At 40.3% G+C, this 288,358-nt stretch overlaps 1 protein-coding gene across 1 annotated transcript; it reads left to right on the plus strand.

Annotated features, from left to right (window-relative positions):
- Positions 1-4,625: 4,625 nt before the first annotated feature.
- LOC126281685 (GRIP and coiled-coil domain-containing protein 1) lies at positions 4,626-152,955 on the plus strand. Its single transcript, XM_049980851.1, has 12 exons — positions 4,626-5,290; positions 5,421-5,575; positions 40,795-40,956; positions 66,003-66,148; positions 80,200-80,476; positions 84,832-84,996; positions 92,373-92,577; positions 92,672-92,810; positions 100,386-100,521; positions 118,028-118,264; positions 143,244-143,467; positions 150,073-152,955. The coding sequence occupies exons 1-12, from the start codon at positions 5,206-5,208 to the stop codon at positions 150,251-150,253; spliced, it is 2,112 nt and encodes a 703-aa protein (XP_049836808.1). The 5' UTR covers positions 4,626-5,205; the 3' UTR covers positions 150,254-152,955.
- The last annotated feature ends 135,403 nt before the right edge of the window (positions 152,956-288,358 follow it).

Consider the following 288,358-nt stretch of genomic DNA (forward strand, 5'->3'; position numbering starts at 1 on the left):
ATATCATTTCCTCATCAAAGGCCTGAAATGTCATCTGCATACATTGTAATGAAGGTATCATTTTTTACTATCTTTGGGAAGTCATTAACGTAACATATAAAAAAGGAAGGGATCAATTATCCATCCCTGAGGCACACCAAATTTAATATTCCTGGTCCTCGATGTGTAACTTTTTAATGTTTCTTCATTATTGTGTGAGATTGAGTTACACTGTCCTCCGTTTTTAAATATGACGTGATGAGGTGTAATAGTTGTCCACTTATGCCATCTCTGACAGAAGTACATTATGATCAACCCTATCAAAAGCCTTTGATAAGTCTAGGAAAACTCCAGCTACTTGCATGCCTTCATCAATTTTGTGAAGAGCTTTCTGAATAAATTGAAGTGTTGCAGTCATCGTGCTACGACCGCTTCTGAAGCCTTGCTGAAAATCTCCTAGGATGTTGTGCTTATTATAATGCTCTAACATATATTCCAGAATTACTTTTTCAATTAACTTGCTAAAAACGGAAGTTAAAGCAAGTTGTTTATCAACTTTTTTGTAGAGAGATTTAACAATGGCTAATTTTAGTATGTCAGGGAACACTCCTTAATTTAACACACTATTTATTAGATGCACCAAAGGATATGGTAGATTATTTCTGCACTGTTTAAGTAAAAATGGAGAAATTTCATCCCAGCCAGCATATATTTGTTTTTACATTCTCTGATAAGCTGCAAAATATCCTCGATTTCAAGTTCATGCCGTTGATTAGGTTCAGAATTGTCCTCAGCAAGACCAGGGTGTATACATGGACAAGGAAAAAAATTCCCGGACTTTTCGATTGAAAATACACTTTCTCCCGGGTGAAAATATATTTTTCCCCTTGTTATGTGAGAGTATACTTTTCCTCGTCACTGTAAAACTTATCAGTATTTTGAATGCTTGTGGTTTTATACGCTGACGTAGAATTTCCCGGCACTATAGCAAACGAAACTCGGGGGGGGGGGGGGGGGGGGGGGGGGAGACACGTTTTGGAAACATCTGTGATGTGCAGCAGCAACATATACACTATATATTTTCGTGTTACGAAGATATAAATTCGAATTCCACCAAACACCGCATGTTACTTTCCAAGGCATTGAAATCGAGGTTGCGACGCGCTTTTGTAAGCCATAGTTCATGTCATGTGATCTTGCCAGCTCATGACACATGTAGTCAACCAATAGCAAGATCACTCTTAAGTAGCGCGAACACACAAATAAGAAAAGTTGATGGTTTAAATTAATATACATAGTGTTTCTACAAGAAAAACAGAGGTTTCACATACAATCGCAGTCTGGAAGATAAATAAGCTGCAAGAGAAGAAAAGTTTCCACATATAATGTTGATCTTTTTTGCGCGTGTTACACTTTAAGATACATCACACAAAAGTGCCAGTAAAATTTTTAATAACGACGTAAATGTCTGATGTTCTGGACTCGAAATTCTTCTAGATGGTCGTCCTCAAATAGTTGATTTTTAATTGAGAGTCAAACGCCCTGTGATTTAAGAAATTCATCCTACATTCTCGCATATAGTTCATCTTGTATAAAGGAAATTTAACTTGAAAGTAACGCGTTCCAAACCACCATGGGCAATGTTTTCCCGTGACCTGTTAGAAACTGGTTCGTTTCAGCAATTACCAGAGAGCGCCAGCTACGATGACACAGGAAGCCCGTATGTTTGTACGTGTAAAACATTAAAAGATCTTGCACTATGTCACAAAAGAAACAAGACAAAAATGGTTCAAATGACTCTGAGCACTATGGGACTTAACTTATGAGGTCATCAGTCCCCAATAACTTAGAACTACTTAAACCTAACTAACCTAAGGACATCACACACATCCATGCCCGGGGCAGGATTCGAACCTGCGACAGTAGCGGACACACGGTTCCAGACTAGCGCCTAGAACCGCACGCCCACCCCGGCCAGCAAGAAGACATCAGAGGACACTTCAAGTTCATCGCAGTTTCTTGAACCATACTAAAATGCATAATTGGGCTTAAAGCGCACATTCCTATGTCCAGATTCGGATGTAAATTTTCCTGGGGACCAGTACTGTATTTTCTCACGTTTGGTTCTTTATTATGGCATAATACCATGCGAGCTAGAAGATGGAAAACGTGCACTTGAAATGCAGCGAACAGTTGAAACTAGCCAACAGTGTGAAATTAAACACTTAGTTTCAAATAAGTTGACCGCCTCGGCGCAAAAGATTAATAAAAGCCAAATTTCTTCAGCAAAGCGACAAAAATAACTTGATTTTTCTGCAAGGTGATTAATGCTTGACTGTCGGAAAGGTGAAAATAAAACATGAAAATAATGACATATTTTGTTAGTCTTCCGTTATTATGCGAACGTATTTTAATTCGTCTGATAGCTTCCGGCCACAGAAATCCGTTTTGTTTTCACTTGATGTGAGAGTAATAAACGAAGAGGAAACAGCAATATCACTGAATGTAAACACAGTTCACGTGGAGGCGACCCACCTCTCCACTACAATTCAGACTGCTCTGTGCATCAACCCCAGGTGTACGATATTTCCGAACCGGGGCAATACTAGATAGTGGCGCCCAGCCACACATCCGTAGCGAAGCGGGAGAAGGTTCTCACTCATACGCGACTCAACTGCGCACGCACAAGAGCCCGCCCGCAACTGCTCAAACGAATCTAATGTCAACAGCTGTCACGTCACGCTCATCGGAGGCAATTTATTATTATGAATCATTGCATAGTCTTTCTAAAGCCTTTGGCACACTTTACTGTTGGCAGACGCTTGTATGAGCACTATGTTATGATGTTGTATATGGCGGATTGCGACTTAAGTTTTATTTTCGTTTTTTCTTCCTCTTGTTGACGTTTTGTTGCTGCAGTATTATCCTGCAGACGCGTATACAGTAATATCCTTTGCTAGAGTAATGGTTCTTACCAGTCAGTCACAAAAATTTAACTGAAAACTAAAACAATGAAACATTCGCGGAATTCTAAAAAAATCCCGGGTTTTTCCCGGTTTTCTCCCGTGTGAAAAAATTCCCGGGTTTTTCTCGGATCTCCCGGTTGTCCCGGGTCGTATACACCCTGAAGACTTCCAACAGATACTTTCTCTGTGGTACAAAAGTCAGATTCTAAGATATATATGAAATAGTCATTAGAAATGTTACTGATCACCTGTGGATTGGTGACATCAATATTGTTATTAGATATCTGTATGTTGATGTTACCTTATAGTTTTGTTTCATGGTCTCTTATTTCGTTCACTATTGACCAGCAGATCTTGGAGATCCGATCTGAGTTTTGTATTTTTGAGTTAATCTTTTCAGCCTTCAATCTTTTGACTTGCTTTCGAAACTGGTATTTATATTGTTCATATTTATACCTAAGCTTATTGTTTTTGGTCTCTCTTTGTATCAAATACATTTCTTCCATTTTTTCTTTCAGTTCTTTGGAATAATTATTAATTCCATGGGTCTTTACTGTCTTGCCTTATTCTTATTAATTATTATTCTGATGGGAATAGTATTATTATATTATTTTGATTAAAAAATAATTTATCTAGGAAGGCACCCCATTTATTGTTCACACACCTTCGGCTTGAAATTCATGACCAAGGCTCTCTCTCAGTTTGGCAATGTTGATAATAGATTTCTTTTGTATTCATAAATTTTCTTTTGTTTTCTACAAGGATCACCCTTTAGCACTAATAGTTGGCCTAGATGGTCTGAGATGTGACCATTTACAACAGCAGCTGTGGCAATATTTTCACAGTTAGTAATAACATGGTCTATAGAGCTTTACTAGTTGGAGTTTTCTAGAGGATATGTCTCCCAACAGAATGGATACAGTCTTTGAAACGTTTGCTTTCTTGGGAATCTTGTAACGTGTTGACATTAATATCCCCTAATAACATAACATTTATATGTTCTTGCTTCTTATTAATTTACATAATACTGTATCAAGGGAATAAAGAAATAATGCAAAATTTCCATTTGGAGATCTATACAATGCTAATATAAACTATAAAACAGACAAGAATTATAACTTAATTGCTACAATACAGTGCAAAAGAAACAAAGTATCGTGATATGTCAAAAATTAAGGTTTCACATATTCAATTTTTTTTCAATATCGTTCATTGGTTGTTTCTGATACGTTGAGCAAAGTCACCCGTAGAATGTAAATGTGTTTCCTTTCATGAATTTTAGTGACATTATGTCTGATGGATATATCCCCTGCCATTATTGAAATGATTGGAAAACATCAATAATTACGTGACCAACCTGTGCCGTTATTAGCCTGTAATGAAGGAAATCCTATAAATTCGAGTAGCGTTGTGTAATTTTATTTGTTCACTGATGATTTTTCACCCGTGATGTAGATTATTTATTTTCGAGATATTTATATTCTTTCAGTGAGAAAAATTTTTAGTAGTCGGCTATTAATGAATTTGTTCGACGTTATACAGCCCGCCAATATCTGCCTCTGTTAGTTTTTCATGTACGCACTTTCATGAGAATGTTGTTTAGTAGTAGGCTAGAACCACATTTGTTCAGTGTTTATTTTACCCGCCAATTACTGCCTCTGATGTCTGCCGAGTGCCGTGAATGTTAAATACTTTGTACTCGCAATAGGAACACTCGGAGCTGTGGGTAGTTTTTTCGTGCTGTCCCTGTTAAACGGTAGACCATATATGCTTTAAACGTGTCCCAGAATGCAGTGTCTTGGACAAGAAAATAATTTAGTTAACTACTGTGCGTCTAGACCATAGACCTACTAAAATAACGGTCTACAATTAGCAGCAATATTAATTTAGAATTGTGTGAAATAACTTTCACACACTGCTTAACTTCTTTGCAATTTTAAAACTCTCTGAGGTGGGCGTTCTTTCAGAATGTTGTTTGTTGTGTTTACAAGGTGGAATACAGTTGTGTGAGGACTGTGATATGTCATCCAATGTTACCTTCTTTGAATTGTACCATTTGTATCAATATATTCCAGGAGCGGAAAAGTCTTAGAACTTTGTCATAGCAGTTATAGTAGTTATTTGTAATGCTAGCAATTCGTTGTCATTGCCACATGTCAAAATGACATTGCCACATGTCAAAATGGCTCATTTGTCACTTTCGCTGCCGTGTGTCAACTATAGTACTGCATAATACAACGGCGGGGAGCACAATAACACCATGGATCGCATGGGAAAAAAAGATTTAGTGAGCATTGTAGAGAAACAAAAGCAACAGATAGCAAGATATGAGACTAAATTAAGAGGTATGTGACACGAAGGCCTACAGGAGAGATGAAATTGTGCTTGAGACAATATTCTGATATTTTATAACGGGAAAACCTCAGACTAAGCAGTGCATAAATAAAACACTTTGTAACACTATTTCTTTTGCAGACCTTGTTATTGCATATAAGGGTCTGTCAAAAGAAAAGGAGGCCCTGGAAGCCAGTCTCAAAGCAATTAGTGGGTCAAAGTCAACTCCTCTACCAACTGACGGAAATTCCATACCTGAGAAAGATGATGCCAGTACATCTGGTGGATCAGAGAAGGTAAGATACCTTAACTTTCTTACCAGTGAGATGTGTCCAGAAAACTGCCCAGGATATTTTTTATAACTTAATCCAATTTTTCCATGTCGAATACCTGCACTTGTTTAGAATTCGATATGTATGAGTTAAAATTCCAAGCATCTATGAAAGTAGAGTGACATGCCATTCTCTGCACTTTATCACCAACTTTCTCTAACGTGTTGATGCACTAGCTCATTACAAGACATTATGTAAAATATTAAGATTCAGCCTTCTAAGCAACTGAATTGTGAGAAAAAGGTGGTTACATAAGGTAACAAATATAGTATGTAATGTAGTGAAGCAGGAGACTGGTAGAGCCACAGATAGTGAGCAGATGGCATTAGGAGTGAGACATTGCTAGTAGATGTGTGCAGCGATCCAAAACTTTTCAACAAGCTGTTAATCACTGTTACAGTTAGTAGATACTGACAGGAATATCAGATGAACAATTACAAATAACTTCATTACTTTGAATATGAACCTCTCCATACCAGGAGAAGTACTGTGTACTATAAAAACTTTAAAATAAAAATACTAGTGGTTGTGATAAAATATCAGAAAAGTTAATTAAAATGTGTTCATTTGAATTTAGTGCTTATCTGTATAACCGGACATTTGTTGCTGGAGCATTTCCCCACTGGCTGAAACATGCTGAAGTTAAACACCCATATAAGAAAGAGGATTTCACAAAAAAATTAGATGAAGTCCTTGGTAAAAGTCACATAGCAGATCATCCTTGCATTTTACATTATGTATCTTCAGTATATGTGCATAATATGCACCAAAATACTCATTGGAGACTTGTTCATTCTCTAATATATGTTTAATTTTATTTTTGAGATGTGCATTGATTCACCCACTCCACAAAAAGTGTGACAAGACAGACCCTAATAACTACAGAGGTATCTCATTATTTCTGGTCACCTACAAAATTCTCTCCAAGGTGTTACTCAACAGACTAGAACCACATGCTGATACAACGATAAGGGAATACCAAGTAGACTTCAGGAAAGGGAGGTTCTGTATTGAACAATTGCTCCTGAAGGTCAAATGGACAAACAATGCTGTAGTCACATTTATGGACTTTAAGAAGTCCTAGGACTCCATAGACAGGCAGATTTGCTTTGACACATTAGAAGAATATAGAATGGAGAGAAAAACTGGGACACTCATTCAACAGACACGTAGGGACACTAAACCGAAAATATAAATTTATGGGAGCAATCTCAGACCCATTCGAGAGAGCCCTGGGGACAGACAAGGTGATAGTCTCTCATCATTTTTATTCAACATTGTCTTGGACAAAATTATCAAACAATAGGATGCAAAAGTGAAAGGAATACAGTGAGGAAGAATGTGTGCAAACAAGATGATCTTAAAATGCCAGGAATTTGCAAGTGACCTGGCAGTACCCAGCAACAGAAGACAAGCAGCACTGGAATATTTGCATGAAATCTCTGTGAAAACAGGTCTACAAATATCATATGATAAGCCATAATACATGGAGAGAAAGAACAACCACCACCAAGCCATGTACACAAAACACTGAAAGATTAACAGAGTGGAAAAATTCAAATATTATGGGGAATATATACAAAAAGGAGGATCAGACAAGGCATCCAACAGAACAGAGAAACTTCAGAGTGTACAAAGTTACATGGATGCACCACAATAAAAGAAATATTTCATGGCATGCTAAACTCAGGCACTTCAGTGCAGTTGTACTATCAGAAGCACTCTGTGCTTCAGAAATGACCACAACTGGAACAGCAGGCTTCACAAGACAGAAAAAAATTGAAGATAAAAAAATTAGAAAATTTTTAGAGCAGTTCACAGAGATGGTATTTGTATTAAGAGACCAACCAAGGAATTGTATGAAAACACAGATATGAACAGAAAATGCCAGCTAATATTCCATGGACACATTTATGGAATTAACAACATCAGACTCATAAAGGGGATTTTTTATGTAATAAACAGTTCAATTAAAAAAATGGTGTCAAGAAATAAAGACCTAAAGAAATGAGGAATCAGTATTGAAATAATAAATGAAAGAGAGAAATTATGAAAACAAAATTTAAAGTAAAAGAAAGGAATAAAAGATGCAAAATGTGGACAGAACAAAGGAAAAAAATAACACAACGAAAGAATGAAGAGGTTTTGGGAAGAAAAGGAGGAGGAAACAATGAACAAATGAATAATCATGTAACATTCAAGTTAGTCACTGTCCTGGAGGCAAGAATGTGTAATATGAATAATAGTATATAAAGTAGCATAGGATGAGGTGGCAATGGGAGGGCAGGAAGTTGGCCATGGCCGTATATCAGAAGAAACATTCTAACATTCACCTTCGCAACTTGGGAAAACCCAGGATGCTGGGTGGGCTACAAACACTGCTCTTCCTAAATTCCAGTCCAGTGCATTAACACTGCCTTAACTATCTTTTTTTGTTTTAGAAAGTAAATCACAGGTACCTAGTCTGCAGAATATCATGTATGAGATGAAAAATATACTTAGGCATATGAACAGTTGCCAACGCTATATCCATCATAACTTTTCTTCCATCTGATTCGCCAAAGAAAACCAAAAACCAATAGCAGAAACAGTTTTGTGCAGAGAATAGGTGGTACATTTGATAACAGATGAAAAAGTACTCAATAGTAAATGAGGATCTAGTATTTATGCAAGCATAACATATTCACTTGTGCTGTAAGTAATCTTCTCAACAAGAAATGTTTTAACTTTGCACTAAAATCTGTTTCTTTATTAGACATATATTTATGTTGGAATTGCCTTATAAAGAGTAACACCATAGTGGTTCACATGTGTGTGACTATGAGTTGAATTATCACTGTTGCAGTCACTATAGTTTGCATGTCTTAAAGTTCAGCCCTTGTAATCGATACACATTTTTATATGTATGGAGGGGGGGGGGGGGGTACTGCAAGCACACACAACTTTTTAAATAGGGGCTTTCAGTTAACCTGTATAGAGCTACGTGACATGATTCAGACAGCCCTTGTCTGTCACGTAAAAATTCCATTTGTCTGTTAATTTTACACCGAAAACTGTTCCATAAACTCCAAGGGACTGAAAGTAATAAAAGTAAGCCATTCTATTGCATTGTGGATTTATCTAATAATTTTAGTTTTTGTGATGAAAAATGTATTAAATATGGTAAAATGCATTTAATTATAGTGTGAATGTAAACATTGGGCTATGTTACTGGTCAGTCTTTTACTGCTGCCTGTATATAACATTCACATTCAACAAAGTTGTCACCTTTCCATCTGATGTAGACCTTAGGCTATGCTGTAGCTCAGCCTGTCACCACAACCAAGATTTGGAAGGTGGGGGATGGGAGAGGGGAGAGTCCAATATCACACTATATATGTGTTATAAAATCAAATTTTTAAGCATGTGGCTACAAATGATATATTGTCAAAGTTACAGTTTGAATTTCTTAAAGGTTCCAATAGTGAGAAGGGTATTTACAAGCTCTGTTTTATTCTTTACATTTTCTTTGTATACAACAAAAATGTACTTTATTATTAGACAAATTATGGGCTACTGGTATATTCTGTGATTTGTCAGAGGCATTTCAATGTGTAAATCATATACCTTGAAGTGAACTAGCATACTATGGAGTAGCAGGAAATACTGCAAAATGTTTCAAATTGTATCGGTATCTCTGACAGGAAACAGTCTCAATGGGAAAAAGCCTGTATTGAGCCACTAGCCATTATCCAACTGGGACCTGTTTACATGTGGAGCCCTTGAAGATTCTATCACAGAGCTTTTAATTTTCTTGTGTGGTAACTATCTTTCATCAATAATATTACCAAATCCCAAGTTTATTTTGTTTGCAGATGGTACAAACATTGCAGTAAATAGTGCATCAAGCAGAGTTTGGAGAATATTTGTTAATGAAATTTTTGTAGTCATTATTAAATGGTTCACAGATATTTCTTGGTCACTAAGCTTCAAAAAGACAAACCATATGCAATTCAGAAAATGCAACAGAGATTCCCCTCTCCACACTTGGCCCCTGCATACTTGTAAAATTTGATGACAAGCAGTTAGCGGTGGGTGGCTGTGGTAAGTTATTGGGTTAACATTCAATTAGGTGAGGCATGCCATAGAACTGCTAAGATACCTAAATGAATGATATTGTGAAACATAGGTGATACAAAGGTAAGAAAACTATCATACTTGGCATACATTTAAGTTGCGGGAGAAGAAAGAAAAACTTCAAAGTTTTCTGATGACATTGTAATTCTGTCAGAGACAGCAAAGGACTTCGAAGAGCTGTGGAATTGAATGGACAGTGTCTTGAAAGGAGGGTGTAAGAGGACCAACAACAAAAGCAAAACATGGATAGTGGAATTAGGTGATGCTGACAGAATTAGATTTGAAAACAAGATGCTTAAAAGTAGATAAGTTTTGTTATTTGGGCAGCAAAATGGCCAGAGCAGAGAGTCGCATTGTCAGAGTAGAGTGTTGCACTGCTTCTGCATAATTTTTCATAGATGTATCAATACCCATTTGTATTGTGATATATTGTGAAATTCCGAACATTTGCGAGTGCCATGGTAAATTACCCCCCCCATGAACCATGGACCTTGCCGTTGGTGGGGAGGCTTGCGTGCCTCAGCGATACAGATGGCCGTACCGTAGGTGCAACCACAACGGAGGGGTATCTGTTGAGAGGCCAGACAAACGTGTGGTTCCTGAAGAGGGGCAGCAGCCTTTTCAGTAGTTGCAGGGGCAACAGTCTGGATGATTGACTGATCTGGCCTTGCAACATTAACCAAAACGGCCTTGCTGTGCTGGTACTGCGAACGGCTGAAAGCAAGGGGAAACTACAGCCGTAATTTTTCCCGAGGACATGCAGCTTTACTGTATGATTAAATGATGATGGCATCCTCTTGGGTAAAATATTCCGGAGGTAAAATAGTCCCCCATTCGGATCTCCGGGCGGGGACTACTCAGGAGGATGTCGTTATCAGGAGAAAGAAAACTGGCGTTCTACGGATCGGAGCGTGGAATGTCAGATCCCTTAATCGGGCAGGTAGGTTAGAAAATTTAAAAAGGGAAATGGATAGGTTAAAGTTAGATATAGTGGGAATTAGTGAAGTTCGGTGGCAGGAGGAACAAGACTTCTGGTCAGGTGACTACAGGGTTATAAACACAAAATCAAATAGGGGTAATGCAGGAGTAGGTTTAATTATGAATAGGAAAATAGGAATGCGGGTAAGCTACTACAAACAGCAAAGTGAACGCATTATTGTGGCCAAGATAGATACGAAGCCCACACCTACTACAGTAGTACAAGTTTATATGCCAACTAGCTCTGCAGATGATGAAGAAATTGAAGAAATGTATGATGAAATAAAAGAAATTATTCAGATAGTGAAGGGAGACGAAAATTTAATAGTAATGGGTGACTGGAATTCGAGTGTAGGAAAAGGGAGAGAAGGAAACATAGTAGGTGAATATGGATTGGGGCTAAGAAATGAAAGAGGAAGCCGCCTAGTAGAATTTTGCACAGAGCACAACTTAATCATAGCTAACACTTGGTTTAAGAATCATGAAAGAAGGTTGTATACGTGGAAGAACCCTGGAGATACTAAAAGGTATCAGATAGATTATATAATGGTAAGACAGAGATTTAGGAACCAGGTTTTAAGTTGTAAGACATTTCCAGGGGCAGATGTGGACTCTGACCACAATCTATTGGTTATGACCTGTAGATTAAAACTGAAGAAACTGCAAAAATGTGAGAAATTAAAGAGATGGGACCTGGATAAACTGAAAGAACCAGAGGTTGTACAGAGTTTCAGAGAGAGCATAAGGGAACAATTGACAGGAATAGGGGAAAGAAATACAGTAGAAGAAGAATGGGTAGCTCTGAGGGATGTAGTAGTGAAGGCAGCAGAGGATGAAGTAGGTACAAAGACGAGGGCTGCTAGAAATCCTTGGGTAACAGAAGAAATATTGAATTTAATTGATGAAAGGAGAAAATATAAAAATGCAGTAAATGAAGCAGGCAAAAAGGAATACAAACGTCTCAAAAATGAGATCGACAGGAAGTGCAAAATGGCTAAACAGGGATGGCTAGAGGACAAATGTAAGGATGTAGAAGCTTATCTCACTAGGGGTAAGATAGATACTGCCTACAGGAAAATTAAAGAGACCTTTGGAGAGAAGAGAACCACGTGTATGAATATCAAGAGCTCAGATGGCAGCCCAGTTCTAAGCAAAGAAGGGAAGGCAGAAAGGTGGAAGGAGTATATAGAAGGTTTATACAAGGGCGATGTACTTGAGGACAATATTATGGAAATAGAAGAGGATGTAGATGAAGACGAAATGGGAGATACAATATTGCGTGAAGAGTTTGACAGAGCACTGAAAGACCTGAGTCGAAACAAGGCCCCCGGAGTAGACAACATCCCATTAGAACTACTGACGGCCTTGGGAGAGCCAGTCATGACAAAACTCTACCAGCTGGTGAGCAAGATGTATGAGACAGGCGAAATACCCTCAGACTTCAAGAAGAATATAATAATTCCAATCCCAAAGAAAGCAGGTGCTGACAGATGTGAAAATTACCGAACTATCAGTTTAATAAGCCACGGCTGCAAAATACTAATGCGAATTCTTTACAGACGAATGGAAAAACTGGTAGATGCAGACCTCGGGGAGGATCAGTTTGGATTCCGTCGAAATGTTGGAACACGTGAGGCAATACTGACCTTACGACTTATCTTAGAAGAAAGATTAAGAAAAGGCAAACCTACGTTTCTAGCATTTGTAGACTTAGAGAAAGCTTTTGACAATGTTGACTGGAATACTCTTTTTCAAATTCTAAAGGTGGCAGGGGTAAAATACAGGGAGCGAAAGGCTATTTATAATTTGTACAGAAACCAGATGGCAGTTATAAGAGTCGAGGGGCATGAAAGGGAAGCAGTGGTTGGGAAAGGAGTGAGACAGGGTTGTAGCCTCTCCCCAATGTTATTCAATCTGTATATTGAGCAAGCAGTAAAGGAAACAAAAGAAAAATTTGGAGTAGGTATTAAAATTCATGGAGACGAAGTAAAAACTTTGAGGTTCGCCGATGACATTGTAATTCTGTCAGAGACGGCAAAGGACTTGGAAGAGCAGTTGAACGGAATGGACAGTGTCTTGAAAGGAGGATATAAGATGAACATTAACAAAAGCAAAACGAGGATAATGGAATGTAGTCAAATTAAATCGGGTGATGCTGAGGGAATTAGATTAGGAAATGAGACACTTAAAGTAGTAAAGGAGTTTTGCTATTTAGGAAGTAAAATAACTGATGATGGTCGAAGTAGAGAGGATATAAAATGTAGACTGGCAATGGCAAGGAAAGCGTTTCTGAAGAAGAGAAATTTGTTAACATCAAATATAGATTTATGTATCAGGAAGTCGTTTCTGAAAGTATTTGTTTGGAGTGTAGCCATGTATGGAAGTGAAACATGGACGATAACTAGTTTGGACAAGAAGAGAATAGAAGCTTTTGAAATGTGGTGCTACAGAAGAATACTGAAGATAAGGTGGATAGATCACGTAACTAATGAGGAGGTATTGAATAGGATTGGGGAGAAGAGAAGTTTGTGGCACAACTTGACTAGAAGAAGGGATCAGTTGTTAGGACATGTTTTGAGGCATCAAGGGATCACAAATTTAGCATTGGAGGGCAGCGTGGAGGGTAAAAATCGTAGAGGGAGACCGAGAGATCAGTACACTAAGCAGATTCAGAAGGATGTAGGTTGCAGTAGGTACTGGGAGATGAAGCAGCTTGCACAGGATAGAGTAGCATGGAGAGCTGCATCAAACCAGTCTCAGGACTGAAGACAACAACAACAACAACAATGGTAAATTAGTACTGTCTTTTGAAATTTTAGAGAATGACAGGGCTATCCTCATTCAGAACAATCGTTCTCTAATTTCATCGTACAATCACACTATTTTCGTAAGTTACCGCTATGAATGTTTTGGATATGTAATTTATTTCATAGAAAATCAGCATTTGAGGGTCACAGTTCAGCCAAAGAATGCATCACCTCTGAATTTCATTGTATACCAGAGCAAATAAATGTGTGTTTTTGAGAATTTTCAGAAGCTGCCATTGTCCTTTGCATAATACTAGCACTTTGTAGAAAATCAGCATTCGTGATTTAGATACTGTACAGATTTTCTAGCTAACATGTTGTGTTACATCTAGTATTTCCCTTGAAGAGGGAATCATAAATTAACTCTACTTTTGAGTTTGCTAACAACTAATTAACATCAAAACATTTTAAGATACTAGGAATTTGTACCACTGGTTTTTGTGTTGCCTTAATAGGAACCTCATTTTGTTTATCTGCTTCAGTTCTTATAGGGAATTAGCAACTTTTTATCTCAACGGGTTAAAAGATAATCAGCCAGCTTAAGTTAAAGGTATTTGTTCACTGCCATATAATATGTTGCACCGGCAAAGTTGCAGACCCACTGCGAATGCTGTTCTCAAACACAGGATGAGTTGGTTGACTTTCATAAGCAGCTGGAAATCACCCTGGCTACTGTCAGTTGGCAACTCCTGTGAATCAGTGTGTTGGGAGAGCTCTGGAAAGTTGTGTACCTGTGATACATGTACCAGAGGTGACTCAGGTACTACTCTCTCCTGTGGAACCTGTCTCCTCTGCAGAAAGTACAATCCCTGTCATTACCCGTCCACTTGACTGTGAGTGGCATATCAATGGTAGATCAAGGCATCCTGTACAGGGTGGATGGAGACCAGGGAAGAGTCAGGGTGTTGCACTGATCCTCCTAACCAACAAGTTTGAGGCGCTGTCATTCACTGAAGCTAAAACTGAGCTAGTGGGACTCACTTCACCTGTTTTGGGGAAACATGTTTTGTCCGATGTCAGGAGGAGGCAAATGCAAAAGGGTATGGGGTCTATTAATTGAAGGCATTCAAACATGTGGCGAATGATTGTAGCCTTTAGAGAAATAACAGCAAGGGACAGGAAAGGACACCAAGAGCTTTTAGTGTGTATGCTTGGGGGCCTCATTCATCATGTTGTAGATGCTATTCTGGCAGCCATTGAGGAAATAGCGTGCAACCAACTACAGATTTTGGCACGTGTTGGAAGAAATTATGCATTTCTGGGCTCTGAGGTCATTGTTGGGTCATTCCAATGACTGGCAGAGGTTAAGATAATCAGCCTTGCTCACGAGGTTTCAAGAATGCTCACAATTTGCAGCATTGTTCACAGAATTAATTGTGGTTCTGAGTTGTGTGGAAGGACTGAACCAGAGACTTTGAAGGTTCTGTGACAAGCTAATCTGCGACTTCCTGGACTAGCGCCATGGGGTTGAGAAATGTAGGGTCCCCCTAAATACGTCAGGTGTGCACCATACATCAGAGGCTGCCCCCACAGGGGGCAGTACTGGGCTACTACAGTACTACAGGACCCCAGTCCTTGCAATATCTTTTCCCTTCTGTGCTGAATGTCTATTCTCTTGTTATTCTTTTTTCCCCTCACTTGTGGAATGTAACTCGGGTGTTTTTGGAAACATTCCGCATTGTCCGTAGTTAACGTAAGAACAGTCTCTCCACTGTTTTTCGTTTTTCATTTCTTCATTTACATACTCCTATCCTTCCTTCGCTTCACCATTCAAGACTCCTCTTTTTCTTCTTCCTCCCTGTGTGCTCCTGAAGGCTGGTCCATACATCTTGACACATGCAAGTGACTGGGTAACGGGTAATTCCCAGCCCTGGGTCGACAGGTAGGGTTTGCATGTACCCCCTAGTACAGCCCAGGCCCGGGGAGGGGTGATTGCCTGAGCTGCTACCTTCCCAAATTTCTGATTGGTCCTTCTGTCAGGGTTTCAGGAGGTGTGAACAATCACCTAAGGCATGTGCGCCCCTTTGTGAAGGGGGCCCCCAGTTGGAAGGAGCACACCATCGGAGATGGTTGCAATCATGGGCAATTTTCTTGCAATGAGGCAATCATCATCTTAGCAGCCCATGTTTACCAAACACAAATGGAACGAAGTTCCCGATTCAAAGACCCTCCCAACTGCACCACAGTTCCTTGTGGTTTCATGTACTGAAGACGGTCAGTCCTTTGCAATGGTAAATCAGTTTGTAATTCAGAAAGGTGTTGATGCAATTTCTGGCTCTGTGAAATCGTGCTCTCATTTCCGCACTGGCAGTCTACTTTTTGAGACTACTTCTGATTTCCGAGCAGAACAACGGCTTAGTGCTTCCCTTCACCATGACTATCACTTTCATGTCAAAGCCCATAGAACTCTGAAGTCTTCCCGTGGTGTTATTTACCCCAGGCTCCTTGACGGTCTGACTGAAGCCAAAATCCAAACGTACCTCTCTGATCGGAGTGTCATCCATCGGGTGATGAAAAAGGTAGGTGCCTCCTTAGTGTTCGTGTGCTCTCTTTTTCTCACCTTTGATTGAGTGGTGCTTTCATCCAAGATCAAAGCAGGGTATGATGTTATTACAGTCTGACCATAGATTCTGAACCTAATACGCTTCTTCCAGTGTCATTTCAATGACACTCGAATATCTTCTCGATATTCAGCAAAATGTGTATCCTGTGGTAGGGATGTGCACAAGGACGATTGTCTTCCTGCTTCTCCCCACTGTATCAACTGCAATGGCAACCATGCCGCCTCCTCTTGAGATTGTTCCATGTATCTCAATGAGCGGGCTGTCCAGGAGATCAGGATAATGGAAAAAGTGCCTTAACTGGTCACTTGCAAGTTATCGGCTAGTCGCAAACCCTGCGTTCTATTGTCTGGCACTCACAGTATTGTTCTTGCTACATCTCACTCCATGTAGAACATGGCCACACAGACACGTAACATCAGATTCAGCACTGAGGTTGTGAAATCGCCCAGTGTTACGGTAGCATCGCCATCTGCTCATCCAACTATGCAACAAACCATCAACTTCTTGCCTTAGAGGTGAAGTCACCAGCTACACAACTGGCATCCTGGAAACCGCAGAAGTAATACTCCTGTGAAGACCTCCTACATTTCCTCCACCCGACTAACACCTGAGTCTTCCTCTGCTAACCGGAAAGGCCACAAGAAGTTAAACTAAGGAAAACAGTTTTTCCCTTCACTGACTCGAAGATCCTCTTTGACTGTGTCGCCACGTGATACCATCACCTGGCCGAGCTCCATATCACCGGTGCATACCACTAACCATTTTTCTGTGCTAGACTCCACAGACTGCCAGCAGAAGATAGCTGACACTTCCATAGATCTCATGGAGCAGAATCATCCTGCCTCCATGCCCTGTAGCAGTGAGTCTTCGCAGGCTGGCACTCAGCAACCACCAAGGCGACGCCCCTTCATTTTTTCGTGGTCATGAGTTTCCTCCAATGGAACATTCACAGCCTTAGATCCAGCAGAGAGGATTTATGGCTGGTCTTAGACTCGGGCAGCATCCACCATCCGCTTGTTCTCTGCCTTCAGGAAACAAAATTGCTTCCTCACGACGGCATTGATCTTTTGCATTTCTTCTTGGTCCATTTTGGCCTCCTCCCTGAGGTTGGTATTCCATCTCATTGGGGAGTCATGCTGCTCATATAGGATGATATTCATAGCCAACCCATCTCCCTGCCTTCAAGTTGTTGTAGTTTGCCTTTTCCTTCTTCATTTGACCTTTTCACATCCTTCCTTGACTGTTCACATCCCTTCGTCATTTGATGTCACCATGGCAGACTTCCTCCAGCTTATTGGGTAGCTGCCTCACCCTTTTCTGTTGCTTGGTGACTTTAATGCGCATTATACCCTTTGGGGTTCTCCCAGAACCTGTCGGAGAGGTGTCCTCTTGGCTGGCCTTCTTAATCAACTTAAGGTCTTCTGCCTTAACACAGGAGCACCCTTGTTGTTTTCAGACTTCTCGCACACCTGTTTCATCAGCTGCAGAACATTCCATTCCTTACACTTCCTCTTTACAACGCCGTGTCCCTTTGGTGGACTGAGACATGCCGTGACACAATTCGCGAGTGGAGATGTGCTCTCTGTCTTTTTAACCATGATCGTATTATGGCAAACCGCATTCATTATAAAGAGACGCGTGCACAGCATTCTTCGGGATAGCAAAAAACGCTAGCTGAATTTCATTCACGAGTTCTTTTAACAGTTCCACTTCCTCTTCTGTCGCGTGGGCCAACCCTCGATGGCTCTCTGGGACCGAGATCCATTCCCCAGTTTCTGGCCTGACATTAGCAGACGGTGTCATTGTGCACTCTACTGCTATCTTTAACACCTTGGCTCACCATTTTGCAGAGATTTGAAGCTCCTCCCACTGTCATCCTTCGTTCCTCCACCAGAAACGAGCAGAGGCAGATCGGGTGATACCCTTCTCTTCTCAGAATTGTGAATGCTACAATGTTGCCTTTACTTTGAGGAAGCGAGCTGATTCTCTCACTTCATACCGATCCTCCGCCCCAGGGCCAGAAGCTGTTCACATTCAGGTGTTGCAGCTCCTTTCTCTTGTGGGCAAGCAGTTTCTGCTTGATACATACAACCTCATCTGGGCAGAGGACACGTTTCCCATATGCTGGCTTGAAGACACTTTCATACCCATACGTAAACCCGGTGAGCACAAACATCTTCCTTCCAGCTACTGTCTCATTTCTCTCACCAGCTGTGTTTGCATGGTGATGGGACGTATGATTCATGCTCGACTGGTATGGTGGCTCGAGTATCACAATTTACTAATCGCTGCACAATGTGGATTTGAATCCCTTTACCAGTTCTATGTTGGACACAGTTTCTTCAGGTCTAGTTGTCCCGAAAATTCTGTCTCTCTTGCTCTCCAATGTGAAGACTTGGTGTGATATAGTTTCTTCACTCTCATAACAGATCCTACAGTTAAGGTCTTCTTCCATTATACCCATTGTGTGTAGGTCTGTTTTGAAATTGCTGTGGTCAGTCATCAGTTCAACCATGAATTCAGTATCTTTCCTCTTCAAGCCCAGCATTATAGAGCTTCTTTTAAAACACGATTTCGGCATCATTACCTTACCATGTTTTTGTTTATAGGCCGTGTTCCAGTATTCCATGTGCTGTCTTCTAAGCCAGTTCCGTAGTTGTAGTCTGATTATAGCCTTGGTGATTGTCTGGCAGCTTCCGGTTGAATGAATTGAGTTTTTGCTCCCATCCTGGCCTATGTGTCAGCTAGTTCCTTGCCACTGATCCCTGAGTGGCCAGGGACCCACACTGGGTATCTTATTGCTTCCCCCTAGCTGCACCAGAGCCCTGTGACGGTCTGTAACAATCTTAGATCTTGTTGCAGGAACTGCCAATGATTTCAGGGCTGCCTGGCTGTCTGAATAGATGTAGATGCTATGGTCCTTATAGCACCTGCACATATTCTCCTCCATACACGCCCTGATTGCAGTAATTTCAGCTTGGAATACCTAGGCCAGTTTTCCTAGTGAGATGATGCACTCCAATTTCATCGAAAAGCTTTAGATTCCAACTTGAGTGTTCGATATACTTCTTCATGAATGTTTCCACAACATTCTTCTTAGGATTAACCCTGAGATCCTATTTGATGGACCAGTCTCGCACAATGTCCAAGAATTCCCAACTGTGTCAGTAAATTTGCCAAGTGTTACTATGACAAGGTCATCTGCGTATCCTTGACAGAAGCATTGTCTGGAATTCAGTTTCTCAATGAGTTTGTTCACCACTAGATCCCACAATAAAGGGGACAAAACTTCTCCTTGTGGACAACTTCTAGTGGTATTAATTACCATCTTTTTGTTCATCATGGTAGCCTCTACCTTCCTTCCACTAAGTGTGGCCCTTGTCCACTACATGTAGTGGTTGTAGATCATGCACGTTGGTATGTGTGTTGGTTTGAATGTAGAGGAGCCCTAGTTAGCCTCTCTTCCCAACATGTACATTAACCAGTTTTTCCAACGTTGTAAGAATGGAGGAGGACAGACTGATTGGTCTCAAATCCATGGCAACCTTCACTGCCCCTCCAGGCATTGGGAATGATTCCTGCTGCTAGTATAACCCTGAATAATCTGCACAGGACTCTTATAAGATTCTCTCCTGCCTGTTACAGGAAAGCTGGAAAGGTTCCATCTGGGCCATGTGACTTGAACAGTTGGAATGATCCCACCACCCATTGGATTTTACTGAAGTCGACACTCTCCTTGGCCATTCCCAGTCCTCTCTTTGAATGCCTGAGAACCAGTGTCTCCCAGGAATCACATTCTGGCGTATGTTATCTGCCAGAGCGTATTGAAGAAAGTGAGATTTGAGGAGCAGTTCCAGTGTCTAATGTGCTGTCTTTGTATATTCCCCAACCTCCTTCCTCAACGTACCTCCTGGATTAGTTGGTACTCTGTTGGGGATTTTGTGAAGTCTTGCTTGAGCAGCCATGCCCTCCACTTCCTCACAGAATTCCTTCCAGGATGCCTTCTTTGATTATCTAATTGCAAGGTCATAGTTGACAAGAGCCTCACAATATTTTGCCCATTGTCCTTTACATCTCAAGAGGTCAAACAGTCTTCGTACCTGTTTTCTTTGCATTTCCAAGTTAGTGTTCTACCAAGGCATACTCCTATTTGTGCACTTCGAGGTGATTGAGCAGTTGTCCTGGTATGAGGTCACTTTTGCCTTTGCTACTTCCTCAAACTCTACTGGATTCCTTATCGAGGTTTTAATTTCCGATACGCCTAAATCAAGGTCCCTCCTATATGTCTCCCAGTCCGTTTTCCTGGGATTATTATAGGCCGTGGTCTGTCTGATTCCCATTTCAACCATGAATTTAATATGCATATGGTCCAATGAGGATGGCTCTAATGCCACATGCCATTGTTTGACATAGCTGCCCATCATCATGGAACCAAAGGTTATGTCAATTACTTCTTCCCCTCTGCTATTCCTGTATGTAGGTTCGTCACTCCTATTCAGGACCATCAAGTTGCTAGACAAGAGAAATTGAAGAAGGTACTCACCTCTACTGTTGGTGTCCTTGCTGCCCCACACTAGGTTGTGGGCACTGGCATCACATCCAACCGCTAGGTGGTTGCCTTGCTGATGCCAAGCATCTGTCAGTCTCCTCACCTCCAAGGGAGGAGGAGAGCTGTCTTTGTAAGGAAGGTATGCTGAGACCAAAACAATTTTCCTCGTGATACCTTCTTCACATTGCTGCATCCTGATGGTCACCGGATCCCTTGAGCAGAAATCCATCATTGGCATGAAAGAAATTTCATGTCTCACATAGATGCATGTTCTGGAGCTTCTTGGATTTCTAGCATAAGTCAGCTTACCTCCAGTGCCACCGAGGCCGATACCCCCCATTTATATAAGTAAGGTTCTTGTATCAGGGCCACATTGACTTCCTGTCTCCCCAGGAGACGACTCAGGGCAGCAATGGCCCCTTTACTGTGTTGCAGATTAATCTTTAGCACCTTGACTCTCCGTCTTGCTGCCATCATTGCCTTTGAGGTCTTTGATTATCCTGATGGCAACCTGCGAGAACCCTAAAAACAATTTCAGGTCTTGCTCTCGCATCGCCTTCAGGGACTTCTTTATGACACCCCACCACCAAGATTTGTACTTCCGGTACAGCCTTCTGGTTGATTACCCTCCGATCCTCTGTCGAGATTTTTGGGTTCTGAACCACTATCTTCTCAATCAGAGTTTTTGGAGAGACATCTTTAAGGATCTATGGTACCCATGTTGATACCATTGTGATCTTAAGAAGCTCAACTGCGGTCCTGACTAGCAGCTTCGTATCCTCCCACAGTGATATCATGGGCACTTTGTCCTTGAGCCATTCCACTATATTCACCCCCTCGCAACAAAAATGAGGGCGCTGCGATCTAGATAGACCCACCTGAAATTGGGTCCTGGACCATTATCCCCCCACCCAATCTTATCAAAGAGGGCCATCTGTATGAGCTGCTCCTGCTGCGAGGTCAAGGTGATGCCTACCAGTGGATAGTGTTCCTGGATAACTGCCATCTTAAAAACTGAGACTGCAATACTGTAGGTCTGTCTCCCTATTTCCTGCCGCAACTTTTTCTGGGCTTGCTTATACGGAGAGGAGGGAGTCTGATTCCTCCCTTATCCTCTTGGTACCTGTCTTTGACTTTGTGGTGGTCTGTGTATCCCCTTCAACCTGAGACAGTTTTTTCTTAGGCTCAAGCCCTTTTAATTCCCTCCACATTTGTTTTGGAAGCCATTCTTTTCCTTGCTTTTGTTTCTGTTCCCTTGAGAAGTTTCCTCCTCTGGGCCCCAGACAAGGCTTTAATTGTGTGATCTGGTCAAACTTGTCTGTTACAGTTCCCACTTCTTGCTCAGGTCTGATTCAGTAGTGGGAATGCATTCCATCGGTCCTGACCCCTGTGTTTGGGTGTCTGAGGTCTCAGTTTGCCCCTCTGTTTGTTTTAATTTATTTTTGTCAGTTCTGTCCATCTTGGTCCCATGAGATTTGGGGATCTACTCAGCCCACACCATGGAAACCCCATGTGGGGTAAGGCTATTTACTCAGCGAGGTCACCCTGTATCCCTAAGGCTCCATTTGCAACACATCTTCCCATGTGCCATACACCCTTCGTCATGGATCACATCACACCTTGGCTTGGTTAAGGACCAGGTGTGGATAAGGAAGACGTTGTGGTACACTCTTAGTCTGATCCATCGGCTAAGGTCTTACCGGCAGTAGATCCTGTATCTTCGGCATAGCCCTCAGCTTCAAGCGGATAGGCATGCCTCTCCACCCGCACGGACAGTGCTTTGTCAAGGTGGTGCCCCCGGAGAGGCGGAAATCCCAGACTGTGGCCTTGCTTTTCAATCTGGAAAAGGCCTACAACACCTGGTGGAGGACTGGTATCTTCCATACTCTCTACAAGTGGGGCTTCTTTGGCCACCTGCCCTGTTTAATACTCTTCAGGAATTTTCAAAAGAGCAAGTTTTCAAAGTACATGTGGGTTCTGCCTTGTCAGACACCTGTATCCAGGAAAATAGTGTGCTTCAGGGTTCTGTCTTGAGTGTCATCCCCCTTTGCTATCACCATTAACCCTATAATGGCCTGTCTCTCACCAGGCATCTCCAGCTCCCTATTCATTGATGATTTTGCCATCTATTGCAGTTCGCCACAGAATTGTCCCATTGATCGGCATATTCAGTGATGTCTTGATCGTCTTTACTCATGTAGCACTGACAACAGTGGCTTTTGTTTTTCCACTGACAAAATCGTTTGTATGAATTTCTGGTGGCACAGTTGGTTTCTTCCACTGTCTTTACATCTTAGGCCTGTTGCTCTTCTGTTTGTTGAAACTATGAAATTCCTGGGGCTCATTTTCGATAGGAAACTTCCTTGGTCCTCCCATGTTTATTACTTACCTGGCAGCCTACTGCATGCAGTCCCTCAATGTCCTACGTGTCCTCAATGGTGCTTCCTGGGGTGCAGACCAAACTACCCTCTGTTTGTACCAGTCCCTTTTCTGGTCCAAACTAAACTAAAGGGTGTTTCATTTATGCATCTGCATGTACGTCCCTCTTATGCCATCTCAGTACTCTCCGCCATTGTGGCATCCTTTTGGCCACTGGCATCTTTTACATAGCCTGGTTGAGAGTCTGTATGCAGATGCTGCCTTCAAAGTCTCTGTGTGCTGCACACCACCCATCTGTTAGTGCAAGGGGTCCAGGAAAGCTGTCACTTGCTCACCCTTAATGGAGCCACTGTGATATTTATGTGGGTTCCTGGTCACATTGGTCTGACAGGAAACGAGACTGCTGCTGCTGCTGCTGCTGCTGCTGCTGCTGCTGCTGCCAAGGCTGCAGTCCTCGTACCTCAGCCTGCTAGTTCTTACATTCCCTCTGATGATCTCTGTGTTGCCATCTGTTTGCAGGTGGTATCACCTTGGCAGCACCAGTGGTCTTCCCTTCATGGGAACAAGCTTCATGCTATTAAGCATATCCCAGTGGCTTGGATGACCTTATCTCGGCCCTCTCGCTGTGAGGATATCATTTTAACTAGGCGTCGTATTGGGCACTGTGTTTAAGTGGTGCTCCCCCACCAATTTGTGCATGTTGCATCCAACTTTTAACTGTCTGCCATTTTCTGATGGAATGCCCTTGTTTTATCTGTTTACATTTCCGTTTTTGTTTGCTGTCTGAGTTATCAGCCATTTTAGACAACAATGTGCTGACTGTTAACCCCGTTTTACTTTTTTATCTTAGCAGTATGATGAAGGCCGTTTAAATTTTTGCTCTGGACCGCCATTTCTTTACGGCGTATTTCACAGATCTTTCTCCACATCCCTTTTCATAGCTGTGTTCTCTTTTGTTGATTAGTATTGACATGTAGTTGTTTTTAACTCTGCTCTTTGTCTTCATGTTTTACAGTTTTGAATGGGGGGCTCCATATGGTTCCCAAGCTGTGCAGCGACCGTAAACCATAAAATTACCAAATGAGCAGCAACCAGTCTCAAGATCATGTTCTGCAAATCGATTTAAACTGACTAACAGCCATCATCAGTGCTTTCAACATGTCCCTGAGTAATAGCACTGTCTTAAACAGACGTCAACTTTGTTTGATGTCTGTTTAAGACAGTGTTATTACTCAGGTGCACATTGAAAGCACAGATGATGGCTGTTAATCAGTTAAAATAGATTTGCAAAATTAATTAAAGAAAACATGATCTTGCAACTGGTTGCTGCTCATTTGATAATTGTATAGTTTTGACATGGGCACATATGACCCTAGTTGTTTCGGTGCCCTAAAAACAAAAACAAAATTAATTGAAAAAAATCTGAGGCTACTACTCAAGTAGCTGACTGTGTGTGAGGTGCAAACTTTTTTTTCTTTTTTATCTTTTTTATTTATTTATTTTTTTTTTTTAGATTGGGCAACTCTCCATCCAATCCAGATAACAGTAGCTGTAGGAAATCCACAAGTAACAATGTAAGATTGAAAGAAATTCGACCCTCAGGTGCAAGAGCCAGAAGTGCTCATGAAAAGCAGTGTAGCTCACATACTGAACACTGGTTGAAACCTGAAATTGATAGCAGTGAGATTTTTGGGGAAAATTTGAGTGTGTATGAAAAGGACAGGCAAATGGGAAATGGAGGTGGTGTATTTGTTGCAGTAGACAAGAAATTCAAATCCACAGAGGCAGAAACGGTTCAGGCAAGACTAAGTATCAGGGATGTGCATAAAATAATTGGACCCTTCTATTGCCCACCAGACTCATCTCCTGGTGTAACAGAGAACCTCAGCTCACTTGTAGGTAAGAAACCCCATTTCATATCATGTAATCACCAATGAAGGCTTTAATCATCCAACAATTAATTGGGAAAATTACCATTTTGTTAGTGGTGGGCGCAATGAGACATGGTGTGAAACTTTACTGAATGCCTTCTTTGAAAACTGCCTATGATAGGTAGTTAGGAACTCCTCATGATGGAAATACATTGGATCCAATGGCAGCAAATAGACACCTGACCTCTTTGGGGATGTTTACATTGAAACTGGTAACAGAGACCATCACATGGTTGTGGCAACAATTGTTACCAAAGTACAAAGGACAACCAAAAGAAGTAGAAAGATACATATCTTCAATAAACTAGATAAAAAATCAGTAGTGTCATATCTCAATGAGCAACTTGAAACTTTCACCATGGGGCAGAAGCATGTAGAGGAACTCTGACTCAAGTTTAAGAGAACAGTTGACCATGTACTAGATAGATATGAACCCAGTAGAACAATTCATAAGGGGAGGGAAACTCGTTGGTATACAGTCACTGTAAAGAAACTTCTAAAGAAACAGATTACTGCATAGTATGAGTAAAACAAAGCGTAGGGCTATAGATAGAGAAATGCTGAGTGAAACCGCATTTAGCTGTCAAGAGAGCAATGTGTGATGCCTTTAATGACTACCATAGCAGAATATTGTCAAGTTCTCTTTCTCAGGGCCCAATGATATTCTCATCTTATGTAAAGGCTGTTAGTGACACCGAAGTTAGTATCCAGACCCTAGTGAATGAGATGAACTTAAATTGACGGTAACAAAGAAGAAGCTGGAATCTTAACTCCATTTTCAAATGTTCTTTTACAAAGGAAAACTGAGGAGAATTGCTCCAATTTAATCCTCATATCAGTAACCCCCCCCCTCCCCCCCATGAACCATGGACCTTGCCGTTGGTGGGGAGGCTTGCGTGCCTCAGTGATACAGATAGCCGTACCGTAGGTGCAACCACAACGGAGGGGTATCTGTTGAGAGGCCAGATAAACGTGTGGTTCCTGAAGAGGGGCAGCAGCCTTTTCAGTAGTTGCAAGGGCAACAGTCTGGATGATTGACTGATCTGGCCTTGTAGCAATAACCAAAACGGCCTTGCTGTGCTGGTACTGCGAACGGCTGAAAGCAAGGGGAAACTACGCCCGTAATTTTTCCAGAGGGCATGCAGCTTTACTGTATGATCAAATGATGATGGCGTCCTCTTGGGTAAAATATTCCGGAGGTAAAATAGTCCCCCATTCGGATCTCCGGCGGGGACTACTCAAGAGGATGTCGTTATCAGCAGAAAGAAAACTGGCGTTCTATGGATCAGAGCGTGGAATGTCAGATCCCTTAATCGGGCAGGTAGGTTAGAAAATTTAAAAAGGGAAATGGATAGGTTGAAGTTAGATATAGTGGGAATTAGTGAATTTTGGTGGCAGGAGGAACAGGACTTTTGGTCAGGTGAATACAGGGTTATAAATACAAAATCAAATAGGGGTATTGCAGGAGTAGGTTTAATAATGAATAGGAAAATAGGAATGCGGGTAAGCTACTACAAACAGCAAAGTGAATGCATTATTTTGGCCAAGATAGATATGAAGCCCACACCTACTACAGTAGTACAAGTTTATATGCCAACTAGCTCTGCAGATGACGAAGAAATTGAAGAAATGTATGATGAGATAAAAGAAATTATCCAAGTAGTGAAGGGAGACGAAAATTTAATAGTCATGGGTGACTGGAATTCGAGTGTAGGAAACGGGAGAGAAGGAAACGTAGTAGGTGAATATGGATTAGGGCTAAGAAATGAAAGAGGAAGCCGCCTGGTAGAATTTTGCACAGAGCACAACTTAGTCATAGTTAACACTTGGTTTAAGAATCATGAAAGAAGGTTGTATACATGGAAGAACCCTGGAGATACTAAAAGGTATCAGATAGATAATATAATGGTAAGACAGAGATTTAGGAACCAGGTTTTAAATTGTAAGACATTTCCAGGGGCAGATGTGGACTCTGACCACAATCTATTGGTTATGACCTGTAGATTAAAACTGAAGAAACTGCAAAAAGGAGGGAACTTAAGGAGATATGACCTGGATAAACTGAAAGAACCAGAGGTTGTACAGAGTTTCAGGGAGAGCGTAAGGGAACAATTGACAGGAATGGGGGAAACAAATACAGTAGAAGAAGAATGCTTTGAGGGATGAAGTAGTGAAGGCAGCAGATAATCAAGTAGGTAAAAAGACGAGGGCCAGTAGAAATCCTTGGGTAACACAAGAAATATTGAATTTAATTGATGAAAGGAGAAAATATAAAAATGCAGTAAATGAAGCAGGCAAAAAGGAATACAAACGTCTCAAAAATGAGATTGACAGGAAGTGCAAAATGGCTAAGCAGGGATGGCTAGAGGACAAATGTAAGGATGTAGAGGCTTATCTCACTAGGGGAAATATAGATACTGCCTACAGGAAAATTAAAGAGACCTTTGGAGAAAAGAGAACCACTTGTATGAACATCAAGAGCTCAGATGGAAACCCAGTTCTAAGCAAAGAAGGGAAAGCAGAAAGGTGGAAGGAGTATATAGAGGGTCTATACAAGGGCGATGTACTTGAGGACAATATTATGGAAATGGAAGAGGATGTGGATGAAGATGAAATGGGAGATACGATACTGCGTGAAGAGTTTGACAGAGCACTGAAAGACCTGAGCCGAAACAAGGCCCCCAGAGTAGACAACTACTGACGGCCTTGGGAGAGCCAGTCCTGACAAAACTCTACCATCTGGTGAACAAGATGTATGAAACAGGCGAAATACCCGCAGACTTCAAGAAGAATATAATAATTCCAATCCCAAAGAAAGCAGGTGTTGACACATGTGAAAATTACCGAACAATCAGTTTAATAAGCCACAGCTGCAAAATACTAACACGAATTCTTTACAGATGAATGGAAAAACTAGTAGAAGCCGCCCTCAGGGAAGATCAGTTTGGATTCCGTAGAAATGTTGGAACACGTGAGGCAATACTGACTTTACGACTTATCTTAGAAGAAAGATTAAGGAAAGGCAAACCTACGTTTCTAGCATTCGTAGACTTAGAGAAAGCTTTTGACAATGTTGACTGGAATACTCTCTTCCAAATTTTAAAGGTGGCAGGGGTAAAATACAGGGAGCGAAAGGCTATTTACAATTAGTACAGAAACCAGATGGCAGTTATAAGAGTCGAGGGACATGAAAGGGAAGCAGTTGTTGGGAAGTGAGTAAGACAGGGTTGTAGCCTCTCCCCGATATTATTCAATCTCTATATAGAGCAAGCAGTAAAGGAAACAAAAGAAAAATTCGGGGTAGGCATTAAAATCCATGGAGAAGAAATAAAAACTTTGAGGTTCGCCGATGACATCATAATTCTGTCAGAGACAGCAAAGGACTTGGAAGAGCAGTTAAATGGAATGGATAGTGTCTTGAAAGGAGGATATAAGATGAACATCAACAAAAGCAAAACGAGGATAATGGAATGTAGTCTAATTAAGTCAGGTGCTGCTGAGGGAATTAGATTAGGAAATGAGACACTTAAAGTAGTAAAGGAGTTTTGCTATTTAGGAAGTAAAATAACTGATGATGGTCGAAGTAGAGAGGATATAAAATGTAGACTGGCAATGGCAAGGAAAGCGTTTCTCAAGAAGAGAAATTTGTTAACATCGAATATAGATTTATGTATCAGGAAGTCGTTTTTGAAAGTATTTGTTTGGAGTGTAGCCATGTATGGAAGTGAAACATGGACGATAACTATTTTGGTCAAGAAGAGAATAGAAGCTTTCGAAATGTGGTGCTACAGAAGAATGCTGAAGATTAGATGGGTAGATCACATAACTAATGAGGAAGTATTGAATAGGATTGGGGAGAAGAGAAGTTTGTTTCACAACTTGACCAGAAGAAGGGATCGGTTGGTAGGACATGTTCCGAGGCATCAATGGATCACCAATTTAGTATTGGAGGGCAGTGTGGAGGGTAAAAATCATAGAGGGAGACCAAGAGATGAATACACTATGCAGATTCAGAAGGATGTAGGTTGCACTAGGTACTGGGAGATGAAGAAGCTTGCACAGGATAGAGTAGCATGGAGAGCTGCATCAAACCAGTCTCAGGACTGAAGACCTCAACAACAACAACAACATCAGTAAAAAGATGAATGAAGTAAGTATTAATGTCAGTGGTATTGAGAAACAGCTGAAATCATTAAAACTGAACAAAGCTCCAGGCCCCGATGGAATTCCTGTCAGATTTTACACTATTTGCAGCTGAGTTAGCCCCTCTTCCACGTATAATCTACTGTAGGTCTCTTGAACAGAAAACTGTGAAAAGTTATTGGAAAAAGCCACAGGTCACATCTGTCTGCGAGAGGGGTAGTAGAAGTTATCCAAAAAAGTAACGTCCAATATCCCTGATATCGTTTGTTGTAGAATCTTAGAACATATTCTGAGTTCAAACATAATGAGGTCTCTTGAACAAATTGACCCCCTCAGTGTCAACTAGCATTGATTTCGAAGACATCGATCATGTGAAACCCAACTCACACTTTTCTCACATGACATACTGAAAGCTTGAATCAAGACAACTAGGCAGATGCAATATTTCTTGATTTCCAAAAAGCATTTGACTCAGTACCGCACATATGCTCATTGTCAAAAGTAATATCATACAGAGTATCGAGCTAAATTTGTGATTGGATTGAGGACTTTTGGGTAGGGAGGGCACAGCATATTACCTTGAATAAAGAGTCATTGTCAGGTGTAGAAGTAACTTTGGATGTACCCCAGAGAAGTGTGTTGGGACCCTTGCTGCTCATGTTGTATATTGATGACATTGCAGACAATATTAACTGCAAAAACAGGCTTTTTGCAGTTGATGAAGTTATCTATAATGAAGTACCATCTGAAATAAGCTGCATAAATATGCATTCAGATCTAGATAACATTTCAACATGGTGCAGAGATTGGCAACTTGCTCTAAATGTTCAGAAGTATAACATTTTGCACTTCACAATACGAAAAAAAACGTGGTATCCTATGGCAACAGTGTCATTAAGTCACTGTTGGAATCTGCCAACTCATGGAAATACCTGGCTGTAACACTTTGTAGGGATATGAAATGGAGTGATCACATAGGTTTAGTCGTGAGAAAAGCAGGTGGTAGACATCAGTTTATTGGTAGAATACTGGGGAAATTGAAAATCAGTCTACAAAGGAGATTACTTACAAATCTCTTCTGCGACTGGTTCTAGAATATTGCTCAAGTGTGTGGGAACCGTACCAGACAGGACTAACAGTGAATATTGAACATTACGCAGAGAAGGACAACACAAAATAATAACAGGTTTGTTTAATCTGTTGGAGAGTGTCTCAGAGATACTGGAACAACTGAACTGAAAGATTCCTGAAGGTAGGCATAAACTATTCCGAGAAGATCTGTTAACAAAGTTTAAGGAACTATCTTTAAAATATTCCTCTAGGAATATATTACAACCCCCTGTGTATTGCTCGTATAGGGATCATGAGGATAAGATTAGAATAATTACTGCACCCACAGAGGAATTCAAACAATCATTCTTTCATGCTCCATGCTTGAATGGTTTAGGAAGAAATGTTAAAAACTGGTACAATCGTATGTACCCTCTGCCATTCACCTCATGGTGGTTTGCAGAGTGTAGATGCAGACTGGCAATAGCAAGAAAAGAATATCTGAAGATGAGAAATTTGTTAACATCGAATAAAGATTTAAGTATTAGAAAGTCTTCAGAAATTATTTGTGTGGAATGTAGCCATGTATGGAAATAAGTTGTGGATGAGGAACAGCTTAGGCAAAAAGAGAATAGAAGCTTTTGAAATGTGGTGCTACAGAAGAATGCTGAAGATTAGATAAATAGACCATATAACTCATTAGGAGGAACTAAATAGAATTGTAGAGAAAAGAAATTTTGTGGCTCAAGCTGACTGGAAGAAGGAATCTGTTAGTAGGGGGCATTCTATGGCATCAACTTAGTGTTCCAGGGAAATATTGGGGGGGGGGGGGGGGGAGTAGAGTCAGATTGATGTAGGATGTAGGTTGCTGTTGTTATTCAGACATGAAGGTGTGCACAGGATAGTGCGGCACAAAGGGTTGCATCAAACCGGTCTTCAGACTAGAAGCAATGACAACAACAACAACTACTACTACTACTACTACTACTACTACTACTACATAGCTCCTACGTTCATTCAATAATGTCATAGGGATCATTTTGTGTGGTAACTCATGAAGCCAAGGTAAAGTTTTCGGAGTCCAAAAGCATGTAATTTATGATGTTAACTCAAGAACATCCTGCATAGGTGCTAAAGATGACACTGCGAACTACTGACATCAAGATGATGGACACCTCTATTTCAAGCTTATACAATATACTGATCATTACCTCTGTCATTACACATGCTTACAAACACAAATCATATAAAAAATATTTAATCGCAGAAATACCATGAAACTAATGGGACAGCTGTATGGTTTTGGATAGGGACAAACTAATTATACAACAGTGCTAATGTTGAAGGCATACCAAAACAAATACTGATGCAGAAATCCAGCATACAAAATTCACAGCAATCAACAAAACTATAATAAAAAACCAGAAAAAAATTGTAGGGAGTTTCAGTTGACCTGTATAGCCCAGACGAAGTCCACGATCCCACAGAAACCACACACAAGTTTACAAATCTGAAATCTACACTTTACGTGATCTATGTAGATAAAACGAAGTTTGCTGTACCACAAAAGCAAAAATTGTGCACATAACTAATATCAAAAACCTAACCTCACCAATATAGGTACAATAAGCTCCACAATGTCTAGTGAATTTTTTCCGTAGTGGATGCTGGCAAACTCCATGACTGTTCATTTATAGGGTGTAGACAAAATTACCACTACCAGTCACGAATAAATAATCCTTTATTGTGACTGGTAGTGGAAATGTTTCTGCAGTTTCTACCAGTCACAATCCAACACCATTATCAATAACTTACAACACAAACTAAAAACTCTACACTCTTGCATCATCAGTAATTTCAGTATACAGGAAACACACTATTGCAAACACACACATAAACATCATACAATCACAATGAAAATAAGTATTTATCAACCAAAGTCCAATGACAGACAAAACTACACTGGGCATAGCCCCCTCCCAAACACACAAAAACCTAGAAACAATCATAAATGTCACCCTTGCCTCTCAAACCCAACCCCCCCCCCCCCCCCCACCACCACCACCACCACCACCACCAACCACTGCCCACCAACTAATACCTATCCTACATGCAATACTCAGGCCTAAAACATAAATATAACTAATTATATATTATTTCTTAAACAACAAAAATCCATCAAACTTTCACATCCTCCCTCTCCCCAAACCTCACCAAGAAAAGCCTCCTGCCCCAAAATCATATTCAGTTAACAACCTTCATCCTGTACATTTAACTACCTTCATCTTGTACATTTTCTCAGTAACCTTCGGCAAACTTTGAAACAAACAAAAATTATTAGTGACACTGTTCCTCCAGCAGCATTCTTCTAAATGTGACTGCAAGGTGGAAGAGCAGCTACCAATTGTGTCCATCTCCTACTACCCTAAAAACAGTCAGAAAACCCAGGCCCTGAAACAACAGCCCCCCACACTCACATACCCCTGGGATGATTACCCCTCCAAAACTTTTGTTTCCCAAATGCAGACACATCAGCTTGAGCCAAACTCCTGGCTATCCACCCAACCAACCACCTATGTATATAAATAAAAATGTTAATGGTCAGACAATGGAAATTCCAGGTAAGAATATCAATAATGCAGGAAAAGAAAGATTTCTACTTATCGTAAAGAAGACATGTTAAGTTGCAGACAGGCACAATTAAAAGACACTCTCATATTGCTTTTGGCCGCAGCTTTTGTCAGTAAAACACACACACACACACACACACACACACACACACACACACACACACACACACACACACACACACACACGACCACCAACTCAAGGGGAAGGGGAAGGGATAGTGGTCTACGGGTGTGGAGAGAGACATATGCTGTCTGGCAGAGTGTGCTGGGACTAGACTGCCAACAGGCACAGCATCAGGAGGTTGTGGGGCAGTGAGGTGGGAAAAATAGGAACAAAAACTTAAAGGAGCGGAGAAAGGCAGGTCGATGCATTGGCGGAGGGCTGCAGGTAAACAGGGTGGTAGACAAGAATGGGGAGGAGAAGAAAGGTCAGAGGGGGTGGAAACTGTAGGGTGGAGGGTGTGGGAATGGTATGTAACAGTAGGTTGAGGTCAGGATAAATATGGGAGTGGATAATGTGTTGTAGGGATGACTCCCATATGCACTGTTCAGAAAAGCTAGTAGTGGAGGGAAGGTTCCAGATGTTTCGGGTAGTAAAGCAGCCATTGAAATAAAGTGTGTTATGATCGGCTGCATGCTGTCCCACAGGGCGGTCTACTTTGCTCTTTGCCACAGTTTGGTGGTGGCCGTTCATCCTGGTAGACAGCTCGTTGGTAGTTATGTTGTTGTTCTTGTGTTCACAGTCCAGAGACCATATCTATATAAAAAGCTGTACAATGATTGCATCAGATATGGTAAATGACATGGATGCTTTCACAGGTGGCCTGGCCCGTAATATAGGAATTGCTGGGTAGATGGATTGGGCAGGTTTGGCACTTGGATCTTCCACAGGGATATGATCCTTGTGGCAAGAGGCTGGGGGTGGGAGTGGCATAGCAATGGACTAGGATGTTGTGGAGGTTGGGTGGGCCGCGGAGCACTGCTTCAGGAGGTGTGGAAAGTATTACGGACAGGATGGACCTGCAACCTACTCTCCTATACAAAATATACCAACCACTTCTTCCACCTACTCTCCACAGTTCCTATGCCTTTACCACATGGTGCCCTGCTCATCACTGTTAATGCCACCTCCCTTTATGCTAACATCCTTAATGCCCATGGCCTTACCACTACTGAGCAGTATCTTTCCCAATGCATGATGGATTTCAAACCAATAACCCCCTTCCTAGTCACCACAACCAACTATATCCTTACCTACAATTAGTTCTCCATTGAAGTCATTACCTACAAACAAATCTGCGGTACAGCTATGGGCACCCACATGGCACCATACTTTGCCAACCTATTCATGGATCTTCCAGAGAATTGTTTCTAAATGCAAAGAAACCCAAACCCCTCACCTGATTAAGATTCATTAATGACTCGTTAGTGATGTGGACTGAGGGTGAAGACACCCTATCCACATTCCTCCAGAACCTCAACACCTTCTCCCTCATTCACTTCAACTGGTCCTACTCAACCCAGCAAGCCACTTTCCTCTATGTTGACCTCCACATCAGTACCTCTGTCCAAATCACACTCACCAGCCACCAGCAATACCTCCATACCAAGAAATCCCTTCCATACTACACAGCCCTCAATTCCATCAATGCACTCTCATTTTTTTACTGATCTTCTTCTTTCCCTCCTTTCCCCCTCCTCCTCCATTCTCCATCTAACCTCCCGACTGCATATAGCTGCCCTACTACCATCTCTCTCTGTATGCTTCCACAAGCAATGCTTTACCACTTTACCATCCCCTACCCCTCCCCCTATCCTGCTATACCTCCTCCTCCCAACCTCCTCCTTGCCACCACCACCCAGTTGCCTCTCCCATCATGTGCTCTTGCTCGCACAGTGGATTCAGCTGCCAGAGACTGTGGTCATTATTTATACATATATGTGTGTTGTCGATTTTCCACAAGGCCTTGTTGGTGAAAAGCTCATGTTCCTACAGTCTTTTTATTGTGCCTATTGTGACTCAGCATCTGTGCTATATGGTGAGTAGCAACTAGCCTTTTCATAATATTGTTTCTTTTGTTTTTGGGTTGTGTTCAGAAAAAGTTACCTAAGGTGGGACATATTTGGTTAGGTATGCAGAATGTACATGTTAGAAATATTATGTTTGTAAATTGAATCAATCCAGAACACACACAGAACCATACTGCAGAACATATTCTACAGGACAGCAAACAGGCAATTATATTTTTCTACATTACAGTCACTTGTACATCAGAGAACAGTGTGATGCAGTTATTTACACAATTTATTTGCACTCAGGAAGATGTGCTTTCAAATGCACACCACTCATTTTGATTTAAGATTCCTTTGTTTCTGTAAATCACTTAATACTGGGTTCCTTACTTGAACAGGACAATTGTTGGTTTTTTTTCTCTATCCTCATTGGGTGAAATGACACAGCGGTTAGCACAATGGACTCATATTCGGGAGAATGACTGTTCAAACTGTATCTGCCGTAGTGATTTATGTTTTGTGTGATTTCCCTAAATCACTCTTGGCAGTTGCTGGGAAGGTTCCATTGAAAGGGCACAGCCGATTTCCTTCCCCATCATTTCAACAATCTAAGCTTGTGTTCCATCTCTAATGACCTTCCTGTTTGTGGGGTATTATCGCTAATCTTTTTTCCCCCTTCTTTTTCCAACACAGGAATGTGCCCTTAACTCCAAATTTTTGCCAATCCTTCATTTTGTTGTTTCTTCCTTTGTTTAATTCATTACTTGTCACCAAGGTGCTGCAGTGGCCCAGTGTAATGTTAAGCTCTCTCTATACAGCTTAAGGGTTTTCGTGGACTTTCTTGTTGAAGAATGCTGGTTCTGCTTTCTTGCAGCACCGATGTCTTCTGCTAGCACCGGACACTTCTCTGAAGATTTCACTGCTAGGAAGGGGAAATTTTCACTCACTCACTCTCTCTCTCTCTCTCTCTCTCTCTCTCTCTCTCTCTCTCTCTCTCTCTCTCTCTCTCTCTCCCCCTCCCTCTCCCCCTCCCTCCTTACTTAAAAAATACAAATACGCTGCTCTTGGAATATCATTCAATGCACCAGAACATATTTATTTCCACTTTTTACAAAAGAACAACTATACTTTATGACGTAAGCCCACACATTACTGGGCACCCAGAATCAGTTAATTACACATTTCTGAACACAATTAATACATAAGCTTTTATTGTGGCTGACTATCCACGCCCAGTCCACGTTCTCTCAACAGCAGTTCAACGTCTAATAAACAGTCACTATTTCGAGTCTCTCCATTTGTTTTTTAACTGTACAATGTTACATTACTCTTGGCAGCCCCCAACGGAGCTTCCGGGCCGTATTTGCTTATTCTTGGCAGGTCGCGCTGAACACTTGCCATCACCGATGAATTATCTCCCTTCCAGTTTCGACTGCACAAACAGTAAATGGGTGCAGTATCCCATGCTCATCTTGCTTTAAAATAACACGTGTCAAAATGGCTGGAACACAAGTGTTTCCAGACTTTCGTAAAATTCTGGGGGCGCTACAGAGCTAAATTTGCTATGCCTTGTTTTATTCTTTTATTGTCATTTACATTATTTTCAGTCTATAGTACTGTGATTGTGTCCTCCATGCTATACATCATTGTGTCCGCAAATATAATTTTCATATCTATACTATTCCCTTTACATACTTTCCTGAAGATTCTCATTTATTATTCCTTTGTCCTAGGCTTGATTGGGAATGGAATTTTATTCATATCGTGTCAAATTATTTCATTCTTACTGGTTGGGTTTTGGAAATACCTAGTTGTTGTTATTTTCTTAACACAACTTTAGTACTGTGCTACCACTGAAGGAGGCACAACTGCAGGTACACTCTATTTCAAACCATTATTGATACTGGAGAAATAACAATGTAAGCTGCATATTGCTTGCCTGGAAGTCACTAAAATCAGACTTGTCAGCACCCCAAGCCTTCACTTAGGTGCGTCAACCAAGTAAGTTTAAATGTGAAGGTCAGAAATCTTACTGATTTCTTGCAACAAAAAATGGAATTCTCCAATCACAAACCTGTTAAATGAGAGCCTTGTCCATGACCCACTATTGCATTTTTATCTCGTGTAGCCAATTATCTTCTGTACAGTGCTGTTTTCATTTAACCTTACAAGCAAACATCTAAATGTATTAAGTGTGGAGATAATGGTTGGCAATTTTAAGTTACTAGCAGACCAATCACCCAATTACAGGTAGTGTGGTTGAGATATTGCTCACACTGCTGGAAATAAATTGCATTCCATGGTGTTTCTGAAGCTGAGTGAACACCACTATGGAGAAAAAATGAAGAAAAAATAGATTAAATTTGTTACAACTCAGATAATTTGGAATAGAGCATTTATCAGCAAGAAGTCTGTTACTTTCAATAAACATTTTTGTCATTTTTGGTGAATATTTTCTTACCCAAATGTGGCACCTTGTGTATAACACTGAGGATTTTTTCCTTTAGGGTCATTCCATGCCAAGTGGTCTAGAGCTTCTCGTGTGGCCAGCATGTATTTTGGTGAAATTTTGTGTAAACATTCACACGTGTTCCCAATGAACATTGGTGAAGTCTCACAATCATTAGTTCAGTACTTGCAGAGGTGTAAGCAACTTTGAGACATGATATGTCCAACAATATTTTCTTGTAAGTAACAAAACTCGGCCGTCTTGAGCAACTTTTGTGTTCTCTTAAGAGGAATAATAAAAAAGATTTTATTAGCATCTTTCATATCGATAATTTGAGACAGTGGCAGACAAAAAAAGCTGGAAAAAATATTAAGTTTAGATTTTCAAGTCTCCGGGAGTAACCTGAAATGTCACATGTGATGGCTTACCAACACAAGGTCTTCAAATATAAAATTACATTCCCCTCATGCTTTCCAGTAGTTAACAAATTTAGGGAAAAAATGGATGATTTTAAAAAAATACAAGATATTCATATTTTCATCTCACTTCTAGAAAAGATTATACTCTGCAAACTCTTAAACCATTTTCATTAGAAAGCCGTGTTATAAACCACCTAAAAATGAGATTTGGTTTTGCAATTCGAGCATATAAGCCTCTAAAAAGTAATGACAAGGTATAAGTGCAGTGAAAATATGCCCATATGCTGCTGGTGCTTAAATTTAATCAAACATTTTTCATTGCTATTTAGGGATGGTTTGTAATCTTTTGGATATGCAGGTCTAACAGAATAGACAGCATTGATTCGATTGGCAGTTGTATTCAATACATGATGAAAGAAATATCTGACATTTAGCTGTAATGGGGCACTGAGTGAACTCAATGGTGACAGATGAAAATCTGTGCCGGAACCCAGATTTTCTGCTTTACATGAGTGGTCATGTTAACCACCTTGGCTATCTGAGCACATCCTCTGTCCAACCCAAATCTCTGTATCCCATAAGCTACAGAGTAGTGCCACGTTCCCACTTATCCACTTGGTCATAGCCTAACTGTATTCCCACAAGAGTTCAGATATTTCAGAGCAAAAGCACAACAATATTTTTTAGAGGTTTCATTAACTCTGTGTAGTATACGAAAGGAAAGCTGTAGTGCCAGCCAGATGCAGTAACTGATAGAGATGTTATAATTACAATAATGTGCTGTTCAGTGCCCTGCACTTTTCACTTCTTGACAGCCAGTAAAATGAATCTGCTGGGCCAAACTTAAGTGCCTTTATGCCCAGTGGAAGTCTTATAGAATTTTCCAGTCCACCCCTCTTTTTCATAAATGCATGCAGCATATTGTCCTGGCTGGAGCCCCAATGTTAATATATTTCCTTCTCTGTCACTAATTTTGTTTGGAAAATAGGATGCTTCACTTCAAACACAGCTGACCTGAACTGTTACTCCATCAGTTGGCAAAACATGACAAATTTCTCTAGTTCCTGCTCAAGTATGCCCAAGTTTAAAATGTCTCTTCATGTGACACTTTATTTTCTTCAATTTCTTCTTTGCTGAGGAAATCTAATTTAATGCAATTAATGCTTTCAGTGAAGAAGCTAAACAGATCTATGGGACTAAGGATCTGCTTATTAACTGGCTGTTGCAAGCTTTGTTGAACCTCCAGTCGCATTGCAAAGGGACCTTCATGACTTGGAGCTAAAAAAAATCCATTCTGTCATTCCAGGTCATTTTGAAAGTTATGTATTGGGCATTGTAGCCATCACTGAAGTAATGGATGTGGAAAATGTGAGCAAACTGTGTTTTTACATATTTGATCAGCACCTCGATAAAGTCATGAACAGTAATTGTGCCGTGTCACAGGCACTGACCATGCAGAAACTCAAAGACTCCACCTTCCGATTTTGTGGCTGCTTGACTATTTTCCCCATGGAAACATTGCAATGCATCCTGAACCCTAAATGAATAATCTTCACCAAAATCGATTGGTGATGTAATGATAGCATGACAGACTAAATTTTTATTCCTCTTCTTCAATAAAATCATCCACTTCCATTTGCTTCATGTCCAGACTGTCCTGATTGGTATGGATACATTACTTATAGACAGTAATTTCCTGTGGATCATGCTATATGAAATAGCTAGCAAATGTAGATGCTATGGCTGTTGGTCCAGGACATTTTTCACAGCAAAGTAGCATGCACTCTTTACGTAGCAGATTTCAAACTGCCACACTGAGGAGCTCAAGTGATAACCAGAGATTATTAGAGATATACACAAAGAGAACACTATCCTAATTATTGGATTCTTTATGCCCTTTATTTTTTTATAAAAAGACTTTTATAGAGCTGAACACTTTACAGATGTTTAAAAAAAAACAAAAAACACCTTTTTGTGTAATTTCAAGTTTTGTGATTCAAATTCACTTCCTATTCATTAGGGCTTCCAGTTTTACTTTCTCCAGATACTACTAAACAACTGCAAAATGTAATGAAAAATGTCATATTTGAGTACCAGCAGAATGTGGGTGACCTTTTGCAGCACCTTTGCATTGTCAATATTTTTTAGAGCCTTATATGGTCACATTACAAAACCAGATCTAGTTTTTTAGGGAGGCTTAGAACACAGCCTTTCTGATAAAAATTGTACAAAATTGTTTGCAGGAAATACTTTTTTCATCATAGTGGGCTAAACAAACCCAGGTTTATCACACACTTACTTCCAGAGATAAAATAGCCAAAACTTCACATTTCCTTCAACCAGCTATTGTTTGGGTGACTGCTTCAAATTATCTATATGAAAATTGCTCATGACGTTTTTTTTTTATTATTCCATGTAAAAGAGAGCAAAAAGTTGGTAAGATGGCTTAGTTTTGTTTATTTCAAGCTAATAATCCTGGGGATAATGATATGTTTCAAAGTTGCCAAAAACTCAGGTGCACTGTTGAAAGCTGTGCTACGGGGTCAAACAAATGCCTGTATCTCTGCAAGTATTGAATTGGTGAAAGTAGAACTGTAGCAGTTGTTCATTGGGAACATGGATGAGTGTTCACATAATATTTTGTCCCACTCTGTGATGGTCACACAGAAACTTTTTCCAAAATTAGACCACTTGGTGTGGAATGGCCCTTCAGTGAAATAATTCAAATTGGAAGGTGTTTATATCTCTCACTAGCAAGTACTCACTTTACTGGGAGGCACTCTTTGTTTTAGTTACAAATTTGAAGAGTGTGATAAGTGTTTCAACAGACTTCATAGTAATTGGCTGTTCAATGTTTTTAAATAATCAAACTACCACAAATTAGAATGTTTTGCATTGCAGTTCGTTTTCAGAACAAAATATTTAGTGTAATATGGCGGGTGCTACATAGCCTTTCCAGTTACTTCTATCACATATTTGGACAAACTCTGGAACACCAAATCTTGTGATGATTTTTATGTATGCACATGAGAGAGAGAGAGAGAGAGAGAGAGAGAGAGAGAGAGAGAGAGAGAGAGAGAGAGAGAGCTCTTATTGATTGTATTATTGATATTTCCATTTTTTGCAACTGATATTTTCTTTTATATGTTTTCTAGGCTGAGAACAGTAAAAGTGCGGAGGATGTGGAATCTGTAGAGCAACTTAAAGTACAACTCCAGACTCTGACAGACTCATTGGCTACTTTGTCAGCTGAAAAATCTCGTATGGAAGCAAGATTTCAAGCGGACAAGAAGCAACTCCGTCATGAGAGAGATGAGGTCACTTTGTGATATTAAATTATCACTTTTGTGATATTAAAATACTTTTTCACCATAGTACAATTTTCTGTATTTGTTTTTTTTTTTTTTTTTTTTTTTTTTTTTTTTTTTTTTTTTGTAAAAAATGAATTAGGTTTATTGTATAAAAGAATTCACTTACTAATTACTAATGTAGTTAGTAATCCAATCACGTAGAAATATGTTGTATAGTATGTTACATACTGGAACTAAATATCTCATTTTTCAGTATTCAGTTACTCAGTGTGGAATGGGGTGATCCATACATCACTAATAGAAGTTAAGCTCCAGGACATTTCAGCCCTGACTCATGCATATCTACATCTACATCGATATAGATACCCCACAAGCCACCATAGGTGCATGGCAGAGGGTACCCTGTACCACTTCTTGTCATTTCCCCTCCTGTTCCACTTACAGATTGAGCAAGTTTAGGCCTCTGTATGAGCCCTAATTTTTCATATCTTATCTCTGTTGTCCTCAACAAGCGATGTATGTTGGTAGCAGTAGAATCGTTCAGCAGTCAGCTTCAAATGCCAGTTCTCTAAATTTTCTCAATATTGTTTTTTGATAAGAACATTGCCTTCCTTCCAGGGATTCCCATTTGAGTTCCCAAAGCATCTCTGTGTTATTCGAACCTACCAATAACAAATCTAGCAGCTTGCCTCTGAGTTGCTTCGATGTCTTCCTTCAATCTGACTTGGTACGGATCCCAAACAATCGAGCAGCACTCAAGAATAGATCACACCGTTGTCCTATATGTGGTCTCCTATACAGGTAAACCACTCTTTCCTAAAATTCTCTCAAAAAACCGAAGTCAACCGTTTGCCTTCCCTACCACAGCTCTCTCATGCACGTTTCACCTCATACCACATTGCAATATTATGCCCAGGTATTTAGACAACTTGACTTGTCAAACAGGACACGAGTAATAATCTGAACTTTGCAGGTTTGATCTCCTATTCATCTGCATTAACTTAAATTTTTCCACATATAGGGCTAGCCGCCATGCATAACACCAATTAGAAATGTCGTCTTGTATCTTCCTGTAGTCACTCAATTTCGACACCTTACCATACATCGCATCATCATCAGCAAACAACTGCAGATTGTTGCCCATCCTGCCAGCCAAATCATGGGTTCTAATATTTGAGAAGTCTTTGAGCCACTCACATATCTGTGAACATATTCTACATTCTTATGTCTTTGTTAATAGCCTGTGATGGGGCACTGTGTCAAATGCTTTCTGGAAATCTAAAAATATGGAGTCTGCCTGTTGCCCTTCATTCATGGTTCTTAGTATATCACGTGAGAAAAGGGCAAGCTGATTTTTGCACTAATGATGCTTTCTAAAACCATGCTGATTTATGGACATAACTCTCTTAGCCTCAAGAAAGTTTATTATTATCGTACTGAGAATGTGTTTAAGGATTCTGCAGCAACCAAAAGTTAGGAATATTGGTCTATAATTTTGAAGGTCTATTCTTTTACCTTTCTTACATACTGGAGTCACCTGCACTTTTTTCCAGTCACCTGGGACTCTGTGCTGGGCGAGAGATTCATGATAAATGCAAGCTAGGTAAGTGGCGGATGCCATAGAGTACTCTTTGTAAAACCGTATTGCGATTACATCCAAACCTGCTGATTTATTTGTTTTCAAATCTATCAGTTTCTCTATGCCAGGTATGCTTATTTCTGTATCATCCATACAGAAGTCTGTCTGATGGTCAAATAACGGCATGTTTTTACAGTTCTTTGTGAACGATTTCTTGAAAGTGGAATTATAACGTTACCTTTCATTTTGATCTCTTCAAGTGCCACACCAGACTGGTCAACAAGGGGATAAATGGAAGCCTTAGATCCGCTTAGCCATCTGACATACAACCAGAATTTTCTTGGGTTCTCTGCCAAATCTTTTCCTAAGGTGTGATGGTGGTAGTTGTTGCTTTGCGCATAGATCTTTCCACAGCCACACACTACTACCCTTCACTTGCTATCATTTGTGCGTCCCCTTTTGAACCTAGAGTGCAACAGCCTCTGCTTCCTGAACATCTGCTGAATTTTGTTATTAAACCATGATGTGTCTTTTCCATCATTTATCCACTTACTAGGAACATAACTCTCCAGACCACGATTTACAACCTGTGTCAAATTTGCTCACAATTCCTCTACATCTATCTTAATGGAACTAAGTGATGCCAGTTCACTGTCTAAGTGAGATGTTAATAACTGCTTATCTGATCTAGCAATCAGAAACATTCCTAGCCTTCTTGACTGATCTATTAACTTTTATAATCATAGTTACTATGATGACATCATGTATGTTAATCCCTGTTTCTATACTGATGATGTTGATAATGTACGGCCTATTTGTAACTACAAGGTCTAAGATATTTCCATTGCGTGTGGGCTGCTGATTTAGGTGCACAAGACAATTTTTAGAAAACATATTCAAAAGTATTTGGAATGACTGTCTGTCTGTCTGTCTGTACCTGCTGCAGTGAATCCATTGACATCCCAGTCTATACGTGGCACGTTTATGTTGCCTCCAACTAGTTTTGCGTCATCCATGTATTTACACACTGTTGACCATATACTTTCTTTGAATGACTTCAGAACTGTCACAGTTGGATGGGGTGCCCAGAAAAACATCCAACGATTAACTTAGTTTCACCTACACCTGTTACACTCGATCAGATGACTTCACTGTCACACTCAACTTTGAAGTCACTAGAGGCAATATTTTTGCCAACTGCAATGAACACTCCCCATCCTTTGACCCCTAGTATGTCTTTCCAAGCCGGCCGAGCGCTTCTAGGCGCTACAGTCTGGAACCATGCGGCCGCTACGGTCGCAGGTTCGAATCCTGCCTCGGGCATGGATGTGTATGATGTCCTTAGGTTTAAGCAGTTCTAAGTTCTAGGGGACTGATGACCTCAGAAGTTAAGTCCCATAGTGCTCAGAGCCATTTGAACCATTGTCTTTCCGATGTACGTTCCATGACTTGCTAAATACCTCGGAGCTTTCCACTTTGGATTTCAGCCAACTCTTGGTCCCTAGAATAATTTGAGCTTGAAAACTTTCCCGGAGGACAGTAAATTCGGGAACTTTATTACGAATATTTCTACAATTTATTGATAAAATTGACAGTTTAATTGGCTTTATTCTGGATGTTATTTTATTTGACTTCCCTTACTGTGAATTGACTGGCAAGTGTTCATCACAGCACTTCAAAATACTGCTTGGACTATAAAACTCCATCATTTACTGACAGAAAATTGAATTATTATTAGCTGAAATAGGTAAACCAAAGTAGGTAGCTAGTTATAATTGTATAAAGAAACCATGCAATACAAATGAAATATAGGTAGCTTTAATACAATTAGAAAGGCATTAACACTTGCTAACATTTACTATTACCACTTCTGGATGCATAATACTTCTGACAGTTACTTCAACATTTGGTGCACTTAAAGGTGGATATGTGAGCCTCTTCTGATGTTTTGATACACAAAGTTCTCGGTGTCACCAGAATTGCCGCAAGTAGTAGAATTGGGGTAAGTAGATTGATTGGGTCCCTGATCAGCCTCTTCTTCCAACAGTGAGTCAGCCTCTTCCTGTTCATTGTTTGCAACATCTGTATCCTCAATAACTGCCATAAAATCTATTTCTTCACTTTCTTTATATAAAAGTTCTGCCATGTTTTTGCAGCTAACTTCTTTGCAGTTATTGCAAATAGAAGAATATTTCAAATTAGCTTTTATGCAGGAGGATGCTTTGCCACAGCCCAACTTGCATGGACACAAAACAGCTTGAAGAAAAACCCAGTTTCTAGGTCTTGGCTCATTACAACAGGCCTTGGATCGTGGTTACTGAGAGTCCAGCCCCCTTTGTCAGGAGATTTCTAGTTTCCCATCAAACTCTGAACTTGCTGATAAGTCCGTAATTAATTATGCATACCCTCCTTTGTGGGTTGCACCATCCTTTGTGGGTTGCAACTTTGCAATATTCAATTGTTTTTCATGGCAGACCTGGTCAATAGGTGGTAATGCAGATAATCTAGTTTCTGATAACTGCTGATGCCAACACTATACAATGTGATGATAAACTGCTCTACAGCTGTTATTATTTGTTCATGGATAGCATCTTGTTTCTTGTCGGTGCTAAGTGCTGAGCTTAGGTGTTCATGTTTCTTAATAATGCTGCAAAACTTCATTTTTCCTTGACTGGAAAAAGCAGATGTATCATTTCCACTAACAATGTGTGTGTACAGATCATGTTCAGAAATAAATTTTTGCTGCCTTCTTCCAAACCAGTCTTCATCACAATGACATCAACATCTTCTTTCACCCTGACCACACTTACAAAATCATCGGTTCTTGAAATAGCAGATGTTACAATCATAATCCCAGCATCTTAGCATCTTCTTGTGCCTGGTCTACCTCAGTGATACTCTCAGGAAATTCTTTTTAAGAAGTGTGATTGGTTCGTGTTTTGTTCATCATACAAAAACATTTGCACAGGGACTCGGTTTACCATCTCTGATTCAACAACTACTTCAACTGAAGAACGTTTTCTAGGTCTCTGAATTCTCTTAACACTCTTTGTGCTACATTACCTCTCTTGCATGAGTACCCATAAAATACAATAGAAAATCGAGATCCAGAATGACACCACAGTTAAGAAATGTGACATTGGGCTACTGATTCAAAGGAAACATTTTGAGACCAAGTTACTTTGTGTATAAGGTACCCTCCATCAATGGCAAAAAATTTGTTCGGTCCAATTGAGTTCAAGTGCTTCGTTGGAACAAAATCAATGTAGAATGAGAACATTGTTCCTTTTCATGTACCTTTTTATGAGAATAGACACACTGGATAAGGAAAAAGTTCATATTACAGAAAGGCTTGTAATTCTTCTTCACTTTGTTTTATTGAACAAAACCTTTAGAAAAGAGTTCAGGATTATCAAAAGATATTGTGGCACTCCAAGTGTTCATAATATTGACTGCAGAAAGAAGAGTTACAGCCTTATTTTTTCTATGGAACTTAACATTCTGGAAATTTTCACCAACTATTCTTTTCATATCTTTTCTTCCTCTTCACCACATGTATCACAGTTAGCACTATCCAATCTGACACCACAATGTATGGCACCTATTGCAATTAGTTAGTTTATATGCCATAACAAAACTTAATGGAATCTGACGTGACTCTTCTAGTAAGTGCTGGATGTAATGTCAGTTATGCTACATATGCTGGTTGTGCTGCAAAGTGTGATGTTCATTTTCAGTGTAGAACAGTGCACAAAGTCTGAAAAATCATTGTTTTTTGACAAACTATAGTGGCCTTGGTATTGGGTGCAGCGAAAAAGTAGGAATCTACATTGTAGAGAAATTTGTGCTCTTTTATAAAGGAGGTAGAAGTCAAATTGCTATGCGCATGAGAAAGAGATTTTTTGATAAAACTGAATATAGTCCGACATTTTCAAAGGTTTTTTTGACTACAGTAGTTTAGTGAGCATAAATTTTGTTGGAGGAACTTGGTTTTCCAGTCTTTCCAACAATATGAACAAGTTGAAAAAATCTTCTGTACCACCCTCTGCAAGGTACACGAAAAAGCTCTTCTGTGCCACCTTTTGCAAGGTACATTATTTTCTGGCAATTTGACTGGACTATAAAGGAAATGTGAAGAAACATGGTGTTGTAGGAAAATGTATGTTGTAGTTGTGAACAAAAAGTTAGATTTAGGTGACAGGTGCCCTGACAATAGAATGCACAGTGTAAAGTTAGCATAACGACTGGTGGGAGAATTTTTAGGTTGCATATCCTTAGCTCTTGAGCAGTGTGTACCAATGAAAATACATGCCGCAGAAACTCTTACGAGCAACTGTCCACCAACAAGATTTATGTTTGAATATTTTGACTTAGGCCATTGATATGATTTTCAAACAATATTGTCACTTTAACATCGGTTTGAAAGTTTTATTAATTGCAGCACTTCTTGCTGTAACATGGCTAAACATTATACTGGTTGACAAATACTTCTGTATAATGTATCAGTTGTTTCTATGTTTCTTTATTTCCTTAAAACAGTTAATAATGTTAGTCGAATGTGTACACACACACACACACACACACACACACACACACACACACACACACAAAAGTTAACCCCGCCCCAGCCTCCTACTTACCCGCACCACCCAGACTGTTTCTCGTATCATGCGGTGTTACTCGCAGTGTGGCCTCGGGAGCCAGAATCGGGGATGTTTTGTGTGTGTGTGTGTGTGTGTGTGTGTGTGTGTGTGTGTGTGTGTACTTCAGGAGAAGCTCTTTTGGCCACAAGCTGAATTGCTTAGCAGTCTCCTTGTTATGCCTATCTGTGAATCAGCATCCCCATTATATGGCCGTAGCAGTTTATCCTTTTTGTGATTATTTGATCCTGGTTTTTCCCTTTTTTGTTGTTATACAAATAATAATAACAATAACAATGATCTGTCATAGAAAAATTAGAGACAAAGCAGTCAAACAATTGGCAATAACTCAAAAGCAAACTGGCCAAAACAACATGAGCACCCAAATTAATTATTTAAGGCAAAAGGAAATATGAAGAGGGCCAAGTAGTTGAAATTGAGGAAACAGCACACAAAATTTCTATAAATACTTCAAAGCTAAGGTCATAGGATATCGACCACAAAGTCTCTGCTCCAAGAAATAAAGTTGACAGTTGGCTGTAAGCAATCAAGAAAACTGAAATTGTCTTGACAGATATTTCAAAGAATTACTTAATTGCCCAGAACTAACACAAAGATTTCCACTACAAGAACCTGGGAACACTAATCTAAATTCATTACAGCCAGATTAAGAAGTAGTTACCAGACAGACCAGAAGACTGAAAAACAATAAAACATCGGGAAAAGATGGAATCATAGAAGAAATCTTGAAATCGGCAGGTGCAAACACTATAAAAGAAATCACCAAAATCATGCAACACATTTGGCAATCAGAAGAAATTCCAGAATAGTGGAAAAATGTGTTAGCTCACACTGTTCATGAGAAGGGAGACAGGACAGATGCAAATAACTGTGAGAGAATTTCACTAATATTAGTTGCATACAAAATTCTATCCCAGTGTATTTTCAGTAAAGAACAGAAGCAAATTGAACCAAAATTTGGAGAGTATCAGGCAGGACTCAGACCAGGTCATTCATATCCAGAGCAGATCTTGAACATAAAGCTATCCTTAAGACATCAGAAAATTTGTAGCAAAAATTTAATTTGCACATTTTTTGTTGTTGTTGTTCTATTTATTGGCCCTGTTGCCCACAAAGCAGCTTATGCATAAGACATCGGACAAGCAAGTTATAAATACATAGCTGAAAGTCATTTCTGGGCATACGTATTTAAGGTTACCATAATACACTTTATACGTAAGTATTTATATAACACACTTCATAAATTTAAATGTTCTTCAATGGAGTAAAAGCAGTTGCGCTGTGAATATGACTTTAGGGATTTTCCAAAGGTACTGACCTCGGTAATAGCTTTCATGTTGTCAGGAAGTTTGTTATAAAGCTTAACTCCCGTGTAAAAAGTACTGTTTTGGCACAGAGCTGTGCTGATTTGAGTTATATGTAACTTTCTGTTTTGTCTGGTAAAATGATCATGTATATCACAGTTTTTTTTGCAGTCTGCAGTCCTTACCTATTACATTTATTTTAAAGAATAAAAGGGTTTCCTTCACGTATATACATTGTAATGGAGGAGTACGAGATTTCTTAGACTGAGATCTACAAGAGTCTCTAGGCTTGCACCTATAAAAGATTCTAATGGCCCTTTTTTGTAGTTTAAATGTGCTATTAGCTGTTTTATAGTTTCCCCAGAAGGTGACCCCATATCTGAGATGAGAATGAAAGTAGGCATGATATACATTCATTACTGTTTTCTCACTACAGCATGATTTTAATGAGCAAATAAGGTAACATGATTTGCTCATTTCTGCATTGAGATATTCAATAGGCTTATTCCATCTGACATTGCTCTGCAGCCAAAGTCCTAAGAATTTGATTTCAGTACTGTTACCAACTAGTGCGTCATGGATTTCAAAAAGCCTGTGACTTAGATGACCTTGAACCACTCTTTTGAATATTAAGAGAACAAGGTCTGGATTTGAAAACACTTGCTACCATAAAACACACACTGACAGACATGGAGTCCAAGGTTAAATTTGTGAGGGAAATCACTGATCCTGTTGAAATCAAAATGGAGGTAAAACAGAGAGATTGACTGTCTCCACTGCTTTTCATCTTCTCCATTACTTTTCATCTAAATCCTTGAGAAAGTCATATCAAATGGTGGAAACAGAAATCCATCCTCAAATTTGACCACACAATCACCATAGGCAGAGGCAAGTTACCTACAGATTGCATTGCATAGCATTTGCAGACCCTTTAGAAATCTTAACTTTATAACAGCCCAAAAACAGAATAAAAGAAACTGCAGAAAAAGTTTGCCCCCAGATGTCTCTTAAAAAGACAAAATACATGACCTGAAAAAAAGTATCAGAATTCATGGAGATGAAAAATGGCAAAATTTAACAGGTTCCACAATTTTAATATATCTGTGAAACTATTCAGGAAATTGATGAAAGCAAATGAAATTCAATGCAAGTAAATGGAACTGTGTATCGATTTACCCAAAATATCTGCAACAAGAAATGTATCTCCAAGCGCAACAGTGACGAGTAGGGCACCATGTGGTAAAGGAAGATGGATGCCACCTCTACATCGACATACCTGATGTTCATCGCCTTGCTGTTATTGAACACCAACTTTCACAGTGTTCAACTGATTGCAAGTCTGCAGCCCAGCCTTCTTCCTGGTCACCATGCCCTGAAATGAGAAATATTCTGCCCACTAACCATCTCTTCCTTCACTAACAAACCTACACAATACTCCTGTCCATCCTTACTCCATGCCTGCTCCCAACCCTCCTGACTCGGCACCTTATGGCTCATTTGGTTTGGCCACCACTCTTTTGTGAGCATGTCCTTGGGTACCACAGAGCCCCAGCCTTTGGAGCACTACTTCCCTCTCTGTGCTGCAAACTTATGCTTCTGCTTCCACTATCCCTTTCCCCCCTCTGCCTCTCCATTGGATGGTCCTTTGATGTAGACCCTGCTTGTACATAGTACGTGATTTAGGACTATAGTTTTCCATTTTGCTTCTGATGCACTCTACACCTTTTTATTAATAAGTATATGGTCCCTATTGTTGGGTTTGACCTTCCACCACTTTTCCAAATTTTTCAGAAGGGTGAACTGTGTAGGGATGGTCATCCAGTGTGGTATCTTTTCCACCTTTGTACCTTTCCACTTTAGCACATTTTATTTTCATTAAGGCAGTATGCCGAAAACCTAGCTCACTAGCCATCCCATGGGCAGGGGGCGGGGGGGGGGGGGCGGCAAGTACCTGCATGGTGGTAGCCCCCAGACCATGCAGAGATCATATGGTTGGTGCCTGAGCTGAAACCTCTCCATGTATACCTGGAAGTATGTGCCCATTGTGATTGGGGTACAAGGACTCTGAGCAATGGATTACTGGCCGGGTAGTTGCTGAGGCTGGGGAGAGCCCCCGTTTGGAGTAGGTGGCGCCATGGCGGATGACCTGCACATGAAGCAAATGGAGATTTCTCCCATTGCTGGCCATATGCCACTAGTCTCTTCAGAAGGAAAGAACTCACTCAATGCAGAGAGATGCAGTCCCAAAACTGCTTTCTGCCCTGACTACGCCATGGGAGGAATATAGGGCTAAGCGATAAGCAGAGAAATACTCCCCCAATACCTGGTTTGTACAATGACAAATGGGGACTTTTTTTTTTAAGCCAAAAAGTGTTTATTCTTTGTAGATACTATAGAGGACCAGTTTGGGGAAGTTGCAGCCACCTTCAAAATGAAAAGTATGCCAGTTTTGAATAAAACAGCATCCTGTGCCCAGTCACAGGCTTGCTTGCTTGTGACAAACTCGCTAAAATTCTGGTGACTGTCATTCCCCATAATAGTCTGAACTTGTTTCAGGGCATCATTTTCCATTGTGACCTCCTCTTGCAGTCTGATGATGTGCTGTGCTCCTGCTTGAGAGGATGGTGTGTACACTTCTGTCTGCTTTGTCTATAGGGGGCCAGAGGACAATAGGATTGTTACTGGGGTGTTCATCTTGGCTTTTGAAGGTGATTTGTTTGTCTGAAAAGGTCAAGATGATGGTATACTGATATGACGTGAAGCCATATGTCCCCCCCACCCCCACCCCTCCATGTAGTGCTTCAAATGTACGAAATTTGAGCGCGTCTTTGCATTGCGATGCCAACCCGGTCTGTAAGGCATATGGATGACCATTACACACAAGTGCCCCTTGTTCTCCTCCCACCCCCCTCCCCCCCCCCCCCCACCCCCATCTGCGTCAACTGTGGAGTGCACCATTCTCTTTGCTCACGAGACTGCACTGTTTTTCAGAGAGGGGGGAAAAAGAAAAGGACAGGAATATAAGACTCTGGACCAACTGATATACCAAGAGGCCAAGGAAAAGTATCAGCATCTACTGCCTGCAAGCATGACGATATCATTTGCTACAGCTGTGACAGTGTCACTGTATCCTCCATTAAACATACTGCTGTGAGCTGTCAGGGCCACTCGACTGCACCTGCTCCTCTCACTGTTAGAGGCTCTCCTCCTGCTGCTTACCCCACACCCAATTTTTGAGCAATGGCTTCCCTCCCACAGGGGATGCTGATCCCCACCCCCAGCTGGAGTTGCATGACCCTTGTCCGGCTTCTCATGCCAGGAAGGGTCCTTTGGAACACTGCCCTTTCAGGTTTCTGCTGGTCTGCAACTGGATACTAGTCAGTGGCTCAACTAGCCACATGCTGCTGGTTTGTAGGGCTTCACGGTCTTCAATCACTGAAACTAACTCAGGGAAGCAGGGAAGCCTCCCCAGTCATCCAGACCCCCGAAGGAAAAGAAAACCAAGAAGAAGTCTTCCAGAATGAAGGAAATTCTGGGGATCACCACGCCACCAGATCCCACACATTCTGCTTCTGTGTCAGCGGTGGCTGCTAAGGCTCCAGATCACACACCACGCAACATGTCTCAGAATCTGTGTCTCTTGATACCATGGCCTCTCAACCAGTGGCAGCGGGTGGACCTGGGACATAACCTGTCTCCTTGGTCCCTTCACACCCTCACAGTATACCCTATACCTTCCCCCTCCCCCCTTGTGGGGTCACAATTGCAGTTTGCTTTTAACTTCAACTTCCCCCGTCACCTCTTGTCTTGGGGCAATCACGTCTCTCCCCATGGTGTGTATCCTGACCTAGGATCTGTCTCTATTTATCATCTGGACTGAAAGATTCGGTTGACCCCACGGTATTTCGCCACCTGTTCCTGGCTGTCCTTGATGCATTTCTGGGTTCAGAAATGGTGTACACTGTCGGTTCAGCAGTCGATGGATGAACTGGTTTTGCGTACATACATGCAAAGTGTAGCGAACTATGCTCTCAGCCAAGTGGGTGCTGTTTCTTCACTGCTGATTTGGTGGCCATCAAATGAGCCCTTAGCCACGCTCATTCTTGCACCAATAAGATGCTTCTAATCTGCAGCCCTCTCAGGGGCTAAGCATTCTTTTGCTGAACACTGGCTTGGCGACCCTGTAGTCCCTGAACTGGGGCTGATAAGTGCTGCCTGCCCTCTGTCACCATAAAATCTGGACGTGCCACTGCAACCACTATGCGGTGCGGTGGCAGAACACTGTGTGTGTCACATGGAATGGGAATCTTGGCTTGATGGCTCGCATTGCAAGGATGGAATAAACCTCTATAAAAATACCCTCGGTCTCAAGGTTTTCAGCACGTTTATGAGATGCGTGGCTGTGGAGGAAGAACAGTTGTTAGTGGGCAACCTCTGCGGAAACTACTGACCTCAGTTGTATAAGGCTTACCTAGGCATACGGGGCTTTGTCTAGGTGTACTTTAAAGAGTAACAGAATGTAGGCTGGCAAACAGAATGTGTTTTTAGTAATAAAAAGGAAAGAAGTAAGTTTCGAGGAAGTCTTGCCTTTCTATATCCAGAAGGGCTTAAAAGGAAGTGCTGGGCCTCTCAGATCTATAAAGTGATTGTGAAATAGGATGCTGTTTTTTGAAACATCCAGTTCCCAACAGGCTGTTAACCTGTTGTTGTTGTGGTCTTCAGTCCAGAGACTGGTTTGATGCAGCTCTCCATGCTACTCTATCCTCTGCAACCTTTTTCATCTCCCAGTACCTATTGCAACCTACATTCTTCTGAATTTGCATAGTGTATTCATCTCTTGGTCTCCCTCTATGATTTTTACCCTCCAAGCTGCCCTACAATACTAAATTGGCGATCCCTTGATGCCTCAGAACATGTCACACCAACCAATCTCTTCTTCTAGTCAAGTTGTGCCTCAAATTTCTCTTCTCCCCAATTCTATTCAATACCTCCTCATTAGTTATGTGCTCTACCCATCTAATCTTCAGCATTCTTCTGTAGCCCACATTTCGAAAGCTTCTATTCTCTTCTTGTCCAAACAATTTATCGTCCACATTTCACTTCCATACATGGCTGCACTTCATACAAATACTTTCAGAAACAGCTTCCTGACACTTAAATCTATGCTTGATGTTAACAAATTTCTCTTCCTCAGAAACACTTTCCTTGCCATTGACAGTTTACATTTTATTTCCTCTCTAGTTCGACCATCATCAGTTATTTTGTTCCCCAAATAGCAAAATTCATTTACTACCTTAAGTGTCTCATTTCCTAATCTGTTTCTCTCAGCATCACCTGATTGAATTCGACTACGTTCCATTATCCTCGTTTTGCTTTTGTTGATGTTCATCTTATATCTTCTTTTCAAGACACTGTCTATTCTGTTCAACTGCTCTTACAGGTCCTTTGCTGTCATTGACAGAATTACAATATCATCAGTGAACCTCAAAGTTTTTATTTCTTCTCCATGGATTTTAATTCCTACTCCAAATTTTTCTTTTGTTTCCTTTACTGCTTGCTCAATATACAGATTGATTAACATCAGGGATAGGCTACAACCCTGTCTCACTCCCTTACCAACCACTGCTTCCCTTTCATGCCTTTTGACTCTATATAACTGCCATCTAGGTTCTGTACAAATTGTAAATAGCCTTTTGCTCCCTGTATTTTACCCCTGCCAACTTCAGAATTTGAAAGAGAGTACTCCAGTCAACATTGCCAAAAGCTCCTTCTTAAGTCTACAAATGCTAGAAACTTAGGTTTGCCTTTCCTTAATCTATCTTCTAAGATAAGCCGTAGGGTCAGTATTGCCTCATATGTTCCAACACTTCGACGGAATCCAAACTGATCTTCCCCAAGTTCATCTTCTACTAGTTTTTCCATTCATCTGTAAAGAATTCATGTTAGTATTTTATAGCCGTTACTTATTAAAGTGATAGTCCAGTAATTTTCACATCTGTCAACACCTGCTTTCTTTGAGATTGGAATTATTATATTCTTTCTGAAGTCTGTGGGTATTTTGCCTGTCTCATACATCTTGCTCACCAGATGGTAGAGTTTTGTCAGGCCTGGCTATCCCAAGGCTATCAGTAGTTCTAATGGAATGTTGTCTACTCCAGGGGCCTTGTTTCGGCTCAGGTCTTTCAGTGCTGTGTCAAACTCTTTACACAGTATTGTAACTCCCATTTCATCTACATCCTCTGCCATTTCCATATTATTGTCCTGAAGTACATCGCCCTTGTATATTCCCTCTATATACGTCTTCCACCTTTCTGCCTTCGCTTCTTTGCTTAGAACCTACAGAGAGCTAAATGCCTGGGGGAATATGCCATGGACATGGAGCTCCACAGCACCCTGAACTTCAGCAAAGGTGTTGTCATGTAAGGACCTAGTTAATATTCCTATAGAAGAATTTAAGAGTGAGTAGGCTCCGGAGAGGAATGTTGTTGTTCAGAACATTATGAAAAGGGTGGATGGAGACATGATGAAATAAGACTCCTTCATTCTTGTCTTCAATACCAGCAAACTCTCGGAGCACATTAAGATCGGCTTTCTTTGCCTAAATGTTCGGCCATGTGTCCCAAATCCGATGCGGTGTTTTAAATGCCATTGTTTTGGGCATACCACCCTAGGATATAAGGGAGAAGGAAAATGTGACAACTGCAGTAAGGCTACTCATGAAGGAGTTAGTTGTTTGTCTCCTGCCAAATGTGTAAAGTGCTCTGGAAACTGCCCTGTGTGGAGCAGGGACTGCAGAATCTTTGTACAGGAATTTTGAGTACATGGAATAACAACAACAACGTATATCCTGTTTGGTGAGGCCAAGAAGATAGGTCCTTGCAGCCTCCTACATTTGCTACATTGTTTGCATCAATCCCTCTAAAACCTACTCCAAAAGCTGATGCCTCTACCCATCCAGAGGTTGTGAGTGTCGACACTAACACTGTAAGTTTCAGTGCTCTTGCAAGGCAGCAAGTATTTCAGTGCCTGTAGCCCCCCCCCCCCCCCCCTTTCCATGAATGACAGAAAAAGGTACAACAATGGTCAACGTGGGAGAAACCAAGGCACCTTCAATGGCAGAGGCTATTCAGAAGCTCAGCATGGCCGTTACTACTCCTAATTCATCTCCAAGAAAGCCATCAAAACAGAAATAAGCTAATGACAAGCAGCAACAATAGGTCAAATCCAGTAATAAACCATTGGACCATGTTGATGTGATTCTCCGTGATCCTTCATCTGACTCTGGTGGAGTATGAGGTATGTGTGGAGCAGTCATCTCACCCCACGACAGAAGCTCCACCCACTGCAGTCTCCCCACCCCAGTGGAGAGACAGGATGAATGTCCTACCCCATGATAGATGGCTCCCATACTTCGTAGGAACTTGGAGGGGTTCAGAACACATGTGAGGGAACTTCGGCTACTATCTCAGAGTAGACCATTGTATCTGTGTTTCCAGGTGATTAATTTCCATCAGTCATACACCCGTGAGCTACAAGGTTACGTACCCCACAAAAAGGATGACTTGAGTGGAGAGAGAACTAGAGGAGGTGTAGGTATTTTCGTCAGTACCAACTACCACTCCTCGCTTCTCTCCCTTACAATGAATTTACAAGCAGTTGCTATCTCAGTGCACGTGCTTTATCTGTTGACAATATGTTCTATTGTGTGTCCCCACATGATGTGCCCGATGAAGAGGCTCTCAACAACCTTACACAGCTCCCCTGCCCCTTCATCCTTTGTGGTGATTTTAATGACAACTTTAGGATTCTGCAACTACCTGCCGCAGGGATAGATCTGTTGAGAGACTTCTCATATCATCATGTACCTGTCTGCTAAATACAGGACAGAGCATGCACTTCTGCACTGCAACTGGGTCGTTCTCTGCCGTTGCTTTCTCGCTTCGCTCTCCGGCCTTTGCTCATACTGCTCAGTGGGAAGTGGCCAATGTATTGCACGGAAGTGATCAGTTTCTGATCTGGATTCACCTTCCAGATGGAGGGGGACAAAAGAAATTGCATTAATTGGTGCTCAGTAGAGCAGGCTGGACACTTCATAGTTGGCTAGCCCAGTTTGAGCATCGGGTCATTGTCAAAGTACGGGTGGATCTTATTACCAGAATGATCCATTGCACTTCTGAAGCATCTATTCCACAGTCCACGGGACAACTGAAGAGGCAGCCTGTCCCTTGGTGGAGTGACGAATACCACTTTGCAATAATTACTAGGCACATGGCTCTGCATAGATTCAAGTGCCAGCCAACTGCGAGACTCTTGCAGCATTTCGAGTGGCACAGGCAAAATGTTGCAGGGCTATTCACAAGAGCCAGAAAAGGTCATGGCAACAATTCTTGAACACCATTAATCATCCCATGAAGAGTTGTGTTACATGGGAGACCATCAGGAGAATTACTGGGCGAGGAGGGAGGTGCTCCATGGCTCCTGTAATGGGGAATGACACTGTCCAAACCAGTCCATGAGACATTGTGCCCAGACTATGGCAGCCTACTTGGCCACAGTTTCTGCAACCACCAGCCAGGATCCACCGTTGATGAAGATTACAGCTGTCCATTTTGCATGTGGGAGCTGGATTCTGCATTGCTGCCGCTTGTGACACATACCCTGGTCACGACAGAATCCATGAAAGTATGTTATGCTACCTCACTAGGCGAAACAAAGAGATCTTCCTCACACTTTTTAGTACCATTTAGGTTTCAGGTCACTTTCTCGACTCATGGCGTGAGTCAGTTTTAATTCCTCTTTTAAAACCTGGGAAAAGACTGTACATGCCCAAGTAGTTATTTTAGTGTTGCCGTCACTAGCTGCGTGGCAAAGAACTTGGAGCAGATGGTCAACTGCTGTCTTATCTGGGTGTGGGTCTGCAGGCAACTCCTTAGTCGCTTTCAGTGTGGGTTCAGGAGGTATCGCTTCACCTTTGATAACCCGGCCCTCCTGGAGGTGGCTACACGACAGGCTTCTCTGCACCAGCACCACCACCTAGGTATATTTTTCAACATAGAGAAGGCTTAAAATGCTACTTGGAGGCATCTTATCCTCAAGCAACTTCACAAATGGGGTCTTCATGGATGTCTTCCAATTTTTATTCGGTCCTTACTCTCACCACAATATTTTCAATACTGAATCAGTGACGTAGTGTCTGATTGGTTTGAAGAGGAGAATGGTGTTTCTCAAGGTAGTGTTTTAAGTGTGACTGTCTGTGCAATAGCTGTTAGTAGCATTACATCAGTAGTAAAAAGTCCTGTCCAGTGTTGTGGTTGAGTTTTCTGTGTTTTACTCTTCTGCAAGCCTTGCGATGAAAACACGTCAGTTGAAATTAACTCTTCAACTTCTGAATGATTGGGTGCAGAAAAGTGGATTTCAGTTTTCAACTGAGAAGTCTGTTGTGTTCTTTTTAACCATTCACGTTCCATTTTAAACTTTCCTGAGCTGAGGATGAGGGACACTGCTCTTAATTTTAAGGCACAGTGAGATTTCTGGGCTTCATATTTGACTGTAAACTTACATGGTTGCCACATATGAAGGATCTGAGAACACTGTCCCTTATGGCTTTAAGTATTTTAAAATGTCTTAGCCACAGTACATGGGGAGCAGACAGGACTTGTCTGTTCCAATTTTACAAAGCCTTTGTGCGCGCTCAGCTAGATCATGGTGCACGGTGTATGGGTCTGCAAGACCCTCTTATTTAAAGATGTTTGATGTGGTGCATCATGAACGGATTCGGATGGCCACTGGGGAACAGCGGAGGCTGCTAAATGACCACTTCACATCAGGCAGTGGCTACTTATGGTGCGCCAGGCATATAAAACACTATCCATACCATACAAACTTGCATACCATACCATTGCTTGGCCTCCAATGAAAGGATTTTTTGTAACTAGCAATGAGCAACAAGGCCCTATGGGATTTGTGCAAAGAATTACCTTTCATATATGGGTGTGATTGGGTGGTAGGATTGGTTGGTAGGACATGTTCTGAGGCATCAAGGGAGTGCCAATTTAGTATTGGAAGGCAGCTTGGAGGGTAAAAATCATAGAGGGAGACCAAGAGATGAATACACTATGCACATTCAGAAGAAGTAGGTTGCAGTAGGTACTGGGAGATGAAGCAGCTTGTACAGGATAGAGTAGCATGGAGAGCTGCATCAAACCAGTCTCAGGACTGAAGACCACAACAACATGAGACATTTTAGCAAATAAATCTTGGAACTAAACTTTTTATAAATGTAGCTGATAATGCTCATTCCGTGTAAGATGTCTATCAGTCACTGTGCCTAAAAATGTAAATTTATCATATGTTTCAACTGTAGACAATGATTTAGTATTTATGTCCACTTGAGATGGTTTATAATTTAACAAGAACTTCATTACAACGGTCTTGTCCTTATTCTGTGAAAGTTTATTCATGATTAGATATTCCGTGCTCAGATAAAAGTTCTCTTTATTGTTTTGCAATGCTTGCTTTAAGTATGGCCCTAGCAAATAAGTGATGTATTGTCTGGATAGTTCACTAGCTTGGAGTTTTGTGGCAGTGTATTGTGACTTGGAGATCTTTCAAAGTGCCGCCGAGCAGTTACGCGGGTCCTCTACATGTGGCGCTGTCTGCCAGCCATACAGCAGCAGCGCTACCTAAGCGGCCAGCCAGCCAGCGGCCGCTAGACTTAGACTCAGTTATGATTTGACTGTTAAAGTGTACAAACGTCTTGCTCAGTTTACTTGATCTGTGACTTTCATGTATTGCGTCTTCCTTGAAATGTATTTGTTCAACTTGAAGTTATAACAATTGGCGACGAGATGATGATTTTTCTTTTCCATCATTGACCCACATTTCCATGGCTACTTTAGAGCAACTATTGCAAGGTCTCATAGAACAGCAAACGCTTTTCACTAATGCAATTCGTGATTAAGTCGCAGCATCAAATGCGGGGCGTCTCTCGTTGTTGTCTCTACTTACATTTCCTCCTTACGGCGAAAAGGCGGAAGACTGGTCTGATTACGAAAAATGTCTTCGACAGCACTTCTTGGCATTTCATGTCGTGGATGAACAAACCTGTAAGTCTCTGTACCTTTCATGAATTTCGCCTCAAATGTATCGGTTATTCTCGCAATTGGCTCCTTTGAAAGATCCTGCGTCTTTGTCCTTTGCTGAAATGTGCTCACTTCTCTCTGTCTATTTTCAAAAGCAAACGCACATTGCCTCGGAATCAATCCTATCGTGCTTGGGCTGCTGTACTTCATGGCCTCAGTAGAAAGTGCCAATTTGTTACTGAAGTTCACAAAGAATCCTACGCCGATTCCATGGTACGGGATGCTATTATCCGATCGTTGCCCGGCAAAGAAGTTAAGCAAATTGCCCTTCAGTTGGCAAATCCGACTCTAGATGAAGTCCTATCCATCGCTCAGTCTTTTGAAATTTCTCGTGTCGCTGGAGCGCAAATAGAGGCGTGGGGCGACGTCGGGGAAATACAATCTCTGCGCGATTTTGACGAAGCGTGTGGCGTGTCCTTGCCGGCCGACGTGGCCGCAGTACGCTTCCAAGCGCAGCCTCAGTCTAACCGTAAACAAACCTCTAAGAAACTGTAGCAAAACCCATGGCAACTTCATTCATGTCCGCGGTGTTTTACGAAACATTCACGAGAAGATTGTCCACAATGTTGGGTCGTGTGTCACAAATGCAAAGAAAAAGGGTCATGTGTCATCCGTTTGCAAATCCGACCGCATACATGATGTTCATGAACATGACGCTGATTCTGATTCTGTGTTGTCTGTCAATTGTACTTCTTCCCTTTCAGGGAAGTTATTCCTCATTGTCCAAATACTCAGTGGATACTGGTTCTGCTGCCACTATTCAATTCTCAGACGTATCTTCAGTTGGGTTCTTCAATCCTGTCACCTGGATTGTCTCACTGCTTCAGGGGTATTGCTTCCTGTCACTTCCAGTGAGTGGTCCTCTCCTGTTGTCATTGCTAAGCCAAATGGTGATATTTGTCTCTGTGGCGATTTCAAAGCCACTGTAAATGCTCAATGCCTTATCGACACTTACCCTATGCCTCAACCTGAAGAATTGTTCACTAAACTTGCTGGAGGCCAGTATTTTTGTAAACTTGACCAGTCAGAAGCTTATCATCAACTTCCTCTCGACACTGCTTCCCGGCAGTTTCTGGTCCTTAACACGCCTTTCGGCCTCTATCAATACCAACGATTGCCATTCGGGGTTGCCAGTGCCCCTGCTCTTTTCCAGCGATTCTTGGAACAATTATTGCTCACTGTCCCTGGGTGTATAAATTACCAGGACGACATTGTTGTCACTGGCTCCACCACTGACGAACATCTTCAAAATCTCCGCACACTTTTTCATGTCTTACAGATTGCTGGTCTTAAGTGTAATCCTCAGAAATCACAATTTTTTCAGGCATCTATCATGTACTTGGAGTTTCAACTCTCTCGGGATGGTATTTGTCCACTTCAGCAAACTGTCGCTGCTATCGATGCCCTTCCTCGCCCTACATCCGTTAAGTAACTGCAGGCCTTCTTGGGGAAAATAGCATACTATCACAAGTTTTTACTGTCTGCTGCTTTGGTGGCTCAGCTGTTGCATTATCTGTTGCATAAAAAAGTGCCTTTCCACTGGTCCATGTCATGCGATGCGGCTTTCCAGAAATTGAAGACTATGCTGAAACAGGCCCCGTGCCTGGCTACTTATTGACTTGGCCAACATCTTGTTTTTACCACGGACACCTCTCAATATTGGGTCGGTGCAGTCCTTGCGCACCATTTTTATGTCAGTTCTGAACAACTCATTGCTTATGCCTCCAAAACGCTCATGGATGCCCAACAAAAGTATTCTCAAATTGAAAAAGAACCTTTGGCCATTATTTATGCTCTTCATAAGTTTGGTGTTTTTCTCTATGGCACCAAATTTCATCTTTTTACGGATCACAAACCACTTGTTTCCTTGTCTCATCCATCAACGTCACTTCCCGACAAGGCTGCACACCGCCTCCAGCATTGGGCTCTTTACTTGTCTCGTTTCAATTATGAGATTTATTTCCGGGCAACGGCTCAACATGCGAATGCTGATGCACTGTCTCGCCTTCCCATGGGTCCTGATCTGGCATTCGATAGGGACGAACATTTGTGTTTCCACATGGATGTTGCCGAGTAGTGGGTTGTGGATTGGTTCCCCATCACCGGGGACCGGCTGGCGGCTGCTACGGGTTCTGACCCTACCCTCTCCCGGGTTTTACGCTGTATTTAGAATGGTTGGCCAGACCACCCACCCGCTAAGACTTTTGATCTGTTGCGGAACTACTACGCTTTGCATTACCGCCTCACGGCTAGGGATAGTGTTATCTTCCTTTCCACCGAAAATGCTTCTCTGCGTGTTGTGGTACCTGTGTATTTGCGTGCTTCAGTCTTGCGCCTCCTTCACCAAGGGCACTGGGGTGTTTCTCGCACAAAATCTCTGTTGTGCTGTCATGTGTACTGGCCCGGCATTGACTCTGAAATTGCACACATGGCAGCTGCGTGCCTTTTTACCGTTTCACCGCCATGGGCGACTACAACCCGGCTGAGCTCTTACATGGGCGACAGCCCCGCACGTTACTTCACCTTCTGCGGCGTTCCACCTCACAGCCGCAGGTGCCTTCGCTTGGCCAGTTCACCACCGACGACCTTGTATGGGTACGGGGATATGGCAGGCAGCCAAAATGGAGTCCTGGCCGTATCTTAAGACACTGTGGCCGATGGCTGTATGAGATCCAGACGGACACGGGTGTTGCAGTGCGTCATTCGGACCAGCGTCGGCCTCGTGTGCCGGCAACGCCTGTTCTGGATGCTGCTACACCACCTTCGGCTCTACCTGACACTCAGATAATGGAATCTCTCATTACTCGCACCACAGTCCTCTCACCATCATATTGGTGCCAGCTTAAGAACTGATGCCACCAGGTGATGTGCTGATGCATGAACCAGATGACCATCATGTGTCGGAGCAACTCTACTCGCCTCCTTCACCTACGGACGCGGACACGTCACCCATGTCTCCTGTTATAACAACTGGACTTGACGCAATGGGCAGATTGGTGCACGGGGCCCCAGCAGATTCGACCCGCACGTCTCCTATCATCTCGACCCATTATCATCGGGGACACTTCCGTCCGTATGGGAAGCCGCCTCCTCTAGACCTTACGGCCAGTCAAACAACACCTATGGACATTAGCAATATACAGGTCACCTCCATCAAGACCTGTGCGAAAAATTCAAAGGGGGGAAAGTGTTGTGACTCGCCAATCTTTCAGAGTGCTGCCGCGCAGCTACGCGCATCCTCTACATGCAGCACTGTCTGCCATGCAGCAGCAGTGCTACCTAAGCGGCCAGCCAGCCAGCGGCCGCTAGACTTGGACTCAGTTATGATTTGACTGTTAAAGTGTACACACATCTTACTCTGTTTACTGGATCTGTGACTTTCATGTATTGCGTCTTCCTTGAAATCTATTTGTTCAACTTGAAGTTATAACACAGTGTTTTGTCATTAATACATGCAAGAATAATTCCTTGGGGCACCCCACAATTCAGTCTTATCTGTCGAATTTCATTATAACTTCATTAATATAATATAAAAGACAGTGTGCTAAGCTATCTCAAGGTTAAAAAATTCAGAAATTTAGTGCCACTCCTCTTATACCATAAGTTTCTAGTTGGAATAAAACTGCATGAGTCACGGAATCAGATGCATTAGATATATCTAGAAAAGTCCCAGTAATTTTGTTTCCTTTATCAAGTTTGTTTAGCCATTCATAGAAAACAACTTTCTTTCTGGAACCTGTGCTGTGACTTGCTTAGTTGATTGTATTAACGGAAGAAAGATTCTATTTGGTCTATAATTACCCTTTTAAGTAACTTAACAAACTTTGAAGATAATGAAATAGGCCTACAATTATTTGTCACTGGTTGCTCCATTTTTGTACCTGGTAATGTCACAGCAATTTCTAAAATACCAAGAAAGGTGTCCTGGTCAGTTGAACTGTTTATTAAATGTGTTAGTGACTTTATTTGTTAATTTCTGTATGTTCTTATCCTTTTGTTCCATGAAAATCATAAATGACCCTGTGTCTGTGACTCCCTATATGCGCTTAGAAACTATCATAATTGCATGGTAAGATATTGCTGAAAATAATTAACAAATCCTCTCTTATTTCAAAGTTTCTTGACTTAGCTCTCTGCCAATTGATGATATCTTTGTCCTGTCACTTTTTTCCTTGGTCTTCTTGGGTTGGATTTCTCAAGGCGACATCTGTGGTATTCCATTGTGTGAAACTCATTTATCCGATACTCTCCATTTGGTTGGTTGACGACCTGATGAGTTTCATCCGATTCTTCTTCTAGTGCATTTTTAAGCATTCTTGCTGATAACTGTTACAGTGGAGTAGGCATCTTTGTATAGGGCTGTAACTCAGTTCAGTTTCCACCCTTCCCATTGAGTTCGCTATATGGCGTGTGTTGTCAACAGGACAGGAATGATGGGTTAATGACATAATGTAATTGATACTTCGTTACAAGTAAAACACTGCTGCTTACTGACGCAAGACTACACACTTTCTGTGATTCAAAGTGAGCTGTTAGCAGATCCTGCTTGGAACTGATGCATGCTTGAACACATCTCGACTTAATTGAAATAATTCAAGCCCAAGAGAGCCACTAAGAGACTTCTGCAGACACTCCTGTATAATGGCTGAATGTTATAATCTGGAAATATGTCAAATTGTCTGTCGTATGATGAAAGTAAAATAAGAGGAGAGATAAAAAACAGTGTATTGAACATTATTAGAGAATGGTTAGAACAATAGTTTGGTATACGGGGAGTAAATAGAATTAAAATCATACGATAAATGAATATTGTCAAACGGCTAATGGCTAACAGTTCTACATTGGAACACCGGAACAATCTTGCGTTTCAAAATTTGATAATTTTTGTAAACAACTAAAAAAGAAAGGAAGGGGTTAGTGCATTGCTCCGTTCATTGAACCCGCTGGTACTAAATTGATAAAAATTCGGGGGGGAGCGGGGGGGGGGGGGGGGGGGCTGCAGTGGAAATATAGCAGTATCAAGAGACAATAGCATCAGTGTGCACTTTTGGGTGTGTGTTCCACATTAGGATTAATTGTAGTTTAATATAGTTATGGGACTGACTGTTCTGTCATTGTAGTGTGCATTATGACCGATGTAATGTGATATGGCCGGAACAGTTGCGGGGTGGCCGAGAAAGAGCGGGGGCCCACGAACAAACAAACAAATGGAAAGGACGGACACGAAACAATGACGAACGATCGAGAGAGACCTTACGACAACAACACGCAAGAAGCAACGGGGTGATGGAGACAACCAAATGAACCCAAGAATCCACTAATAATGAAAACATAGAATGGTAAATACACTGTCTGTTGTCGAGGCAATATGTCAAGATGCATGCAATGATTAGACTCACTTGCTGAGCGAGAGGCAGGCACTTAAATACATGATCGAGGGCGCCGCTATTGGCCCTGGGACCACTTGTTCCACTGTGGCGCCCCCACATTAAACGTGGGCCATGAGGCACGTGCCGCCACGGCTTACGGCGAGATGGTGCAGAGACCTCTAGGGGTCTTCGATGTCGATGCCATTTGGTGCGTATTCCAAATCCGGCGGTGCGTGGTACCAGATAATGGAAACACAACAAATATTACATAAACAACAAAAATCGTAATCCATGTATATCAGTTTTTTGGTAACAGAAACAGGATCTGGTAGTGGAGAATGTAACTGCATTGTCAGTCATCAGGAGATTTATCAGCTGCAACATAGATGGGGTGTGGGAGAGAGCTCACGAGCATGCACATGCTCCCCCCCCCCTGCCCTCTGCCCTCCTGCGCACACGGGCCAGACAGGTGTACTATGGTCGCTCTCTCTCTCTCTCTCTCTCTCTCTCTCTCTCTCTCTCTCTCTCTCTCTCTCTCTCTCTCTCCCCCCCCCCCCCCCCCCCCCACACACACACACACACACACACCACTCTGAGTGAGCAGTATACAATTGTTAGAAAGTGAACAATTACATATATTGAGCAACAAGTGACCAGTTTTTTGACTTCACACGTAGTTTTATCAGAGCTAGTCCTTACTACAGTTGACAGGAGGACAATTTTTCAGCATAAAATGCTACATTGATAGAATCAGTAGATCTAAAGAACAATTGCAGGTAGGAGTGCATCTTTATTTGATCAAGGATTTGTTATCACTGGTGACACTTAAATATTAGAATGTTATCTGTAATTTTATCTTGTCAAAATTAATGGTTTTGTGTACTTCTTTGGAGATAGCTGATCTGCTTGTTGAAATCTTAAGCACTTTTAAGTTTTATAACTTTCTCCATAGTGCATAAACATCAAATAACTGACTCTGTATAAACATTTATTTTCAGCGAGACAAGATTATCAAAGGCCTGGAAGAAAAGGTGCAGAACCTAACAAAACAACACCTATTTGAGATGGAGTGTGTGAAATCCAGACTAATTGTTGAAAGACATGAGAGAGACAAAGAAAGAAATGACCACGCTGTTATGATGAGGTATGAACTTACTGCCTTGGTCTGCTTATCCAAAAAGTTCAGTGCTTTAAACATTTTGAAGGAAACAGATATTTTCTAGTTTTAATAGCCTCATTGAATGTATTAGCAATGAATATGTTTAGGCCATTTCCTTCATATTAACCAACGGAGGTGTATTTACAAGATAGACCAAAATGATGTTCCATCTGCTGTTTTTACTAAGCAAGGTGGTGCAGTGTTAAATCACCATTCTCTCATTTGAGTGAACAGTAGTACAAATAACTGTCCAACAACCGAGGTTTAGGCTTTCTGTGCCCCCTCCCCCCTTGTGGTTGGTACACCAGACTTGCTTTTGGGAGGGTGACTTTACAAACCTGCATCCTGCCCTCCAGATTTAGATTTTCCATAATTTCCCTAAATCGACCCAGACCTTGAGACGGTCAGAGCTCGTGCTCCGTCTCTAATGACCTCGATGTCAATGTCAATGGGATGTTAAACCCAATCTTCCTTTCTTCCTTCTGTGGTTTCCTTGAACTTTTTATGGAAGTTCCACAATGGTTTCCTTCCACAGCCTTCTGCAATCTGAGCATATGCACAAGTGATATGACTTAGAACTGTAATCTTCCTTCTACTGTTTTCATTTGTTGCATGTTTTCTTGTGTAGACAGTGGTGTACCAACTATTTCTTGAGGAGAGCTAGTAAACCCATTTACTGATTTTGTCTTTCAGCAAAACCATTAAGAATACAGGCATACCAATAATGTTGGAAGGTACGTTACGTAATCAGCGCTATGTTGCTCTACAGAGAGAAACAACTCATTAATACTAATATAGACCCAATTTTATAGGTCATGCTCTTGTAAACAATTTTGTTGCTTTAATTTTATCTGGGAATACACTGGTCCTACTTTATTTTGAGACCGTTTACCAAAAGTAGTTCATATTTACTTAGACTGCAATATCTTATTATTACTGTTTTACAGATATTTAATGAAAAAAAACATAATTTGTTTGAAAAAGAAGACATTTATTTAGTTTTATTTAGACTGAAAAATGTGATTTTCCTTTTGAACAGTTTGGGGAGCAAATTCTTTCATGACATCCATAAGATTAATTTTTCTAGCCTTGTTTTGAGGAGGAGTAGATGGATGAGTCTCAACCGAGTCATTGTTGATCTGGGAAAAGTTTTAAGTCATATCAAGGCACTGAAGGACCTCTCGGAGGATGCTGAGCGTATGGGAACAGTCAGAATCAGATTGATGAGGCGAATAACTTCGTAAAAGACGTCTTTAACCCTACCAGGTCCAGAAATAAGTTTTCTTCCACTAGAGAATACATTACATGGTTATATACCAGTCGTGATGGTTCGCAGCATTTCGAGCTGTGCGTGAGGCCTGTCCTGGTTAAAGTCTGTTGTATGTATTCCAAGCAATTCCTCCAAACATCTTGTGGATGGGGGATGTGTTTGAGAGAATGTAATAAGTATCTCTTCAAGATGGGATAGTCACTTTAGATCCTTTTGGTTGAACCTTTGTTCAGTACCATTCAAAAGAAGATCAAGAATTTCAAAAAATCTTTCCTAAGTTTACGTTCTTGAGACAGTTCTCTGGGAACAGACGTGTTTTTGTGTGGTGCAGTTTTGCTGGTATTTTTCTTGACCATCAGATATTCAGGTCTTTCATATTTAGGAATTTAGAAAATTTTGGGTTTCTCTAACAGCATATCAAATGTGTCCGTAGTTCTAAGACTTGCAAGAGCTGCTTTCAGAACCTCTACAGAATGCTTCACACCAGCTGCATTGAAATTTCGATTCTGTAGGGATATAGCCAGTTCCTGACACAGTCCAAGCACTTCAGTTGTTACTGTTATATAAAAAATAGTTTCAAACTTTTTGAGCCACTTCGTATAGGACCGAAGGACTGACCTTCTTTTGTCTCTAACTGAGCTGCATACATTCACTATCTCTCACCATTTTCTGGACCTGCTCATAGTTTTCCCTGAAACGTGTCAAAGATTTTACTCTTAAAGACACATTGGAATCAGTCATTGAGCTTTTTGGCTTGGATTTGTTTGATTGACGCCACATTGACCACAGCATCTGCATGCATGTCTTTTCTTTTTGCAGATTCTAGAATTATTTATGAGATGTCTTTCACAGTTACCAGTACATCACACAATGGCTCACAGCTTCTTGTAATTTCCTGTAGTGCCAGATCCTAACAATGATTGCTGTAGTGGATGTAACAACTCCTTGGCTGGTCTTGAATAAGGATTTCCTTCACACTTCTGTTCTGCCCAGACATGTTAGCTGCATCATCGAAACAGTGGACGTGTAGGAACGCAATATCTGGTGACAGTGTAGGAACCCAATATCTGGTGACAGTCTTAGAAGGATGTCTTCAATGATAGTTGCCAGTATTTACACCTTGGAGTCCGGCAGACTATAAAAAACCAGTAAAAGTTGGTTTATTTTGAGTGTCTCAGGGTCAACACAACGTACACAAAGAGTGAACTGCACCTGGTCAGCCACATCCTTCATCAAATCTGCCATAATTTTATAAAATGGGTAATTTTTTATTTGCTGCGCAATTTCTCGCTGGATCATGGAAGCCATACTTTCCAGTACTTAATTTTGTATTGCTGGCACCACCCAAATGTCATGGTCACGGTGTATCAGCCATATCTTCAGTTCTGGAACAGCATTCTTCTTCTCATCAAGAAGTATCAAGGGGTTCCCAGAGACTGTTTCGTGACCTCTCAGTGTGTTTCCTATTCAACATAGGAACCTGAGTGAACTGGTAATTACTGGTAAAGCAGTTCTAGCTTTCTCCTGATCGCAACCTGGACAATCACAGATTTGCTGTTTTCACGTTGCTAAATAATTAAGAGAGCCCTTGATGAAAAATACTCTTCTTGTGTATCTTGAGCTTTTCCGTAGCTTCTTCTTCTTCTTCTTCTTCTTTTTTCTCCTTTTTTTCTTCATAAATCTTTTTTAAGAAAAGTCATCTCTTTCTGTGGTCTTCTATTGTTCACTAAGTGGATGGGCTAAATGCTCTTTCCTTCATAACGTAGCGCTGGATAAGCCACAAACCATTCTGATTTCCAAGGTCTTCTATTTCTTATGCTTCTGTGGTGGTTGGAATTTTGTTTCAAAAGCAGGTATACTTGAAGTAGAGCCCATTGTGTTTTAATGTGAGACTGGGGTGTCTGCATGCTTTGACAGTCCTATAGCCACAACTTTTTTGTCCATTGCCTCAACCTGAAATCGTTAGGGATAAAATCGTGCAACATGATGTATCTTGCACACATCACACTAACATAGAAACAGCTTTCATCAAGCAATGTATGTTAATGTTGAGCACATAATACACTGAAGTGCCAAAGAAACTGGTATAGGCATTCATATTCAAATACAGAGATATGTCAACAGGCAGAATACGGCGCTGTGGTTGGCAAGATGACAAGTGTATGGTACAGTTGTTACATCGGTTACTTCTTCTACATTGGCAGATAATAAAGATTTAAGGGAGTTTGAATGTGGTGCTATAGTTGGCACATGAGTGATGGGACACAGCATCTCTGAGGTGGCTATGAAGTGGGGATTTTCCTGTATGACTATTTCATGAGTGTACTGTCAATATCAGGAATCCAGTAAAATGTCAGATCTGACATTGCTGTGGCCAGAAAAAGATCCTGCAAGAACCGAACCAATGATGATTGAAGAGAATTATTCAACATAACAGAAGTGCAACTCTTCCACAAATTACTGCAGATTTCAGTGTTGGGCCACCAACAAGTGTCAGCAACAAAACATCATTGATACAGGCTTTTGGAGCTGAATGCCCACTCGTGTATGCTTGATGACTGCATGACACTAAGCTTTATGCCTCGCCTGGGCCCATCAACACTAACATTGGAGCTAGCTGTAAATGTGTTGTCGTGTCGGATGTGTCTCATTTCAAATTGTATTGAGTGGATGAACGTGTATGGGTATGGAGACAACCTCATGAATCGATGGACCCTGCATGTCAGCAGGTAACTGTTCATGCTGGTGGAGGCTCTGTAATGGTGTTGGACGTGTAAACATCCTGTCTGATCATATGCCTCCATTAATGTCCATTTTGTAATCTGACGGACTTGGGCAATTCCAGCAGGACAATGCGACACCCCATACCTCCAGAATTTTATAGAGTGGCTCCAGGAACACTCTTCTGAGTTTAAGCACTTCCACTGGCCACCAAACTCCCCAGACACGAACATTATCAAGCATATCTGGGATGCATTGCAACATACTGTTCAGAAGAGATCTCCATCCCCTCATACTATTACAGATTTATGAACAGCCTCACAGGATTCATGGTGTCAGTTCCCTACGGCACTACTTCAGACATTAGTCGAGTTCACGCTTCATTGTGTTGTGGCACTTCTGCGTGCTTGTGGGGGCCCTACATCATATTAGGCACGTGCACCAGTTTCTTTGGCTCTTCTGTGTATAACAACACAAGCATAGGAAGAAACATTCGTTTGAAATATTTAGCCTAACAGTATCAGTGCTTGTGCTTTCTCGAAGTATCTTTGACTAGTATTACTACTATCAGATTGAGACTGGCCACTGTCATTAGTAATGCTAATACAAATGATCTGAGATATTTTAGCACTAGTACCAACTCCAAAAATTCCTTTATAAATTTTTGTGACATTGTGCAGTTCCACACCTAAAATAACAAAATAGTAATAGTCATATATAAATATCAGCCACGACCCATGAAAAGGGAATAAAAAGTTAGATACTGAGATTTAAAAATGATTCTCTAACTCACTAATTGCATGTGTCGCAAGTAAGAGGAATCACTGTAAACAGACCTTAAAGCAATACTGCAGTGTAAATGGAAGAACATTGTCAGACATAACAAACAAACTTGCAAAATTCATACCAATTTGATTGTGATTTATGATTTATTGGAAGGAAACACACATGGTAAACAAAATATTTTCAGCTGTAAAGATGATGTGTACTACTATATTTGTTCAGTGGTGAGCTGTTGTGTAAAGCACTGTGTTTTTGTGTTTATTTGACATTCAATTTTCAGTTGTTAAATCAAATTAAGTAAATTGAACTGTATTTGTATCATTACATGTAACATTTGTGATGAAACTGGTATAGAATGCTTTTCTCAATATATTAAAACTTCTTGCCTGATACAACTTCGTATTTTTACTTGCTGCTGTTTTTGACCAGTCTAAATAAAACATTGATTTGCATTATAGCACTATATTCCTTTCATAAGCTAACAAATATACTTCCACATTATGAGAGCTAAAAACATCACAGTATTTATTGTACAGAGAACTACTTACCTCTTTGTGTACATTATGTGCTTAAAACATTGTTTCAATATCTTGAACTGTTTATGTGTAGAGACTTGTCATGCTGCACTCTGCATGGCGTGCAGAAACTTACCATGTGTGGCATACCACCAAGACATACAAACCATTTACTCATCACTGGAAAGATACAGCTTTCCTACCATGATAAGAAATTACTTCGATACGTTAGCTTCGGTTGGTATGGTGCAGTACATGACCAAAAGCGCACAAAATGTTAAATAGGCACTGAGGTTATGTTTCACTGCAAATTCTTCAAACTACGTTCAATGAGTTTTGGTACTTCATTTATAAACATTGTAAAAACTGTGACTAATAACAAAAAGGTAGCCACTTCAATGCTAAGCATGAATGTTCAGCTATAATATATCAATTTTTTTTATGAAATCACATGAGAAACACTGCATAGGAAAAAGAAAAACCACACGCAAATCGAAAACAGTATTTTCTTAATTTTTGTGTGCAAATAGTAAAATGTTTCCTGAACAAGCTACAAGGACGTAGCTCTGCCTCGTTTATATAAAGGAATGACCCAAGTGACTGAAAATCAGTTTCTGATGTGGTTTTTATGTGTTGTAGGGTGAGAGTGAAGTTTTCCACAAACAGTCCACAATAATAATACTGTGTATATGAGCCGGGGATAAAGAATTGTGATAATACTATACTACCACCACCACCACCACCACCACCACCACCACCACCACCACCACCACCACTACCACTCCAGCCCTTGTAGGGCCTTTGTTTCCCGGAAAACCTCCACCCACTCTTCTGTGCTCATTGCCTTGCCTGTCCATCTTCTCACTCCCATCCTTCTCAAGTCCTCCTCCATGTTGTCTAGCCATCTGGTCCTTGGTCTGCCCCTTATACGACGTCCACCGGGTTTTCCTTTGAAAACTTTTTTGACTGTGCTGTTCTCCACCATTCTTTCTACATGTCCCAACCAATGTAGTGTATTACTCTTTATTCCAGGCATGATATCTGGTTTGTTGTACAACTCTCTGATCTCCTTATTATTTCAGATTCTCCAAAAAGTCCCTTTCTTTCACTGGCCTGTAGATTTTCCTAAGTATTTTCCTTTCTCATCTCAGCAACAACTCCTCAACATTTTGTGTCATAGTGCAGGTTTCTGAACCATAAATCACCACAGGTCTAACTACTGTACGATACACAGTCAGCTTCAGGTTCCTACTAAGGCTCCTTGCTTTAAATACTTTACCGGCTGCAATCCTTGCATGTTTTTTTTTCTCTCATATCATTATTCAGTTACCAGTGACCCAAGATATTTAAAGCTTTCACAGTGCTCATATTTTTTTCTGTTCAAAGTCATGCTTCTTTCTCCTTCACTATATCTTTTCCTAGATGTTAACATATGCTTAGTCTTTGAGTGATTAATGGTTAGCCCCATCTCCGCACCATTTCTTTCTACTTTTTCAAGCTTTTCTTCCAGGTCCTGTTTCCTCCTGGATAACAGATCAGTATCATTCTCATATGTAAGCTCCTGAGTCATTCTATTAAACAGTGTTTCCCCAGGGTTGTTGCTTTTTTGTCTTTCGCATTACACTCTCCAATCTCCAAGGTGACATTAAACAGAATAGTGGAGAGCACACCACCCTGCCGCAGTCCTTGGTTAACCTCAAATGGCTTTGATAAAGTGCCCTCGGTCTTTACTTTACATACTGTTCTTCTCAAAGCCATTTGAACCAATCATATCAGTTTGTTAGGGACTCCTGCCTCTTGCATTGCCTTCCAAAGTTGATCCCTTTTTATACTATCACAAAATTGTTTGAAGTCACTGAACAGCTGGTGGACATCAATGTTGTACTCATACCATTTTTCAAGGATCTGTCTGATAGTGAAAATCTGGTCTGTAGTGGATCTATTAGTTCTGAAACCACACTGGTAGTCTCCTAGATACTCTTCTACGTATGTTCTTAACTTCCCAGCCACGATTTATCCTAATACTTTATATACTAGACAGAGTAGTGCAATTCCTCTATAATTCCCACAGTAGCTTAGTCATGTTTCTTATGTATAGGGCAGAGTATTGCTGTACCTACCGTTTCGACATATTTTCTCTCTGCTATATTTCAACGAAAATCTCATGCAAAAGCCTTACTAGTTTTTCTCCACCATATTTTATCATTTCTGCTGTAATATTGCCCAGAGCCTTATTGTTTTTAAAAGCCTTGATGCTAACTTTAACGTCAAGTGTGGGTTCTGCTACTGATCCCTGGTGCTCTTCATCTCTGTTTACTTCCTGCTCCACCTCTTCTGCCATACCAGCTTCAACCCCACCTTCGTTATCTGATTCTGCATTCAATAGTTCACTGAACTACTCCACCCATATGTCTAAAATCTGCTCTTTTCCTCCAATCAGATTTCTCTCCTTATCTGTACAGAAAACTGCTCTGGGTTGGAATCCTTTCCTTTTATCTTTAACCCTCATGTAGAATTTCCTTGTTTCTTGAGCAGTATTTCTCTCTTATAACTCATCAATCCACCATATTTCAGATTCTCTCTTTTTCCTCCTATATTCCTTATCTACTTCCCTTCTCATCTCCTGGTATTCTTCTAGCATTCTTTTTATTGCCTCAATTCTTTCTTCTATCTTCCTCGTACAGTCTTCATTAAACCAGTGCTGGGTTCTCGATTGCTTCTTTCCACTCAGTACAGTTTCAGCTGTCTCGTGTTATTCCTTTAACCGTTTCCCATCTTTCTTTAATATCCTCTCCTGCCTGCCCTTCGGCTTCATTAAGTCTATTTGTCGAGATAGTTGTATACTGTCGTACTGTATTTTATTATTTTTTTTAACTTGGTATCATCAAACCTTGGTGTGAAAGCTTTCTTGATCTGTCTATAATTGTCTATCCTCTGTCTGTATTGGATTCTTACCAAATAACGATCACTATCTCCATCTGCACCATGACAGCTACCCACCTCTAATATATCTGAAGCATGTTGTCTGTCAATGAGTAAGAGATCAATCTGATTTTTTGTTATCCCATCTGGGGAGCTTCATGTAACTTTCCTTATATCCTTCCTTTGCATCCATGTGTTTTTAATAATCATGTTATTGCTCATGGCAAAATCAATTAGTCTGATACCATTATCATTAGAAACTTCAGGCAGACTCTCCTTACCTACTTTTCCTACTTGAGCATTGAAGTCCCCCATAATCACTTTAACATCATGATTTGCCACCCTTGCTATTTCCTGGTCCAGTTGCTCATAGAACACACATTTTTTCCACCAACTCTGCATCTTCTGTTCGGGCATATGTACATATAAAGAATATATTGAAAAAACAGGCTTTCGTTCGTAATACAGAGATTCTTTCACTAACAGCGTTAAAGTTCAATGTGGCACCCTTTTGAGCATTATCAACCAGAAAACCTGTGCCTCCATATTGTCTGCTTCCACAGCTGTAAAACAGTGTGTGTGTCCCAGATGTTAATATTCCACTTCCTTTCCATTTCACTTCTTGTACTGCCACCATCGTCACATTGTATTTCTTCATTTCCTTTTTCAGGTTCTGTAGGCCTCCAGGCCTGTTCAGTGTTCTCACATTCCATGTCGCTAAATACCAATGCGTGTGCTGTTTCCGTTACCAAGGCCGTTTAACCATTACATCCATTCAGCTTTATTTGTCCTTTGGTTCTGTAACAAGCGTTTTTTTTCCGGACTGAGGTTGTTAGCCTCACACCCAACCCCCATCTTGGAGGACGTGGATTTTTTTAGTGTTCACTCCCCCAGGAGGATTGGCTTCCCTACGCCTATAGTGCCCCCCTCCCCTTATGTCCCCTATGTTGCACACTTCGTCTGTCTCCTCCATCGAGACCAATCCAGCTTGGGTGACACTGTAGCTATGCTATTGCTGGCAGAGCTCTCGGCTTCATCGGAGCATGCAAACCCTCCCACCCGGCAATGAAGGTGCCTACGATAAGGCGGTGTCCCCTTGGAGGGATTGTGATAATGAGTCTGGATAATAAATTGGTGCATATTAGACTTCTTAATAAAATTGTCAATAAAGCCTTAGTAAACTGAGGGCTGTTTTTAGTACAAAAGACATTATCCAAGCAATAATTATCACAGCAGATTGAGTGAATTACTTAACTAGTATCACAGGGCTGACTATGAGAAATGTGGCCGCTAAACAAAGCAGTGTGTGTCAAATCATGAATGTATTTCGTATTCTGATGAGACATAAATGGAGGATATTTGTAACTAGTCGTGCGTGTCATGGACTATGAACTTTATAACAACTTGCTATATGGTAGTATTTTGGAACATACATCTCACTTTTCTGATCCTGCAACAGGAGTGGACTGTTTCTTGCTGTTGAATAAAAGGATGATCCAAGTACACTGTCATGGATGCCTAATTTCAGGACAAGCTGCAGTGGGTTATGGAGGGATTTTCTTGCAATTCTACACCTAGCTCAAATGCTTGCGTCCAAATACTGGTTTCCATGCAACTAAGAAGAATTATTCCTTCTTAGTTCTCGATGCTACATGTACATAGTTTGAGCCTTTCTGAACAAGTTTAACTAATATTGTTACATAGTGATTATTGATACCTTTACTGATTGAACCTTTGATTGCCTTGTCGTAGTGGTAGGGAATGTTTATTCACTGACCGTTGTTAATTATTTCTGGAACATTTCTTCGCTCTTTCCTGCTTAAGTAATTGGAGCTGATCTGTTTGCCACTGATACGGATGGTCAGGTGAGTTCTGAGTATTCCTGTATAGATCCAGGCACTCTTTGTTGCTTTTGTATTGAGATGTGGTGCCCCCTGTAACTCAAAAGCATTTCCACTGTGTGGGTATGCCATAGCATTGTTGGCTGGTGTTTGTCATTTTTATAGGACTGCACTTGGCTCGTGTGTATGTGACCTCGTGACTAAACTGATCAAAAAAAGTTTTAATCAACTACAGATCTGCAAACATATGTGGACTTAGATTCAAGGGGATCTGAACAGTAAGTCATGAGAGTGGTGGCAATGTGTGTTTTGAATGGTATTTTATTATGAAGGTGCAGAGGACAACAGTTACCAATGTAAAGGAACAGCAAAACAAATTTTTACAGTTAAGATTTCTGCCTTAAGTCTACCGCTCCTCCCCCAAATTCAGTGCACTGGCCTCTCTGTTGTTTATCTATATGACGTAGCCGGCCCTAAGGGACTGATCAGTCTCGACTACTGTTCGAAACTACTTTGTAGAATTTGTTACATATGCATACAGAGGCTCTGCTTCATTAGGAGTCACAGAAGAAAAACGAGATGAAGGGAGAGCAAAAGCAAAAATCACTGCCAACAAAAATTCTGATTGCATATTTCTTGCTGGTAGCATGGTTTATTCACTGTTTGTGCCTGTAGATGAAATAAAACTCAGAGTGAATTGGGGGCAAGGGGGCAGGTGGGACAGAAACCATATCTCCCCCCCCCCCCCCCCCTCCAACAAGATAACTAAATAGGATTTATTTTACTATGACTGATTTTGACAGAAGCTTGCTCTCATCATCTGATTTGTGGAAATTAAAAAATAAATAAATAAATAAATAAATAAATGGGTGTAACATGTATAAGTTTGTATAGTTTTGAACAGTTACACAATTTAAAAAATTATATTCAGGTAGAGCAACTTTTGTAGGCAGGCAAGTTGTCATTAGTCATTACATATAACTTGGCATGTGCTGCAGGGTAAAAAAACCAATACATATCAGTTATACGGTTTCACAAGTGAGATCTTCAGAAAGTTTTGTAATATCTGGCAATACAGTACCATAGCAAGTTAAATAATGTTGTTGGCAGTGTCAGTTGAATACACAGTTACCATTATAAATGTAATTTAGGATTATAGTGAGAGTGAGTAGTCTCCTCTACTCCTAAATTATTTACATTCTGCCAGAAATTCCTTACTATTTTGTCAGCATTGTAGTTATAGCTGTGTTCAGCGGTCAAGACAAAGAGGATGGCCGATACATTTGTAGCTCTTATAAACTCTTGATGATGGCCTTCTACAGCACTTTTTATGGGGAGTGAGAGAGACATAGTTCACAGTAACTGTATATTCAGCTGTTTCATATCAGTATCCATGTAGGCAAAAATTTGTCAGTTTGTATGTGCTGAGCTAACTGCTAAAGAAATTGTGTAATGTTTGGGTGTTACTAGTTAAATATCAGAATTTGTGTCTGTCTGCACTTTTAAGCATTTAGTTTCAATTTTAATTTGTCTTTGCAATAAGTTTACTCATTTGTAGTTGATGCAACACGAAGGAGAGCTTACAGTTTCACTGTTTGGCGGTTCTTGAATAGAGAAGCTTATGTTTAACATTGTTGATGCTCTGTATGTACTAAACAAATAATTTATCTTGTCAGGTTTTTGTGTGATATTAGTGAGTTGACTAGATAACAAAAAATTAATTATATATGGAAAAATTAGTACATTAGTGACATTTTGAATGAGATTTAGTGTTACCCAGGATTGGGACTCTTAAGCATAGCATTCACTAAGTTCTGACATGGGGAAGTCCAGTGCAGCATATGAACTTTGACATTAGTCTTGCGTTTTTATAGTGTATGTGAGTGCCATGTTTGTTGCAGATATTTCTTTCCAGATACCACCTAAAACGAAATGACTAGTAGAACAGATACATGTATCCAAAACACCTTCTATTGATAATGTTCTATACTTCTTAAGACATTTTAAAACCACCAAAAGCTGCTTTATGAATAATCTGTGTTGTTTTTGACTAGTTTTGATCCAAAGCATCATTAGGTCGATAAATATTATTGATGCAAGCAAGGAAAGACAGTGCATGGATGTCAGAAGTTAAGACAGAACACAAGTCCATTGCATCAAACAACAAGGTTTTTCTTGCTTTAAACATTTACAAATGTAAAACTGCGCATTTTACAAAAGTACAGAAATGTAGCAACCCATGATTACAGTGTCTCAAAGCATGACACAGTTGGAATCAGCCAACTCCTACAAATACCTGGGCGTAATTATTTGTGGGGTTATGAAATGGGATAATTACATAGACTCAATCATGCATAAAGTAAGTGGTAGACTAGACTTATTTGTAACATACTAGAAAAATGCAATCTTCAAGGAATATTGCTTTCAAAACACTCTTGCAATCCATCCTAGAATGTGGCTCAAATGTGTGGAGTACAGCAGGGAATGTTGAAGATGTACAAAAAAAGAGCAGAATGTGTTGTCACAGGCTTGTTTGACTCATTGGAGAATATCACAGAAAAGTTGAAAAATCCAAATTTACAGATGCTTGAAGAAATGATGCATTGTACCTTGGAAAAGTTTTAAGAATCAGTATTAAGTGAGGAATCTGTGAATATACTACAGTGCCTACACAGCACACTCACCGAGTCTACAAAGACAAGGTTCGCAGATGTGTTTAAGCAGTCATTTGTCACAGGTGGCATAAACGAATAGAAACCCTAACATTTTGTACAGTGTGAAGTGACCTCTGCTATGCTCTTCAAACTTGTTTAGCTGAGTGTAGGTGTAGATATAGAGTGTGTATAAATAGCTAAAAAGATCCATTATGGTTCAGTTGCACCACTGGATATCAGTCACTGGAAACGGTAAAATACGTTGACACATGTGTTAGGAGAAGTTTATTGTGCAACAGCCACATAAAATTATTAATGGAATACGCCAGACTGAAATTCGTTATAGGAATTACAATAAAATATAATTCATCCAAAGGACATTATTGTTTAACAGTTTAGGATTTTTGCTAATTAAGATTAATACAATTGATTCAGAGAACAACTGTGTGTGTTTTTTTTCTGTGTCTGCTTAGTGAATGGGAAAGAATCTGGGGGAAATTCATTCCACTCTAGTGGCAAGCTCAACAAGAGCAGAATTATGCTTCATGAAGATGATCAAATTCTGAGTGTGTGTGTTTCAAAAAATTTATTGTTTTCTCTCTTGCACATCTCTCACTAAATAACTGTAACAATAATGTACAAGCAATTTGTGCTTACATAGAGGGCTACCCTCAGTCATTGTACCTATGCAACATTCACAAATGGGAGGGAACCAGTGATACACAAAGGCTGGCGCATAGAGATGGTACGCAGTGCACCATCTCCAGCACACCATAAAATGGTCTGCATAGTACAAATTTAGATGTAAATGTTTTTATTCCCTCAAATCTTTTGCTCTATTTTGTTGGGTAGGTGACCTCTCATTTCAATAGCTGTGGTATTTTTTTTACCTTGTGTTTGTTTGCTACATTTTCTGGCATTTTGCCAATAGAAATAATGAATTAATGGGAAGAAAGGAAAAACAGAAAAGATATTAGTATGTACTAAGGCTTTCACAGCCAGCGCCACTTCTATGACAGATCATACCAGGCCAATAGGCCAGGGTGCAGTAGGTGTTTCACATTTCTGATGTTTCATTTATATCAGTGCCATGCATATTGAGGGGTCGAAATACCAAACATTGAAGGTGAAATGCAGAATTGCTGGACCATGCTCCATCATCCTTGTAAGCCCTTTATATATCACAAAAGATAGAAATGGGATAACGTAGGATTTTGCTACTGGACTGCCATGATGATAATGTTTATATTTCAACATCTGCTCTTGGTTCATAATGTATGACAGGGTAGTAGTGAAGAAATTTATAATAATTTCCTTGGTACTCTTTTAGGGAGTTGCAGATGTTGTTATCTGAAGAAAGAAGAACAAAAGAACAGCTAGAAAATCAAGTTGAAGAACTAAAAAGTAAATCAACTGTTCCAGAACTAAATGTAAATCAAAAGGAACTATTCGAAAAAAGAATTAGAGAACTACAGAATGAACTTGAGTCAGTAAGGAAAAAACTGAAAAAGGCAGAAGGTAAAGCCAAAGAAACTCCACCTGCATTGCTTGAATTACAGGAAGAAATGGCAAACATGAAAACTCAACACCAGATTGCAATTTTACAGGTACGTGGACAATTAATCGGTGCTAAGCTAGATAGTAATACTTTTTCCTACTTTCGGCTATGCAGTGTTATTGACAGACCTTATTGCACAAACTGTAATTGTATCAGATATTTTTAATGTGAAATTAAATTTTCAATCACAGTCTTCGTACTGTATTGACAGAAGTGTATGTGCATGTTCACGTGCTGTTAGTATTGTGAATATTGAAGTAGTTACTTAAAATATGAGGGCTGTTCAGAAGTAAGGAACAATAGATCGCAAAATGGAAACCACAGTGAAAATCAAAACTGTTTTATTTGCAACAGTTAGCTACAACTTCCAGCTACTTCTGTACATAGTCACCTGTCGGACTTAGTAATTTGTCGTAGTATTCTACCAACTTCCCGATATCTTCGTCATTGAAGGCAGCCGCATATGCTTTCCGCCTATTCTCTACGCTGGCGTACAGCTCATTGTCTGTGCCAAAATGTTGTCTCCTTAGCCAGCAGTCCATGTGAGTATGGATGAAACTCAGAGGGAGACAATCACGGGCTGTATTTCGTTAATCAAATATATCTGATTGGAAATGATGCAGGAGCATCTTCATTGCCCATGCAGAATGCAGCTGAGAATTGTTTTGAAGAAGAAAACACACAACAGTAATGTAATGTTGGCTGCATAGCTTCAGGTGAAATTTCTCACCAGGCCCTTGTACTCTTCGGGAGACACTATTGTTCTAGGTATTTTTAGGTGCTCCCTGTGTGCTCAGAACTAAAAAGAATGATGTAACGCGATCGACGGACATACTAGACACAGCCCAACACACCTGTGCAAAACTTCATTGGATTTTGACTGTAGTTTCAATTTCGTGACCGATTGTTCCTTATTTTATGAATAACCCTCGTACATGGAAATACATTAAAAGATGAAATTTATCTCTGACAAGGAATGCAAAAATGCTACGTTGGAAAATCTTTACATAGTCTTCAGGGAGGTAACAGAGCTTGAAGTTAAGGTTTTAACTTTCCATGAAATGTGATTTGTAAGTGAGGTTGTGTTGAGTTTATGATTTTTTTATTGCCTATATGTAACACTGATGGTGTTGTACTTGAAGAAAAAAAGAAAAGAAATACAATCAAAAAATGATTTTAACTGGTAAAAGTTATCTTGTTTCAATGGTGGAAAACTTTATACATTATAAATAGACTCCCTAGACCATAATAAACTGGCTTTGACAGATAAGACTTACAGTATATCATCTTACACAATGTTACTGTTTGATAGTAATAATTTTGTTGAGAAGGAAGTTGATTAGTTAGTAGTATCATTCATAGAATTTAATATACTGTTTCTAGTTAATTTCAAAGCATCCATATTAGTGAATTTGTAAATAAACATGTTGCATTGTGAAACTGGAGTTATTTAATAACATCATTTGGACTGTAAACACTGTGCTGTACAGAAGACAGTCCAGGATGGAATTAAAATAGCAAATTACTGTTCAGCATATAAAGAAGCATTGAGTCAGAGAAAGGCACAATGAAAGAGACTGCCAAAATATTAAAGCTTTTGGACAAGTTCTTGAGGCCTTCTGCAGTAGAAAACACACACACACACACACACACACACACACACACACACAGAGAGAGAGAGAGAGAGAGAGAGAGAGAGAGAGAGAGAGAGAGAGAGAGAGACGTGTGGCCACTGTCTCAGGGTGCTAGAGCCCGACTGCGTCTGCTGGAGCAACAATCTGCTGGGATGGGTGGTGAGGGTATAAAGGAGGCACAAGGTGGGGAGAGGGATAAAATAGTAGATCTGGGGGAGGATGCTAGTACCTTCCTGGTGGGGCTGTTAGTTGTAGGGAGAAGTAGAGATGCTACAAGTTCCCTCCCCTCCAGTCGGAATGCACGCACGCTCTCTCTCTCCTCTCTCTCTCTCTCTCTCTCTCTCTCTCTCTCTCTCTCTCTCTCTCTGCGCTTGCGTGTGCGGGTGCGCGTGCGCGTGCCCCCATAAACACCCACAAGTATAGGCTTGTGTGTCTTTATTTATTTTTACCTGGAGTTTCTTTTGTAAAAATATTTAATATGGAAGACGGGTATATGGATATCACATTATATGTTATCTGTTACAATAAATCAAAATGAGACCAAGATGTTAATTCTTCAGTACAATTAGATATGAAGGCCATTCATTTCCTCCACCTAAGTGACTTGACTTGATGAGAAGGTATAGCTCTACAGCAAACAGCAGCTAAGAGGGAGACAGGTAGTTAGATTAGAAGGATTAGGAAATGAGAGATAAGAGGTTAAAACAGTGTCAGGGATGCATTTTGGTATTTGATGCAAAGCATTGAATGATAAACAGTTAATGTAAGGAATAGCGCTATAGCGCTTAACTGTGTTATTGTGTGTATGTAATTCAATTTTGGCTTTTCCTCGTTTACTAAAATTTGCTTCCATTTCTGCCTGACACTTCTGAATGCAGTCATTATTCTGTATTTCTTCTTAGGCCCATAGCATTACCAATTCTGATAGGTGGTCGATACCAAATCTTTAGCATTATTGTCATCATTGCAAAAGAACTATAGTTTCAGCAGCAGCACTCATGTTTGTAAAATTGCAACATAGTAAAAGTGCTGCCAAAAAGTAACTCATATTTACTATAGATTAATTAATAATAAATGTAAACAGATTATTAAGATCATTGTTTAGTTCCTGGAAACAAAATCAGGACCATTGAAATCTGCTATGGACTGTGCTAAAACGCTATTGATGGTTGTGCCACAGGTATATTTGTGGCTAACTGAGAATCATCTCCTTGGGTCATTGGGTCTAACAGCCAGGCTATATTGTTGGGTCATTTTATGCTGTCTTTTTCAGGGGGGAAAACCTAAAATTTATTTAATTACAATTACATTGGAAGAACAAATCACCTTACAGTGTCTATATTTTCCTCTATGCCCTATGTATAACTATTAATTGAAAGGGGTATAATAGAGGGAAACATTCCATGTGGGAAAAATATATCTAAAAACAAAGATGATGTGACTTACCAAACGAAAGCGCTGGCAGGTTGATAGACACACAAACAAACACAAACATACACACAGGCGCATGCGTGCACATGAGCACACGCACACGCACACGTGTGCCAGTGTGTGCATGTGTACCTGTGCCCCTACTCTAATTTTCTGTAGTATGTAACAACTAATTGGGGAAGCAGACATTACCATATGTGTGGCAGGGCTCCTGTATTGTGCTAACAGAAGCTATTGATACATCATTGCTTTGTCACATCACTTATGGTTGTTTTCCATTTTTTCCCAATTTCACTGCTTTTATGTTTCTTCAAATTGTGATACATTGTACTGTGAAAATACTACTTGCAGGCTACTTGCTCAATATGGTTTAAACTGAGATTTACTTACATGACACTGTTTAAAATATTGAAGGTGTAATGACTTCTCTAATACTGATACACCACTTTTACACAACTCCTGAAAACATTCCAATAAAGGGTATTTAAAAAGTGCGCCAGCTTTGAATTACATAGTATATATTTGTTTATTCATTGGCCACGTTGTTGTGAATCTTATCAATTTCCATAAATATTGTAATTGTTGTTCCAGTCTGAATTTCTCACACTTCTTTATTGTGTGTCTAGCCATGGAGCAATTTGCCAAAGCACATCATGTGCTAATAATGAAAATATTTTATCAGAATGGAATAAGTTGTGCAGCAACTGAGTTGTGCGTACTCTTGTTCCTTGCAAAACATTGTGATGGTTAATGACACTGTGGCTGTTTGTCCAGTGAAGTCAGTTGTTTTTCATTCTGAAAAATTGGCTAGTGGATATTCTTTAGTATAGCAAATTCTCCAGTATGATCCACTTTCTTATTTTTACAGAATTCAGTTATTGTAGTAGCTGAATGAATGGAGATGATCACAAAAATAGGTTAGATTTTGTAGAATGATTTTGAAGTAGATGAGAGGAAGGTAGTTTTCTGAGCAACATCATGTATAGTGACAAGGCACACTTACAATTCAATGAGTTTGCAGTTGCGGGATGTTGGAAAATCCTTGCATGATGCAAAAGAGGGAATTGCATCCAATGGATCTTATACAATTATTCACAAGGTTTTACGGAGCCTATGAATGTGCAGTCACACTGTGTACAAATCATATGCACACCTTAGTTCATCATAAGATTTTCTGTAAGTGTCACTCCTCTAATGCTTCTTAAAATATTGTATTGTCTAAAAATAGACTCAATTCATTTGTTGGCAACGGGTCTGAGAAACATATTTCTCTGTGCTACCAAAATAATATCAGATTTTTATAGTGAGTTATTGCTGTGAAATTATTTTAATTTTTCAGGAACAGAAAAAGGCTGCTGATGCCGAGGAACAAGTAAAGCATATGGCTGCTATGCACGAAGAACGTGTGGCTAGCTTAGAAGCTCGGCTTGCTGAGTTGTCATCAGCAGTTGGCATGTATGATCGCCAGCTTCAGCAGGACCAAGTTGCTATACAAAAACTCAAGGTATCTATAATTGTAATTTGCATTCCTCTGTGTTAACACGTAATTTTGCTTTTGTTTTCAGTTTTGTGGCTCTTGGATCCTGAGAATTCTGAAGTAGAAGAAACTAAAAGAGAGAGAGAGAGAAAGACTGAAGTTAACAATCCATTGTGTAGGTTATACGTTGAGTTGCCAGAAGGCACATAAACATGACTGAATATGTTTCTAAGCTATATGATAGTTTACTTCTTCAGAACTAACTACAGAACTGGGATAGAGAGGCAGAAAATGCTCAGGACAAGGATGTGGCATCAGTAAGCTTGCTCTTGTGCAGCTAGGGAGTGTTATGTTTGGTACACAATGATGTATAGGAATAGACTGGAAGGAGAAGATAGAAAAGAGGAAGAGAGAGGCTGCTGAGAGTAAGATGTGAGTGTAGAATGAGTGAAGCTGGTATGGGGTGACACGGGGAGACAGGGTACTAGGCAGGTATGGGGCAAGGACTAAGGAGGATTTTGGTGGGATGAAAGGATGTGTTGTGAGGATGCTTCCCTTCTATGTGGTTTGAGAGAAGCTGGTGTTTTTGATGGTGAGGGAATTTTTGTACAATGTAGAATGTGAAGCAGCTACTGAAGTTGAGAATGTTGTGCTCAGTGTAGTGTTACATTCTAGTTTGCAATTAGGCCCTGCTGCAGTGCAGTGCAGTAGCAGTAAGCATACAGATATAGTAGGAGTGGACAGAAACCCTCATCATGTTCAGTATGTTGGTTCAGTGTGTTCGCTATTTTGCAATTTTTTTCAACCTTTCTTCATAGTAATATTTATGGTCTATTGTTTTCATCCATCATTATAGATTGGTACCGAGCGAGGTGGCGCAGTGGTTAGCACACTGGACTTGCATTCGGGAGGACGATGGTTCAATCCCGTCTCCGGCCATCCTGATTTAGGTTTTCCGTGATTTCCCTAAATCGTTTCAGGCAAATGCCGGGATGGTTCCTTTGAAAGGGCACGGCCGATTTCCTTCCCAATCCTTCCCTAACCCGATCTTGCGCTCCGTCTCTAATGACCTCGTTGTCGACGGGACGTTAAACACTAACCACCACTACCATATAGATTGGTTCTTAGATTCTCACAGAGTAAAGCTAATGGGAGCAGAAAATTTATTATTAAAATACTTTGTCTTGTCATGTTGATTTTTCTATAGATATGATAAATGTACAGTGACACACTGTTGCTTCAGAGATAATTACATAAATAATACATTGCAGCCAACATGTTATTTCTGAATTTTGGCTGCTAGAAAGTTCATTATTCATTGTTGATTTTGCCTGTATCATGATAAAAATAAATAGGTAAGAATGAACCTTGGCAAAAATAAATAGGTAATACCGGATCACTAAGACTATTCACTTCCTAGTTTTGGTTAAAATTGTTTTAATTACTGTCAAATTATAACACTGCCCATGTCAATTTATTTAAAATCAATTCAATACAGAAGAATATATTAAAAACAAAGATTCCAAGACTTACCAAGCGGGAAAGCGCCGGCAGACAGGCACAATGAACAAAACACACACACAGAATTACTAGCTTTTGCAACCGATGGTTGCGTCTTCAGGAAGGAGAGGGAAAGACGAAAGGATGTGGGTTTTAAGGGAGAGGGTAAGGAGTCATTCCAATCCTGGGAGCGGAAAGACTTCCCTTAGGGGGAAAAAAAGGACAGGTGTACACTCGCGCGCGCACACAAGTGTGTGTGTGTGTGTGTGTGTGTGTGTGTGTGTGTGTGTGTGTGTGTGTGTGTGTGTGTGTGGGCGCGCGCGCGTGTGTGTGTGCGCGAGTGTACACCTGTCCTTTTTTTCCCCCTAAGGGAAGTCTTTCCGCTCCCAGGATTGGAATGACTCCTTACCCTCTCCCTTAAAACCCACATCCTTTCGTTTTTCCCTCTCCTTCCTGAAGAAGCAACCATCGGTTGCGAAAGCTAGTAATTCTGTGTGTGTGTTTGTGTGTTTTGTTCATTGTGCCTGTCTGCCGGCGCTTTCCCCCTTGGTAAGTCTTGGAATCTTCGTTTTTAATATATTTTACCCATGTGGAAGTTTCTTTCTATTTTATTTACAATTCAACACAGATGTATATTTATAGTCTTCAACCTTTTTTCTTATAGATTTTAAAATTTTTCAACAAATTTTCCACTCATCATGTATATAGTCCAACACTCATGAATAAACTTTATTATATTCTTTATAGATAATCACACACAATATTCTGTCATAATCAAATGTATTACTTTCAATACTGTTAACAGCTTGGTACATAAAACAAGCTTCACAATGTGGCAATTGGACACTGAGGAAACTATTTGTGTTATCAAAACATTTCATCTGTCTTCAACAATGTACAATAATTAAATATCAGTGATGTAGTACATCAGTGGCCTATTCTCTTATGGCCACTGGCTGGTAGGTTTTTCACGGTGGTGCTAATCAGACCCAACACAAAAGAGGCCTGTGGTGCTAGTCTCCACTGGTCTCACTCAGTAACATTAATATTCATCTTAACCTACTTTAATCCTAATACATTGAAGTCATTACTTAAAAATAATGCACATTCACCTTACATAACTCATCTCTTGAGAAACATAGTGTGTGGAATAGTTTGACATTTTGTATCACTGCGTGGTCATGGACAGTTGGTTAATGGTCATTCCCACATAAAGGCTCTGCAGAATTTACAGCAGAAATGGTATATGATGTGACTTCTTTGACAGTTGGTTGTGCCTCATATAGGACAGGATATGCCTGTGACAGGTCTCGAATAGGATATACTGGGAGGGTGCATAGTACAAGTGTTGCACCTGGCTCTGCCACACGGGTGTAACCCATGTGGCAAGGGGTTGGGAATAAGTGTAACGTAAGAATGGATCAGGTTATTCTGTGAAATGCATGAGCAGTGGAATACCACTTTGTAAGTTGTCAGAAGGATCGCTAACTGTTCCTCATTTATGGGCAAGTAGGTTTTTTTGGGACGGTGGGGGGGGGGGGGGGGGGGGGAGGAGAAGTAGTGTATCCTATTTTAGTTCAGGGTGTATATGACCTGGGACAACCAGGAAATCTGAGAAAAACCCGGGAATTTTTTCATCTGGGAGAAAACCGGGAGAAACCAGGGAATTTTTTGGAATTCCGGGAAGTTTTCATTGTTTTAGCTTTGTTAAATTTTTGTAATTTAGACTGCAGAATTGATTCTCTAGCAAAGAATGTTGTTGTATCCTGCTACTGGAGAGTGATACTGGAGCAATAAAATGCAAACGAGAAGGAAAAAAAAACTTTATTGGCAAAGGAAATGTGCAATTTACAACAACAAAACACCGTGCACGCACAAGTGCAAATAGCAAAAATATGTCAAAGGCCGCAGGGCGCAGACTGTAATTCTTCGTAACAATAAACTGCTTGCTATGAGCATGACGTCACAACTGTTCACATTAGGTTCGTTTGACCAATTGCCAGCGGTCTGTTGCGCATGCGCGTTTGACTCGCGTATAAGCAGTACCTTCTCCCGCTTCCCGCTACTTGAAGTTTGTCTGTTAACTGTATCGGTAGTAGCAGCAAGCAGCCAGATGCAAACGAGGAAAATTTTTCTCGCGCACCGTATCTGCCAGATTCACGCTTGCACAGAGTTGTAGTGGGGAGGGGATTAACCTCCACATGACCCGCTTTTACGTTAAATGATTTCGCTGCTTCTCTTCGTGTACAGCTCAAATGAAAGCAAAACGAATTTCTGTGGCCGGAAGCTATCAAGTGAATTAAAATACATTCACATAATTATGGAGGGTAAAAATATATTATTAATTTTAGTTTTCTGATTTTATTTTATTTCCAAGTTAGTAGCAGTCAAGCATTAATCGCCTTGCAGAACAGTGAAGTTATTTTTGCAAGTTTGCTAAAGAAATTTAGCTTTATTAATCTTTCCACTGAGCGATCATTTTATTTGAAACAAAGTGTTTCATTCTACAGTATTGGCTAGTTCAAACTGTTCGCTGAATTTCAAGTGCACGTTATCATCTTCTGCCATATATGGCATTATGCCATAATAAATAAACAAAAATGAGATCATAGAGTACTGGTACTCCAAGAAAATTTACATCCCAGAAACCACACTGAAAAGCTTAATATCAGATGGGACCTACTTCATTGTGAATCTGGAAAAAGCCAATTTGCACTTCAAGTCGCATTATGCATTTTAGTATGGTTTACGAAATTCCGATGCTCTTTGGAGTATCCTCTGATGCCCTGTTTCTTTTATGGTGTAATGAAACTTCTCTTAGTGCTTTATACACACAAACGTGTGGGCTTCCTACACCACTGCAGTTCCACATGGACAATAATGCCTGTTTTCTGATGCTCTGTGGCAACTGGTAAATCGAACCTATTTCTAACAGTCTCCGGATAGCATTGCAAACGGTGGTTAGAAAAGCGTTATTTTCAAAGTAAATTTCTTTTTACACAAGATGAATTACGTTATGTGTGAGAAAGTGGGATGGATATCTAAATCGCAGAGCGTTCGAAACTGAACAGTTTGAGGACCAGCCACTTAAAAGAATTTCGAGCCGAGACATTTATGTCATAATTTTAAATTTACTGGCACATTTGTGTGATGTATCTTAATGTATAACACGCGCAAAAAAAATTGATATTGCATATGAAAGCTTAGCTCCTGTTGTAGCGTGTTAAGCTTAGAGATCAATATTATAAACTTAGCTTTTCTTGTAGATATATGGTACTGTGTAAATTAATGTAAACCATTAACTTTTCCTCTTGCGTGTTCATACGCTATGTAACCATTGATCTTGCTATTGGCTAACTATAACACGTGTCCTATGCTCTGAATAGCTGCTGTCATCGGCTGGCGAGATCTCGTGGCTTGAGATATGATTCGCTTACAAAAGGACATCGCAACCTCGGTTTCAACGTTCCGGAAACTAACGCTCTGTGTTTGGTGCAATTCGAATTTATACTTTCGTAATACGAAAATATGCAGCGTATATGTTGTTGCAAATCTAAGGTCTTTCCAAAACTTCTCTCCCTTTTTTTTTTTTTATTAAAAGTCTCTCCAAAACTTCTCTGCCCCGTCTTTTCCTTTTTTTCCGGTAAGTTCTACGCGATTGTATAAAACGTTAACCATTCAAAGGTTTGATAAGTTTTACAGTTCCGAGGGAAAATCTACGGAAAACCTACTGTCACTTAGCACAGAAAACGTGTATTTTCGCCTGGGAAAAAGCATATTTTTTAAACGGGATATCCGGGAGAAATCCAGGAACAATCCAGGAATTTTTTTCCTTGTCCCTGTATACACCCTGTAGTTAGTTGATGGAGGGGGTCGAAGGATTAGAAATATGTGTGGGTGTGATATTGGAGATGTGTTTATGAACTGTATCTGGACAGTGATGGCTTGCTATGAAGCCCTCAGTGACACCTTCAGTATACAGCCACATTGTTGCTTGGTGGCTAGTGGGTTTGATATGGGAAGTGCTTTTAATAGAGCAGTTGGAGAGTTGAAGGTCAACATTAGGAAGGTGACACTCAGGGCTGACAAGGACCAGGGAAGCAAGTGGGAGAGAAACCGTTCAGGCTGTGGAGGAGTAAGGATAGAATGTATTGACCCTCGGTCTAGATCATCAAGATGTCAATGGACATGAACCAGACAAAGAGTTCTGGATGCTGGGTGGCTAGGAAAATTTCCTCTAGATCACACATAAAGAGTTTGACAATAGGACGGTGTTCAAGGATGTAACCCAGATTTGTTTGTTCATCTTTCCTTGAAACCATATGTAAGTTTTCTGCATTGTAGTTAGTTTAAGTATTAGACTTGTATTAGGGAAGATGAGTGTTCAGATCTGCGACGAGCATTCCAGACACCTGGCTGAAAATGATTTACAAGTTCATGGCACCCTCCATCGGTAATACTGGAATTCAATGTGGTGTTGGCCCACCTTGCCTTGACTCTCACAGGCATATGTTCAATCAGGTGCTGGAAGGATTCTTGGGGAAAGGCAGCCCATTCTTCATGGAGTACTGCACTGAGAAGAGGTATCGATGTTGGCGGGTGAGGCCTGGCATGAAGTCGGTGTTCCAAAACATCCCAAAAGTGTTCTATAGTATTCAGCTCAGGACTCTGTGCAGGCCGGTCAATTACAGGGATGTTATTGGCACGTAACCACTTCGCCACAGACTGTGCCTTAGGAACTGGTGCTCGATCGTGTTGAAAGATGCAATCGCCGTCCCCGAATTGCTCTCCATCAGTGGGAAGCAAGCTGTTTAAAACATCAATTTAGGCCTGTGCTGTGACAGTGCCACACAAAACAACGAGTGCATACCCCTTCCTCATAACATGACCACACCATACCACCGCCGCCTCTTAATTTTACTGTTAGCACTACACATGCTGGCAGATGATGTTCACCGGGCATTCGCCGTACACACACCCTGCCATTGGCTCACCACATTGTGTACCATGATTCGTCGCTCCACACAATGTTTTTCCACTGTTCAATTGTCCAATGTTTATGCTCCTTACACCAAGTGAGGCGTTGTTTGGCATTTACCAGTGTGGTGTGTGGCTTATGAGCAACCACTCAATCATGAAATCCAAGTTTTCCCACCTCCCGCCTGTCATAGTACTTTCAGTGGATCCTAATGCGGTATGGAGTTTGTGTGTGATTATCTGGATAGATGTCTGCCTATTACACATTACGACCTGCTTCAACTGTTGGTGGTTTCTGTCAGTCAACAGGTGAGGTCGGCCTGTACGTTTTTGTGCTGTACGTGTCCCTTCACGTTTCCACTTCACTATCACATTGGAAACAGTGGGCCTAGGTATGTTTAGGAGAGTGGAAATCTCACGTATAGACGAATGACACAAGTGACACCCAATCACCTGACCACATTCGAAGTCCGTGAGTTCCGCGGAGCACCCCATTCTGGTCTCTCACGACATCTAATAGCTATCAAGGTCACTGCTATGAAGTACCTGGCAGTAGGTGGCAGCACAACGCACCTAATATGAAAAACATATGTTTAAGGTGTCCGGATACTTTTGATCACAGATTGTAGGTTCTTAAGGTTTTGATAAATTGCAGAAGAGAGGCAAATGCTGAAATTTTTCATTTGAAAAGGACAATGCTGATTTCATTCCCTACTCTGAGGACCTACTCCATTTCTAATGAACGCATCGTCGTTGGGACACACTAAATTCCTTTTTTTCTTCCATTGCAAGAATAATGACACAGGGCAGGTTAATTCATTTTTAATTATTTCTCAGGAAGCTGCTTAAAAGTAAACACAGCATTGTGTTGTTTTCTGTATCGTCTAACTTTACTTGTAGGACCACTGACTAGTAATGTATTTCAGGATCAGTTATTGCAACTTAACTTAGATCCAGCAATAAATACAGTGCCCGAAGATAACAAAAATGTTGCAAACCCAACAGAGATGAAAATGAAGATGGAAATGGGAGGAACAAATGATATCCAGTCAATTATAGATAAAATATTTTATCTGAAAGGCTTGTTGGAAGAAGCCAGCAAACATGCAGAGAAAACTGTTGATTTTCCAGGTCAGTGTAGGAATTATTTTTAATTATTTCAAACTGTGAACTGTTAAAATAGGAAAAAATCAAGATCTACTGAAAAATTGTGCTTTTCTTTCAGTGCTGTGGAACCATGTCTCTGGCTTTCCTATTGATACTGTAGCTCAGCACAGAGCCTGCAAAGATGAATACAACTTACTGAAGCAAGAATTTGAGTTATATAAACAACAGAATCAACGACAGGTGCCAGCTAATCTGCGGTAGTAGTTATTATGTGAAACATTTATGCTTATGTACAGTTTAACAAACAATATTTAAATTGTTGTCAGCACTATGTTGTTAATATTTTTGTTTTGTAAGAAATTTAAAATTCGAGTAGTAAAGAAAATGAAAACTTCAAACAGTAAAACTGTGATGACAGCTGTACTTATTATAAGCTTAAATCACAGTAAGAGTCATGACAAAGACAGTACTCTTCAGGCAAAAATTCCTGCGTAGGATCATAACTTGTAAAGTTTAAATGAGGGTCTTGTTTTTATCCTCCATGACCTGAAATATGTCTCTAAACCTAAAATAATTTGGGTGTAAAGGGGACCACTCACTGAAGAGCAGACGTTTTGAGTCATTGACAGGCATACAAAAAAGAATGAAAACTTCGGTAACTTTTGGAAGACATCCTTTGATGATTGAGTGTGTGCCCCCCCCCCCCCCCCCTGACACACACACACACACACACACACACACACACACACACACACACACACACACCTGTGACAAAGTAGTAAGAATGCTGAAGGGAAGGGTGGCAGGTACACAGGCTAGGCATGTGACACATGGACACCATCATGCGGTGCACAGTGATGATGATTCAGATTTATAGATCAATAGTGGGTGACAGGATTTTTGGGTAGAGAATGGGGGGATAGCAAAGCTTGGGGCCTCGAGGATTATGTAGGCGAAGAGTGTGTTGTAAGGATAATGCCCATCTAGGTAGTTCAGATAAACTTGTGGTGGAGGGAAGGAACCAAATGGCACAGGTTGTGAAGTAGCTGTTGAATGTAGTGTGTCATGCTCAGCAACATGCTGCTGAGCAAGTTGTCCAATTCAATTCAGTTGCATCTCATTACCATGATTTTGCTTTTGTTGATGTTCATCTTATAATCTCTTTTCAAGACTTTATCCATTCATTTCAACTGATTTTCTAGCTCTTCATTGTTTGTGTCAGAATTACAATGTCATTGGCAAACCTAAAATATTTTTCTGTAAACTTTAATTTCCTTCTCAGATTTCTCCTTGGTTTCCTTTACTGATAACTCGTTGTACACATGATTAAATAACATTGGACATAGACTACAATCCTGTCTCACTTCCTTCTCAACTACTGCTTTTCTTTTGCATTCTCCAACTCTTACAATTACATTCTTGTTTCTGTACATCAAAAGCTCTCTCTAAATCTACTAATATTATAAATGCGGTTTCCCATTAATCTTCTCAGATAAGTTCTGCATCAGTATGGTCTTGTGTATTGCTACATTTCTGCAGAACCCAAACTGTTTTTCTCTGATGTCACCTGCCTATCAATTTTTACATTCTTCAGTACATAATTCATCAGTATTTTGCAGCTATGACTTGTTAAAATAGTGTTTCAGTAACAATTGCACCTGTGAGCAACAGCCTTCTTTGGAATATGAATTATTACATTCTGATGTAAGTCTTCAGGCTTTCCCGGCGAGATCTTGACATGTGGAATAATAGAGTCTACTGCCAGAAGTTTGTGTTGCTCTGGCACAATATTTTGGCCACGTAATTCGTTGCCTTCTTCAGATGCTACCTGAGACTGCCTTATTGGAGGATCTTGTCCAGTATTTATGCCCAGAGGGCGCTGGGCGCTCTCTTTGCCGTCCCCATCCGCCTGGTGCTACTTGTAAGGTGTTGTCTCTTCCCCTGTGCTCCCATGGACATCCGTGCCCGACTTCGTTGCTATCTGTGGCAGCTCCCTGAGGCGCGTCCTATGTCGGGCGTTCCGTTCGCAGTCCGTGCCCACCTGGTGCTGCTCCTGAGGTTTTGGCCCTTCCCTGGTGCTTCCATGGACGTCCACACTTGGCTCGTTCACCATCTGTGGTTGTGGAAGCAGTCTGGGGATGGACCCACATTTGGCATTCTGTTCGTGGTCCGCGCATGCTTGGTGCGGCTCCTGAGGTGTTGGCACTTCCCTGGTGCTCCGACGCATGTCTGCGCCTGTCTCGTCCATCACCCTCTGGGCATAAATACTGGACAAGATCCTCCAATACGGCAGTCTCAGGTAGCACCTGAAGAAGGCAACGAGTTACGTGGCTGAAATATTGTGCCAGAGCAACACAAACATCCAGAAGTAGACCCAATTATTCTACATATTATTTTATAATTGAAATCTGAGGGTATTTTAGCTGCCTCTTATATATTACATGCCAGGTGACACAGTTTATCACAGCTGTTCCTTCTAAGGATCTCAATAATTCTGAGGAAATGTCATCTACCCCTGGGCCCTTGTTTCTGTCTGATATGTTCCATTTCATCTTCATTTACTTCATATTCTCTCTCTCCTGGTCTCATCATCCTAATGAATAGTCCTCACATGGAGATCCAAGTGGGGAACTATTTTACCTTTGTCCATAGCTCGTGGTCTAGTGGCTAGCGTTGCTGCCTATCGGTCATGGGGTCCTGGGTTCGAGTCTTGGCTGGGTTGGGGATTTTTCTCTGCCCGGGGGCTGAGTGTTTGTTTTATCATCATCATCATCATCATCATCATCCATGACAGTGGCTTCCTTGAACTTTTTAAAAAATTGGACTGTGTAGAAACTGGGACATTGTACGGGCGCTGATGACCATGCAGTTGAGCGCCCCACAAACCAAATCTCATCATTATCATTTTATCTCTGGAATAATTTAGCGGGGTAGACGCCCTAATCATCAAGTCATATAGTAGATATGCATGGCCTTGGGAAATATAACAGTTATACTTTTCCCCTTGCTTCAGCCATTCACAATAACAAAATAGCACTGTTTCAGTGCAGTTCCAGCTATGATTCAGCAATCTTTATAGCTGAGGCAGGCAAGCTATCACACCTGAGCAAGTTCCAGGGTTCATGGCTGTACTGGAGCTAGTGATGACCACTTTTCTTCCACTTTTTTTTTTTTTTTTTTTTTTTTTTTTTTTTTTTTTTTTTTTTTTTTTTTTTTTTTTTTTTGCTATTGGCAATGCTGTAATCAAATTTTTGTTTACAGGTACACCTCTGCAGTCCTGGTACACTTTGAAATTCTGACACTATAGTATTGTAATACACTTCTAGAGGAGCCAGAAGAGAATGGCATAGCCAGTTTATAAAATGGATATGGGCTGCACAATTTGCTTTTGGCTTCTGTGATGGTGTGTTTATGTTATGGTGGCATGTACCTAAACGAAAAGGAAAAATAAAAAAATAAAAAAACAAGAAATTAATTATATAATTTAATTTGTAAGCTACTACAAACAACATAGTGAACGTATTATAGTGGCCAAGCTAGACACGAAGCCCATGCCTACCACAGTAGTACAAGTTGATATGCCAACTAGCTCTGCAGATGGCGAAGAAATTGAAGAAATGTATGATGAGATAAAAGAAATCATTCAGATAGTGAAGGGAGACGAAAACTTAATAGTCATGGGTGACTGGAATTCGACAGCAGGAAAAGCGAGAGAAGGAAACATAGTAGGTGAATATGGATTGGGGCTAAGAAATGAAAGAGGAAGCTGTCTGTTAGAATTTTGCACAGAACATAACTTAATCATAGCTAACACTTGGTTCAAGAATCATAAAAGAAGGTTGTATACATGGAAGAATCCTGGAGATACTAAAAGGTATCAGATATATTATATAATGGTAAGACAGAGATTTAGGAACCAGATTTTAAATTGTAAGGCATTTCTGGGGCAGATGTGAACTCTGACCACAATCTATTGGTTATGAACTGTAGATTAAAACTGAAGAAATTGCAAAAAGGTGGGAATTTAAGGAGTTGGGACCTGGATAAACTGACTAAACCAGAGGTTGTACAGAGTTTCAGGGAGAGCATAAGGCAATAATTGACAGGAATGGGGGAAAGAAATACAGTAGAAGACGAATGGGTAGCTCTGAGGGATCAAGTAGTGAAGGCAGCAGAGGATCAAGTAGGTAAACAGACGAGGGCTAGTAGAAATCCTTGGGTAACAGAAGAAATATTTAATTTAATTGATTAAAGGAGAAAATATAAAAATGCAGTAACTGAAGCAGGCAAAAAGGAATACAAACGTCTCAAAAATGAGATCGTCAGGAAGTGCAAAATGGCTAAGCAGGCATGGCTAGAGGACAAATGTAAGGATGTGGAGGCTTATCTCACTAGGGGTAAGATAGATACAGCCTACAGGAAAATTAAAGAGACCTTCTGGAGAAAAGAGAGCCACCTGTATGAATATCAAGAGCTCAGATGGAAACCCAGTCCTAAGCAAAGAGGGGAAAGCAGAAAGGTGGAAGTAGTATATAGAGGGTCTATTCAAGGGTGATGTACTTGAGGACAATATTATGGAAATGGAAGAGGATGTAGATGAAGATGAAATGGGAGATACGATACTACGTGAAGAGTTTGACAGAGCACTGAAAGACCTGAGTCGAAACAAGGCCCCGGGAGTAGACAACATTCCATTAGAACTTCTAATGGCCTTGGGAGAGCCAGCCCTGACAAAACTCTAGCAACTGGTGAGCAAGATGTATGAGATAGGCGAAATACCCTCAGACTTCAAGAAGAATATAATCATTCCAAGTCTCAGCTGCAAAATACTAAGACGAATTATTTACAGAGGAATGGAAAAACTGGTAGAAGCCGACCTCGAGGAAGATCAGTGTGGATTCCATAGAAACGTTGGAACACGTGAGGCAATACTGACCTTACGACTTATCTTAGAAGAAAGATTAAGGAAAGGCAAACCTACGTTTCTAGCATTCGTAGACTTAGAGAAAGCTTTTGACAATGTTGACTGGAATACTCTCTTCCAAATTCTAAAGGTGGCAGGGGTAAAATACAGGGAGCGAAAGGCTATTTACAATTAGTACAGAAACCAGATGGCAGTTATAAGAGTCAAGGGACATGAAAGGGAAGCAGTTTTTGGGAAGGGAGTAAGACAGGGTTGTAGCCGCTCCCCGATTTTATTCAATCTGTATATTGAGCAAGCAGTAAAGGAAACAAAAGAAAAATTTGGAGTAGGTATTAAAATCCAGGGAGAAGAAATAAAAACTTTTAGGTTCGCCGATGACATTGTAATTGTCAGAGACAGCAAAGGACTTGGAAGAGGAGTTGAATGGAATGGACAGTGTCTTGAAAGGAGGATATAAGATGAACATCAACAACAGCAAAACAAGGATAATGGAATGTGGTCGAATTAAATCGGGTGATGCTGAGGGAATTAGATTAGGAAATGAGACACTTAACGTAGTAAAGGAGTTTTGCTATTTGGGGAGCAAAATAACTGATGATGGTTGAAGTAGAGAGGATATAAAATGTAGACTGGCAATGGCAAGGAAAGCGTTTCTGAAGAAGAGAAATTTGTTAACATCGAGTATAGATTTAAGTGTCAGGAAGTCATTTCTGAAAGTATTTGTATGGAGTGTAGCCATGAATGGAAGTGAAACATGGACAATAACTAGTTTGGACAAGAAGAGAATAGAAGCTTTCGAAATGTGGTGCTACAGAAGAATACTGAAGATAAGGTGGATAGATCACGTAACTAATGAGGAGGTATTGAATAGGATTGGGGAGAAGAGAAGTTTGTGGCACAACTTGACTGGTTGGTAGGACAAGTCCTGAAGCATCAGGGGATCACAAATTTAGTATTGGAGGGCAGCGTGGAGGGTAAAAAGATTAATACATTAAGCAGATTCAGAAGGATGTAGGTTGCAGTAGGTACTGGCAGATGAAGGAGATTGCACAGCATAGATTAGCATGGAGAGCTGCATCAAGCCAGTCTCAGGACCGAAGACCACAGCAACAACAACAATTTTTTTGAAGTGGTATTTAAAACTTCATAAACACTCCTCATACAAATTTTGAAATTGTCTGCAGTTGTATGATGGTGTGTATCAGTGTATCAGAGGCTAGCCCAAAAATGGGCAAAAACAGACTCAAAAATTCTTTGAACAATTCTTTTACATATTCCAGAAAGATGCAGTGTGCAGACAGGAGGTTAAGTGGTTCATCATTTAATAAAAAGTATCAATTTACTTATGGATATGTCCACAGCCATTGTTCAGTTTTTGAATGCAAAAATCATTTTGCCAATTTCTGCTGTTTAATATTTTTTAAAAAAATTTTTCTTTTCTTCATCAATCATTGGACACATCGCCATTTTCAAGTTCTAAAAAGTTGAAGTTCTGTCTATGCATCACTGCTATTGGTATAATAAGGGCATGCAAACGAAATTCAGCATTTCATGTGCTGCATACTCGCTATGTAAGTAATGAGTACAAGTGCACGCTGTGTTAATAGCGAAGAAATTGACAGAACAATCCACTTGTTTATATAAATATACATCATATCATGCATAACATATGCATGAAATAAGCACTGCAAATTCTTGCCCCCACGTTGCAAATCTCATGCTGATTGCACCCCTCCTCACCTGTAATTCAAACAATCTGCATCATTATTACACAAAAAGTGACTATTTCTACTGAAACCTTTTAAATCAGTAACCCATCCTGCTTAGAATGGAGTAATATGGACTAAATTCTAAACATATGGACACTGCATACATTTTGCAGCTGTAATGCCTCGAAGATATAAAGAAAGGCTATTTCACGTGCATTAGCTGTGGGTATAAGTATTCGATATAAGTTTTTCAAAAACTGACAGAAACAAGAGAAAAAGTGAATAGTAGGATTATGTGTCTGGAATCCAGCAGAGTTTTAGATTAAGACGGCAAATACATGTTACACTTATCTATTCCTTCAGTGAATATGGTGGAATCTGAGAGAATAAGTGCTGCCTCTTGCTGGGTAGGCAACACTTGTCTTTTGCTATTTCAGAGTGTCCAGGTGCTTCTCCTGCTGCTGTTGCTGCTGCAACATTTTCAGCAGAGCATGCTTTCATAAAATGTTAGTCTAGTTTCTGGAACTCTAATAATGTTGAAACAAGAAATAGTTCCTATTTGCTTTCTTAATGAGTACAGAAACCAGTTTTGTGACAGCTACAATGAAATGTGCAGGCAGTCCCAGTGTGGCTTGGTTGGGATCCAAATACTGCACCAGTCTGGTCACTGAGTCTGTTGCTTACGAACTGACCTGATTACTTCACTGAGGATTATCGCTAAACTGCAGGTGGTGTCCAGTGCATCCAGTGCATCCAATGTACATTAAGTATTGATTGACATCACAGTCTGCAGGTGCATAGTCAGTCACCTGCCATCTATTGTGGAAGATGGCAGGTACTCTTGGTGGTCTTACCAACTAATTCAGAGGTTGATATAGCCATTGAAAGCTGGGCATTGAGATAATGTGAACTATACTAACTCAGATTTACCCATACGACTCCCTCCTCCACTTTTTAACATTCATAATAAAAATCTTGTTTATTGTTGATTAAAGAGATAACACTATTTGCTCCAATACAATATGCTTCTGAAGCTCTGACTGGATAAAAATATTGATTGCATGATGAGAAAATGCGCGACATGCAGATTTTACTGTACGAAGACATATGAAAAATTTAATTTTCACTGTACTTACTTCTCTTTTATATTTTTGTTGCCATTTATTTTCATGTTGCCATTTATTTTCTAATTTTTGCAGTAATGAAGATACTGAACTGGAGATAAGCAGTCTTAAAGGTCAGATAAAAAGTTTAAAGGAGAGGATTCGTATATTGACTACACAGCTTGAAGATGTGGAAAAAGAATACAAAGAAGAAATTGACCATCTTGAAAAGGTAAATCATTACTAAGCTTGTTGTTTTTGTTTATTATTATTATTATTATTATTATTATTATTATTATTGAATTTTTTATATTATTGACAACCCCCCCCCCCTCACCTTTTCTTTACTCCACCCCCCGCCCCCCCCAACCTGCAGCAAGTTGCAATCGCCAGTGAAATATTGCTGTACTCTTCTCTGGCCGACAGTAGCTTCTCTTCCCTCAACTTGCCCATTCTCTCCACACAATCTCTTTCTACATCCACACGTATAATCTGCAAACCACTGTGAAGTGCATGGCAGAGGGGTGCCATACATCCCATTGCACCATCACCCTCCCACCCACTTCACCTAACACAGCTAGTTGTTGTCCGAAAGGTCAGCTGCATTTGTTTGTGTTGATCTCTTATTGCCACAATACCTTCCATTTTTTACATTACAAAGGTTATTATAGAAGGGAAACCAAACATTTTGGGGAAAAAATGGCATGCTTTCCATCAGGGTTAAGTTATTGACAGCTGATGTTGTTTTATTTTTGGTAATTTATGTGAAACGGTCACATGTTCATTACACAATGCAGTAGCTTTTTCTGATCTTTGTTGGTCAACCTCAAAGTGTCAATAGAAAGAGACACAGGACCGTTACAGAGTCTATAAATTTACCAAGTAACACTATAGATAATGATACAAAACAAAAACTATAATTTTATTCTTTTTCATCATTATATACACATTTATTACCAATAAATGAACCATAGGTACAGCAGCAATGAAAGTTGCTCTCATGACTAGGTAGTATCACACACTGTTACAGAATTTAGTGTGTTATCAGATGGTGGCAGCATGTTGTTAATAAAATAAAATTTATTGGTGACAAGAAGAAAAAAAAACAGCACCATTGCAGATATAAAAGGTAGTTGAATGTGCAAGCAAAATGTTAAAACTGAGGAAGTTGAAGGTGTTCAAATTACAGCAGGTTGGACAAGGTTTTGCAGCAAAGTGCTCACAATAAATACAAGGTTTCTCACTAAGAGACATACACCGTTTATACTTTAATAACTCGAACATGTATAACAAAACTAGGGATTTTTAAGTGATATAGATAGTCGCGACATTACTGATGATGATTTACTGTTAGATCTGTTCAGAATGTCCTCCATCAGCAGCAATACAGTATCTGAAACATTTCAGAACCAATCAACACACATGTAATGGTTGCCATTGCAATGGATTGTAATCCAGTGTATGTGGCTTTCTGATGCAGACAATATCCTTCAGAGTTCCTCACAGAAAGAAGTCTAATGGAATCAGATTGGGAGATCCTGATGGAAACTCAACAATTCCTCATTGACCTACCCACTTCTCAACAAATGTTTCATCCAGGAATTGCCACGTCATGATGGTTATTAGACAGGGTATCATCATCCTTTTTTAAAAGGAAGGGGAGGGGGGTCATTACCTTCTAATGATTGCTTTCTTTATGTATGCGTTCAGCGTCTTACTAGATTCTCCTAAACACTGGAAGTGGTGAATGGCCAAGAAACTAAGTGAGGATGTCTAAGGGGTCAGGTAACTTAGGAAAATTTTTGTACTTCATATTTAGCGTACTGTTTGTTACTTAAGAATAGACAGTATGTAGAGCATAACTGAAATTGTCAATGTTTAATTCAGATTTTATTTGAAAGTTGTTAATTTGTAACATTAAACAGAGGAATGTTGATACAAAAATTACAGATTTATCATACAGTGTTAGAAATTGCAATTTATGCAACAGAAAATTTAATTAATAACACAAAACAGAAAATGTTATATCAAACATCGTCTCAATACTTCGTCAAACATATATAAAAAACAAGTTTCTGTTATTCATGTACTCCTTTCACATTTACTGATAATAACGGGAAGCTCTTTTGGGTGGTTCATGCGAAGTTTCGGATGATATTATCTCGAAAACTATACATCGGGTAAAAATAGTGGGTAAGACAAGTTCGTAAGCTCAAAGGGGGACATCAAACGACACTACACGTAACCCAGCCTCCAACCCCTTGGGTGGGGCAGGGGGCAACTTTTAAATCTTAAATGGAAACCCCCATTTTTTATTGCAGATTTGGATTCTCCATAAAAAGTAATCAAGTTTTGACTGACACATTTTTTAAACCATTGACAAATGGCACTGAAATCAAGAAAAATTAAAATTGTAGAAGAACTCCAATATATCAGATTGATCCCAGAATGACACATCTAATTGATACAAAATGTGCACCAATTCTTTCATTACGCCAAATTAAGCTTTTTTTTTTACAAAATGTATCCTACCCGCCACAGTTTTTGATGGAGAGAGGCAGAATGGTATTAAAATCTCGTTAGGGTACTCTTCACAATTGTATTACTCACCCGGCTGTGGCGCTACCATGGTGAAACTGTGGACTATGGCTCAGTATAAAGGTCGGTGCAATGCGATCAGACGTCACATCACTTTCAGATTGTGATCCGAAAACTTCAACTGATGAAAGTAAATTATTCTTTAGCGAAACATGGCTCAGTAACATCCTACAGAGATTGCTGATTTGATGTTAATGTTAGGTGAATGCCACAACAATTATGCTGCAGTTGTATGTGAATTGTTTCCCAAACAGACAACATCCAAGCAAAAACATTATTCAAAATTGTACTCAATGAGCTCGAAATGGATACACACACCGTCCACCTCATCATCGCGAATACAATGAAAACGGCGCTCGTACCTTTACTGTTCTCACCTGTGTGAAACTGGATCCCGAAATGAGTAGCTGTGTGATTCAGGAACAAACTGGAATACTGAAATCAACTGTTTTGAGGGATTTGAAGGCACATAAATATCGTGTGTATCATATCACACTGACACAGGCATTAATGCCGAAAGATATGCAAATATGCGTGCATTTCTGCCAATTGGCCTTGGAAATAAGAGGTGCCAATGATTTTTTTTAGATACATTATGTTCACCAATGAAGCCACGTTCAAAAACAATGGTGAATTAAATCATCATGATGGTCATTATTGGTCCCCTGTCAATCCACACTGGCACAGACCCATTGAAAGTCAACACAAATAGTCATTAATGGTCTGGTGTGGAATTTTGAACGGTTACTTGATAGGACCCCATTTTTTTGACCAAAATGTTACTGGGGAATCTTATTTACAACTACTCAGTGCTGATTTGTTGGCGCTAATGGAAGATGTTGATTTAGAAACTAGGCAATGAATGGGGTTCCAACAGGATGGAGCAGCTACATCCACATCGTTACTCTGTAATTCACACATAAGTGCCTGGCAGAGGGTTCATCGAACCATTTTCATACTACTTCTCTACCATTCCATTCTTGAATGGTGCATGGAAAAAAAGAGCACCTAAATCTTTTTGTTGGAGGCCTCTTTTTTTTCTCTTATTTTATTATGATCATCATTTCTCCCTACGCAGGTGGGTGTCAACAAAATATTTTCGCATTTGGAAGAGAAAGTTAGTGATTGATATTTCGTAAATAGATCTCGGCGCAAAGAAAACCGCTTTCTTTCAGTGACTGCCACCTCAACACGCTTATCATATCAGTGACACTCTCACCCCTATTGTGTGATAACATGAAACGAGTTGCCTTTCTTTGCATTATTTCGATGTCCTCCATCAATTCTACCTGGTAAGGATACCACACTGTGCAGCAATATTCCACCAGTGGATGGACAAGTGGTAGGACCAGTACCCAAAATTTATCAGATTTCCTTTAGTACCCATGTGGATGACCTCGCACTTTTCTTTGTTTAGTGCCAATTGCCACTTTTCACACCATACAGAAATTCTCTCTATATCATTTTGTAATTGGAATTGAGCATCTGATGATTTAACTAGCTGGTAAATTACAGTGTCATCTGCAAACAATGTAAGGGGGCTGCTCAGATTATCACCTACATCATTTGTGTAAATCAGGAACAGCAGAGGGCCTATGACACTACTTTGCGGAACACCAGGTATCACTTTTGTTCTACTCAATAATTTTCCGTCCATCACTACGAACTGTGACCTCTCTGTGAGAGGAAATCACAAATCCAGTCACACAACTGAGACGATACTCCATATGCATGCAATTTGATTGTCGCTTGTGAGGAACGGTAACAAAAGCCTTCTGGAAATCTAGGAATATGGAATCGATCTGAGATCCCTTGTCGACAGCACTCATTACTTCATGGGAGTAAAGAGCTGTGTTGCACAAGAACAGTATTTTCTGAATATGTGTTGGTTATATAGCTACAAGTCATTTTCTTCAAGGTGATTCATAATGTTAGAGTACATTATATCTCCAAAATCCTACTTCAAATTGAGGTCAGTGATATGTGTCTTTAATTCAATGGGTTACTCCTATTTCCTTTCTTGATTATTGGTGTGACCTGTGCTAATTTCTAGTCTTTAGGAACAGACCTTTCGTCAAGTGGGCGATTGTATATGATTGCTGAGAAAGGCGCTATTGTGTCTGCATACTCTGAAAGGAACCTGGTTGGTGTACCATCTGGACCGGAAGACTTGTGTTTCTTAAGTGATTTGAGTTGTTTCACAACACCTAAGATATCTAATTTTATGTCATTCATGGTAGCAGCTGTTCTGGTTTTGAATTCTGGAATATTTACTTTGTCTTCTGTCGTGAAGGAATTACAGAAAACTGTATTTAGTAACTCCGCTTTTGTGGCTCCATCATTGGTAACATTTCCATCGCTGTTGCGCAGTGATGGTATTAACTGTTTTTTGCCACTGATGCACATAACATACGACCAGAATATCTTTGGGGTTTATACCATATTTTGAGACAGTGTTTAATTGTAAAAACTATTAAAAGCATTTCGAGCTTCCATGAAACTTAACCGATTTGGGGATTTTGCGATCTTCTGAATTTGGCATGCTTTTTTCATTGCTTCTGCAACAGTGTTTTGACGTGTTTTGTCTGGGTGTATATGGCCCGGGAGATCCGGGACAAACCTGGGAATTTTTTCATCCGGGACAAATCCAGGAATTTTTTAGAATTCCAGGATTTTTCATTGTTTTAGATTTCAGTTAAAGGTTTATAGGTTTGACGTGTAAGATGTGATACGCTGACAAAGAACTTTAGTCCACTAATGCTGAATAACACTGCAGCAATGAAACATATATCAGAGAGTAACACCAAAATAAAAGTTTAGTTGCATAGAAAATGGGTAATTTACACAATGCACAGACCCGTTTGCCGACACCAAAAAGTGTCAAAGGCTTTAGGTCGAAGATTATGCAGTACGTCCGTAACAACTAACGTGCATTCGATGTGCGTGACGTCACAATTGTTTACATTTCTAACAGATCACCAGAAAATATTATGAATAGTGGCTTGAGATAAGTTACTTTCAAAGTAAATTTCCACGCAAGATGATTTATGTTACGTGTGAGAATGTGCAGTGAATTTCTTAAATCACAGTGCGTTATAACTCTCATTCAAAACATATCACTTTGAGGATCAGCCATTTGAGAAATGTCGGGCGCAGAAGATAAGTCATTTATGCCACTATTTAAAGTTTTACTGGCACATTTGTATTTGATATGACTTCAAGTGTACCACACGCTAAAAAAAGACCAAGCTTCAAGTTAGTTTTCACATTTAATGTTGTTCTTTCATAGATAAAAATTATGCAATCCATGGCAAAAAGTGTAATTGACCTCCAAAAAAATGTGCATAATGTGTTACTGAGCAATGTCACAAGTCTCTTCATGCCAGAACACTTCGACTTTTCTACGCAATCATTTTGGCACGATTTTAATTGCCAAATTAGAGCCTGTTAGTAGGCCTTCGGACTTCCTATCATTGTAGGACTAATAATAGTGGATTCCAATAGTTGATGCAATTCTTGTTCATACATACACATTTAGTTACGTTAACCGGTGTAGAAATGCACTTTGCTGAGTTCAGCGAACTCGGCCTACCTTCTTAACATATGCGCCGCAGCCTGTTTTTCTCATAGGCCTCGCGCTCTTACTGCCGTCATTTGCTAGCGAGATCATGTGACATGAGCTATGACTGGATGACAAAAGTGCATTGCTCCACGGAATCTCTATTTTATAGTTTCGGAAGCTACCATGCTGTAATTTGTGGAATTTGTGTGTATACTTTTGCAATACGAAAATAAACTCTGTGTATATTGTCTTGCATCAAACAACTTCCCAAATGCATTGTTTTTCCTGGATTTCGTTTCCTAAAGTGCTGGGATGTCCTCCGCCAGTATAAGAGTTTTACGGTTCTAAGGACTGATAGGTTTTACAGCTCCGAAGGAATGTATACTGTTACTTAACACGGATGTATTTTCACCCACTTTATACGTAATTTCATCCGGGAGAAATTGTGTTTTGAATCGAGAAATCCTGGAAAAATCCGGGAATATTTTTTTCTTGTCCACATAGACACCCTGTTTGTGTACCATGGTGGATCAGTCCCGTCTCTTATTAACTTATGCGGTATGAATCTATCTATTGCTGTTGATACTGTATGTTTTGCTGTCGATACTGTATGTTTGAATTTGAGTCGTATCTGGTCTACAATTGGAAGGAATGGAGATTCTCTCTTAGGAAGGCATAAAGTGAATTTTTGTCTGCTGTTTTAAATAGATATATTTTGTGTTTATTTTCAGTTGTTTTGGTTGATATGGTTTTGAGCCTTGCTACAATGACATTGTGTTAACTAATCCCTGTATCCATCATGACACTCTCTATTAGATCAGGATTATTTGTGACCAAGAAATCAAGTGTGTTTTCGCATCCATTTATAATTGGTGTAGGCTCATGAACTAATTGTTAAAAGTAATACTCAGAGAAAGCATTTAGTACAATTTTGGATGATGTTTTCTGTCTACCACCGGCTTTGAACATGTATTTTCGCCAACAAATAGAGGGTAGATTTAAGTCTCCACAGTTATAACTGTATGAGTGGGGTACTTATTTGTAATGAGATTCAAGTTTTCTCTGAACCGTTCAGCTATATCATCATCTGAGCCGGGGTCAGTATGAGCCAATTATTATTTTGGTACGGCTGTTGAGTATAACCTCTACAAATAGTAATTCACAGGAACTATCCATCTGAACTTCACAACAAGATAAATTACTACCAACAGACACAAACACACCACCACCTACTTTATTTAATCTGTCCTTTCTGAACACGATTTTGTGCCTCTGTAATAATTTGCGGAATTTATCTCCAGCTTTAGCCAGCTTTCTGTTCCTATAACAATTTCTGCTTTCAGTGACACTTTTCCAACACAGCTACGACAATTTACAACTACAATTCTGACTGTTGCTTGGTCAATTCTTGTTGTTTCTTTGCCCTGTACCCTTTGGGACTGGAGGCCTTTTTGATCTTTCCCAAGACTGTCTAACCTATAAAAACCACCCAGTCCATGCCACACAGCCCCTGCTAGCTGTGTAGCCACCTTCTGTGTCTAGTGTACACCTGATCTATTTAGCGGAACCCGAAACCCCACTACCCTATGGTGTAAGATGAGGAATCTGCAGACTACACGGTCGCAGAACCGCCTGAGCCTCTGATTCAGGCCCTCCACTCAGCTCTGTACCAAAGGTCCGCAATCGGTCCTGTCAATGATGCTGCAGATGGTGAACTTTTCTTTCATCTCGCTAGCGTGACTGGCAGTCTTCACCAACTCAGATAGCTGTTGGAAAGCAGAGGGAATCTCTTCTGATCCATAGAAACACACATCATTAGTGCTGACATGAGCCACCACCTGCAGTTGGTTGCACCCTGTACTCTTCATGGCATCCGGAAGGACCCTTTCCACAGTATGCACACGAAGTGCACTTTGGCTTTCTTCCTGTCCTCAGCTGCCATATCCCTAAGGGGCTCCATCACCTGCCTAACATTGGAGCTCCCAATGACAAGCAATACCACCCTCTGCACTTGTCCGGACCTCTCAGGAAGACCGGCCACTGCCACAACAGGCTAGGCTGCCCGTGCTGGCTCAGAAGTACTTTCAGCAGTGGGCAGTACCTCAAACCTGTTACGGAGGTGTAAGGGTAAAGCCTTGTGGCCAGCACCAACTTTCGCCTTCCGCCCAGGTATGCATGACCCCACAACGGTTCACCAATCACTGTCAGGCAAATGCCGATCGGCAGGGATGTCCGAATCCGAGGATGCAGTGGCATCCGAGATCCCAGGCGTTGCTACAGGTTCCAGAAGTGCCATAGCGCTCGCCTCGGGTGTCCCAGAGTCACTGCAGCCCAGGGCAACAGCCTGGAGCCTGTCGACCTTGGCCAACACACCTTCCAGCTGTTGACGGATGATGGGCAATTTCCCCTGAATCCGTACACAACAGGTGCAGCCTCTATCCATCCCTAACAATTTTTCTTCCTCTCTTTTATCTCACAAGCCGTTCAAAACAAACAGATGACTGACGTCTAAGTGAATTTACACTATACGGGTACTAAAACGCAATGCTACAACTCTCAAATACTAAAATACGCCCGAAATTTGTGGGTTAAACTATGCAAGTACCCAAAAACACGCAAAGAAATTAAGAATTAAACTACGAAACAAATAAGTGAGCTAAAAGTGTGACTCGCTGCTGGCTGCTGCTTATCCAACTGTGGCAGGGAGCTCCCCATTATGCTAAAAATGTGCGGAACGTTTTAAATTTACAGTAGCCTGGGTAGCGGATAAGATGCAGGGGACCAATTCAGTGGCCTCCACATTCACCAGACCTAACATCATCTGATTTTTTTCTTGTGGGATTATTTAAAAAAAATATTGTTTATGAAAGACAGCCCACAACCCGAAACAATATGGAGCAACGCATTCGAAGAGCATGTGCAGCCATACCACGGGATGTGCTGCTCAAAACTGTGGACAACTTTTGCAGACGATTGACTTTATACATTGAAGCAAATGGGGATAATTTTGAACAATTTCTTCATGGCTAATTTCATTAATTAAGCTATCCAAATTGTGAGAGGCGAGGGGGCTCACACTGATGAAGCACCCCACATGTGAGAGGCAAGGGCATTCACACTAATGAAGCACCCCATGGGAACCTCATTCTACTACATCCATGTCGTTGTTCCTGGGTAACGCTAAAAATAGGATACAGTATTTTTTTGTGCAAAAATAGCTTAATTTGGCATAACGAAAGAATTGGTGCACATTTTTTATCGATTTGATGCGTCTTTCTCAGATAATTCTATACAAATCAGAGTTCTTCCCCAATTTTACTGTTTTCTCTATTTCAGTGCAATCTGTCAATGGTGTAAAAAAATGTTTCAGACAAAACCTGATTACTTTATTATGGAGAATGCAAATCTGCCATAAAGAATGCGTGTTTCCATTTAAGATTTAAAAGTTGCCACCCACCCTACTCAAGGGGGCGGGGGCTGAAGGTCACGTGTAGTATCATTTCATGTCCCCCTTTGAACTTACGAAGAATGCCGGTAATCTTACACCATTTACTGTGTTGTTTATGTAGTGTACGAAAACTACAGAAGAACCGTAGTTTTGGTAGAGCACAACTCTAGGCCGTACAAGTCTTCTGTCAGACGTACCACGCCATACTGATAACTTAGGAAGATTAACGGTTCTTTCTTCTGTAACATGGGAATTATCTCCTGCAGTACACACACAGTTATGGCAATTGAAGGTTTCATTCAATTGAAATGTTATCTCATCAACCAAACAGTGACATCATTAATTACCACCAATCTGCCTGGGAATGTAGAGTTTCCACTTCGCTCTCTTAAATATGCAGTGACCCTTCATTTGCGTACACCTGATTGACACACATCCTGCCATAATGACTTGTTTGGGGATCTTATGAAGACTTGTATGACTTTGTCTACCCTCTTTTGTCCACTACTGATTTCTTCTTGACACACAGTTCCTTCATCAGGTCACTCATACTTAATTCCCACACAAATCTGGTATGTAATGTTGTCATTGTTATATGTGACTGTGGTACAGTATCATACTCTGCCCACCACTGTCTCTGCACAGCCTTCATATTTTCACATTTCCAATAACACTTCAAAATCCACTTTCTTTATCCAAAGGACAAGTTTCCAGCCATCTTGTTGTATATGTATGTGCAGTTAACTGGCAAGTGAAAATAAACAAATTTTACATTCTCCAATTTTACATGTTTCATGATTCTATGCCATAAATTCATAGCCATTCTGTAAAACATGTAAGATCAATGCTAAAAATTCCCCTATTTTACGTGTCGTCATAGTAAAGGTTACTTCGATTCTACGTTCTTACTCGGTGTCTTGCTTGATTTCATCCCGTTTTTTTACCAATTGACATTTGATGTAACCGAATGAGCTATAAGTGGCACAAAAGACAGACAATTTGCACTGCAGGTGGTGGTGGAGGAGTTAAGGGAATATTGTAAGCCTGGAGTTAAGGGAATATTGTAAGCCGTTGCAGACATGGGAGACGTGAGATAGGAAATGCTGACATAATTCATGATTGACAATGCAAACACAACTTGCAACATTCAGCTTCAGTGTGCAGTTATGATGACACTACTGCCAGATTGCAGTAGCAATGGAAAAGCAGGGCAGTTGATGTGAAGCGTTCCACACTGAGCCAATACGTGACAAAGAGGCCCAGCCGCCACCTTTTCTTGCACCACTTATAACTCTGTCTCGTCTTCTTGCATGTATTTCTGACATAATGTATTCAGCAACAATATTGTGACTTCTGAAATTTTCCCGGCGTATTTGTTCTTCTAATAATTTCCGGGTATGCAGCCGGATCCCGTCGACATTCTGCCACGATATTTCGGCCCAGAGACGTCCGGCCATCATCAGGTGAGTACACAACTACTGAAGAGCCCAGGTGCAGTCGCGGTATTTATCCCGATTCTCACGCACGTGTTGACATGCGCGGCATAGCCGAGTTGTACGTGCTGCCCTCAGTGGTGAAAGTAAAAGATCATCTAGTCATTGAATATTGAATGACGCTGTCTATTCCGCTGTGAATGTATAATTTTAATAACAGGATTCCAATTTTTATCCAGTTGAAAGCCATTGTCACGATTTATAAGATTATCGGCAAGACGTATTTCCACTGATTCCTTGATTACGGAATCCCAAAATCCGGAAACCGGAGCAAAAATTTTTGTTCCATTGTATTCCATTGAATGTCCCAATGAAATACAGTGCTCTGCTACTGCCGATTTTGATGGTTGCCGCAGACGGGTGTATCTTTCATGTTCTGTACATCGTTCATCGTCTCAGGGTATTACCGCCGACGGAAGAGGTCATGCCATGGCTGAGCTCGGGTCCACAGCGCCCTCTGCCTTTTGCATATAAGGAGCAGCACTGGCCCTGAGATGGACAGTCTATTGTCGGTTGTCTATTGCTAGCCTCTTGTGGAGTTTATAGCGGAGCCATTGCAGTGTGATATTTGCTATTGTATTCGACTAGGCTCAGTACACGGATTACTCTTGGATATTACTTGGACTTGTATTGCTGGTGCACGTTTCGTCAGAAATAAAGATAAGTTATCTCTTCATTCTAGCTGGCTCAATTCTTGTCATTAATTATTTTTCAGCCAACAGACATAGCTACATCCTGGTCACTACCCACGCTTTATACAATTTGTGGTGGTTACCCCAAGAGTACCGCCGAGGACCTTGGCTTTGGGAGCCGTCACAAAACATTACCCAGAATAAATGGATGAATAAAATACAAGCATGTTCTGCAGTATTCAGTCTTATTTAGCATTGCAGTGTGATTAGAGATCAAAGGATGAAATAAATATTTGGATATATGTTTTCAAGTATGTGATTTATGAGTATGTTGTTAGGCAGGAACCAGAGAGAACAATTTGTATTGCTGTGAGTGAAAAAAGTGCAGCAATAAAATTCACATTCCTCCTTGTCACAAATACTTCACTGTTTATTTCTGAATAGGTGGCAATTTCCGAGTGTGTGGTTAGACAAGAACCTAAGAGGACAACTTAAATTGCTGCAAGTGAAACGATGACCAATAACATTCATATTCTTCCTTGTCACAAATGTTTCACACATTGTGCAACCACAAACACATTCCCGTAAAGAGTTCTTGCTACAACTGAGAGTCTTCTGTCACTATTGATAGCCTCATTTCTGGTCACCTTCACAGTGCTACTACGTCGTGATTGTCACTTCCTACATGTGAAACCTACTCGAACCCTCAGCACAACGAACAAGGAAAAGAGTACAGACAATACACTGGAGGTCACTGTGCCGTGTCACAACAGTATGCCATTTGAAAATTGTTTTTCCAAGAAAATAGTTAAATATAATTCCAAGAAAACATATAAAAAACCTTGGCTAAATGAAGGAATAAGAATATCTTGCAACCATAAAAGAGAACTGTATCTAACAGCAAGAGGGAGTACTGACCCTGAAATTGTTCAATATTATACAATCAATTGTGCGGTACTAAGAAAAGTTATTAAAAAGTCCAGAAGCATGTGTATCATGTCTGAGATCAGTAACTCTGATGATAAAATTAAAGCAATTTGGAATATTATTGAAAGGGAAACAGGGCAACCAAGAGCACAGGAACACTTTAGTGCCATAAAACTGAATGGCAAGTGTACTAACAAAGAATCAGAAATTGCCAATATTTTCAATAATCATTTTTAAATGTTGTGGAGAAAATAGGATCTAGATCTTCACTAGAAGAGGCAAGGCTATTAATAGAAGAGGCCATACCTATGCAGTTTGTAACAACTGTAATTCCACCACCCTCTCCCTCTGAAATCAGTAAAATAATTAACTCCCTGAAAAGTAAAAGCTCTTACGGAATTGATGGCATTTCCAGCAAGATATTTAAAGCTTGTTCCCACAGATAAGTAGGATTCTCAGCCATGTATGTAATAGCTCTTTGGAGCAGGGTGTTTTCCCTGATAGACTGAAATATGCCATTGTAAAACCATTGCATAAAAAGGGGGATACGTCGGATGTCAACAACTACCACCCAATCTCTCTTCTGACAGCTCTATCAAAATTTTTTGAGAAAGTAATGTATTCAAGAGTAGCCTCCCATATTTGTAAAAATAAAGTACTAACAAAATGTCAGTTTGGTTTTCAGAAAGGCTTTTCAACAGAAAATGCTATATACCCTTTCACTGATCAAATATTAAATGCTCTGAATAACTGGACATCACCCACTGGTATTTTTTGTGATTTCTCAAAGGCCTTTGATTGTGTAAATCATGGAATTCTTTTAGATAAGCTAAATCATTACGGTTTGAGTGGGGCAGTGCACAAATGGTTTAATTCATACTTAACTGGAAGAATGCAGAAAGTTGAAATAAGTGGTTCATGTAATGTTAAAACAACAGCTGATTCCTCAAACTGGGGGGGGGGGGGGGGGGGGAGGCTATCAAGTACGGGGTCCCACCGGGTTCAGTCTTAGGTCCTTTACTGTTCTTGATGTACATTAATGACTTATCATTCCACAATGATGAAGATGCAAAGTTAGTTCTTTTTGCTGATGATACAAGTATAGTAATAACATCCAAAAACCAAGAACTAAGTGATGTAATTGTAAATGATGTTTTTCACAAAATTATTAAGTGGTTCTCAGCTAACGAACTCTCTTTAAATTTTGAAGAAACACAGTGTACACAGTTCCGTACAATAAATGGCACAACTCCAGTAAAAATATAGATTTTGAACAGAAGTCTGTAGCTGAGGTAGAATTTTCAAAATTTTTATGTGTGTCCATTTGAGAGGTTAAACTGGAAGTCTGCTGAAACGTCTGAGTTCAGCTACGTATGCTATTAGGGTTATTGCATATTTTGGTGATAAGAATCTCAGTAAATTAACTTACTATGCCTACTTTCATTCACTGCTTTCGTATGGCATCATATTCTGGGGTAATTCATGATTGAGTAGAAAAGTATTCATTGCTCAAAAACATGTAATCAGAATAATTGCTGGAGCCCACCCACGGTCATCCTGCAGACATCTATTTAAGGATCTAGGGATCCTCACAGTATATATATATATTCACTTATAAAATTTGTTGTTAATAATCCAACCGAGCTCAAAAGTAATAGCAGTGTGCATAGCTATGACACCATGAGAAAGGATGATCTTCACTATGCAGGGTTAAATCTGACTTTGGCACAGAAAGGGGTAAATTATGCTGCCACAAAAGTCTTTGGTCACCTACCAAGCAGCATCAAGAGCCTGACAGATAGCCAACTAACATTTAAAAATAAATTAAAAGAATTTTTAGATGTCAACTCCTTCTAGTCATCGGCTGAATTTTTAGATATAAATTAAGGGGGGGGGGGGGGGGGGAGAAACTTAAACATTAGTGTCATGCAATATTTTGTGTAATGTAATATCTTGTACAGACATCTTTTATTAACCTGACACGTTCCACATCCTTACGTAGTGTCGTATTCGTGATCTATGGAACAAGTATCAATCTAATCTGACTACAGAAGGAAGACACTCCCCTAGATGTAAGATTATAAGGCCTTCACAGTTTGTAGTTTAATTCACCAGGTTCATCAATTTTTGCTTTTTTCTGGGAGATCACAAAGGATATATGTACCGGTTGTAGCATGTTGGAAAATGGGTAAATGACCTTGTACACAGATCAGTAGTGATTTTTTGATGAGTTTTTACTTGCTGTTACACATCTGTGGTTTTTAACAACTGACGAAATTCATTACCACGATTTATTGTATAAACATTGCATTGTACATTAAATTTCCTTCACTGATATAGATTTTCTATCATGTTGGTGTTGATTACAATTTTTAATCATATATGCCAATTGTGTATATTTTTGCTCGTATTTTGGAGGTTTACACGTTTACTTTGATTCTTCATTTTCTCAATTTTGTGTTTCGTAAGTCTGGACCACATGAAAACATAAAATAGAATTTTCACCGTAGTCACTATTGTATCAGGTTATCATTAATACCTCCTCATTTATTCAAGCTCAAATAGTGCAAACCCCTTTGTGGGATGTTAGTTTATTTTGTACAGAACTGTACTTCACTACATACTGTTTCATGTTGCCTCTCTCTCTCTCTCTCTCTCTCTCTCTCTCTCTCTCTCTCTCTCTCTGTCTCTCTCTGTCTCTCTCTCTCTCTCACACACACACACACACACACACACACACACACACACACACACACACACACACACACACACAGTGTGTCTCCATTAACAACCTACCCTCTGTCCATTCATATCCCAACACACTATGTCACTCACCCATTAAGCAGCTCCCATTGTCCCTCAGTCAACCCTATGGCATGTGAGCAAGGCCGTACACAGTCATAAAGGTTGTGTATAGTGAACTGTATAAATGTGACCTGCTGTAAATTGGAAACCTGTAATGCCTGCAGGTAATGGCTACTGAAGAATTGATAGATATTAGAAGAATAGAAAAATGAAAGTAAATGATTAATCACATCAGTATATCATTAAATTATTAGGTAATTTAAATGTGCTGCCAGATCTTCTAACAAAATATGTAATAAATCATTATCTTTGAGTTACAAACCACTCATGATGGCTAGTGTGAATAGGTGAAAAATGTATGATTAAAAACAAAATAAATTCTCAGTTGCAATAGGTGGAAATTTTTAATCTTAACGATGAACATTATAGAGAGAATACTATTGATTTCATATTTCAGGGGGTTAGCAGAAGCAAGTGCTAACCTCCTACTTTTGCAACGATTAGTGTGCTCTCATTATTGTGTTTTTGAATGCAACAAACACTGTTAGCATATAATACCTACCATAAATACCACTAGAAAACATTATCTATTATATGAAATGTGTTGTCTTATTCTACTTCTGTTTTCACATCTTGACTCCAACCGAACATAAAAGTGGAATAAATCAAAAAACCTCTTGTGAGCTAGTATTCCTTCTGCCAACCACTCTATTTAATATGTTACAAGAGCATACATTATTTTATCATGTTAAGATCTATAACTTTTAGAGTGGTAGTCACATAGAAACACTTGCAACATAAACTGTTCTCACACCATGAACATTGTGTGAAGGACACCGTGCTACTGTGGCATTTGATTATAGATTTAAAGGGAAATCTATGTCATTGACATTCTGCAGTACTGGTTCCTCATTTAGTTTTGCAGCCATATACCAGCATCTAACATTAATTTGATGGTTTCTACCATAATTTCAGTCATATAAACCAATACATTTTGATCCCAACAGAAATATGAAAAAAAGTCATAATACTAGCTTTGAACCCGAGACCTGTAGTGTGCCAGTCCAATGGTATATTTACTCATCTATCTCACCATTCTAAATGTTGTTGTTTCGTTGATAGATGATAGATAAATATATTTCATCTGGATACTGAGGATATTATTTTTTTAGAAATGCCCATCAGTGTGAATGGCTTTGCTAAGAGATAGCTGGCACACTAAACCACATCACCATTAAGTTTCCTGGCACACTAAACCACATCACCATTCAGTATCCTCTCTAACCCCTGTTCCCAGCTAATGTCCTCCACTTATGAGAAAAATCATTCTCTATCTGAAATTTGTTTTAAAATGTGCCTGAATAAATGAGTTATCATGTATGAATGAGACAACATAGTTCCAAAAATAGCAAACTACATTTGAGTTTCATGAACATATGAGGCATAAGAATTAAAGTTGCCAGTGGTTTGTTTAGACAAAATGTGTTTTCATCCTGTGAATGAGTACTTGCAAAGTGATAGTGTCTGAGGAGTATTGTGAAGCAGAAGCATCAGTTTACATGTAGTTGTTATGCTACAAACATGGAGCATGTGCCAGTGGGATATTTGTATATGGTCAGAGCCTTCCCACCCTGTTTCTTGAGTCTAAATATGACGCTCCTACCATCCTAGCCACATCTTTAGTTTGGTATGCTGGTTAATAATTGGCAAATTTATAAATCCTGCCGGGATTCTCTGTCTCCTCCTATTACTTGTTGACATTTTGAAGTGACTACTGGCTATTCAGAACTGTTACATCATTGTGAAATACTCATTTGATAATAATGCAAGTGGAAACATGTGAAAGTTTTGTGCACTGGCAAATACTGAATTGAAATCATAAAAGTTTACCTGTTGACAGCTGGCGTTTAAATTGAGAACTTTTGTTTCTACTGACAATTATATTGTATCACTTAGCTGAAAAATGGAAAGATCAGGGGAGTGGTATTGCTTACTTTCAGTGTATTGCTTACTTCCAGATGGGTATTCCACTGTTACCCAAAAGTAATATGGCTTAGGGAGTTGTTTCTACATTGTTGCCATGCCAGTCAGCATTCAGTCTGAGCATTTCAATGGCATACGCAAGTAAACTGGTGGCTGAAGTACACAGTCCTGAACAGGATGAGTCATTACTCGTCCAAATATTCTGAACAGCAAAAATACTAAATTTCACTGAAATATTTAATTTGTGTTTATTGGATTTTTTAAAATTTATAACAGTTTGGATTTTCCAGCTTTTGAAAGCTGAAAGGGCAAACTGCAAGGCAGCAGTTGCATCTTGTGAAGCAGAATTTCGAGCTCGTCTGTCCTTGTTAGAGCAACAATTACAAAAACAGAGAGAAAGGACTTTAGCTTTGTTGGAGGAGAAGGACCAAGAGATACAAGTTTTGAAATCCAGTTTTCAATCATTGTTGCCTAGGAAGACATCATCACGTGATGATAGAAGTTGGACTCTGCCTCATAGTGATCAGGTGAGTAGTAATTCTTAACAGACCTAAGAAATTTCTTTGGTGCAAAGTTGTCCATTTAAGAAAAAGATTAACCATTATACATATGTACTTCCAAGTTAGACAAAATTGTTGTAGATTGGCTATCAGCTGTATTTTAGGCAGTTATATTCAGAAAATCAAACGTGCACAAATTATGGGTATACTGTTTAATGGAGCAGTGACAATATACATCATGAGTAACCCAAAAGAAAGCTGTATTAAAAACTGGCCTGAGAAAATTAGTAGTCTTACTAGAGGTATTAAAGGCAACATGAAAGTCAATACGTTGAAAAATCAACAGACATTCATCTACATCTACATATATACACCGCAAATTGTAAAAGATAGGTTAGTATGGTGCCACATCTCGTGGAAGAAAAAAAAATCACAAGTATCTATGGCCAACCTGCAGATAAAGTAAAATTTAGTTTACATATGAAACAGAAGAATTTGACATACAACTTAGTGCAGAAAAGAAAAGGGCTTTCAAATTTTATTAAGATTCAACCAAAGTTGCTGCCAGTGCAAGATGACACACTTTTTTCTGCCTGTTACATATGCTGTTGTCAGGTAATTGAATCATTATTCATATTGCAGATAACAAGCTAGTGAAAATGAACATCTCTTAAGATGTGACACAGAAACACAAGTTTCCCATTAGGGGCTGATAGAAAGTAACAAACATAAGACATCTGTTACTTTTTAACTTTCAACCTGTGGCTAAATGTCAGCAATCACCATCTCTGTTATATAAAACTGAACAGATCACAGAATTCACTACATTCTACACAAATAATTCACCCAACTCCTTCAGTTATCAATCAAAGTTTGACACAGTGCCCACTAAATATTTTCAGGGACGAAAAGAAATACTTAACAGATACACATGGTTGGTAGGCTGTTTCCATGACTGTTTGTTTAAAATATAAATGAAAACAAGATGCAACTAGTCGCAAAATTTTCAGTTTTTTATTTGGATTACATTTAGGATTGTTTGCTCCAACATTAGGTCAGAATTCTCGTGTTTAGCTCAGATACATTACTTCTGAAAAACCAAAAGTATCAAAATATCTAGTGTGTGTGTTTCAAGTTTATCATTCAGAATGGAGAATGCTTTCAGTGGATTAGTAAGAATAAATATCTGGGAACTGATATCATATACCTGAAGTTCTGTGCATCTTCTTTCTATATTTTCCTCAAGAGCGCTGCACCTGAGTGTGATGCTGTTTACAAACTTTACCTGAGGTCACAGTGTGAGATTTGATCAAAATATTTTCATTGTGGGCCATGCAGTGGGAAAGCCAGTGGGCATTCTAGTGAGGTTCTCCCCTGGAAATGCAAAATTTGGAGCAGAAATAAGTTGATAGAGAGCAAGAGCATAAGATCTGTGCCCTTCAGGAACAGTTACAAAAAGTAGAGGAGGAACTAGACAGGTTGAGGAGGATGAAGGACACTAGAATGGGAACTGACAGTTGGTAAGAATGCTGCTACGAGGAGGAGATATTCAGACAGTTGTACTTTGTGTATAACCAAGAGATTTGACCATCTGTCAGAGTTTAGTGGAGAGGAGACTCTTACTGCTGTAAGTGTAGGAACATGCAGCAGTCCTCAGCAGTTAGGAAGCCTACGTCAGCTGCAAATTCTAACAGAAAGAAGGTTCTGCTGTTAGATAGTTCGTATGACAGATATGTAGGCCAACAGTTGCAGGAAGTGTTGGGTAGTGAGAACGAGGTCACCAGCATTGCAAAACCTAGTGCAGGGTTGGTTCAGGTGACTGACAATGTAGGGGAGTCATGTAGGAATTTTATGAAAGAGGATCAGGTAATGATTGTGGGTGGAGCTGGGAATAGTCTTGATATGGACAGGGAATATGATGCAGGTGGTGGTGACCTGGTGAATACAGATACTCAGACTGGTGGCACTAATGTTCACTTCATGAAACTGTTTCACTATCATGATCAGCCTCATCTTAATGCTACTGTTACACGTGTTAGCAAGGGGTTGGAGAAGGTGCTGAGGGCACATTGCAGTTGTGCCAGGTTTCACTAGGCATGGCCTGCATCTCAATAGGTATTTGGGGGGGGGGGGGGGGGGAGGCTGGCAAAGCTTATAAATGACTGTGTAGTGGGCCATGGGAGGCTCACTCAAGGGAAAATCCCTGTAGTAGTTAGCGTTAGAGCTGCACCTTTGTTAGATTGAAGTCGACTGATAGATATACCTGCGTAAAGGAAGTCCCTCTAACAAAGTAATCTCCTTCAAAGGAGGCCAGGTATCTAAGTAGTGAAGGAATTAGCAAGTTTCATCAAATTATAAGAGGTGTTAGAGATAAGATTATTGAATTACTTATAGATGTTGACTCTGACATTATTGGTATATTGGAGCACCACTTAAATAATTTAACAGTTCAGAGGCTCCCTTTACCAAGATACAGATTAGCCGGCTGTTTTTCAAGGATTTTATGCGGAGTGGAGGAGTGGTCATGTATGAAAAAAAAAGTATTCCATTTGAATCTGTAGACATATCTCATCACTGCACTGAACAGGTATTGGAATGTTGTGCAGGGCAGTTGAATTTAGTGAAACTAAACTTCTAATTGTTGTTGTTTACAGGTCTGCTAACTCTGACTTCAGAACATTTCTGCTCAAGCCCTCTAGCTTGGCTAATTTTATAGGAAGTACCAAAAATTTGTTACATGTGGCGATTTTAATATTAATTTGTATGTGATTGTGCAAGAAAAAGTATGTTGGAAGATCTAAATTGATATGATCTGATGCAGACTGTGTTTTATCCAACCAGGGTGCAGGGGAACAGTAGCACAGCCATAGAAAATATTTTTATTCTTTCTTCATTACTAGAGGGGCATTCTATTAGTAAAAAGGTGCATGGTATTCCACAAATTTTAACACTAAAAGGGTTTTGTAAATCCAGTGGCAGTACAGATTTTTTTAAACCTTGTTAAGAAATGAGTGTAAGTTTTGCAAGTGATTAGTCCCTCCTGGCTTACAGAGATGTTGTTTTGTCTTATGACATGCAAAGATTACTATAAAGTTAAACTAAACCAAACAATGGAAATGCGGGGTTGTGGAATTTCAGCAATGTTAGGAAAGACAGCAATGCTAGGAAAGAATAGATTGCTACTCACCATAAAGATGTCAAGCTGAGCCACACACACACACACACACACACACACACACACACACACACACACACACACACACAAGCAAATCTCTTGCATATGACACCTCTCTCCAATGTCACCGACCACAATTACTATAAAGTTATACATTAGCACATATTGTGTTTTACACTTTTCTACATAAACAAAAACTTCTGACTAGTTTATTTTTTAAATATGTAAACCACATAATTAAAAAACAATAATAAATATTACTAATAAATTATGAGTAGGATTGCCTTTCAGTAATTACCTTCAGGAGGCGAACTATGCAATACAACTGATAGACACATATATGAGATGTGATAAAAAAAGTAATGGGTATTTCTTATTTTCACAGGCTTTATAGTCTGATTTGCAATTTTGTTCCTTGTTGGCACACATGTTCCTGATGTATGTTTGCATTTTCAGCTGTCAATTTGAATATTTAGTTATCGTTGACAGTCAAACAGGTCATATGTATTTTCAAGTTTGACTAGTTTTTACTTTTGAAAAAGGTGGATCAAAAAATTACATTGCATTTTGCTTGAAAAATGCAATAAAATTTAGCAGTGCATTCAAAATGTTGAAGTATGACTTTTGGTAAATATCTTATGAGTAAGGCAAGAGTTTCCATGTGCCGTAAACGTGTCAAAGAGGGTCAAGAAGACTTTGAAGACGATGATTGCCCTGGATGCCCTAGGACATCAGTTACTAATGACAATGTGGAAATAGTAAAGAAAACAGTTCTGGAAAATCACCAAATCATAATTGGAGAGGTTGCTGATGTTAGCATATCCTTTGCCTCATGCCCAGCAATCTTTTCAGTTGTTTTGAGCATGAAACATGTAACAACAAAATTTGTTCCAAAATTGTTGAATTTTGACCAAAAATGACACAGCGTAGATACCACTCAGGAATTGCTGAATAAGGTGACGACGATTCAGAACTTCTAAAGAAGGTTATAACAGATGACAAAATGTGCACATGGGTATGATGTTGGAACGAAGCTACAATTGTCCCAGTGGAAACTGCCTGAAGAGTCAAGAAGAAAAAAAAAAAAGTTTGATGAATACATGTTTTCTTCACTTTCAATGGTATACCTTGGATTGTATACCGCAGAGACAGGCTGGACAGAGAAGTGGGAGGCATATTTATTGTGATAAGAAGTACAATAGTATTAAAGGAAATTGACGGAGATCCGAAATGCGAAATAATTTGGGTAAAGGTCACGGTTAAAGCAGGCTCAGACATGGTGATTGGATGTCTCTATAGGCCCCCTGGCCCAGCAGCTGTTGCGGCAGAACACCTGAAGGAAAATTTGTAAATTATTTCCAAGTAGATTTCCCGACCATGTTATAGTTTTGGGTGGAGATTTTAATTTACCAGATACAGACTGGGAGACTCAAACTTTTATAACAGGTGGCAGGGACAAAGAATCCAGTGAAATTTTTTTAAGTGCTTTATCTGAAAACTACCTTGAGCAGTTAACACAGAACTGACTTGTGGTGAAAACATATTAAACCTTCTGGTGACAAACAGACCCGAACTATTTGAAACAGTTAATGCAGAACAAGGAATCAGCTATCATAAAATGGTTACAGCATCGGTGATTTCAGCCGTAAATAGAAATATTAAAAAAGGTAGGAAGATTTTTCTGTTTAGCAAAAGTGACAAAAAGCTGATTTCAGAGTACTTGATGGCCCAACACAAAAGTTTTATCTCAAGTACAGTTAGTGTTGAGGATCAGTGCACAAAGTTCAAAACCATCGTACAATATACATTAGATGAGTATGTGCCAAGCAAGATCGTAAGAGATGGAAAAGAGCCACCGTGGTACAACAACCGAGTTAGAAAACTGCTTCGGAAGCAAAGGGAACTTCATAGCAAACATACACATAGCTAAATCCTTACAGACAAACAAAAATTACACGAAGCAAAATGTAGTGTGAGGAGGGCTATGTGAGAGGCGTTCAATGAATTCGAAAGTAAATTTCTATGTACTGACTTGGCAGAAAATCCTAATAAATTTTGGTCTTATGTCAAAGCGGTAGGTGGATCAAAACAAAATGTCCAGACACTCTGCGACCAAAATGGTACTGAAACAGAGGATGACAGACTAAAGGCCGAAATACTAAATGCCTTTTTCCAAAGCTGTTTCACAGAGGAAGACTACACTGTAGTTCCTTTCCTAGATTGTCGCACGGATGACAAATATCGAAATAGATGACAGAGGGATAGAAAAAAAATTAAAATCGCTCAAAAGAGTAAAGGTCACTGGACCTGATGGGATACCAGTTCAATTTTACACAGAATACGCAAAGGAACTTGCCCCCCTTCTTGCTGCGGTGTACTGTATGTCTCTAGAAGATCGTAGCGTTCCAAAGGATTAGAAAAGGGCACAGGTCATCCCTGTTTTTAAGAAGGGACGTCGAACAGATGTGCAGAACTATAGACCTATATCTCTAACGTCTATAAGTTGTAGAATTTTGGAACACGTATTATGTTTGAGTATAATGACTTTTCTGGAGACTAGAAATCTACTCTGTAGGAATCGGCATGGGTTTCGAAAAAGACGATTATGTGAAACCCAGCTCGCGCTCTTCGTCCACGAGACTCGGAGGGCCATAGACACAGGTTCCCATGTAGATGCTGTGTTTCTTGACTTCTGCAAGGCATTCGATACAGTTCCCCACAGTTGTTTAATGAACAAAGTAAGAGCATATGGACTCAGACCAATTGTGTGATTGGATTGAAGAGTTCCTAGATAACAGAACACAGCATGTCATTCTCAATGGAGTTCAGTCTTCTGAAGTAAGAGTGATTTCAGGTGTGCCGCAGGGGAGTGTCGTAGGACTGTTGCTATTCACAATATATATAAATGACCTTGTGGATGACATTGGAAGTTCACTGAGGCTTTTTGCGGATGATGCTGTGGTATATCGAGAGGTTGTAAGAGTGTAAAATTGTACTGAAATGCAGGAGGATCTGCAGTGAATTGACGCATGGTGCAGGGAATGGCAATTGAATCTCAATGTAGACAAGTGCAATGTACTGCGAATACATAGAAAGAAAGATCCCTTATCATTTAGCTACAATATAGCAGGTCAGCAACTGGAAGCAGTTAATTCCGTAAATTATCTGGGAGTACGCATTAGGAGTGATTTAAAATGGAATGACCATATAAAGTTGATCATCGGTAAGGCAGATGCCAGACTGAGATTCATTGGAAGAATCCTAAGGAAATGCAATTCGAAAACAAAGGAAGTAGGTTACAGTATGCTTGTTCGCCCACTGCTTGAATACTGCTCGGCAGTGTGGGATACGTACCAGATTGGGTTGATAGAAGAGATAGAAAAGATCCAATGGACAGCAGCGTGCTTCGTTACAGGATCATTTAGTAATCGCGAAAGTGTTACAGAGATGAAAGATAAACACCAGTGGAAGAATCTGCAGGAGAGATGCTCAGTAGCTCGGTACGGGCTTTTGTTGAAGTTTCGAGAACATACCTTTGCCGGGGAATCGAGCAGAATACTGCTTCCTCCTACGTATAGCTCGCAAAGAGACCATGAGGATAAAATCAGAGAGATTAGAGCCCACACAGAGGCATACCGACAATCCTTCTTTCCACGAACAATACGAGACTGGAATGGAAGGGAGTGCTCAAGGTACCCTCCACCACACACTGTCAGGTGGCTTGCAGAGTTTGGATGTAGATGTAGATCTAGATGTAGAAAGTGAATCATGAGTTCCTGCCTTATGGTCATCGAGGAAGTTACGTACCATTTGCTTGAAGCAGTCTGCAGGAAATGATCAGAATTGTGGCAAAACCAATCATTGAAATGGCATCACGATAACACACTTGCTCATACATCAATGCTAGTTCATGATTTTCTGGGAAGAAATAAAACCGTTATGTTGCCTCAGCCAAAGTATTCACCAGATATGACCTTCTATGACTTCTTACTATTCCTAATGTTGAAGAAAACCATAAAAGGATGTTGTTTTGTCACGGATGATGAGACATAAACAGAATGATTGAAGCAGATGAATGCCATAATGAAAAGCTAGTTCCAAAAGTGCTCTCAGGATTGGAAAAAATGCTGGCACAAGTGTATTATATCTGAGGGAGAGTACTTTGAAGGGGACAAAGTTGATGTTGATGAATAAATAAATATTCTTTTAAGAAAAATGCATATAACACACACACACACACACACACACACACACACACACACACACACACACACACACACACAAGAAGTAACATTATTATTGCCCTTTTTTCATTATATGGTTTCCATATTGGAAAAATAAACTTAAGACTTCTTTTTGGTATAGAATTACATAGAAAGTGCAAAAAATATTTACTGAGGTACAACTTTATTGTAGTCTTTGCACATTATAAGACAAAACAACATATCTGTGTAAACCAAGAGATGCTGAACATCTCTTGTAAAGTTTGTAAAAAGTGAAGGTGTGAACCTCCAATGCACAGTTCTTGAAGAAGGAACACAGTGATGATGCACAGGACTGCAAGTATGCTGCATAAACACAAAATATTTTATCTTATGAATCCACCACAAGCATTCTGTATTCAAAGTGATAAATTTAAAACTTTTTTGATATTCCAACATATTTAGTTTTCTGGCAATCGTGCAGCAGAGCTAAAATAGTGGAATTAGAAGCCTTTGATAGAGTAAAACATCCAAAATGCATCATAAATAAAAAGCTATAGATTTAGTCACTGTGTTTTTACTTATATTCTTAACTATAGAAGCATATCAATAATCATATGCTTATTCATGCAGCTATAGAAAATGAGTTCATGTTAACTCATTGTCTATTTAATATGAGCAGGAGAACGTGACTGTCTCCCATCACAGCGTTTTTCAAGTAAGAAACAGCCATGACTTTTAAAAGTTTATGAGGCATTTTTATTCGGCAGCCGTTATTAACCTGGCTTTAATTCTGGAAGGGCAGCAGCTTTAATTATTGTTACTTTACTAAATTTTCTTGTGTCCTACAGCTCTCCATATGCTGCTGTGCTCTGTCTGCGGAGGAACATGAATCATAAAAATCTGAACACTTCATTAGTAATACTGCCAATAAGTAAGGAGACAACTATCATTACATCCAGACTAAGAACTTTATTTCAGTTTTCCGGTTACATCGAATCAAAATAATCCTCTTTCCTCTTCACATTATGTTTACAGCAATAATAAAAGTTGTTGAAAGAATGCTGGAAGTCCTGATTATGTACCTCCTTTATTCTGACAGTCACAGCATGTTGGATATCCTCAGTGTCACTGTAATATTCCCCCTTAAAACACTTTTAATTTTCGAAAACAGAAACAAGTCTGCAGGCATCAAATGAGGCCAATAGGGTGGGTGTTCGAGCACATGGATGTGTTTGATGCTGTAAACTCTTTCACAGTTAGGGCACAGCGATCTGCTGATTATTGTTACAGAAGAACCACACTCTTTGGTCGCAAGTGTCGTGTCAAGATGCATCTGTTCCAAAGCTAGACACATTGTGTGACTCCTGATAAGTAATGTTCAGTCGCTGTTGCACCCTCAAGGATAAATTCACAATGAGTCATTCCAGAAGCATAAAAAAATCACTATTTTCTTAATCATGATTTTTGCAATCTTGAGTTTCTTCTTCCTCAGTGACCCTGTTTCATGTCATTCCATGTTCTGTCATTTTGTTTCAGAATTGATCTGAAAACATCAACTTTTAACTGCAGCTACCATTTGTTTCAATAGATTATGATCCTCATCAACTGTGATAATGAAACTGGTGCAACCAGCAGCTTATTGCTATCTCTGTCCTCCTGTCAATTAATGTGGCACAAACTGGGAAGAGATCTTTCTCTGAAAAGGATCTGACCATTGCTTACAGGCATTCTGATGGTAATTCGTCTACCACTGGCAGGAATTACCTTGGCTTTTTCCACATTTTCATCCACCTGAGCAAGCACATGTCCTTAAATGCTGAAATACAGCGGACCACTTGTGAATGACTAATATAGTCAGCACTGAAAACACATTGCATGGCTTCTGACCTATTTTTCCTAATTCACAGTAAAGTTTTAGCCCAGCTCTTTCATCCAGGAAGCAATGTTTGACCACCACTACTTGTACAACGTTAATTTAATAGCAGCTATCCATGCACTGGCTGAGGCATTTACTCAGTTGAAGCAAATTGCATGTCAGTCAAAACAACTGCATGTTCAGCTCAATCTAGTGGATGAAGTGGTAACCACATTTAGTGCAGTTCTTGTTAGTATTCCTGGTAAAAAAATCAGTCTAAATACTAGCTGGAACACTGTACAAGTAAACAAAATAAAAATTTCTGTTATTAACACACTAGTTCCTTTACACAACCCTACACCAATAAGGTTGTGTATTCAAAATAGTGTTTCCAAAACTTGAGACAGTTCTGAACATTTATCACTAGTTTAATCAGTATGTCTTACCAGGACTTGATCCACGAGTCCTGCCTTTCCCGCACATTAAGCTACCAGTTTGTAAGATGTGTGTGCATTGAGGATGGACTCAAAATTTCACCTTTCCTTTTGCTCCCTTCTGTACTTTCCCAATTCCAGCAGTGTCACAGGAACTAGGAAACTATAGAGGGAAACACCTCCCAAGTTAAAACTTCAGATGGCTTCATGAGACATGTACAAATAGCACTTTTGTTAGCACACTGTCTCACAAAAGTCAGGAATCAGAGTTCAAGTGCCAGTAAGGCATCAATTTTACCTTGCCCCACATGTTCATCACAAACTGCTCTGCTAAAGAGTATAATGATGTCATCACAATGAAGTTACGATCGCTCACAATTTATATCACTGTGTCGCTTAAAGAGCAGGAAACACACTGGCCCTGAACAACTACATTAGATTTCTGAAAGAGTGATCTTATTTTATTTATTTATTTTAAGATGGACTAATGTAGTAAATATTGTAGAATTCCACAGCAGTATTACTGACAACTGGAATTAATAGTATGTCAGAGAGATAGTATTGTGGGTTTTTGGGAGATTGGACAGTGTTCCCTAAGAAATGCTCAATGTATTTGACAGGGGATATCTCTGAGCATCACATTCCACACTGGTGGTCCAAGGAAGGACCATGTGCTTGTTGTTGTAATGCCATATAATAGTGACCTTGAGATCACACAAGTAGCCATCACTGTATGGTGACCAAAACATAAATTATGGTTCAGAGTGTAAGAAAAGTCTGATTCGGCTTGCTGGAAGCTGACTGGGAGTAAAGATGCAACTTGCTCAGCTTCCTCATCAATATGCACGTCACCTCTGATAGTGTTGCAAGACAGACAACTGGGAGGATGAATGATGAATAGTTGTGTTTAATACAATGAGTGCAGACTTTCCCCTGGTTGTTAGTGCAACATGAAACAGAACAGCAATGGTTACTGGAGTATATATCATCATTATGTACAGAAATATCAATCTGTCAGAAAATTGTTACAAAATACAGTGAAACTTGCAGTTTATCTTAGGGAGCTAATGTTACATAATCACATGATCAGTCACAACTGCCAGACATGTAAGAGTTTTTGTTAAGGGATTTCAGTTGGTAAATCTGTGTAATTTCAACTGTATGGAAGGCACAGTTATTGAAAAATCTTAAGGAAGTGTAATTCACCCACTACTCATATTGCTGTAAAAAAAATTCATCATTTGATAAATTCTTGAATATTATTTGTCCATCAGGGAACTTTATCAATTTGTAGGGAGGGGGGGGGGGGGGGGGAAGAGAGAGAGAGAGAGAGAGAGAGAGAGAGAGAGAGAGAGAGAGAGAGAGAGAGAGAGAGAGAGAACACTATATTATTAATTCTACATTTCTTTAATCAGTATAAAAGCATTACAAAAACATGAATTTTCAACTTCGTGCTGCGTAATGAATAGTCCAATAAATTTTGGGCATACAGCCACACAAATAAAATTTCCTCCACTGATATTTCAGCCGTGTATCATCCGGCCATCCTCAGAGAGAGTCACAAAATGCAACAAGATGCCAAGCGCAGCCTTATATGCTCCACTGCGGCAGTACTGCACATGCGGGTGACAGATTCTGGTAGATGGCAAAGAAATACGCGTACACATGTGCTGCCTGTGGCAAAGGTGTACATATATTAGATTCGCTTATCGATGTATGTTCGGCAGTGGTGACACCATGACAACTTGTCTGCAGTTTAAATACCCCAAGACCCAGATTCCATGCTTTGTAAAAATTAAAACCATTATCTCTATTAAATTACTATCTGATCTAATCTCTATAGCTTCCTTGAAGACAGAATCCCAAAAGGAAGAGGTGGATGTTAAAATCTTCACATCACTGTAATTCATGGAATGCCCTGTATCAGTACAATGTTCGGTCACAGCTGACTTGTCTGGCTGTGATAAGTGTGTGCATCTTTGTTGCTCTACACACCTCTCACAAACGGTGCATGTTGTTTGACCTGTGGATGACTTCTCACAATTTGCGCAAGGAATCTGATACAAATCTGCTTTATGAAGCAGTAAATCGTCCTTTACAGAGTCGAGTAAAGCTGCAATCTTCGTGGGGGCCAGAAGATGACCTTAACGCTGTGTTCCTCAAGAATATGGCCTATCTTCGTGGAAAGAGCATGCACATAGGGCAAAAACGCACTTGATCTGAAGGAGTTACTATCTTCTTACCCATCACATACCTGCATTCTACACTCCTGGAAATGGAAAAAAGAACACATTGACACCGGTGTGTCAGACCCACCATACTTGCTCCGGACACTGCGAGAGGGCTGTACAAGCAATGATCACACGCACGGCACAGCGGACACACCAGGAACCGCGGTGTTGGCCGTCGAATGGCGCTAGCTGCGCAGCATTTGTGCACCGCCGCAGTCAGTGTCAGCCAGTTTGCCGTGGCATACGGAGCTCCATCGCAGTCTTTAACACTGGTAGCATGCCGCGACAGCGTGGACGTGAACCGTATGTGCAGTTGACGGACTTTGAGCGAGGGCGTATAGTGGGCATGCGGGAGGCCGGGTGGACGTACCGCCGAATTGCTCAACACGTGGGGCGTGAGGTCTCCACAGTACATCGATGTTGTCGCCAGTGGTCGGCGGAAGGTGCACGTGCCCGTCGACCTGGGACCGGACCGCAGCGACGCACGGATGCATGCCAAGACCGTAGGATCCTACGCAGTGCCGTAGGGGACCGCACCGCCACTTCCCAGCAAATTAGGGACACTGTTGCTCCTGGGGTATCGGCGAGGACCATTCGCAACCGTCTCCATGAAGCTGGGCTATGGTCCCGCACACTGTTAGGCCGTCTTGCACTCACGCCCCAACATCGTGCAGCCCGCCTCCAGTGGTGTCGCGACAGTTGTGAATGGAGGGACGAATGGAGACGTGTCGTCTTCAGCGATGAGAGTCGCTTCTGTCTTGGTGCCAATGATGGTCATATGCGTGTTTGGCGCCGTGCAGGTGAGCGCCACAATCAGGACTGCATACGACCGAGGCACACAGGGACAACATCCGGCATCATGGTGTGGGGAGCGATCTCCTACACTGGCCGTACACCTCTGGTGATCGTCGAGGGGACACTGAATAGTGCACGGTACATCCAAACCGTCATCGAACCCATCGTTCTACCATTCCTAGACCAGCAAGGGAACTTGTTGTTCCAACAGGACAATGCACGGCCGCATGTATCCCGTGCCACCCAACGCGCTCTAGAAGGTGTAAGTCAACTATCCTGGCCAGCAAGATCTCCGGATCTGTCCCCCATTGAGCATGTTTGGGACTGGATGAAGCGTCGTCTCACGCGGTCTGCACGTCCAGCACGAACGCTGGTCCAACTGATGCGCCAGGTGGAAATGGCATGGCAAGCCGTTCCACAGGACTACATCCAGCATCTCTACGATCGTCTCCATGGGAGAATAGCAGCCTGCATTGCTGCGAAAGGTGGATATACACTGTACTAGTGCCGACATTGTGCATGCTCTGTTGCCTGTGTCTATGTGCCTGAGGTTCTGTCAGTGTGATCATGTGATGTATCTGACCCCAGGAATGTGTCAATAAAGTTTCCCCTTCCTGTGACAATGAATTCACGGTGTTCTTATTTCAATTTCCAGGAGTGTATGTTGTACATTGAATGCTCTCTGAATTTACTGCGGAGAACATCCATTTGCTTTATAACTGCAGCACTATTCCACATATACCAGCAATGCAAAAATATTTATCACAAAATTTCATCCCGCATGTGTTTTGAGCAATAAATGGGCATTAAAGATTGGCAATCTGGCAATACTGTAATGGCTTGTATGGCAACGACCTTTGAGAGGTGTTACAGCTGTGCTATGCAGTTGGTGCAGTCGTGTTACAGATTACAGTGGCTCTTCTACCATACATTTGCAGTTACGTACTACGAACACAGAATTGGAAGAAAAATCATTTTCATTGGCCATCTTTTAAAGAAGCCTTTTGCACATCATGGATGTGAATTGTTTCATGCCACTGCATCTACTAAATTCCAAACCTATTTTCTGTGTACTCTCCCCCAATTGTCCCATCGAAGTTATTTCCATAGCATGTTGCTATTCCTACTGGTGACGTAAGGCTCTAACAAAATGTAATGGACCTGAGCGTGTGGCAAAAATAATAATGGTACAATGCGACCACTGTGGGAGGGTACACACAAAATGTTTGGAATCTTGCAGATTCAGTGGTGTAAAACAATTCATGTTCATGATGTGCGAAAAGCTTCTTTAAAAGCTGACTAATAAAATCAATTGTATTTCCATTTCTGTGTTTGTAGTACGTAACTGTAAATGTTTTGCAGAAGACCCACTATAATCACTGTATGACGATTAAGCCAGCGAATACCGCACCACACAGACTACTTTTAGCAAATAAAAACAAATAAGCCGCAATCCATTATAGAACCCTTCACTTCCCACACATGAACACTGCACCAATTGCACAGCACTACTGCTATATCCAGACAGAGATAGCTGCTGTACACGTGATTGCAGTGTTGCCAGATTACCAGTCTTTAATGTCCATTTGCTGCCCAAAATATGCACCGGACAAAATTTTGTGACATGTTTTTGTATTGCTAGTATGTGAGGAATAGCCCTGCAAAGTCAGTGTGAAAATTTTTCTTCCCCCTGCATAATGTGAAGGGGTAGGCCAGTAATGTTCTTTGCTAGATCCAACACTCTAATCACTGTTCTTATTTGAGGTCTGCTTTTGATTTTGCATTGCAAGAAGCTCTTGTCTGAATTATCCCTTTATCTTCTCAAAATGTGCTTAAGTAAGTGCTCATATCTATGGTTGAAGTGGCAAGATAAATTTATTGTGTTGCTAAGTTTAATGCAATGGAAGCATTTGTTATTCTTTCTTTCTGTGGCATTTGTAACATCTATCATCGAAACCACATATTGAAGGCATCAATTCAGCTCTTGTCACGAGCTTTCATATTCCACCTCTCACAGCCATACATGAATACAGGGAACACACAGATTCCACCAAATGCATCTTTGTTGTTTTGGATGTCCTACTAGATCTTAAGGAGTTAAACCACTGTGGCTTGGTGCCATGAACAATTCAGCATTTTATTTCTTCATCACAATTTCCTGTGTCATTGATGAGACATCCTAAATTTTCACGTCATTCACTATCTACAGACCCTTTATGCAATGTTTATGTTGGATTTGCTAACCATTATTTAGTGTTTTTCATATTTATCTCTAGACAAAAATTTAAGGTAACTAACACAGATTCAAACAAAACGTGAGTGTCACGGAGGTGCTTCAGGAACTCAGATGGGAATACCAGGAGGGAAGATGATATCGTTTTCGAGAAACATTATTGAGAAAATGTACAGAACCAGTATTTGTAGCTGACTGCCGAATGATTCTACTACCTTCATCATACATTGTACTTGAAGACCACAGTGATACGATACAAGAAATTAGAACTCATGTGGAGGATATAGACAGTCGTTTTTCCTTTGCTCAATTTACAAGCGGAACAGGAAAGGAAATGACTAGTCGTGGTACAGGATGCCATGCACTGTGCTGTGGCTTGTGCAGTACCGATGTAGCTATAGATGTAGACGTAGGAAAAACATATAATAAAGCTAATTAAGTTAGCACAAGCACACATTCTATGTTGAAGTCTATAATTATTTGCCAGATAGACCGACACATTAGAGGCAGACAATTAACAAACTTTTAACAAACTTGTAAGTTTTGCATAACACAGACAGAATGCAGCCAGCCAGCAACAGAGCCTGTGTGAATGTCCAGAGCTGAAGTCAAAGTTGTCAATGGATAGCAGCCAGTTCATTGAATGTTCCATGTAAACAATGGCAGGAGATACTGGTTTCTCTGAGCAGCGGGAGTACAGTTGTAGATAGTTTGTGGTCATGGTGTCTCTCCAGGTAATGCGACTTATGTCCTGGGAGCATGGTTTCTTCTGAGAGTGCCCCTTATGTTGACTGCTTGGAGATCGTGATGCCACCTGTGGTGAGGACTGCAAGAGGGGTTCAGCAGTTACAGTTCCATGTTACCGCCAAAGCTGGTTATAGCATTCTCCTGTCTCAGCTGTTGCATTACATTAATAATAATAATAATAATAATAATAAATGGTTTAGTTGTCCATAATAACTTAAGTCATGGACATAGTCAGTTTACAAACACAAGAACATAAAAAAAAGTTTAGAAGTAAATATAAATTATACGCAATAACATTAGAAATCTTTGATGGAGTACAAACATTTATCAATTAACAGTTGCTTTAATTTTGTCTGAAATATGTTTCCTTTTAACAATCTTATATTATTTGGCAATCTGTTATAAAAAATGTCTTCCAGCAGAAAATAGACCATGATCTGTTGCTCTTTTATGACTAAATTTTATGTGGTAATTCTCTCTTTTTAATGTATTATAATTATGGATTTCACTATTGATTACACTATGCTCCATATTTTCTTTTGCAAAACAGTATAGTTCTGAGAACATACAATGAATACACTGTTAGCATGGTATACTTAATGAAATATTCCCTACAGGACTGTCGCTTACTGATATTAGATATTATTCTACTTTCTCTTTTCTGTGCTCTAAAAGCCCTGTCCATATATACAGTTGGTGCCCCACCCCAAATCTTGATACGTGATTTCCCTAAATCGTTTCAGGCAAATGCCAGGATGGTTCCTTCCCCATACTTCCCTAACCCAAGCTTGCGCTCCATCTCTAATGACCTCGTTGTCAACAGGACGTTAAAAAAAAACTAACCTAACCCAAATCTTGATATCATATTGCAGGTGGGAGTGTATAATTCCAAAATAAATTAGTCTTAAATCAGACTGCACTCTTATGTTGGAAAGGCTTTATAGCAGGTATGTGTTACAGGAGATTTTTTTACACGTGTAGCTGATGTGCTCCTTCCATTTAAGATGTTCATCTACTATAATACCCAAGAATTTATGTTTATCAACTGATAGCTCTGGTTCTGTGTCCACTTGTCTTGCTTTATAATTTAGCAGAAACTCCATCAGAATTTTCTTGTCCTTATTTAGTGCCAATTTGTTTTTAGTGAGATATTCTGTGATGAGACTAATGTTCTCTGCATTATTTTTCTCTGCTAACTGTTTTGTAGAGCCCCAGCTTATGAAGGAGACATCATCAGCATAATTTACAAGGTTTGAGTTTTGTGGAATTATTATATCATTGATGTACACAGTAAACAAAAAAAGGCCTACTAATGCTTCCCTCATGGGCTCCACAGTTAAGAATTCCATATGATGATTTTGCTGTTTGTGTCTCCCAGTTATATAATACAGCTTTACACATTGTCTCCTGTCAGCAAGTTAGGATCTTAACAGATCTAATGGTACTCCTCCGACTCCATAAGTTTCTAATTTATGTAGAACAACAAAATCATTTACAGAGTGAAAAACCTTGGATAGGTCTATAAACGTGTCAATAATATTGTTTCCTTCATCAAGTTTATTCAATACCTCTTGTAAAAAGGTAGCTACAGCTGTTATTGTAGATCGACCCTTCATGAAACCAAACTGACAGTTTTTCAATACATTGTACTTGCAGATAAATGGCTCAAGTTGATCAAGATGTAGCCTTTCCAACAACTTACAAAGTACTGATGTCAATGAAATATATAATTTTGTCTATCCATTGTTATCCCATTTTTATGCACCGGTCTTATTTCAGTGACTATTAACAGGTCAGGAAATGACCCCTGACTAAAAGAGCTGTTTATTAAATGTTGTAATGGCTTTATTAATTCATTACTACATTCTTTCAGAAATTTCGCTGAGATCTCATCACGGCCACTGGTTGTACACACATCAAAAAAAGGTTTTGCATCACCTTCGGTCCGAGAGTTCCAGAACCTATACCGAAAATTGGAATAGAGATCAACATAAATATCATTTCCGCCCTTTTTATTGTTCATGAAAACCACACATTGCATGTTCTACCACCATACAATGAGGCCTTCAGAGGTGGTGGTCCAGATTGCTGTACACATCGGTACATCTAATATCCAGTAGCACATCGTATTGCATTGATGCGCACCTGTATTCATCATGGCATACTATCCACAAGTTCATCAAAACAATGTTGGTCCAGATTGTCCCACTCCTCAAAAATGGCAATTCTGCACAGATCCATCAGAATGGTTGGTGGGTTATGTCGTCCATAAACAGCCCTTTTCAATCTATCCCAGGAATGTTTGATAGGGTTCATATCTGGAAAACAGGCTGGCCACTCTAGTCAAACAATGTCATTATCATGAAGGAAGCACATTCGCAAGATGTGCACGATGGGGGCGTGAATTGTCATCCATGAAGACGAATGCCTCGCCAATATGCTGCTGATATGGTTGCGCTATCGGTTGGAGGATGGCATTTACGTATCGTACAGCTGTTACAGCGCCTTCCATGACCACCAGCAGCGAATTTCAGCCCCACGTAATGCCACCCCAAAACATCAGGGAACCTCCATCTTGCTGCACTTGCTGGACAGTGTGTCTAAGGTGTTCAGCCTGACCGGTTGCCTCTAAACACATCTCCAACAATTGTCTGGTTGAAGGCATATGCGACACTCATTGGTGAAGAGAATGTTATGCCAATCCTGAGCGGTCCATTCGGCAAGTTGTTGTGCCCATCTGTACCACTGCAAGGTGTCATGGTTGCAGAGATGGACCTTGCCATGCACGTCGGGAGTGAAGTTGCGCATCATGCAGCCTATTGTGCACAGTTTGAGTCGTAACAAGATGTCCTGTGGCTGTATGAGAAACATTATTCAACATGATGGTGTTGCTGTCAGGATTCGTCCGAGCCATAATCTGTAGGTAGTGGTCATCCACTGCAGTAGTAGCCCTTGGGCGGCCTGAGCGAGGCATGTCATCGACAGTTCCTGTCTCTCTGTATCTGCTTCATGTCCGAACAACATTGCTTTGGTTCACTCAGAGGCACCTGGACACTTCCCTTGTTAAGAGCCCTTGCTGGCACAAAGTAACAATGCAGACGTGATCGAAGTGTGGTACTGACCGTCTAGGCATGTTTGAACTACTGGCAATGCGAGTTGTGTACCTGGTGGAATGACTGGAACTGATCAGCTGTCAGACCCCCTGTCTAATAGGTGCTGCTCATGTGTGGTTGTTTATGTCTTTGAGCAGGTTTAGTGACATCTCTGAAAAGTCAAAGGGACGGTGTCTGTGATACAGTCAATGTCCATCTTCAGGAGTTCTGGGAACCGGGCTGATGCAAAACTTTTTTGGTGTGTGTATTTGCTTTTAAGTTGGAAATGGTTTTCATGATCCAGTGCTGTAACACACCTCAGGAAGAATGAATTATTATTGCCGATACTGGGATTTAGCACCTGTGGTGGGTCAATCACACCCTCCTTACTTGTCTTACTACACTGGTCTGTGAATCTGTCAGAACTGTCAGTTTTCTTTAGTATTTTGACACATGGGCACACTTGATTAAGACAGTGGGTTAATGTTGTATAAAATTTGTCCCACTTTTCATCGATATCTTCTATTTCATATAGGCCTACCTGATGCCAATTTGTGTGTGTGAGGGTTTTCTTTAATGTACGATAGTCAAGCTTTCTTTTACAGGTAAACATGTCCCCATCAGATACTATTTCCTTGTCTGTAAGAAGCTCTAGGACTAATGCCCAATGATCTGAAATGTGATTTTCAACAGTTCTAACTACAAGATCTTCCTTTCTTAAGTTTGTAATTACATGGTCAATACATGTCTGTGTGTCACATGTAATTCTTGTTGGTGTTGAATTCACATGAGTGTAATTATAGGACTGTAAAATATATCCAAGATAATTTATAATATTAGTGAAGGTGTCTGTGTTCACATCCCCTACTCTTATAGTCTGTTTTTTATGAGGTGAGAGTTTGTCAACAAGCACCTCTAAATGACGGACAAATTCTTCCACGTTTCTGTTAGGAGATCTGTACAGGCTAGCTATTATTAAACTCCTATTTTTAAGTTTTATTCTTACTGCAGCTATTTCAAAAACTATCTCACATGCAGATTTATATACCCAATCAACGTTTTTGCACTGGACATTATTTTTGACATAAATACCAACACCCCCACCTTTTTGCTGTTTCCTACAATAGACACTGACCATTTTATAATTACTTAAATTAATGCTACACACTTCTTTAGTTTTGCACCCTAGTTCATTCACAAGATAAATATGAGGACTACTGAGACTTAAAAATTCGTCAATTTGTTCTATTTTGTTGGTAATATATTGGCCATTTTGTGATATTATTTTGAGTTAACTGTCATCCCCATATACATTGTGAAGGCTGTTTTACATTAAAAATGTTTCTGTAGGACTACTTTCATTTGTGAATGAACTGTTTTTATATATAAGGCTTTTCAGTTTGATCATTTCTTTTATTATTGGATTTAATTTTTCACACAACGTTTACCTGCATAGTTCAAATGAAATCCATGATTAGTGTGTTGATCTCTATCCAACTTTCCTATACCTAGAATAGAACAATTTTCATAGTTTGAACATAGCGCCTTGAAACTTAATATTTGTTTTTCTTATTTCCATGTTTGCACACGAGTTGTTGATCAGATCATACCAATGCTGGACAGTAGTGACAATCGTGTTTTTCTCCTTATCGTCTTCAAGGAAATTCTTCAGAGCATCAATGCAAACACCAGATTCATTGCTTTCCACATCACTTATGGCACCACTTACACAAACTATGAAATCATTTATATGCAGCATTTTATCTTCCAAGTTGGCACCTTATATGATGATTTTTGTTTTTGCGCAGGGTTTCAAAACACTGCTCACTTGATGATGATTGTTTGAATTATTTAGAATTTCAGCTAGATTTCTTCCATGGCTATCTGCGAGTAAAATCACATTGTACTTTGGTGTATGTTTCATAGATTATCTCTTGATAGTCCACAAATCTGATATCTGGGGGCTTACTGTGACATATATTCAGTTTTACATGACACAATGATTTTCGTAGATCCTGAAGGACATTACCATGTTAAGCTGTATGTGTACTCATTTTTGCTATGGACCCAACTTCAACACTCAAGATAAATAAATACCATTTTATGTGCTAGTAGAGAGAAAAAGAAGAGCTAAATACCAAGACCGTAAAGATTTATTATCTAAAAGTTGAAATGTTCTTGAAATCTAGAAGGAGCAAATTCTGCAACACAGTTTGTGTTAATTCACAACAATACATCAGACTGGAGAAATGTGGGCTGACCCATTTTGTCCTTGCTTTTTATGAGTTTCGTCTGAAGGGCAATATGAGTGTGGTTTTGAGAGGCTCCCAGTACTCACTGTGTCAGATGTTGGTGCGATGGTTAAATTTTACACAAATAAACCAAAAAATGTTACTTAAACTCATCTGCTCAGTTCCAATGAAATGTTAAAAAAATTGAAAACATGAGGATAATGCAAAAGTTCTAAATACATCATCAGACATGGTGTTTTGTAAGATCCCCCCTCCGGGAGAAAGGGTTTATGAATGTACTGTATCAAAGTTGAATAACCCTGTTTGTTTTTAGCGTATTTCCTTCACTGGATTTATAGTAGGAAATGATTTCATATCGTAAATGGAGCTACTACTGTACTACTGTAATCATGTTTGCTTACTTTTTCTGTATGAAAGTAAGCTACCTACCAAAAATATTGAGTGAATAACTATCAATCTGAAACAAATACTAACAAAGAGATAGAGGGGCTGGCCAGTACTTACCTACCTCAGCTCAGAGCTGAGGTAAGTACTGGCCAGCCCCTCTATCTCTTTGTTAGTATTTGTTTCACATCTTTACATGAGATTTTCCATTAATCATTAACTATCAATCTGTTTAGATGCATGAGTTTTGTCCAAATATGTTGAATCAGTTATATAAACATTGCAATTTTAGAGTCTTGTCCCCTTCTTGGATAAATTTTTGTGGATGTCCATGTGTATAGGTATTGATACTGCACAACAGTGGAAGCAAGAATTTAAGCTTCAAATAAAATTAGCATGAGAACAAACTGTCTAAATATTATGTTGTTTGTGTATGATAACTTCTGACTACAAAAATTGAGGGTAACCTACAGTATTCAATATTTCACTAATATTCAATAGATAAGAGCTGTCACAAGAGTTGTACAGTAATGATTCATAGGCAGAGAGTAAATAAAAGAGAAAGAGTAGGGTCAAATGTGATGAAACTTTTTGAACAATGAAGGGTTGTACCTGTAGTGAACAAATAGGAGGAATTACACAACAGTAAAATAAAAAAGAAAGTGTCCTATTGATGTAGAAGTTCTGGAAAGGTTACGGAAGTGAAAACAACACCTTTGAAATAATTACTGCCAATCGAATGATGTAAATAATTATAAAATAATATGTGGAAAAGAAAAAAAAAGCTGATATATGTGAACTGGACCTTTAAATTTCAAATTTATTTTGTACTTTGTCAAATGTAATTTTACCTGCATAGGCAGCGGCTTCAAAATAAAATTATGGCATTATTCATGCCTACAAAGATGATTTTGAATTCCTTTCAACATTTATTTGGTGCATGCAATAGGACAGTAATTCATTTGATTGTGAGGAGTTGGTTTTACATGCAATTTAGTACTACTCTTAGTGCTTAGGATAAGATTGTTGCTTATATTATCATTTGTTAGTTACAAGTTATATGGGCATTTGTGGCAAATAGAAATTATGAAAAACAGTTTCTTTTACCTACAGGCTTTTTGCTGTCAAAGCTAATGTTCTGTTGTTCTAATGGAAATAATTTTAAGCTTTGTATCAGGGTTGTGAATTTACATGTTCCTATTTGTAACTTGAGTGATGTCTTTGACAAACATAGTGGTTTATAGAACAGACACACCATAAATCACGAGTAAATAGGTTTTTCTAGATGTTTCTGATTTAAGTTTCACTACGATCCTCAAGGATTTAAGCTATTTTGTCTAAAACTGACATGGTGAGACCGTGGCTGTATTCAATTAATGTAGGTTGATTCTTACAAAGAAGAAAACAGCAACCAGCCACTATTAATACTGCTATTTATTTAAGTAAATAGCGCCGTAACCGGTTTCTAACTGAAAAGTTCATCTTCAGACGGCTGTTCACAATATTTATAAGACGCACTTTACATAATTATCAGTTTTTGATATTTACGCTTCCACTGCAGCGAAATATTCTTGGTGTGTTGGTGCCCTACAGTAGAAAACAGTGTTATAAGCGTCCTATGTGAACATACTAACCTCCAAACGATGAAATACAGAGTAAACAAATATGTGAGGTTAAGTGGTTACAGTACTTACATCGAAAATTCCGCGAAAATTTTTTGCAAAGTTGCAGGATTGCATTTTTCAAATATTGTATAGTATATGTGGCACTTATTTGATTTGCAAATGACCATATTGTGCAAAGTAACACACACACACACACACACACACACACACACACACACACACACCAAAAAGTATTTGCCACAAGTGTTGACACAAAGATCGAAGGTTTACAAACACAACACAATCAATATTCCAACAAAGTATTACATCACAATACAGCTGCCTGTCCATCACACATTACTGCAACTTTAGAACTGAAAAAAAAAATTGTTGTATGCCGTACTACATTAATATAATTTCTACTCTCACATTATTCATGTACCTCATGTATATGTTGTTGTTGTTGCCTGTTTATGGCATAGTATTTATACAATACCATGTTAGTAACATTCATATGAACTTGCCACCACATTTTTCCAATTTAATTGTAATTAAAGCTCACAGAATATGGTATGCTCACAATGTAATATTTATTCTTTGTAATATAAGTACCTGTACTGTTACCTTGATTCTTAAAAAAAAAGTGTCCACTGTCAAATTTAAGCAATGTTTATATTGTAATAGAAGCTCCTTGTGTTTCAATTTTCATTATGTTATGTCTGTTCTTTAATTAGATTAGATTAGATTAGATTAGATTAATGATAATATGATAATATGTAGTAATAACATACTGTGAAATCAAACAATCTGTATATTGGAATATCTCTGATAGAGAACATCTCTGGCACTGTTGTGTTTGTAAACCTTCAATCTTTGTGTCAACACATGTGGCAAATACTTTTTGGTGTGTGTGTGTGTGTGTGTGTGTGTGTGTGTGTGTGTGTGTGTGTGTGTGTGTGTGTTACTATGCACAATATGGTCATTTGCAAATCAAATAAGTGCCACATATACTATACAATATTTGAAAAATGCAATCCTGCAACTTCGCAAAAAATTTTCGCGGAATTTTCGATGTAAGTACTGTAACCACTTAACCTCACATATTTGTTTACTCTGTATTTCATCGTTTGGAGGTTAGTATGTTCACATAGGATGCTTATAACACTGTTTTCTACCGTAGGGCACCAACACACCAAGAATATTTCGCTGCAGTGGAAGCGTAAATATCAAAAACTGATAATTATGTAAAGTGCATCTTATAAATATTGTGAACAGCAGTCTGAAGATGAACTTTTCAGTTAGAAACCGGTTACCGCGCTATTTACTTAAATAAATAGCAGTATTAATAGTGGCTGGTTGCTGTTTTCTTCTTTGTAAGAATCAACCTACATTACCTCAAGGATTTCTTTGGCAGTACAAAATCCCTTTTCATATTAAATTGGTAAGTCGTGCCTCACAGAGATGAGAAAGACGAGAAAGGATATGGTAATCCAAAATACACAGTCCATTTTTTGGAATTAAGGTGTGGAGATAATCTCCTTAATACATATAGAGTGGATATAATTTTTGACATATATGGTCAGGCTTATGACTCCATAAAATACGATCATCTGATTGTGAAACTCAAAATTTACAGCCCAAACAATATATTTGGCAGAGTCCAGTCTTTCACAACATTTTGTCTGTTTGGACCACATAATCTAAAGTGAGTGATATATACAATGTGACATTCTTTATCTAATCAGTGTATCATAATCTCCCACAAAGTTAAATCATAGTTAATTAACAACAATTGTGTTTCAATACACTCTGTCTTTGTATATACATGGGGCATACATGATGATTCGAAAGCCTTTCTGGAAACCGCATGTAACATTTTTGGTGTGTGCTGTTGGAGTTGTTCTTACATTTCATTTCTCAAGGAAGCAAAGCACTAGCTGTTAAGTTTGAGTGTCGATACCAGCTTCATTGATTTCCAATATTTGGGATTAATTTTAAGGTCCAGGATGCAGAAACAGTTCTGGCTAATTTGGGGAACACCAGTGACAGCCCACACGTACTACACTATGCCCACGAATTGGCTCGGCGTGACGTGGAGATTTCATCACTGCGGAGGGAACGCCATCAGTTGGAAGCGGCACTCCGTGAACTCAGGAGACTCTCTGCCACTGATCGTGAAAAACATGCAGATGAGGTACAGAGCCTACAGGAGGAAATTGATAGGTCAGTAGGTAACAATGCACTAACAGTAGAATTTGGTTTTTAGGTTAATGTTTATTGATTTACATAATTCATTTGTACTATCCTACTCTCTCTCCTTTGAATAAAGATTCTGGGAGCCTTTCTTACCTGATCTGTGGGTGGGTTACAGTGGAATGAGTAAAGATAATATCACATTGATGAAGCCATTGAATAGTGGAGCAGCACATACATAACATGACCAAAAGTGAAACATCCAGAAGGGGAGGAAGAAATGAAATGGTATGTCATGGGCTGATGGGTTGTGTGATGTTATGTTAGTCTTTACAAAATCGAATCAGATTTACAAAGAACTTGACAGTAGGAGCCCATTTAGCAGTATGTCACTGCACCACCTCCGATCTGGATGCATGCCCTGATTCAGTTAAGAAGGGTGTCATAAAGCCATTGGATCCTCCCCTGAGGCAAGCTGGACCACAGTTTGGTAACTGATCCTTAACATGCCTCCCCGAAACACTGGAAAATTTGTATCCTCCCCATGTTGCTACCATAATCACCAGTAATGGTCATCAGAGGTCATGCAGAATTAAGATTCATTGCTGAACACAATGTGACACCAATTGTCAGTTGTTCATCCTTCCCGGTCACGGCACCACTCCAAACGCAGCTGTTTGCATTGTGGCAATTCCCTGTCTGGCTACTGCTAATCTCTGACTAGCATTGTAGGATGACACAGAATGTTGCAGGGTATCCATTACTTACAGTACTCCCTTGTGGCAATCAGATGTGAGGTCAAACCAAAACTCTGATGATGGGTATACCTGCCTGCATGTTCTCATGCAGTCCAGCATCAGGCCATTGTCACAAGCAACAGTAATGCACTCTGATGGGTGATTTACATGTTACAGAGAATTGCAAGTCTAATCAGTTACAAATCCGATGACTGTGTATGCACACAGGCACTTGTATATCCAACCATCATGTCTTCTGGACTTCCTCCTCCTCCTCCTCCTCCTCCTCCTTCCTCTTTTTTTTTTTTTTTTTTTTTTTTTTTTAAAAAAAAGAGCAGTGTAAATAAGACCTGGCTATTGTAGGTCGGCCCAAAAACTTGCATTCTTTTTCAGCTCACACACACGCACACACACACACACACACACACACACACACACACACACACACACACACACACACACACACACACACACACACACAAAACCAACCTACCTAACTGCACTCCCCTGTGGCAGAGCTAAGATGAAAGGTTGTGTTTGGTGGTGTTTTGTTCAGATCCCTAGACAGGCCATCACAGACCCTCTTTTTCTGAACCTGTCTGCTTTTGCAGTACCACTTGAAAATTACACAAAGGCTGAAATGCAATTGTGAGTTAAATAGCTGCTACATTCAACAGCGATTATGATGTCATTTAAAATCTCACATACTGGGTTATTCCTCTTATAGATGACACATTGCATCTTCACACACAACTAGTTCTGTCTTCTTTGAAAGATTATGGACATGTGCACACCAAACCCTTTGAGGGCCATTCTAGGATACCTCCCTTAAAATTGTAAACTTCTTTCTTGTTTCAACTTTGTTGTTGATATCTTCTTGATCTTGACCCAAGACTAGACACTTTGTACTTATTCCTCTACAGTGTAACACCTTTTGTCCTGTGTGTTACACCTGGTTTTTGTTGTCCTGACAAGCTGCTTTCCTACAAGGCAACTTTCACTTTTTTAATAACCCTGTGAGGACTTATTATTCCTAACAGCCTCCAGTAATGTTCTGTTTTGACAAATGCCATTCCTTCCACACCTAAAAGTTTCACCTTGTAATCTTTCCACTTGAAGAAGGCACATCGACACTAATGAGCAGTCTTCCTCCCAATGTGCCGAACAGCTTGCCAAGGCCTTCACAACCAGCACCATGTCTAGACATGATGCACAGACATCCCAAATCATATCCTCCAGTACTTCCAATACTCTTACCTAAGCCACCGATGGCTCCAAAGAAGCATATCTGGTTTTCCATGGCTGTGATTGCCTTGCATTGCGCTCTGAAAGAATTCATTTTCTCAGACTCCTTTCCTTCTCCCTTGAAGTGATATTCCCCTATGCAACCAGCTTACAAAATATTCTCATTTAAATTGTCATTTCTGTGTCCATCCCTTCCATATGGCTTGTGTCCATATGAAATTGTACACACACTGTATACATTAACACAGTCTGGCATGGATATGCTACCCCTCTGAGGCCCATATTGAAAGGCAGATGTCAAAATACCCAGACTCGTGAACAGGGGTCACAAGAGGTTCATGAACTTACACCACTTATTGCCCGAACTGTCAGTTTCTGAGCCATAAATATCCTTTTAGAATGGGAAGAGTTATCCCAAAATATAATATCATACAACGTAAGTGAATGAAAATACGCAAAGTAGGCTAGTTTTCATGTCGAACAATCACTCATTTCAGATGCCTTTCGAATAGTAAAAATTGCAGCATTAAGTCTTTGAACAAGACCCTGAACGTAGGCTTTCCATGACAGCTTATTATGTGAGCACCTAGAAATTTGAACTGTTCAGTTTCCCTAATCATATGCCCATTCTGTGAAATTAAAACGTCAGGTTTTGTTAAATTGTGTGTTAGAAATTTTAAAAACTGAGTCTTACTGTGATTTAGCGTTAGTTTATTTTCTACAAGCCATGAACTGCACTATTTGAAACCGAGAAGTGTTGCACGCATCATCCTCTACTACCAAGCAAACAGAAATATTTTAGAGTTACCCGTAATACTAGAGGGCATAGCATTTATATAAATAAGGGACAGGAGTGGCCCCAACACTGATCCCTGGGGCACCCCCCACTTGACTGTACCCCACTCAGACCCCACATCACAACCATTCTCAACATTGCGAATAATGACCTTTTTGTTGCTAAAGTAGTAAGAGATGAACCAATTGTGAGCTACTCCCCATATTCCATAATGGTCCAACTTCTGGAGCAATATTTTGTGATCAACATAATCAAATGCCTTAGTTAAATAAAAAAAAAAAAAATTTGCCTAGCATTCGAAACCTTTTATTTAACCCATCCAGTACCTCGTAGACAAAAGAGAATATAGCATTTTCAGTGGTTATCCCACTAGTCAGCTGCCCGGGCTGCCTATTTCTGCTAGTTCCATGTTTAGAATGTTCTAATGGAAAACAACTCTCAAAGGGCATGAGAAAAGTGTTAAGGAAAGCTTTATATTTATCATCTATGTTATCAGCACTATGAACATCCTGCAACTCTTGTTCCTTGATGAGGTTTAAAAACTCTCTATTGATGTTGGATTAACTTTCCTACATAGTTTTTAATTAAATGTGACATAGATTTTAATTAAATGTGGCATTTGAGTACTAAAACCTTTTAGTGTTAAAATTTGTGCATCATGGTCTGAAAGGCCGTTCACCATTTTATTAACAGAATGCCCATCTAGTAATGAAGAATGAATAAAAATATTGCCTGTGGCTGTGCTACTGTTGCTCTGCGCCCTAGTTGGAAAAAATACTGTCTGCATCATGTCATAAGAATTTATGAGATATGCCAACATCCTTTTTCTTGCACCGTCATGTCCCAAATTTATATTGAAGTCACCACATGTAATTAATTTTTGGTACTTCCTACAAAGTGAATCAAGAAACCTCTCTAGCTTGAGCAGAAATGCTCTGAAGTCATAGTTAGGGGACCTATAATAAACAACAATTAGAAGTCTAGTTTTATTAAATTCAACTGCCCCTGCACAACATTCAAATATCTGTTCAGTGCAATGCCGTGATAAGTCTATGGACTCAAATGGAATACTGTTTTTTACATTCATAGCCACTCCCCCCACCCTGCAAGGTACTCCTTGAAAAACAGGCAGCTAATCTGTATCCCGGTAAAGGAAGCCTCTGAATTGTTAAATTATTTGAGTGGTGCTCTGATATAACAATAATTTCAGTGACAACATCTGTAAGCAGTTCACTAACTTTATCTCCAATACCTCTTATATTTTGATGAAATATTCTAATTCCATCTCTTCTTGGAAACATTACATCCTCTGAAGGTGAGCCATTAGTTAGAGGAACTTCCTTTAAGCAGGTATACCTATTAGCTGACTTCAGTCTAAAAAAGGTGCAGATCTAACACCAACTACTACAAGAATTTCTGTATGAGTGATCTCACCACCACCATCCACTGTACTGTCCTCTATAAGCTTTGCCACTCTCTCCTTCCCATACCAATTGAGGTGCAGCCCATGCCTTGTGAAACCCGATCTATTGATGGACCCAACCAGCACCACTGAGATGTGACCCATGCCCTCTGCCATCAATGCCCTCCCTAGCCCAATGTTAATGCACCTAACAGCCGCATTAAGATGAGCCCAATCATAATGCTGAAACAGTTGCATGAAATACACATCAGTGCCATCAGTTTGAGTAGCTATCTTTACCAGGTCACCACCTGCATCACATTCCCCATCCCTATAAATACTGTTCTCTGCTCCACCCACTATCACTACCTGATCCTCCTTCGTAAAATTCCTGCATAACTCCCCTATGCTGTCAGTCACTTCAGCCAACCCTGTACTAGGCTTCACAATGCTGGTGACCTGATACTCACTCCCCAATACTTCCTGCAACTGCTGGCTGCACCTTTACCGTGTGAACTACCTAGCAGCAGAACCTTCTACTTTCTGTTAGGCTTTGCAACTGACCTAGGCCTCCTGGGTTCTGAGGACTGCTGCATGTTCCCTACAACTACGGCTACACGAGGCTCCTCTCCACTCAACTCTGACAATTGGTCAAATCTATTGCATATATGCAAAGTATAACTGTCTGAATACCTCCTCTTCCTAGCTGCCTTCTTGGCAACTGCCAGTTCCCATTCCCCACCACCCATCACCCTCAACCTATCTAGTTCCTCCTTTGTGCGTTGTAACTACACCTGAAGAGTACAGATCGTATGCTCTTGCTCCTCGATCAACTTATTTCTACTACAGATTCTGCATTTCCTGGAGTTGATCGTGCTAGAATGACCACTGGCTTCCGCACTGCATTCCCCCCCATTGAAAATACTTTGAACAAATCCCACACCGCAACGCACCCCTCAAAACCTATGGCAGAGCCCACACTTCTCACTCATGGTAAAATTTTACAGTTACTGAAAAAAAAAAAAAAAACTGTATGTCTACGTTACCAAAGTTCAGTTACACCAGTAGAACTATTTATAGAACTAACAGTAGCGGTCTCGAAATTCTCTGTCTACTAAGAAAGCAACTATTTGTATTAATACTACTACACCACAGGTAATACCAGTACCTACAAAAATTCACAAAATTACTAGCTAAAACTAAAAATTCAAATGAAGTTAAAACACTGAATGAAAATTTTACTGGGAGAATGTTTCCAAAAGTTTATTAAATTGTAATTTTACTGCAAACAGGAAGAAACACCACTGAAAACTATTAAATTTAATAACTGTGTAACAATGCACGAATAACTATGTCAGTACTTAGCTTTATAACTGGTACAGCTGCAACTGCACGCCGCAAAATGTAAATACCTATTTCCCCTATCCCTTGCCTTCTCACACCTTTTTCAGGTAAATCAGTTCTACCTCTGCCTGCGCGAAGGAGAGCTATTTCAAATGCCATATTCTTATCCTCTTTCCTTTCTGCCCTTTCTAATGCCTCCCATCTCTTCATTTTTCTTCCTTGTTTATCTCATCTACTTGACTCACCATAACCTCTCCCCATAATGTGATAACCCATTGTGTTTGTGTACTGTTTGGCCACAATACTTTTTACTGGTTGCCTGTAGCAGAGAAAATTGGCACTAGTTAATATATAATGGTTTGTTTCCAAGCACTGCCAATATTTCTGCACTTGTTACCTCTGCTTTCATGTAAGCACAAGATACAAGTAATGGTTCCAACTTTGCGGGAAGGAGTTGGTGCTGTCTTCTCTCATCACTCCTATCCTCTCAGTAGTCCTAATGTGGGGCAGCTTATCATGGCCAAACAATATGTCTATGTGACTTGAAGAACACAGAAATAACGTTACATTCTTCTAGTACTTGTTTATATTCCTATAAACTGTCCTACAATCTCTGTTTGCTTTGTGGTTATCTTTACTCATTCAATTGTTTTCCATTCAGAACTTTCAGATACATTAATCTTAGATTATTCATAATATCTAAGCAATGCAAACTAAATTAATATTCTGTCATTAGCCACTCCTTGCATGTGTTACTGATACTGAATTGATCTTTCCCCTATTTTTTCTTGCCTTAGTTAATTGAGTTTATGATACTATAATTAGCAGATAATTTATTTTTTCATGTGATGTACTATGTCTGAAGAAAAATTTGTGTACTGTTTGGCCACAAACCATTTGTATTTTCACTGCTATTATTTTTATCAAAAACTATTTTGTAAATTTAAATATTTTGAATGCTAATATGTAAACTATTTATTGTTTATTAATAGACCATCTCTTTTGTTTGCATTGTTATCACTATTATTATTATTATTATTATTATTATTATTATTATTATTATTATTATTATTATTATTATAAATGATATCAATATGCTGTGTTATTTCAGATTAAATCGTTGTCAGTCCAGAGAAGGAGCAAACTTGGAGTATCTGAAGAATGTTGTTCTCTGTTTTCTTACGACGAATGAGTCCAATTCCAAGAAACACATGCTAAATGCTATTGCAGCAGTGCTCAAATTTAGCGATTTAGAACAAGAGAAACTTAACCGAATCCATAAACATCTATGACTCATGTGGAGCATGTCAAAGTACACAACGAAGCCTCTACTAACATCATAGTTGGTGAAGTAATTGAAACACTGTAGTGGTTGACTTTTGATGTAACTTAGTGAATCGACTGTGTCTGTGATCCTGAAGTATTATGAAATTAGAGTTTATATGGACATAGAGTATTTCCTATGAACACGCGATCTAGTGTGTACCAGTAAGATATTTTATCCCTCCCCCTCCCCCCCCCCAACTGCAACCCCCCCCTCCCCCCCCCCCCCCTCTCTCTCTCTCTCTCTCTCTCTCTCTCTCTCTCTCTCTCTCTCTCTCTCTCTCCTCTCTCTCTCTCTCTCTCTCTCTCTCTCTCCTCTCCCCCCCCCCCCCCCCCCCCACACACACACACACACACGGGGAGAGAGAGAGAGAGAGAGAGAGAGAGAGAGAGCGCTTCCCCCTATCCTTGAAAAATCCCATTTCATTTACTGATGGAGTTACTTTTCACTTATCTTTCTGAGGGTTCAGTGGACCAAATCATAAAACTTGCACTTGTAGTGTATGATACAATAAATATTTTATTTTATTTCACAGTGTTTTTGGCCTACTTATTTCATTTTTGTACAACACATTTCAAAATAATCATTTCATTTCAGTTTCTCGTGTTTCATTGTATATTTGTCAACAGTGCAGTTGGCATATACACATCATGTGACATTTATTAGGCTGCGAGCAGAAATGTTGGTTCCATGTTGTGAGTGCAATTCAGAATAGCAAAAATGTATAAACAATTTAGCAGCTTGCTTAAAAGTTTGCCCACCCCTGCACAAGTTGAAATTGTTGATGCTGAGAAAACAAGTAAAAATAATAGTAAACTATATTCTATCAGGATACAATTAGCAGTTTCACATTTTGTCCAGTACGTTTAACTAATGAAAAAATCTGTAAAAACTCGTTCTGTACTTTCAATAGGTCATACATTGAAACGTTCTGGATGGTTAAAACTGTGTGCTGGACCGGGGTTCAAACCTGGGATCATTCATCTCAGTGAGCAAGTGTTGTAGCAGTAGGCTGTTCAGGTATGACTCACAACCTGCCATCACTTCTTTACTTGCTCCAGTACCTTTCCTCCTATCTTCCAAACTTCACAAAAATTCTCCCAAATTCCTTGCTAGACTAGTACTCTTGAAACAAAGGACAATGCGGTTTAATGGCATAATGGCCTAGGAGATTGTCTCCTGAATGAATTTTCATGCTGCTGTGGAGAAGTTTGAAAAGTAGGAGAAGAGGGACTGACAGAAGTAAAGCTGTGAGGGTAGATTGTGAGCCATTATTTGGTAGCTCAGAAGGGAACCCTCGATAAGTTACTCTCTGACACTGTCAAAGCCTTGAAGTATGAAAGCAGTGGGTCACGTATTTTGGCTTGTGTACTGAGAATAGTTTCCAACAAAATGATCGTTCAAGTTTTGATATCACTTTATAACTCTGCTCATGCAGCATAAAACAAAATGAATTGGTGCTACAGTGGCTAAGAGCATAATTTCAAGTTTTTTTGTAATGTGTTCAAATCCATCCCACTATGGGTTTAGAATTTCAAGAAAAACTGTTACAAACAAATTTTGTTTGATTTCCAGAAATCTGTGGCAAATTTGCTCCTAGAGTCCAACGAGACATAACCAACCTGAAAAACTCACAACATAAACCCACCATAAGTTTTTGGACAAAAGTTTTTGACCTACATAAAAACGGAGTTGTTTGTGTATATTATTGACCAATGGTGTGGCAAAGCAATCCATTTTTACGCAATGGGATTTTTGAAACTTCCTGGAAAATTAAAACTGTGCGCCCAACCGAGACTCGGGCACACAGTTTTAATCTGCCAGGAAGTTTCATATCAGCACACACTCCGCTGCAGAGTGAAAATCTCATTCTGGAATGGGATTTTTGTCAATGAAATTGGAGTACCGTTCTGTGACTGCCATTGACAGGTGAACTACGTATTTATCCCATCCAATTAGAATTACATTCTTTATATTCTAATATACACTTAATTGAATAATAAACATAAATAATTAATAGCTGTAATGGGTTGGCAATCATTGAGACATCATTAGTAATACGTAACATGCTAATATAATGTTGCTTGTGCAGAACTGTCGCCTTTTACAGATTGTCCATAATCATTATTGGTGTATCACCTTAATTGCAGAATTGTGAGAGGTTACTAAAAAATTACGAGAATTTGATATAAAAAAATTGGGAAAGGTACTGTTTATATTTCACTAATCATATGCTACTAAAATGTTTTATGGATTGTAATGATTTCCTTGCTGTGTACATAGTAAACCTGTCTGAATGATTTTGTCACCACAGATTACTAAGGTAGCATATGCTGAGTGTCAAAATTTTACATTCTGCCCATGTCAGGCTAAAAGAGTAGGAATAAAACTACTTCAGAACTGAATGACATCACAAAGTTTTGTCATTCGCCTATAAGCTGTTGCGGTATTTTTAACTAAATGACTTCCGTATCCAGAGTTCACCTATTTATCCATTCTTAATACACATTAAATTGTTTTAGAAGGTACTTTATATTTTATAGACAAGATAACCATGTATTCTTGGTTTTCAAATAGTGTATCAAAATGTTCATTGTAACTAAACTCATCTTGTATGTGTTTTGTAATGTGATAATATGTTGGTAAAGAGCTGTGACAGTTTTGTTATTGCATACTCTTGAGTAATTGCAGGTTCATTCGCCGATCTCCTCAGCATCTCTCCTACTCCAAATTGATGCAGTGTAGCTGAAACTTCCTTGTAGTAATTAGAATGATGAGGAAAGAGTAATATTTACGTTCAAGTCTCACCTAATTATTTATCACAGGTGAACACTCATTTCTTTCTTTCTTGAATACAACTTTTACTAATGAGTCATAATATTCACAATTATAAGTTCTCTTGATCCTTATCAGAGCAAGAAGAAAGTCAGAATCATTAACATTACATTCAACAACAGAGATAAGGAAAATCAGGTATAAAGCAATAATAACGTTCGCTTTTCTTATGCAAGGAGCAACGTCTTTGGTTATTACACACAGCACAGTATCTGAAACAATTATTCACTTAATAAAACTTTCAGTAATTTTGTGACATTATCTGTATTCGGTGGTATTATTGATCTTTTTAGAAGAGAAATGCTGTTTATATTATGTTAGCTGCTGAGGATTTTTTAGTTGTTTTGTCAAAAATTCAAGTAAATTAGACTTTCTTGTGCCTTTGGCAACTGTTTGCAGTTTCCATAAAGACAAGTGTTACACAAATGATGATGTGAAATTAAACAATGCAAATGATACCAGGAGTGAAGTGAAAAAAATAAAAAAGGTGGAAGCATGTGTAGATGTTCCAAGTAACAGCAGTAATGGATTTCTTCTCACGTTGATTGTAATAAGAAGGAAAGAAAACACGAAAGTAAAGTCTGATGACTTTTGAAGAGTAGAAAAAGAGAGCAGATATTGCTTGATGCAAAATATCTACTATATGTGATGCATCACACATTAAGAAGTATCTGTCACTGAGCAAACTTATGCTTTCATTACTGTAATACTGCCTGTGATGGAGTTTTTAAGAGTCTTTAGGAAAAACAATATTGAATTTTCGTCTGGTATGAATACAGCAATTTTGAGTGCTTTGATGATCAGTGAAATGAACCTTTGTCTTCTGGAAGAGCATGTTACAGGAATAGTTTTGAAAATTCTGTGAAGAATGTAACAAGATTATCGCTTAGGAAAAAATTATCTTCAGTCACCAGTGGAAATCCTTATTCTATATTACAAAAGTATTGGAAGATGCAGAAAGAAGAAGAGGCAGTGGGTGAGGAAGGGTTGTGAATATTTTTGTGTAAAACACTGAAGATAGGCCTCTCATTTACTAATGTAAATGGATTTTGTTTCCATGTTTGCTTTTATTTTCATTACTAATTTGTGTGGTATATGTGTATTAATACTGCAGTATTTGAAAATTACAGAAATGTTTCTAAAGCATCCTTGATGTTTACTAAACTGATTTATAGAATTTTCCACTTAACTTGACTTTTTCCATTTACAATTCTTTTTATCCCTGGAAGATCTTTGTTATTTAGGGTCAGAAAGTATCAGAAATATAGTGTTTAAAGGTCTAAATGAGGTTTCTATTTTTTTTTAAATATCCCATGGAAGGGCCCCGGGACACCTATCCATATTTGTTATGTAGTTACAGACTGCCTCTTCTCAAGGTTGACAGCTATGTTTATGTTTTTCTAATGGTTTTCACTTTTCGGCAGTTGTGATGGACGATCAAAATTAGCATTATCTTCTGTAGAAAAATCTTTGACATATGACACCTAGCATTGCAGAAGGAAAAACAATAATGTTCCACTTGCAAAAAGCATGTTTTAATGTGAAAGTGAATTTTCATTAACATTTCTTTGCTTAGAATTAATAATTGCATGATTGTGCAGGTGAATGATAAAATCTAAATAAAATACTAATGCTAGTGATGTTTGTCATCTGCTCCACAATAAACATCATTATTTGAAAATCAATACAAAGTTTGGGGTACAGTTGTAGTTATTACACATTATTTGATAAGAAAACAGGTGTTGAGGTTGTGGAGGAATGAGAATAGGATGTGTTGGCTCTGTATCCGGATGGAGAAGATATCATCAATGAATCCGAACTAGCCCACGGTTTTGGGAGGCTAGGAAGACTTTCTCTCTAGATGGCCCTTAAACAAGGTAGCATAGGAGAGTGCCAAGCATATGTCCAAGGCCATACTACAGGTTTGTTTTTACATATTTTTGCCAAAGTAGTAGTAATTGTGTGTGAGGATATAACTGGTGACTGTATAAGAAATAAAGTAGTGGATTTAGAGTTGGAAAGATGTTGTGAAAGATAGTATTCAATACAGAACTCACCGGCTATGATGCCTGTGTGTCGTATGCCTAGCCCATGTGCTGCCTTCCTCTGAACTGCCAGCTACCTATCCCCAATCACTCATCCTTCTTCCAGCCTCTTTGTTTATCCACCCCATCTGACAAACCCCTGTTTCCAGTTAAGTCCACCTGCCAAACTGCAATTCCAGCATTATGTATTCAGCTGACACAATATAGCTGCACCTCTCTCTCTCTCTCTCTCTCTCTCTCTGTCTCTGTCTGTCTCTGTCTGTGTGTGTGTGTGTGTGGGGGGGGGGGGGGGGGGGGGCGCGCACATTTATTTTTTCTGCTACACTTGAATCTGAATTTGTAACTGTAATGAGTACTACATAAATGGCAGCTTTATATAAGTAAGTGTGATGCAGTACATTCAACAAAACAGATGATGTAAATGTGGTAAAAGAAGAGAATATGACAGGTGCAGAACTGAAGAGGTGCAAGTCCAAAAACATGATATTGTGAAAATGAGAGTTTTGTGGAAATGTGAAACCAAAACTATGTGTAAGGTGGAGAGAGATTTTATTTAAATTGTCACATATACAATGAACCAACTCACCTGTTGGTAAAGAAATTATTGTACTGGTAAGTAAACATTACTTTGTAAACAGAGGAACTTTACATGAACTGGACTTACAATGGCCTTGCCCTGAAGATGAAGGCCTTAGACTACAGGCTGGAATAAAGAAACTAAACTGCAACTTTCATAACATGTTACATATTAGAAACTGGTTCATCATAATGTCGGTTTGTTTCTTCCTGTGCACTTACAATGTCTACATGCTTGTTTTTTCCAGATTTGCATTTACAATCAGTTTGAATTTTTTTAAAGAAAGCATTGTTATTCATTTCCTGAACTGACACTGGTCTTCTGTTGGTATACTGTTTGTCCTTATCAACAAAGGCAACAGAACTTGATTGACGACTGCTCAATCTTCAGATTCATACATTCATATTTATTTTTTATTTTTATTTTTTTGAGTCATCAGTCTTCTGACTGGTTTGACATGGATTGTCATGAATTCCTCTCCTGTGCCAACCTATTCATCTCACAGTAACACTTGCAGCCTACGTCCTCAATTATTTGCTGGCTGTATTCCAATCTCTGTTTTTGCCTTCTACAGCTCCCTCTAGTACCATGGTAGTTATTCCCTGATGTCTTAACAGATGTCCTATCATCCTGTCCCGTCTCCTTGTCAGTGCATTCTACATATTCCTTTCCTCTCCAATTCTGTGCAGAACCACCTCATTCCTCACATTATCAGTCTGCCTAATTTTCAACATTCGTCTGTAGCTCCACATCTCAAATGCTTTGATTCTCTTCTGTTCCGGTTTTCCTACAGTCCATGTTTCACTACCATGCAATGCTGTGCTCTGAATATAGATTCTCAGAAATTTCTTCCTCAAATTAAGGCCTATGTTTGATACTAGTAGACTCCTCTTGGCCGGGAATGCCCTTTTTGCCTGTGCTAGTCTGCTTTTGGTGTTGTCCTTTCTTCGTCCACTGCTTATTTTGCTTCCTAGATAGTAGAATTCCTTAACTTCATCTTCTTCGTGAAGATCAGGCTTCACCTGCTTCATGACCACCAATCCTGATGTTAAGTTTCTAGATGTTCTCATTTTTGCTACTTCTCGTTACTTTCGTTTTTCTTTGATTTACTCTCAATCAATATTCTGTATTCATTATACCATTCATTTTGTTCATGATCATTGATATCCTCTCACCTTGAATTTTAATTCCAGTCCTGAATCTTTTTCTTAATACCATCATTGCGTTTTCAATGTGCAGATTGAACAGTAGGGGCGAAAGACTCCCCGTCTTACAACCTCTTTAATTCGAACACTTCGTTCTTGGTGGTCCACTTTTATTATTCCTTCTTGGATCTTGTACATACTGTATATTACCTTTTTCTTCCTATAGATTTTTCTCAGAATTTTGAACATCTTGCAACATTTTACATTATCGAATACTTTTTCCAGGTCAACAGATGTATCAACTTGTCTTGATTTTTCTTTAGTCTTGCTTCCATTATCCACCACATTGTCTGAATTGCCACTGGTGCCTTTACCATTGCTAAAGCAAAACTGATCATCATCAAACACATCCTCAGTTTTCTTTTCCATTCTTCTGTATATTATTCTTGGAAGCAATTTGGAATGCATGAGCTGTTAGGCTGATAGTGCGATAATTCTTGTGCTTGTCAGCTCTTGCAGCCTTTGGAATTGTGTGGATTACGTTTTTCTGAAAGCCAGACAGTATGTAGCCAGACACTCACCTTCTACACACCAACATGGATAGTCGTTTTGTTGCCACTACTCCTAATGATTTTAAAAATTCTGATGGAATGTAATATATGTTCCTTCTGCCTTAGTTGGTCTTAAGTCCTCCACAGCTTTCTTAAACTCATTCTAATACTGTATCTTCTTCTCCTCTCACATCAGATAAATCTTCCCCTCATAGAGGCCTATAATGTACTCTTTCCACCTATCTGCTCTTTCCTCTACATTTAATGCTGGAATTCCCATTTTCTCCTTGTGTTGGGTTAGGTTAAGATACATTGTTACCAACCCTTGCTTTTAATTTCATCAAAGGTTGTTTTGACTTTCCTGTATGCTGAGTCAGTCCTTGCAATAATAATTTCTTTCTCAGTTTCTCAATATTTTTCATGCAGCCATTTCGTCTTAGCTTCCCTGCACTTCTTATTCATTTCACTCCTCAGGGACTTGTATTTCTGCATTCCTGAATTTCCCTGAACACTTTTGTACTTCCTTCTTTCGTCGATCAACTGAAGTATTTCTTGTACTACCCATGACTTTTAGCAGTTAGCTACTTTGTACCTATGTTTTTCCTTCCAACTTTTGTTATTGCTCTTTTTAGAGATGTCCAGTCATCTTCAACTGTACAGCCTACTGGGCTATTCTTAACTGCTGTATCTATAGCCATAGACAACTTCTAGTGTATCTTGTCATTCTGTAGTACTTTCATATCCCACTTCTTTGCATATTGATTCTTCCTGACTAATCTCTTAAACTCAAGGCAGGGTGTCTACATGGACAAGAAAAAAGAATCCCGGATTTCCCGGTTAAAAACACAATTTCTCCCGGATGAAATTATGTATAAAGCGGGTGAAAATACATCCGTGTTAAGCAACAGCATACCTTCGTTCGGAGCTGTAAAACCTATCAGTCCTTTGAATGGGGATGGTCTTATACCGGCGGAGAACGTCCCAGCACTTCAGGAAACAGGAAAAACAATGCGTTTGGAAAGATGTTTGATGCGAGACAATATGGACGGAGTTTATTTTCGTATTGCGAAAGTATATACACAAATTCCTCAAGTTACAGCACAGTAGCTTCCGAAGCCTTAAAATAGAGATTGCGTTGAGCGATGCACTTTTGTCAGCCAGTCATAGCTCATGTCACGTGGTGCTAGCTTAATGATGGCAGTTATTCAGAGCACAAGACCTACGAGAAAGGCCGCGGCGCGTACGTTACGAACGTAGGCCGAGCTCGCTCAGCTCAGCAAAGTGCGTTTGTACACCGGTTAACTCGTAACTAAATGTGTATGTACGAACGAGAATTGTATCGTCTATTAAAATCCACTATTATTAGTCCTACAATGATAGGAAGTCCGTAGGCCTACTAACAGGCTCTAATTTGGCAATTAAAATCATGCCAAAATGATTATTAGTTGCGCAAGGCACCACATCTTCTATGAAAGGAGAACCGTTACGAAGAAGAGACTAAATGTTATAAACGAGCGGTTATACCAGTTCTATCGAGAATTGATTTTAAATTGTGTTGTACGAACAGTAATCAGTAAGACTTCATAATAACGGATTCCAGTAAAAGATACAATTCTTGTTAGTATGCACGCACCTGGTTGCGAGTTAACTGATTTAAAAACGCAAAGCTCAGGCCGTTCTTCGTAACGTACGCGCCGCGGCCTGTTTTTCTCGTAGGCCTCGTTCAGTGCATAAGACGTGTTATGTGCTCAACCACTAGCAGCATCATTGTTAAGTAGCACGACCATACAAAAACGAAAGGTTAATGGGTTAAAGTAATGTAAGTACAGTATATCTTCACGAAAAGCTGGACTTTCACATATAATTTTGGGCATTGACCATGTTTTGCTGTTTTTTCTCGGAGAGCATGGTTAGGCAGGAACCTAGGGATGCTTCGGAAACTAAACTGCTGTATTTGATGTATCTCATACATATACTTCCGTATTACGCAAACATGCAGTCCAAATTCCGATACGAATCAAAGATCTTTCCAAAACGCGTTTTTTTGTTGGATTTCGTTTGCTAAAGTGCTCGGAAGTATAAAACCCCTAACCCTTCCATAAGCCGTTTTCCAATAACACAATTTATTTAGTTTTTATTTCGTGATCATAGCTGCAGCGATTTAGGAGAACCATTGCAAAGTGAAGTTTATAGTTAGCTGTAGTCAGTGTCATGTTTTCTCGAAGAGTGATGCAACAAATTTTACATTGTGTTTATTCGAAACTCCGAATATACTGTACAACATTTAAACACGCACTGACGTAAGGCTGCGAGCACTCACAGCTAGGTCTAAGGATCTTTGAGGGCATTTTGCGTTCAGCCTGACTGGGACTGGATTGTCAGTGAAGGATGGGACAGAATAGGAGCAGTCACCACGGCGTCAGCTGGTCAATGCAAAGCGATCCAGTGACTGGATGAAGTGGGAAGAGACATCACTGCGAGCTGAGATGGTGAGGTGAGGTGAGGCGACCAAGCCAGCAATCGATCACACGAAAGACGAGCCATCGCTTTCAGCAGCTAACATCGTTAGATGCCTGCTCAAAATCCCAATACCGTGAAACGCCATAATAATACAGCCGCTGTTACCGTTATTAAATACAAATAAAACAATTGCCTTTTATACATCTAATGCCAAAAAATATAACTTGGTATATGTAAAGAGAAACATGCTAGCTGGCAGTTAAGTGGTAAACAGAAACATTACGTGAAGTTGGTCAATAATTAAAGAAGAAAAGTCTGGAGCAAGAGTCTTGAAATACGTGTTTATTGAGCCGAGTAGCATGTTCTTCAGATGATCATAGACTACCGTGTAGCTAGCACTTTTCGGGTTGTTTTTGTGCTCTATCTTTGCAACAAACATTCGCAAATACAGAAACAGTTGCTAGAGCGCACTCCGCAACATCTAAGTTTTCCAGCTATCGGATCACGCAAAACTTCAGGGGCAAACGTTCCGATTCTGTGGTCCAAATATACAGAGCTAGTCTGGAATGGAAATCCTTAAATAGGTTTTACAAGGCATGTACAAACTGAATTATCATCCTGAGTGTTTCCTTTACTGCGGACTTGATTAGCAGAAAAATATGGAGAGGGGGCTTGCAAGTGCGTTAAAGAACAGCAAGAAAACATGACGTGAAGACAACAATAACAGCCTTTGTTACGTTTCTTGGTACGGAGGGATACATAAAAAGCGACGTTATGAATGTACTGGATGTCAAGTAAAACCATGTTTTAAAATTAAGCGAGTAAATTATTCCTCTACAAGTAAATCAACATGTACGCTGCTACAGAATCTAGATTTCAAATTAAAATCGGTATATGTACAACAGAAGGTCTACCAAGTCCTAAAGCACTTCGAAAATTTTACACACAGTAGAGCGCCTCAGCTGTAAAGTAAACTGGGAGGACAAGTCGTTTGTAACCGGCAGACTTCGTAACTTAGAAATCGTGGATGGGAGACGAGAGCAAGTAACCAATAGTAGCCGAGAGAGAGAGAGAGAGGGGGGGGGGGGGGGGGAGCATCGTGGTAAGGTAGAACGAAAAGGTGGCGAAGCCTTCAGAACTTTGGTCGATGAGCGCGGTAGCCTTAATATCTTTCGTCTTTATAACTGAGATGCTATACTGTACATGTGAAATTAGCAATTACTGGAGTAAGACTGGTTCATAAGTCTTGTCATTCATAGTTTCTTAAGGGGTCAACAAACGCGGCGCTACTAATAATATCGTAATTAACGCTGATTGTTGCTTGGCAGAGACAGTGTTGTCAAACGTGCATCGCTCGCTTTTCAAATCACACAGCCTGTCAGTAGTCAGTGTGCTCGGCTCTCCTGTTGAATTCAGTTCTGCGCACGTGCGGGGCAAAGTTTTATAAACGGACAACGTAGGTAACATTCATTGTGTCATATTTCATTATGCATAATAACGAGGCGCAGCCTTGTTTAGACCCATCGTTCCTCTTTCTGCAATAAAGGTTGCCCACCAACAATCACTGCGACTGCGCCATGTCGATTGGTTTTCGAGATAGCTGGCTTTCAGATCCACCATTGAAGGACTGGTTGGTGAAAGTACCCACAGACCTTTATAGTGATAAATGTGGATTATGTCCAGGGAACCTCATTAACATCCGTACTGTAAAGGCAACAGCGATGAATCTAAATGGAATTTTTATATTTTATGAAGTTGCCATGACCGTTAATAGTTATAGTTCATTACTGATAACATGATGCAGTATCTTTAAAATTTTATTTATTTTTTGTTTATTCTTTGGTAGCAAAGATGTGATGATTCTGAGATGGCTGCTAAGTAAGAAGTCAATAAAGAAGTCTTAAGCAGGCAAAGCGGCGTGTTCTTTGTGATTTAAAATTAGACTAAATATCGTCAAGCAACATCTTTTGGGAACTGCCGCAAATATTACGTTACGGCAGTTGTATTTGGTGACACCGACGTGATAATAAGATATGACGACAAACGGGAGCGTTGCCGAAGATCGCCTAGAAGCAAACAAGGTTAGCCTAAAAATTCCGCCTTTTTGGAGTGTTAAATCCGAAATTTGGTTCTATCAAGTAACAAATTGCAAAATTGTCACAGAAGAAACTAAATGTAACCACCTAGTGTCACAATTAGAACCACAATACATCGAGAATATTTGGGAGATTATTTGCGGCACAGATGTGAATAAATATTCGTTGGCTAAGGAACGTCTACTGAATATTCTCAAAGAAAGTGAAGACAAGCGTATTAAGAGATTAGTTACTGGAATTGATTTGGGAGACCAAAGACCTAGTCAGTTATTACGCAAAATGCAAGCCTTGGCAGGTGTAGATGTGTCAGTAAAAGTCCTAAAGACACTTTGGCTAGAAAAACTTCCGGATTCTATAAGGAACATTCTAATTGTCAGTGACGAGGGACTCGAAAAGGTGGCCATAATAACTGACAGAATAACAAATAAATCCCCGAAACGAATTGTTCGTCACAAAAAGTGGTGCTTGCAGCCAACAGGATGTTTCGATAACCATGAGTGACTTGATGACAAGGATTTCGGGGCTAGAACAACAAATGGCCGCGCTGTCAGCTGGTTATCGAGGCAGGTCTCGAAACACAAGCTGTGAGCGTCAATGTAAAAGAAGTCTTAGTAAGTCTCGAAATAAATACAACCCCAAGAGCAAGTACTGTTATTACCACTTTCGCTTTGGGCAGAACTGCAAGCCTGAAAACTGGACACCTCCACATAGCTGGGCTGAAAAGGGAAACGCGACCCAGCAGCTGAATTAGCGGCAAGTTCTGCTGCCCAAGTCCATTGCCGCAAAACCCTGTTGTAACCGCAGAAAAGCCAAGTCTAAATGCAGTTGTTCTCAGACGATACACCAGAAATCATACGGGGAGATAGAGTTAACAGGGGACGCCAGGCGTGTCAGAGGGGTCACAAAAGATAACGACGCAGCCAGATAGCCGAGGCGGCGGTCCAAGCGGCCAGGCAGCTGCGCGTGATAAGCAAGGAAACAGACTCAGCTATTAAGATAAAAAGGGCGCTCTGGGCAGGTCCCTTAATAAGCAGTAACTTACAGTATCAACACTCTTGGCTAGAGGGAGAAGTCTGGGAGCGGAGAGAGAAAGAAAGAGGGCCCTAGGTGGGGACCGCACTACGTGATGAGGAGCCAATGAAGGGCTCAGGACGCAGTGCGTGACCATATAGGGAGAGGCCCCTCTACCCCTCCACCCAGCTTCTGAAGAAAAGTACTGAAGTTAATACTAAAACAATCCCTAATAAGGAAAAGTTGCACTCGACGCTACGTCATGCCAAGCGCTGGCGGGGTCGAAGGGGAAGAGCTAACAAAACTCGGAGGCACGCCGCTCCGGGGATCTCTCTCTCGTGTTTAGGCAGCGACGGTAGTCAGCGTGAGTAGCAGCCGACTTGGGCTGAGGGCGGGCTGCAGGCAGACAGTTGGAGATAGTCGCCGATGAGCGTTTAGGCAGCGACCGCGGGACTCTGACGTAGGGTGCTAGTGTGGGCAGCAAAGTGCTGGAAAGTTCTATCAGGCAGCCAGAACGGTGGAAGTCAGTCACCGTCTCTGTAATGGGCTTGGCTATTCTGTAGGTACAATCACTACGCAGTTAGGGTGATCTGTATTCTTTATGAATAAATTAGAACTTTTATAACGTCCATACGAGTTTACTTCTACCAACATCCTAGCCTTGTACCTTCACACCAAGGAATTTAACATCTTAGCCATATCAAAAGTCTCCCTCTCAATTAGGTCAACCGGCTAATTCCCGTTTACGAACCGTGTCGCTCAATCCCTCGCAAAACCCACGCTTGGGACGCGACATAAATAAAAGTTTTGGTGCCAGGTGTGGGGTACCACAAAGGCATATAGGCAAAAAGGAGATAGGAGCCAGTAGATTTTGCTACAGCGATTGTGGCAATTAGCAGGAAGTTGTGGCGACTCGCAACTTTCAGCATTAGTAGCCCCACTACGACAGAGTCCAGAGAAGTAGTCCTCGCGGGTGCAGGGCAACGCAGGATAGCGGCAGCACGACGCGGAGCGACGAGGCACAGAGGTGCCTAAGCAGCCAGCGTTCGAGACCGGGGGTCCGGGCCGAGCAGCGGCAGCCGAGGCGAGCGACGGGGTCGGCACAGCCCAGCAGAGCTGCGGCCGACGCATCGCGGCAGCGCGGAACAGCGCGGGCATAGAGAGCACACAGACAGCGCGGAGCAACGCGGGACAACGCGGATCAGCGGAACAGACGGCGCACCACAAGAGAAGCGGTACATATAAAATTATATTAAGAATTTTGTATCTTGTATTGTAAAGTGCTAACATAGTTAAGTTGGTAAGATGGCCCAAACTAACGAAGTTCCGTCATCCTCCAGTAGCGGTAAGATATCAGTGAAAGAAGCCTTGTGTATAGTTCCAAAAGTGTTCGAAGGAAATAAGAGAGATCTTAGGGAGTTTATTGAAAATGTAGACGCTGCATTTGAACTTGTGAAACCGGAGGAACACGAAACGTTACTGAAGTTTGTTAAAGCCAAAATAACCGGAGAGGCCAGATCGAGGCTGCAAGTAAGGGAACGCACGGGGACACGGCAGGAAGTAAAACATGTTCTAGAGGAAAATTATGCGAGTAAGCGTACCATTGACTACTACGCGTGCAAGATATTTCAATCGAGACAGGGACAAGGAGAGCCAATTGCGACATGGGCAAGCCGAATAGATGAAATGCAAAGGGATTTCAGGGAAGCAGTAAGCAGAGTTACGGCTAGGGAGAACTTAAAGGGCGCAATAGAACTGGTTGATTCACTAGGAAGAGCATGCTTTATACAAGGGTTAAGCAATGATAGAATACAGACGATAGTAAGAAGTAGAGGCGATGAAATCACGCTAGCAGCGGCCGTGGAACTAGCATTGCAAGAAGAAAGTGCAATACTGTCAATGAAAGAGCGGGGACTAGCCCCAAGAGTAACTTTCAACCGGGGAAAGGAAACGGTGCAGAATACCAGAGATATTAGAGATTTGAAATGTTTCAATTGTGGATTGAGAGGGCACATGGCAAGCAAGTGTAGAAAGAATAGGCCAGAGGGAAGAGTACGGATAATGACGGGCAAAGAGTTTACGAATTTTTGTTACGGGTGCGACAAGCCAGGACATACAGACGCGGAATGCCGGGTAAGATTAAGAAAAATTCAGCCGATAGATATGGGTGTGGAGAATGTGTTGCAAGGAGAACTCCCATCTCTGCAATTCAGAAAAGTTGATCGTGGAGGGAAGGCTCCAGATAGCTCAGGTAGTGAAGCAGCCGCTGAAATCAAGTATATTATGTTCAGTTGCATGTTGTGCTGCAGGGTGGTCCACTTTGCTATTGGCCAGTTTGGCACAGGCCCTTCAACCTGATGGACAACTGTTTGGTAGTCATACCTATGTAAAAAGCTGCACAGTGATTGCAGCAGAGGTGGTAAATGGCATGGCTGCTTTCCCAAGTGGCCCAACCCATGATGGGGTGGGATAAATATGTGGCAGGACTGGAATATGAAGTTCTGGGTGGGTGGATTGGGCAGGTTTTGCATGTGGGTCTTCCACAGGGGTATGATCCTTGTGGCAAGTGACTGGGATTGGGTGTGGCAAAGGGATGGAGCAGGATGTTGTAGAGGTTAGATGGTTGACGGAGCACACATTAGGAGGGGTGTGAAGTATCTCAGGTAGGATGTTCCTCTTTTCTGGGCATAAGATAGGTAATTAAAGCCCTGGCAAACGTTGTGGTTAAGTTGTTCCAGCCCAACATGGTATTGGGTAATGAAGAGGACACGCCTTATGGCTGGTTCACATGATGACAAAATAGAATGGTGGAAGATGCACAGAGGTAATCAGTCAATAGCAGATAGTCCAAAGGGATGGAAATGATATTGAAAGCTTAACTGAGAATGGACGTGGAAATGTAATGGAACTAGGTTTGGAGACTAGAGAGAGTCCAGTCATTTTCATGTGGGACCGAACTGTGACTCCTCGTTTTGTGGATTGGGGACTCCTGTATGCACCTTGGACGAATCAAAATGTTTTGGTTCTAGCAGGACTGCATTTGGGTTGCGTACTCGAAAGGGTCTAGACATATTTGCCTTAGGAGCTATGTTTCCGGTACTGAACAAGTTTCGGACTTAGCTGCGATTTAGAAGATTTGTATGTGATTGAACTATAAGAGCTTCGAGCATTGAGTGGGTTTATAGTAGTTTGAAATACCTGTGCCATCAGACTCGGAAACAATTAGAACAGTTAGTTGCAAATTGTAAGAGAGATTTTTAATTTGTCTGGTATAATTTTGTGCTGTTGAAGTTACGTACATAACTGCTGCTATCACATAAACAAGATCAATCCAAATAAGTATGTTGTGATGGCTAGTTTCATTCATAAAATCTAGCTGCAGCTACATAAATTTAATTGGAACACGTCTAGCAGGTCTGCTAGGACATTATAAGCTTGATATCATCAATAAAGGGAACTATTTTGCAGCAATGTAAAACAGGCCTTACATAAAATCTGACCAGGGAAAATTCAGATAAAATCAAATTGTATAATTACATTCCCTTCCACAGGAAGAGCTTGTAATGGTGAAGGTAACTGAATATGCTCAACAGTACTCCATGCATAAGTAAAGATTTGTCGTCTAAAGGACATTTTACAGATCGGCTGGCATTATGTATTGAATTTAAATCCACACGCAAAATTGTTAATTACTCCGTTAATTACTGACTTGTTTTCCTGAAAATTAAAATAGTCACAACTTTGCTGACATATCAGTGTATCATCTCTTAAAAGGTGAAGGTTCTATTTGAAATGAACTGGTGGCCGAGCGGTTCTAGGTACTACAGCCTGGAACCGCGCGACCGCTACAGTAGCAGGTTTGAATCCTGCCTCGGGCAAGGACGTGTGTGGTGTCCTTAGGTTAGTTAGGTTTAAGTAGTTCTAAGTTCTAGGGGACTGATGACCTCAGAAGTTAAGTCACATAGTGCTCAGAGCCATTTGAACCATTTTTGAAATGAAATGCTTAAACAGCAAGACGCGATCGGTCTGATAGCTTTCGAGCGATGTACTTGTACACTACTGGCCACTAAAATTGCTACACCACGACGATGACGAGCTACAGACGCGAAATTTAACGACAGGAGAAAGATTCTGTGATATGTAAATGATTAGCTTTTCAGAGCATTCACACAAGTTGGCGTCGGTGGCGACACCTACAACGTGCTGACATGAGGAAAGATTCCAACCGATTTCTCATACACAAACAGCAGTTGACCGGCGTTGCCTGGTGAAACGTTGTTGTGGTGCCTCGTGTAATGAGGAGAAATGCGTACTGTCACGTTTCCGACTTTGATAAAGGTCGGATTGTAGCCTATTGCGATTGCGGTTTGTCGTATCGCAACATTATTGCTCGCGTTGGTCGAGATCCAAAGACTGTTAGCAGAATATGGAATCGGTGGGTTCAGGAGGGTAATACGGAATGCCGTGATGGATCCCAAAGGCCTCATATCACTAGCAGTCTAGATGACAGGCATCTTATCCGCATGGCTGTAACGGATCGTGCAGCCACGTCTCGATCCCTGAGTCAACAGCTGAGGACGTTTGCAAGAGTACAGACAACAACCATCTACACGAACAGTTTGACGACGTTTGCAGCAGCATGGACTATCAGCTCGGAGACCATGGCTGCGGTTACCCTTGACGCTGCATCATAGACAGGAGCGCCTGCGATAGTGTACTCAACGACGAACCTGGGTGCACGAATGGCAAAACGTCATTTTTTCGGATGAATCCAGGTTCTGTTTACAACATCATGACGGTCGCAACCGTGTTTGGTGACATCGCGATGAAAGCACATTGGAAGCGTGTATTCGTCATCGCCATACTGGCGTATCACCCGGCGTGATGGTATGGGGTGCCATTGGTTACACGTCTCGGTCACCTCTTGTTCGCATTCACGACACTTTGAACAGTAGACATTACATTTCAGATGTGTTACGACCCGTGGCTCTACCCTTCATTCGATCCCTGTGAAACCCTACATTTCAGTAGGATAATGCCCGACCGCATGTTGCAGGTCCTGAACGGACCTTTCTGGGTAAAGAAAATGTTCGACCGCTGCCCTGGCCAGCACATTCTCCAGATCTCTCACCAATTGAAAACGTCTGGTCAATGGTGGCCGAGCAACTGGCTCGTCACATTACGCCAGTCACTACTCTTGATGAACTGTGGTATCGTGTTGAAGCTGCGTGGGCAGCTATACCTGTGCACACCATCCAAGCTATATTTGCTTCAATGCCCAGGCGTATCAAGGCCGTTATTACGGCCAGAGGTGGTTGTTCTGGGTACTGATTTCTCCGAATCTAAGCACCCAAATTGCGTGAAAATGAAATCACATGTCAGTTCTAGTATAATATATTTGTCCAATGAATACCCGTTTATCATCTGCATTTTTTCGTGGTGTAGCAATTTTAATGGTCAGTATTGTACATTACCCTTTCTGAAACATCTTTTCTACAACATAAACTATACAACATAAAAATATATATGAAAAAATCTATAGGAGACTACATTGTAGACATGGATGCAAATAATTAATTATTACTCTCTCTAAATCAAATTACAATTTTGCCACACATACTTATGAATACCTCAGCAGAAGGACCAAGTGAAAAGTTGAATATAAACAAGAAAGATCCTCTTCCCTAGGAAATCTCTCTGCTGTTTTAACAACTGATAGTAGCTTCTCTTTATGTATCAATACAATTATCTAAAACTATTTAATTGTACGAGTTGTCATAGTATTTCCTTATTCGGATATACTTTTAAGTTGTAGTTCATAACAGCGAATCATAGCTCAGAACTCTCTTAAAAGTTCTATAGGAGAGTGAAGAGCACCAAATAACGAGCTTAGTCTGTGAAATGCAGTTGTTGTTGTTGTCTTCAGTCCTGAGACTGGTTTGATGCAGCTCTCCATGCTGCTCTATCCTGTGCAAGCTGCTTCATCTCCCAGTACCTACTGCAACCTACATCCTTCTGAATCTGCTTAGTGTACTCATCTCTCGGTCTCCCTCTACGATTTTTACCCTCCACGCTGCCCTCCAATGCTAAATTTGTGATCCCTTGATGCCTCAAAACATGTCCTACCAACCGATCCCTTCTTCTAGTCAAGTTGTGCCAAAAACTTCTCTTCTCCCCAATCCTATTCAATACTTCCTCATTAGTTATGTGATCTACCCATTTAATCTTCAGCATTCTTCTGTAGCACCACATTTCGAAAGTTTCTATTCTCTTCTTGTCCAAACTATTTATCGTCCATGTTTCACTTCCATACATGGCTACATTCCAAACAAATACTTTCAGAAACGAATTCCTGATACATAAATCTATATTCGATGTTAACAAATTTCTCTTCTTCAGAAACGCCTTCCTTGCCATTGCCAGTCTACATTTTATATCCTCTCTACTTCGACCATCATCAGTTATTTTACTTCCTAAATAGCAAAACTCCTTTACTACTTTAAGTGTCTCATTTACTAATCTAATTCCCTCAGCATCAGTTGGACAATCTAAAACCCTCTCAGCGGCTGTTAAAAATGAAAGTGTACGCACGTAAAAAGTGAATGAAAAGATTCTCAAAACTTTGTGGTTCAGACATAATTTCTGAAGAAATTGTAGATAAACTGACTCAATGTGAGATCGAATGATAGAAATACAATCATTTAATGAAATGCAATCAGTTCCATCAGAGTATGCTGCCATCAGCTGTAGATCTTACATCTAAATCTATACTCTGCAAATCACTGTGAAGTACATGGCAGAGGACCAGTCACTAAGACTTTTTCCCATTTCATTCAGATATGCAACACTGGAAGAATGACTATTTAAATGCCTCCAAATGTGCTGTAATTAATCTAATCTAGTCCTCGTGATCCATATTGCTATGGAAATAGTGTGAGGGAGGTTGTACTACATTCCAAGGATCATAATTTAAACCTGGTTCGTGGAACTTAATAAGTAGGCATTCTTGGGATAACTCTTGCCAATCTTCAAACGTCTGCCAGTTCATTTTCTGCAATATCTCTGTGGCACTCTCGAATGGATCAAACAAACGTGTGTCCATTTACGTTGCCCTTTATATATTTTTGATATTGCCTGTTTGTCCTATTTGGTATGAGTTGCAGACACTTGAGCATTTCTTTAGGATGTGTCACCTGAGTATTTTGTATGCAGTCTCTTTTGCAGGCTGATTGCATTTCCTAGTATTTCACCAATAAACTGAATTCTGACACATGTGTTACCTAAGACAGAGCCTATGTGATTTTTCCATTTAATATGGTATGTCCAGGTATTTGTATAATTTGACTGATTCTAACAGTGATTGATCTTATAGACGTAGGATACTATGTATTACGTCTGTGAAGTGACAGTTTTTCATTTCTGAACATTTAAAGTTAGATCCCAGTCTTTGCCCCGCTTTTAAATCTTATCAAGATCTTACTTAATACTAATGCAGCTTCTTTCAGACAGTACTTCAATATATATAACTGCCTCTTCTGTGAAAAGTCTGAGGTTACTATTAATATTTTCCACGTCATCAAGATGCAACACCAATAGCAATGGTCCCAGCACACATCCCTGGGCCACAACTGATGTTACTTCTACATGTGTTGATGACTCTCCATCCAAAACAATTAGCTGCACCCTCCCTATCAAAAAAAAAATCCTGAATCCAGTCACAAACTACTCTTGATACCCACTACAACTGTACTTTTGATCAGGGTAATTGTGGAAATGAATCAAATGCGTTTTAGAAATCGAAAAAATACTGCATTTACCTGACTGCCTTATTCCAAGCCTATCAGTATGTCATGTGAGAGCAGTATGAAGTTCATGCTTGTTGGCATGGAGAAGGTCATTCCGTTCAAGATACCTCATTACTCCTGAGCTCAGAATATATTCTAAGATTCTACACCAGGTGGATATCAAGGATACTGGTCAGTAGTTTTTTGGATCATTTCTGTAACCTTCCTGTAGACTGATGTGACCTGTGCTTCCTTCCAATTACTGGGCACAGTTTTTTTTGTGTGGGGAGTCTATAGTCGACTGTAGTTAAAAGAAAGGCTTACTCGGCTGCAAATTCAGTACAGTACCTGTTAGGGACTCCACTGGGCCCAAGAGCTTTGTTCAGTTTTGACAATGTCAACTATTTCACTGATCTTTTCAGTAATACAAGGATAAATCTAGAGCACTTCTCTTGCATTTTATTTTCTAAAGGAACATTTGAAAATGGAGTTAAGCATTTCTGTTGGTTTGCTAACGCCAATTTCAGTTGCTGCATCATCAGTGAGTGACGGGACATCTCACTAAGAGCCATTATCAGTTTTCCCTTGGTTTTGTGAAACATCATTGAACAGTATTCTGCTATGGTAATTGTAGAAGGCTTCATACACTGCCGTCTTTACATCCACTTGTGTCTCATTCAGCATCTCTCTAGCCTACCTATAGTACTCAGGTTTGTTTTACACCTGTTATACAGTACTCCCTGTTTCTTCAGAAGCTATTTTTTTCTGTGACTTTGTTCCATGGTGGACCTCTTCGATCATGAACTGTCGTTAATACCAATAAAAAAAGCCTTCAGTCACAAATTGTGATTTTATTAAAATGCTCATCTTCAAGTGCCTTAACAGTCTACATCAAATTTAGATTTCGTTTAATTCTGGGCCTGGCAAGACCACACTGTTACATTACAAAATGCCGCATTATGAAGTCTAAGTTTATAAAGGTATCATAAATCAAAAAATAACTAACCGTTTCTAGTAGTAGATGTTTGGTTGTGGTGAAAAATACTCAATTTCAATTAAACAGCACCAGGGCCGGTGCAAGCCCAAGTGCTGCCCCGTGCGAGCTACTAAATTGCAGCCCACCGCCGGTTTTTCTTTTTTTACAAAAACATTTGTGTACTTTTATTTAAAAAAATCTGTAGGAAATGTCAGCAATCAATCGCAATTTTTGTTTTTACTCTTCAGATCTACCTAGGTTTCAGCCACTGAGTGGCCAGTCTCAAAGCTTTTAATATGTGCTTACATCTAAATTGTAATATTGACAGTTACGTTCAGCATGACGGTGTAGGTGTAAACATAACTCAAAGCATTGAGAATACCCACACTGTCCCTAAATCTATGTAGATCTGGAAAATAAAAACAAAAATTGCGGCTGATTGGTGACGTTCTCTACAAACTTCTACAAAATAGTCGCTGGGCACCAGCTCAAAAATGGAGTCAAACCTGATTGAAAAAATCTAGCTAACTTTAATAAGCCTTGTGAATTTACAAAAATGTTTAAATGTGTGTGAAATCTTATGGGACTTAGCTGCTAAGGTCATCAGTCCCTAAGTTTACACATTACTTAACCTAAATTATCATAAGGTCAAACACACACACCCATGCCCGACGGAGGACTCGAACCTCCGCCGGGATCGGCCACACAGTCCATGACTGCTGCGCCCAAGACCGCTCTGCTAATCCCGCGCGGCATGAACTTACAGTTAACGTAAATAAACATTTTTCAATGGTTGTGAACAGTTAATGTATTCCACGGAAAACAAAATATATTTACAATTTAACGATAATTTGGTTTGAACAATAATATTTACAATAACTACTTAATGTTGAACAAAATAAGAAACAACACAGTAAATAACCAAGACACTGATCATAATATAAAAAAATACTAGACAAATCGAACCTTCATGGCTTTTGAGTGTGCAAACTCTTTCACACGATCTGTGTACTTTAAGTCCTCTGCAAGCTCGTGCTCAATCGATATTGTTGAAAGATCATTCAAACGAGTTTGGCTCATCGTTGGTCGGAGGTATGTCTTTATCAATTTCAGTTTTGAGAAACCCCTCTCTCCACTCGCAACTGTCACTGGGAGTGTTAGGAGAATTCTCAGAGCAATGTTAACATTAGGGCAAAAATTATGTCTTCCTATGAACTCCAGAGTCTGTTTTGGATCAATTCCAGGTTTCAACAATGTTGAAAGCACCTTCAGTTCTTCCCTCAACTCCAGTGCATCAATGGGCTTGACTCATGATCTTGCAAAATCGCTGAGAGGTTTCTACACTTTGTGTCCAGGCTGTCAGGAGGTGCATTCTTCAGCTCGCCGAAGTCGTAGAGAAAATCAAAATAATCACAATGAGATTTCAGTTGATTGAATCTCTCATCCAAAGATGTGGTTATTATATCTAATAATAATAGCAGAATTCAGTCTTGTAACGTTTTGGTGGGTCATCTATTGTCTCATCCCTTCCTTTATAGGTAAAGTGTATTGGCTTCTTACTTCGTCGCCGGGAAACGCTTATCCGTGGTAACGTTAGATCTTCGAGCTCTTATTCTGTAGCCAGTTCTTTGTAATCCGTCAAGAATGACACAAACTTTTCTTCTGTTGTGCAGGTATCAAAACATGCTTTCGTTTTTTGAAGCATTTCCACTGCCTCAGAAACATTTATGTCATTGGTCTTGGAAGGTCTTACTGACTACACTGATGTGAAGTAGAACGTCGTACCAGATTACCATAGAAGTGAGAAATGTGTATTTTTTTATTGGATTCGCAAGTGACGTTGCATCTTGAGCGCTCATGGCGTCGAATTCTTCTGATATCTGAACCAGTGCATCATAAACGCCTCCAATTTGAAACCTCAGGGGCGTAAGTGCATCGATGCGACTTTCCCACCTAGTATCGCTCAGTGGCTTCAGCGACATGTTAGGCAGATACTTCTTCAAGACATCCCAACGTCGAACGGAGGACGAGAAGAAGTCATACAAGCTTTTCACTGTCGAAAACTTGGAAATAGCATATTTAGAAGACATAGCGGCATCATTTACAAGATACAATGAGTGACTGCTACATGGTACATACACTCCTGGAAATTGAAATAAGACCACCGTGAATTCATTGTCCCAGGAAGGGGAAACTTTATTGACACATTCCTGGGGTCAGATACATCACATGATCACACTGACAGAACCACAGGCACATAGACACAGGCAACAGAGCATGCACAATGTCGGCACTAGTACAGTGTATATCCACCTTTCGCAGCAATGCAGGCTGCTATTCTCCCATGGAGACGATCGTAGAGATGCTGGATGTAGTCCTTTGGAACGGCTTGACATGCCATTTCCACCTGGCGCCTCAGTTGGACCAGCGTTCATGCTGGACGTGCAGACCGCGTGAGACGACACTTCATCCAGTCCCAAACATGCTCAATGGGGGACAGATCCGGAGATCTTGCTGGCCAGGGTAGTTGACTTACACCTTCTAGAGCACGTTGGGTGGCACGGGATACATGCGGACGTGCATTGTCCTGTTGGAACAGCAAGTTCCCTTGCCGGTCTAGGAATGGTAGAACGATGGGTTCGATGACGGTTTGGATGTACCGTGCACTATTCAGTGTCCCCTCGACGATCACCAGAGGTGTACGGCCAGTGTAGGAGATCGCTCCCCACACCATGATGCTGGGTGTTGGCCCTGTGTGCCTCGGTCGTATGCAGTCCTGATTGTGGCGCTCACCTGCACGGCGCCAAACACGCATACGACCATCATTGGCATCAAGGCAGAAGAGACTCTCATCGCTGAAGACGACACGTCTCCATTCGTCCCTCCATTCACGCCTGTCGCGACACCACTGGAGGCGGGCTGCACGATGTTGGGGCGTGAGCAGAAGACGGCCTAACGGTGTGCGGGACCGTAGCCCAGCTTCATGGAGACGGTTGCGAATGGTCCTCGCCGATACCCCAGGAGCAACAGTGTCCCTAATTTGCTGGGAAGTGGCGGTGCCGTCCCCTACGGCACTGCGTAGGATCCTACGGTCTTGGCGTGCATCCGTGCGTCGCTGCGGTCCGGTCCCAGGTCGACGGGCACGTGCACCTTCCGCCGACCACTGGCGACAACATCGATGTACTGTGGAGACCTCACGCCCCACTTGTTGAGCAATTCGGCGGTACGTCCACCCGGCCTCCCGCATGCCGACTATACGCCCTCGCTCAAAGTCCATCAACTGCACATACGGTTCACGTCCACGCTGTCGCGGCATGCTACCAGTGTTAAAGACTGCGATGGAGCTCCGTATGCCACGGCAAACTGGCTGACACTGACGGCGGCGGTGCACAAATGCTGCGCAGCTAGCGCCATTCGACGGCCAACACCGCGGTTCCTGGTGTGTCCGCTGTGCCGTGCGTGTGATCATTGCTTGTACAGCCCTCTCGCAGTGTCCGGAGCAAGTATGGTGGGTCTGACACACCGGTGTCAATGTGTTCTTTTTTCCATTTCCAGGAGTGTAAAATGCTCTCTTGTTCACATCTGAAATTCTTTTCTGGAGACCAGACTTCTTTCCTTTCATATTTGCTCCATTTTAGTATCCTTGCCCTCTCATATTACGCAATAGGATTTTTTTTATCTTCCAAGAACCTGAGTACGACCTGCGTCAAAGTGGAGCTTCAAGAATCGGGCACTGGAAGAAATCCCAGGAAATGCTCCCGAATTCGGACATCGTATACCCCGTCGAGCTTTGTCTCGTGGACGAAACGTACCACAACTGCCATCTGCTCAACTTTTGAAATATCTGGTGTGCAGTCCAGAATTATACTGTAATACTTTGCTGATTTCATCATTAATAGAATGTTGTTGGTTATAGATGATCCAATAAGATGAATAATTTCATTCCGTGTTTCTTTTCCAAGATAATGATGACCATTGTTGTCACCTTGCTTTGTTCTGTGCAGGTGCTCTACGGTCACAGTGGCGAACATTCCGAATAATTCAACGAGTTTCAAGAAGTTTCCGTTGTCAGGCTGAAAGAGTGTATCTGCGCTTCCTCTCAAAGGCAGTCATTGCCGATCCAGGAAATGAATTATTGCTATTAAGCACTCAAGAACATTTTTCCAATGTTCTCTTTCAGTATTCAGTAGCCTTTGATTATGGGCGTTGACATTTCGTGACTTTTTCTGTCGCTCGGATAACACGATCCACTTTTTATGTGAATTCAAATGCTCGGTAGATTTCCCATGACTTTTGAGATACGAAGCAACCTGTCGCCAGTCGCTTATACCGTTCTTTACAATTTTTACTGTAGATGACGAAAAAAGTTTGCAACAAAATCAGAACACAGCATCCTTGCTCCTTGAGTACACCAACCAATGTCTATCTGCTTCGTGTAAATTCTTCAAAGAACAGCCGTAGCAGGGCCTACACAGGGCTGAAACGCCGGTTGTCCGCTTGTTCAGGACATTCTTCAGCTTCCTTAATGCACTCGGGAGGACCTCGCATGACCGAAGTCGTTTGAATGCAGTCGGTAATAATTTCCGGCCATCTTCCGGGATCAGAGTTAATTGTGTCTTCCAGTTTAGCCTCGCCTTCAATCCCTTCTCCGCTGGTGAGTACCTCGGCTGATATTCCTCCGGTATTTTCCGAATCGTGTCGCCTAATTTCAGCTCTGCCTGATGTTTCAATCTCGGAGCTTTCCGTCACAAAGCAGGTCTTAAGTAAAGCAGGTCTTGATTCCAGACGAGGTCTGTTGAACATGCTGTGGATGGCCCACCGTTAGCATTGCTACTGTATGCGGTGGTCGCGGTACTGTGTTCGTCAACTCTCTGGTCATGTACTGAAGATAAAGGTGTAGCTGCAGTAGCTGCACTAGTTTCTGCACTTCCAGGATCTATTATTCCTCCCTCGCCGCTGCTAGGTCGTTCTCTCTTTAGCTTGAAATACCGTTGTAGTGCATCCTTTTGCTGCTTATCGTCATCTTCCTTCACCGCCTGTCTTTTCCTATATTCAGTGCTAGACAGTCTTTTTCTACCGTCGGACATGCTTTGATCCAGCCTGTAAAGAGCGACTACGTGAAACTAACTGTTGATGTCAGTGTACTAACTTCATTTGCAACACACTTCACAAACAATTTTCTGATATTCCACTGCACGTAAATTGAAAATTATATTACTGTAGGATACACTGTTCAGGAGATGAAGTCATAAGAATTAAGCCGCGTGAAATTAAATTTCAGCCCGAATTTCACTACAGACGCAGGTGAAACGGTCAAAGAGTGGGGCGGAAGACAATAGAGAGAGGAAGAATAAGGAGATGGAGTAACATAATAATGCAATAAAAACACTCCCGGGCATCGCGGGTACTAATGCTAGTCGAAATATATTAACCCACAGCACTGTGGTTGTTATTTTTAAATAACTGAAACTCTTCATCTGTCGTAACTTCCGTGTGTCGCTTCTTTCGTGTCTAATTATGGAATAAGGGGGTACCAAATTAGTCATCGCCGTATCACTTCACTTTTCTTCACTTTATTTTCATTCTAGCTATTGGGACGACGCGTGCTTATTTGCCGACTTGCCGATTTTTGAAGTAACAGATCATAAGAAAAGCAAATTTTCCTATTCTGCAATCTTGAAATAGAAAAATTCTAACTTACGAGTAACATGCATGCGCAATACTAATTGTACGTTATATTAAAAGTTTTCTTTGTAGAGAATGCAACGATACCTATTGCCTAGAAAGGCGAAGTGGTGACGAGGCAGTGCCAGGAGCTGGGTCACGTCACGAGGTACAGCGAGGCTACGGTTAAACTAACGCCCGAGAAGAAAAAGAAGCAAGAAGCTCACAATAAGTATGTGACCCATGATATGGATAAATGTATTATCAGGCAGCAATTTCTATGGCATTACGAAAAATAGAAATAAATACGAACTTTACGAAAACTGCACATCTTTTGACAAACAGAAATGAGCTTCAAAGCTAGCAAGGAAACCCTTAGAAGCAATGTTCTGTCAATGGATTTTCGTTTTAGAAGGTATCAAAATTAACGTTGTGTTTTGTGGGCCGGTCGCTGTGGCCGAGCGGTTCTAGGCGCTTCAGTCTGGAATCGCGCGACCACTACGGTCTCAGGTTCGAATTCTGCCTCTGGCATGGATCTGTGTGATGTCCTTAGGTTAGTTAGGATTAAGTAGTTCTAGGGGACTGATGATCTCAGATGTTAGGTCCCATAGTGCTCAGAACCATTTGAACCATTTTATTTTGTACGGACGAGTGGGCATTGTTGCTAAAAGACCATACTTCCTCAGGTTTTCATCAGAATCAAAGCGACCAGTAGTTTACTAAGATGAAACATGGATTCACACGCATTATACAGTAAATAAATCTTGGCAAAGATATAGTTTGCGAGTAGTATTGTCAAACAAAAGTGCCTGTCAGAGTTTAATTATTGTTCCTCCGGGCGGAGACAGGTGTTTCATGGCTCAAAAACCAAAACGTCCGATACTCAGAAACGGATAGCAAAAATTTTCAAAAATACGTCGAAACCCAACTTATGGCAGGCTTATTAGCAATGTCTTAATCCCTTGTAATTACTCGCAGTGTGTTTATCCATTCGGAATACTTCTAGCCATTGTAGGCGTTGGACATGTTTGACTGTAGGAATGTTCAACCATTTTTTTTTCCATAACGCGGGAAGAATAAAACACTCGGAAGGTGCCACTGAAGGGCTTAGCAAAATTGGTTCAGGCTTAACATGTAACCGCAGTATCGAACATTGCATTCGAATTTCCAAATTAGATTTAGTCTTCTGCAAAATTAGTTGTGAATAAACGCACGGCTCCTGACAGGCTGGCAGCGCTCCACTCGTCAGAATACTGGCGTGTACACCAGACTGCTTCCCCCTCTCTGTTCCTGCGGCGTAAACACGACGGTGCTGCCACAGTGGCGAGGAAGGAATTAGTCCTCCTCCCTCCCGTTGTTCAACAGGGGCGGCCGGCAGGCAGTCGAGGCGCCATGCCACAGTTCCCGAAGCCTGCTACCTCCGAGGTTTGGTTTCGAATCCCCTCTTGGGCATGAATGTTGAGTTGGTCCTTAAAAAAGGTGGCAGATTTGCCGCCCTTTGGAATGTGCTGCCCCGTGCGGCCGCACGTTTCGCACGTGCCTTGCGCCGGCCCTGAACAGAAACATTTTGACACATTTTCGAACATAATACAAAACAAGTTAAAGATTTCGAGCGTGTAGATGTTACATTTTTACAAATACACAAATAATATTTGCAGAATTAAACGAAATGTAATCTTGATGTAGACTGTCTAAGCACCTGAAGATGAGCGCCCAGTGCTCAAAATGGAACGCACATTTTAATGAAATCACGATTTGTGGCTGAGGGCAGCTGTTCTTTATTATTACGAAACTAATACAATCACTGAAGAAACACTGCAAACAATGGATAAAATTAAGACAAATCGTTCCTTTGGGTATGTATCCATCCATCACATGGTCAACTATTCTTTCAAGCTTGAGACATAGTTCCATTATACGCTCCTATCCTAAGTTTTAACTTCCTCATTGGGTTATAACACTAACCGTTGCTTATCTAGTATTCTGAACATACAAATCTATTTGTTTTAGTTGCTCTTCAAACTTCGGTGATCATTGTTGGTACAACTGCCCGTGGTCACTAATAAGAGTTTCGATGTGGATGACCTTAAAGAGGTCAGGTCTTTTTGTTGCAGTTAGATTTAATATATTTCTAGGTAAGTACTTTTCAAAGAAGGCATTTAGTAATGTTTCAAAGTGTGTTTTGTCATGTCCACCACTAACAAACTGTAATAGCCTTCTCTAGTGATTATTGTATTATTGGGGGAACTTACACACAAGCACACTGATATTTTCTCTAAAGTTTTTGGTTACACCAGGTGGTTAAGAATCTTATGCCCACCACTGATAATGAGTCTTGTCTAATCAATCTCCCATGCATCTTCAGTTTCTGTCTCAGTGGATTTGAGTTTCTTGTCAGTTAGACGAACTGCGTGCTTGAATAGATGAACTAGAAAGACAACTGAGAGAAAACAGGAATCAAAGACAATGTCGTTTTCGTACTCGGAGTAGATATAATTGTGGGGACAATGATCTGCAGTTAACTAAGAACATTGTGAACACAAACACTTCATTAAATTATTGATGACACACGTGTTACACGCAAAAGCGTAGTACACTTTACACGTGCTAAGTGCAAGACAAAGCAGGAAAAAGAAAGCACACGTAACTAAAGGTGCGTTCATACAATGCCTTTATTCTGTTCATCTTCTGCGCATGCGGCTAAGCTTCCAACAGCGCAACTACGCAATGTGTAATTTCCTTAAGATGGAACCCGTGCCTTTAGCGCATCGCTTTCCGCCTTCTGTGAGAAACTTTGCGCTTCTTAGCGGAAGACAGGCAGTTGGGACTGATGTGTGTTCCTCTGTGTAATGTGTTGAGGTTATGCAGTGAAGCGAATTATGTCCAGAAATGTCTGTTGATTCCAAAGAAAGTACGCTTAAATTTATCGATGATTACAGATGAAGAAAGGTCGTATGGAATGCCGCTTCTAAAGATTATTTGAATGAAAAATTTAAGATGTGATGCCCGAAGTCAGGTATTAGATAAAAAGTTTCCGATCATATTACTGTAAAAATTAAGATACCGTAAGTTTCGAAATAGGAAAATAGTGAAGAATAAGCCAGAAATTTGTGAAAAGTGTATATGAAAACTGTGGACGAATACTCGTGCTATGGCGACTTAATAGCACAATAACTGAGTAGCCTGGCATCTGGACATAAGAAATAATGGGGCAAGTGTGGCTCCTTACCTTACTAGAAATAGAAACGAAAGACATTGATATTGCAAATAATGCATTCTAGTGGCTCGACCTAGTTATTCTGACGCCTATAAAATTCCCATGGCTGTCGAGTCCGAGGATGTTAATTTACATACAGACTTTCACGGTTAAAGTTGTGTAAATGACACTTACTATAAAATAATCTACAAATGATGCATTTGAAAGTTAACCTTCACATAACGACTAAGTATTTTTTATATTCAGCAATACGCTTTGTTTTGGAATGAGAAATATTTCAAACTGGTATTAGTCGCCGGTTACTAGCAAACTAAATATTAATGCCAGCCTTATCGTTGCAGTTTCCCAAGCGTAAAAATAAAATCACGGTGCGACTTCCTCCCGAAATCTGGAAACAAAATGTCATTTTGTATTTCTTGTACCTTTGTTATTCAGAAATTTTAAACTACAGTCGCTTTTGCGTTTTATTTTTCTGACGCCTTTCCATCACAATAAACGCAGCACAAGCTCCTAAATAAAGAAAGGTATCCACAGCAGACTACTTGCGCAACGATGCAACGTGTGGACATGAAATACCAATGCTACATGCGTTTTTTGGGTTGGGTTAGGTTGTTGAGTGGGAGGAGACCAGACCAGACAGCGAGGTCATCGGTCTCATCGGATTAGGGAAAGACGGGGAAGGAATTCGAGCGTGCACTTTCAAAGGAACCATCCCGGCATTTGCCTGGTGCGATTTAGGGAAATCTCGGAAACAGGATGGCCGGACGCGGGATTGAACCGTCGTCCTCCCGACTGCAAGTCTAGTGTGCTATAGCCACTGCGCCACCTCGCTCGGTCATATGCGTTCTTTATGTGCATGCTCTTTTATTACCGTGCGTCTGAGATTGTGCACGAGGAAAGATGCATCGTGTGGGCATACCTTAAATACGACGATGTGCAAAAAAAAAGTAATTCTTCTGGTTTTTTAAATTCTGTTCTCAATATTGGTTAAGGTTTTAAATGTCGTGCATATTACTCGGTTGAGTTTCCCACTTTGCTGACACAAGTTGCAACCCTCCAAATTGTAGCATGTAACATGGTGATATGTAACGTAACTATGTTGGTGCTTGAGAAACAGACCTTCAGAAAACTGAAAGCGTGAATTCGAAGAGTTCGCCCACAGTTGGTGCAACCCCTCCTTCAGCCTGACAATGCCTGACCACGCATGATTGCTGCAACTTCTGCAACAATCCGACTCCTTTTGTTCAACGTCGTCAGTCATCCTCTATACAGTCGCGACTTGGCCCCATGTGATTTTCATGTCTCCAAAACTTATGGAACGTCTACAAGTACTTCACTTTGATAGTCATGACGCGGTGCAAACAGAGGAGAGGTTGCGGCTCTGTCAACAAAAATCAAACATTGTACAGTGATGATATCAACAAACTGGTCTCTCATTTGGAGAAATGTGTTCTCCGCCAGGGTGACGATATTGAGAAATAAATATGCAGACATAAATAATGGTGTAGAATGTTAGTAAAGTTTGTTTTATTCAAAAGCTGTAAGAGATTTCACAAGTCAAAGTAACGACTTTCCACACTTTTTGCCTTTATAGTCAACTGTTTTCGTTGCACAGAACACCCCCACCCCCCTCATGTCATAGAGTAGAGTTCCCGGTATGAATAGATATTTGTGTTGGACGATTCTGCCAGCCTTGGTGCATATTCGAGGTAGTCTTGGAGAAATACATTGAGTGTCCTGACAATGCTGTAAGAACACCGAGAATGTCCTGCGAGTTTTGTGGCGACAGCATAGCATCATTAGTATCTTCCTCTACATACAGGGTGTTTCAAAAATGACCGGTATATTTGAAACGGCAATAAAAACTAAACGAGCAGCGATAGAAATACACCATTTGTTGCAATATGCTTGGGACAACAGTACATTTTCAGGCGGACAAACTTTCGAAATTACAGTAGTTACAATTTTCAACAACAGATGGCGCTGCAAGTGATGTGAAAGATATAGAAAACAACGCAGTCTGTGGGTGCGCCATTCTGTACGTCGTCTTTCTGCTGTAAGCGTGTGCTGTTCACAACGTGCAACTGTGCTGTGGACAACATGGTTTATTCCTTAGAACAGAGGATTTTTCTGGTGTTGGAATTCCACCGCCTAGAACACAGTGTTGTTGCAACAAGACGAAGTTTTCAACGGAGGTTTGATGTAACCAAAGGACCGAAAAGCGATACAATAAAGGATCTGTTTGAAAAATTTCAACGGACTGGGAACGTGACAGATGAATGTGCTGGAAAGGTAGGGCGACCGCGTACGGCAACCACAGAGGGCAACGCGCAGCTAGTGCAGCAGGTGATCCAACAGCGGCCTCGGGTTTCCGTTCGCTGTGTTGCAGCTGCGGTCCAAATGACGCCAACATCCACGTATCGTCTCATGCGCCAGAGTTTACACCTCTATCCATACAAAATTCAAACGCTGCAACCCCTCAGCGCCGCTACCATTGCTGCACGAGAGACATTCGCTAACGATATAGTGCACAGGATTGATGACGGCGATATGCATGTGGGCTGCATTTGGTTTACTGACGAAGCTTATTTTTACCTGAACGGCTTCGTCAATAAACAGAACTGGCACATATAGGGAACCGAAAAGCCCCATGTTGCAGTCCTATCGTCCCTGCATCCTCAAAAAGTACTGGTCTGGGCCGCCATTTCTTCCAAAAGAAATCATTGGCCCATTTTTGAGATCCGAAACGATTACTGCATCACGCTATCTGTACATTCTTCGTGAATTTGTGGCAGTACAAACTGCCTTAGACGACACTGCGAACACCTCGTGGTTTATGCAAGATGGTGCCCGGCCACATCGCACGGCCGACGTTTTTAATTTCCTGAATGAATATTTCGATGATCATGTGATTGCTTTGGGCTATCCGAAACATAAAGGAGGCGACGTGGATTGGCCTCCCTATTCGCCAGACATGAACCCCTGTGACTTCTTTCTGTGGGGTCACTTGAAAGACCAGGTGTACCGCCAGAATCCAGAAACAATTGAACAGCTGAAGCAGTAAATCTCATCTGCATGTGAAGTCATTCCGCCAGACACGTTGTCAAAGATTTCGGGTAATTTCATTCAGAGACTACGCCATATTATTGCTACGCATGGTGGATATGTGAAAAATGTCGTACTATAGTTTCCCAGACCGCAGCGCCATCTGTTGTTGACAATTTTCGAAAGTTTGTCTGCCTGAAAATGTACTGTTGTCCAAAGCATATTGCAACAAACAGTGTATTTCTATCGCTGCTCGTTTAGTTTGTATTGCCGTTTCAAATATACCGGTCATTTTTGAAACACCCTGTACATACTCTACAAGGCACCGCATGGTGAGTGGGGGAGTAACTGCGTATGTTGTTGTATGTAGGAGTGGAGGAAACTCGTGTGGCATCATTGTAGAGTGGTTGGCTGCAGCACGCTGCAACACAGGTATCGAGTGATTGTTCTGGTGGCGCGTCACAGCATTGTCTATCTGGAGCAGGCAGGCCGGCCTGACAGGCTCAACAGAAAACTTGGTCGATTTAGCATTAATTAAGATTTCCATTGTGTGTGTACTGTGGTCCAAAATGGGGCACAGAGCAGCATAAGACGGTTGCAAAGGAGACCTGACGACTCTGTGCGCAGCATCACAAGAAAGCTTGTAGCCAGGTCTTTGATAAAAAGGAAGAGTCTGCGTGGCAGGACACTGGATGGATGGAAACTGAAAATGCAGTTTTTAATATACTGTGTTAAGAATGGTAGAGGGCTCGGAGTGGGTAACTCTTCTGTTGATTGGAAAAATTGTATCAGAAGCCTGACGGTCTCGCTGAACACAAATCCAGCCACTGGCACACGAAAGTTAGGTCTGAATGCTGCACGCAAACTAAGTAACACGAGGGGGGGGGGGGGCGGGGGGAGATAAAGCCGTCAACCAAGAAGAGTTACGACAAATTAGGGTCAACTTCAAGCTCTGATGCCAATGTTCCTCTACGCTGTTACTAGATGGGTGGTAGCCGGTGGTACGATGTTGTATGCAACCACATAAATATGCCAGTTCATGAAACCAAGATGATTCGGACTGGCAGCCATAGTCCTTCGTCACGTCTGTAGGGCAGCCAAATAGCGATATCCATGTGGTTAGAGCTGTGTGTGTGCCCATCTCTGCCAATTATCCATGATGATTACAGTGTCTACCCCTCCAGTGGACATATCTGTTGCAGTGGATGCATATTTGAAGCCTTGCACAGAGAGGAGCTGCCATCCAAAGTCTGTGTAGACATAAGAAAAATGCTGTGTAGTCTCCTTGCCAATTGGTTTGCGGACAAGGCGGTCCATTACAGGTGATTCACAAGCTAAACAAGTTTTAAATCATAACCGACAATCACGCTGCGCATCTAGCCACATGAATCTGTCTGTCACCACTTGTACAGTGATGTTGGTTCCAGAATGAGCGAGTCAGTGGACGGCGTTAAAAACCTGTTTTCGAGAACGTGATGGAACGAAAGATCGTGATCAGCTTTGAGAAATGTCACAACATACAAGGCAGATGGCCATAGATACATTCCCATTTTCAATTTCTTGAAAAACTCTATGAGTAGGCTGTTTAGGTTTTTATATTGGTAACGCCACGTAGTACTCTGTATGAAAATCACTGTCTGCGCTGTGTGCAGTCTGTGGCTGGTTGGCATTGTCGTAATATTCGCTATTGTAGTGTTGGGCAATTGGATGTGAACAGCGCATAGCGTTGCGCAGTTGGAGGTTAGCCGCCAGCAGTGGTGGATGTGGGAAGAGAGATAGCGGAGTTTTGAGAACGGATGATCTGGACGTGTGTCCATCAGAGACAGTAAAATTGTAAGACTGGATGCCATGAACTTATATATATATGACTTTTGAACACTATTAAGGTAAATACATTGTTTGTTCTCTATCAAAATCTTTCATTTGCTAAGTATGCCTATCAGTAATTAGTGCCTTCAGTAGTTGGAATCTTTTATTTAGCTGGCAGTATTGGCGCTCGCTGTATTGCTGTAATTCGGGGTAAGTGACTCATGAAAGGTATAGGTTATTGTTAGTCAGGGCCATTCTTTTGTAGAGATTATTGAAAGTCAGATTGCATTGCATTAAAAATATTGTGTGTCAGTTTAGTGTTGATCAGAATAGGTAAAGAGTGAAATGTCTGAGTACGTTCAGTTCTGCTCAGCTGTTTGAAAATCAAATAATGTAAGAGGTTTATCAGCACAGTAATTCATAAATTTTTCTAAGGGGACATTTCATATATCGACCCTTAGCCGAGGATACCTCACTTGAATCTTCTGATTTTTTCTTGTAGTTTGTGTAATGAGTGTAGATATTGTTTATTGCTAGTGCGTAATTGTAGAGAGAATTTCCTTTGTAGTTGTACTTTTTCATTGTTGTACAGTAAAACACTTGTGGAATGCATGTAGATTTGCACCAAGTTTTTCGCAGCTGCGTTTGCAATTAACCAGATTTTATTTTCAGTGCTATGGTAAAGTGTTTTCTTATTTTACTCTTCAAATTGTGCTTTTCTGTGTAATTGTGTGAAATATTGTATCAATTATGGCGTGTGAAAAACGTAATACTAGGCTCCAAAGTAAACTGAGAAATGACAGTGAAGATGAAAGCAGTGTGTTTGCGCCACCGTGTAATGAATAAACGAATGTGCAACATAGTAATTTGGTAATTGTGCATAGGAAAATGGAGCGGGCGGCAAATAATGGTGTAGACAGTGATACAATTAGTGAACAGGGAAGCATTATCGTTCGATCGGTCGGCAACAGCTCGCCTCAGGAATCCGAAATGACAGGACACAATCTTGCAAATACTGTAGATTCAGGTTTTGCGTCCTCACCGTCTTCTCAAATAAGTCAAGACACATTTTCTGCTTTTCGAAATGCGAATATTGCCAGTTCAAATGCACTGCCGAATGGCACAGAGGAACATGTTTCAGACACCACTGCATTGTTGTTACAATTAATACAACAAATGGGACAAAGGCTTCAAAAGTTTGATACAACACTTGAGCAAAATTAGAAACAAGTGGGACAAAAGTTTCAAAAGTTAGACACAATGGAATAAAATCTCCAAAAGTTAGCCACCACACTTAAACAAACACGTGAAGGTTTAACTGCTGAGTTACTTTAAGTCGAATCGAAATGTCAAAAAGTCTGTAATGACGTAAAAACACAAATTTGTGAGCATTTTCAACCTATTTTTTCGGTCAAGAAAATGCATTACAGATTCACGAAGCAGCCATAAAATAACTGCAAACTATTGGTCATGAAATTCACGAGCCCTTGCAAGCTAATATTGACTCAGTTGCATATACCGATTCGGTGACGCAACTTGCAAAACCTCAGGGAAACTTAAAGGACATAGTAGATACGTTTTCAACACAAATGGACACTCTGAAACTTGGTTAAAAAAAAACACTGAGGAAATCAGTTCATTATCAGAGAAAGTAGTCGAACTTCCGGATCAGCTAAATACTTTATCTATGAGGATATTGATAATCTGAATGACACAAGACCAGTAGTCTTTAATGATACAGAAGAGTACGAACATATTAGGAAATTCAAACAAATTCGGAATCAAATTAATACGCAACACAAGTAGTACAAGAATTACATATTTCAGAGGACACTCGCGCTCCAAGAAGGGAAGAGGGACTTAGAAATACGGGAAAGCCACAAAATAACAACACAGGGCATTTTAGAAATTATGAAAGAAATTGGAAAGGTGCACCGAATTTTGAGACTGAACCGCCGACATGACGTAACAATGACCGATATGCGACTGGTCAACACGATGACTTTGACTGTAAGGTATTAATTACTATATGTAAATTCAAAACATTTAAGAATTCTGGCAACGACATTCATCCACACGCATGGCTTCTTCAATTCTGTCATTGTTTTGCTCCCAACTGGTCATTAGAGCACAGATTAGAATTTTTGTATGACTATTTAGAGAATGAACCAGCTGTAAGAATGCGATCGGTCATTGACGATTGTCACAATGAAGGAGAATTTTATCATGCCTTCCTCTCAGCATATTGGTCTTAAGCTACACGAGACCGAGTAAAATATAGCATCATAATGATGAAACATTTCGAACAATCTGAATTTTCCAGTCTTGTGAAATATTTTGAAGACCTGTTGCACAAGAATCAGTACCTGTCAAACCCATACAGCCGCTCAGAACTCATCCGCATTTGCTTAATCAAATTGCCTGAACATTTACGACATACTATTTTGGCAGGACGTTGCAAAGACGACATTGAAGCTTTTAGCAAATGCAATAAATTGAACGATTGCCCCACACTTCCGTTACGTAAGATTCAATTACAAGGTGCAATTTTTGAAAAAGTGTAGATGTACGCCAACAAACCAACTTAGCATTCCTTTGTCAAAGCCACAGTTTCACTATGAACTTTCTTATTGTTCCATTACTGTCGACGGAAATTACATTGGGAGTAGACTTTTAGAATGAATACAAAGCAGTCTTAAACTTTCACGATGCTGAAATAAGTTTGGAGAAAAAAGGTAAGTCAATATCTTTGGAATTTGAAGAATGGCTCTCAAACCATGACGAGGAAATTAATGGGCTTTACCTTCTGTTAGACAAGAGTTCGGAATTTTCGACTTAACGTGACACTAACAATCACTGTGCAAGTACTGACAGGGATGATATCGACGGCGTATTTGATACTAATGAGTTAATTAAGAATAAAATTCAAACAATTGAGAACTGTAATGACACTGATAGGCAGGACCTTATTGAGATTTTACAAGTACATTCCATAGTTTTTACTCACAAAACTGGAACAATCAAGGGATTTCAATACCAATTTCGTGTTTGTGAGCATACTAAATTTTGTGTTAGACCATACGTTTTCAGCATATTATAGGGACCGTGTTAGAACAGAAATACAATCTATGCTCCACGAGGGCATTACATGTTGTTGAGAAGAAAAATGGATCGATCACGCTTGTCTTACAGACAAATCAATACTATGATCATTGCTGAAACAGACAGGCCGAAAAACGATGGAAGAACTTCTTCAAAATATTAATGGTGTAAAAGTGTTGTCTTCTATTGATCTCAGATCCACCTTTTATCAGATCTAACTTCATCCAGAATGTAGAAAATACACAGCTTTTCTTTGTTTCAGCGTTTGTTATCAATTTCGGAAACTTCCTTTTTGGTTTGAACATTTCTTCAGCGGCATTCATTCATGGGCTAAATCCCATATTACCTAAGTTCTTAAAACGTCACATCACCTTTTATGTGGATGATATTCTAATAGCAGAAGCCTCATGGGAACAACGTAATCGCATTCTCAACATTTTGTTACGTATTTTTGCAGAATCTGGAATTATAGTTAACTTGGAAAAGCCTGAATTCGGTAGGTCAAATGTAAGGTTTTTGGGACATATTATTTCTCCTGAAGGCATTCAGCTGGATCCTGAAAAGGTAGAATCAATCAGAGACATTCCAGTTCCACAAAAAAAAAAAAAAAAAAAAACAAGTCCGCGGTTTTCTAGGTCTCGTAAATTTTTAACGTGGTTTTCAGAATATGCAAATTCTAGTTACACCAAAATTTTGTTCTCTCACTGGAAAAAATACCATTTCGAACTGGGACGAACAAGCACAGTTGGAATTCAATTCTTTGAAAGAATCTCTACTTAACACGCCAATACTAGCTCATCCAGATCTGTCACAAGATTTCTGCCTTAGCACGGATTCTTCTAAAGTCGGCCTTGGTGCCCATTTATTTCAAGAAGCCATAGAAAATGACACTAATGTTCAGCAAACCATTGCTTATGCTAGCCGAGTGCTAACAAAATCTGAAAAAAAATTATTCCATTGCTGAGTTAGAAGCTTTAGCTATCGTTTGGGCATTTAACAAATTCCGTTCCTTTCTTTCTGGTAAGTACGTAAAAGTATACAGTGATCATCGTGCATTACAATTTCTTATGTCTTCAAAGTTAAATCATGACAGATTAAAACGTTGGGCATTGTTTCTGCAAGAATTCCACTTCACAATAGTCTACCTTCGCAGCAAGGAGAAAATTGTTGCGGACGCCCTGTCACGCGCACCGGCTGGGCTTAAGAAAAGTAACACAGAAGGTAACCTGGAGAAAAATTTCTGTATTTTTTTACATTCAGAATGTAGCCTTTGAAAACTTCATCACCACATCTTCAAAGGACATTGCTCATGAACAAGATAAATATCCGGTTTGGAAAGACATCAAAAGTAAATGGCATGAAAAGACACACACACAGATTCGGCATTATTATCTGGTTAGAAACAACACACTCTTCAAACGCTGCACTGTTGTTGACAAGCTATGAGTACTTTGCATTCCAGACGAGTTTGTTAATAAGCTCATTTGGTACATTTATTTCAGCTACGCACATTTTGGTCCAAAAAAATATTATCATATTCTCCAGACGACTTGTTATTTTAACAATATGGAAAAGAGAATTCGGAGAGTCTTGTCTATGGGTAAACTTTCTCAAAAGGCTAAACCGTCTACTATCTCACATCGAGCTTCGTTGTTTTCTATCACTCCTTCTAAATTAAAAGAATTTACTGCTGTTGATCTCTTGGGACCCCTTGCCAGAACATCAAAGGGATTTTCGTACATTCTAGTAGCTGCTGAGCTTACTTCAAAATTTGTTTCTTTCACACCATTACGTAAAGCCACTGGACGGTCTGTATCCAACGCCTTTGTTAAAGATTTCTTGCGTGAAGTTGGCCACGTTAGTAAAGTCATTTGAGATAACGAACCGCAGTTCAGATCTGCTGTTTGGTCACGCATGTTTCAGAACCATAAAATCAAACCTGTTTTTATTTCATTGTACCCACCACATTGTAACCTGTCTGAATGGATTATGAAAGAAATCAATAGGCTTTGCAGGCTTTCTTGTCACAGAAAGCATCAGTATTGGGACAGATATTTACACTTATTTCTAAACGTGCTGAATAAAATGCCTCATGACTCCACTGCTTTACCACCTATTCTTGTACTGAAGAGTGAAGAACCACCGAACAGAATCAGAGAGCTTGTACCTTGTCCGAATACACGTAAACTTCGACACAAAGACATAATTGATTTGGCTATTAAAAATATAAAATCTGCAGCAGACAAAAGGAGAAAACTAAACGGTAAATCAAATGCAAAGAAATTATATATTGGTCAAAAAGTTTTGATTGAAGCTCATTCGCTGTCACATAAGAAGAAGCACTTGAGTCACAAATTCTTTCTGATTTACAGTGGACCTTACAGAATCCGACGTATACCACATGAGAATTGCGTTGCAGTTGAAACTCTGCGTACTGGGAAGAGTAAAGGATTGCACCACATTTCACATGTAAAACCGTTTATTGAGAGATAATCTGTTTTTTAACTTAGTCTTTGTCATAAAATCTTTCACTTTACGTTACTAGTACGCTTAGTCACACTTTGAAACTCTTAACATGTAACTATGTTTTAAAGTTAACTATCCAATCTAGAACCTAGGGAACATAATTAGACAGTTATTACGAATGCATTTTTATAGTGAACAGACGACACAGCGTTACTGTGTGTGTACATTCTTGCTTGTTAGTTGCACGATTACGTAACGACTATAAGGCTTACATACTTAGAACGTATACTTCTAATGAGATTTTAATGTAACATTTTGGTTTACTTGAAAAGACATTCTTTATTTGAAGTACTTTCTGAGAGATACCAGATGACACAGTGGTTAGTTTATTTGACAGCTACACAATTATATCACCACGCTACTAATGAGTGACACAATTGATATTATTGCTTTTGCACTGTATCTGTTTTATATATGCACAGTTTTTCTGAGTTCTTCTGGAAAGTAAAACATGTTTTAGTGGTAACTTTTGTGGTATAGCTACAATGAGACAAACTTTCTTGTAGCACAACAATATGTAACAGTATAGTAGTTTCTTGATCACGATATTGTATGTAATAACTATGATATCTATACACATAGCATTTCGCTTTTGTTTATTACGAGGTAAGTACATTGACTTCCACAGAACTTTGCTTACGGACGACGATATTTACGACACTTGGCACATTTATTGCCCTTAAGTAATGACAGAGATTGTTACAACAAGGTGCACAGTTTAGCGCTGCAGTCCACATATTTGAGTGACAAAATTTTGTACTTCAAACATTTATTTTTAAAGATTTTTGAATTGCGAAGATACAAAGGTTTTCCATGATATATTTCATTCCATTGCTGTAATATGTAACACCTGAGAGTATAATTAGATTAATCCTCAGGGTGTACATGCTTACTTTGTGTACCATGTGTTTGGCAAGCATAAGGAGCCCTAGCTAATATGATATTTGCTTATACAACTTTACACATCGGTTTCCTATGCGCTTGTTCCATTTCGGAGCAGGAAGGAGCGGCAGCCATTTTCCCAGTACGGGGAACCTATTAAGAGCGCGACAATCAAAGCCCAAAGTGGTTACAGATCGACTGCAAACGATTTTTGAAATAAAAACTTCATAGACGAAGTATAATTGAGAACAACTTTGATGACTATTAATACATCAGAACATCTGAAAGTTTCATTTACACTAGGTAACGCGGCAGTAAGGTATCTAATACGTAAGTAGGACCTATTTCCAAGAAGGCAACAACACCAGCGTATATGCTGACCATTCAGCACGTTCGTGTTTGTTTCCATCAGATTTGTTCTTATGATGGGCGAAGTATAGTTGCTACAGTGCAGCTTCAGCGCTCTCTCACAATTCTAGCAAGTTCCTGCGATTCCTGGCAGTCACCCACCTAACAGGCTAAGACACTTACAACCTGATCTGAACTTCTGCCTTGTTTCCCCCAAAGTACAGGATATTCATACTTGTCTACATATGAGTCACCTTGCGAGTGGAGATTTATAACTAAATGTATCGAAGAACTCATCGTAAATGTGGGTGGCTTCTCAACTGTGAACTGCACTAACTCTTGAAAAAATGGTTATCGCATTTTTAGATTCACTAGTAACCCGACGCTCAGCCGTGTATTGCAGATGCACGTTAATAAAAGTAGCTATAAACATAAAATGAGTTGTATGCAGTTGCATTTCTTTCCAGTGGAAAACTGTACTGCAGCAGTTCCTCTCAAAATTTTTCGAGATATTTTCCCAACAGGGAAAGTGGAGAGGAATATTTTTTATGTATTTATATGTCTTATCATAAACATACACCCACAAATTCAATAATACTTAACCCCATTTCTTATATAGGCACAGTAGAACGAGTGATAATTCAGATATTTTTATAACGGATTGGTTATTGTCAGGATACCTGCACAAGTAACATAGCCTTCAAAGAATAAAGTTTTTACAACAAATCAACAACCAACAAATCTGTCACGAAGCACATAAAATGAATAATGGTTAAATGATAGATGAAATTATTGATAATAATTCGTTTCAATGTAACATGAAACTACACTTTCCCCCACTTCTGTACAATAAAAATGCGGCATTTCTTAAAGCACGTAGTTGTGAGTAAAATGTGAACACCCTTTTTACAAGTGGCTATAGACAGGCAAAGCTAAAAAATAGCCACATGTTGTTACTACCGAGTTCATAACTCATTACATTTGCAAATTATCATGCAAGTTCCGAGAGTACATTTCTATATGAAGATGGCATTCTAAATTAACATTAATTGCTATTTGGTTCACTTCATACATGCAATGTCAAATATTTTATGAGAAATATTGCAAGAAGTTGCGTGAATAGGTTAACCACCCACAAGGTATACACTGTTGAATTCTGAGAGATAGGGAAAACATGGCAAACGATTCAGCCTGTTTTATAGGAGCTAGCAGCGCACATCATGATGTCACCCGGCATCTGGGTGGTGTTGGCATTACTCCCGTTTTGGACAACTGGCTCGAAGGATTAAGCTCCAATGTAAAGTGTCTGCTCACCACTACGAAAAATTTCTCATCATACAGCCAGATGTCTGCAGTAAGCTTTCAGTCGCAAAAAGGCAGATCTCATACATGCAACGGAAATGTGATTGTCCCTGCCTGCCTAACGCTTTGCTGTCCACACTAGAGCTCCTATACAACAAGCTGAATCGTCCGCCATGTTTTCACGATTAAGAGAAAGGAACTATCTTCTTTCTCACACGAAAGTGAGTGTTTATCGTAACTGCCATACACATTTTTCTGAATATTTCTCCAAGGAAGGTGAAATTGTTTTTGGTAACGGCATGGAATCAGTTACGGAGACTCCTGGCCATGATTTCAATGCAAGTGTTTGAGACTTGCTCATAGATTCTATAGAACTTAGCCCCATAGCACTACTTCTCCACAGTGGGAACAAATTTCCTTCTCTTTCGATTGCTCATGCAGTTAACATGTAGGAGACTTATGAGAACTTCAAACTGCTATTTACACATATCCCATATTAGAAATACAAATGGCATATTTGTGGAGATCTCAAGGTTATTGCAATTCTGCTCGCTTTGCAGCTCGGGTAGTCAAAGTTCTGCTGCTTTACATGTGAGTGGGACAACAGAGAGAGAATAACCCACGACTCTTGGGGGAAATCGCCTGCTGCCTGTAGAGAAGAATATGTTGAAGACTCCTGTTGTTGACCTGAAAAGTGTCGATCTCCACTACATATTAAGTCGAAATGTATGAAAAACTTTGTGAAAGCCATGGACAAAACATCACATGGATTAACACATTTCCAAAGATTAATGAAGCAAAAACTAAGGAGAGAGTATTTGTCGGGCCACAGATAAGGGAATAAATTACTGATGAACATTTCCATGATTTGTTGAGTGTTGCTGAAAACAAGAAGCTGCTGTCTTTCATAAATATTTATAAGAGCGTTTTAGGCAAACATAGGGTAGAAAACTATCACGATATTGTACAAGAACTAGTGAGACCACTCAACCATATGGGCCATAACAAGTCGCTAAAGATACATTTATTGAAGGGACATTTGGACATTTTCCCGAATGACCTTGATTCCGTTAGTGACGTACGTGGAGAACGGGTCTAGGAGGACATTTCTCAAATGGAAATGTGTCATCAAGGCAACTGGATTACTGCAATGTTGTCCACCTACTGTTGAACCTTATGAAGAGATATTTCTGAAGCAAAAGTATATCAGAAAATCAGGACAAAAACGTTATTATGTATGTTTATTCACTTTTCTTTTTTCTTAAGTTGCTCATGTCTTTGAATAACTAGTGATGCAGATTTTTTGTTTTTCTTTGGTCAGAAACATATGACGCTATCAATCTGAACGAAACTAAACTAATCTGGAGCCAAGTTAAAGGATCAGTCGCGAGAAATAATAAGAAATTCAAGCTGCCCGGCTTACTGGAACCAATTCTCGAAGATCTTTCACATGTCACTGACGAACACTGATGGGATGCAGAACAGCATATCAGTATATCATGAAAGAAGAGGGTGATTTCGTGGGGTCTGTTGTCGATCGCCTCGTTATCAACGTGGCAGATGATAGTTTCAGTATTGAAATGTATTCCTTACAGTCAGGTATAGAAGCAGCTCATAAATTACTAGACGACTGACTTACCTTCAAAGGCTTCAATATTGTAACTATACGGAGAAATCCCTTTGATATGCTTTTACATCACACGTAGCTCACGCAGAAAAATTACGCTCTCTTTCATTTAGACACTTTCATTACCATTCTTTACTCGTGTCTTTTATGTATTAGCAACAATTGTTGAAGTCACAGCAGGTTGGTTGGACCAGCGGGTTGGCAAATGCGGGCCCATATTATCACTGAGTCGATGTGTGTGTAACGCCTAGCATAAAATGTGTCCTTATTATCGTTCTTGACTGTACTCAAAACAGCTTGGCTCCAGCTCTACGTGAAACGAAATCCAATGAGAGTCCACAAACAAGGAAGAATATATGGTGTAATGCTTAAATAAGGTTTATTTTTACAATGAATGTAGTATAGTTCTGCTAGTGGTAGCTACTTGCCTGTGACGGCGTTTTCTATAGCTGTGCTTCTGACACCATGTCCATTTGGTGGGGGCCCTCTTCCATTACATAGCAAAAATTTGTCAGCAACGAGTAATTGCAAGTCTAAATTTGAGGTGAAAATGCAACTACAGCACTCTTGACTGCCAAAAGTAACTGATGGGAATCCATGCTTGCTTCAGGATATCCTCCAACGCTTTGGAAACTTGAGACTGGAGATGAGTACAGAATACAGAAGGCGATTTGTCGCTAGGAACCTCACTTTGTAAAACTGTATGCAACAGACTGTCAGTTTTCACACTTGGTAAAGCACATTGTCCTTAAGACGCATATATTTGTCCACTTAGAGCATGTTGTGCATGTCAGACAATAATAACAAGGTTTGAGAATTGTTAATTCCTTTCATAGCTCCAGTAGTTACATTCACCGAAATTTTAAAGAAATTTCCTGAGATAACAAAACACTTTGTCCCTATTAAATGGAGGTAAACATGATGTTTAAGCATAACATCTCAACACCTGGTTGCTTTCAGTCTCCTGCAACCTCATAGATGATACCCATACAAATTCAAATTTGAGAAGCAACAATTTCAGTACATGTTAAATGGCAACATTATTCAACCATCTGAATTACATTACGCCAGATCCTGTACATAATGTTGTAAAACTAGATGGTTCCTGTCGTGTTTGTGGAGATCATCACTGGGCAGATTACTGCACCATTCCAGACCACTCGCTATCCAATGACATGAGGAAATGGCGTCAACTTAATCCTTCATGCTAAAAAAAAAGAAATGTTTTCCAAGATAGATCTCTTAGTAGGTTATTATCGTATCCCACTGTTAGAAGAAGATAAAACAGAAAACTATAATTATCAGTGCAGTCGTTGTGAATTAAATTTAGCATCATTCAGTTTATGGAATCCGCTTGGCACTTTTCAAATATTTGAAATGAAGTACTACAAGGATTAGATTTCCGTTTTGCCTATTAGATAACATAGAAACAGTGCATTTAATTTGGAAGAAGAATGCTTACACCATCTATCAGTAGTATATAAATGAGAGTTCTTCCACAACAAGCATATTGGATTAAAAATCCATGGATATAAACCAAAATTTCAGTTTCACTGAACCCCCCAACCGAAGTTATATCTGTAGCTCTAAAAACAAAATTTAAATTTTAATTAAAATGAGTTATACAATTAAAACTTAATACTCGAAAATTAAATTAAAAAATCTAAAATTTATTCCAGTTAGTAACATGACTTGAATGATCTTTATTTTGTTTTTTCATCACGATATATAAAATACAGTCTAATTATTTTCTCTAACTTTCATTGTCTTCTGAAAAGATTTTAATATAATGATCTGGAATAGCAATTTTAAATTTATCATCTAAAAGTAAGGAATCTTTTTCACCGTATTTATTTGACAAAATTTCAGCTTTTGAAACATTGTAAGATTTATGTTTTTTCAGCTCAGATAATTTAGTGAACACTTCTGCACAACTATAGCTATAACTGTTAAGTTCACTTACTACATTTTCAACTCTATAATTTTAGTTTTGGTTTTATCTAGAAAAAATTTAAGTTTTTGAATCGTTTTAAGTTTTAGACATTTAAATGTTTCAGTTTTAACTTTTGTAGTTTTCTGAAAATATTTCAAAAGGAAATGAAAACAAGAAGTTAAAATTCTTTTAATTTTTTCTAATTTATTATTTATTTATGTAATTAGAAATTTTCAGTAAGCATTCTGTGTTGTGAATAACATATGTAATTGTACCATTAGGTATATTTTCATTAAAGAATACACATAATTTCAATTACGTTTTTTGAGGAGTTATAACATTCATTTTCCTATCCATATTTATTACATAGACCAGATATTTTTAATCAAATTGAATGGCCTTACTTTTACATCATTATTTACCTGGGTTATTCTCTTAAAACTTCTAAAAGCATTGTAAGCTTATAAAAAGTTATTCAGTGTATCAAGATTCCATAATTCTTGAGGAAAAATTTCATTTCTTCCATTTTTCACGTCCACATTCTGTAATTTCACATGATCAAATGAAGAAGAGTCATTTAACTGATTAGTGTTTCGATTAGTTTGGAAAACAACGATAATAAAATGAGGCATATCAAATTTGGTAGAATTATAATAAATTGTAATATCTAGTTCAAAATTTCTTTTTCCATATAATCCAGCAAATTCACTTGTTTGTAGTTCAAAGAAAGTAATTGGAATTTTTGGAATTTTCAGTCTTCCTTTTTGCAGTTCTAGTGAATATCCTGGTTTGTATTTAACAACAGAAATACAAATTTCCGTACCTTTCTCAACAATTTTACTGTCTTTTGGAAGTTTGCTATTACCATTATCAATAGTTCAATGAAGGATAGAATCTTCTTGACCTTTTCTATAACTCCAAGTAAAAATTACAGTTAAGTCACTCTCCCTATTTCTTTACAAACTTTAAAAAGTCCACTTAATAATTCTAATGGATAAAGTATTTCATGTTGTTTGGTTTTAATTTTACCATTGTTAAGAATATGACCTTTCATGTTTCATTGATGTGATAGAAATAAAGGTAAATGAATAAGAGTTGATGATGAAATAAAGGATGTTCTGTTCTACATAAAATATTGTTTCCTTTTTTAATTGTAATAACACCAAATAAATTTTATACATAATTATCAATTAGTTTAATATTCGATTTACGAACATACGCTGAGAAATCTGTTCCATCTGTGTGAATAACATCATCTGTCACATAAATTTGTGAGGAATTAAGATGAAAGCAACCATCACCAATATTAATATTAATTTTGTTTCCTTGTTAGGAAATTTAGATTTTTTCTGTTTTCTCATGAATGCGAAATGAGTAAAATTGATAACTCTCAATATTGTTCATTATTTATTAAGGGAAAAATTTATTAGTTCGTTTCATAACAACTGTTAGAAATCAGCGTTGAGTTCAACCAAATTATCATCTTCATTTTGTTTCCTTGTAAGGAAATTTAGATTTTTTTCTGTTTTCTCATGAATGGGAAATGAGTAAAATTGATAACTTTCAATATTGTTCATTATTTATTAAGGGAACTTGACCAATACTATCTTCTTTATCCATAAATAATTTAACATAACCTTCAATAACAACTCTATTTAAAATTTTATCGTCTTTAATGCTAATATTAGGTTTCGTCCATTGAATAAATTTTTCAAATTATACTGACCAACAGGAATTTCCAACATTTCTACATTAATATATAATTTATTATTTTTTGATAAATCTGATATTTCTTCTTCACAGTAAAGTTTATTAATTTTGATATCATATTTACAGTCAAGAAAACTGAATAAAAACCAAATAGTGAAACACTTATAAGTTTCTCTTATTGGAACAGTTAATCTTCTGTTTCAGAACTGATGAATTATCACTCAATTGAATTAATCTACTCGTTTATATTAACAAAAATTATATAAATAAATGATAGATTGGGAACCATATACAATAATTCCAGAAAAGAAATAAAATATATACATGGTAAACTTTAACCAAAATCTATTCGATGTGCAATCATAGGACGAAGTAGTTGTGGAAAAAAAAACGTTAATCACTGATTATTATATTATAGCTCCAGGATGGTTAAACTGAGGAAAAAATTGATCATTTGTATTGAATTGTTACCTTCTCTGTTATTATCTTTTTTTCTGACTCTCTCAATTTATTTTAGAGTGTGCCAGTTGCGTGTGTACCAAAGCATCGCATATGCATGCCGCTTACCAGCTTGGCTCAATTCTTGGAATCATTCATTGAAAAAGGACTAGCCCAAAGTTAGTTTCAGAATGATTAGCTGATTGTTATATTAATATTTCGCAGTGGATAACTTGAGGAGGGCTCAAGCAATGAAGTGGGCAAGTAATTAAATTCCACACTCTAACATGATCTATATTCTCTCTCCTTGTTAATTCTCATTCCCGCCAGATTATCATGATTTCAATTTAGTACCAATATTATTCTCTACACAGGATGGGGGCATTATTATCAGTCACTGAATCCATAAAATTAAATATGTATGACTTTTTTCTAATTTACCCAGAAATTTTCCAGATGTTTTAACAATCTATTTCTCGCTACTTAAGCGTTCTGATAATGGCAATTGACAAAGCAAAGACGAATCTTATTTAGCAATGAAGGTGCCATATTATCAAAAATCTATTCAATATCCTCTTGCACTGAAGGTCCTTATGCTATCAGAAATCTGCTCTCGTGCCATTTCAGTCTGCTTGGACAGTGATTAAAATTTGCACTCCATGTTATCACTTTGACTTAACTGTTATGAATGACTGGGTTGCACTTTGGTTCCTCAGTGCTCATTCTCTCCATTACTTCTCAGCACCATTCCCTTAGTCAAAAGTACAGCAAAAATTCTTGGTGGGAAAATGGGGGAACGAAGGGGACACAAACATTTCTCATACGCACAAAATAAAACACTTTCTTAAAAATAAAACATCCTATAAAAGTTGGCACACACAAATTAACAGTGTACAGCACATACGATAATCTTCACCTTAACTATTTTCAGGAATGAACTGATAGCTCACTGGTGTTGTAGATCAACATCACGTGGGTGATCGACACCAACAGCAAATTTATTGTACTCACCTCACAGTTCATTCTCGTTTTCAATCTATACAATTGTTTACACACACAACCTATTATTTACCAATTAGTTAGGACGAGGAGCATCGACAAAGTTGCTGCTTGCAAATGGGATTTAGTCATAAATCAAGAGATCCATGAACAAAATTTATGAATTTACTAAAAAATTATGTCACACACTTAGAGCCTAAAGTTACACACACAACACACGCATATCCTAGCAGGCTTCACACAGAATAATTGTCTAAATCTCTCATCAGCAGTCACGACCACATGTTAAACTAACTATGTGGGGTGAGGCCCAGAGTTACTTCAGCAAGACCAGTTAGAAATTTAAAATTGTGAAGCGCTACTGCTAAAGGTGGAGCTATTTGATTTCTGATACTACTGCTGCTCTCGATTGCTGATTGCATTACTACAAACATACTACAAACAGATAATGTGAGCCCCCTGTGCTCACCTCTGAAAAGTGTAATAGGATGACTGGAGTGAGTGCTGTGGTCGGGGTTGTATTCTGTGGCTGGGTAGAAGAAGGTGGCTGTTTTTAGCAATCTTCCTCTTTATTGTTGGTTCTCCCAATACATTTTCCGATAGCTCAGCTCCACCGTTCGTGTCATGGTGGAGACGAGCTGATGCTCACAGTCCGGGAAACAGGACGCCACGGTTGGTCAGCAGCTGCGCAGGCAGTAGGAGGTTAGCGGCTCGAAGGGCGGCCCAGCTCGCAGACGTGGAGGCTCGTGACGACGCTGGGAGTCGCCGATGCAGCAGCGGGCAACGCCCTCCACTGACTGGCCCTCGGAGACAACCTCACTGTTGACGACGACGCGACAGCGATCGAACGCCCAGTCGGTCGAACCGAATGCCGACGCCCACCTCTGATGCCGCTGCTGAATCCGCCGGTTACGCGGGGGCGTTTTTATTAGAAGGTTCTCGATGAGTTGGTTAACGCACTGCGCCACACGCGGCCCACGCCTGTGTAATTCTGCTAATGGTGCGTTCTGATGGCTGCCGTACACATACACACATACCGATGCTCGTTGCAAAACTGTGTCACCTGCATAACGCGCCGGCTGGCCTTCGTCCGCCGTTTGCCGTGAGGCTGGCGCATCGCGCACTGCAACACACTAAATCCCAATTTCGCACCATATTTCCGAAAAATAATTCCTCGTCCTGTACAAAAGAAAACATAACTGAAAATTCTAATTTTTACAGGCAAAAATTTCTCAAAAAAGACAGTGAATGATTGTAACAACATGCTAACTACTTCCATCCTGAAAAAGAGCGGATTAATAACGATATAATAAACTATCCCACAAAGAAATTGGCGGCAAAGATGGAGATCGTCCTCGCTTCCGATCGCTCAGTTCAACAGTTTCCCCCATGTGACCCAGTCATAGCTGCTCTCTCTGGCCGTTCTCTTCCACCCTGGAGGGGAGAGGAACCTGTTACCAACCCCAAACCGCCCCTGGCAACAGGTGCATTAGCGCTGCTTTTACCCCAAATTTATGTTGGCGCTGACCAACCTACAAAGTGATCACATCACTGCCTTGCCACTGCTAGTAGACGAACTCTTATTGCAAACTCAAAGTTAATTGAACCAAGGCAGCATAGCGGTATTAAGAAAAGGAAGAGCATTTATGTAATTATGAATTAAATAAACAGGTAGTCCACTTCTTCACTCAAGTTACAACACTTCTTAAGTATGGAAAAGATTATGAAAGTATCTCAGACATCTATAGCATTCAATATAATGCGACAGAACAAGCTGATTATAATGAGACAGAACAAGCTGTTCTTGCTCAGTATGTTTATTCTAAAAGTTTAGGTCAACCAAAACATCAAAAATTTATAAATAATAGCTACTTTTATTGAACATAAAGATGAAATTAACCCGTTAGATGACTGTGAAGATAATTCAGTTGTAGTTTTTTAACTTTTGAAGAATGCATGCTTCTGATGCTTCATTAGGAGAAAAAATAACTTCAACTGCAGTTAAAGGAATAATGTATAGAAAACTAAAGTTTTCAATTAGCTATACATTGAGCCTACTCAATGTAGCCTCTATTAGCTGTGATGCATCTGGCCCAACGTTCTTTTCATGATGTAAATGCACTTTGGTAAAATTATGGGGATTGTATTTTACACCATCACTTGACACAGGAAATAAGGTCTTTCTCACTATCAGATGTTTTACTGTGCAAGTGGTCCTTCTGACGAGCAAAGAGGTAAAAATCAAATGGAGCCAAATCTGGACTGTAGGGAGGATGAGGAACAATTTTCCAACCCTCTTTTCTGATTTTCTCCTGTGTGATAAGGGCTGTATGGGGTTTGTCATTGTCATGGTGTAGTCTGATGAGTTGACCCAGAAGCTGTGGTCTTTGGGCCATGATGGCACACTGTAGCTTGTCCAGTGACAAACGGTAACAGTCTTGGTTAATTGTGGAGCCAGGTTCCAAGAAGTCAATGAAAATGACACCACACTGATCCCAGAAGAGGGAGGCCAGAACCTTTCGGCCTGCTGTTCGTGAAAGTCTTAATCTCTTCTTCCAAGCAGAGCCCAGATGAAGTCATTCGATGGACTGGGTTTTGCTCTCAGGTTCGGACAAAAACAACCATCTTTCATCCTAGGTAATGATGCTGTCAAAACACTGTTTGCATTCTTCAGTAAAGGTCTTCACGAGACTCTCACACATTCTTCCTCATTGTTTTCATTTCCCATGCCAATAATCTACACACCCAATGTGCACAGATTTTTGTGTACCTTTCTGACTGTACCAGTGATACCACTCTACCCAATGACAGACGAATCATTTCAGCAAGCTGTCATGTCTTCACACATCTGTCATTTTGGATGATATGATCTGCTTATTCACATCACTCACTGCCATCCATGGCCTACTGCATGGCAGATGGTCCAGTAGAGAGAAATCACCTTCTTTAAACGTCTGCAACCACTGCTGGATACTGCTGCAATTCACTGTGTCTTCCCCATAAACAGGGAGCAAATTCCTGTGAATCGATGTGGGAGAGTCATCACTGGTCTTGAAGAGGAACTTCATCACTGACCGTTGTCGCAACCTGACATCTTTGGCTCAACTGTAAATAAAAGAAAAATCTTTTATATACCAACTTCTAACTGTTCCAAGTATGTTCACAAAAAATTTCATTCTCCTCCAGCAAAAAATAAAAACTGATGGATTAATGAATCTTTTAGCTACAAAAAACTAACTATGGATGATTTAGGTACAGAATTTGATTCTCGTGAATTACAAAATTATGATAGGATTTTATTCGACTCAAATGCAGTATGTAATGAAAATAATCCAAATAAAATTGAAACAAGTAAAGGAAATAAATATAATGATTTTATAAAAACAATCATTGAAGAATATTTTCTTAGTTATTCAGAAAGACATTTTATCATTCATTTGAAAAAGATTTCATAAAAAAATATTCAGAAAAACTAGATGGATACTGTTGGATAGATGATGTCTGTTAACTAATTGAAAAATTAGCAGTAATCCATGGAGAAGAATTAGCTAAAAATAAAAATTATAATAATGAAAAAGTTGGAGTAACTCAAATGTTAACTAATAAATTTAGCTTTTTATTATTAATGGTCCAAAAGAAATTCCTTGTTTAGTTACATTTTTGAATAACATACCACACACTTTTTAGAAAAGTCAAAATATGAAAAGGATTAGTTAATAATGTAATTAAAAATTTCCGTTTTAAATGCAACTTCCAGACTATCGATGTTGTGGTTCAAAGAAAAAGCAATAGCTAGAGGAAATGAAGGAATTAATCCCTTATCCAGCAGTAACGTTAGGTGACTCACCCTGTATATCAATGCCTGTCAGCAGCTCAAGGTATTAATATGTAATTCTAATTCAAGTTTTATTTAGTGATAAAATATATCAAATATCTACTTGGAGGAAGCACATATCCTGTGCACAGAGATAATCCCCCATTAATTTTTGTGTTCAAACAGAAGAATAATAAGGCTGTACTACTGTAGCCTAATTGTTTCCATTATATTTCTCAGTTCACAATTGATTTGCATCATGAGGCTGGTACAGAAAATGTGGTGGTCGATTATCTGTCTAGACTGTAAGAATTACAGATTATTGATGATGATTAAATAGTTACATCACAAGATGAAGATCTTCAAACTCTCAATTCAAGATGCAGCGACTTATCAACAAAAACCCATTTGCGCATACATACACAAAAATTTTAAGATCACATTGTGAGATCTTCAGTGGAACTCATATTATCAAAATCTGTTTGGTCAGATTTGAAGAAGGTTGTACAACAATGGACAGGAATCGACAGTTTTCCAGAAGCATAAATTACAAGGAATACTAAATAACCAACTGGAAAGTACTCCATTATCTATGAACATTGTAGGTGGTGCATATTGATGTAGTGGGTCCTCTTTTCCTCCAAAGGATTTATTTGCTGTTTAACTTGTACTCATAAACCTATCAGCTGGTCACAAATTGTGACCTTTCGAAACATTGAAGCAGAAACAGTACCAACAGCATTTTTAATACCTGGATTACCAAATTTAGATCACTGCAACAGATAATATTAGACCAAGGGTCTCCGTATGAGTCTAGCATACTCTGAGCTTTAGCAAAAATTTGTACCTCTAGACTGACTAGAACTACTGCAAACCTTCCAAAGTATATTGGAGAAATTGAAACATTCCACTGTAAGCTGGAGAGTGCTATGTGAACCTATGGCACTGTTAAATGGAGTAATACAAGAGGTCTCTATCAGGGACCTCATATCACAATGGACATTGACTTTCCATCTTCTGTGATTGATTGAAGAAAAATTTGAACCACATGGAAAGTGCAAAGTCTTCCCACAAGAACAAAGAAACTACTTTTATAGCTAAGGCTTTTGAATGTACAAGTCATGTTTTTGTTAGAATTGATAAGGTAAAGAATGGACTAACACAACCATATTAAGATCCTTAAGAGATAATTCGGCGTTTACCCAAGTTCTTTTCCATCAATATTAAAGATAAAATATAGTCGAGTTGGTGTAAGTAGATACCTGACAGTTGCAGTGGACTGGGCCTGGCAGGTTTGTGCACCAACTTGAACCAGTCACATAATGTGATTTTGTGAACATCTCTATGGCAATGTCTCAGTGTCGCTGGAGATCTACACACTACTACAGTTTTCGCCTGCAGCTGTTTGTGCTTCACAGCTGAAAGCTGGCAAGAGCACAGTCACCTTTCAGGGATCATTTTATGTCGATTTTAGCCAAACCATAGTCTGATCAACTGAAAACAGTCTGTATTTTGCCTGGTGGTAATGTGCATGTGTTCAAAACCATCACAGCAGCTATCAACAGACCAGGATACAAAGCATTTCCGAATACCACAGAAAGTTATAAGATTAGGCATATGGTGAAATTCCCTGCCATTTTCGCAGACATCATGATGTGACACGCACAGTAAGAGGGGAGTGATGTAAGGAACATACAAAAATCCAAACAGTGAGAAAAAGTATTTTTTTTTCAATGCGTAATTTCAAGTTCATACTTTTACAGTTATGTCTTTCCAAAATTGTATTAAATTATCTGCCTGTTAACAGAGAGCAGAACATATAATGTAGCTGTCTGGATTTACTATTTAATTATCCTGCTTTAGTAAAAATAGGACTGTGAATGCATGGGCTACCCAGTGCTACATTATAGCAAAATTTTAAACATGTGTGGTAATAACATTTCACGCTTATGTGCATAATTTCAAACTAGAATAAAATAAAACATGTGCAATAGTTGGAAGGTTGATGTAAGTGTTGCTATGATGCACTATACTATCACACTGAAACAAATAGAACGAAGTCTCAGAATAAGACGGTAATCACTCACATAGTAATGCATCAAAAATATACTACTAATCGTGAATTTATCTATGATAATGATGGAAACTGAGGAAAGGATTTAAAATTTGTGTCATCGCCATTCTTTGAACTTGGGTCTCCTTCCTTACTAGGTAGGTATGCTAGCCATTACACCACCCCAGCACTATAGCTAAGACAGCTGCAAGAACTACCCTTGCCCAGCGGTCTCCCTAACACAAACTTCAATTCACATCTTCAGCTTACTTTCCCATTATTAGATCGTCATTATTGCTGAAGCTCTCCAGTATTGGAATAGCAACACAACATTGAATGTGATGGGAAAATCCTGCCTTACCTCATTTTTCAACTTACATCATTAACTGTTGGTAAAGATTAGACTCAAATGTCGTGAGGAAAATATACCAGATCTATAAATCGTGAATTAATCAGCATTATTTATAAAGATTGTGACATGATTAGCACTGTCTGAACTAATAGCCTAAGTTGGCAGCACTTCCAACACCAACTGTGAACCAATTTGTAGGTGTGCAGGTGGTTTATCTGTGGTTCAGCGAGGAGGAAATAGTGAGAGTAAGAAGTGCAGATGATGGGACACTAACGGGATAGTGTGCTGTGGTACGTACCTTTTGCCTCATGAACACTGTGCTAACAGCTGATGTGGTGAGTTGTATTAATATAGAGCACTGGTAAGTGCTTATCCAGTGTCAGAATCGCGGTGGGCCTGTGGTACAGAAGAGTGTGCATATGGGGCATGTGTAACTATCCTGGTCTACTCAGTTCCTTAGTGTTAACAGGTACTGTTATATTCACTGCGTTCTGTCGTGGGTGGCAACTAGATTAGTATTTCTACAGACTATTGAGATTACTACATGCTATTTTCTAAATCCAAGATGGGCTCACATAATTGACAGACAGTTACTTGGATGTGTACTGGTTTATTTATGGGGCCACATTTGTAGTGAACAGGAGAAATACAGAATAGGATTCATAATAAGAGAAATGATACCAGTTATTAATTATAGTTTGTTGCAGATTTGAGTTCCTTGCAGACAAATTACTTGAATGATACGATGCACTAAATGACTACCACATATGCAAACGAGGGCTATGCCAGCGCAACATGCAGTAAACAAGGGATACTAATGTTATTTATATCCTTATATTAACCTAAACATACTGTATCTCTTAGAATCGTATTTTGCTCCCATTAGTTGGACATGTCGGTAAGATATTGTAAGTAGGCTGTTTATGTGTTTGTATGTTGGCAGCACCTTGTAGTGCTTTGTATTAAATCTTTGACTAAACTGTGCACACTCCGTAAGAGGCTCTGTTGCTGGTTGGACTATCAGTTGGAGGTGAATCGCCAGCAGTGGTAGAACTTGGAGGTGAACAGCCAGCAGTGATGGAAGCTGGGGGTGAGTAGCCAGCGATGATGGAGGTTAGAGGTTTGAAGTGTTAGCACAAGCAGACGATCTGGATGCATGTCCTTCATGGAAATGTAATTTGTTGATGATTATATAATTTTTGAACTGGTTGTCACATTCTTAAGGTAAATACGTTGTTTGCTCTGCAACAAAATCTTTTCTTTGCTAACCACGTGCCTATCAATAGTTAGAGGCTTCAGCAGTTTGAATCTTTTATTTAGCTGGCAGTATTGGTGCTTGCAGCATTGCTGTAGTCCGTGTAATGTAGATTTTTGTGAGTTAAGTGACTTATGAAATATATAGGTTATAGTTAGGATTTCTACTAATTCAGGGCCATTCTTGTGCATTAATTATTTGAAGTCAGGTTATCAATTTTAAAACAGTCAGATCGCATTATCCTTAAATATTGTGGGCAGGAAAAGTTTTAGCTGTATTAGTCAAGGCAAATTCTGTAGGTCAGAAATGAAATGATAAAGACAAGCAAAGAGACTGTCTAGTCAATTTCACTTAGAAATATAAGCAGAAAAGTTAAATAAAGAAGTTTCACCTTCTCAGTGATTTCTGTTTGTGTAAAAAATATTGTATTGAGAAGTTTAAATATATCTTTAATATTATGCCAACACTGAGTATGCAAGTTCACTCCCTGTGTTTTCTTCATTGTTACACTGAAAGGAACTATAAGATAAACAGTTTTTCCTCTTCATCATAGCTGTACTTTGAATGTTAGCTAGTTTTTGAAGTTAACTATTTGCAATTAAGTGCCAGCCTATTTTACATGACTAAAGCATACTGTTTCCTCAGTTACATCTTTGCAAATGTATTTGAATAACTGAGAAGTATGATGATTAATGTTACCTTTATGTAATATTACTTGCCTAGCTGTTGAATAACTAGAGACAAGGACGCAGCCAAAGGTTGCATCCAAGGGTTCCGGTCTCCCCACCATCACTCAAATGAAATTACACATGGCCCAGTTGCTCTGTAGTGAAATTGAAAGATATTTTGATTTTCAATCACATGACGAAAATGGGATACGGACATCGATAGTCAACAAGGCCATGGATGAATTCAGTTCTTACCTGCTGTCGAATTTAATGTACGATGTCCTGTGTTTATAGTTTTTGTTCTGTGTGTTGTGATAATTTCTAATTTTCGATAAGAAGAAAGATAACAAGAAAGACGATGAATTCCGATTTTGATTCGTTCACCAGAATAAAGGTAGTTAAAATTTGTCTGCACTATTATAATAGCCTAATTAACTACCCACTGTAGTTTAATGTTAGCACTAGTATTTTTATTTGGAGACTGGTAGAACTTTTGATTTGCAATATTTCAGTATTTCACAAGGTGTAAGTAGTCTCTTTGTATGTTGGCAGCGGTATAGACTGTGTTAATATTGCTGACAGTGCTCTGCGCCCTTGGCAAGATATTCTGTGGTTGGACAAACTAGTAGTTAGCGAGTGGATGGGGAAGTGTGTGGACATGGCGGACATGGTATTCTTAGTGGAGACTCTGAGTTGGTAGGATATGTGTTGTAAAGTGAGATGAAATGATCGGTTTATAAGAAAATACGCAAGGAAATGTATGATGATGGATGTTTGATTTGTAGTGTTTGGGCAGTGGAATTATTGACATCTATATAATTTTTGGAATTGGATCTCCTACAAATAAGGTAAAATTTTCTAAACAAATTGTTTGCTCTCCAACATAATCTTCAATTCGGTAATCATATGCCTCCTAGTTAGAATCTATAGTAGTTAGAATCTTTTTATTTAGCTGGCTGTAGTTGCTACTTGCTGTAATTGCTGTAGTTTGTGTTCTGTGAGGTAAGTGACTTATGAAAAAGAATGGGGTTTGCACAGTTGGGATTCGTGACTGAAATGAGTTTTGACAATTAACAGAGTTGGAGGAAGTTTCATAGTTCTTTAATTTAATATTTATTGGATCTGTATTATTGTTAGGATTTGTTGCAGTTCAGGGCCATTCTTTTGTGTTAATTATTGGAAACCATGTTGTTGGTGTATAGCAGAATCTTATCGAACATTTATGGGATGTAACAGAGAGTTCAGATCGTGTACAAAATCCTACACCGGCAACACTGTCGCAGTTATGGACGGCTATAGAGGTAGCATGATTCAATATTTCTTCGTAGGACTTCCAATGACTTTACCAAGTAGATGCAATGTCGAGTTGCTGCACTATGTCGGATGAAAAGAGGTCCGACTCAGTATTAGGAGATACCCCACGACTTTTGCCACCTCATTGTATGTCATATTCAGTATAAAGAATCAAAATACGTAATATCCATGAATTTACTTCCTATGAGGTCAAAATATGCAAACAAACACAGAGAAACTATGTTTATTAGGACATGAAATGAATAATGCCAGAGTGTGAGAAGTGTAACCAACATATATAAAAAATGATTTTCTGTGGAGATCTTGATTAATAATAGCCATAACCAAAGGGAGTTTGATTGCGTGATACACTGTAAATACGTCAACTTCTGAAATTTATTTGCAGTCGTCTACACTAATGAATTAAATTACTATTTCTGAAGATCAAAAAGTGATCGATTAAATCAACACTTAAACAGTGATAAAAGTGAGAAAGCAAAATTTATTACATAAGATATTTGAAGAACTCATCAACCTTAGCTAAAGAATTGTTTGAATCATAAACAGGCAAATAAATAAACTGAAAGAGACAACCATCCACATGTCCTCCCCTGAAGAGTATTACAAAAGAACTAGAGGAACAGTACTTTTATCAACAATAGATGGTCTCATTTAAAATGAGGAGAAAAAATTTCATCGAAACAAGGATTTATTATCTTCAATCGAAGTAATGTTATCAATTAACTGCCATCAGGAGAATTTCAGTAAGCTATCTGAACTGAAAATTAGTTTGAGAATAGGGTATCGCAAAGTGAAGTTGGAGCAGAATAAATAGTACAGTTTCAGAAATGGTGTTATCAAGAACAGTCTGTCCTCTGTGCTAAACATACGTTGGTTTTTGATGTGTGTAGCTATAACTTGTATCCAAACATACGATATCTTTTATCTTGTGTGTGTGCTTGAGTACATACGAGTATCAAAATGTGAATCTGAGAGATTATTTTCCACAATGAAACGAGTGAAGACTTACTTGTGGAACACAATGGGCATTCAAAAGGTTGACTGGACTTGCCTTAATGTCTACATATTGTGCACGTATAAATACTACAGAACTTGATATGGTAACTATAGTGAAAATCTTAGCATCCATTCTCTTGCCATGACGTATAAAACATCTTTTGCTGTATACGAATCTCTTCTTATACAGCAAAAGATGTCTTACATGTCATGGCAAGAGAAGAACCTCTTCTTATACAGCAAAAGATGTCTTACATGCCACGGCAAGAGAAGGCATGCTAAGATTTTTACTATAGTTACCAGATCATGTTCCGTAGTATTTATATGTGTACAAAAACAAATTTAGTGTAATTTAAGAACATTAGTGGCAAGTTTAAATTTCATCAAATAAATTTAAATAATAAATTATCTAAGAAGTCCACTTTTCATGTAAAATAAATGATTGTTTCGTTGATATATGTATCTAATCTTCAATGAATACTCTGATTTTAATGACATGTATTGTGCAAGAAAATAAAATTTTCATTTCATTACACAACATCAGAATAGACAATAGACAAAAGAAACAATTCACCATGAATGAATTGCCCGAATGGGATGGGAATTGGTAGATGTGACATGTAAAGACAAAGAAATGATTACAATTTCAGAAAAATTAGATGATTTATTCAAGTGAAAGAGCTTTTCAATTTGATCAAGTTAATAACACATTGATCCACAGCTATCAGTGCTGTCTCCTGGCACGAATTCGGTCTAGAATATCATTAACTGGAGTAGTATTGTCTTCAGTGATGAGTCTCGCTTCAAATTGTGCCCCAGTGACCAGCGAAGATGTGTCTTGAGATGCTTCCGACAGGCGGTCAGATACAACCTGATATCCACCCGCCATTTTGTTTGACACCCAGGAGTGATGGCCGGGGTGCCGTTTCTTTTCACAGCAGAACCCTACTGGTTGTCTTTCCCGGCACCCTTACTGCATAGCGGTATGTCGATGATATTCTACGCTCCGTTTTGTTGCCCTTCACGGCGTGCCGTTCTGGGCTTACATTTCAGCAAGATAATGTCCACCAACACACAGCGAGAGTTTCTTCTGCTTGTCTTCATGGTTGCCAAACCCTACCTGGGCCAGCAAGGTCACCGGAACTCTCCCCAATTGAGAAAATTTGGAGCATTATAGGAAGATTCTAACGATAACTCGCCAGTTGCACAGAACGTGGCACAATATCTTGCAACAGGACATCCAACGCTCTATCACTCAATGCCAAACCCAATGACTGTTTGCATAAGGGACAGAGATAGGTCAACATGCAATTGACTTGCTCAATTTTTGAAGTTCTTTCTTTGGATAAATCATCCCATTTTTCTGAAATTGTAATCATATGTTTGTCTGTACATGTACATCACATCTACCTATTTCCGTCTCATTTGGATAATTCATTTGTGGTGCATCGTTCTTTCTTTTTCTATTAGAGTGTCTTTTTAACTACATTGGTTAACTCAGTTTATAGTTTGCCGGTTGCTGTCATGCAAAGATAAATATACATAAAACATTAACATAAATGAACCATGTATTAAATATTTCTTTAATCTATTTAAAAATATTCAAAATATTATTTTTACTCATAGTCTTTTGTTTAGTAGCTTTTCTTCATTTTCAGATGTATCATCATCTTCAAACAGTAATGCTTTTCAGTTATAGAAACAATAACACAAAATTATTTTCTCTTTACTTTAGTGGCAATACTTACCTTGATTAGGGGAATAGTTATTTATTTCCCAAGCAGACTCTATTTAATTTTAATGTTGTTTTGCATAAGATGTCGACAATGTCTTTAGTTGAGCTTTACTTAAAATGGAGGGAGTTACCGATCGTCATTTTATACTATGTATCTTTGCATAAAGATGGTTCTCTTGTGAAATGGAGATATATCATGTCTTCAAATTTCGTTACAAGAACGATGTTCTTCTGTGAAAAGTCTTATTCATAATATCCTTTGTATATGTAAGTAAATGTTATGCAGTACAACTTATGATGTATGTTGCAACGAGTTTATTAGCATCAAAGAGTGTATTTTAATTCGTTTGGAAATACACTACTGGAAATGGAAAAATGAACACATTGACACCGGTGCGTCAGACCCACCATACTTGCTCCGCACACTGCGAGAGGGCTGTACAAGCAATGATCAGACGCACGGCACAGCGGACACACCAGGAACCGCGGTGTTGGCCGTCGAATGGCGCTAGCTGCGCAGCATTTGTGCACCGCCGCCGTCAGTCTCAGCCAGTTTGCCGTGGCATACGGAGCTCCATCGCAGTCTTTAACACTGGTAGCATGCCGCGACAGCGTGGACGTGAACCATACAGTTGACGGACTTTGAGCGAGGGCGTATAGGGGGCATGCGGGAGGCCGGGTGGACGTACCGCCGAATTGCTCAGCACGTGGGGCGTGAGGTCTCCACAGTACATCGATGTTGTCGCCAGTGGTCGGCGGAAGGTGCACGTGCCCCTCGACCTGGGATCGGACCGCAGCGACGCACGAATGCACGCCAAGACAGTAGGATCCTACGCAGTGCCGTAGGAGACGGCACCGCCACTTCCCAGCAAATTAGGGACACTGTTGCTCCTGGGGTATCGGCGAGGACCATTCGCAACCGTCTCCATGAAGCTGGGCTACGGTCCCGCACACCGTTAGGCCGTCTTCCGCTCACGCCCCAACATCGTGCAGCCCGCCTCCAGTGGTGTCGCGACAGGCGTGAATGGAGGGACGAATGGAGACGTGTCGTCTTCAGCGATGAGAGTCGCTTCTGCCTTGGTGCCAATGATGGTCGTATGCGTGTTTGGCCCCGTGCAGGTGAGCGCCACAATCAGGACTGCATACAACCGAGGCACACAGGGCCAACACCCGGCATCATGGTGTGGGGAGCGATCTCCTACACAGGCCGTACACCTCTGGTGATCGTCGAGGGGACACTGAATAGTGCACGGTACATCCAAACCGTCATCGAACCCATCGTTCTACCATTCCTAGACCGCAAGGGAACTTGCTGTTCCAACAGGACAATGCACGTTCGCTTGTATCCCGTGCCACCCAACGTGCTCTAGAAGGTGTAAGTCAACTACCCTGGCCAGCAAGATCTTCGGATCTGTCCCCCATTGAGCATGTTTGGGACTGGATAAAGCGTCGTCTCACGCGGTCTGCACGTCCAGCACGAACGCTGGTCCAACTGAGGCGCCAGGTGGAAATGGCATGTCAAGCCGTTCCAAAGGACTACATCCAGCATCTCTACGATCGTCTCCATGGGAGAATAGCAGCCTGCATTGCTGCGAAAGGATGATATACACTGTACTAGTGCCGACATTGTGCATGCTCTTTTGCCTGTGTCTATGTGCCTGTGATTCTGTCAGTGTGATCATGTGATGTATCTGACCCCAGGAATGTGTCAATAAAGTTTCCCCTTCCTGGGACAATGAATTCACGGTGTTCTTATTTCAATTTCCAGGAGTGTAGAATGTAGTCATCTTATTGAAAAATAAAGAAATATTTAATTGTGGATTTCGGTATCATACTTACTTTACGAAAAGCTGAATGACCCCTTTATCTGTGCTACGACTGGCTACCTCCTAATCAGCCGTCCTGTATGGGTGGGGTCGACTGTGTATATAGTTCTCAGAATAAATTAAAAATATGAGCATTTTTAAGGTTCTCTTAAAGAAATCGGACACCTTTTCACAAAATCCTTGCTACCATCCTTGCTAGAGATTAATGTTTTTTTTAATTGAGTGTTAGTTACAAAGATATTGAAATAACTAAAGAATTAATGTTCCTTAAATAATCACTGTTGTGATTGGAACACTGGCTCTATATTAAGTTAATACTTCTTTATAGTGATCTGTGAGTATAGGTCAAATTGAATTTTATACTGTTTGATAATGTTCATGAAAATTTTACTAAAGATTTCAGTAAACGTGATTATATAAAATATGAAAGCATAATTCAGACACTTGCTCCGTCCTTCTATCCTGCTACAAGATGATACTTTGCATTTAATAAATCTATTAATTTACTGCAATGGCTGAATAGCACATTCATAAAGTAACTTCACACGTTTGTGCCAAAATATGTTATGATGATGAATTGTAAAATGTAGTCAATAAAGAACCAAATTGTATGCACTGTACTTAATTGTTGAATTGCAAAACGTGAGCAAAGAGAGTTACAGAGAAACTGGACCTTGCAAATAAATATGACTTAGCTCAATCGTTGCTGGTATTTCTACTCTGCGGCTGTTATCAGGAATATATTTTGCCTTTTTTATGAACAAAGATTGTAAGAATTGGAAGCAAACTATAAAATTAAAAGTATCGCAATTCAAAACGATCTTCGGTTTAAACAAATTTTCAAACCTAAGAGGTAGACGTAAGGAATGAGGTACCCCAGTTCTGATGTTGACATGGCACTCCCACACCGACACAAGTTGCAGCAGCCATATTTCTGTTGTATCAAATTACTTTACATTTAATTTTTCGGAAATTAAATAATAGTTAACTTTTTTTATCGTCATTCCATCTGTGGCGTCGCAGTGCAATAATGTTACCCTGATTATAATGTAATAAGTAAATCTTATTCCGCAGCTGTCTGAATACTCCGTGACGATGACACCTTTCGCTGAGCTGGGAAAAACGCCTGTTTCGTGAGGAGCAGAGGGTCTCGAGACAAAAGCACTGCTGTAGAGTGTTTTGTCTGCGAAAGAGCTCGCCTAATAGCCGGGCACAAATTAGCAGGCGGCGCCATTAGCGCGCTTCGCTGCAGCCGCCGTCCGCCAGGGTTGGGCGACCGCGAACAAAACTTCCCCGTGGAAGCGGCGCGTTCGAGTGCTGGGACGTGAGAGTGCTGCGGCGGTGTGCCTCTGCAGTGTTGTCCTCGAACTACGTGCGATCCGGGACAAGGGAGAGTGCAAAGATGAAATGAAATGTCGTGCGGCTAGGGACTCCCGTCGGGTAGACCGTTCGCCTGGTGCAGGTCTTTCGCTTTGACGCCTTTCAGCGACCTGCGCGTCGATGGGGATGAAATGATGATGATTAGGACAAACACAACACCCAGTCCCTGAGCGAAACGGTATTTCACAAGGTCGGGTGGCTTGGAAAATATGTCATAGCTGAATGACCAGTGTATCTACATCAACATATAAATCCAAAATGTACGAATCACTTTGAAGTGAGTGGCAGAGGTACCACAAATTGAACCAGTTACCAGAGCGTTTCTCTCTTCCGTTCGCGTATGACAGCTTGAACGACTTTCTGCACAATGTAATTAATCTAATCTCCTCTACGTAATCCCTTAGGGAGCAATATAAAGGATGTGTATTTTAATTTGACACAACTAATTATTTCGAAAACGACGTATCATACGAAAGTAAGCTAATATTAGTGAAGTCTTTGTGCTACGAACCACATAACCAACCCTCCACGTAAGTGGGGTCGACTGTGTATATTCAAATGGGAACCCTCATTTTCATCGTACGAGGCTTGTTTTTTAAGTAAGTACCGTTTTGAAATTAAAAAAAGACGTGCTAAGATATCTCAATAATTTTATTTTTACATGAAAGCCTGCACTTTAATCTACACACAGACGCCATTACAGTCTGATTCTTCCTTGTTTGCGTTGTGTACTGAGTGTTTAAGATGCCTCCGATAATCGTGAGTCCCGCCGACTGTGAAGTACGGGCTGTTATAAGATTTCTTAGTGCTAAAGGCCTAAAAGCGATCGATATTCATCGTGGCATCTGTACAGCTTACGGAGAAAACATAATCGTGAGTCCCGCCGACTGTGAAGTACGGGCTGTTATAAGATTTCTTAGTGCTAAAGGCCTAAAAGCGATCGATATTCATCGTGGCATCTGTACAGCTTACGGAGAAAACATTATGAGTGATGGAATGGTAAGAAAGTGGGTGAGAGCATTTAAAGATGGCCGCAAAAATGTGCATGATGAACAACGGAGTGAGCGTCCTTCGGTTGTTAATGAATGTTTGGTGCAGAAAGTGGACAATAAGGTTAGAGAAAACAGACGTTTTACGATTTACTCCTTGCGGGATGAATTTCCTAATGTTTCTCGTAGTGTTTTGTATGGCATTGTGACCGAGCACTTGAATTACCAAAAATTGTGCGCACGTTGGGTACCGAAAATGTTGACGAATGTGCACAAAACTAAACTGACTTTCCTTGAGCGATACCACAACGACGGTGATGATTTCTTAAGCCAAATTTTTAGGGCGATGAAATATAGGAGGCCTACGTCACACCAGAATCAAAGCAACAGTCCATGGGCCTCGCGGGATTAGCCGAGCGGTCTCAGGCGCTGCAGTGATAGACTGTGCGGCTGGTCCCGGCGGAGGTTCGAGTCCTCTCTCGGGCATGGGTATGTGTGTCTGTCCTTAGGATAATTTAGGTTAAGTAGTGTGTAAGCTTAGGGAATGATGACCTTAGCATGTAAGACCCATAAGATTTCACACACATTTGAACAATTTTTGAACAGTCCATGTAAATTGAGCAAGGGCTTCGTTTTGTTGCAAGACAATGCCCGTCTGCATGTGGCCAATCAGACCAAAGATCTGATCACATATTTTCGATGGGAAACTCTAGATCAACCTCCGTACAGCCCCGATGACTCAGTGACTACCATCTGTTCCTGCACTTGAAGTTACTCCTGGGCGGTCAGCGTCTTCAAGACGATGACAAAGGCAAAATAGTGGTTCAAAAATGGTTCAAATGGCTCTGAGCACTATGGGACTTAACATCTATGGTCATCAGTCCCCTAGAACTTAGAACTACTTAAACATTACTAACCTAAGGACATCACACAACACCCAGCCATCAGGAGGCAGAAAAAATCCCTGACCCGCCGGGAATCGAACCCGAGAACCCGGGCGTGGGAAGCGAGAACGCTACCGCACGACTACGAGATGCGGGCAAATATTGTGGTCATGCTGTGGTTAACAAGTCAGGCGGCAGACTTCTATGAGGAAGGTATTCAAAAAACTGGTACAACGTTATCACAAGCGCATTATATTGATGGAAATTATGTGCAAAAGTAGATTAAGGTAGAGGCTTTCATGTAAAAATAAAATTATTGATATATCTTAGCACGTCTTTTCTTTAATTTCAAAAAGGTACTTACTTAAAAAAGACGCCTCGTATATTCGGATTCGACTCCAAAAAATACGTACAGTTTAATTTGAACCATTTTTCCCATTTTTGGTAGTTGGTGCTGTAAGTGACAAATATCAGATGCGCCTGTTTTGCAATTAAGGGCCGACGTAAAAGTAAACTTTTGTGTTCTAACGTTTGACATTCCTGTTGAAATTGTACTTGAATGATTCAAATGTAATCGTACAGTACAAATATGACTAGACACTGATATTTACGACAAATGAGCTAGGTGCATGGCAACGCAGTTTTCTGTTCCCTACAAGGTTGATTGTGGTGAGTTCCTGTACCATCCGAATGCTTGATTTTGGTGGCCACGCTCGAACCCCGCCTTCAGTATAGAATCACGGAGCCACGCCGCCGGCGTCTCACAGTTGACAACAGAGACGCGCGCCCCCGACAGACGCCGATAGCGGTGGCGCGCGGACCCAGCGGATCCAATGATGCGCATCCGCTAAGCCATGCCTTCTTCGGTTCCGACATCGGGCGCCCTCTGCTGCTGTGATGCAGGATGGCCGGAAGCAACTACACGGCCCTGTCTCAGTCGCAGTCTTCGACAGTTCGATCGTACGTTAGTAGTGTCAGACTCACACTGCTCGACACTCTTTTGCTTCTTGTAATAGCTGGACTCTATTGCTGTTTGTTCTTTTGTAAAGTTCCTTCGCAACACTTGAAGAAAGCTATAACTTCTGTTTACTGCATTGACATGTTAGCTCATCATTCCTGCTCCTGTTCAGCTGCCCCACGACTACAGCTGTTGCACCACTCTGCACCTCCCTCTCCTTACCGTTGTGCACGAAGTAGTACACAGTGATCGGAGTGTCTGATTTCTGCGTGTGCTTCTATCCAACCGCGGCAACTCTTGCGCTGGCCGCTACGCGGCTGTCGGCGGAATGCAAACCACAACTGTTGTAATAAGCTAATATGTTCGAGAAGTGATAGTGACAAGCGCACCGTCATGGATACATACGTACTGTGTAAGCACTCACACATCGCCGAAATCTAACACCCCAATGATGAGAAGCAAGGGGATTCATCGGTGTCAAGCATCCAGATAGGAAGAGACAACGCTAAACGTAGTTTCTAACCAGACACTGAAATGGATAGCCACTTCGTACTCTACTATCAAATTACAAATACTAAAATAAATTTCTAACGTAAATATCAATTGTTAGAACACAAATGTTTACATTTAAATTGTAAAAGAACTCAAATTCATCGGTTCCTTAATTGCAAAAACAGGCGCTACTGATATTTGTCGAATACAATGGTTTGAGTAAACCGTACTTTTTGCGTAGAATCCGACCACGCAATAAAAATGGGAGGTTCCCATTCGAAAATACAAAGTTGACCCCGCTCGTGCCGGAGGGGTGTTTAGTAGATGGCCAGTTGTAGCACAGACAGATGTCTCCTTTACTAATACACAGATCAAAAAAAGGTTGTGCATCAAACCGGATCCCAGAACTCCTGAAGATAGACGTTGACTGTGGATATTGTATCACAGACACAGCCCCTTTGACAGTTCAGAGATGCCACTAAGCCAGCCCAACAATGTAAAATACCATGTATGACCAGCGCCTATTAGACGGAGAGGGTCTGACAGCCAATAAGTTCCAGTCATTCCACCAGGAAGGAGGTACACATGTCGTGTTGTCAGTAGTTCAACCATTCCCAGACGGGCAATACCGCGCTTCGAAAGGGTCAAAATGGTTCAAATGGCTTTAAGCACTATGGGACTTAACATCTAAGGTCATCAATCCAGTAGACTTGGAGCTACTTATACGTAACTAAGGACATCACACACATCCAAGTCCGAGGCAGGATTCGAATCTGCGACCGTAGCAGCAGCGCGGTTCCCGACTGAAGCGCCTGGAACCGTTCGCCCACAGCTGCCGGTTCGAAAGCGTCCGCATTGTTACTTTGCGCCAGGAAGGTCTCTCAACAAGGGAAGTGTCTAGGCGTCTCGGAGTGAACCAAAGCGATGTTGGTCGGACATGGAGGAGATACAGATAGACAGGAACTGTCGATGACATGCCTCGCTCAGGCAGCCCAAGGGCTACTACTGTAGTGGATGACCGCTAACTACGGATTATGGATCGGAGGAACCCTGACAGTAACGCCACCATATTGTATAATGCTTTTCGTGCAGCTGCAGGACGTCGTGTTACGCTGCGCAATAGGCTGCATGAAGCGCAACTTCACTCTCGACGTTCATGGCGAGGTCCATATTTGCAACCGCGACACCATTCAGTGCGATACAGACGGCCCCAGCAACATGAGGAATGGTCCACTCAGGATTGGCAGCACGTTCTCTTCACCGATGAGTGTCGCACATGTCTTCAACCAGACAATCGTCGGAGACGTGTTTGGAGGCAACTCGGTCAGGATGAACGCCTGTCCAGTGAGTGCAGCAAGGTGGAGGTTCCATGCTGTTTTGGGGTGGCATTATGTGAGGCCGACGTACACCGCTGGTGGTCACGGAAGGCGCCGTAATGGCTCTACGATACGTGAATGCCGAGCGATAGTGCAACCGTATCGGCAGCACGTTGACGAGGCTTTCGCCTTTATGGACGACAATTCCCGCCCCCATCGTGCACGTCTTTTGAATGACTTCCTTCAGGATAACGACGTCGCTCGACCAGGGTGGCCAGCATGTTTTCCAGACATGAACCCTATCTAACACGTCTGGGATACATTGAAAAGGGCTGTTTATCAACGACGTCAGCCACCAACAACTCTGAGTGATCTACGCCGAATAGCCGTTGAGGAGTGGCACAATCTGGAACAACAGTGCCTTGATAAAGTTGTGGATAGTATGCCACGACAAATACAGGCATGCATCAACGCAAGAGGACGTGCTACAGGGTATTAGAGATAGAGGTGATGCAAAACATTTTTTGATTGTGTGTATTAACTTTTCAGCCAGAACATCTTTTTCGTACAAAACAAACACTCTCTACACGGAGACTGTAGCATGTTTCTAGATTCATCACTTAAAATTCTTTCTTGATACTAAGTAAGCTTGCGAGGTGCCGGGGTGGAGAAGAGTTTGTACCTCTTTAATTCAGACGAATTTTTCATGAGAATGAAACATGCACTCGACCCCCTCCTTATCTACCACCTAATTAATTATGCTCACAATGGTAACGGAAGGAAATAATGGTGGACCCTGCTAGTTGGTAAAATAATAAGTGCACACTCACAATAATTTAATAAAAATTGTAATCTAATCAAAAAAGAGAACTTTATCATAATAAACAACAGGAAATGGGATTCTGCATATATCTATGAAATGATTGCGGATTAAGTATTGCAATGAGATTTATTATACAGCATATCATAAATGCACATGATTGTCGACACACACAGTAGGTTAAAGGATAGGGTATACTGAACTATTATGAAAACAAGAGTTGGCTCGAGAACAAGGGGCTCCTACTCTCTGTGATGCTATAGATCAACTATAATGACTGGAGGTCCTAATGAATCAAATATTAATCTTCCGACTATATAGCAGTATCGCAATTAGTAGTGAGAGCTCAAATGGGATCACAGGGAGAAACAACCAAGGTGGACTTGTAGCAAAGCGAGCGCGGGTGTTGCTGAGGGATTCAGTATAAAATTGATAAGTTCCTACAATGCCGAAGCTGCAAAATACTGTACCAGTACTGAAATCTGCAGCACATAGTCGGCAGGCAGCGTCCTGATGATGTAGGCGCTGACTTTTGCCATGCAGCGACTCTGTGTCAACCCCTGGCCGCCAAGGCTGTCCTAGAATTCTTCCGAAAACGATCGATCAAGTCGCAAGACCGTCCGACTCGGAGGAAGATCAGATCCCGAATCTACAACGCAAGAGCGAAGCCAACATTGCTCTACTCCCTGCTCTCCTCGAAAACTGCGAATCAGGCTTGAGTTCTGATTACAAAATTCCCCCACACTGTCTCAGAATATCATTCGCGCCAATAGCGACCGTTCCCTCCAATTTCGAGCAGGGCTTTATGACGTCAACTTGCCTCAGTTTAAGTTGACCAATCATGACTGCTATTCAGCTGGGGGCACTGAACTTGCCGTTTGACCGGCTACGAAAACAACCTGCTTAGACCACCCGCCATTCAGCGCCAGACAGCCGCACCCAAAAGGGCACAGTCCACAAGGATTCTCAGAATCAAGAGGACAATGCAGTCAGTCGGTGCCAGGAATCTTCGTTCCTGACGCGCCAGAACGGTAGACACATAAACTGCGGCGACACTCATACGTCTCACTGGTCGTTTCGCCCTGCATACAATAGGCGAAACTCGACCGACGTCAGTCGTTCCTCCAGGCGCTTAAGCCTATTGTACGAACCCCTCAGAATTCAGGGAAGTGGAGCCCCCAACCGAAAACGCAGTGTGTCGCGTCCTCCGATGCTCGCCTCGCACAGGCCACCCAAGGAAGTAAAACAACATGTTTAAGAATCAAGTGGAAAATATTTTTTTAGCTCTCAGTACAAATGCTCTCATTACAATAAACTTATTCGGTCTGTTACTACCGTGCAATGACATAGAACATTAATAAAATTGATGAAAATGAGAGGAGACATGCAAAAGAGGGTATGGAACGTCTCAAGCTGTCAGGGGATAGTCTGCGCCTATTCTCAAGCGTCTGCAAGTTCAGTTCTTTCAGCATATCTGTGACACTTTCCCACATGCCAAACATACCTGTGACCATTCGTGCTGCCTCTCTCTGTATATGTCCAACAATGACTCTTATACTATCTGGTACAGTTCCACACACTTGAGCAATTATCTAGAATGGGTTGTCCGAGTATTTCGTATGGAGTCTCTTTTTGTAGACTGATTGGGTTTCCCTTGCATTCTGCCAATTAACCGAAGTTTGTCACAAGTTTTACTTACGAATGAGCCAATTTTATATGTATCTCTACAAAGTGGTATGGCCGCATATTTGCATGAGTTTACCGAATCTAACTGGGAATCGATGACATTATAGATGTAAGACATAAAGTTTATCATTTTGTGAAGCGCTCAATTTTATATTTGTAAATATTTCAAGGACGCTGCCGGTCTTTCCACCACTTTGGAATCTTATCAAGGTCTGACTGAATATTTAAGAGAGTCCTTCATTACAGAAAACTACACCATCTGCAGAAAGTTTGAAGTAAGTATTAATATTGTCCAAAAGGTCATTAATATACGAAGTAAGGAGCAAGGTACCCAACACACTTCCTGGGGTACACTCTATGTTACTCCTGCATCTGTTGAGGACTTTCCATCCAAGATAATTCGCTGCACCCTCCATACCAAGAAACCCTCAATCAAATCGCTCGTGATACCCTGTACGCTCATACTTTTGATATTAAGTGTGGATATAGTAGATAGACAAACGCTTCAAAGAAATCAAGAAATACTACATTTACCTAAGTGCCTTCATCCGAGGCTTTCAGTACTTCATATGAGAAAAGTGCGAATTGGGGTCCACAGGATCGATGTTTCGGAATCCTTACAGATTGGCGTGAAGTAAGTCGTTACGTTCAAGGTATCTCACTAAGCTTGAGCTTAGAATGAGTTCTGAAACTCTACAACAGGTAGATATCAAGGATTTTGGACGGTAGTGCGGCAGACCAAGTCTACTGACCTTCTTACAGATGGGTGTGACCAGTGCTTTCTATTAACTATTGGGCAATGTTTTCTGTTCGAGGGATCTGTGATTCATTACAGTTAAATGCGGAGCTGACCCAGACGCAAATTTGGTATAGTTTGTAACAGTCATTGAGCACAGGGGCATTGTTAAGTTTTAATGATTTAACACTAAAACCAAATGCACTTATATTTTCTGTGCTACGAGATTTAATCTAAGACAATATTATTTTGTAAGGGAACATTTGAAATTGGAGTAAGCACTTCTGCTTTTGCTTCGCTGCCATCAGTTTCAGTTCCTGTCTCGAGCATAGGTGTGTGGACACTACCTTTTGTGTCACTAACAGCATTTAATTCCAACCAGAATAGTACACACGAAAGGAGAGCTACAGACAGTATGCATTGTTGCCAGGAAATAAAAATATCCCAGACAGCAGTAGTTTCAATTGATGGGAAATTCAAAAGGATCCAAGATAGCTCAAGCAGTCCACTTGTTCTAAGTACAGAATTGTGGGAAATTTAAAAGTTCAGTTTAAACTCAGGCATCTTGCGTACTTAAACAATTTTCCCCACACCACTTGCCCTAAGTTTAAAGCTACTTGACGTCACAACCTACTTGTTCTGTGTTCTCTATTTAAATGTTTGGCGTCGCCACTGGGATAAAACAGGATTGATTTTATTTATTTATGTACTGAGTGATTAAAAAGTCGGTATAAATTTGAAAACTTAATAAACCACGGAATAATGTAGATAGAGAGGTAAAAATTGACACACATGCTTGGAATGAGATGGGGTTTTACTAGAAACAAAAAAGAACCAATGTATTGCTAGACGCGTGAAAGATCTCTTGCGCGCGTCGTTTGGTGATGATAGTGTGCTCAGCCGCCACTTTCGTCATGCTTGGCCTCCCAGGTCAACAGACCTCAGTCCGTGCAATTATCGGCTTTGGGGTTACCTGAAGTTGCAAGTGTATCGTGATCAACCGATATCTCTAGGGATGCTGAAAGACAACATCCGACGCCAATGCCTCACCATAACTCAGGACATGCTTTACAGTGCTGTTCACAACACTATTCCTCGACTACAGCTATTGTTGATGAATGATTGTGGACATATTGAGCATTTCCTGTGAAGAACACCATCTTTGTTTTGTCTTACTTTGTTGTGCTAATTATTTCTATTCTGATCAGATGAAGTGCCATCCGTCGGACATTTTGTGAACTTTTGTTGTGTTTTGGTTCTAAACAGTACTGTTTGTATACCAGGAAGGCCATCTGCAGTCAGGCAGCTACACCACACTTCGAGAGATCGCTAGCCGGAAGGCCAAAAAAAAAAAAAAAAAAGGCTCTGTGGGCTATGGGACTTAACATCTGTGGTCATCAGTCCCCTGGAACTTAGAACTACTTAAACCTAACTAACTTAAGGACATCACACACATCCATGTCCGAGGCAGGATTCGAACCTGCGACCGTAGCGGTCGCGCGGTTCCAAACTGAAGCGCCTAGAACCGCACGGCTACATCGGCCGGTGAAGGTCACAAGACACTGCGTCATGCAGCATCTCTCATGTGTGTCTGCTACGACAGCGGGAGCACAAGCGAACATGCATGTGACAGAGCCACAGATTACCCCCCCCCCCCCCCCAACCACTACTGGTAAAATACGATGTAACAGTTACGTGAGTTATTTATAGCTGACTTACTTACCCCATGCAATGTTGCCAGAAAACAGGCTTTCCAATTTTTGTGGCACTGCACCAGCCTCCCTCCTCCTACCCTCACTTAAAAAAATGGTTCAAATGGCTCTGAGCACAATGGGACTTAACATCTGAGGTCATCAGTCCCCTACAACTTAGAACTACTTAAACCTAACTAACCTAAGGACATCACACACATCCATGCCCGAGACAGGATTCGAACCTGCGACCGTAGCGGTCGCGCGGTTCCAGACTGAAGCCCCTAGAACCGCTCGGCCACCCCAGCCGGTAGCTGCTCTCAATACAAAGTATCCTCCTACGGAGTGGAAGACGTCATATTCGTCTTATTAGCTTTTATCTCAGTTAATATTCGACTGTTGTTGGATTTTAGCCGATTCACGTTTTCTGGTTATTTGGTGTAGACTGTCTGCACTGCTATTTGTTTTCCTAGACAGCATTTTCTTGTTAAGCACACCGGAACAGTTACCTTTACTTACAGAATTGAGCCTTTTTAACTGTTTGTTAGCGATCGCCAACAATTACATGTACTGCCATTTAGCGAGTCTGACCGCGTGTCTCTTCGGTCTTTTGTCTTTTCCATCGCGTGTCGCGAATAGTGGCGGGAGGTGCCACTGTGGAGGAAGCGAGCGTACAACGGCAGGTCTCATGAAAGTAGACTCTCTAGGAATATATACCCCTCTCCCCACTCCCCCCCCTCCCCCGTCTCATTAATTCCATGTGGGCCTCGGGTCGAACTGTCGACCCGGGGCAGAACGTTTGTCGTGGAAGTGGAGGTGGAAGATGGCAGCGTCTGCCAGAAGCAGTGAAACGACATGACTCGGTGATTCACACAGCTTAACTCGAAACTGACAAAGCACTCATCACCCTCTAGGCAACCGGGCTTAGTCACAAAATACTCATAACTTTCTGAGTAGTCGGAGATAATTATCTAAGATATCTGGAAATAACACATTTTCATGTTTTTGATGCGAAATGAATCCATTAAATTTCATGCGTGCAGCCGCACAGAACCTTCTTCTTCTTCTCCTCCTCCTCCTAATATTTCGGCCGTATATACTTCGACCATCTTCATAGTCAGCCGACAGATTGAAGCTACATCACTGGGTCCGTCCTCTTAAACCCGCGATCATAGATAGGTGTAGAAGAACCAGCTTGGACACGTCATAAAACGTAGAACTACCCTAAATAAAGTTGGAAAGACGTCGCCAGAGTGGTTCTCATAATGATAAACAGATATCCCAGCAGGGATCGACCGTGCAGTCACAGATTCAGTTTAAGCATAGTTATTTCCCGCATATCAACATCTCTGGCGCTTGTCTATATGTGGCCGTATGCGCAGCGCCGTTTTCCGCGAGTGTGTAATGACGGAAGGAGAGCTGTAGCACCAGATCACTCGGAAGATATCAGACAGGTATACGGCTGAAAAGTTAGGAGAAGAAATGGGGTTTGTGTGGTTGCACATAACAGTTCAAGTGGCTCTGAGCACTATGGGACTTAACATCGGAGGTCATCAGCCCCTAGAACTTAGAACTACTTAAATCTAACTAACCTAAGGAGGACTGCCTTGAATATAATCATGAAATGAAAGACGATGTCATGGTTCAAATGGCAAGTTTCTGGGATACCATTCTTAGAAGCCTACCCAAAAATATGTCAGAAATTCTAATAAACAGGGATGGCGTTTCAGTATTAATACGAGGACCTGAGCATCATAAACGAAAAATATTACATAAATAAGACTCTCTGGCAGCAATATGTGTTTAGTCCTTCAGCAGGGAGAAATGCCTTTGACACTCTCGCGTGCTCATTTCGCTATGAAAAATTGTATTGTGCATGTACATTTCTGTTATACAGTCTTGCTCAAAAGTATCCGAACGACCTGATTTGCATATCTCCTGATTCGCATGCAATCCACATAACGCAGCTGCCTAGCAGGTCCTCTAATCGATCTTTGGTACAGTCGTTTGACTATTGAAAATGGGTCCAACAAGTCACCACTAGAAAACACTGTTCTGTATCGCAATAACTCAAGATGTAAAGTAATACCAAGGTACTACAAATATCAGGAACACCTTATCACAGGTAAGACTGCCTTAAGGCTCGTAAGCTCACATTTATTGCAATAAATGACATACCTGAAATGTTACCACTCTCATTATTACGTCAGATAGGTAATGCACGTAGTAAGTTCGTCGTATTCATGATTTTCTCTTCAAAGTAACATACCATACTTGTTACTTAAAACAAAATGACATTAAAAATTTACGTTATTAACTAGCAGCTAGTTGAGAATATGTATGAACTTCAAACGACACGACGAACCGCCTCGTTCTGCATATGGATTCAAACCCAGGTCATGCAGACTAAGATTTCCAGACTGACGGAAACTGACAGGCATTGCCGACTAGGCATACAGAGAGTGATATACCTCGATTTTAGACAGTATCAGTTAGGAAATATCAACATTAAATTAAATAACGTAAACATTTTTAATGGACGCGATTTCCTACCCAGCATCTATTATCCATGTTAAAGAACTACGAGAGATGTTAAATATTGCTACATCACAAGTAACTTACTTGAAATGCCGTGAGGTTGTGTGGGACAGGTATTCGAACCCAGAACCTAATCGGATTGTTATCGAAGCACAATCAACTGTGTCATATCGGATTTTCTCGGTAGTACCTAGATGATTTAACTGAAATGACGAGACGAAACATTACTTTTTTCCCTCCCAGGACTCCAACCCGGCACCTATCGCTGTTATATTCTACAGAAAACAAACGTTAAATATGGGTTTGTTACACCAGCAGCGACATGTGAGCATGTTTGAACTAGAAATAATATGACGAAGAGATCAGTCCTGACTGGAAATCGTGCCCCCACACATATCGTTGTTGACTTCACATAAAGAGACGTCAGCTACCGACTTTTTCTCCACCAGCAGTTCGGAATAACGTTCTTGAACTTACACTGATCTCGCAAATAGTTCTGTCTCACACTGGGAGTCAAACACGTCAGATATCGTTAGTGTTGACAACGAATGAAAATCCATTAAAAGACTGGAAAATTCAGATTGTTCGAAATGTTTCATCATTATGATGCCATGTTTTACTCGGTCTTGTGTGGCTTGGGACCAATATGCTGAGAGGAAGGCATGGTAAAATTCTCCTTCACAGTGACAATCGTGAATGACCGATCGCATTCTTACAGCCGGTTCATTCTCTAAGTAGCCACACATAAATTCTAACCTGTGCTGTACTGACCAGTGGGGAGGAAAACAATGAGAGAATTGATGGAGCCACACTTGTGGATGAATGTCGTTGCCAGAATTCTTAAATGTTTTGAATTTACGTGTAGTAATGAACAGCTTATAGTCAAAATCATCGTGTCGGCGGGTCGCATATCGGTCATTGTTACGTCGTTTCGGCGGTTCCATCTCAAAATTCGGTGTACTTTGCCAATTACTTTCATGATTTCCGAAATGCCCTGTGTTATTATTTTGTGGTTGTTCTGTATTGCTATGTCCCTCTTCCCATACTGGGGCGCGAGTGTCCTCTGAAACATGTAATTCTTGTATTACTTGAGCCAACTGATCTTGTACTTCCCGCATTTCTCTTTTGTACTGTGTGTTGATTTGATTTTGATTCTGTTTGAATTTCCTAATTTGTTCATACTCTTCAGTGTCAGTGAAGGCTACAGGTTTTGTGTCATTCAGATCATCATCTACCTTCGTAGATAAGTTAGTGAACTGATCTGAAAGTTCGGCTACTTTATCCGACAGTGAAATTATTTCCTCTGTGTGTCTTTCTGAACCAATTTTCAGAGTATCTACTGTGTCCCTTAAATTCGCTTGAGTTTTTGCAAGTTGCGTAACCGAATCGGTAGATGCAACTGAGTCAATTTTAGCTTGCAAGGTCTCATGATTCTCATGAACAATAGTTTGCAGTTCTTTTAAGGCTGCTTCGTGATTCTGTAATGCATTTTCATGCCACGAAAAAATAGGTTGGAAATGCTCACAAATTTGTGTTTTTACGTCATTACAGACTTTATGACATTTCGATTCAATGTTATGTAACTCATTAGTTAAAACTTCACGTGTTTGTTCAGGCGTGGTGTCTAACTTTTGAAGCTTTTGTTCCATTGTGTCTAACTTTTGAAGCTTTTGCTGTGTTTGTCTCTCATTTTGTTCCATTGTGTCTAACTTTTGAAGATTTTGTTCCATTGTGTCTAACTTTTGAAGCTTTTGTCCCATTTGTTGCATTAATTGTAATAACAATGCACTGGTGTCTGAAACATGTTCCTTAGTCCTATTCGGCAATGCATTTGCACCGGCAATATTCGCAGTTTGAAAAACAGAAAATGTGTCTTGACTTATTTGAGAAAACGGTGAGGACGCAAAACCTGAATGTACAGTATTTGCAAGATTCTGTCCTGTCATTTCGGAATCCTGAGGCGATCTGTTGCCGACCGATCGATCGATAATGCTTTCATGTTCACTAATTGTTTCACTGCCTACACCATTATTTGCAACCCGCTCCATTTCCCTATGCACAATTACCAAATTACTACTTTGAACATTAGTTAATTCATTACATGGTGGCGCTAACACACTGCTTTCGTCTTCACTGTCATTTCTCAGTTTACTTTGGAGCCTAGTATTACGTTTTTCACACGCCATTGTTGTCACAATATTTCACATGACAACACAAAAAAGCACAATTTGAAAAGCAAAAATAAGAGAACACATTAACATATCACTGAAAATAATATCTAGTTAATTGCAAGCACAGCTGCGAAATACTTTGTGCAAAACTACATGCATGCCACAACTGTTTTACTATACAACAATGAAAGACTGCAACTACAAAGAAAATTCTATGATTACGCGCTAGCAACAAACAAAAGCTACACTAATTACACAAACTACAAGAAAAAAATCAGAAGATTCCAGTGAGGTATCCTGGCAGGGTCGCCATATGAAACGTCCCCTTAGAAAAATTTATACACGACTGTGCTTAATCTGACACACAATATTTTTAGCGCAACGCAATCTGACTTTCAATAATCCCTACAAAAGAATGGCCCTGACTAGCATTAACCTATACCTTTCACAAATCACTTACCTCACAAAAAATCTTCGTTACTCGAACTACTGCAATACAGCGAGCACCACTACTGCCTGCTAAATAAAAGATTCTAACTACGGAAGGCACTAACTACTGATAGGTATAGTTAGCAAATGAAAGATTTTAGTAGAGAACAAACAGTGTATTTACCTTAAGAGTCAAAATATATATGATAGTTCATGACATCCAGTCTTACAAATTACAAAACTCCACCATCTCTCTCCCCACGTCCACCACTGCTGGCGGCTCACCTCCAACTGCACAACGCTACGCGCTGTTAGCATCCAGCTGCCACTGCCTGACACTACAATGGCAGACAACAATGCAAACTATCCACAGACTGCGCACAGCACAGCCAGTGATTTTTCATACAGAGCGCTATGTGGCGTTACCAATAAGAAAACCTAAATAGCCTACTTACACATTGGCACTCCACCATCACATTCACATGCAGTTTCGGATGGGACTATTGCAATACTACGTCTGAACTACAACAGCAGTGGTAATACGTAAGTTACACCACTAGAGAATTCACTATCATTTGTATAATTTTCAACCCAAAGGTTTTGGACACATTATATAGACATTTTATTAATGACAACCGCCTGCAACGGCTTTATAACCATCAGACTCTGGAATTTTAATTACAAAAAAGTAGAAGCTCACGCTACATAGCAAGAATTTAGAATGGAAAATTCGAGTACTTTCGTTAGGAAAGGAATAGATGCCACACAGTCTTACCCACGGTATTTCCAGCAGGAACATCACGGTCATCTGGAGATACTCTGCATGAACGATACGGCATGCATCGCGATGTCTTTGGGTGACACACACAGCCCGTCAGAACATATTGCTACGCACGGCCCACCCCATTTCTAACTGTGCGCCTGCGTCCGCTAGATGTGGCCCCCTATGTTACGTGCACCATGTGTGCAACGTGTAAACAGAGAGGCGTTAGTACCTGTACTGTGCTGGACCACCACTAAGGAGACAAAGAGGCAAGAGACAGAGGACGGGCAAATAGAACTGCCATTGACGGATTACTGCAAGCGGGCATAGTCGGGCTGTCAGACAACCTATAGGCATTGCCCACACACTTACTTCCCAAGAAAGATAGAACATACAGTTTATGTGGTGATTACTGGGCCCCGACGGCCCACAGAGAACCCAACCGTTACACAATACTGAACATCGAAGATTTCACTCACATCTTAGTAGGTGCTTCTGTGTTCAGCAGCCGCGCGGGCCTTAGCCATGCGGTCTAAGGCGCTGCAGTCATGGACTGTGCGGCTGGTTCCGGTGGAGGTTCGAGTTCTCCCTCGGGCATGGGTGTGTATCCTTAGGATAATTTAGGTTAAGTAGTGTGTAAGCTTAGGGACTGATCTTAGCAGCTAAGTCCCATAAGATTTCACACACATTTGAACTTTTCTTTTTTTCGTGTTCAGCATTCTAGACTGTTAAACTACTTACCTGCAAATTCTGGCTACTGAGGAGATACCCAACACTGAAATAACTACACCATTCAGGCTGTATGAATTCTTGTTCATGCTTTACGATTTGAAAAGTGCAACCCAAATATGACAAAACTTCGACAAACTTTTTCTCAAATTTCCGTTCGCTTTCTCATACTTGGTATTTTAGTTTATTCGGTATCTTTTCAAGACTATAAGGAAAATCTTACACTTCTGTTTGAGACACTTGAACGTTTCGGGGTAGTGATGAACGATGACAAGTGCCAACTTCAACAATCCCAAGTAACATTTCTAGAACACATTGTCAGGCGAAGCGTCACCTATGTCAGATAAAATTGCAGAAATGGTGGCTAGGGTGTTTGTACAATTATGAATATCGTGTTTAGATTGTGCAGCATCCATTGAGAGGGAACAGTTTGGTCCATCTCATTACAATTAGGTTTTTGTTGCATTATATTGAATATACTTTCAACATTTTTTAATTTAAATAGTGTGATATCTCGAGTGAAGAAGTGGACTACCTGTTTATTTAATTCAATTCGCAATTACATAAATGCACTTTCTTTGCCTAATCCCACTAGGCTGCCCTGGGTTGATTAAGTTTGGGGTTTATATTAAGAGTTCGTCTGCTGGTAGAACCAAGGCAGAGATGTGGTCACCGTGTAGGTCGGTTAGTGTTAACCTAAGCCTGGAGTAAAGACAGAGATGATGCACCTGTTTGCCAGGGGGTGGTCCGGGGTTGGTAACAGGTCCCCCTCCCCTCCACGTAAGGGAACGGCCGTTGAGAGCCTCCAGGATAGTCACTCTTGGGGTAGCGGCTGAACTGAGTGGACGGGATCGAGTGCGATCTCCTTCTTTGCCGCCAATTTCATCATGGGATGAGGTATTATGTTTTACACTGTTACTAATCCGCTCTTTTTCAGGATTGAAATAGTTAGCGTGTCGTTATGGCCATCCATTCATTTTTTGAGAAATTTTGGCTTTACAATTAAAGTTTTCAGTTAGGGTTTCTTTTTCAGAGGCCAGCATGGAGGCTCGCATTATCTATTTGTAGTGCTGCAATCACTTGGTGCCTTCAGCACAAGAGAGCAGCAATAGCTCTAAAAATCATATAGTTTCATTTTTAGAAGCAGCGTTTTTTGCAATGTTAAAGTAACCTGGGGCCTCACTCCACCTAGTTAACACGTGGTCGTAACGACTGATGAGTAATTTGGATGACGATTCCGTGTGAAACCTGGTAGGAGATGCATGTGTGACATACTTAAGGTTCTAAGCGTGTGGGGTAAAATGTTTCTAGGCCATCTCATGTAACTTTTGTTCATGGTTCCTTTTTAACCCCCATTTGCAAGCAGCACGTCCTACTACTTTGATAAAGAATAGGTTGAGCGTGTGAATGATTGTATAGTATGGAAAGCAAGAACGAACAGAGGGGTGAGTACAAAGAAATTAGCTGTTGGTATCGGTCACCCACGTGGGGCCGAATTGCACTACCAGCGAGCTACCAGTTCATTCTTGGAAGTTAGTTAAGGTGAGGATGCTTACATTTGCTGTTATTTGATTATTTGCGTGTGCCATATTTCTCAGGATGTTTTATTTTTTAAGAATTTGCTTTCTTTTGTGAATATGGGAGATGTTTGTGTCTGCTTTGTTCCCCCGTTTTTCCGCCAAAGAGAATATTTGTTATTCGGTTCTAGTAGTAATCTTGAGTGCGAATTTCGATCACTGTCCCAGCAGATGGACCACAAGGGCAGCAACATAGTCTCATCCTCTTTCCCAGTGCCTAAGTAGAAACGAGATGCCTGTTAGTTTAAGCACCTTTAGTGTGAGATAAAACTACAAGTTATTTGACTTGAATTTGTTTGCTGCAATTATTAAATTTGTAAAGTTTTGGGGAATATAGATAATATATGTCATATTAAGTTTGTGAAGTTTCTGGGAATCTAGACAATAAATGTCCTATAAACTGGATGTCATGGATTTAGTGGGCATTACAAACCCTAGTCCTGTGTAGAGAGCAATGTTACCAACAAAGTGGTGTCCTTATGGATCATGATGGAGCGCGACCTTTACTGACTTGTCCACTTGGTTGTTTGAGCCGTCCCCCACATTATCCGTTGCGCAATTTTAACATAATATCACCAGATCATTTAACTAAACGCAGGGCTGGCCCCTTAAATTCAATCCTTCCAAGCAATGTATCAAGTGGGCATGCAGATGTCAATGAGGCGACTTGGCCACACATTCGTCTGGCACGCTCTAGCATAGATAGAAGGAAACGGAGGAAGAGAGATACAAAAAGGTAACGATGCATAACCAAACAGAAGGAACCTTTCTCCATCACTCTCTATTAGGGCCGCCCATTTGAGTCCATAATGTAATGTTTGCAGCGTTCAGTGCCACCGCACTACAGCTTATCATCTGCAGAGCAATGAACTGGTGGAACGCTGCCATGGAACAGTGAAGGCAGTACTTAACGTGTCATGGAGCGGGTGCACAGAGTACGTACCCTGGATCTTCTTCAACGCTGAAAGAAGACCTTTTTGTCAGGGATTTTACATGGCGAGCTGATCAACTTACAGGCAGATTTCAACGCCCCAGTACTGGAGCTACCAGTCCTAGTCTGCATAGCCAAAAAATATATTCCCAGAATGAAATTTTCGCTCTGCAGCGGAGTGTGCGTCGATATGACTTTCAAAAAATATATTATACAAGTAAGAATGTGGTCACCCCAGTCCAACGGCTCACCAAAATATTATGCACAAAGCTCTAGCAGCCTGCGAGTACATCGTGTTAAGGTATGATACTATCTGACCAGAACTGCAGCGATTGCATTCTGGACCGCACGGAGTACTGAAATGGGGAGAAAATGCATTCAATTTACTACCACATGGGAAGCCGATTACTGTCTCACCACATCGCCTTAAACCTGTTTGGATTTTGGGAGAAACGCCCTGCACATATGATGCAAGAACTGCTTAGACAGAAGACAACACTCACATTGCCACGAGGCAGGGTCGAACAATAAACGCTTGGAATACTAATAACGATTTCAAAGTGAGCCTTGATTTCCAACAATTCCAGCTAAATGGAACAAGTGTAGAACTGGTGGATGATTCGGACGTTGCTGAAGGACAGTATGAGGAACGACATCTTGAGAATGTTTTTATTTCCAGATAGTTCACTTGCCGGCACAAACTACCCAACACTGAAGAAGAGGCAATAAGCTCACGGCTATCAGGCGACGGTTTCCTAATCATCATAGGTCTCAGAAAAAGGAATTGAAGGACAGCACCCTTCTGTCACCAGTCCTATCACGGCGGCACCTGATGACAAGCCCTAGCCCCATGCCTTGGCCGTTACCACCTGTACTAAAGAAAAGGGGAGCGCCATCACAGAGCTTGAAACGTCCCCTTAGAAATAATTATACATGACTGTGCTTAAAATGACACACAATAGTTTTTAGCGCAACGCAATCTGACTTTCAATAATCCCTACAAGAGAATGGCCCTGACTAACATTAACCTATATGTTTCACAAATCACTTACCTCACAAAAATCTTCGTTACTCGAACTATTGCAATACAGCGAGCGCCACTACTGCCAGCTAACTAAAAGATTCAAACTACGGAAGTAACTAACTACTGATAGGCACAGTTAGCAAATGAAAGATTTTAAAGAGAACAAACAATGTATTTACCTTTATAGTCATAATATATATATATCACTTCATGACACCAATTCTAACAAATTTCAAAACTCCGCCATCTCTCTCCCCAAGTCCACCACTGCTGGCGAATCACCTCCAACTGCGCAACGCTACGCGCTGTCAGCATCCAGCTGCCGCTGCCCAACACTACAATAGCAGACAACAATGCAAACCAGCCACAGACTGCACACGGCACACCCAGTGATTTTCATACAGAGCGCTATGTGGCGGTGGCGTTACCAATAAAAAAATCTAAACAGCCTACTTACATAGCCCCCATGCTCCCCACAAAAAATTTACAAATTGTTTTGGGCAGTGGCCAATACAGATTTGATAAATTTTTCATAATTACAATAACAAAGAAATGAAATGCTCACACTTATCGATACAATGTTGGTCAAAAGCTAAAATTTTCTCACAATCCATAAAGACAGTCCTGATCATTCATCAAAGTAAAATTGCAGTGTTTTTCTCAAAGTCTGAGTAGTAAAAGAAAATGCACACGAAAGTAATGGATTTCCATGCAGTCTTGAAGAAGTAGTGTTGTCCTTCCAACGGAAAGACAGTGCTGACTCTTGACATGCAGACAGGTAATGGGCCACAACAGAGCAAACACACAGCAGAGTCAGTCGAAGTTTTAAAGAATATTGGTAGGTAGGTCGTCACAGAGTAGACCCATTGTAGTCCTGGTAGAGATTACGGTATTGGTGGGCCACCAGAGGTGCAGACCCACTGCAGTCCTAGTAGAAATAATGGTATTGGTGGGTCATCAAAGGTGTAGACCCACTGTAGTCCTTGTAGAGATGGCCAGCAGCCATCTGTTGCGAATGTGCAGGTGTTCAATCACCCTCGAAGAGTCTTGCGAAGAATATAGCAAGTCCATAAACCATCACTTGTCCAATCACAAAGAATTTGTTTGAAATGTCCTTAGAACCAGCAATGCTGTTATCCAGTACCTTGCTGAATTATTAACACACGTGCAAACACTATCAGTCCCTACTACTCACACATTGTCCATGTACTATGACCAACAGAAACGTGTGCAGTGAAATGTAATTTACAAGTTACTTAATTTGATGAATTGGTGTCAATTACAATTTTATAACATAAGAATACAATAACAAAGGTACAAAATATATCATTAAAGAACAAAACAATACAGATAACATTTGTAGTAGTACAGGCTTTACAAAAGAATCGAAATAGCAAATACATCAATGTTACAAAAGTTATGACATAAGTACATACATAAAAGATCAGAATAACTTTTGAAACATCAACTTCACACATGAGCAATAAAACAGAACAGATAAATAATGTCTAAACATCTTTACAAAGTAAATAACACACTATCATAAAAATTCTACTATGTAACTCTCATCAGATAAACACATAAACACAGGAAGAACACAAATACCCAAGGGTACACAAACACATAGTGGGTTAACACAAGAGGAAAGGGGAGGATTTGTTTTCAGTGTAACATTTGGTACTGCAGTCCAACCCAAAACTTCATTCCTTAGATCTTTCGTCTTATTTCAACATTTGTTTCCACCAAAAAAATCCTATCCAAGCATGCTTTCTGTATTTATATGTTCACATATTTCTTACTTCATCATTTATTTTCCAGTATCTTACCTCATCATTTATTTCCAAGAAAATCCTACCTATACCTGCTTTCTGTACTTTTCTCATATAACCTCTCAGTGCATTTCTTCAAATCCATCGCAACTCATTCTCTTATATAGGCTACCCCCAATTAAGCTAGCTTAAATCTACTGAGCTCAGATGCTTAACTAAGGGACGAGGCAATGCAGCAGATCAAAACAATTAATATAAACAGCAATGAAAAAAAAGGTGCAGGTAAGCAAAGCAAGCAGCAATAAATGTAATAACTTACATCTAAACATGACAAACCCACAAGCAGAAAAAATAGTGCACTGAAGACAACAACACAGATAAGGGAAATGTATATTCACATCTTAATGTCTATGTAATTAAAATGGTGCACCACTACTTATTCAATGAAATAAATTACCAAGTACTTGAAAAGAAAATTATGTATGCAGTTCCTGTGAAGGGCAATGTCTTTTTGTGCTCCCTCATTTTTTTGGAAGTATATCACGAAGTTATTCTTTACTGGGTCTGTAGGCATAAAATATTTATATTAGTACATCTATAAAATTTTACTTTAACCAATGCTGCAGGGCAGCTAGAAACTAGATATTAAACAAAATAGGCGAAGCAAGGCGTGAAACGTCGTTCGCTAGCCATAAGTCATTTCATAATGCAGTAAACAATCTTCCAACTAGCAAGACAATAGACATGGAATGTTTCTCATCATTTCATTTCAGTAAATATCATAAATTAAGAACTCCAAAGCGTAATCATATGTTTTCAAGTTTGAGCGTGTCGTATTTGCGACGCTTTCTACAAAGAAATGTCAATAGCGAGCATAATGGCCCCTTTCTTTAATTTTTTTTTTACCTGTGCCTCTGAAAGGCACACACTAATGGCTTGTTTCCAGGCGGCTGTCGCCCAGCTGGGTGCCTACAACGCATTACGTGCAGGTGGTCACTTAACTGTCTTACCGAAATATTTACGACACCAGTTTCCGCTACAGTGGCAGACTCATATAAAAAATTTCACAGGTCAAGAATTTGTGTTACACATCTGTAGAAACAAAATTCTATTAATATAACAGTGTCCAAAAAGTTTTCGTCGGCATTGTAATACATTCAAGCATTTACATACATTTCATAACTCTTAAAGTACGATTCTTGGTTTTCAACAACCTTTTTCACAAACTAGAGTCCCTAACCACTACTCATTATTCCTTACCTTATTCGTCGATACTTCTTCAACATTTCATCATAACAGATACGTAGCATTATCAAATAACTCATATAGCATCAGCTTATTGATCATAAACATACCACAACAGCATAATACACATAGTCATCGTAATAATAACATCATAATACCTCAGTCAAATTCTCAAAATCGTCGTAGCTTCCTCCAATAATTTCAAAACCTAAAAAAAATTCTCTGCTCATGTCAGAAGTGTCATCTACCTCAAACGTACTTTAAAAATCATGATCCCATACCAAATACATCATTCAAAGCTCTCATAATATCACAATGGTTCCGAAAAAATATGAACTGTTCACAAAGTACAGACAAAATACAATTTCATAAGTGTGAAGTTATCCAACGGTGCAATTACATAAACATCTGTCACTGATGTAGTAAAATAAATGTTTGTCTCTCTCAGTTAAATGATCAGATAGCTGTGTAATTAATGTGTTAGAGAAATATGTTACCGATGTGTAAAGTTGTATAAGCAAATACCATATTTGCTAGGGCTCCTTGTGCTTGCCAAACACATGGTACACAAAGTAAGCGTGTACCCCCCTGAGGATTAATGTAATTATACCCTCAGGTGTTACAGATTACAGCAATGGAATGAAATGTATCACAAAAAACTTTCTTTTTAATTCAACAATATTGATAAATAAATGGTTTAAGTACCAAATTAATCACTCAAATGCGTGCCCTGTAGTGCTAAATGTGCGTTTTGCTGTAAGATAATTCTGTGGAACTGTCGTAGTTATCGTCCTCTGTAAGCAAAGTTCTGCTGAAGTCAATGTACTTACCTCATCATAAACGAAGGTGAAATGCTTTCCGTATAGATATCGTAGTTATTACGTACCTTACCGTGATCAAGAAAGTACTATAATGTAACGTATTGTTGTGCTATGATAATGGCTGTCTCATTGTTGCTATACCACAAAAGTTACTACTAAAACATGTTTTACTATCCAGAATAATACAGAAAAACTGTGCAGATATAAAACAGATACACCGCAAAAGCAACATTGTAAATTGTCACTCATTAGTAGCGTCGTGATAAAATCGTGTAGTTGTCACATAAACTAACCACTGTGTCATCTGGTATCTCACAGAAAGTACTTTAAATCCAGAATGTATCTTCAAGTAAACCAAAATGTTGCATTAAAATCTCATTAGCAGTACCAGTATATGTCCTAAGTATGTAAGCCTGATAGTCGTTATGTAATCGTGCCACTAACAAGCAAGAATGTACAAATACAACACTGTGTCGTCTGTTCACTATAACAATTCATTCGTAATTTCTGTTTAAAAATGTTCCCTAGGTTCTAGACTGGATATTTAACTTCAAACATTGTTGCATGTTAACAGTTTCTTAAGTCTGACAATACTAGAAATGTGAAGTGAAAAGTTTTATGGCAAAGACAAAGTTAAAAAGCAGATTATCTTTCAACAAACGGTTTTACATGTGAAATGTGGTGTAAACCTTTACTCTTCCTAGTACGCAGAGTTTCAACTTAAACGCAATTGTCATGAGGTATACGTCGGTAAGGAGTACTTGAATTTTTGTCAAGGTTAGCGTCTATGTTATTTTTCGCTGAGCCAGCCGGCGCACGTGCCTGCTTGCGGTGTGAGTCATTATCTGTCTCTTTGTTGGTGCGCGTCGTTATTAGGATTAGGAGACCTAACTTCCTTAGATTCACCTTGTCGAGAGGGCCCTGCTCTGTTTGAATCCCGCCAGTTCTGCTGCAATTCAGGTCTCTCGTTACGATCATATCGTGTGTCGTCACGTCGGTAGATTCCATAGTTTCTTTCTTGTCGGTCACGTGGTGGAGAATTTCTCCCTGAATCGTAACTGAGCGGTGGACCGTTGCGTCTTAAGTTATTCCGTCTCCCTTGATAATACTTATTTTGGTTTCCATATTGTCTGTTTCTCTGATTGTCTCTGTGATAGTCATTACCGCGGAGAGGTGATCTTTCCCTGTAATAATTACTACTCTGCCAACGGTTGTCATACGGGTGGTGTCCGTTTTGGTCACGATTTACGTTGTACGAATAGCCTTGTCGTGTATTATTTCTGTCATCGCGGAATTGTGACAGGTGTGACCTGTAATTGTTGTGCTCCTGTTTTCGGGTTCCGCGATTGTCAGTGTCAATTTCCAGTTCTTGTAACAGTCCCTGAAAAGCTTCAATGTCGTTTTTGCATCGTCCTGCTAAAATAATCTGTCGTAAATGTTCAGGTAATTTGATTAAGCAAATGCGGATGAGTTCTGAGGGGCTGTATGGGTTTGAAAGATACTGATTCTTATGTAACATGTCTTCAAAATATTTGACAAGACTGGAAAATTCAGATTGTTCGAAATGTTTCATCATTATGATGCTATGTTTTATTCGGTCTTGTGTAGCTTGAGACCAATATGCTGAGAGGAAGACATGATAAAATTCTCCTTCACTATGACAATCGTGAATGACCGATCGCATTCTTACAGCTGGTTCATTCTCCAAGCAGCCACACATAAATTCTAATCTGTGCTCTAATGACCAGTTGGGAGGAAAACAATGAGAGAATTGATGGAGCCACGCTTGTGGATGAATGTCATTGCCAGAATTTTTAAATGTTTTGAATTTACGTGCAGTAATGAACAGCTTATAGTCAAAATCATCGTGTCGGCGGGTAGCATATCGTTCATTGTAACGTGGTGTCGGCAGTTCCATCTCAAAATTCGGTGCACCTTGCCAATTTCTTTCACAATTTCCGAAATGCCCTGTGTTATTTTTTTGTGGCTTTTCCGTATTTCTAAGTCCCTCTTCCCGTGTTGGAGCGCGACTGTCCTCTGAAATACGTAATTCTTGTATTACCTGTGTCAGCTGATCTTGCACTTCCCGGATTTCTCTTTGGTGTTGTGTATTAATTTGATTCTGATTTTGTTTGAATTTCCTAATTTGTTCGCACTCTTCTGTATCATTCAGATCATCATCTACCTTTGTAGATAAGTTAGTGAACTGATCTGAAAGTTCGTCTACTTTCTCCGAAAGTGAACACATTTCCTCAGTGTGTTTTTCTGAACCAAGTTTCAGACTGTCCATTTGTGTTGAAATCGAATCTACTGTGACATTTAAGTTTTCCTGAGTTCTTACAAGTTGTGTAACCGAATCGGTGGATGCAACTGAGTCCATTCTAGCTTGCAAGGTGTCGTGATTTTCACGAACAATAGTTTGCAGTTCTTTTATGGCTGCTTCATGATTCTGTAATGCATTTTCATGCCGCGAAAAAATAGGTTGAAAATGCTCACAAATTTGTGTTTTTACGTTATTACAGCTTTTTTGGCATTTCAATTCAATGTTATGTAACTCAGTAGTTAAATCGTCACGTGTTTGTCCAAGTGTGCTGTCTAACTTCCGAAGATTTTGTTCCATTGTGTCTAACTGTTGCTGTGTTTGTCTCTGGTGTTGTTCTATTGTGTCTAACTGTTGCTGTGTTTGTCTCTGGTGTTGTTCCATTGTGTCTAACTGTTGCTGTGTTTGTCTCTGGTGTTGTTCCATTGTGTCCAACTTTTGAAGATTTTGTTCCATTGTGTCTAACTTTTGAAGATTTTGTCCCATTTGTTTCTGATTTTGTTCAAGCGTTGTGTCTAACTTTTGTAGCCTTTGTCCCATTTGTTGCATTAACTGTAATAACAGTGCACTGGTGTCTGAAACATGTTCCTCAGTGCTTTTCGGCAGCGCATTTGAACCGGCAATATTCGCATTTTGAAAAGCAGAAAATGTGTCTTGACTTATTTGAGAAAACGGTGAGGACGCAAAATCTGAATATACAGTATTTGCAAGATTGTGTCCTGTCATTTCGGAATCCTGAGGCGATCTGTTGCCGACCGATCGGTCGATAATGCTTCCCTGTTCACTAATTATTTCACTGCATACACCATTATTTGCAGCCCGCTCCATTTCCCTATGCGCTATTACCAAATTACTACTTTGAACATTAGTTAATTCATTACATAGTGACGCTAACACACTGCTTTCGTCTTCACTGTCATTTCTCAGTTTACTTTGGAGCCTAGTGTTACGTTTTTCACACGCCCTTATTGTCACAATTTTTCACACGACAACACAGAAAACACAATTTGAAGAACAAAAATAAGAGAACACATTAACATAGCACTGAAAATAATATCTAGTTAATTGCAAACACAGCTGCGAAATACCTTGTGTAAAACTACATGCATGCCACAACTATTTTACTGTACAACAATGAAAGACTGCAACTACAAAGGAAATTCTCTCTATGATTACGCACTAGCAATAAACAAAAGCTACACTAATTACACAAACTACAAGGAAAAAATCAGAAGATTCCAGTGAGGTATCCTTGGCTAAGGGTCGACATATGAAACGTCCCCTTAGAAATAATTATACAAGACTGTGATTAAAAACTGACACACAATAGTTTTTAGCGCAACGCAGTCTGACTTTCAATAATCCCTACAAGAGAATGGCCCTGACTAACATTAACCTATATGTTTCACAAATCACTTACCTCACAAAAATCTTCGTTACTCGAACTACTGCAATACAGCGAGCGCCACTACTGCCAGCTAACTAAAAGATTCAAACTAACTACTGATAGGCACAGTTAGCAAATGAAAGATTTTAAAGAGAACAAACAATGTATTTACCTTTATAGTCATAATATATATATCACTTCATGACACCAATTCTTACAAATTTCAAAACTCCGCCATCTCTCTCCCCACGTCCACCACTGCTGGCGGCTCACCTCCAACTGCGCAACGCTACGCGCTGTTAGCATGCAGCTGCCGCTGCCCAACACTACAATGGCAGACAACAATGCAAACCAGCCACAGACTGCACACCGCACAGCCAGTGATTTTCATACAGAGCGCTACGTGGCGGCGGCGTTACCAATAAAAAAAACCTAAATAGCCTACTTACAAGCTCTGCGCTGATAAACAGTCCAGTCATGTTCTGTCTTGCAGCTGCCCACAGCATGGCTCGTGCTGCACTGCACTGCTGGGAGAGGGGGGGAGGGGGGGAGGGGGCTAGGGACGGGGCTCTTACAATCGATCCCATACACTATGTGATCAAAAGTATCCGGATACCTGGGTGAAAAAGACTTACAAGTTCGTGGCGCAACGTTGGCTCACCCTTATCCTTGATGACACCTTCCACTCTCGCAGACATACGTTCAGTCAGGTGCTGGAAGGTTTCTCGAGGAAGGGCACCCCATTCTTCACGGAGTGCTGCACTGAGGAGAGGTAGCGATGTCGGTCGAAGTCGGCGTTCCAAAACATCCCAAAGGTGTTCTATAGGATTCAGGTCAGGACTCTGTGCAGGCCAGTCCAGTACAGGGATGTTAATGTCTTGTAACCATTCCGCCACAGGCCGTGCATTACGAACGTGTGCTCGATTGTGTTGAACGATGCACTCACCACCCCCGAATTGCTCTTCAACAGTGGGAAGCAAGAGGGTGCTTAAAACATCAATGTAGGCCTGTACTGTGATAGTGCCACACAAGTGAAGTCTGCTACCCACTTTACTCAAGACTGACTCTTATGTGGTCGTACCACTTCATGTCCCTACTAAATGTTATACCCAAGTATTTGTATGAATTTAGATTCCAACTGTCTCACTAATACCATATTCATAGGATACTGTTTTTTTTTTTATTTCGTGAAGTCAAAATTTTACATTTTTGAATATGTAAAGCAAGCTTCCATTCATAGCACCACTTCGAAATCTTATAAGGGTTTGACTGAATATTTGTACAGTTTCGTTCAGACTGTCTTTCTTTGTAGATGACTTCATCATCTGTGAACAGTCTGAGCTTACATTGTCCACAAGATCGTAAATATACAACATGAACAGCAGAGGATCCAAAACGCTTCCCTGGGGTGCACCCGTCTCCCGAATGAGCAAATTTTGCAGTTGTATTAGACTAAATATTATGAATTAGCACAGTTCACATCGAGGGCAAGATTGCAGCGAATTCATATCTCAACGACAAAATTGATTGACATGGTCTATGGATTCTTGTCTACAGTTGGCCCGGGATATAAAATCACAGAGATGCCAACCAACGCCGTTTACCTCCGAATGACAGTTCAGACATTAGACCATTTCGAGATAAATATCAGTGACCAAGATGGATGTCCTGTCGACTTGCGCAGTGAGATATCATAATACGTTTACACTTGTAGCAGGGTGGGATTACCAGCGCATACAGTCAGCAGCACACCACTTCGTTGTAGGAGCACGATGTGTTAACATCAAAGAGCCATCACTTCCATAAGTCAGTGAGCTCTAAACAAAGCAACAGTAGCTACATCACCCAATACAACCGCCCCAGTCGAATATGATGAATGAATCATATGTCGGAAACACTCCTCGCACAAACCTTTTGCATCAGCAACATTCGATAACAACTATGATATCATGAGTATTATGCAACACTAAGATATTTTAACCATTCGAAGCAACAGTTTCCTATACTTGGACAGAAAATTTCTGAAAAAATCGGATGCAAGAGCTACAGTAACATCTCATCTTACACGTAATGCATTCGATGTCCAGATTTAGGGAAAAAAAACGAGCTGAATAGGGATAAAGTTGACCGGACACAGAATGTATGTATCACATCTACCTAAAAACATACGTTTTTGCATCAGAATCGGATTTAATCAGTTTACAAAATACGTGCTGGTTTATGGAGAATCCGACATTCGCAGACGAATACAAACGATTTAGTGCAAGCGTATCTCTCAAGATGTTGATGGGATGACTTGGTGACGTGAATCATGTTCTAGTTAGCACAAAACAAATACATGTCTTAGTATGAATGGACAGTAATTCATATATCCAGGGAGATGTCTATCCTGAGGAGAATGAGACTGTGCTGGAAAAATTGATTTGGAATATGTCTCATATCTCTGTAACTAATGAGGAACACATAAAACTTCTAAAAATGCTGGACGTCGGTGATCAGTTTCTTTCAATTTCGGGTCATGGGGAATCTTTAAATGTCATCTACTTTAGATGCATCCAGACAGCCGTGAGCTATTAAAACGTCGGTTAAATTAGAAAGTTCTCGATTTGTCATACTTGTATTTCCAACAAGTAGGAAACGGTACCTAAAATGTAACTGAAGAGAATTCGACAGTTGCTATTTAAGAAACACTAAAGTTTACCTTAATTAACAGTTCTATGCATTTGACAGTTTACAGCTCCAATGAACTAATAATGTCTATAGCTGTAGACACTCAAGGACGTCACTAAATTTGTGTAGCAGATAATTCATGTATACAGCCTGGATACATGCAAGCCCAATAAAGATGAAGGTGATGGCGTGCAGGAGGTTTAGCATGAAGTTGTTGGTCCCTTCCACTTTTCCCAATTCACTTAGCACGAAAAACACGCAGATTAGTTGTTAATATGCAGAGGACAAAGCAATATTACTGCTTGATCTGAATCATATGCTCCCTTATGTCTTGCGAATGAACTGTAAATAAGAATGTATAACAGTACGTTTGTCCTCGTTGTCTAAGAGCGTTTCATTCGAGTGATAAATTAACAGAGCAGCAGCAGGATTGCTCTGTACAGGACCTGGTACGTATAGAGATGCCTACCGAGACGAATAAATTCTTGCAGTTTAAGATTTTTTTCCATACGTGGTGAGTACCATGTGTAGTTAATGTGGACTTCGAAAGCCTTCTCACTCCTTTGGGGTCTGTGATGGGGACCCCAATGCCTCACCTACAGCCCTCACCGGACAACATGCACAATTTCTTGCAGAGTACCAGGTTGCGTTTTCATATTAATCGAGTCGTACTTATTTTGGATCACATTACGAAGAAGAGCCTACGAGGTGGTTGATCTGTGAGTATGAAGAACTCGCAGACGAAGATGATGCAACTTATCACAATAACATACCTATAACCATCACATGGGAAGTTCAATCACTGTCTGAAAAAGCAACTGACTATTATAATTATGGACTACCATTAGCTAATATCTTCGAAAAACAGTACAGGGACACTGCTATATAATCGGCAAATTCCGCGGTGCGGCACACAATCCATGCTTCCTGAATTACAAACTACGGCTAAACATAACCACTACCTTACACAATCTGCACGAGTATGATGCTCATTTTCTTACTGAGCACTTGATTGATTTTGGATTGTGCAAAGATCAAATTAGTGTCCTAGTTGAGAGCACAGAAAAATATATTCCATTTTCCAAGAAAGCCACCAGGATTATTACGTTTCACTTCTTGGGATCGAGATTCATGCAGGCACTACTTCAGAAAGTCGGTGGAGGATATGCCTCTCACTCGAGTTGCACATCCCTCTGATGCTAAGTTTCAACTCGAAACGAAGAAGTGGTTCTTTCCATATGAAAACTAGACTCGATGGAAAAACTCCACAACACCACATCACCGACCTTAACTGCAAACTTCTACAGTCAATACCATAACATTTGTGGATTACGAGCACGTGGTGCGCTTTTTGCAGGAGTTTAATACCTCTACCTTAGGGCAGTATACAAGAGTTTACGTGGACAACACTCGTACACTTACTTGCAGACATTTTCGAGCAGTTCCAGAGTGTATGCATGGAAACCTACACATTGGATTTTGCCACTACTACACTGCCACAAGTCTTTCGTGAGATGCTCTGCTCAAATACACAGGTAGCGTAATTAAATATTTAACTAATATTAACATGCTGCTGTTTTTTTAGCACAGGTTTCCTGGGGGTATTTTGACAATGTTTCCATTGGCATGCCAAGGCAAATAGGGCGAATTCTTCGATAAAACATCTGGCGATTCAAGCTATACCTTTTTCTTGGATGTTAACAGTTCATACGGGCATCTCATGTGACAATCTCTACCTACTGCAGAATGGCTGCCTTATGATAAAATCGACAGAATAGGTATTTTCTCAACTGTGGTGGCTGATTCTGAAGTAGGACACGTTTTGGAGGTAGACATGACATTAATAGTTAACATGATGTACACAGTGATTTGTAAGTATGTCCAGAGCATCGAGTGCTGCGAAACAGTTCCCAACTGAAGCTGTTGACAACGCCAACGGGGAAAACTAGGTATATACTACATTATAAAGCATGTGTCAAGCTGAGACCGCCACTGATTACTCACTTGTGTTATTACATTTGACCAGTGTCCCTGGCTGAAGACATACGTTGACAAAAATCCCAAAAATTGGCCTTCATTACCCAGAGATTTTTACGAGTTAGCCAGTACAATGAGGTGAAAAAAATCATGGGACAGCAATACGCACATATGCACATGGCCGTAGTATCACGTACAAAAGGTATAAAAGGAAAATGCATAGGCAGAGCTGTCATTTGTACTCAGGTGATTCATGTGGATAGGTATCCGACGTGGTTATGGCCTCAAGACGAGAATTAACAGAGTTTGAACGTTGAATGGAATTTAGATATATGGGACATTCCATTTCGGAAACGTTAGGAAATTCAACATTCCAAGATCCACGGTGTCAAGAACGTTCCGAGGATGCCATATTTCAGGCTTTACCTCTTACCACGGACAACAGTTTCTGACGGACTTCACATAACGACAGAGAGCAGCGGCATTTCCACAGAGTTATCAGTGCTAACAGACAAGCTACACTGCCTAAAATAACCGCAGAGATCAAAGGGGCTCGTACGCCGAACGTATCCGTTAGGACAGTGCCACTATATTTGACGATAATGGGCTGTGGCAGCAAACGACCGAAGCGAGTGCCTTTGCTAACAACACAACATCGTCGCCAGTGCCTCTTCTGAGCTCGTGGCCAGATCAGTTGGACCCTAGACGACTGGGAAACTGCGGCGTCATCAGATGAGTCCCGATTGCAGTTGATAAGACCTGATGGTAGAATTCGAGTGTGGCACAGACCCAACTAAGCCATGGACTCAAGTTGTCAACAAGGCACTGTGCAGGCTGGCGGTGGTTCCTTAATGGTGTGGGCTGTGTTTACATGGAATGTAATGGATCCACTGGTTCAGTTGAACCGATAATTGACTGGAAACAGCTACGTTCGGCCACTTGGAGACCATCTGCAGTCATTTATGTTCCGAAATAATGGCAGAATTTTTATGGGTGACAATGTGCCATATTACTGGGCCGCAATTGTCGCGATTGGTTTGAAGAACATTCGTGAGACTGGTTTCGACGCCCAGATCACCCGACATGAATCCCATTCGATATTTATAGGACAAAATCGAGAGGTCAGTTCGCGTACAAAATCCTGCACCGGCAGCACTTTCGCAAATATAGACGATTATAAAGGCAGCATGGAGCATTATTTCTACCGGGGACTTCCAACAAGTTGTTGAGACCATGTCGCGTTTAGTTCTGCACTGTTGTTGTTGTTGTTGTGGTCTTCAGTTCTGAGACTGGTTTGATGCAGCTCTCCATGCTACTCTATCCTGTGCAAGCTTCTTCATCTCCCAGTACCTACTGCAGCCTACATCCTTCTGAATCTGCTTAGTGTATTCATCTCTTGGTATCCCTCTACGATTTTTACCCTCCACGCTGCCCTCCAGTACCAAATTGGTGATTCCTTGATGCCTCAGAACATGTCCTACCAACCGACCCCTTCTTCTAGTCAAGTTGTGCCACAAACTCCTCTTCTCCCCATCTAATCTTCAGCATTCTTCTCTAGCACCACATTTCGAAAGCTTCAATTCTCTTCTTTTGTCTGAACCATTTATCTTCCATGTTTCACTTCCCTGCATGGCTACACTCCATACAAATACTTTTAGAAACGACTTCCTGACACATAAATCAATACTGGATGTTAACAAATTTCTCTTCTTCCGGAACTCTTTCCTTGCCATTGAGAAGTCTACATTTTATATCCTCTCTACTTCGACCGTCATCAGTTATCTTGCTCCCCAAATAGAAAAACTCCTTTACTACTATCAAGTGTCTCACTTCCTAATACAATTCCGGCAGCATCACCCGATTTAATTCGACTACATTCCATTGTCCTCGTTTTGCTTTTGTTGATGTTCATCTTATATCCCCCTTACAAGACACAGTCCATTCCGTTCAACTGCTCTTCCAAGTCCTTTGCTTTCTCTGACACCATTACCATGTCATCGGCGAACCTCAAAGTTTTTATTTTTTCTCCACGGATTTTAATACCTACTCCGAAGTTTTACCTTGTTTCCTTTACTGCTTGCTCAATATACAAATTGAATAGCATCGGGGAGAGGCTACAACCCTGTCTCACTCCCTTCCCAACCACTGCTTCCCTTTCATGTCCCTCGACTCTTATATCTGCCATCTGGTTTCTGTACAAATTGTAAATAGCCTTTCGCTCCCTGTATTTTACCCCTGCCAACTTCAGAATTTGAAAGAGAGTATTCCAGTCAACATTGTCAAAAGCTTTCTCTAAGTCTACAAATGCTAGAAACGTAGGTTTGCCATTCCTTAATCTTTCTTCTAAAATAAGTCGTAGGGTCAGTATTACCTCAAGTGTTCCAACATTTCTACGGAATCCAAACTGATCTTCCCCGAGGTCTGCTTCTACCAGTTTTTCCATTCGTCTGTAAAGAATTCGAGTTAGTATTTTTCAGCTGTGACTTATTAAACTGATAGTTCGGTAATTTTCACATCTGTCAACACCTGATTTCTTTGGGATTGGAATTACTATATTCTTCTTGAAGTCTGAGGGAACTTCGCCTGTCTCATACATCTTGCTCACCAGATGGTAGAGTTTTGTTAGGCCTGGCACTCCCAAGGCTGTCAGTAGTTCTAATGGAATGTTGTCTACGCCCGGGGCCTTTTTTTGACTCACGTCTTTCAGTGCTCTGTCAAACTCTTCACGCAGTATCATATCTCCCATTTCATCTTCATCTACCTCGTCTTCCATTTGCATAAAATTGTCCTCAAGTACATCGCCCTTGTATAGACCCTCTATATGCTCCTTCCACCTTTTTGCTTTCCCTTCTTTGCTTAGAATTGGGTTTCCATCTGAGCTCTTGATATTCATCCAAGTGGTTCTCTTTTCTACAAAGGTCTCTTTAATTTTCCGGTAGGCAGTATCTATCTCACCCCTCCTGAGATAAGCCTCTACATCCTTACATTTGTCCTCTAGCCATCCCTGCTAGGACATTTTGCACTTCCGGTCGATCTCATTTTTGAGACGATTGTATTCCTTTTTGCCTGCTTCATTGACTGAAATTTTGTACTTCCTCGTTTCATCAATTAAATTCAGTATCTCTTCTGTTACCCAAGGATTTCGACTAGCCCTCGTCTTTTTACCTACTTGATCCTCTGTTGCCTTCACTATTTCATTCCTCAAAGCCCCATTCCTGTCAATTGTTCCCTTATGCTCTCCCTGAAACTCTGTACAACGTCTGGTTCTTTCAGTTTATCTAGGTCCCACCTCCCTAAATTCCCAACTTTTTGCAGTTTCTTCACGTTTAATCTACAGTTTATAGCCAATAGATTGTGGTCAGAGTCCACATCTGCCTCTGGAAATGCCTTACAATTTAAAATCTGTTTCCTAAACTCTGTCTTATCATTATATAATCTATCTGATACTTTCTAGTATCTCCAGGATTCTTCCATGTATACAACCTTCTTTCATGATTCTTGAACCAAGTGTTAACTATAATTAAGTTATGCTCTGTGCAAAATTCTACCAGGCGGCTTCCTCTTTCATTTCTTAGCACCTATCCATATTCAACTACTACGTTTCCTTCTCTTCCTTTTCCTACTGTCGAATTCCAGTCACCCATGACTATTAAATTTTCGTCTCCCTTCACTACCTGAATAATTTATTTTATCTCATCATACGTTTCATCAATTTCTTCATCATCTGCAGAGCTAGTTGGCATATACACTTGTACTACTGTAGTATGCGTGGGCTGCGTTTCTATCTTTGCCCCAATAATGCGTTCACTAAGCTGTTCGTAGTAGCTCACCCGCACTCCCATTTTTTTTATTCATTATTAAACCTACTCCTGCATTACCCCTATTTGATTTTGTATTTATAGCCTTGTATTCACCTGACCAAAAGTCTTGTTCCTCCTGCCACCGAACTTCACTAATTCCCACTATATCTAACTTTAACCTATCCATTTCCCTTTTTAAATTTTCTAACCTACCTGCCCGATTAAGGGATCTGTCATTCCACGCTCCGATTCGTAGAACGCCAGTTTTCTTTCTCTTGTTCTGCACCAGTTCTGCACTACGCCGGGCAAAAGGAGGAGCAAGACGATATTAAGAGGTATCCCATGACTTTTTACACCTCAGTATAATTCAGTTATTGGAAAGTAATGCAAAATATTATAAACCATTACAATAGTTATATAGTCCACCGTTGGCAGAGACCTCGCGTTAGAAGACAGTTAACTACTAAGCCAAATTTTAAATTTAACAAAGAATTGGTGCTCTGGAGGTGGCGAAGGTTTCAACACAGTTTACAAAGCCTGTCTATGTAGGTATGTGTGTACTGGACCTATCTAAAACCCACGTCTACAAGTTTCGTTGCGACCTTGCCAAAACTCATTCTGAAGACACAAAGGTACTTTATACGGGTACTGACAACTTCATTTACTGTGTTAAACGTTGTGATCCGCATAAAGGAATAAGATGCCATCCCAACGCATCGACATGATAATCCTTATGGCACAAAGCCACAATAAGAGTATCAGTTTTGTTTCTTCTATGTTCTTTTAACGTGCTTCTAGCATGAAGTGAATTGATGATAAACAGAAGACCGAAATTCTAAACATAGCTTTCAAAAACTCGCTTACGATACAGGACTGCAGCACCATTCCCCCTTTCAATTATCGAACAAACGAAAGGATGGCTGACATAGTGTTTAGCGTATCTGGGATTGTAAAACAGTTAAGATCCTTAGACGCCAGAAAGGCATCTGGCCCAGACGGTATCCCCGTAAGATTTAATGTTGACTATGCTACAAATATAGCACCATTCTTATCCGTCATCTATCACAGATAATTAAAAATCGCGGAAAGTTCCACGGGACTGGAAGAAGGCCCATGTCATAGCAATCTATAAAAAGGGTAGAAAATCGGATGCAAATAATTACCGGCCAGTTTCACTGACATTGATTTGTTGTAGGGTCATGGAACGTATATAATGATCTTTCTAGACTCTGAGAAGCTCACCTGCAGACACAGCGCGATTTCTGGGAAACAGCGATCATGCGAGACACAGCTGGCCCTCTTTGTGCATGATATACAACAGACTCTAGATACCGGCTCCGAGATTGATGCCATATTTCTCGACTTTCAAAAGGCTTTCGACTCAGTTCCGCACTGTTGCTTGCTACAAAAGGTGCACGCTTACGGTCTGTCCAATGACATATGCGGTTGGACAGAAAGTTTTCTAACAGACCGGGAACAGTATGTCGTCCTGAACTGGGTAACTTCAACAGAAACAAGAGTAACTTCAGGTGTGCCCCAGGGCAGCGTAATAGGTCCTCTGCTTTTTACGATTTACATAAACGATCTGGTTGATGGTATTGACAGCGGCCTTAGACTGTTTGACGATGATGCTGTAGTCTACAGGAAAGTAGTATCACACGAAAGTCGTGAACAAATAAATGAGGATTTGCAGAAAATAAATGCATGGTGCAATGACTGGCAGTTATCTCTCATATTAGTAAGTGTAACCTACTGCGTACAACAAGGCTAAAGTCCCCATTAATTTATGAGTACAAAATAAATGATCAGTCTTTGGAAACTGTAACATCAGTCAAGAATCTGGGAGTGACCATTCGAAATGATCTCAAATGGAATGATCAGATTACACAAGTAACCCCTCGGTAAGAGAACTCTATATTGCAAAATGTGTGTGAAATCTTATGGGACTTAACTGCTAAGGTCATCAGTTCCTAAGCTTACACACTACTTAACCTAAATTATCATAAGGACAAATACACACACCCATGCCCGAGGGAGGACTCGAACCTCCGTCGGGACCAGCCGTACAGTCTATGACTGCAGCGCCCCAGACCGCTCGACTAATCCCGCGCTCTATATTGCGGTTTATTGGTAGAATCGTGAAGCGATGCAATCCTTCAACAAACGAAATAGCTTACAATACGTTAGTTCGTTCAGTATTAGAGTATTGTTCATTTGTATGGGACCCTTACCAGTTGGGTCCGATTCAAGCGACTGAGAAGGTCCAAAGAAGAGCGGCAAGATTCGTGACTGGTACATTTAGCCATCGCGATAGCGTTACAAATCTCATAGAAAAGTTTGAAGTGGAACACACTTGCAGACAGACGATGCGCTAAACGGAAGGGGCTGCTCACTAAATTCCGAAATCCGATCTTTACCAAGGATGTAGAGCATATATTATTACCACCAACTTTCAAATCGCCTGATGAGCATCATTCAAAGATAAGGGAAATAAGAGCTCGTACTGAGGCGTTCAGACAGTCGTTTTAATATGACTTTGGCGCGAATTGTGCCCTCCGCCACATGCCGCTTCTTGGTGACTAGCGGAGTAAATATGTAAATATAGATGTATAAGTTGCAACATTTGTGGTAAGGACGAAATCTGATTAAAGATAGGTAGGGGCTGTGGCTGTTGTGTACAGACACAAGGGAATTGGCCACTGTCCATAAGCAGGCGGAAGCTATATTGACCGTGGATGACAAATTTTAGGCTGCTGCCGTGGGCTGTGGTGACGTTGGGGTGCCTGAGGCGAATGCTTTGGCATCCCTGGAGCCTACAGTGTCGCCTGGAATTCCTAATGTCGCAGTGTCTTTCGATATGCATGTCCCAGCCAGTTGACAGCTTGAAAACAGTTTTGATGTATGCCCACTGCTGAAAGTAATTTGAGTCAGCACGGGAAGATTCATCTTCTCGGACTGGGACCGATCTTCCCAAAAGATCCGAACAAGTACAAGGTGTAAGATTGGTGACATTGGGAGCTATGATTTTAAGCTGATGATGGAGCCCCTTAAGGCAGTAGCGAACAGGTCGGGAAAGAAAGCCAGTCTCCACTATGTCTTCTTCCCGGAGGTAGCGTCCGAAATGTGGGGGAGGCTCTGCTGGCAGAAACTGAGTTGCCTGGATGGACCCGGCTGCAAATCGTGGCTAATGTCAGCACAAATACCGCCAGCTGCCTGGATTAAGAAGCCATCCTCGGGTCCTACAGGCGGTTGCCTGGTTGGCTGGAACGTAGTAGTATTAAATCAGGCGATTTTGAGTGAACTGCATTAGGAAATGAGAAAATAACAGCAGTAGATGAGGTTTTCTATTTGGGTTGGCAAAATAACTGAGACTGACCGGAGAAGAGGGGACGTAAACTGAAGGAAAAGCGTTTCTAAAAAAAGAGAAATTTGGCAAGATCAGATATAAATTTAAGAGTGTTTGAATCTTTTCCAAAGGAAGTTGTCGGGAGTGTAGCCTTGTATAGAAATGAAATGTGGATGATAAACAGATCAAGATAGAACAGATTAGGTTTTAAAATGTGGTGTGTCAGAAAAATGCTGAACTTTAGCTATGTATACGAGATAATTAATGAGGAGATACTGTAGCACATTTGTGAGAAAAGATATGCCGTAACTTGACTAAAAGAAGGGACAACAAGGAATCGTCAATTTGGTAGTGGAGAGTAGTGTGACGGAAAAAAATCGCAACGCCAGGGATGAGTTGTGCGATATAAACAAAAGTAGGTAGGCCTGCTTCCACATCTAAATAATGATGTCTATCGAAATTACACGCCAGTGACATGAGAGTGGTGCTAAAAGCGCCACTATAAGGATGCGTGATCGTCTGAGATTGGATGTGATGCGTTGATATTAGTCAAGAATGCCTTTAAGGTGACAAAGACACCATAATCAGCACCTCACTGGGTTTGAATGAGTTCGTGCAGTAGGCTACGAGAAGCTGGATGTCCCTTCTGCGTCTAACAACCATACCACAACAAAGGCCAAAAGTTAATTATGATTTGCGGTGTTGCTCACGCTGCTAAATATTGCATTTTCGGGCAACAACAAAGTTATATTATGTGGCAGGTGTCATAAGAGCACAGTTAATAAAGTCATTTCTTGAAATAATGGATAAACTAGACACTCATCTTTTCGTATTTCCCACACTGGTCTCGTTGTGAATTCATGACTGTATCGTCGAAAATCTAGGTAGTGATGATTCCAAGCTCGGATGCAAAGAGGACTAGGTGCTATTATCCGATATTCAAAAATTTTATATAAGTGTTTCATAAACCATTCTTGAAGATTAATCTTTTGCAAGTTAGCACAATAGTGATGTAAAAAAGTAATCAGCACTCCGAAATTAAGTTAACTTCTTTTTTATTACTTTAGTTGCAATAGCACGTAACACACAAAACATCACTTCACAATATAAAACATACTTGAAAATATCTTCCTCACTGTTAAAGTTCACATTTTATAAACTGACTACAATTTGCGTCTTTCCAACAGGACGTCCAAGACTTGACTTTTTAATAACCGCTTATGTGCCCAAAAATCAGAGTAACAAGTACGACAAAGAAATGGTTCAAATGGCTCTGAGCACTATGGGACTTAACATCAGTGGTCATCAGTCCCCTAGAACTTAGAACTACTTAAACCTAACTAACCTAAGGACATCACACACATCCATGCCCAAGTACGACAAAGATCATAGTGACAAAAGAAAGAATACACATAAGAATAATATCATTGCAATATAAACATATCGATGTATCAAAGTACCTCTACATTAATGAAATCAAATCTGAATGTTGTCTCAGAAATATGTTAACTACTTTACAGAAACACAGTAGAATGTTGCTGATATCGAGAGGTTGAGGTGAGGTGCCGTAATGGTTACGTAATTGAAGTACCATTACATGCCATACTGCAGAAAGGCTTGACAACAATGTAGCTACTGTACATGATTACTGGCAGCGGTGCTCACGAAAATGTACGATGAAAGAAGACCGGGCTTTGGAAACGGACGTGGCACTATCGAGAGGGTCGACTATCGTGTTCGCTGTGGGGTTCTAGCGCATCGTACCGCATCTGAAGCATCAGTTTGAGCAGCAGCTGGCACCACAATGACACTTCAAGGGCAGCTCCGAGCCAGACGCCTTGTACCGTGCATTCTACTGACCCCAAACCACCGTCATTTGCGACTTTAGTGGAGCCAAAAGAAAGCTCATTGGAAGAGGGCGGAGGTCGGTTGTTTTTTTTATGAATGTTGGTTCTGCCTCGATACCAGTGATGACCCTGTGTTTCTTGCAAGGGAGCCAACTTAGGGTCTGTAACTAACCTGTCTGAATGATGGTTGCACTGCACGTACACCTGAAGTTATGGTCTAGGGTGCGATTTAGTATGACAGCAGGAGCATTCTCGTGATTATCCCACACTCTGACTGCACACTTTCGCGTCAGCCTAGTGATTCGACCTGTTGTGCTGCCATTCATTATCATTCGAGGGGGTGTTTTCCAGCAGGACAGCGCTCGGCCACATACCACTGGTGTAGCCCAACGTGCTGTACAGGATGTCGACATGTGGCCTTGGCTTTGACATCTGGCAGCTGCTTAACACAATGCCTGCACGTTTGCTTGTTTGCATTCAACATTCTAGCTGTTTCACAGGTTATTAACATACCAGCATTTCACATTTTCAGTGACCTATCTCACAGGTACATTAAACTGTGATCTTGCAATTTTACCCACTTAAACACGTTACATAGACAAATGTATACCCTAAATTTATTTACTCTACGTTAACTATTTTTTAGTTCTCCGAATGTTTTCAGCCAGTATGTTGTAGAGGACGTCCAAGGCGTAAACACAGTAAGCAAGCTGAGACGGATGCAAGCGACAGTAGTTACGGAGAGGTGAAGAGGTTTGTACAGGACGTAACAGCATGGAGAGCTGCATGGGACCAGTCTTTGGACTGAGCAATCACGGCAACAGTGACGTAAGAGGTAACTTTGGCGAGAGTGTAGCTGGGGAGCCTGCCACTGTTACTCGAGGAGAGCCTAGGGTGGGGAGAGGGCGGGTCAGCGCAGAGGGCGCCAGAGGTGGGCCCTGCGGGGCAGGCGAGCGCTTTAGGGCCGGTGCTGACTGCGCGCCATCCATCGCCCCGCCCGCTGCCTCAGCTGATGTACGACCTCGGCCGCCGCCCGCCACCAACCGCCACCTCACGTTTGGCCACAGTCGCCGCCTGCCGCACATCCTATCTCAACCAGACAGTGCGTTAAAAGGGCACGTAAGCGAAAGCGGCCAAAATTGTGAAAAACGTTTTAGTTCTCCTTCATTTACAACATGGTATTGAAATTTAAATTCCTGAGTAATACGTTCCAGTTCCACTCGTGTTGTTGTTGTGGTCTGAGACTGGTTTGATGCAACTCTCAATGCTACCCTATCCTGTGCAAGTTCCTTCATCTCCCAGTATCTACTGCAACCTACATCCTTGTGAATCTGCTTGGTGTATTCATCTCTCTACGATTTTTACCCTCCACGCTGCCCTCCAGTGCTAAATTTGCGATCCCTTGATGCCCCAGAATATGTCCTACCAATCGGTCCCTTCTTCTCGTCAAGTGGTGCCACAAACTACTCTTCTCCCCAATTCTATTCAATAACTCCTTATTAGTTATGTGATCTACCCATCTAAACTTCAGCATTCTTCTGTAGCACCACATTTCGAAAGCTTCTATTCTCTTCCAGTCCAAACTATTTATCGTCCATGTTTCACTTCCGTACATGGCTACACTCGATAACAATTACTTTCAGAAACGACTTCCTGACACTTAAATCTATATTCTATTATCACAAATTTCTCTTATTCAGAAACGCTTTCCTTGCCATTGCCAGTCTACATTTTATATCTTCTCTACTTCGACCATCGCCAGTTATTTTGCTCCTCAAATAGCAAAACTCCTTTACTACTTTAAGTGTCAATTTCCTAATCTAATTCCCTCAGTATCAGCCGTCTTAATTCGACTACATTTCATTACCCTCGTTTTGCTTTTGTTGATGTTCATCTTATATCATCCTTTCAAGACACTGTCCATTCCATTCAACTGCTCTTCCAAGTCCTTTGCTGTCTCTGACAGAATTACAATGTCATCGGCGAACCTCAAAGTTTTTATTTCTTCTCCATGAATTTTAATACCTACTCCGAATTTTTCTTTTGTTTCCTTTACTGCTTGCTCAATATACAGATTGAATAACATCGGTGAGAGGCTACAACCCGGTCTCACTCCCTTCCCAACCACTGCTCCCCTTTCATGCCCGTCGACTCTTTATAACTGCCATCTGGTTTCTGTACAAATTGTAAATAGCCTTTCGCTCCCTGTATTTTATCCCTGCCACCTTTAAAATTTGACAGAGAGTATTCCAGTCAACATTGTCAATAACTTTCTCTAACTCTACAAATGCTAGAAACGTAGGTTTGCCTTTCCTTAATCTTTCTTCTAAGATAAGTCGTAACGTCAGTATTGCCTCAGGTGTTCCAATATTTCTACGGAATCTAAACTGATCTTCCCCGAGGTCGGCTTCTACTAGTTTTTCCATTCGTCTGTAAAGAATTTGTGTTAGTATTTTGCAGCAGTGGCTTATTAAACTGATTGTTCGGTAATCTTCACATCTGTCAACACCTGCTTTCTTTGGGATTGGAATTATTACATTCTTCGTGAAGTCTGAGGGTATTTCGCCTGTCTCGTACATCTTGTTCCACTCGTAAGTGTGATAAAAATAATAATTAACAAAAGCTCTCATGGAGTCGCGCCTCTTTGGTGTTCTGTATTTCCTCACATCATTTATTCCTACAGTGTTTTGTTCCAGTGTTATGTAGTCACAATTTGTGGAATATTTCGTTTCCAGAATGGGATTTTCACTCTGCAGCGGAGTGTTTGCTGATATGAAACAAGCTGGCAGATTAAAACTGTGTATCGGAGCGAGCCTCGAACTCGGGACCTTTGCCTTTGGCGGGCAAGTACTCCACCAACTTAGGTACACAAGTACAACTCACGCCTACTTCTCACAGCTTGAATTCCGCCAGTACCTCGTCTCCTCCCTTCCAAACTCCACAGAAGCTCTCCTGCGAATCTTGCAGAACTAGCGTTTCTGGAAGAAAAGATATTGCGGAGACATGGCTTAGCCACAGCCAGGGGGATGTTTCCAGAATGAGTTTTTCACTCTGCAGCTGAAGGCAAAGGTCCTGACTTTTAGTCTAGGTCCGGCACACAGTTTTAATCTGCCAGGAAGTTTCAAAATCCCGCTTTTTAACAGATCCAGAACTTTCATACATGCGTGTGGAGGTAAAAACTCAAAATCCTGATATATGTTACAGTTCTCTGATAGGAAAACCACCCTCCAAGACACCATTTCCACAACTGCTGATAAAGTTGCGCCGTATGATGCTTGTTTTGTTTTTAAGGTCGCTAATTTTCGCAGACTACGGGCACTACAGAGGATTGAATTTGATCCAGGAGCTTTCACACTGTCGATATTTAAGGAAATAGAAATTGATGCAACTGACAGTATTCTTACTCTGTTTAAAAATCAGGTTAACCTAAGAAGACAAGCAAAGAAAAGACAGCTTGAGGATGAAGAGAAGAATCCATATGGTGTGCACTAGTTCATCGACATAAGGTAAGGCATAATACGAACACTTTCAGACCTTTGGTTCAAGCTTCCCGTCACTTCCATTTTGGCAACTTTATGTATCTTTTCCTCACAAACTACTGATATCATAATCCTTAAACATGACATGAAATTTGTGAACACTATAGTGAAACATTCTGTGGAAGGAAATTTGACTTACCAATATAATAAGTCATTTGTGTAAGGGAGAAGACTCAAGTTTTGGTATATTTTTCACAGAAATTTTCACAGACCTCTAAAAATCTAGCAAAAGAAGATATAAATATTCTCTTCCACAGATATTCGTTAATAATGGTATATCTAACTTCCTACAAAATACATTAAATTCGTTCCGGCCGATTTTTCGAAAAAGAGACGTTTGATCTCAACTTGTCGAACAAATTACAATTGTTAGTAATTAAAAACGAATAACTTCATTATGCATCGAAAATTTGGACTTAATAAGGATTTTGTTTCAAAGTATTGCAACTTCGCATACTTCTCTACTTACGTCGTCCTCACACATAGTGTGAAAACAAAGGTGGTCGCTGGGCTCGGCGAATTTTGCGACGTCTAGGGGCGTCTCTACCATTAGGCCATTAGGCAAGCGCCTAGGGCGGCGAAGGGCAGAAAAAAATAGTTTTAAATCAAACAGCGAAAACATTGAGCAAACGAGGAGAAAAAATTAAGAAGAGGAATAATTATAACACTGAATTGTTTTCAAAACCGTACTGAATAGTTATTAATATGTCTTTACTTACTTCGACGAAAGTAAACACACTGCTTCTACCTACCTCAAAACTAAAGCAGCTGCCACTGAGTACAAAACAAAAACAAACACGACCGTGATTAATCTATGTCAAATGCTGGGTTGCGGAGTAGGAGGACCAAGTTCACATCAGATCACTCTGCATGTTGCCAAATTTATTCAAGATGGCGGATCAAAGATGGTGGGCATAGGTGTGGCAACATCGCACTGACGTCATGGTGGTAAATTCAAATTTTGGTGGGAAAATAGGCCAATTCAGCTACCTCCACTAATCTAACTCCACCCACCTCCACCCCAGAAAATGACGAGCAATTAAAAAAAATGGAGGGATGTTCAGATTTTATGGGTGGGAATATCAGATTTTGTGTGTTTATCTTGATGTCCAGAGACCAACTAACCTAGTTCACAACATCAACTCCAAAAGGAGCTGTTGGCTCTCCCCTACTCCCTCATCTCTTCCCTCCCCACCCCTCCCAGACCTGGAAATTGGCGAGAAATCAGTTCAGTCTGTATCTGGCTGCCGAAATGGAGGACCTCACAACAGTAGGGTAATATAGTGTGCACAAGGCATTGGTTAAACAATTTGTTTAACAGTATTATTTACTTATCACTTAAATTGCGATACATCTCGAAACTGATGCTAGCGTGTGTTCAAATGTTAAACAACTGATTTTTTTATTCTGATAGCAAAAGGCATCACATAATTACACTGCCACAGATCGCTCTAAACATATATGAGAAACTTTCTCGCGTGCGCTCTGTGCACCAGAGTCATGGTTTCTGGAAGAAGCCATGCACTGGGGCACTCCACACTGGCCAATTGCAAAAGCACAGCCGCTTTACGTATTTCCTGTTGCACTGGAAGTACCTCAGCCTTCTTTCTTTCTTTGTGGCACATGAATACCCCCTCTCGCTCAACACTACCTGGTTCAGGAGTTGTTAAATCCGGTGTTTAAGAAATGCACAGAATATTGTCACATATGTATGTTGAAGACGTCTCAAGAACTTAATGTACCACTGCACAAAGAGAGAGAGAACTTTGCAGATGGTGCAGGAATATTTAAACAATTTGCGATGTAATTACACATTTCATTCCAAGGAATACCGCCACACTTGAACACAGACCCTAAAAAGATCGCGGCAGTTTCTGGCACAATTACGAAACCTCTAAGTCTTTATCCAGCCTTGTTCCCTGAGTCACCTTGGGCGCTTTTTGTGGGAAACACCTTCGCCTTCTCTCGTCGTTGAGTATGAGCCGCTTCAGGAGCTGTTACATCCAACTGAATATGTCTGTAAATGCGCTTTAGAAAAGATCGCTGCACAGCAGTTTGCTTCAGTTTGGCGATGTGATTACACTTTTTATTCCGAGGAATACCGCTACACTTGAACACAGACTCTAAAAAGATCTAGGCGGGTTCTGGCACACTTGTGAAACCTCCCAGCCTTCCTCCCTGAGACACTTCACGCGCTTTTGTGGGAAATAGATGCCGAAACTGGTATCAAATACAGTATCCGATTTTACACACCAAAATGACGATATCTGGAAGTAGAAATAAATATCTCTGTAGTCCTAAACAGGACGCTCAACACTTTTTGAGTTTTCGTTGCTTGTTTGAAGACACTGTCAGAGAGAGAGAAAAAAATTCTGAGTCCTACAACTACTTTGGTGTTCATCATTTCTCTGAAACGCTGACTGGACTTACTGTATATTTTATGCTAGATTTAGTGGTGCTAACGCTCTTATTTTTGTTTTTCTCGCTTTCCGCAGCACACTAGTGTCTAAGCACGGATGAGAAAAATACAAAAATTGCATATCAAAAAGTTTAAGATATATTTCGAATTCCACATCAGATAGCGGAAAAAACCACATAAACAGAATACTAATCACTGTTCTACAGACGAGAAAAATGGCTGGAATTTTCGTTGAATTCTCTATGTCCTACAACTGCTGGTATGAAGATGCTTTAAAGCCAAAATGGCGGCTGGGGGACAGTAACCTGCCTGTCCGAATCAGAGGAGGATGGTCTGCTTGGGCTTGACTCTGAACACTCGAACAAGGAAGACATCACGTGATTCTTACACGTCACGGAATTTTCCGGTCTGTAGAGGCTTCTACGACTTGCACAAACGATGTCTTTTGACTCTCTGACGTCATGGAACTTCTTGTGAATGAAGCATTATGATTGTTTCTTACTGAATTTACCCGCCAAATGGATTCTGCCGGTGTGGGAGCACTGTCCACCACTTTCTGCAAAATGACAAAATAGGAGACTTTTAGTGGTAAACTGTGAGATGTCACAGAACTTTCCGTCGATACCTTGCCCCTGTCTTCTTCGAACCAGTCTGCAGAGGCTCCTAACCCCCCACATAGAGTGTCTTTTGTCTTTCTGACGTCATGGAACTTCCTCTGAACGAACCATTATAATTGGTTCTTACTGATTTTACCCGCTAAATGGCTGCCAGTGCCGGAGCATTGACGATCACATTCTTCAGACGGACAAATGACTAGACTCTCAGTGGCAAACAGTTTTGTACAGATCGAATAACATACTGCAGTCATATTGCACTGACAGTTAAACTCTGAAAAAGTGGCTTACAGATGGAAACTACCGCCAAAGACACTTCCTCAATTACACTGCTTTGCTGCTGTGGAGGAAAGCTTGAATTTTACGGTGTGAAACCGATCTCCAACCAGGCTGAATCACCATATCGATGTAGTAAACACAATTCGTATCCCGCACCAAAGAAAATCCTCACTTTTGCATCCTGAAAATAGCTATCGACCACCAGACACTCGTACGCATACCTCGAAGACAGACAGCAAATGGTCATAGAACATAAACACATGCACGCATAAAGCTACACTGTCTTGTACTTAAATAGATCCGCTGACCTGTCAAGCCAAGCGACTGGTCAAGCACGATCTGTCCAATTATCAAGATAATTAGGTCTGAGAAACTCTCTTGCCTCAAGACTGAAATATGTGGGGGCATCGCTGACAAAGCAGCATCAGGCGACAATGTGGGCGAACATGACAGGCCGAAAGCCTGTACTGGTCCATGACGTAATGTCTGCCACAAGTTACTTTATGTATCATAACTCGGGAACAAAGCAGTGTCAGACAAAACTTTATCTGAGATTTTAGTCTTATTTTGACCACATAAATTATACTCACGAAGTGTGAAGTTAGTTCTTAGTTACCCTGAATGAAAATTGGGAAACATACAGATGTGATGTGATGTGTGTGTGTGTGTGTGTGTGTGTGTGTGTGTGTGTGTGTGTGTGTGTGTGGTAGGGAGAGAGAGAGAAAAAGAGAGATATCAGTCGAACAATTCCTAAAAAAGACTTCATTTTTCAACAAGAAAACACCTAGATACAGCGAGTGTCTGATTGTTGCTCTGGCCAGCGACTCTTCAGACCTTTCACCCACTGAAATAGTCTAGCCATGAATTGCCAACAGCCACATAAGTACAGTTATTGACCCATAGGCAAATAAATAAATTGGGGCTCCGTCCCACTACTACACATGTGCCACCATTCCATCCATGTCCCAACTCAACGGAACATCGCACACAAATTGTCTCTCACAAGCCCCCTCTTGGTTTCCCACACGTACACGAACACTACATTACACCATTACCCTAAGCTGCTCTCCTTGAGTCAAAAATGGAAATTCAGTGAGATGACTAAAGTTAGAGCATCGTTATATGCACATATACAGATGGTGGTAGTATTGCATACACAAGGTATGAAACGGAAGTGCATTGGCAGAGCTCTCATTTGCGCTCAAGTGACTCATGTGACGTGGTTACTGCCACATGATGGGAATTAAATTAACAGACTTTAAACGGGGAATGGTAGATGGGACTAGACACATGGGACATTCCAATTCGGGTTTCGTTATGGAATTCAATATTCCGAGATCCACAGTGTCAAGATCGCGCCGAGAATACCATATTACAGGCATTACGTCTCACTATGGACAATGCAGTGACTGACGGCCTTCACTTAACGACCGAGAGCTGCGGCGTTTGCGAAGAGATGTCAGTACTAACAGACAAGCAACGCTGGGAGGAATACCCACAGAAATCAATGTGGGTCATACGACGAACGTATTCGCTAGGACATTGTGCCGAAATTTGGTGTTAATAGGCTATGGAAACAGACGACCGACGCGAGTGCCTTTGCTAACAGAAAGATATGGCCAGCAGTGCCTTCCCTAGAGTCGTGACCATGTTGGTTTGATCCCAGACAAATGGAAAACCGCGGCCTCGATTTCAGCTGGTAAGAGCTAAAGTCATGATTCGAGTGAGATGCAAACCCCACGATTCCATGGATCCAAGTTCTTGAAAAGCACTATCCAAGCTGTTAGTGGCTCTACAACAATGTGGGCTCTGTTTACATGGAAGAGACTGGGTCTTCTGATCCAAATGAACCGATCGTTGACTATAAAGGGAAATACTCAGGTACCAGGCCATCTGCAGCCATTCACGGACTTCACGTTCCCAAACAAAGATGGATTTTTTATGGATGATAATTCGCAGTGTTACTGGGCCACAATTGTTCGCGACTGGTTTGAAGAACGGTTTGGACAATTCGGGCAAATGATTTGGCTAGCTATATCGCCCGACATAAATGCCATCGAATATTTATGGGACATAATCGTGAGGTTCGTTTGTGCATGCAATACTGCACCGGCGACACTTTCGCAGTTAAGAACACAGCTATAGAGTTAGTATAACTCAATATTTCTGCAGGGAAGTTCAACGACTTGTTGAGTCCACGCCATGTCGAGTTCCTGTAGTATGCTGGGCAGAAACAGATTCGACAAGATATTAGGAGGTATCCAATGGCTTTTGTCACTCTAGTCTATGTAATAACAACTGAAGTAATAGTATATTTTATTTTAAATGCCTTGGTGAACTGAAATACAATCTTAAAAGTTTCCCTGGTATATTTTATGTTGTGATGAAGCGAAATACTATCTTAAAAGTTTCCCTGATTTATTTATTCATACAAAAAACAGCTATTTGCCTCAGTATCATTTTACATAATGAATACTACACACTCCTCGTGAACCATGAACTTTGCTGGATGGAGTGGCTTGCGAACCTCAAAAACACATAAAACCGTACCGTAGGTGTACCCACAACAAAGGGATATATGTTGAGAGGTCAGACAAAAATAACAGTTGCAGGGGTGACAGTTAGGATGACTGGCTGATCTGGCCTTTTAATATCAATCAGCACTGCCTGGCCTTGCTGGTACTGTGCAAGGTGGAAAGCAGGGGGCAAATAGGTAAGTAAGAGAAGAAATTAACTGTGGTAGGGTACTGGAATTTGATAATGGAAAAAGGAAGACAAGGAAAAATAATAGGAAATTATGGATTCGGGAAAAGGAAGAAGGAAACGAAGACGAAGGAACCTAGTAGAATTTTGCACAGAGCATAATTCAATTATTGCTAACATTTGGTTCAAGAAACATGAAAGAAAGCTGTATATGTGGAAGAGGCCTGAAGAAACTGGAAGTATTCATATTGATTATATAATGCTAAGACAGATATTTCGGAACCAGATTATATTCTGTAAGACATTTCTAGGAGCACATGTGGAGTCCGTTCACAGTTAATTGCTTGTGTTTTATTTATTAAGACATTCCAAGAAGGTAGAAATTAAGGATATGGGTTAAATTGAAAGAACCAACGGTTATTGAGACTTTTAAAGCGAGCATTAGGCAGCAATTGGCTGAAACATGGGAAGGGAATGCATTACAGGATGAATGGGTGGCTTTGAGTGTTGAAATAATGAAAGCAGCATAGAAAAAAATAGGCAGAAAACCAAGATCCAGTAGAAATTCTTGCATATCACAGGAGATATTGAACTTAATTAACCAAAGAGAGAACATAGAAATGCAGCAAGGGCGCCAGGCAAACAAGAGTACAAACCTGTGAAAACTGAGACTGTCAGAAATTGCAAAATGTCTAAACAGGAATGATTAAATGACAAGTACAACGCTGTATAGCATTGATAACTACACTCCTGGAAATGGAAAAAAGAACACATTGACACCGGTGTGTCAGACCCACCATACTTGCTCCGGACACTGCGAGAGGGCTGTACAAGCAATGATCACACGCATCGCACAGCGGACACACCAGGAACCGCGGTGTTGGCCGTCGAATGGCGCTAGCTGCGCAGCATTTGTGCACCGCCGCCGTCAGTGTCAGCCAGTTTGCCGTGGCATACGGAGCTCCATCGCAGTCTTTAACACTGGTAGCATGCCGCGACAGCGTGGACGTGAACCGTATGTGCAGTTGACGGACTTTGAGCGAGGGCGTATGGTGGGCATGCGGGAGGCCGGGTGGACGTACCGCCGAATTGCTCAACACGTGGGGCGTGAAGTCTCCACAGTACATCGATGTTGTCGCCAGTGGTCGGCGGAAGGTGCACGTGCCCGTCGACCTGGGACCGGACCGCAGCGACGCACGGATGCACGCCAAGACCGTAGGTGCCGTAGGGGACCGCACCGCCACTTCCCAGCAAATTAGGGATACTGTTGCTCCTGGGGTATCGGCGAGGACCATTCGCAACCCTCTCCATGAAGCTGGGCTACGGTCCTGCACACCGTTAGGCCGTCTTCCGCTCACGCCCCAACATCATGCAGCCCGCCTCCAGTGGTGTCGCGACAGGCGTGAATGGAGGGACGAATGGAGACGTGTCGTCTTCAGCGATGAGAATCGCTTCTGCCTTGGTGCCAATGATGGTCGTATGCGTGTTTGGCGCCGTGCAGGTGAGCGCCACAATCAGGACTGCATACGACCGAGGCACACAGGGCCAACACCCGGCATCATGGTGTGGGGAGCGATTTCCTACACTGGCCGTACACCTCTGGTGATCGTCGAGGGGACACTGAATAGTGCACGGTACATCCAAACCGTCATCGAACCCATCGTTCTACCATTCCTAGACCGGCAAGGGAACTTGCTGTTCCAACAGGACAATGCACGTCCGCATGTATCCCGTGCCACCCAACGTGCTCTAGAAGGTGTAAGTCAACTACCCTGGCCAGCAAGATCTCCGGATCTGTCCGCCATTGAGCATGTTTGGGACTGGATGAAGCGTCGTCTCACGCGGTCTGCACGTCCAGCACGAACGCTGGTCCAACTGAGGCGCCAGGTAGAAATGGCATGGCAAGCCGTTCCACAGGACTACATCCAGCATCTCTACGATCGTCTCTATGGGAGAATAGCAGCCTGCATTGCTGCGAAATGTGGATATACACTGTACTAGTGCCGACATTGTGCATGCTCTGTTGCCTGTGTCTATGTGCCTGTGGTTCTGTCAGTGTGATCATGTGATGTATCTGACCCCAGGAATGTGTCAATAAAGTTTCCCCTTCCTGGGGCAATGAATTCACGGTGTTCTCATTTCAATTTCCAGGAGTGTAGAAGAAAGATAGAGAACACTTACTGGAAAATTTAACAGCTCTTTGCAGAAAAGAAACGCAAGCGTATGAATGTCGAGAGCTCGTACTGCAAGCCAGTACTGGGTAAAGAAGGGATAGCTGAAAGGCGTCGGGAATATATAAAAGGAATGTACAACGAAAATGAAGTTGAAGGCAATATTATAGAAAGGGAATAAGAAGTAGATGAAAATGAGACGGGAAATACGGTACTTCGAGAAGAATTTGGCAGAGCAGTGAAAGACCTAATTCGAAACAAGGCCCCTATAATAGACGACATTCCCTCAGAACTACTCATGTCCTTGTTAAATCCAGCCATATCAAAACTATTCTACCTAGTGTGCAAGATGTATGAGAAAGTCGAAAAACCTCAAACTTCAAGAAGAATGTAATAATTCCAATTCCAAAGTAAGCAGGTGCTGACACGTGTGAATATTACTGAACTATCAGTTGGATAAGTCAAGGCTGCAGAAAACGGGCACGAATTATTTACAAAAGGATGCAAAAAATTGTAGAAGCCGATCTCGGAGAAATCAATTTCGGTTCCGGAGAAACGTACGAAAACGGGAGGTAGTACTGACTACACGACATCTCGTAGAAGGCAGGTTAAGGAAAGGAAAACCTACGTTTATACCGCTTGTAGACTTATAGTAAAGTTTTTACAGTGTTGACTGGAGGACAGTCTTTGAAATTATGGAGATAGCAAGGGTAAAATATAGGTAGCAAAGAGTTACATACAACTTTTCAAAAACCAGACAGCAGTTATAAGAGTCGGAGGTCATGATAGGGAAGCAGTGGTTTAGAGGGGAGTGAGACTGGGTTTAGCTTATGTGTGATGCTCTTCAGTCTGTACATTGAGTAAGCAGTAAAGGACACCAAAGAAAAATTTGGATAGGGAATTGACGTTCAAGGAGAAATAATAAAAACTTTGGGATTTACCGCTGATATTGTAATTCTGTGAAAGTCAGGAAAGGACTTGGAAGAGCAGTTAAATGGAATGGACAGTCTTGGACGGATGACATAAGAGGAACATACAAAAAGCGAAAAGAGGGCAATGGAATTTAACCTAACTAAATGAGGCAATGTTGAGGGAATGAGATATTAAAAGTTGTAGATAGGTTTTGCTATTTGGGCAATTAAACATCAGATGATGGTCAAAGTGGAGCGTATATAAAATGTAAACTGGCAATGACAAGGAAACAGGTTCTGAAGAAGAGAAATTTGTTAACATCTAATATAAATTTAAGCGTTTTCTGAAGACAGTTTTCTGGAGTGTAGCCGTATGGTAGTGAGTTGTGGACTATTAGCACTTAAGACAAGAAGAGAATAGAAGCTTTTGAAATTTGATGCTACAGAAAAATGCTGAAGAATACGTGGATAGATGGCGTAACTAATGTGGAGGACTTAACAGAACTGAAAGGGAAATGAAATTTGTGGTACAACTTGATTGAAAGAAGGGATCGGTTGGTAGGACTCACTCTGGCACATCAAGGAATCACCAATGTAATGTTGGCTGGAAGTGTAATGTTAAAAGATTTTAGATGGAGACCAGGAGGTGAATATAGTAAGCAAGTTTCAATATTTAAATGGATGTAGGTTGCAGCTGTTATTCGTAAATGAAGAGCTGTGTGCAGGATATTGATACATGAACCAGTCTTCTGACTGACGACAACAACAACAATAGTAATTCAAGATCCATTTTAATTAAAAACAAAATATAATGTTTCTTATGAGAGTCTTTATTTAACGAGTAATATAATCTCTTTGTGATCTGAATTAAAACACAAGAAATCATCAAGTGAAGAGTTGAATATTATCAGAAAAGTGAAATAATACGCAGTGCTGTATTCAAAGACAAAACAAGAATGAATAGATAATTTGAAAGTACATAACGTTGAATATTCACGTAAAAATGTGAACGTCTACTGTGAAGGAATTTGTTTAGTGACGCAAAATTTTGTCTTCCTTACTGCGATTTTCTCTTTCTTGTTACTTCACATGAACCAATATTTCGTCCTCTTTGCTTTTCTACGTAATTGATGCATAAAGGCTTTCATCTATACTCAATGAATCACTGTAAAATGTGCATTATGGGGCACTTTTTACGTGATAATATACTGAAGTATCTTTCTTTTCCATTCACGGATAGAGCGTGAGAAGAATGAATGCTTCTGCGCCTCTGTGCGAGCTGTTGTTAGCACAATCTTACCTGTACGATCTCTATTGATTACACACGCAGTAGGCTGACGAACATTCGTGGTTTCTTCGTTGCAAGATGAGCTTTGAGTTCCTCAAGCACGTTCTTGACTGTTGCGTGGCGTATTGCTATGAGTAATGCAGGTTAGGATTTTTAACATTTCTATCACCCCCTCACCAGCGTCGTTAGCTCTAAGGAATACATTTCCACCCACAAACTTTGTGAACAGACGCTGACCACTTTGGCGCTTTTGAAAGTTAGATGTATTGTGGGTTTCTCCTCCGTGTTGCTTCTTCCTCTAGTTCCGTCGTCCCATAATCCAGTTCACTGTAACTTTAGCATGGAGCCCTCACAGGGTGCTATCACCCACGCCCAGCGCTGGATTTTTTACGAGGTTGAGGTTGCTGCGCTACCCCCCCCCCCCCTCTTCCTCATCACTTGCACGATGAGACCCCGGGCTTGGAATCTGCATAGCGGAGTTCCATTTTATTTAATTGTAACTAAGCATACACTACAATTTCATATCGCATTACGTTCCGTTTACCGGACATCTGACTTCATTTTCCAAAATCTTTTAGAAGCTGATGTATTCGGGAATTGTGTCTCACCTTAGGAATAGTTATACCCTCAGGAAATGACCATTTGAGTTTCAGAAGAGTTGCTCTACTGAGAATACCATTTACATATTCACTGACCAAATTTTTACAAATAATAAGACAGCAATGGGTGGTATTTTCTGCGAGCTATCTATCTGCGGCCTAAGACATTTTTCTGTGTGAATCACCAGTATTCTCCTTGAAAAATTAAAGTTTTATATGATCGATGGTACAGCCAACCAATGGATAATTTCATATCTAACCAAAAGAATGCAGGAAGTTGTGCTTAGTGATTCAGTTAATATAGTCTGGGAATGTTATTTTCACTGTGGAGAAATCACATATGGCCTTCCTCGAGGGTCAATTATATGTCCACTTGTCGTGTCTCATATACGTAAACGGTCTCCCATCTCGTAACAAGCAGAATTATTTCTTTCTGCAGAGGACACTAGTTTTGTTATCAGTTCAATCATACATACAGAAACAGAAGGAATGGAAAACATTATTCTAGAAAGTATCATTGACTGGTTTTCTGCGAGTGATTTCACCCTCAATCGTAAAAAGACACAGCATATTCTGCACATCTAGTGGTACTACGTCAATGATAAACGTAACACATGGTGACGAAATTATAAATAGGATCGAAACTTCAAAATTCTTAGGTGGCCATATTGATGAGAACTTAAACTGCAAAACGCCCATTTTGGAACTCTGAAAACAACTTAGTTCAGCCTCATTTCCGCATAGAATCATTCCAAATCTTGGGGTGAGACAAGACAATAACATGACATATTTCGCCCTTTTCGTTCAGTAATGTCATATGGAATAACTTCCTGGGGTAACTCATCTTTAAGAAAGGAAATCATTTCTAAAAACATGCTGCAGTAGTAATATGTGGTGCTAACACACGATCATATTGTAGACATCTGCTTGAGATGGGCATTCTTACTACTGCTTCGCAGTATATATACTCCCTCATGATGTTTGTTTTAAATAATCGACTACAGTTCGAAAGGAACAGTGATATAAATAATTACTATACCAGAAGGAAAAATGACATTCATTACTTCGTGCTTAAGGTTCCACTTGGCAAAAAATAAAAAAAGGGGCACAGCGCTGCAATAAAATTTTTTGTTCGCTTAACTGATGATACAAAATGTCTGATAGACAGCAAAATAATATATGAAAAGGAACTGAAAAAGTTTCTGTTTGATAACTCCTTCTGTTTCATAAAAGAACTTATATTATTGTAATGTGCAAAAGGTTTCGGGTAGGAATTACTAGCTCACATTGTATACTAAGAAGACGCTTATAACTGTTCAGCACGTAGCCCTGTTTACAAATTATTTTGCGATGTAAATTTATCGTGAAAAATGATCCGTGGAACATGAAATTAAGTAAGTAACTATCTGATTTAAAACAAAAATTTGTTACCTGAAAGAAATATAGCTCAAAGTTGAAAATCGTCTATACTCGTTAGAAATTTTTATATAAAATATAATATTTCTTATGATATATGCATGGAAAACATGTGTTTCAATACACCATCGTGACACACTAGGTTTGTCGAATAACGTCGACGCGAGTAAATATAGAGATCAATTTGCACGAAACCTTAGCGGGGAAATATACAATCGGTAGTATTCCAAGTTTCCGATAGTAACAAGATTTATAAAATTCGTGTTTCTCCAACACAGTCTGCCTCAGACAGACCTTGATAAATTGTCTGGATGACTGGTTTGCGAAATGAAATGATCCTGAATGTAAATGCAATGTCGGAGATATTGATATTCATTAAATATACGTGCCTGTGAGAATATATGCGATGCGCCCGCAGAAAGATGCAGCCGATCTGGCAGCTGTATTTTAGGACTGGCGTTACTTGGGTGTCTGATGATTACTTATCTTCTGACTGCCACCGTCGCTCCTTTCTGTTCCTGCACTTCACGGGTTTCTTAGGATTCTGCCGACGGGGAGCGCTGCTCGCCAGTCGCCACATCTCAAACTGACGCTAAGCAACGGCGTGGTCGCTGTAGGGACTCTGGATTGTTGGGAACTGCGACATGTCGCGATATGCTGTTTACTGTAAGAGGATATGTGGAAAATAATCGCCGCACAATTAAGGAAATTATCCAGTGATAATAGCAGGAACGTAACTAGGTTGAGACGACTGGGAAGTACCCCTGAATATAAAGTGCCTCTGCTATTGAAAAGCTATGAATAAATGAAGAAAAATTAAAATGTGAAGTAAAAGTAGAAAATTTAGTAAAATCGATCAGGTGAGAGAAGTACCTCACTATGTGAAAATAATGAAAGGCCGTTTGTTTTCGCCATACGCGTTCTGCTTCTTTTATTTATGGAGCATCTTCAGTGACCTGCAATATATGTTTATTTCTATAGAGGACGAAAATTAATAAAAACCGACAAACTGCAGGGACGGATTACTGATAAGAAATCGAGGAAAAAGGGTCCTATGAAAAAAAACCTGGAAATGCATTGTTGCATCGGTAGATGACGCTGACAAATGGCAGTTGCTCTGACCACGTGCCATGTGTTATTTGTGTGTTGTAGGCTGTGTGGTTGACACAGTGCACTTTGAGCAGCAGAATGGTCTGGTATTCCGTGTCGGGGACGAGTTACGATGATGTTTGAGTGAGGCCAAGCACATGGAAACGGCCGAGAGGCAGCACAACTATGTCAAAGCAAGTACCCTCACAGACACCAGCCGCGTCACACAACATTTCAAACCCTTTTTGGGCGTTTGTGTGATTATGCGTCCTTTCACACAGATGAACGTACAAGGTGACGGCGGACTTTGCGTACATTTGATTTAGAGGACCAGGTTGTACAGGATACTGAGTACAAGCTCCAGGCGAGTATCCCGCCAACATGGTGTAAACCAAAGTACGATTATGTGTTCCCTGCGTGACAACCGCTATACCTCTATCACCTACAGCCGCATTGAGGTCACTTTGAACGCCTGTAGTGACGTCAATACGATGCAGCTCTGTACTGTGTTTCGAGACGATTTGTTATCGTGTGGACACATGTTTTTCCTACATTTCCTGTCAGGAAACCGACACGACAATTTCTCCGTTTTATTAATGCTCACCTTGTATATACAATAAATACATTTTGTAGTAGTTACAAGTATGTTACTATGTAACGTTTTCTCATGTTTTCCTGGTTAGAAACAATTTTGCAGCACATACTTCGAGAGGTCATATTATCGTTACTTATGAAACTTACGCTGCAGAAATTGTTTCTAATCTAAAAAAAAGGGAAGAATACGAGAAAACGCATCGTAGTGGGATACTTGTAACTGATGAAATTAAATTGTCCTGCAGATGTATTAGTCTAAATTTTATTTTCGATAAGGATAGACACTGAAGCAATAAATTAAAATTTATGCCACCACCATGACACTGTGGTGTAGTGATTTGCATATCTGTCTACCACGCAGGAAACCTGCGTTCAAGTCCTGGGTGTAGCACAAATTTTGATCCATTGCTTCAGCTCCTATACTTATCGAATACTTATAACTATTACAGAATGGCTGTATTGTATACATACATAAAAACAAACGTATTAAAGGGCACTAAAGATGCTTCATAAATAAAAGAAGCGAAAAGCGTGGGGCAAAAACAAACCGTCTTTCGTTTAGTTATAAAAGCGGAACGTACCTGCATGAATTTTGAAGCAACAATCGAACAAAAGGAAAACGGAAAAATTGACAATGAAAGATTGTTTTAATTACAGATATCTTTACCTGCATCAAAGATCAGCCGGCATTAGGGTATGAACATCAGTTAATTGAATATGTGAAACGAAAGAGGCTAGATGGCACTTTAAACATGCGTCAAAGATGAGGTATTCAGTGTAGATTGGCTACGAAAGGAATTAAACCAGTAAAGTACCTCTTCGACAAGCTATGCGAGGGGGAGAGGCTCACAGATGTCATAACTAGGCTTCAAGTAACACTTTTTTTCTATGATTGACGATATTTACTTGCAAGCAATTTAACGTGTTCATTTTTTCCTGAAACTGCCCTGTAACGGTATTTCAGGGGATGATATGCAAATTCCCTTGACCAAGTAGTCGTTTAGTCACACTGCTCTGTAATTGCAGGTCTGAATTAGCATCGCCTGTCGCTGTTTTCATGTCACTGTTTGCTTTTCTTGTGTAGTTCTTGGTGTTTCAAAGACCTGAGAGCTTACATGTTGGATGTGCTAGATAGGAGTCCTCTTAAGAGGAATTTGCCGCCATAAAACTGGTGAGCTCTGGGCAGAGGCGTGGCCGGACAGCAATTGTCATCCCGCAGCTTGCTGTCCAGGAGGGCCACGGGCCGCGGGCCACGGGTTTTTCTGTCGAAAGAAATGCGGAATTTTTCGCAGAAGCCTTTTAGCTAGATAAGAGAACCCCGGGCAGGTGTGGTTTTCCTCAAGGCGTTTGATGCTTTGGTGTGATGTTTGGTGTAAACTTTCAGAGTACAGCCTTCTGATAGGGTCATACTGTTACTCTCGCGACAGCCTGAGCTTCTTTCGGAGCCTACGTGCACGCCAACCCGATAGGTCCTTTTCAGAGCTGTACCGTGGAGTAGGAGAAGTGTTTTTGCCTTCCTCCACACTTAAGAGCGCTGTTGGTTCAACACAGAAAATGTACGAGAAGGTTGTTTAATATCTTCCTTTGAGTTTTGCTGGTTGGAACTCTGAATCTTTCCAGCACGGGCCAACGAGTTACGGCTCTGACGAGAAACAGCACTTTCAGAGCAGTCAGTGGGAGCTCTTTGTAAACTAATGATTTCTCTTCAGTCTTTTGTAAAGTAAAGAATTCAGATTAGGACAGGAGAGATGATTGATGAGCCGAGCCCTGTTGCCGCTGGAAGGATGTCTGTAATAAGGGGTCGAAAAAATCAAATTTCGGTTTTCATCATATGTCGATAGATTAAGATTTATTTAGGTACTCTGAAAAGGATTTTGCTGAAAATTTTTTTTTCGCGTTTTTAAAGAGCGTTTTACTACCACGTGTGTTCATGTGCTACGCCCACTTTTCTGTCATCCACTGTCAACCCACCCACTGTCAACTCTAAGACACATGGAGATGCCATTATTAGCAAAATAGAATGTGTAGGGCATGTTCAAAAACGTTTGGGAACAAAGCTGAGGAAACTAACTATTGATATAAGAGGAAAAAATTAGAAAATGGAAAATTGTTGACCAGACTGAGGCGGTTAACTAAAACTGAAATAGAAAACATGCAGGTATACTATGGGCAGGCAATTAGGAGAAATAAAGAAAATCTGAAGAGAAGAAGAAAATGAAGAGTGGTGTTTGGGCCATACTCTTCCATAAGTCCTCTACTAATGATAAGCCATGTCATGAATTGTGTCCATCAGGAGAAAATTCGTGGTGCAAATACAATAGGGCTCAGGCTACTGAAGAATCTTATTCTCACCAGCATAATCTTCCTGCTGTTGTTATTATAGCAATTAAACCTATTTTCAGAGACTTGACTCATCCTGACCTTCTAAGGAAATGTGTGCATGAGGAGACACAGAACACAAACGAATGTTTCAACAGCATAATTTGGAACCGCCAATCTAAAACTGTATTTGTAGGCATGCATACAATGAAACTAGGAGTTCATGATGCTGTTATTACATTCAATTGTGGTAATACTGGAAAGTGTTGGGTACTGAAAAAGTTGGGAATTAATCCTGGTGAAAATATGATCACTGGGCTGCAACATTGCGACAAAATGACAATAGCCGATGCAGACAGGTCTGCATCTAACATGCCCAACAAAGCAAGACAAACATCCAGAAAGGTGAAAAAGAAGCTGGAAGACATGCTAGAGACCAAAGAGTGGGCATCATATGCAGCAGGACAGTTTTAATTAACTGTAAGTAACTAATTTCAAAAGTTTTTTCTTTAAAGTCAATTTCCCGCGAACTAAAATTTTTAGTACATATGCCACATTATATAAGAAACTATCATAGATAAATGAATGAAAAAACATTAAGGTGCTGAATCAAATAGTTTTTTCAGAAATGGATCAAATACTTGCCTAAATTAACATGGGTTAGATAGGCAGGGTTTGGTCCCTTTAAGTGCTGAGTTCAAAGAGAGGGTACAAGTTATTTTCTGGAGCCACTGCTGGCTGCTTTACTTATGCTCCCCGTGCTTGGGTAAGACGGGCTATCATCACACCCGCCAACATCATTCAGACGGAAAATTAATCTACTCCCTTCAGGAGCCGAGAACGCGATTTTACAATCACTTATTCAGCTTGTTGCTCTCAACTTTGTACTTACTACTTTTAGCTAACAACTTATGTGATCACTGGTCGTGTCCATGAATTATGAACGTAACTGTGTTTTATCTTCCCCAGTCACCTCTGCCAAGGTTATCTTACCGTTATAATTTATTTTCTGATTGTCAATGATTCTTTATAAATTTCAGTTGGTAATTCTCGTATTTAAAGGTAATAAACCTAATTTTTATGGTAACAATTTGTTTCCATTCGTAGCTAAAAGCTCCCTTCTGCCATTAATAATTCTGTGTGAATGGAGTAATACAGTTTTGTTCCGTGCTAAATTAGGCCACCCAATTACTATTCATTAAAACACCCCGATTTTCGTTGTGTACAGTGTGTAACACCATAACTCTAATGCTGTACGGATTTATTTTGCCTTTTGTTTTGGTTTAATGTTATAACATTGAGTATCTGCATAGGCTATTGGATTGAATCGATAACACAAAATTACATACTCCTTTCTTTGTAAAAACTTTGATGTCATGGTTTGATTCTATGGAATGTAGTATATCTCTCATTTAAATTCTTCGTCCCAATTGGAGGGAGACAAAACTTACAGTATATATTCGGAATTTGTTTAAATAATTTTGTTTAGAACTACCTATATGTGAAACTGATGTTTTGTTTAAAATGATTGTTTGCTGTTATGTAAACTGCTAACCTTCACTTAGGATTCTTAGTTAGTTTGTATGAAAAAGGTGTAGTTGTTCTCCTCGGGAATGGAACTGTGTAGCGCTGGCAAACTGTGATTGGCTACGTAGAAAAGGTGGAAACAAGAGTCAGTCGGTGACGAGCTACCAAACTGTGCACTGCCCATGTAAATGTTGTATATTGTGCTGGTTCCGAGAGAGGTTTTTCCTGCCGGATGGATGGATAAATAGCTGGAACTATTCTGGATTTGGTATCTATCATCGCCACCAAGAAATGACAGAGTCCAGCAATTCTACCTGCAATTCCACCTGCCAACATGCAATCGCCACCACACTGCGCAATCACTATAATGGAGCACTATAGTAATGTACAGTGAAGGATCAGCTTAACGGATGAGTTGGTGTGCACAAATGTAGGTAACTTATAATTGAATTCATGTACCTACCGTGATTTTTTCCCTACGTAACACCTCTCAGGTTCCTCTCCATTTGAACTATGATTACAGAGTGTCCTAGTTTGTGGAAAAAATGAAAGCCTCAAAGCCATATAGTTAATTAAATTATGTTGTTTGATCTCTGGTAAGAAGGGAGTATTCAGATTTACTGTGGATTTAGTGAAATTGTGGGAGGTAGTAAATGTAGTCTTGTGAAAGCCTCCCAGTGATGGAAACAATCCAATTTAAAGTTTTGTGGAGTTTCAAAGTCACCTATTTAATCATTTACTTGAAAGTAGAGGACTGTGGTAATAAAGACAATTTGCTGTTTCTTTTAAAAATTAAAAGTTCTGAAAACTGAGGCTTATGATGTTTTGCTTAGGTAATGATCATAGTGCTGCCTGTAGTATATTTTAAGAGGTGAGTCAGTTTCTTGCAAATTTGTCAACATTGTGTCTCACTGCGGTAAAAGTCGTGAATTGCAGTTGTGGAAAGTTATATACTCATGCTTGCTAAGCACTTGTTTCTTTTGGGTATTGGAAGTGCATATTAATATTATAATAAGATCCACAGGTTAACCTTTACCACTATTTATGAAAACAATAATTTCTTCATTCAAAGGACAGTGAGAAGTAACCTGTTAGTGAATTCCATTTAAGTTTCATTCTAAATATAATAGTATATAGTTGAGAGATATTTAACCTGTGACTAGTTCATAATTTTGCATTATACTTCATTTATAATTTTATGTCAGCTAGGAAAATGTTTGAACAATAATACTGAACCTATGTACAATTAATGATTGTGCAGTGAATATTAATAGTAATGTTATAAAGACCATTCAGACTGAAGAAGCCCTGAAAGTAATAGTGTATTTCTTTATCTGTTATATTTATGCAAATAGTTTGTTCTACTCTGTCAGCTCAAATCTTACCGTGAACATATACAGGTGTCAGAGTTCATTGCACTCGCGTGTAGCAAAGTATAGGTTGTGCTTGTCCGTTAAGGTTACTCATACTTAATTTCTTGAACAAGAATGTTAATCATTCTCTTGCCTAATCAGGCTGCCGACCGTTTTCTTTATTCTTTAATTAGTGTAGCTAGGTAAAATATTGTTTATTGTTGTTGTTGTTGTCTTCAGTCTTGAGACTGGTTTGATGCAGCTCTCCATGCTACTCTATCCTGTGCAAGCTTCTTCATCTCCCAGTACTTACTGCAATCTACATCCTTCTGAATCTGCTTAATGTATTCATCTCTTGGTCTCCCTCTACGATTTTTATCCTCCACGTCGCCCTCCAATGCTAAATTTGTGATCCCCTGATGCCTCAGAACATGTCCTTCCAACCGGTCCCTTCTTCTTGTCAAGTTGTGCCACAAACTCCTCTTCTCCCCAATTCTATTCAATACCTCCTCATCAGTTATGTTATCTACCCATATAATCTTCAGCATCCTTCTGTAGCACCACATTTCGAAAGCTTCTATTCTCTTCTTGTCTAAACTATTTATCGTCCATGTTTCACTTCCATACATGGCTACACTCCATACAAATACTTTCAGAAACGACTTCCTGACTCTTAAATCTATACTCGATGTTTACAAATTTCTCTTCTTTAGAAACACTTTCCTTGCCATTGGCAGTCTACACTTTATATCCTCTCTACTTCGACCACCATCACTTATTTTGCTCCCCAAATAGCAAAACTCATTTACTACTTTAACCGTCTCATTTCCTAATGTAATTCCCTCAGCATCACCAGACTTAACTCGACTACATTCCATTATCCTCGTTTTGCTTTTGTTGATGTTCATCTTATATCCACCTTTCAAGACACTGTCCATTCCGTTCAAATGCTCTTCAAAATCCTTTGCTTTCTCTGACAGAATTACAATGTCATCGGCGAACCTCAAAGTTTTTATCTCTTTTCCAAGGACTTTAATACCTACACCGAATTTTTCTTTTGTTTCCTTTACTGCTTGCTCAATATACAGATTAAATAACATCGGGGACAGACTACAACCCTGTCTCACTCCCTTCCCAACCACTGCTTCCCTTTCATGCCCCTCGACTCTTATAACTGCCATCTGGTTTCTGTACAAATTGTAAATAGCCGTTCGCTCCCGGTATTTTACCCCTGCCACCTTTAGAATTTGAAACAGAGTATTCCAGTCAATATTGTCAAAAGCTTTCTCTAAGTCTACAAATACTGGAAATGTAAGTTTGCCTTTCCTTAATCTATTTTCTAAGATAAGTCGTAGGGTCGGTATTGCCTCACGTGTTCCAACATTTCTGCGGAATCCAAACTGGTCTTCGCTGAGGTCGGCTTTTTCCAGTTTTTCCATTCGTCTGTAGAGAATTCGTGTTAGTATTTTGCAGCGGTGACTTATTAAACTGATAATTCGCTAATTTTCACATCTGTCAACACCTGCTTTCTTTGGGATTGGAATTATTGTATTCTTCTTGACGTCTGAGGGGATTTCGCCTGTCTCATACATCTCGGTCGCCAGATGGTAGAGTTTTGTCAGGACTGGCTCTCCCAAGGCCGTCAGTAGTTCCAATGGAATGTTGTTTACTCCGGGGGCTTTGTTTCGACTGAGGTCTTTCACTGCTCTGTCAAACTCTTCACGCAATATCGTATCTCCCATTTCAACTACATCTACATCCTCTTCCATTTCCATAATATTGTCCTCAAGTACATCGCCCTTGTATAGACCCTCTATATACTCCTTCCATCTTTCTGCTTTCCCTTCTTTCCTTAGAACTGGGTTTCCATCCGATCTCTTGATATTCATACAAGTGTCTCTCTTTTCTCCAAAGGTCTCTTTAATTTTCCCTTAGGCAGTATCTATCTTACCCCCAGTGAGATAAGCCTCTACGTCCTTACATTTGTCCTCCAGCCATCCCAGCTTAGCCATTTTGCACTTCCTGTCTATCTCATTTTTGAGTCGTTTGTATTCCTTTTTGCCTGCTTCATTTATTGCATTCTCATATTTTCTCCTTTCATCGATTAAATTCAATATTTCTTCTGTTACCCAAGGATTTCTACTAACCCTCGTCTTTTTACCTAATTGATCCTCTGTTGCCTTCACTACTTCATCCCTCAGAGCTACCCATTCTCCTTCTATTGCATTTCTTTCCCCCAGTCCCGTCAATTGTTTCCTTATGCTCTCTCTGAAACTCTGTACAACCTCTGGTTTAGTCAGTTTATCCAGGCCCCATCTCCTTAAATTTCCCCCTTTATTACTGCTTAAATATTTACGTATTTCTGACTTTCACCTCTGATAAGCCACCTCTGTTAGGTACAACACGGTCAATATAACAAAATTCCTCTCAGAGGGTAACACTGCTCCGTTGCTTGATACCATAATTACTTTAACATGACAGTTTTATTTCATGACCTGCCTCCAACTTTAAGGTTGTGGTATAACAGTAGTGGACAGCAGTGTTATACATGGCATTTCCGTGACAGGACTAGTTGTTCTGTTGGGGCATAGTACGTAATAAACTAGATTTGGTATTTGATTGCATAAGCTATGTAAATCCAGTTTCAGTTTTATAAGAATCCTTCTCAATTAATTTGCACGACCATATGGGATGGTTCCTCAACCTGTTGTTCACGAGAGTTTGATGCTGTTCATCGTAGGAGTGCGCTTCAATCACAACCGATACCCTGAATAATTACTTCGTTTTAAGAAATGAAGAGTTTCATAGACACATGTGTAGTAATATAACCTTTTTTCATATCTACCACCCGTGAAAAAGATCTGGAAATGAAGCACTTAAATTATCAAACGACACTTCTGTTCTGCTTCCTTTGGAGCTAGTGCAGTTAAGAACTTTGTTTAAAGCCGTCCTAATGTATCTAAAAGAATCCACTGATGTTTCTTTTTCCATGCTAAAAATGTTATGACTTCTGATGTACTACAACGAGTCACAAACGGAATCCATTTTGCAGATACAATCAATAGAAGGAAAGTGGCGCGAACGGTCACAAGTTTGTTTCACTGGCGCGAGAGTGTGATAGAAATGTTAAAAACCCTAACCTGCATTACTCGTAGCATTACGCCGCACATCAGTGAAGAACGTGCTTGAAAAACTCGAAGCTCATCTTGCAACGAAGAAACCACGAATGTTCGTCAGCCTACTACGTGTCTACCCAGCAGAGATCACGCAGGTAAGATTATGGAAACAACAACTCCCGCAGAGGCGCAGAAGCATTCGTTCCTCCCACGCTCTGTCCGTGAATGGAAGAGAAAGAGACTTCAGTGTGCTGTCCCAAAATGTATCCTGTGCTATACATTTTACAGTGATTCGTTGAGTGTCGATGAAAACCTAGATCCGTCAGTTACGCAGAAAATCAGAGTACGAAATATTGGTTCATGTAAAGTAATGGACCATCGTCACATACAAGAAAGAGCAGAGACTCATTTAAGAAAGACAAAATTTTACGTCACCAAGCAAATTCCCTTCAGTAGATGTTCACATTTTTAGATGAATATTCAACCTAATGTACTTTAAAATTATCTGTTCACCCTTGGTTTGCCTTGTAATAGAGCACTGCGTATATTTTAACTTTTCTGGTAATATTCACGTCTTTACTTAATGATTTTTTGTGCTTTTATTCACAAAATAAGGAGATTGTTTCACTCGTTAAATGAACTCTCTCAAAAGAAACAGTTTTGTTTTGTATTTAATTAAAGTGGATCATGGGTTACTGCTGTTGTTATCGTCTTCAATCCGAAGACTCGTTTTATGCAACAATATCCTGTAGAATCCTCTTAGTTTCCGAATAACAGCTGCAACCTACATCCATTTAAACATTTTAATGTACTTACTGTATTCATCTATTGGTCTTCCTATACTGACTTTTCGCATTACACTTCCTACCAACATTACGTTGGTGATTCCTTGATGTCTCAGAATTCGTCCTACCAACCAATACATTCTTTCAGTCAAGTTGTGCCATAAATATCCTTTCTTCCCAGTTCCGTTAAATCCTATTCATTAGTTATGCTTGTACCCATTTAATCTTCAGCATTGTTCTGTAGCACCGAATTTCATTGGCTTCTATTCTCCTCTTTACTGAACTGCTAATCGGTCACGATTCACTTCCATTCGGCTGCACTCTAGAAAACTGTCTTCAGAAAAGTCTGCCTAAGACTTAAATTTACATTAGATGTCAACAAATTTCTCTCCTTCAGAAACTCTTTCCTTGTCATTGGCAGTTTACATGTTATATCCGCTCCACTTCGGCCGTCATCAGTTATTTTACTGCTCAACTATCAAAACCTTTCTACCACTTTTAATGCCTCATATTCTAAACTAATTCTCTCAATATCGCCTTCTCGCAGTACCAACAATGAACAAGTGAGCAACGACAATAACACAGTTCTGTGTTGACTGTAGCAAAGGACACATTGCAGCCCCTAGTGGCTTGCACTTCTGTTGCATTTTATTTTAATTCCGACTATCTGACGCTGTCAGGTATTACCGCAGCTTTCGCATTTTTTGATACGTTATGCTGTAACATTTAGTTTTAATTTTGTCTGAAGAGGGTGTCCCTTGTGACACCGAAACTTAGGTTACAAATTAATTGTGTTCGCGACTGAGGGCTGTGTTTTTCAAAATTTTGTATAAGCGTATCTAATTGAATGTTTTATTAGAATGTTCACACCCCTGGTGTGTACCCAGTCATAATTATATGAATATTAATGTAATTTTACTATTTTCACCCATCTTCCTCTCGCTGAATATCGACCGTTGCATACGGGGACTAGCTCAGGTACAAGTATCTGTGCTGAGGCAGCTAACCTCATCACCATAGCAACGACGGTTTATGGGGAGTCCCGTTCTAAACCACTCCTAGGTTCTTGACGGTGCAGTCTAGGTCCAGTGACTAGTTGCCTATTATGAAGTCAAACATCAGCAAGTCTTTTCATCTATTTAAAAAATAGTGGATGTGTCGATGTGAGCAGCTCAGAAACAAACGTAAACAAATTCAGATTCGAGTGATTATTCACAAGCTAAATGCGGCTAGTATGAGTATTTTCAAATGCAGGCGAAACGGAGTGAAAGTAACCGAGGAATTAAACAGGAACTACAAGAGCTGTAAAGATCACAAGGGGAGAGTATTCAAGAATTTAAACAGTTTATGAAAGAACCTCTATCCTGCAGCAGTGTGGCATATTGGGCAACGCAGTGAAAATGACTGTACAGATTTGGAAGTTCAGAAAGAATATGGCGTTATAAATTCAGGCGCAGAGCACATAACATGTGCTGTGGAGTGACACAAAAAATCGTAACTGAAATGGAAAACAATAACGTTGAGAAATTTATGGTCGTCATCTGCCCACAATTCGCATGCTAGTCTCATATGATCCAGGAGTGAACACACGTCGAAGTAAAAGTGTAAACTACGATTAAAATGATTGTCAAACTCGATTATAATTTAAAATTAACGACAGGACCTCGGGAGCCAATTATTAGATGTGCGAAAACCAATTGACTAACGGGCGTAAACCACTTTCCAAAATGTGGAAGGTACGAGAAAAATCCATGTAAACAAGACGTGTAGATCACAACAAAGAGGAGAAAATGAAAATTCACAGACTGATAAGATATGAACTGTGTTTGAGATAATTACAACCATTTTAACTATTAGTCAAGATACAAGTCCGCGACAATTGCATCCACTTCAACCATCAGAGAATGTACATCTAGAAGTACCCATGAAATCGTTTCAAAACTCATTTCGGAAAGTTTGGAACGAAAGAATCAAAGACGACTTTCTTATCACACTTTTTAAAGAACTGGCGTTACTGGATTCAAAATTGCATCCATTCATCATTTTTTTTTTTTTTTTTTTTAAATGCGATGATCAGTTAGTAGAAGAGCATACACAGCAGAACTAATACAAACGTAAACTGTAGTCGAACCAGTTTCGTATTTTAGACGTTATTGTATTCCGAAAAAAAAATTCTACAGGATTCGTGAACAAATATGAGCTTTCGCAACACTCGTAACAGGAAGTAGAAGCAGCGTAAAAATTGTTGAACAAAATCAGTATCATGCTGCAATTTCAGATCCAAAGTTGTGTCTTGGTGAGAACTGATTTATTGAATGTCGAAGTAATTATGTTGTTAAGAATGTCATTCCAATAACTACGTGGGGTCCATGCAATCCTGTGGCAACGAAACTGCATCAACCCGAAGAAAAAGAAAATCGAGAAACACAAAAGAAGAAACTGGTGTAAAGCTAAAAATTGGTGTATTCCGTCACCACTCCATTACCGAGCCGCCATTCAAGAAGAGGAAGGAAAAGACAGTCAAGACATTTGGAAAGAAGGAAGTTAAGAAGAGCGCGGATAAAGGAGATGGAGTGAGAGCTACGCAAGTCAATAACAGCAAACCGCTGTCGCGATTACTGGCAATAATTCAAGGGCGTGATACAGTAGAAAGTAATTTGGAACAGACCGTGGCACGTCAACGGAGCGGATGCAGCGTTCTTCAGAATTTCCATGCGGGAAAGATTTACGTGGTGACGGCAGTGGATGGGGTGGGTGGGGGGGAGGGGGGCAGATGAGCAATATGTCATCAGGAGCTGCAGCGATGCAGCGGGAAAGGCAACAGCTGTGGAACAACGCCAGCCTGCGTCACACTGACAACAAGCTGGACAGCTTATGCGTGATGGACGATCACGCGTGGTGGACGTCAATACGCCACAAATTCGTACTGTGTTTGTAAAGCGCCATTTGTTGTGCACGCTCAGCGGTAGCAGTAAAACCCAGACAGGAATACCGTAACGCTGATTTACAGTAATACAGGTACTGATAATACTTATTTCAGCATTGCGTCAGTACGCTGACTGGACGTTATCCGTGTATACACAGTAATTTTGTGCGTTAAACTTGTAGAAGGGACAGTAGTAACACAGTGCAAGCTAGCACACTTTAATGTCAAGAATATACACTCATGCTCATAAATTAAGGATAATTGCAGGATGTGGTACCACACAACGTGGCACGACACAAGACTGGCACTAATAGCTTAGGCATATAGGGAACACAAACGACACAGTTCTTTAAGTCCACGGCATTGGTGATAAGTTGAGAAAACCGTCCTGAAACACATGTGCTACAAAACGCCATTGTTTCCTGCGCATGTACCCTTACATCAATATGGGATATGATCACCATGCACACGTACACAGGCCGCACAACGGAATGTGGATCAGGTGGTCGAGCAGCACCAGTGCCTTTCGGAGGGGTTTGAAGAGGTGCAGTGATACGTCGACCGAGAGCATCCCAGACGTGCACGATGGGGTTTAGATCTAGAGAACAGGCAGGCCACTCCATTCGCCTAATATCTTCTGTTTCAAAGATGGCAGCTCGGTGAGGCCGTGCGTTATCGTCCATCAGGATTCGGTGGAACCCACTGCATCCGTGAAAAGCCGGACATCCTGGTTCAAAATGACGTCCCGATACACTTGACCTGTTGCAGTTCCTCTTTCAAAGGCATGCAGGGGTGTACGTGCACTAATAATTATCCCACGCCACACCATCAAACCACGACCTCCATACAGATCCCTTTCAAGGACATTAAGGGGTTGGTATCTGGTTCCTGGTTCACGCCAGATGAAAACCAGGCGAGAACCACTGTTCAGGCTATACCTGGACTCGTCCGTGAACCTGGGACCACTGTTCCAATGACCATGTACTGTGTTCTTGACACAAGGCTTTACGAGCTCTCCTGTGACCAGGGGTCAGTGGAATGCACCTTGTAGGTCTCTGGGCGAATAAATCATGTCTGTTCAGTCGTCTGTAGACTGTGTGTCTGGCGACAAATGTTCCAGTGGCTGCGGTAAGGTCCCGAGCAAGGCCACCTGCATTACCCCGTGGCCGTCTGCCGGCACAAATGGTGAGATATCGGTCTTCTTGTGGTGTTGTACACTGGGGACGTCCCGTACTGAGGCGCCTGGACACGTTTCCTGTCTGCCGGAATCGTTGCCATAGTTCTGAGATCACACTTTGTGGTACTCGGAGGACCTGCTGTATTTGACCAGCTTCCGGTCGTCCTAGTATTTTACCCCTCATAACGCCTTCAATATGTTTCCTTTGAGCCATTTTCAACACACTGTCACCATTAGCACGTCTGGAAACGTCTGCACACTTACTCGCTGCACCGTATTCTGACATGCACCAACACACCTCTGCGTATGTGGACTGCTGCCTGGGCCACAGTGCGATGAGCGCAGGTCACATGCACCGCATGGTCATGCCCCGAGGTGATTTAAACTCGCAAACCGCCCCAGAGCGTTCTTTCACCATGTAGCAGCACTATCCTTAATTTATGAGCATGAGTGTATTTAAAGAGTTCTTCTCATCTTCGTCTCGAGAACCCCATGAATAGGGTGAATCTATGAGTCCAACATCAGTGTCGGCTGTCCGTTGGCTATCCTCCACATAATAAACTAAATGCCGTCGAAGCAGACCTCGGAAAGCCAAAGAGTACTGACCGACCGCCATGTCATCCTCATTCGATAGGCATGACTGGATGCGCATATGGTCAGTACACCACTCTGCCAGTTGTTGTCAGTTTTTGTGACTGGAGCTGCTACTTCTCAATCAAGTATCTCCTCAATTAGTTTCACAATTGCTGAGTTCACCCCGCATGACAACAGCGCTCGGCCTACCTAGAGGGACACTCATCCAAGTGCTAGCCAAACCTGACAATGCTGAATTTCCCCGTGACCTGACAGGAAACGATG

Source organism: Schistocerca gregaria, chromosome 7 (genome assembly GCF_023897955.1).
Source record: "Schistocerca gregaria isolate iqSchGreg1 chromosome 7, iqSchGreg1.2, whole genome shotgun sequence".
NCBI classification, from domain to species: Eukaryota; Metazoa; Arthropoda; class Insecta; order Orthoptera; family Acrididae; genus Schistocerca; species Schistocerca gregaria.

What these genes read in the sequence shown, in the direction of transcription:
- LOC126281685 (XM_049980851.1), top strand. Translation starts at nt 5,206, where the DNA reads ATGGATCGCATGGGAAAAAAAGATTTAGTGAGCATTGTAGAGAAACAA. An exon ending in CATCTGGTGGATCAGAGAAG is followed by an intron (nt 5,576 to 40,794) that starts GTAAGATACCTT and finishes TATGTTTTCTAG; the next exon opens with GCTGAGAACAGTAAAAGTGC. An exon ending in ACCAGATTGCAATTTTACAG is followed by an intron (nt 80,477 to 84,831) that starts GTACGTGGACAA and finishes TTAATTTTTCAG; the next exon opens with GAACAGAAAAAGGCTGCTGA.